The following is a 272,943-nucleotide window of genomic DNA, read 5'->3' as shown; positions in this document are numbered from 1 at the left end:
CTCACTCCTCTTACTAAAAGATCTACTGCTTTGTGCCTTAGTTTCTCTACTTACAAACTTAGTACTGTGGTTCATGCCACTTACAAAATTGTGTATTTTTGCTGTTCCAAGCTAAGTACTTGACCAAGGGGAGTTTTCTAAAGTATAATGTTGTGCAAATGAGAATTTAAGTTAATTAAATTCAGTGACATTAAACTAACCATAAAACTCCCAATGTGTACAAAATGACTCATTTCCAGCAAGCCCTACTTAATAACACTAAATTGTAAGGGGTTATGATTTAGTTAGCTTCTGTGCCAAACAACCTTAAGACTACAGTTTAAAGGAAATCTTTAGAAAGAAAACTGCATTGCAAAAGTGATTAGTTTTGATTATTCTTCCCAGAAAATAACTCTTAAAGTATTGGATCTTGCTCCTGTATTACAGGAAAATGGAATGAAAGAAGAAGAACAGGTATTGATATTAAGATAGGGAACCAGTCACGAGATAGATGCCTTGCTGCATGAGATGTAACTTGATCTTACCTGTTATGGATACATCAAGGTTTCAAACATGGAAACACATTTTTCATAGCAAGCTCACTTGTAGAAATTAATATTAAGGAAATTATTAATAAGGGGCTGGCAAGATGGCTCAGGGGTTAAGATCATTGCCTGCTCTTGCAGAGATCTTGAGTTCAATTCCCAACTACCACATGGTGGCTCACAACCATCTGTAATGCGATCCAATGCCTTCTTCTGGTGTGTCTGAAGACAGCTACAGTACATACATATATACATACATACATACGTACATACATACATACATGTGTGTAAGTAATAATACATCTCTTTTAAAAGGGAAATATTAATAAAGTATCAAAATATATAAACAATATGGTTCATTTTCTTCTGTTTTTCTTATTAAGACAAAGTGACCCAGATTCCTGATTCTCCTGCTATATGAGCCAAAGTTAATCAATAAGACCCCACCTGTCTAAGGCAAGGTAACCTCCTGAAATACTGAGAGTTGTGGTTCTTAGAAAATAACAAAGCCACATGGGAAATATGATGACCAAATGGTTTTGTCCTTAAAAACCTCTACAATACTTGTAGAATCCAAAATAAATTTAAGACCACCCAGCCCCTTCCCCTCTGAAGGGACTTTCAGGAACATAGTGGTCAAAATGATTAAGTCTACAGCTACCAAAACAAAATGAGCTGTTCTCAGAAAAATAACCATAACAAGATTAGCAGTTCCCAGAGAAATTTCCCTACCCCATCCCACACTGAATTCTGAGGAAAACCCACAAACTGCCCTGACCTTGCTAGAATTCCCTGTGACTTTAATAGCTGTGATGTTAATAGCTGACCCATATGTTCAAAATGTACTGCTACTTTGCTGATAACCCACCATAAGAGCAGACAAAGTGAGTCACTAGGCCAAAGGTAATGACCCTATGCAAACCAACCAATGTCTGAAAAGGTTACTTGCTACACCAATGAGAATAAGCCAGCTAGCCCTATTACCTAAATATGCCCCTTACAAGGTATAAAAAGTGTGTTCTTTGTTTGTTCTGGGTCTCTCCTCTTGCCTGTGTGCTGAGGAGGGTCCCCAATGCATTGGATCAATAAAAATCCTCTTGTAGTTTGCAGAATTGGTGGTCTCTGTGGTCTTTGTGAGTGAGGGTCTTTTGACAGACTCCAACATACTTATCTCTGTAAAAGTAACATTTCTTTCATCAGACTAAGTAATGAGATAAGAGCTTGTCTTAGTCAGGGTTTCTATTCCTGCACAAACATCATGACCAAGAAACAAGTTGGGGAAGAAAGGGTTTACTCAGCTTATACTTTCACGATGCTGTTCATCACCAAAGCAAGTCAGGACTGGAACTCAAGCAAGTTAGGCAGCAGGAGCTGATGCAAAGGCCATGGAGGGATGTTACTTATTGGCCTGCTTTCCCTGACTTTCTCAGCTTGCTTTCTTATAGAACCCAAGACTACCAGCACAGAGATGGTACCACCCACAAGGGGCCTTCCCCCCTTGATCACTAATTGAGAAAATGCCCCACAGCTGGATCTTATGGAGGCACTTTCCTAACTGAAGCTCCTTTCTCTATGATAACTCCAGCCTGTGTCAAGTTGACATACAAAACCAGGCCAGTACAAAGCTATACCCAAGTTTTACAAAAACATGGCTGCAGATGAGCCCAGAGTATTTCTATCTCTGTATCAACTATCTCTAGGCCTAGTTATAGAAGCTTCTAGCTTCTGTATAATCTAGTCTTTGGTAAGCCTGGTCCTTGAAGGTTTCAGCTTTCAGTATCTGCTAACCTAGGCCTAGAATGTTAATAAACTCACCCATCTAGCTCTTTCTGAACTCTCAGTGACTGGTCAAACTCAGCTCTTCTGGCCCAAATTTCTCTCCAAGCTGGCTGAACTGATAAAACTTCTCTGGTAAAAACCTCTTCCTTTTTCCCTGCACTGCTCTTAAGTAGTCTCTCCTGTCCTCATGACAGTTGGACATCTCCTATCTCTGATCTCTGACTCCTTCTGTCAAATCTTTCTCTGATTTGGCACTTTGTCTACCCCTCAACCAGACATCACTTCCCAACATAGCTGCTTCCTTCTACAAAACAACTTTACCTTCAATATTTTGGATTAAAGTTGTATATTAAGGGCATGACTATTCCAGACAGAGGGATTAAAAGTGTGTCTGAATTCCAGCTAGATCACACAGACCTAGAAGGTCTTTGGATGTGATCCCTTGCTGGAGTAGACATGTTGCTAGATTAAAATTCCTCTACATGTCTCAGTACCTCTCAGAGAGCCTGACCATAGTCCATCCTGGTCTGTACCTAATTAAAAGTTGCTTCAAATTTGGCTCAAAATTGTGAGACATTTTTCTCTTGCTAATCTCAAAAATTAACATTTGGAAACCTACAGTGAGATTAAAACAAAAAACAAAAACAAAAACAAAACCTCACAATGCCCTCACCCCCACACCCAGCTAGATTCTGGAGCTAGCTAGGCTCTTTACTCCAGGACTGGTAGGCTGCTCCATGGGAATGCACTTTGGAATATTAATCCAACGCTCTGAGACATGGCTTCAGATCTGTCCCTACAGTGAACAGTCATGTGGTAGAAACTTTTTTTTTTAAAGCTTCCTGTGCCATTTTCTGCCTGGTTTCTGGATTCTAGCTACGGAGTACCCAGATCTGGGGAAGGGGTGGATCTGATAAAGTCTATAAACCCTGTTCAGGCCGAAGAAAGATAACCTATTTTGGTATTGCACAAGCACACAATTGAGAGATTTTTGAACTTTATATTTTACAGAAAATTTACATTTAAAAAGTGGATATGTTTAAGAAATAGCTTTTAAAAATATTTGTTCATAAGTCTATGGGACATTTTAAAGTTTATAAGATATCTTATTATATTGCCTTTATTAATATATGATTTTGATAAATAGATAGATAAATGTTAACAAATAGGGCCACAGATATGAGCACCAAACATTAAACTCCAGAGATTGAGGCATTCCTATTTTTGATACAAGACAATGACTTAAGCATTCTGGCAAAGGGTTTAGAGCAGTGGTTATCAACTGATGGGTGGTGACCTTTTGGAAGTCAAAAGACCCCTTCATGAGGGTAGCCCAGAGTCACCTACATGTCTACTGTTTGCATTATTATTTATTTATTTTGGGTTTTTGAAACAGGGGTTCTCTGTATAGCCCTAGCTGTCCTGGAATTCACTATGTAGACCAGGCTGGGCTATAACTCAGAAATTCACCTGCCTCTGCCTCCCAGGTGCTCAGATTAAAGGCGTGCACCACAACTGCCAGGCTGTAGACTGTTTTTATGAGTTAAAAGTCTTATCATAATTCCAAAAGATCTTCAATTCAGAAATGTATTATTTTTTAAGGCTAAACTTAATAGGGATAAAGCTAGACTATCCTAATTTTATAAAAGCTATTAACTTATTGTAAACTGTTAGAGATAATTAAGACATTCAAGTAAATAGTTACCTCATAAAAGATTAAATTCTTTAATATGTTCAGAACTGTACTTGTAGTCATGCTAAATACTGATGTAATTAATTACATGAAACGGCTTTTGTTAGCCTCCCTTATACTATTTCAAGGTATAGCCTAAAGCAAGTTAAAACAAGCAAGTGTTGTTTAGTGTAGATATACTTAATAGATAATGCTCCTCAAACAAGTCAGAGATATGGTAAATATAGCATTTAAGATATTTAAGCTTGCTATTACAGAGATACCTGCTCCCAGCAGTGACCCTGCAAGATCTCCAAGAAGACAATGGATTTCAGTGCCAGTGGTTCCACCTGCATTGTGGTAATGCTAATCACTGCACATGATTGCCCCAATGCCTTGCCTGCCACTAGGACACCTCCCCAACATGGCTCAAATTGCAGACAAGCAAGACATTGAAGAGTTGATTGCCCCACTTTGTCTAGACAAATGTTCCTCTCCCAACCCCCCCCCCCCCCCCCCCCGCACACCACACCATGTTCCTCCTCCACTGGAAAGCCTTTTATCTTCTAGGCCTGGCAACCCAGGACTGGTGCTGTCCTGATGTAAAACTAATGAGCCTTAATTGCCAGGGAACCCCTGCCCCACCTCCAGTGAACAATGCTGATCTGGTGATTGGTGGAAAAGCAAGAAGAATTTATTGTTCCAACATGCTGGGGTCATACCAGACCTGAAGGAGAGGTGGTGACTCCAGGCAGCTTGTTCAGTGAGTTTTTCTACAGTTTTCAGGGGTAGAATAGAGCAACAGCCACTAGGCACAATGTGATTGGCATAACAGTTTGACTTTTAAACTGATTGGTCCTTAGGGAATGAGGTAGCAAGGGGTTTCCATATCCCATAACAGTTGGCTGCCCTGAGGAATGTGTCTATGTGCTATGGGCTTCCCTCATCTGCAGGGGGCCAACTGTTGGTCTCCCTTGTGGTCTGAGGAATGTAATTAGCCTCTCGCTTCTGGAAGGGAGGGGTGCCTATGTGCTCTATGACCTTTCTCTTCCAGGAGGGGAGGAGTCTGGTGGAATTTCTCAAAGTTCCTGAGCTGTCCTCTTCATTGATACTGCTGCTCCCAACACCATGGAGATGACAGGAGCCAGAGATGACCATCTAGGTAATGTACTAGTTTCTGTCATTTTAATTGATACATAGGCCATTTGCATTATATATCCTGATAATAATTTATCCTTCTCAGATCTCTGATGGCATTGACAACTAGGCTAACTGTAGATTTACCACCTTGTCAACAGCAGGCTATTAGCTTCTTCCTCCAAGGCTGTAACCACCGTGTTATTTTATCTAAAGCCACTAGGTTCCTTGTTAAGAAAACGCAGATACGTTTATCTTGTTAACAGGCTTCATATTAAAGAATAAACAGGGTTGAGGTGTAACTGTTCACTAAAGAAACATGCCTTGCAATGACTGTTCTTAATAATAACTACTCATGTCTCTCAGAAATGAATAGATGGAAAGAAAAAGAGTTAAAGTCTATGCAAGTTATAAAGCATTAAAAATAATTTAAGGTATATGAATAATGGAAAATGCTTCAGATTTCTCTACCCCTTTTATGCTATTGTTACACTAACATTTCAAAGGTTTAGAATTTTAACATTGATCAATGTAATACTGATAAGTTGGTTGAGCACTGACTACTTACTATTCAGTCACAAGATTTTAAATTTCCTTTGGTTGTCTTCTAAATATAGACTTAAAGATACTTCTCATTGAACTAAAAACATATATCTGGTTCCCTGGACAGAGAAAAAAAATGTTCATGCTTTTTAACCCAAAGCTATATTTTTTACGAGGATTCAAAGGAATATACTCCAGCTATTTTTCAGTGTGGATTTAAATACAGATTAGTGCTACTGTATCTAGAACTTTTTTCTCCTTTTGTTAACTAAAAATTCCCAAAAGCTTTAGAGTCAAAGAAGTCATAAGACTTGGATCCATCTCTCATGGGTCAAACCAACTCCAGATTAGTACAGTTCAAGTTTCCTCACCTGTCTATTGCTGAGAATATGATCTCTTTCCCTGGTTTTGAAACCCCACCCCTTCCCCAACTACTAGGACTATGGGCCTGAAAGTTCCATTTTAATTTCTTTCCCTAGTCTATATTTGTCTCAGTAGATTTTCCCTTGGCTGACAAACACCATCCAGGAATCACCTGTGGACTGCAAACTTCAGTACTCTGGACTTACTGAAAGCTGAAGTAAACCAGTCCAGCCTGTGTGATTACTTCCTGTCTCTTCAGCTGGGTCAGCTAACTAGATGCTTCTGATGAGTGCAAAGTTCATTGTCCAGCCTTGGAGGAGACTTTCAGCTTTCCTGGTTCCTGACAATGACACTCTAGTTTAAGTTGGAAGTAGTTAAAAAAGAGAACAGGTCCCTTGACCCTTAACAAGCTGAAATGCTAAGTCAAAAGATAGTGCCTTGGCATAGGGGACAAAGTAGCTACCTGTAATGCTAATTGGCAAACCAGAAAAATAAAGCTAGATTCATCAAAGAGTAGATTTGTTAACTGAAATTGTTCTATAATATGATAGGGCACTTGGCCTGCTTTATGCAGAAAAAAAGAGGTGTTATATGGGTTTAAGAGAAAAATTATTACTTCTATATGAACCATTAGAGATTATAATCATATTGTACTAAAAAAATACTACAAAAGGAAGACCTAATGCAGTATCTGGCATGGCCTTGGTGGGGAAAGAATGACGTGGTTTCTGACCCTGGGACAGGGCCAGCAACATAGGCCTCCATGAGTATCAATTGCTACTGTAGGCATGAGGCTTCTTTGTGTAATGTACATATTTTTATATTCCTCCAAGGAATGTCTTCCCTGCTAACTCCATGGTAATCCGATACAACATGAGTCCTGGAGACAAAGGTGTGGCAAATGTCTTAACAAAACAGTAAACACTGAGACCTTCAGGACAGCCCTTAAGGAAAAGAACACTAAAAGTATGGGTTCAAAATATATAATTTCTCAAAAGAATGGGGATGGAATATTAATTATAGGGGGGACTTCTCGAATCTAAAGGACGAGAGGCAGCTACATTATGAGCCAACTTGTCAGAAAGATACTAAGAAAGGAGATAAGGAGATTTAGAGAGTGGTGATCATAAGAGATCACACCCAGCTGAGTTGTTGTTGTTGTTGTTTATGCTTACAAATGCAGACAAATTCCTGAGTTCAGGGTTGGCCTGGGACAAAGCTAATTCAGCTCCAGGTGTGGTAGAAATGATAATTTCAGGTTGGGATCCTGCCCAGCTAGCTCACTGTCTGAGTTTACCGGAGGCACACAGATCTCTGAATTCTTGTGCAATGTTAAAAGAAATGTGTGCCTATTATCTCCTAAGAATTAAGGGGCTGGGATCATGGGATGCCGATTCATAAACAAATCAAAAGGAAACCTGAAGTAAAAAACTAGGCAGATACGTAAAATAAAAGACTGAGTTTATGATCTCCAGAGAATTTTGTAGAATAGCAAGGGAGAACTGCTAAGGGAGAACAATCTCTAGCAGAAGCTGTCTGGAGCAGAGCATAGGCTACCAGCTTCCATCCCACGATTTGACTTCAAGTCCTTTGTTTTTCGTTCCCAGACACTACTTTCTCAGAACTCCTCTCCAAGCTGAGGCTGGTCCTTGGCAGGAATTGAAATAAATGACCACCTACCATCCATTTCCAGGCTCCTTCTAGATAGTAACTCTGATGTCAGCCATCATAAGGCCCTTCTGTTTCTGGTAATTATTACTATTGGCTCCCACATCATTTATGTCTCAACTAGATGATAATTCCCATCTGGGTACCATTCAGCTGACCATTATTAGATCCCAAAATAAATAGGTACCTATCATGGAATCAAGGATTTAACTTAGGATACAACTCAAGTAGAGAATACTAAAAGATCCTGACAGAGAGTAAAAAATTATTTAGGCCCCTAGACCTGTGTCCAAAATAGCCTTATTGTTCCAGGATTTCAGATGTTTGCGCTTTTTGCCAGGTGTTTGCGGTTTTTGCCTTTCTATAAGCCCAATGCCAGGTTTTTGTGGTTTGTGTGTCTATATAAACCCCTTACCCCTTGAGCTCGTTGTCTACTCCTCTACCCCTGCGTGGGATACGAGTTGTCCCCAGTGCACTGGTCTTTCCTGAATAAACCTCCTGCAGTTTGCATCAAGACCATTTCTCGTGAGTGATTTAGGGTGTCGCTTATCCTGAGTCAGAATGTGGGGGAGTCCACACGTTGTGGGTCTTTCAGTACGAGTCAAAGTTAATATGTAAGCTCTACCTGCCCAAGGACAAGGTAACTTACTGCAATGCTGGGAGTTGTAGTTCTTGGAAAATAACAAAACCATATGGAAAAATAGGGTGGCCATATGGTTTTGTCCTTTAAAAGTACCCACAACACATGTCTCATCATCACTTGCTAGGAATTCGAGAGTATAAACCTGACCAGATTCTAGCCTGATCAGTATTTAGTTAAAGCTTCGTTCAAATTTGGCTCAAAATTGTGGAACTTGTTTTTCTATTGTGAATCTCAGGATTAACTCTGCCCCAGTGCTACCAACAGTATTCATTGGAGTAGTTATCCATAATAGGAAAGAAATAAAACTAGAAATAGAATGTTCTCATAAAGGGGATAAAATCTGAGAAAGGTTGAAGATGATGATACAACTTCAAATAACCACTATTGAGACAGGTTGAGACATAATGCTCAGTCATGAAAGCCATTTACAGAACAATACGCTGTTCCAATTTTTACACAGTGCTACACATTAACTTGATGATGAAAAGCTTTGCACACAGAAATAAGGAAATTCTAGTATATTACAGCTAATACATTTATAGGGATTTTTTTTCATTGGATGATCTGCAGTCTCTGGATTTCTGCAAAATTCAAGGATTATTTTTTATGTAACTTAACTGTGAAATTTTCAAACATTTTGTTCATAATTCTAAATCCTTGTGAGAATTACATAAAAACCTAAACATTTTCTAAGTGGTTATAATCATTGAAAAAATAATAAATAAATGGGCAGATGTTATGGAGAACTGTTCCAATAACAGAGTGTCAAAGCTCTGCTAGTTATGCATATGCCTTTAAGAAACGTCAACTAAAACATTTGAAAATGAAATTATCCAACTGATTCCAAAAGACTTCTTATCTTTTTTTTTTTCCTATTTTATCATGTTATATTTAAACAATAGGAAGCTTATCTTTAATAAATATAATTTTATAAGTTCATTTCATAAGAATTAACATATAGTAAACCCCCTTTTAGTTTGTTTTGACTATATGTCTATTAAGATTATTACTGTGTCTGTTAAGGTTATCATGTGGTTTTTGTTCTTATACTGATTGGCCACAATATATTTTTTAATTTACATATGCTGAATCAACTTTGTATCCAGGGGATGAAATTTTGTTACTATATGTAACAAAATTGTGTGTTACTGTCTGTTTGTTATAACAGTTGTACACCTGGGTCTTCAGTTGGGACTCCCTACTGGGGAGCAGGGTTGTCTCTGGCTGTATTGTCTGCCTTTGGATCCCCTTCTCCTCACGGGGCTGCCTTGTCTAGCCCCAGTAGAATAAGATGCAGTTGAGCCTAGCCTTACTGCAACTTGATATGCCAAGGCTGGTTGATATCCATGGGGGGTCTCTTCCTTTTCTGAGACAGGGAAAGAGGGGTGGAAGAGGTGAGGGGAGGTGAAAGGGAGAGACTGAGAAGAGAAGAGGGAGGTAGAGCTGTGACTGGATGTAAAATAAATAACTAATAAAAAGAGAGAGAGAAACACATTTTCAAAATATTGTCTAATGATTCTCTGAATTTCACTGGATTCTCCTGTAACATTCTCTCCCTCTCCCTCTCCCTCTCCCTCTCCCTCTCCCTCTCCCTCTCCCTCTCCCCCTTTCTCCATCTCCCTCTCCCTCTCCCCCTTTCTCCTTCTCCCTCTCCCTTTCCCTTTTCCTCTCCCTCTCCCCCTCTCCCACTTTCACCCTCTCCCCCTTTCACCCTCTCCCCCTTTCTCCCTTTCCCCCTTTCTCTCTTTCTCTCTTCCTCTCTTCCTCTCTTCCTCTCTCTCTTTCTCTCTTTCTCTCTTTCTCTCTGTCTGTCTCTCTTTCTTCACTTGGGTAGGAGTCTGTCAGGCCTATTAGTCTTTCAAAGAACCAACTCTTTGATCAATTCTTTGTATTGTTGTTTTGATCTTCTTTCATTAATTTTGACCCTAATCTTTATTATTTCTTGGCACTTATTACAATTGTATTTGGTTTTCTCTGTCTCTGTCTCTGTCTATTTCTCTGCCTCTCTCTGTGTGTCTCTGTCTCTCTCTCTCTCCATAAGTCTTAAGCATTTAAGCTGTGAAGTTTCTTCTTAGAATTGCCTTAGCTGCACCCTAGATATTTTAGGTTGAAATACAGGTCAATAGTAGTGTCTGGGGGAGGGAGTCAGGCAATGACTAGAGTCTTAGAAGGGTAATTGACATAGTGACAATTATCTATCTCAATTTGATAGCATCCCCAAGCAGAACAAGAGACTTGACAGAGAATGATGCCAATGAATCACAATCGAGAGCTGTCCATTTTCATTCAACAGGCACCTCCTAAGGTGAAAGAAACTGTCTGATACACTGGTGCCAATGTGACTTTTATAGCAAGTGTGTAGCAGTGTGACTTTGCTCCAGGAGAAAGAGATAGAAACAAAGATACAGAGAAACTCTAGTAAGTCAAGGAGAGAGACAGAGACTAAGCAGACAGCTCAAAGGTAGCACTTACCAGAATAGAGATGGAGAAAACAGGGTTTAGAGCAGGCAGAAGAGAAGCAGCCAGAGAGGTGGACTCCAAAATTTGGAGTAGAATATGATGGGTGACAGAAGCCAGAATTAACAAATGATCCATATCTTAGGGCCCAATCAGAAGCTTAGTTAGTTCTGTTAGGAGCAGCCTGGCCTCTTGGGAACAGGGACTTATTGTTTCCCTCCTGGGTTTTTGGCACCAGATGTAAGCAAGAGCACAATAAATAAATAGATGCTCCCTGGTTAGGGGAGGGTGGTTGGAGAGAGAGAGAACAACTAGAGGCATCTAGAACAGTCCAGAGCAGAGAAAAAAAAAAAAAACAACAAACAAAAGAAGCAGCCTGGACAATATTAGGACTATCTGTGAGAGAAGCCAGTATAGCAGAGGTGGTGGGGATGGGGTAAAACCTGATGTAAAAGAATAAATCTGGGAGAGGGTAGCCTGTGAACTGCAACAGCCTGGGAGCTAGCATAGTGGAGAAGAAATGGGGAAGGAGAGATGGGCCAGAAGAATAGTCTGGGCTTTGAACACAATGTTGAGTAGGGTCTGAAGGATTGTGGAAGCCAACAAAGGCTTTGATATGCATCCATAGGTATACCTGAGGGAAATATATCCCAGGGAAGTGGCTCTTTTGGTAAGCAAGGGACCTGCCTTTTCAGGTTCCTGAGAAATGCTAACCATAGGATTTTAACTATATTGGAGAAATCCTTCTAAAGTCCAGCTTGAACTGAGCCTAGATTGCCACTTGTGGACATGGGCACTGTCCTTTGAATTTAGGGAGCTGGGGTTTCCTTTGGAACTGAGAGGTGTGTTATCAGTTTTGCTTAACCATATGAAAATTTTAGATTCCTAAATTGTCCTTCTTGATTTATTCAGTGATGAACTGTTCATTCAAAAACATATTGCTCATTATTCAAGCATTTGTGTAGTGTTCCCATTGTTGGCAATTTTTGTTTTTATTTCACTATGCTAAGTGATATGTACTACATTAAGTCCTATGTGTTAAGACATCGATGTACTTTGATTCTTTTATATTTGTTAAAGCACATTTAGTGGTCAACAGTGTGATCTTTTAGAAGAGGTTCTGTGGACTGCTGCTAAAAAAGTTTTATATTCCCTTTCTGTTTGGTGCAATATTCTATAGCTAGCTAATAATTGATCCTCTTTCCTATAGCTTATGCCTGAGGTATCTTAGTTGATTTTTAACTATAGTATGTTTCTAACAATAAGAGAGCTAGCACATATTCTTGAGATTATTAAATTGTGCTCAATGATAAAGAGAAGACATAAAGAAAAAATACTAGTGAATGATGAGTAGATACTCTATCTTATGACATCATCACGGCAGAACCCTTGGGAGGGCTTTGGTAAACATTACAGAGTTATAAATTGTTACAGGAGACAATCTGCATGAATCTAAATTCTTGCCAATTTTTTCTTCTTTTAAGAAGAGAGCACCAGATAATATAATTAAAGCCTGTCGAACATAGTAAGGGGAAGTCAGTTAACCCCTAACAATTCTGTTGAGACCAGTCCTTTTAAAGGCTCCTTCCCCTTTCCTGTTTTCAATTCATGACCAGTTTAGGGTGGTGGTAGTATGAGTCATGAAAAAAGCAAATAGCTCAGATATTTAAGCAGAGGACAGAAATAAGGAGTTAGCAGGTTTACCCCATCACACCCTTCCCAAAACGATTAAGAAAAGATGATTTCTGTTCAAACCATCCTCCACCAATCCTATCCCACTTTTTTTCCTTGGTTTTTAAATATCAGAACATTAAATATATATCTGTTTCTGATACTTTCAGTCATCTTTCCCTCATGCACATTTATCAAACAGAGAGAATTCCTCTGAGTAGGGTAGGTTATGGTTAGAAAGAGTCACCTTGGGCAACATTTTATGAATAAAAGAATAAACGAACAATGTAATAAATATTATTCAAATTCTCTTTTAAGTAGCAAACTGCCTTCTATGGGGTCTCTATTTCATCCAAAGCAGGATTCTGTGTATTTAAAAGCAATGTTCTTAGTTTAGATAACTTGCCAGGTTTAAAACAGTGGCCACTTCATCGTAAGCTGGAGAGAAGTAAATTTAATATATATGATGAGTAAACAGAGAGATGCAAGAAGTGATTGACACAAGGAGTTATATGAAGTTTATGGAAGATATTATTGTAGAATTAGACCTTGCTCAAGACCCCAAAAGGTCAAACCCTAGGTCATCATCAGTCATTGAAAGTTTCAGGTCTCCAAACTGAAGCTGAGATGTTTATCTGTCCTTATGTTCTTTATCTTTATAAGAGTTAAATTAGCAGAGAAACCAAAGCCAAATCCACAAGTAGGCCAATCACAATAAGGAAGTCTACTCTGCTTTCACTCTCTGAGGGAAAATAAACCGAAGCCACCAGATACCAACCAATTTGAAATTTGTATTGTTCTGTGTCCTTGTCCCTGTGCCAACCACTTCACGAAGTATTCTGCCATGAAAACTGGGATGTGTTTTCCACATCTGGAGATGAGACCCTGCCCAGTTAGTGAATCTTTTCATTAGGTGAAATTGATGGGGTGTTGAGATACCCAATTCATCTCCACTCAAATCGACCTGCATTCTCTCTTCTGTAGCTCTCATGCCTGGCAGCCCAAAATCATCAAAGGTATAGATTGATTCAAATTAGCAGCCTCCTTTCTCTTTAGACCTGTTCCATTTTGACACCTTGCACAGAAGATTTTTTATACCATAAGCACCAAACTTTTAACCACTGGCATTTTGATAATTAAAACAATTCAAAGCAATTAAAGCAATCTAAACAATTATTATTATCCATTCAGACAGTGCTTTTTCACTATCCCCTGCCTTGTCCTGACACAAGATCAAGGCCTAACTTTTGACTATCTCTCTGAGATAAGGCTTTCCTCTCTAACGCCTGCACTGACCTTTATGAGATCAGAGGCCTCAATTTATTTATTCATCTATGCACACTTAAAAATCTCCTTTTTGTGGAGACTGATATCTATCTATCTATCTATCTATCTATCTATCTATCTATCTATCTATCTATGTGTGTGTGTGTGTATATATATATATATATATATATATATCACCTTTATCTTCATAAGAGTTAAATTAATACCCTTTCTTTTTTCAATTTCAATTAAATTCCCTTCTGCTTACAATATAAGCATATTTCCAGGCTATTAATTTGTCACACCAGGCTAAGCAATTCAATAATTCCCATGAAGCCCATGTTCAAGGAACCTAGTTGCCCTGCAATGCATAGACTTTCTGAACTTCTTTTAAACCATTTCCATTATGTCTCTTCTCTACCTTTAAAAATAATAAAATCAAATTTCATTAATTCTCCCTTCTATGGATATTAGCATCTCTGTGGTTACATATATTATGTCACCTTCCTCTTTATATAACTTGAATTAACATCCTTTCCTATGTATTTAACTTTAATTAAATCCACTTCTATATTTCTATATGAGCCTACTCTCAGACTTATCCTTCTATCCTTAAAACAATTAAAATTTCCTTTATTCCTGTCTTATTCAGGCCACATCCCTTCAGCTTGCCTTATCCCAGCAGGAGCTCTCAGCATCCATGGCCTAAGCTCTTCGCAGCAGCCAGCAGCCCAGAACAGGAAAGTTTCCAGCTGAGTTCTTAGCCACATATCCCTGGGTCAGCCTAGGTGCGTACTAGCCTTAGACACAAACCAAGTGTGCCAATTCAGCATGCCCTTTGTCCTAGTCCCAAACCCACGTGGTCTGGGCAAAAACTGTGCAGCTCTGCTAAGAAACAAATTCTCCTCGCCTCTTAATCTGACATCACAACACATGTTTTCCATTTGGGAATCTCCACTGAATTTCTAACAGTGAGTTCAAGCCTAACACATTGGATGCTACTTCTTTCCTAGCATGGTGGCTCTGCTCTACCTTTCTTTTTCTTTTCTTTTTTTTCTTTCTTTTGAACTTCTCTTTATTTATTTATTATTATTTTTTTTTAATATTTTTTATTACATATTTTCCTCAATTACATTTCCAATGCTATCCCAAAAGTCCCCCATACCGCCCCCCACTTCCCTACCCACCCATTCCCATTCTTTTGGCCCTGGCATTCCCCTATATTGGGGCATATAAAGTTTGCAAGTCCAACGGGCCTCTCTTTCCAGTGATGGCCGACTAGGCCATCTTTCGATACATATGCAGCTAGAGACAAGAGCTCCGGGGTACTGGTTAGTTCATATTGTTGTTCCAACTATAGGGTTGCAGATCCCTTTAGCTCCTTGGGTACTTTCTCTAGCTTCTCCATTGGGAGCCCTGTGATACATCCAATAGCTGACTGTGAGCATCCACTCCTGTGTTTGCTAGGCCCCTGCATAGTCTCACAAGAGACAGCTATATTTGGGTCCTTTCAGCAAAATTTTGCTAGTGTATGCAATGGTATCAGTGTTTGGAAGCTGATTTAGGTCTGGCATGGTGATTCCACCAGTGGTTCTTTTATCCTTGAGAAGAGTTTTTGCTATCCTAGGTTTTTTGTTATTCCAGATGAATTTGCAGATTGCACTTTCTAATTCGTTGAAGAATTGAGTTGGAATTTTGATGGGGATTGCATTGAATCTGTAGATTGCTTTTGGCAAGATAGCCATTTTTACAATGTTGATCCTGCCAATCCATGAGCATGGGAGATCTTTCCATCTTCTGAGATCTTCTATAATTTCTTTCTTCAGAGACTTGAAGTTTTTATTATACAGATCTTTCACTTCCTTAGTTAGAGTCACGCCAAGATATTTTATATTATTTGTGACTATTGAGAAGGGTGTTGTTTCCCTAATTTCTTTCTCAGCCTGTTTATTCTTTGTGTAGAGAAAGGCCATTGATTTGTTTGAGTTAATTTTATATCCAGCTACTTCACCAAAGCTGTTTATCAGGTTTAGGAGTTCTCTGGTGGAATTTTTAGGGTCACTTATATATACTATCATATCATCTGCAAAAAGTGATATTTTGACTTCATCTTTTCCAATTTGTATCCCTTTAATCTCCTTTTGTTGTTGAATTGCTCTGGCTAGGACTTCAAGTACAATGTTGAATAGGTATGGAGAGAGTGGACAGCCTCTAGTCCCTGATTTTAGAGGGATTGCTTCAAGCTTCTCACCATTTACTTTGATGTTGGCTACTGGTTTGCTGTAGATTGCTTTTATCATGTTTAGGTATGGGCCTTGAATTCCTGATCTTTCCAAGACTTTTATCATGAATGGGTGTTGGATCTTGTCAAATGCTTTTTCCGCATCTAACGAGATGACCATGTGGTTTTGTCTTTGAGTTTGTTTATTATACTGGATTACATTGATGGATTTCCGTATATTGAACCATCCCTGCATCCCTGGGATGAAACCTACTTGGTCAGGATGGATGATTGCTTTGATGTGTTCTTGGATTCGGTTAGCAAGAACTTTATTGAGGATTTTTGCATCAATATTCATAAGGGATATTGGTCTGAAGTTTTCTATCTTTGTTGGGTCTTTTTGTGGTTTAGGTATCAGAGTAATTGTGGCTTCATAGAATGAGTTGGGTAGAGCACCTTCTGTTTCTATTTTGTGGAATAGTTTGTGAAGAACTGGGATTACATCTTCTTTGAAGGTCTGATAGAACTCTGCACTAAACCCATCTGGTCCTAGGCTTTTTTTGGTTGGGAGACTATTAATGACTGCTTCTATTTCTTTGGGGGATATAGGGCTGTTTAGATCATTAACCTGATCTTGATTCAACTTTGGTACCTGGTATCTGTCTAGGAACTTCTCCATTTCATCCAGGTTCTCCAGTTTTGTTGAGTACAGCCTTTGGTAGAAGGATCTGATGGTGTTTTGGATGTCTTCAGGATCTGTTGTTATGTCTCCTTTTTCATTTCTGATTTTGTTAATTAGGATTCTTTCCCCGTGCCCTCTAGTGAGTCTGGCTAAGGGTTTATCTATCTTGTTGATTTTCTAAAAGAACCAGCTCCTTGATTGGTTGATTCTTTGAATAGTTCTTCTTGTTTCCACTTGGTTGATTTTGCCCCTGAGTTTGATTATTTCCTGCCTTCTACTCCTCTTGGGTGAATTTGCTTCCTTTTGTTCTAGTGCTTTTAGGTGTGTTGTCAAGCTGCTAATGTGTGCTCTCTCTAGTTTCTTTTTGGAGGCCCTCAGAGCTATGAGTTTTCCTCTTAGAAATGCTTTCATTGCGTCCCATAAGTTTGGGTATGTTGTGGCTTCATTTTCATTGAACTCTAAAAAGTCCTTAATTTCTTTCTTTATTCCTTCCTTGACCAAGGTATCATTGAGAAAAGTGTTGTTCAGTTTCCACGTGAAGGTTGGCTTTCTATTATTTATTTTGTTATTGAAGATCAGCCTTAGTCCATGGTGATCTGATAGGATGCATGGGACAATTTCAATATTTTTGTATCTGTTGAGGCCTGTTTTGTGACCAATTATGTGGTCAATTTTGGAGAAGGTACCATGAGGTGCTGAGAAGAAGGTATATCCTTTTGTTTTAGGATAGAATGTTCTGTAGATATCTTCCAGATCCATTTGATTCATAACTTCTGTTAGTTTCACTGTGTCCCTGTTTAGTTTCTGTTTCCATGATCTGTCCATTGGTGAAAGTGGTGTGTTGAAGTCTCCACTATTATTGTATGAGGTACAATGTGTGCTTTGAGCTTTACTAAAGTATCCTTAATGAATGTGGCTGCCCTTGTATTTGGGGCATAGATATTCAGAATTGATAGTTCCTCTTTAGGATTTTACCTTTGATGAGTATGAAGTGTCCCTCCCTGTCTTTTTTGATGACTTTGGGTTGGAAGTCAATCTTATCAGATATTAGAATGGCTACTCCAGCTTGTTTCTTCATACCATTTGCTTGGAAAATTGTTTTCCAGCCTTTCATTCTGAGGTAGTGTCTATCTTTTTCTCTGAAATGAGTTTCCTGTAAGCAGCAAATGTTGGGTCTTGTTTGTGTAGCCAGTTTGTTAGTCTATGTCTTTTTATCGGGGAGTTGAGTCCATTGATATTAAGAGATATTAAGGAAAAGTACTTGTTGTTTCCTGTTATTTTTGTTGTTAAAGTTGGCATTCTGTTCTTGTGGCTGTCTTCTTTTAGGTTTGTTGAGGGATTACCTTCTTGTTGTTTCTAGGGCGTGGTTCCAGCCCTTGTATTTTTCTGTCATTATCCTTTGAAGGGCTGGAGTAATGGAGAGATAATGTGTGAATTTGGTTTTGTCGTGGAATACTTTGGTTTCTCCATCTATGTTAATTGAGAGTTTGGCTGGGTATAGTAGCCTGGGCTGAAATTTGTGTTCTTTTAGTGTCTGTATAATATCTGTCCAGGATCTTCTGGCTTTCATAGTCTCTGGTGAAAAATCTGGTGTAATTCTGATAGGCTTGCCTTTATATGTTACTTGGCCTTTTTCTCTTACTGCTTTTAGTATTCTATCTTTACTTAGTGCATTTGTTGTTCTGATTATTATGTGTCGGGAGGTATTTCTTTTCTGGTCCAGTCTATTTGGAGTTCTGTAGGCTTCTTGTATGTTCATGGGCATCTCTTTCTTTAGATTTGGGAAGTTTTCTTCTATAATTTTGTTGAAGATGTTTGCTGGTCCTTTGAGTTGAAAATCTTCATTCTCATCCACTCCTATTATCCGTAGGTTTGGTCTTCTCATTGTGTCCTGTATTTCTTGGATGTTTTGAGTTAGGATCTTTTTGCGTTTTACATTTTCCTTGATTGTTGTGCCGATGTTCTCTATGGAATCTTCTGCACCTGAGATTCTCTCTTCCATCTCTTGTATTCTGTTGCTAATTCTCGTATCTATGGTTCCAGATTTCTTTCCTAGGGTTTCTATCTCCAGTGTTGCCTCATTTTGGGTTTTCTTTATTTTGTCTACTTCCCTTTTTAGGTCTAGTATGGTTTTGTTCATTTCCATCATCTGTTTGGATGTGTTTTCCTGTTTTTCTTTAAGGACTTCTACCTGTTTGATTGTGTTATCCTGTTTTTCTTTAAGGACTTGTAACTCTTTAGCCATGTTCTCCTGTAATTCTTTAAGTGAGTTATTAAAGTCCTTCTTGATGTCCTCTACCATCATCATGAGATATGCTTTTAGATCCGTGTCTAGCTTTTCGGGTGTGTTGGGGTGCCCTGGACTGGGTGAAGTGGAAGTGCTGGGTTCTGATGATGGTGAGTGGTCTTGGTTTCTGTTAGTAAGATTATTATGTTTACCTTTCGCCATCTGGCAATCTCTGGGGTTAGTTGTTATCGTTGTTACTGTTTAAAGATTGGAGCAGACTCTGTGTTCCACTCACCCGAAGTCTCGAAATCCTGTGGCGGGTGTGGTGGGTAGCTGGCGGGTGTCAGCCGACCCTGAGCTCTAGCTACCCAGGTGCTGGTCAGGCCGGAAGAGGCTTGTGGCCCTACTCAGGCCGGATTTCTGCCTCCCCAACCAAAGCAGTCTCAGGTCCCGCGTGATTGGACTGGAGCAGAAGCTGTGTTCCACTCACCAGAAGTCTCAAAATCCTGTGGTGGGTGTCGTGGGTAGCTGGTGGGTGTCAGCCTACTCTGCGCTCTAGCTACCCTGGTGCTGGTCAGGCCGGAAGAGGCTTGTGGCCCTACTCAGGCCGGATTTCTGCCTCCCCAACCAAAGCAGTCTCAGGTCCCGCGTGATTGGACTGGAGCAGAAGCTGTGTTCCACTCACCAGAAGTCTCAAAATCCTGTGGTGGGTGTCGTGGGTAGCTGGTGGGTGTCAGCCTACTCTGCGCTCTAGCTACCCTGGTGCTGGTCAGGCCGGAAGAGTGCTCTACCTTTCTTCCTCTCTCTTGCAGTCCCTTGCCCAGGAATCCTGAAAGTCCTGCCTCCATCTCCCTGCCCATTGGCCACTGGAAACTTTATTTACCAATCAAAACGAACTTGAGGCAGGAACCCTCAGTGTCTTAGACTCGGATTCTTGTGCAATTTTCGGGACCCAATTAACATAATACAAGTGTTAGATCAAATCCACAACAGTGTGGTGGGGTGATTTTTAAATGTTTGGTAACATCCTACCTGTAAATAATGTACTGTGATCACAATCACCCCACCACCACCACCACCACCACCATTCCCATTTCTTCCACGAACCTTTTTCTCCCAGCTAGCCATATCCTACCCTCATGTCCCTTTGGTCTTGTCTTCTATTTATTCTTGTCTTTTTCTTTCTTTATTTTATGTTTTTATTTATTTTTTGTCCATTTTGCAGGATTATAGCCTCATACGTATGGTCACTGCTTCTGTGTGTTCATAATTGTAACAATAATGTAATGTCCAGGTGACAGCGCTCCACAACAGTGCTCCTCATCCTTTGGTTTCTGAAGTCCCTAGGAGGGACTTTTGCAATTTTACCTAATTGAAAGTATCTTTTATTCTCCTGTAGTAATTGTGGTCTCTCAGGCTTACTGCCCCAGTCTGCTAACCTAGGCCTAGTCCTACAAACTTTGGGCCTCCATACAGTCTAATCTAGGCCTAGAATGTTTTTAGCCTCTGAGACTAGCTGCTGAATACACTCACCCTTTCTAGTTCTTTCTGATCTACGGCTGGGTGGTCAACTCAACTGTTCTGGCTCAAACTCTTTTGCAAGCTGACTGATTCAATCTGGCTCCTTTCTTTCTCGGCCTCTCCTGAGTTGCTCTGCTTGGTTTCAAAATAACTCTGGCAAGCTGTTCTAGTCTTCTGGCTCCTTTTCATTCTCTGGCTCAATCTATCTTCACCCATGTCTAACTGGTTTTTTCTTTAACCTGTCTCTGTAAAACTCTCCCTGTAAAACTGCCTCCTCTCTCTTTTTCCTGTCTGCACTGCTCTTAAGTAGCTTCCCTTTCCTCTCTCTGCTCATGAGAGTTGGGCATATCCTATTCTGTCAAATCTCTCTGATTCATCACTTTTTCTTCCACTCAATTAGACATCACTTTTAAGCATGGGTGCCTTCTTCTACAAACTAACTTTACCTTCATTGTTTGGGATTAAAGGTGCCTAGTTAGGGCATGTCTGTATTCCAGCCAGAGGGATTAAAAGTGTGTGCTAAGGACTGAGCCACACAATCTCTGGTTTTCACAGTGTGATCAAATATCATGTAACGTGTAGTAGTCTCATTTGGGGCCAGACACTCAGCAGTTATTCTGAATGCTTTGGCCAATTATGGTTCCCTCTTTGAATGTCACCTACTGCCATAAGAGGTTTCTCTGACCACGTCTGGGAGCTGCACTACTCTATGATGATAAACACAAATATTTAGAAAGCAGATTAACTATGTGTTCCTTTGGCATAAAAATAAATTCCCCTTTAGGGTCCATGACATCCTTAGCTGTAGACTTTGAACCAGAGTAACAGTGTTAGGCATGTGTTCAGCATGTAGAGTTGACCTCAAATCTGACCTGAAAACTGTTGTTTACCTCAGAACACTCATACCACTACTGCAGCAGTGGGTATTTTACTAGGGTCTGGATTACCTAGGGTCTATAGCTGGGTTAGATGTTTGATAACCTTTTGAATCCCAAATATCCTGGGTAGAACCTTCTAGAACTATGAATGTTAGTCTGCAGGAAGAAAACTTTCAGCTCAATAGCACCTTGGATTCTCTGTGTGCAGTCTTCAGGAGGAGACACTTGCTGCCTACTTATGCTGAGCACCAAGGGCAATGACAATAGCTGTATTATTTTGAGAGCTTCTACAGGCTCCCTGGCAACAACCCATGAGGAAGTATCTCTTACTTGGCACAGGCACTTTGATTTTGCTTTGAAACCTATGACTTCTGGCATTTACCACCCATTAAGTGTATTTCCAATAACTCTCTTTTAAAAGAAAACCACCATTGTTTAAGTTAGTTATGAAATGGTAGATTTCTAATTTTTTTTTATACATCCTCAGGGTTAGTTGATTCTCCACACACACTCCCATTTTTCTCCTTTCCTACTCCCATCAGCTTAAAACCTTTTCTTACCCAGAATCCATTTCTACTGTCTTACTACACTGTCTTCCACTAACCATTTCACTCAGACTTCTGATTAAGAAAAGGGATACAGGTATTATCTTGCTGTAATTAAATGATCAAAAATTATCACATACTAAGGGTCTTAAAACAAACAAACAAAACATAGTTTCATTCTGTAGTTCAGATTGGCCTGGAAATCACTGTGTAGCACAGACTAGCCTTGAACTTACAGTGATACTTCTGTCTCAGTCTTCTGACCTCTGTCATTACAAGTGTGAGCTAGAATGTCTGGCTAAATTTTCATTGTTAAATAGAACTTAAACATTATACAACTATTTCTAAAGATACCATTCTAATGTGAAGGGGGAAAAAGTCTACTTTTTTTTTTTTTTTTTTTTTACCATGGGAGAATATCTTTTATCACCTCTTTTTTTTTTTCCATTTTTTAATTAGGTATTTAGCTCATGTACACTTTCAATGCTATACCAAAAGTCCCCCATACACCCCCACTCCCCTACCCACCCACTCCCCCTTTTTGGCCCTGGAGTTCCCCTGTACTAGGGCATATAAAGTTTGCAAGTCCAATGGGCCTCTCTTTCAAGTGATGGCCTATTAGGCCATCTTTTGATACATATGCAGCTAGAGACAAGAGCTCCGGGGTACTGGTTAGTTCATATTGTTGTTGCACCTATAGGGTTGCAGTTCCCTTTAGTTCCTTGGGTGCTTTCTCTAGCTCCTCCATTGGGGGCCCTGTGATTTATTCAATAGCTGACTGTGAGCATCCACTTCTGTGTTTGCTAGGCCCTGGCATAGTCTCAAAAGAGACAGCTATATCTGGGTCCTTTCAGCAAAATCTTGCTAGTGTATGCAATGGTGCCAGTGTTTGGAAGCTGATCATGGGATGGATCTCTGGATATGGCAATCACTAGATGCTCCATCCTTTCGTCACACTTCCAAATTTTGTCTCTGTAACTCCTTCCATGGGTGTTTTGTTCCCTATTCTAAGAAGGGGCAAAGTGTCCACACTTTGGTCTTCGTTCTCTTTTATCACCTCTTATTCGTCACCTTCTTTTCTGTAATTCTAGTGACTTTTTTTGTTTGTTTGTCTTGTTGTGTTCTAGAACACTCAATCCTTTTACTACACAGAAATTATCTTTGAATGCTGCTCCTTCTCAACAAGTCCAGTTAAAGCTATAATACCTTGGGGATGAAAAAATGGGCCCTTTCCTTAATCATTCTATAGTCATTACTCTAGTGTTGATATCATTTCTAAAGGAATCTACTTCTGAGTCCTGTTCTTGGACATTAAGCAGTCTGTTTCACTTTTCCACTTGGTTCTCTGATATCTCAAGTGCATGATCAAAGTGCATTTTTCAATAATTTTCTGCACTAAATTTCTAAGCTTACTAGAGTGAAGGATCATCTATCTAGAGATTTAAAGAAGAGAGGGCATCTATTAGTAAATTTTTCCTGTCTTACCCCCTGGATAGATCTCCGATTTCTTTCCTCCTTTATCAAATTTCAAACCATGTCTAAACCAGTTACACCAGTCTCACCTGGACTACAGTGTTCTTCAAATGTGGTTCCTTCTTTGCCCTTCTCTTATTTAATCCATTTAACCATATACCCTAAGAGTGACCTTCAATATAGACAGGTCCTCAGCAATCTTTTGCTGATAAAATTTCTGCAGCTTCTTAGGCCAATAAAAAACTACCTCCTGAAAACCCAGGTTCTGTACCCCCTCCCCTTGGCACAGAGCTTCATCATACTCTGCACTGTGCTTCAATCTCACTGTTCCTTCTCTTGCTTTGTGATAGTTAAAACCCCTCTGTGATGATTTGTATATTCTTGGGCCAGGGAGTGACACCATTTGGAGGTGTGGCCTTGTTGGAATAGGTGTGACCTGGTTGGAGTAGGTGTGTCACTGTGGGTGTGGGCTTAAGATTCTCACCCTAATTTCCTGAAAGTCAGTCTTCCACTAGCAGCCTTTGGATGAAGACATAGAACTCTCAGCTTTGCCTGTGCTATGCCTGCCTGGATACTGCCATGTTACCTTGATGATAATGGACTGAACCTCTGAACCTGTAAGCCAGCCCCAATTGTTTTTTATAAGACTTGCCTTGGTCATGGTGTCTGTTCACAGCAGTAAAACCCTGACTAAGATACTGTCTCTCTCCTCTGTGTTTCTGTTCCTGCTGTTCCCACCTGGAAGACTCCTTTCCCAGTCTTCCCTCAACTGATTCTTCCTTTACTTCTTGAAAAGGGTTTAAATGACAAACACTCAGGGGCTGGAGAGATGGCTCAGCGGTTAAGAGTGCCCGACTGCTCTTCTGGAGGTCCTGAGTTCAAATCCCAGTACTCATAATGGTGGCTCACAACCATCTCTAATGAGATCTGACACCTTATTCTGGTATGTCTGAAGACAGCTATAGTGTACTTATATATAATAATAAATGAATGTTTCTTTTCTAAATTACAAACACTCCCTTCCCCCACCAGCTAAGGTTTTTCCACTACATATTAACATTCATATTGTACAATGTGAGACACAGTCTGTAGCTATATACTTGCTTTCTCACTGTCTTCTCTTTCATGAGACCATGCAGCTCATATATGATGACTTACGCTTGTTAAGGTTCATAGGCCAGGCATTACACTCATTGAAATTCCTATATCAGGACTATATTCACACATGAGGTCTTGGGTTTCACTGCAATATTCCCATTATTTAGAACAGTCCCTACCCTAGAGTAAAACTTCTAATATCCGATATATGATTAGTTGCAATCATGCCTTCATAGGGCTTCAAGTTCTGAATTTTCTCAGGCTAGCTTTGAACCAGCCTGAAAAATTAGTTACTTCATTTATTTTTTTATAGCATATGTTGTTGGGAGCAACCCTGTTTGAATGTTAACTGCCTTGTCAGCCATAAGTGCTTATTTACAAAGTCTTGGCCTTAGTGGAAAAGTACTAGGTTAGTTGAGATTTCTGTGGGGAAAAGTTGAGGCCTCTATGGGAGAGTACTACCCCCAGTTAAGAACAAATAGCTATAGATCTTGTGAACAGGTACCTAGCAACCCATTCTGTTCTGTTTCTCCTGCTGAACTTTTTACCTGGCCAGTATCCTGCTTTTGGGAACAGGTGTGTTCTTCCAGAAACAAAGCGATTTTGCGTCATCCCCTTCCCCATACCCTGCTTCTGTGGTCATAAACCTGCTGGGGAATGATAAAAATTGGACAGCTTGATCAATCAGACTTGCTGTCAGTCCTTGTGTTTCTTGCCTCTCCTTCTCTCCACAGGTGGTTCCTCAGACCCTGTTCGACTGTCCCGAGGGCCGGAACAGTATGTATATAATACTGCATTAAACTAGTGGTACAAAATACTAATTATGTGCCCATTTTCTGAAAAATGTCACCTGTTTTTTGCTACTATAATTAACGTTCCCATAACACAACTTTCTCATTGAAGGGAGCGCACAGAGGTAGGGATGATGGGATAGTAGCTGTGCTGTCCCATGGGAGCACCTTGCTTTCTTGGAAAATATAGCAGCATAGTAATTGCACAATAACTAATCTTAGATAAATTAGTCAGACCTTTTCATTATTTATTGTATTTCTTTACTTTTGAGCTAAAGTTTCCCTCTGTTTCCAAAGCTAGATTCAAGTGATCCCCTTGCCTCTGCCTCCAATACAAAGACACAAAGACACAGGACACAGACCCTGGCTGGGCCATACATCTTAAATGCCTAGGAAAGAAAATGTATCTACTCTTGTGAAGCCAAGTTTCCATCCTGAAGTTCGTCTCTGGGCTCATAGACTCTTTTTATGATTTGCAATAGTATTGACTCTATTGAAGTCTAATTTTTCATTTCCACTTTCCACTTTATCTTATATGCCTTGAGATTATAGTGACCCCAAGATGTCAGTTAAAAGATGTTTATTGTAAGTATGGCATCTTAAATCTGATCTAGGGTCAAATTTTTTAATTGACTCATTTATCAATGAAAGTAACAAAGTGAATAGTTTTTTTTCAACTTATGAGTGACAGCCAGAAACTCGCTTTCTTTATGAAAAGATGCATTACCAGTAAATGGATTACGAATTCCAAGGAGGTTTTTTTTTTTTTTAAAAAAATAACTTTATGAAAATGCCAGACTCTGAAAAGAGGATTGCTTTTAAAGTATATTCTTGTTTAGAAAAATAAGTAACTCTCAGTGGGGAATAGACATTAACAAAGAGGCAATCATTTTAGAGCCTACAGCATGCTCAAATCAGGGTCAAGGCCTTAGCAAACAGACTTAATTCAATTTCTAGAAAGAAGTTAGCTTTGAGCAAGATCTTGTTCTGTGGGTGTGATAGGGTGATTTGAATTGTCAGTTTCAGGTAGCCTCCGGAAAGAAGAAGTGGCTCCTTGCCCTCAATTGTGTCAGGGTTCTTCTGGAACCAATATGACGTGGTGCTTCAGGGCCTATATCCAACAGGATCCAGTCTGCTGTAGGATTAAACTTTCCAGAGTTATTTTCACATCTGTGAAGTTCTTTCTCTTTTCTCTTTCTTCTTTCTTATGAATAATTCTTTCTTCCAGTCTGCCTCTACCCACTGCTAACCACTGCTTAGAACACTGGAAGGTTCCTGGAAGGTCTCAGCAATATTAGCCCTAAGCATACATGTAGAGTATTAGCCAAAGAAGAGACAGATACAGGTGTGGGAGTGAACAGGGACTCTGGCTGATGTAATCAGTACAGATTCTCACAGAGGAGACATTGCAGACAGCTCAAAGGAAGACAGGGTAGGATTTAGATATACATAGTCGGGGCCTGGAGATTAGAGTCAGACAGGACATCAAGGGCAAAGAAAATTGATTTCACCTTTAAAGTGCTTTTTGTTTTTCTCCAGTCCTCCTCTACTAGATTTTACAGGGCAGTGCTTTTTAAACTTTCATGTGTAAATGAATTACCTGGAGAGCTTGTTGAAGCACAGGTTCTGATCTAGCAGATCTGCAGTGGGCAGAAAAGTACATTCCTAACAAGCTCCCAGACTATGCTGAAATTACCAGTCCCAGAAGAGAATTGCATACTTGTGTACAATGGAGTGTGATTACATCCACCCCTTCTTTCTGCTTCTCCCTGTCTGCTTCTCCTCAGCCTACCCATCCACCACCCACCCCCAAACATCCAATTCCTCTTTTCTAAGAAGTATGTTAACACCCTCTTCAAAAAACACAAAACCAAAAAACCTATGTCCTAGGGCCTACATTTCCAAGACTTGGCAAGAGCCCTGTGAGGTGGGGTTTCAGGGTGTCTGCTTGTAGTCCCTGCCAGCCTGAGAAGCATCTGAGCTGGCAGCATGGGTTCCTTTCACTGTCATCCCCTGCCAGGCTCAAGGATCATAATGAAGAAGGAGTTGCTGCACTGAGCAGCATGAAGATCTCTTCCTCCATCTCTGACCATGGATTGCCTTGTTCTGTCATCCCTAAACCTGTAGCATCAAAATGCTGAGGGAGACAGTAGCTTTGTGTGGCTAGGTAACTCTGGGTTTCCTGGCAGAACAGGACAGTCTTTGTTAGCTGGTAGTCTACTAGCTTTTCTGCACCATGACGGAGACAGGACAGATTTATACTAAAAAAAAAAAAAAAAAAAAAAAAAAGGAATCAGTAACTAGCATGGTTTGTTTACCCAACTGAAGTTACTTTACAAGCCATGCCCATGCTAAGGTGGCTAGTTCATATAATTTTTATGTATTTTATTTTTTTTCTGCTACATATTACTTCCTAAGTCTTCCAGTCCAAATAATAGCAATAATGATAAAATTAGGTGAGAGATAGATAACTCAGTGACTGAGCATTTGCTCATCATGTGTGAAGCCCTGATGTTAGTGGAGACATGCTTTTGGAGAGAGTCACATTTAGCTATTTGTTATTAAAATGTCGAAGATGCCACTCTTTCAGGCCACCTTATTTCTTCTAAATCTTAATTAAGTCAAAGCCTAATAAGTACACTGAAACCACTCTAGCCAGAATCTATATGTTTTGCTCTTGTCTTTGTCACTATGGCAACTGGAAGAGACTCTGGGACATCTGGACAGGAAAAGGTGGAGTATGTAAAGAGCACTTTCTGTGTATGTAAACTTGTTCTTGTTACGTCACAATTGCATCTGGCTGATAAAACAGATTGCAAGCGGCCAAGCCAGTGCTTCCTAAAAACATCTTGGCCGGGAGAGTCAGAATGCATCACTGATTTCCTCCTGTCTTTTCTCAGTTACCAAGAAAATGGTTAGGAAATTGAAGTCACAATAGTCATGTAGAATTTTGTGTGTGAAAATTACTATGCTAAGTACACTGTATATATTCTCCCCCTTAACCATTAAGGCTACATGTGGATAATAATATGCATATTTTAGAGGTAAGGAAGCCCATGGAGAATAAAATTTGCCCAAGATTCTAAATTACAGACCTGAGCCAATTCTCAAACCCAAATCTGTCTGATATAAAATCTATGCCTTTTTCCATGCGAGCTGGCCCTGGAGATCTCTTATAAAGTGAAGGAAAGGACGGTTGGCTTCTGTATGGCAGCTGCTCCTAAGCCAACTTCAGGAAGAAAGCACTTTTTCTTGGCCCACAGTATGAAGGACTCACCCACTGAGGCAGGGAAGCCATGGTGACAAGAATGGGAACAGGCCAATCACATTGCACCTGTGGTCAGGAGGCAGCAAGGGATGGATGTTAGTGTCCAGTTTACTTTCACTATTTTATTTTTTGTTTTAATGGAAATAGATTCCTTTCTCTTATGATATACCCAACCACGGTTCCTCCTCCCTTCACTTCTCCCAGGTTTATTTTACCAAGTCTGGGACTACTGCCTGCATTCAGCCTGGGTCTTTCAACCTCCATTACAGTAATCTCGAAACTCCCCTGCAGACGGACATTCCCAGGATTTGACAACCAAGGTTAATCATCACGGATAGTAATATAAACTACTTGAAGTTCTTACTCAACCTTTCCATATACTTTCTGTCTTAATTAAGATTCCTGTTGCTGTGGTGAAACACTGAGACCAAAGCTACTTGGGGAAGAAAGGGTTTGTTTAGCTTATGCTTCCACAGCCCTGGTCATCATCAAAGCAAATCAGGAGAGAAGCTCAAGCAAGGCAGAGCTTGGAGCTGGGAGCTGGGAGCTGATGGGGAGGTCATAAAAGCCATGCTTACTGGCTTGCTCCTCATGGCTTGATCAGCCTGCTTTCTTAAAGAACACAGGGCCATATTATATGAGAAAAGAACCCAGGAATGGCAACACCTATAATGGGCTGAATCCTCCTCCATCAATCATTAATTGAGAAAACCTCCAGGCTTGCCTGCAGCCTAATCTAATGGAGGCTTTTTTTTTTTTTTCCAGTTAAGGCTCCCTCCTCTATGATGACTGTAGCTTGTGTAAAGACAACATAAAACTAGTCAGTACACCTTCCCAGGAAGTGCACGCTACTTTCTATGCCTGAGATTCTTTCTTTGCTATTTTTTGGATCAGCTCCACTATACTCTCAACTTTTTTTCTTTTGCTTACCATTCCTACACTAGACATAACCCAGAGTACTTTTTGATTGCAAGGTTTACTGCAGATAATTTTACATTTACATACGAATTTAAATACCAGATTGCTTATCTCTGGAATTAACTGCTTCTGGCTTTTGATGACTCACCCGAAAGGTGTCATTTGTTGATGGTTTTCTGCCCTAGGCTGTGGGTGGGGACAACTTAAGACTACAAAGGCTTGTTCCTAGCACTTGAGGAACTTTAAGTCTATTTGCAAAGACATAGCTAAAATACTTACAATTATAGAAAAACCAAGCTCAAAGTGCAAATGAGTATTTTTACAAGATAAAAAATTTGCTTTGCTTTCATTTTCCTTCTCCCAAAGGATCTGTTTCTCCCTTTAGTTAACTTTGGTCTTATCTGTACACTGGCTTATGAACTCTTTAATGCAGATTAGAACATAAAGTAATATAGTCAGAGAAGTAGGAAGAAGTTTGAAGAACAGTGGAAGACCTACTATGGTGTGAGAGAACAAACTGCAGAGCTGAAATATGCCAGGTCTTTCAGAAATTGTCCCTCATGGTGGACTGAAGTTCATAAAATTTGATGTTAGGAACCAATATTGTCCCTTGAAATGCTTGAATGCGCAGAAGAACATAAAACCACAGTTAGTACATTAGAATCAATATATTGTATCATGGAAATTAAGTCAAAAAAGATGGTAGGGAACAAATTATAAGCCAACTAGAATACTCATGGTTAGATAAAACTACAAACTAAGATTAAGTACTCTGTGAACAGAACAAACTCTGAAGTTCTATCTGAACTCTGAAGTTTTCCCAGACTCAAGCAAATAGATGTCACTAGATGTGGCAGTTCTCCCCCCCCCACACACACCCCAATTTACTGGTAAAATATACCTACAACAGCCACCAGCCTGTCACAAGCATGAGAAGTTCCTGCAACTTCCGAGACAGCCATTGTAAAGATAAAATAGTACCTAAAACTTTAGGAGAAGCCACCATTATGGGGAAAAAAATAGAAAAGAATTATAAAGTGCAAAATGACAGGCAAAATTTTCCTTTCTTAATGTGTTCTATATTCATCTTACTCACAGAATTCTCTCTTATCGTGTGTGTGTATGTGTGTGTGTGTGTGTATGTGTACGTATGTGTGTGTATGTATGTGTGTGTATGTGTGTATGTGTGTATATGTGTGTATGTGTCTATGTGTGTGTATGTATGTATGTGTAGGTGTGTGTATGTGTGTGTGTATGTGTGTATGTATGTATGTGTAGGTGTGTTCATTTAACAAAGTTATTCTATTCAGTTCTCACCTGGAGTACACTAAAGACTCATGGATTCTTAGAGAGAAGGAAAAACAGACAAACTGAGTGAGATGGGAAAAACTAAGGCCTGATGAGGAAGATGGGTGATTCCCAGGGGAACGATAGGGACGTGTCTTAGTCAGGGTTTCTATTCCCGCACAAACATCATGAGCAAGAAGCAGTTGGGGAGGAAAGGGTTTATTCGGTTTGCACTTCCATACTGCTGTTCATCACCAAGGAAGTCAGGACTGGAACTCAAGCAGGTCAGAAAGCAGGAGCTGATGCAGGGGCCATGGAGGGATGTTCCTTGCTGGCTTGCTTCCCCTGGCTTGCTCAGCCTGCTCTCTTATAGAACCAAGACTACCAGCCCAGAGATGGTCCCACCCACAAGGGGCCTTTCCCCCTTGATCACTAATTGAGAAAATGCCTTACAGTTGGATCTCATGGAGGCATTTCCTCAACTGAAGCGTCTTTTTCTGTGATAATTCCAGCTGTGTCAAGTTGACACAAAACTAGCCAGTACAGGACGCAAAGTGCAGAAGAAGCAGAACAGGACAACATTCTTCCTACCTACTGAAGGAACAGCTGAGGTCCTGCTGCTGCTCTCACTGGTGGGGGAAGAGGGGTGTTTTCCTCTTCAGTGTTGCCCTCATGTACACCTGCTATCACTATAAAGCTCAGACATTTAATAGATCTCTTGGGACTAGGTTATTGACATTTGTTTTATATGAAAAAGGAGCCTTATTCTAAGAAGCTTGAAAGCTTAAAAAATAGTCTCTTCTAGATTTAAAAACAATAACTAATTTGGAGGGTTATAAACAAGATTGAAATGTGAGATTTCAAATATTCAAGAGTTTATGTTAACAAAAGTGCTATTTGATATTTTCCACTAAAAATTTGGTTAATTGATAAATTCCTAAATTGTTGTTGCTTAATATAAATTCATATCCTGGGAATGAAAATGTGAGGAGGTACTAGCTGTGCTATATAGCTGGTCTGAGGCCCCAGAACATATATAGCAGAAGATTGCCTAGTCTATCCTCAGTGGAAGAGGACATGCCTAATCCTAGAGAAACTTGAGGTCCCAGAGAGGCAGGAGGCATGGTAAGGGGAGCATCCTCTTGGAGAAAGAGGGGAGGAGGAATGGGATGAGGAACTGAGGGAGCGGGGACCAAGAAGTTGCTGGGAGGGGAGGCAACAGCTGGATTGTAATAAATAAAATAATAATAATAATAAATAATATCAACATTAAAAAATGTAGAGGTGCATCTAGTCCCATATGCATAGATGGCACTATTATATCTTAAGGGAATCTATTAAAATACTGTCCTATGACATCAGTCCCCTGCAACAAACCATATCACTTAATCAGGTTTGTTTGTTTATTGGCTTTTGAGATATGGTCTTGTTATATAACCCTTGAACTCATGGCAATTCCCCTGTCTCTGCTTTTCTGGTGCTGGTATTGAAGATATAAGCCACATGGCTCAAATTCATTTGTTATTTAGATAGCATTTCTTTCCATTTGGCTTAGACAACCTAAGGCATCTAAATCCACAAGAGTTTTAGGTTGAGGTTTCACAGTGAGTTAGGACACTATTGTTTTTATATAATTTAATACCCACAAAGGTCGTGTCCTTGTAACCATGAGATTACTTATGCCACAAAGGAAGAAGGAAATATCACTTTTATGTTTTTTCTTCTTTCTCAAAATAATAAGTTAAAAGTACTTAACTTGGCAGCCGGATGAAATACTGTGTCTTTTTCATTTCTATCATTACAAGATTAAACTTCAAAGACAGACCATTTCTGTAACTATATGCAAGAAACAGACAATGCTAGCTTTTTACAGGGTGGGAGCAGGCTTCACTCTGCAAGAAACTCTTTTGCACTATGTTCTTGAAAAAAAAAAATCACTGTTTGTTGTTTAATCATATAAACTTTAAATGTGATTATTTTAATATCGAAACAGAGGGACAAAAAGCGAGAGGTCGTTGAATCTCTAATGTGCAGGAACCCACACATATACAATATGAAACAATAGCAAGATATTTTTCTTGTAAGCCCCTCCCTATATAAATGTTTACATCCTGTTCTTGATGACATCATTATTATTATTTTTTAAAACAACAATTCTTAGGAACTAGGGAGGTACAGTACAGGCCCGGGAGATTTTGATGATTGAAATTTTTGTTTATTTTGCAAATATTTGTAACTACCTGTTATGTGATAGGCCCTGCTCTAGGTACTTCCTCATCATTCAGACTTCTGGAAACCTTCTGTGTAAACACTCAAGCATTTTTTCCCTCCTTGAGAGTTCTGCGTGCTTAAAATACTTCCAATAGATAAAGGGTAGTCTGTTCTGAAGCAGACACTAGCAAACTGTTCATTAAAGGGCACTTTGTACAGAGGGCAGCCATCTTGTCTAGACCTTCAGTACTGAGGGGGGATAGGGAAAGATAAAAATTAAGGTGGTGAGGAAGAAGAGTGAAGGTGACAATGGAAACTAATACCAGAGGATCTTATTAACTGATTTGTTGAAATAGTCAAAAATTTATTCCAATGTTTTATTAGCAATATCCCAATATTAAAAAAGCTTCTCCAGTGGATGAAGTTTGCTACCTTGGATAACCTTTGTAATGCATGTCAAGTCTAATTTGATAGGTGAAGATCAAGGATAGTGCGTTCTTATTGCCTAAACTCTCACTATTAAAAAAAAAAAACCTACAATCACACACCACTTCTAAACCTCTCATAAATAATGAGAACTGTCTTCTAATTCAAAGCTGAGGAAAATACAGCTGTGAAGAGAAGCCATTTGCTCTCCTTAACTGATGGAGGAATGGCTGAGAGTGACGGAAAACCCGATTATTATTTTTCGGTAAAAAGATAACCCAACCACACGTCTTTCCAGAGATAAGCAGAACGTAGACGGCCTTATCAGCGAAATGCTTCGGATTTTCATAAAACAGCGATCATATCACGAGCAACCCTTTCTTCTCCACCGAACTACTTTCCTAACTACTGCTCAACATGTCTTCCCAGAAGAGGTATCTTTGGATGATACTGATTTTTTTTTCCTCTCCCGCGTCTCAGCTGGTTCCAACACATTCTACCAAATAAAAAAGCAGGCACAACAGACTAGCAATCAGGAGCTCAGGATCCCACCTTGCTCTCTTCATGTACCAAATCTTGCAGCTTTTTCTTCTGCCAGGGAGGATCAGACCAGAATGAGGTAGGACACAAAGTGGAAAGGTTGGCCAGAGAACTCGGTAATCAAATTAAGGTTTTAATGCAGTATGGAACGAAAAGAAATCAATACAAAAATTAATGATACAAATATCAAAATTTTAAGTAAAGGCAGGGCCGGTACTACGGGGGGCTTCCTTTTGTTTCAGAATGTAATATGCCTTTCAGGGACTCTTTAGCAGCTAGGCTGAGTCTAGTTTACCTTGCAGTGACCTCCTGCCCAGGTGCTTATACTTCTGAAGCGTTCTCAAAGTTTGTTCTCAAAGCGACTTTCCGCATTAGTTAACTCAGAATGCTCCAGCGTTTATCACTAGCTCGCTTCTGTCAGGAAAACCTATTTCCCCTTGCACTTTGAAGGCAGTCTGAATCATCCTGGATCCTTTCCAGCACCTTCCTAAGCCACCGTGGGCAGGCACTCAGCACCTCTCCTCTCCACAAAACTCCTTGGTTCAGATTGACTGAGCAGCCACTGGACCCAGCAATGGGTTTTTGGTCTAAACTCTAGTTTCTTTTTTTTTTTTTTTTTTTCTTTCTTCTTTTGTTTTTCCTCTGGCAAGACTCAATTACCGGAATATTCTGAACGAAAAAAAAAATCCTATATGTTAACCACTTATTTATTTATAAATAAAATCCAGCAAAACCAGGTCTGATTTCTTTCACGATAGCCTTGGGCGCTTAGAGCAGAGCAGCTGCTCTGCCTGCGGAGCTCACTCAAGCTGGCTTCCTCCTTCCCGCTTCACTCATTTACTGGGCTTGCCAGGCCCCATTAGCTCTTGGATTTTGTCACCCTAAGTAAGCTTGCGACTGAATAAAACCCCACCTGCTGGGCCCACATTCCTGTAGCGTGTTGTCTTTTGAATACTTGCTTGCAAAGGCTCCCAGAAGCAGCCCATCTTTCCAGCCCACAAACTTCTCATAACCCATGGGACTCTCACCGCTTTGCACTTGCTAACCCGCGCCCCAAGGGCTCGCCCCCACTTGTCCCTCGGACTCCGGGCCTGTGGCGGGGCCCGGAGCCCTGGGCTACCGATCTTTGCCCCGGGCCAGGTCGCTGTGGCTCGCCCACAGCAGCACTGGGCATGCTCACAGGCGGCGGCGGGGGCAGGTTGGTTTTGCTAGCTCGCACTCGGCGGCAGCGGGCCGGCGCGAGGCTGCAGCTGGAGCTCTGGCGCCCGGAGTTGGAGTTGCCAGGAGTTTCCCCGACCCCTCCCTCCTCGCGCACAGCGGCAGGAGCCCGCGCGGGAGCGGCGAGCCGCGACCAGCCAGCAGCGGAGCCGGCCCAGCCTAGTCTGCAGCCCCGATCTCCGCGCGGGGCAGCCGCGGGGGAGCCCTGTCTTCGGTTGGGACGCGTGCCGCGCACTAGGCATCGCCCGAGCACGAGCCAGGCTGCACGGTAGGTTCCTGGCGTGGGGAGGCCAGGCCACCCGGCGTACAGTTGCAGCTACCGCGGCTGCCGGCTGGGATGCGCGGCGCGGGGCAGGCGGAGAGGGTAGGCGCGCGGAGAGCCGCGCGGGCAAGTTGGAGGGCGGCAGGAGAAGGGGCTGGACACAGGGCGCAGCTGCTTTGTGCGCGCGGAAAAGGGGTCTGGGTAGCTGATTCTCCCTCCAACCCCGGACCAGGAGTGGGAGCAACATTGGCCAGAACCTAGCAGGTCAGATTCCCGTGAGAAAGTTGGTGGTGGAGCCCTTAGGTCCGCACTGCCGGCTCGGCAGAACGACCCCCCGGGGCTGCCTCCTGGAGAACTCAGTGGGTCGCAGCGCCCCTAGCCAGAGCTCTCTCCGCTGAAATTAGCGAAATCACCCCATCTATGAATGCTGGCATCTTCCAGGAAGATCATTGCTGCCAAAACTGAGGCTGGTACTTCTTACGGGGTTAGCTTCCGGGCCCCTTAGCTTTTGCCCCTTCCCCCAACCTAAGAAATGGTCAGGGGCTCAGCCAAGGCCTCCCTCGGGGCTCCGAATTCTCTTTCAGAGCGCGCCAGAATCCGGCTCACCCATATGGCGGGTCAGCGAAGCTGGAGTAGATGGATGGCTTGTTTTTTCTTTCTGACTTTCCCCAGGTTTACATTATCACAGACCCCAGGACCCCAAGGTCAGTTAGAGAGTTTAGAATGGCACACCGTTCTTTAGGAGGAGTGCATGCGAACTTGTTTGCTTTGGACTTCGTAACAACCGTCTCCTGTTTCTATCATTCTTCAACCCGGACTTTGTGGGAAGGAGCAGGGACCTAGGAATGCCTTCTTCATTTCATTAGTCTCCTAAGGTCTTCTGGGAGACTCCGAGGCCCTGAAACCGGCAGTATGCATATTGCATGGATGTGCAGGATGGTCCACGTTCCTTCTGGGTCCACTTCCCCCTCCCCCCCCCCCACCCCCTGCTTGTTGTTTTGAGTTTTAGGATTGTGCCTGCACATCAGTCAGAGCAGGGCTGTCTTAACAGGGTGCGGTGGAGGGGAAGGTGGTGGAGGAAAAGGGTTGAGGTGTGTGGAGGAGTTCAGCCCGGGCTGTGAGTAGCTGTTTGCCTTGCCGAGGAGGCTGCATTGGGAAGAAATACAGAATAATTATGCAGGCACCTCACTCTTTTTAATTCCTCCCCCCCACCTCCCGCTTCTCCTTTTCTTTCATCTCTTAGCTGAACACCTTGGTTGTTGGTTATGTGTGTTAAGTTTTTAAAGGAGAACTCACTCTGACAAAGTGGCAGTGTTTTGGGAGTTCACCATTTTTGCTGTATGTTTTTCTCTTGGGGATTGTACATCTTGGGAAAGGTTTTCAGATGTGGGGATCCCATGGTGTGGCTATACAACACAGGTTCTAGAGTCAGACAGACCTGAGGGCAAGTTTTCCCTGATGGACAAGTTATTTACCACTTTGAACTTCAGCTTTTGTTTGTGTTATTTGTTTTGTTTCTGACAAGTGGGAGATAATGGTGACCCTATCTCCGTTTCTGTTGTGAGACCTGAGTGAATGACTTAACGGGAGATGGAGAGAGCTAAGAAAACATAAAGTGGTATGTAGGCCTTAGGTTTTGTTTCTGTGCACTGTGCCCAGTTTTAAAAACTCTGCTTATTCTTGATTATAATAATCAAGTCTCCCCGGACTGTGCAGTCTTCACTACAAGGTTTAGTTGCTGAGGTCTGTGGAAGAAGCCATTGACACACACCTGCACAGCTTCTCTTGATTTTATGGGTGGGAAGTCCCTCTTTTCTGTCTGAGGGAGGCAGTGTGGTATAATGGAGGAGACCACGGGACCTGCCCTAGCACCATTCACAGTCCTGGGCCTGCAGAACTGTCTGTGTCAGCAGGGCTTCTTTTGTGATCCTAGGATGATGAAGAAATCAGCAAGTCCTGGGATGGAGCTCTGACTTGGCTTTTCATAGTGACCTTGAATTAAGGACTCAAGTCTCCTTGGTGAAATCAGTCTGTGAGATTAAAAACCAACTTAAGTGGCAAGGACAGGAGAGATTACATGCCACCCAGTTAACAAGGATTTAATGAGGCTCCCGAGCTTCCCCAGAAGTACACCCTGAGCCTAGAGCAGAGATTCCCAAATATGAGTGTTAGTTCTTGCTAACTCATGAATTGCTGGCTTTCACTCCCAGTCTCTTGATTCTCTAGGTTTAGAGCAGTTTGTATTGCTAACTAGCTTCCCATGACTCTAAGGCTGCTCCCCAGCCATGCCTACATAGAATCACTAATTTCTATAGGGGGAGAAAGAGAGAGGGCTGCTCCAAATTAGTTCTCTGTACTGGAGACAGGGTTTCTTCCAGGAGCATTTGGAAGTTGCTTTAAGCACTTTGAACTCCAAGACATGTGTCAGCTTCCTTCCATTGCCTCGTTTTAATGATTCTAGTTGCTTTTCTAATGAGTAATTTTACAAACAGATAAGATTGTTCTTTCTTACTGTGTAGTACTTCGTCTCCAGTCTGTAGAGACTTGGTGATCCTTAGACGTGTGTGCTAGATGCCAACCTGAGAAGAAGGACCCTTAACTAAGGAGTTACTTCTATTGTCCTATAGGCAAGTCTGTGGGACATTCTTGCTTATGATTGATGTGGGAGGGCTCAGCCCACTGTGGGTGGTGGCACCCTGAGTAGGTGGTCCTGGCTTCTTTAAGCAAGTTAAGCAAGCCATGGTGAGCAAGCCAGTACGCAGTGTCCCTCCATGTATCCTGCTTGAGTTCCTGCCTAGATTTCTCTCAGTGATGCATTGCGATTGGAACATGTAAACCAAAGAAATCCTTTCTTTTCTAAGTTGCTTTTGGTCATGATGTTTATCGCAGCAACACAACACATTACCAACACAACTAAAAGAAACCATACAAAGTTCAGCAAGTATTCTAGCTCCTTTTTTGAGGCTCTTGGATATTCGTGGCAAGTTTGCTCCCAGACTTGACGACTGAAATGTGTGGTTATGGGACGGCACATCTTGAAAGCACATTTAAGAAGGATTTTTAAAGAAATGTTTTCTTTGAATAAACAGGTTGCTCTGGCCTTTTGGAAGTATGAAGTGCATCCCATGCCAGTTGACCCATGGTGATGAGACTTCGCCAAAGCCATCCATGCATTCTGGAAGGTGGTGGCCTTGACAGTGACCTATAGCTTCCAGGGGCAGCTATATGCATTATCAGCAGGGTGCCAGGATGAATTAGCTTTTTAGCATTGTTTAGATTCAACCACTCTTTCCCTTGCTGCCCACACCACTGAGGGACCTGTGCAAAGAGATCTTACTATAACTTGCTATGAGCTGGATGGTGGTCTTGCGTTTTAACTACTTTGCATGAGAGAAGCACTAGGAGTCTGCCTGAGACATGGGGGTTTATAATGTTTATATAATGAGCACCCAAATCTGGATATATGAGGTCAGTCGGCACTTTCACTACTTCTTATGTTGCTATGCCAAATGGCATCCCGGCTCACCCATGAACTTTATCTTAGCCTTCCATTTGTGCTTTGTTTAAGCATTAAAATGATTAACAGTGGGGGAAACTTATCAGTACATCAGAAGCCTATTCAAAAACTCAAGTATACCACTTAATGTTTTAGTAGATAAAACTGAAGGCCCAAGCCTGCCTTCCTGACTGCAATCAACGCTCGGGGAAGGAACAGTTGTCATTCATAAGATTCAGTAGCTCCTTTAGATGGTTCCTCCCACTTAGTACAAGCAGGAACTCGGCTGCCTGAAAACTCCTCCCCATAACCTCATGTGTACACTGTGGGTGTTTCCCTTACTTTCTGCTGCTGTGCCGTGGCCCCTGCCCCTTTCATGTGTGAGGTTTTCTTGTCACTGTTGTTGACTTTTCTCAGCAGCAACTCCCTGGTGTCTTTGCTCCTTTACTGAGTCTATTGTAAGACAATCATTATCATATTTCATGTCTCTGTGGTTGTCACTGTTGGTATTGAGTTACAGAGAGTCAAAGTCCAGAAGTGCCATTTCTCAGCCTTCCTGAGAGTGCTCTTTAAACAAAAACTCCGGATTACACCGCAGTAGTAGCTCAATTTAAAAAATACATTTGTTTGTTTTTCATTTCAACATTTTCCAGTTTGAGAAAAACAGGCAGCTTAAAAGTATTATGAGCCTGTGCATACTTTTTTCCTTTCCTTTTTTCTTTTCTTCTTTTCTTTTCCTATTTATTTATTTATTTATTTATTTATTTATTTATTTATTTATTTATTTATTTATTGTTGCCTGCTGCTAGTGGATGACATTAAAAAACAAAGCAAATGTACCTTGTTACCCCATACAAACTGGTTTCTTCTCATTGCTCTCTAGCTGATAGAATTGAGTAGCAGTTGGATTGGCTCAGAATTTCTGAATGTGTTGGGAAAATGCTGTTGGGGTGGATGCTAATAGGTATGCTCTTCTAAAGGACAAATCAATTTGGGGAGCAGCACCCATTACTTTCCTCTCACACAGAGACTCTAAACATGTGCACCACCATATCAAAGGAATCGAGATGTACTCCACTGAATACTGTCGACAAATACTCATTCATAATTATCCAAGTCAGAATTTCTCAGAACACAACATTGTTGAGGTTGTTTGTGTATCTTTGGGGATGAATTACTAAATTAGGATATGCCAACCATTCTAATACTATTTTGGATGAAATGGTTTATTAGGGGCATCTTCTGGGTATTGATTGAATAATGAACTCTGTAAGGGATGATTGGTTGGTTTGCAGAGGAAGAATTTTAAGCTGTGGCTAGAAAAGTCTCCCTGGAGGGACTGAGATTCGTTCCTGTGAATAGTGGAGCCCTACTCTCCTGCAGACGCAGAACATTTCATGTCGATGGTATGATACTGAAGGACTGTGGGCACTAGCAGTTGTTTCTTCGTAGATGATTTTCAAGGCTCACAAGACAAAAGGGGTGCCTTGAACAGAGGAAGCCAAAGAGATTCTATGGTGGTGGTTCAAAAACGAGTGGCACGCTTTCTCAAGTCTTAAGATTACAAGTAGGTTCTGACAATGGCAGGAAAGATATTTGTGGGTAGGAGGAGGTACAGAACTCAGAGGGACTTCCAAGAGGAGGACTGTTTCAGTGAGGGATAGCTGAGCATAGACCAAAGTCATCCTTGCACAGGGAAGCGCCCGTAAGAGCTCCATCGAAGAATGCTGGATAATGAGAAGGACTTTCCAGGAAGAGGGTTCCTCACTAGAGTTTCAAAAATAGCAAGGAAGAAGAACTCTTGCAATAAGATGACAATAAAGAGGCTAATAACCCAATTTAAAAGTGGAAAGAGGATTTGCATAGTTATTTCTTTGAAAAAGAATGTGAAAATTTGCTCAGTGCCATTAGTCAGCAAGGAAATGTAAATTCAAACCATACGGAGATGTTTCCCATTCATCAGGGGGGCTGTGATGGAAGAGACATGTGTGGAGAAATTGGTCCTGTTTATGGAGTATTGGTAGAAGTTTAATAGCAGGCAGTCTGGAAAACAGCTAGATGGTCCCTCACATATTAAATACTGGCCGCATAGAGAAGAGTCCCTCTCCCAAGGGATTCCCAGAGGAAGTGCAAGCATGTTGGAATAAACACTTGAGAGTGAATATTCATAGCAGCGTTAGTCATAGAGCTGAAAGATGGAAAGGAACCCTCCTCCATCAACTCATGGATATATGAAACATAGTGGGTCCACATGATGCCAAACAGTTTTAGCCAGAAAGGGGCGTTGCATGCTACAGTATGGATGAGCCTTGAGCCTCCTGTGTGAAGAAAAGCAGGGCACAAAAGTCACATGTTGCATGATTCCTTTATGAAACACCCAGAAAAGCCAGGCTGTTGGAAATGAGACCGTGAGCCAGCAACTGACTTGGGGTTTCCTTTGGGGTTGATGTAATATTTTGGAATTAAATGGTGGTTACATAACTCTTGAAAACTATTGCATTGCATACTTTAAATGGGTAATTTAAAAAAAAATAGTATATGAGCTACAGTGCAATAAAAATTAAAAGTGTATGGTGGGCTGAGAGTTTTCAAAGTCGCCTAAACAGTCACTAATAGTCTCAGGTCAGCTTCTGCTACTAAAACCACATCTGGTTTATTCATTTCTCCTTGTCTGTGGTCTCTAAGGTTCTCTGTCATTTTTTATTACACCCCCTTTCACTCCCTCCCGAATTGAAAGGATTTTGCCCCTTCACCCCTGGATGGTCAGGGCCTTGTGGTCTTCAGATGCCAATGTTTTTATTAGATTCCCTTTCTGAAATAAATTCTGTAATTGTGCTTCCTGATCCCGAGCCAGCAGAAGGTCTGATGACCTGGCAGCTTGTGCTGAGCTTCTCCCATTGGATTTGACTGTGGTAGACATTTAGTGTCATTTACTGCTTCCTGGAATTCTCTCAAAATTGCCCTCTTTGTGCTAAACCTAACTGTATTCAGACCTCCATGTGCTGATTGTTACTGTGTGAGCATCAGTGTGTCTGGGCCGAGTCCTGACTTTAAATATGTATAACCCTACTGGGGCTGAGGCAGTTGCCCTGTGGGTAGAAGGAACATTTTTCTCCCTTTCCTGGTGTGTCATAGCAGTGCTCAGCCACATACTGGATGTGCCAGGGGATCTTGCTTGAATGCTGTCTCCCTCTCAGCCAGCTGCTATGGCACTTGAGATTCTGCAGTTCTCACTAACCTGGGCTTGATGCAGATGCTGTTATCCCACGTGTCACACTTAAAGTGAAGCTGATACACTCACTTCAGAGAAGGCAGCATCGGGATGGGGCGGAGCTGGATGCGAAATGTGGCTCCACCACGTGTTTGCTGTGGGACCTTGGCAAGTTAATTACCACATGGGCCAGTTTTCTTTCCACATCAGGTTAAGACTGAGCTCACAAAACCCTGCTTAGCATAATGTCTCAGAATAGCAATGCTGTTTGCCTTTCCCTCTCCCCAAGCGCCCAGAATTCCATGGTGAAAGCAAAGTCCAAACAAAACAAACTATGTATACGAAAGAGCAAGGGTTCTAACTTGTGTGCGCGGGTTGCTATGGAGAGAATGATATATGAGATCAAATCAGAGTCCTCTGGGAAGAATTTTCTGTTAATATTACCATTGTTTTGGTGAGGTTTCTATGTTACACTCAAGTGAGTCTGGGTCACTTTAAGTCACAGGGATGAGTCTCCTCTACTTTTTGTGTGTAGTCTTTTGCTGACCAGAAGACCTTCATCCCAGAGCTGTCAGTTGGTGCCACAGTTCCTTGGAAAGCTAGAGTCTTCCCATCCTTGTCTAGCTTCTTACTGCGTTTCTTACTGACATTCATCTCTGATGCAAGTAAGACAAACTAAAGGGAAGAAAATGCACAGAGCTGTGCAAACCTGGGAGCAATCTCTGGGGGTTAAGAGTGCAAATATTTGCTTCCTGGTGGCCTTGAGAAAAATCTGGCCATTTTGCTGCCTTCTCTGAGTCTGTCAGCGGTGGGTAGGCTAATAGGGATGGATTAGGCTAATAGGGAGCAACTGAAGAGGAAGCGGGAACTAAAGCCCAGCAGTGACCATGGTTGTCCTACCAGGAGTCTGTGCTGGGTGCTGTCCCCGCTTCCTGTATGGTTAATTGACCAGAAGTAATCCCTCCTGGCTGCTCACATGGGGTAACCCAACAATTACCAGGTGAGCTGATGACTGTTGATTTTTGTTCTGTTTCTGTCACCTTTATTATGGGCAACAGAAGAGAATAGGAAATTATGTTTATGGTTGGATTCACAGAGCCTTCTTGTTTTCTTTTGGGAAATAAGACATATAATATATATATACATATATATATTATATGCTTACATAAATATAAGACATATAAGACAAAGAAATCTAGTCACTCATCGATAATTCTAACCAGTTTCCAGTTGTCACATCCTGAGAGTCACTGCTTTAGTGAGGGTGATAAATGGATCTCATGGCACACTCTCACACACTCTCGCTTGACTCTTGAAAGTGGGAAGTGTCTGATTTCTGGGTCAGGTGATGTGTGTGCTCAAGTCCCCTCCCATAACTATTGATATCTGTGGCTGGTCTGGCAGGGTACAACTCTTCGAGGCTTTATTTTTAGACTGCTTAGGAGAGGTGCCTCACATAATCTAAGGTGAATGCTCACAGTACCTAGTGATTGTGAAGTCAATATTATTCTTGAAGAATTTAGTCTACCCTATCATTAAATAGCAGTGAGGAAGCTGTCCTGCTGCTGAGGGGTGTTTCTGAAGTCAGTCCCTTTAAAATTAAATCTGTAGACATCTATAACAGTAATTAAAAAAAAAAAAAACAACCTCTACTTTGATGCTAGGATGTTGTGCTTACATAAGGAGCTCAGTGCTAATAATGAGGCTATTTCCTCCCATTTTTTTTTTCTGGGAAGTGACAATATCGATTTCTGATATTGCCAGTCACACAATGGTCTATCTTGTACTTTTTTTTTTTTTTTTAAAGAAAGAACCAAGAATTCTGATCCCTTTTCAGGAACAGTCCTTGCTCTCACACTCTACTGAGCTGAACTCCTTCAGAAGCCGGACCATGAATCTTCATGTGTACTTTGTATCCCTGTAGATTTTGTGCACACCTGCTAGATAGAAAAGAATCAATAGTTGTGTTGAGCCAGACAGCTTCTTCCTCTGGGATTCCTATTCACTGTCTAGTCTATTAATGTTTCTGTCAGTGTTGCTTTTATTATGTAACACTTGCCTACAGATTATATACTACATGGTTTTGAGTACTTTACAATTGATTCCCCTTATAATACACAGCAAGCAACTAGAAGTTTGTAGAAACACATCGTACTTGAATATCCTATGCCTTTTGTCTTGTATTTATTTTCATAAACAAGTAAAATCATAGGTATCTACTGTATATACCGTGTTTTGATATGAGTGTGCTGTGTGGAATGACTGAGTCTAGCTCATGATGCATTCATTGCTTCACATTTACTTGTGTGAGAACAACCGAAAACTCTCAAGCAGTTTTTAAGTATACAACACACTAGTATGGATGGCTGTCATCTTGTTGTGCAGTGAATCTCTTCCATTTTTGTCTCCTAGCTGAAAATTGGTATCCTTTGCCCAACATTTTCCATATCTCTTCACCCTATCCCTTTTGACCATGATTATGCCTGCACTTCTAGGAGTTTGAAAACTCTGACTTAACTCTTGGGTTTGTTTGTGGGATTTATCTATGCTGTATGTGTTACAGTACTTTACTCCTTTTCATTGGTAGGTATATTCCTTTGCATAACTATACAGTAACTGTGTATGATACACATTTGAAGGGTTTTCAGCACTGGTAAGAACAATGCTGCTATGATATCCATCTTGGTGATCATGGTTTGCATTTCTGATTGTGCACATGCACACTGCTGAGTCCTAAGACATTGTGCGAGCTAGTTTTCTGCTAATTTGATATAAACTGGAGTTATCTGAAGAGAGGGAACCTCAATTGAGAAAATGCCTTCATATGCTCTAGATGTAGGGCATTTTCTTAATTAGTGATTGATGGGGGTGGGCCTAGCCCACTGTGGGTGGTGCCATTCCTGGGCAGGTGGTCCTGGGTTCTATACGAAAGCAGGCTGAGCAAGCCATGGGGAACAAGACAGTAAGACAGTAATCCTTTATGGCCTCTGCATCAGCCTCTGCCTCCAGATTCCTGCCCTATTTTGAGTTCCTACTCTGACTTCCTTCAGTGATGGTGTAGAAGCATAAGTCACCCCTCCCCAACTTGCTTTTGGTCATGGGGTTTGATCACAGCGATAGAAACACTAACCAAGCCAGGTTGGGACCAGGAGAGTTGGGTATTTTTGTGACAGACTGACTGCTTGGGGGAAGATTATGGAAGGACTATGGCATTTTGAGCTATAAAAACCATTGAGTGTTGAGAGTTCAGTGAGCTGTTCTGGAGAACTTGGAAGATAATGTTGAGTAGTTCAGATAATGAAGGCCAAGCTTGTAAAGTTTCAGGGGGAAAGAAGCAAAGGCTCTACTTGGCTTTTTGTGGTGTCTGTTCAGCTGGAACTGAACAATTGGCTGTGACTAACAAGAGACCAGAACCACTAACGTAAAACCTTTGCTTTGCTGGGACAGTAGATGCTGGTCAGCTGGGGCTGAAAGATAGGCTGTGATTAAGAGGAGTCTAGCATCATTAAGATGAAATTTTCTGGGGAGTGTTTTCTCAGAGTCAGCACATATAGGTTGTGTTCCAGAAGTGGCCAGCATTGTTTCTTGTGCTGGCAGCTGAACTTGGTAGAGAGTGTCACCCATGTGGTATTAGTTTTGAAGGTGTGAAGGGGTCATGAAAAACAGCTGAGGCCTGCTCTGTGGCAGGGCCGGAGTCCCTGAAGAATGCCAAGGAGCTATTGGTGAAAGTGAAGTCCAGTTACGGCAGAGACGATAGCAGTTTGGGGATGTCAGGACTGTGGGATGCACACCAAGAACAGCAGCAGTGATGGAGTGCAGCCAGCTGGAGCCTAGAAGACAAGCTGTGTACTCTGTGGAGGGTGGAGCCGCAGAAGTGACACAAGGCATTTGGAGGAGCCCAGGAGATTCTGAGTGAATCCCAGATAATTGTAAATTGAGTTATTTACACTTTTCAGCATTTGGTTTTACTTTGTTCCTATTGTGATTGGGCCCTGCTTCATCCCTCTTGAAGTAAGACATTATTTAATTTATTTTTAATTTCATAGGAGCCCAGAGTTGAGAGACTTTGGATTTTAAAATCTTTGGACATTTAAGTGAGACTGACTATTTTAAAAAGACTGAATTTTTTTTTTTTTTTTCAAGACAGGGTTTCTCTGTATAGCTCTGGCTGTCCTGGGACTCACTTTGTAGACCAGGCTGGACTTGAACTCAGAAATCCGCCTGCCTGCCTCTGCCTCCCGAATGCTGGGATTAAAGGCATGTGCCACCACGTCTGGCAAGACTGAATTTTTAAGGGTTTGAATTTAAGACTGTGGAACTTTTAAAACTTGGAATGCTTTTATTGTTGACATTAATATGTGATTCTGAGAAAGAACAAGAAAGAAAAGGTTACAGCTTTCCATGGTTGTGTGTCAAGTTGACAAGGGGTCAATTGGGATGGTTAGTTTCATGTCAACTTGACCCAAACTGGAGCTATCTAAAAGTAAGGAACTTCATTTGAGAAAATGCCTGGATAAGATCTGGCTGTAGGCCATTTTTTTGATTAGTGATTGCAGCAGAGAGCCCAGCCTATTGTGGATGGTGCTATTCCTAGGTGGTGGTCCTGGGTGCTACAGGAAAGCAGTCTGAGTAAGCCATGAGGAGCAAGCCACTAGGCAGCATCCCTCCATGTTTTGTTTAGTTTTGTTTTGGTTGAGTTTCTATCCTGATTGAGTTTCTATCCTGACTCCTTCAATGATGGACTTCAATGTGGAAGTGGAAGACCAATAAACCCTTTCTTTCCCACTTGCTTTTGGCCGTGGTATTTGAACACAGCAATGCTAAGAAAGACATGAAGAGTTTTCTGTTGTAATGATACTTTATTATTGAGTTTAAGCTCCATAATCTTACCAACATATAGTTTGATAAGTTATTTTGACTTAGTCATTCTGATGTCTGTTTAGGGCTTTATCATTATGGTATTTTTTAAAAAAGATTTATTTATTTATTATATATAAATACACTGTAGCTGTCTTCAGACACTCCAGAAGAGGGAGTCAGATTTCAATACGGATGGTTGTAAGCCACCATGTGGTTGCTGGGATTTGAACTCAGGACCTTCAGAAGAGCAGTCAGTGCTCTTAACTCTGAGTCATCTTTCCAGCCCCATCATTATGGTATTAAATTACATTTTTTCATGTTACTCTTTGATCCTTAATAAATTTATACGTGTGTATTAGCAATTGAATATCTCCCGTGGAATACCTGATGGAGCTTCTTGAAGCTCTGAGCTTACTTTTCAGTCTGGACTCCTCAAGTCCCCAACAAATTAATGAGAACAACCTCAACATGAGAATTCAATTGTCTATACCCCAGGAGAGTAACACAGAGTTTTTAATGCATGAACTTTTTTGGAACACTTAAAAGGTTTTTTTCCTTTGTTATTGTTACTGTTCTTTTGTTTGGGAGATAGAGTTTAGCTGTGTATTTCAAGACATGTATTAACTACCAACCCTTCTGCTTCAGCTTCCCAAGTCTGGGGATTACTGATGTCTTCCACCATGCTTGGCCCATTGAGGAACACTTAAAATCCAGGGAATAATACTGGTCCTCCTATGACAAATGATAATGAAATTACCAAAACCTTCTATAGCAATGGTGAAATCTGTCCTTGCCCCGTCCTATAGGGCTACAGGATTAAGGTGGGGCTGTGTGGTGAGAAGCATCCTTCTAGCACTCTGGCTTCAGGACAAACTGATTGTTGCCAGACAGGATTCCTCAGGCTCCGTTGTTTGTATACATCCTTCAAGGCCTTTCCATGTACTGTCAGACCTGATTGGCTGGTCTGGAAGCGTCTTATCTATATCTGTTCAAAATTGGCAAATGATACTCAGAAAATACTTCGATCATGTTGGTGAACAATGTCACTGTTGAAAACTAAGCTCCTTGTAGAAAATAGTATTTTTCTACATGGATATTTATATAAAAGCTAACCACAGAGTCAGGTTTTAATTCTTTGATGTTTATTCAATACTGATCTTGGAAGCAAATCACCCATTTCTCTATCCCCAGGACAGGGTGGGTTAATGTTTTTGCTGTGGAGTAAAGACGTGCAGAAATTAGGACTGTAAAGAATGCTTTGGGTCACTTGCGTTCTTATTGACAGTCAGCTGCCTTTAGAGAAGGCATGTGACTATTGCAGAGGGTGGCTTTCACCATTCCTGTGCTCCAGAGAGCAAGGTCTAGCTGGAACACTGCAGGTAGTGAGGGAAGTGTCCTGCTTCCAGCTGCTTCGTGGGAGCTCAGGAACCTGCAGAGTTCTTTGGAGGCTCCTCAGCAGCAAGGCAGAAGCCTGGATGTTCTTTTCCTTGCCACAGCTTTAATCTCAGTAGCCCTTGTTTCTCAGAGGTGACTTGTGGATTACCAGGTACTCACACTTTCTGTAACGATTACGACTTTATTGCATTCATTTCCCGTGAATAGAGCAAGGGACATGAAAAACAAAAGGTGAAGACGTTTTCATGAAAACTTTTTTTTTTTTTTTTTTGGTTTTTCGAGACAGGGTTTCTCTGTGTAGCCCTGGCTGTCCTGGAACTCACTTTGTAGACCAGGCTGGCCTCGAACTCAGAAATCCACCTGCCTCTGCCTCCCGAGTGCTGGGATTAAAGGCGTGCGCCACCACCCAGAAGGACTCTGGCTGTCCTGGAACTGCCTCTGCAGACCAGGCTACCCTCAAATTCAGAGGTTCTCCTGTCGCACAAGTGATGGGTTAAAGGATCTTCCACTATCACCTGGCTAAGAGATTTGTTTTCATCACAAATCCCATGGCGGATTCTGGAGGTGCAGCGGGGTAGGTGTGACTAACACATAGCTGTCTTGTTCCCTGTGGCTGTGAACACCTGGCATTGGCATCTTAAGCACTTCCTTCACGATTACATTATCTTATACGTGTGTAGATATGTACACAGCAGAACTGGAATGGCTGGCAGATGGCTTAAATGCTTACTTACCTCCTGCCAAAAGAAAAATGCGCAAGTAGCATTTTGTATTTTGAATGTTGCAGTGCACCAAGGAAACACAGCATATATATTGTGGTAGGTATAGTAAGGCTCTCCTACATCCTTATTCTCTGAGAGAGGGATGTAGATCCGGTCCTACTGATGGTCTTGGATGAGTACAGTACACTCTGTTTCTCTATAGATTGACTGTGTTAACCTCACCATGCAGTTCTCTGACAATGGTTGAAGCCCGTGGTTTAAGAATGAGAACCTCACTTCAGTCAGTCCAATATTGCAGATAAGTGCTAAGGACATTTTATGAATTCCTTGAATTCTCTTATTTATATACTTTACAAAATTGGAAGACAAGACAAAAGCGTTTGTCCTTTGGTTCTTGGTTCTCGAAGCTATGAGGGTGACTGCTGAATCGCGTGACGTCTGTAATGAGCAGTCGTAGTGAGCAACCGCAGAGTGACCTGTGTTACTCCTGCCCCACGCAGCTCGTCCTCAGGCATGGTTATATGTTTACATGTCCAGACCGAAAGCTTGGGAATGAGACAGTAACCTGTACATTTCGGCCTTCAGCACTCCTGTCATACCTTCGGTATGTACAGGGGGTTGGGTGGGTATAGTATATGGAAGGGACAAAGAGAATACATTTTTAGCTTTTTAGCGTAGACAAGGGAGTTGTTTTTGCCTCATGCTTCCTGAAAAAGATGTACAGCGAAGTATAGAATTGTGTGTTTTGGGGAATGAGCATGAGACATGGCATTCTTTTTCAGAGAGGAAACTAAATGGTTGACCAGCGGTGACATCATAGTTACTTGGGATCTTTTCTGAAGCGGCAAGTTTCTTACATGTAAAATAGGACGATAGCCTTATGAGACAGGTTATGATTAATGTGAGGATTAACTGAGCTTTCCAAGGTAATAAGCTTCCCGCCTTGCATTCGATGATGTCTCTCTGGAGTAAATCATAGATAGCTATTAATGCTATTGGCCTCTAGTGGGTGATAGAATCAGATGACTCCTGCTATAAAGACCCAAGACAATGTTTTCCTCATCTCAGAAATAAAAATCCTTACGTTCTCTGGTAACCACAGAGTGGGTGCCCAGGTGTAAGGATTTATCCCAAAGTCATGCATCCTCTTCCCCCTTCTTCTTAATACAGCAGTGTGGTTACTGGGAAGGAAAGTACCTGCTGCTTTTCTGGGCAAGCTCCACTCTTGCCAGCACCTGGCTCTACAAGAAATTTGTCACATGCGCTATTACACAGGAGTCCTTCTGGTAGTTCCAGAGAACATTGGCTGACATAAGCTCTACTTGTATGTTTCTGGTCTTGTTTTGATATGGAGGCAAGTCTAGTTGGTCTGGGACATTTTACTTTTTGGCTTAAGGATGCTCTTGTTTGTATGCATATATTTCTTTGCTCATTTAATTGGAGATATATTTAATTGGAGAAGCAGTGATAGGAGTCAGTTCCTAACAGTATTTGCATATATGCATGTGCGTGTGTATTCAGCCAGTCACTCGTTCATTTCTGGGCTGTGTGTCATGGTTTTCCTCTCCTGGTCCTTTAGTGAGGAATCCTAGCATTCCCTTAATTTATCTAATGTTCTATGAAGTTAATGAAATTGCCAGTGGTAATGAGAGTCTGTATGTAGCTCTGAATCTTGTCTTTACAGAGTACTTTTGACTCATCTTTTAACTAAGACTTATAACCTGTCTATTGCTATTTGAGTGTATGCTGTTTTTATTTGTATCTAAATACAGGCCTATTCTGTCACAACAAATTTGAGCAAAGGGGAGAAGGGATGTGAAAAACTATGTACATGAAAAAATAATAGAGACTCACCATTCTGTTCCTGATTTCCAAATCCAAAAGTTGCTAAAGGTTTTTATAACCCACGGCCTGGTCAAGTCTGATTGACTGACAGAGAGCTCTGCATTTATCTCATTTAGTGGGATCATGTGCAAGCTATAGTGTGTGATTCTACGGTGCTGACCATGACCCTTCTGAGAACATAAGGGTTGCAGACAACATTACTTTTCTAAAATGCCAAAAGTTATGAATTCCAAAGCACAACTAGACTTGTGGGATTGGAGAAGGGATGTTTACCAACCATATTTTAACTAGAACCATTAAGTCTTTTCTTTATTTGACAGTCTTCCTCCCATTACTTGGTACTATGCAAATATAGATCACCGTATATTGTCATTCAGGGAATATATATTGAACTGCCATACTTTGGACCCTGAACTAAATATGGCAATGACTAAGACTAAGCCTTTGTTTTTCATTGATTGCAGAAGTTCAGAGTCAGAGGATAATGTGGAAGATGCTTTAAAAGCAGCCTGTGGAGTCCTGAGTTTGAAAGGGCAATCACAGCCTGAAACCCTATCAAGAATTCAGAAGCTAATTGAGGAAGAGAGTATGATTGGGGAGCAACTGTATATTTGTTGTGGTTGAAAAGCAAACCTGGAGATAGGATACAGAGGAGCCAGATTCTGCAGGCTCACCCTCTAGCAATAAGGTGTCTTTAAGCCTGTGAATGGAATGGTTAGATTCACATTTTAAGAGAGTTCTCTGACTTCACCAAAAGAGACTGTCAGAGGAAGCCATTGCAGCATTCAGGGAAGTATCTCTAGAGACACCTTAAATTGTGTTCAGCTTTGGGATTTTAAAATAATCTTTCTCCCTGTAATTTCCTTTGTAGTAGCCACGAGGGGTGGGTAGGCAATAAATGAGGATGGAGCTTCTGAGACCTCACTTGCCTTAGGTCACATCGGCAAACTCAGTGTAATGGGTCTTATATTGAACAATCTTTGGTTGATGTCAAAACATTTAATTAAGATGCTAAGAATGCTTGAAGGCATTCGACCACCTGTCTGTCTTTTATGCTCTTACCTTTGATGAGATACTAACACGCCCAACCCCACTTAACTTTCACAGACCTTTGATAAATGCCAGATGTACAGGAGGCATCACCAGAACCTTGCTAGCCCGTTTCTTATTCAGCATCATCGCAGGCCTAGGAAAAGGGGAAATTTCCCCCCCAAAAGTTCTCTTATCATCATTGGTATGTTTCTCACACATTCCTGTTGTACAACTTCTGTGTTCAGAACACTGCTCAAGGAATGGTGGACAGTCTAAATGGAAACACATTTATTTAAAAGAAATTTTGTCATGAATCAAGGCTGTCTTATTCAGCTCTGATGCAATATGTTTCATGGCTTTTGCAAGAGTTATCCCCCCCCAATTAATGAGTGTTGGGTGATAAAATCAAAGGCCCCTTGCTTAGGGTGATGAGGTGGATTGAGCCTACACATTTGCCTTGCATTATTTTGTGCAGTAACTAGGTGTAAATTGATCCCTTTCCAAATGGGTATTTTTAAACAAAACAAAACAAAACATAACAAAACAAAAACGCATTAAAGGATCCTGTGTATTTATTACAGAAGAAACTTTAGTTTGATTAGAGGCCCAACAGTGACTCTTTATAAGTAACAATTGCTCTGGGGATTGCATTAAAAATAATCAGATGTGAGTTTTTGTGTTAACCTGTCCCTACTGAGTTAGCAGTGAGGATAGTAATGTAGTGGCTGTCTGACACACCTGCCAGAACGCTCATGGCTAAACACTTATGGCGGCAGTATTCCTAGTCTGCCTAGGAGAAAAAGGTAAAAGTTTTCATTTTCATTTCTTTTACTTTTTAAAAACTTGATTTATATCTTTTTATTTTATGTACACTGATATTTTGCCTGCAGGTACATCTGAGGGTTTCGGGTCCCCTGGAACTGGAGTTACAGACAGTTCTGAGCTGCCATGTGGGTGCTGAAAATTGAACCCGTACTTGAGTCATAATGGTCCTAACCCAAGGGGTACAGAAATCTGTGAAATAGTGATATATTTATAGTAGACATAATTTCCACTTGATATTATACTTAGTAAGGTACAATCTTTCCAAGTTGAAACATTAGTTATTAATTATAAAAGGATCTTTCCATGGTCCTGACTTATAATTTACATGGTCTTATTGAGGTGCTTTGGGGAGACTTGTGGTACCAGTATTCGGTTTAGCACCGAATGATGACTTCCTATGTAAAACCACTTTTTCCAGAGGTAATTCAATGCTCCAGTAACAAGTTGTCTCTTTGTATTTCTTTTTCATCTCGTAGGAAGAGCTGGAAGGAAGGCCACTTTTAGGTAGGTGATGAGGTGGGATGGTCAGAAGGTCATGAATTTTATTTTGGATAATGTTGAGAGGAGTTTGAGGCATCCAAGTAAAGATGTTGAGTAGGCGTTGAGTTTGTGAGTCAGATATAAAATAAAAATGTGGCATTTTGGTGCAGAGATGGTAGATGAAGGCTCAGTGTTGGGTGAGATCACCTAGGAAACAGGGAACATTATAGAGGAGGTTGACAAGCCTCCTTCATCCAGCAAACCTGTTTAATTTTGAGCATGGAATGTTTTAAAAATATTTGAATGAGTTTCTGCAGTGAATGTTTATAGTTTTTTTGGCTGCCCAGAATATATTTTCTCTGTTGTTTGCAGCAAATGCTCTTTTGAGACAGTCTTTGTCATTTGGTTTCAGGATTTGGGCTTTAGACAAAGTTCTGGCTTTGGTTCTAAATAAAGTAGGTGACCCAGGGTGGATGACAGGGACAGTGATAGGATCTGTAATAAAATGGAGCCAGCGCTCCTGTTTAGTGTTACTTGAGATAAGTCCAAATTTCCAGCTCCTGTTAATATGTGAAAAATCACAAGCTTGAAATGCTGGCAATTGCATTAATTAAAATTCTGTCTAATGCAAGTAAACAAACTCAAATTTGGTTCAAACTGGGTTACACCCAAAGGAGAATTTACTGGCTTGTTTAACTAAAAGGCTGAGCACTTCGGCACATCATTGCGTTTATTCGGAGTAATCAGCCCTAGCTTCCTATCTGGAGTCCACTTCTTTGTTGTCTCCTTGCTTAAGTAAGCTCTGTCTACCCGATAGTATCAAAGTATTTACTTGCTGATCTGTGATCTGCCAGAGTCAGGCAAAATATAAGTCTCTCTATAGAGCGTCCACAGCTTCAACATTCTCTCTATTTGGGCTAACTTAGATTACACACTTACTTTTCAAATGGCCTTTGTACCAGAGTGGTATCTAGAGACATGAGGTTGAGTCAGATTGCTTTAGTGCAGGATTTGGTATGTGTATTAGGGTTCTCTTATAAATGAATAAAACTGATAGAATTAATATATGTATATTTTGTACCTGTGTGTGTGTGATTATTTGTGGCCTATTAAAAGGGAATTTATTAGAGTGGTTTACAGGAGGTGGTCTGACTTGGCTTTCCCTCAGTGGAAAGGCCAAGATGCAGGTAGTTGTTTAGTGTACAAGCCTGGATGTCTCAGTAGTCTCATTCTGGTGCTGGAGTCCCAGAGGATTCCTAGAGAGCTGCTAGTCTTTAGTCTATGTTGAAGTCCCAGAAAGGTAGTTTCCAATGCCGGGGAAACAATGCCTCATAGCAGGAGAGATGAACTTGCCGTGAAGAGTGAGATCACCCGGACAGAAAGTGAAAGCTTCCTTCTTCCACGTCCTAGGCCACACCAGAAAGCGGGGCCCAGCTTTGGGGTGGGCCTTCTTACCTCAAATGATCAAATCCAGAAAGTCTTTCAGATGTGTGTGCAGCTGCTTGGGGTATAGTCAAGTTAACATCCGAGAGTAGCCACTATGGTACTTTAAAATGCTGACTGGAGGGGTACGGCTGACAACTTAAATAAAAAGAAGAACAAGAAGATGGTTGATAGTAATATGAACTGGACTCTCAAACCCACATGGAGTTGTTGTTGGTCTTCAATGAGAAAACGGAGCAGAATGCAACCGAAGGGCAGGCACTGTCGATGTGTCTAGTGGCTCAGCTATATCTAATGGGAACAACGAAAGTCATAAAGCCAGCAAATCTGCTTGACAAAGGTCCAGAAAGGCTGAGCCCAGTGATAGAATCACTGTCATGCCATCTTCCTCTTTTTGTTATGATCTCCATGTGTTGTATGCTTGGGGGGGGGGCTTTTAATATTTGTACAACTTGGGATATTGGATTGATGGACATTTTCTTATGAACCATTTACACCTTCTTCCAGGATTACTGCTTCCCCAGGAAAGTCCTGATCATACTACCCCTCCTGCTTTTATCTGGCCTACTTAAAGGTCTTCTTTATGCCTTGGAGTTTGTGACTTAAATAAAGACTCTATAGAGACTTCCTTATGAGGCTCTGGCTCCAAGATATTCCTGGAACATATGCCCCTGTACTCAGGAACAAGATAATCAGAACAAAAGTTTACTCTGGTAAACTTATGGTAAACAAAATTCAGAGGGCTAGAGGGAGTTGGCAGCAGATCAGATTAAAAGTCTCCTCTTACTATAGACTCTGAGCATTCAGAGCTAATAATGTACTGCATGGGATATGACTGCCTAGGTTGGCTTGGAGATTTCTTTCTCTCTAATGCTCTTGAAACCACAAGATTCTTAAATATTGGGTTATGGGGTTGATGAAGGAAAGAGATTATAAAAGATAACTCTGTTCTGTCATTATCAATGAGGACTAAACTTATGACCAAGAGGAAGTTAGAATACATGTCCAGGGACAACGGTGATATGATCTATGTTTTGGAACAACATGAATCTTTCCCTGCCTACTGAGTTCTGAATAAATAAAAAAGCATTCTCACTGTTAGTCAGGCTGCAAGATCCCCCTGAACTCTGCTGACTACTTAATCTCCACTGTGGGTCTTCCGACAGTACTGGATGTACCTTAGCCTACTAACAATGGGAAGCTTGGAATGATGGGTTTCTTTCTAGGTGGCTGTCCTAGGAGCAGATCAGTTTATCTGTCAAAGAGAGAGATTTGACAGCAGTGGGATTTTCTAACACTGCTGCTGTTCCTCATGCATGTTGAGTGATTGTCATACTGTGTGTGTCTTTCTCTAGTGCCCAGACACAGAGCTATTGCAGACATCATCTGATGCTAGAGTTGGACAGAAAGTGAGCGAAGTAAGTTTAGGACATTTGGTGCCAGTGTTATGGGGAATGTGCTGTCAGAGAGATGGCCTTTAGAGAATAAGCGGGTAAGAGTGGACATGAAATTAAACTTCCAGTGAGACAGAAATTGTCAATCACAGTGAGAGAGGGCTTTGCATAAGGAAACAAGCTGAGGGTGTTACGGTTGAGACTGAGGCTATTTAGGTTGTAGTGGTCTGGGACTTGGAAGACAGGGTTGTTGGCTGGGAGGCAGAAAGAGAAGAGAGAGCAATGTCAGTGGACTTAGATGTTGAAAGTGTCAATTCTGATGTCAAGATTAGGAAAGAAAAAGATTCTGGCTAGGATTCAAATGAGGCAATTGGATGGTTGTTCACTAAGAACTTCTGTTCCATTTCCTCTAAACATCCTGAGTCTTGTTGTTAATGAAGAGTCACTTGGAGGAGCACATATAAGTGATTTTGTGTCTACCTGTTTGTCTATTTTTGATGGCTATAGTAGGAGCAATGTTTTCGAATGTGTCTTTAATCATTTTATGTTTTGCCACGAAACGCTGTATTGTTATCTAGAGCTTAGTAAACTGGGTCAGTTTGTTCCTTGATTTTGCCTTATGTGGTCACGCTGCTGCAGAAGGTGACAGAGCATCAGAATCTTCAGCAACAGGCCGATTTTAGCTGAATCTCCCAGTGGCTCTCACTTGATAACACTTTGAAGGAAAAGTAAGTAGGAAGACATGCTGGAGACATCTGTTGTCATGTGTAAAGTGTATCAGGCTTGCCAGTAACTGATGCCAAGCAAGCCCACCACTCTGTAATTTAACTGAGCTCAAAATACTCCTCTGATTGACAAAGCACCCCTGCCAGCACTGCTTATACTTGAAAGGAGTTTGAAAAGAAAAGAGGAAATTAAAAAAAAAAAAAAGGAACTTGGATGTTGAGCTTGATAATATGATTCTAAGTCTGATTGTCTGAAATCATCTACCGGGTATGATGTTACTCCTCAAAAAGTGGTTAGGGTGCCAAAGCCTATCATGGGAAAAATTGATAGAAGAATTTGCACATGCAGTCTTTTAGATACTGTTCAACATTCATTACTGTGTCTGGAAGGATTAATGAATAACAAAGCACAGACAGAAGTGTCCAATTGTTCAGGTTGGGGTTGCTAAAGAAGATGCAGGGGTGGTGGTGCTGGTGCTGGTGCTGGTGGTGGTGCTGGTGGTGGTGCTGGTGCTGGTGGTGGTGCTGGTGGTGTACTACTTAGCACTCAAGGTGTCTGTTAGGGAATATAGTGTCTTGATGCCTTAGTAAAGCTATGCTGCCAGCAGGCAGTTCAGTTTGACCTGCTCTTGCTAAATCTCTTTTTACTCTTCCTCAAGAGTCTTACATGTCCACACTTGGTTTGCTTTTGTTCATCTCTGTCCTCATATATCTTTTTGTTCCCTCCATCTCTCATTATCTCATCTCTTAAAAAAAGACTCAACCAAGAAAAGCGCAGACCCACAAACACAAGACAAATGGAATCCCAAAGAAGTCTAGATGGTGTTGGATCTTTCCTTTCTCAGATTTTCTTGCATTTGTAGTTTATGGGATTCACTGTTGTATTTTTAGTTAGAGCCATAGCTTGTTAGGCTTGTGAGAAACTATACTTTTCTCTTTTCCATACATTAAGACATGAGTCACTTCTCTAAACAACTCAGGACTTAATATACTTTTAAAAAAGATTTTTAAAATTATATTTAATTTTGTTCATTTGTATGTGTTTCAGTATGGGTATGTGCACATGAGTTTAGGTGCTTGCATAGGCTGGAAAAGTTGGATCTCCCTAGAGTCATAGGCTGTTGTGAGCTGCCTGATATAGGTGCTGAGTACCAAACTTGGGTTCCCTGCATGAGTGTGTTCCTACCTTCTGTGTCACCACCTAGAAAGCAATCCTACATTTTAAAGATCTCTTTGAAAGTCTTACTTAAGATTAAGATTGAGGAGATTGGCATAGTGTCAAACACCTTTAATTTTAGCACTTGTAAGGCAGAGGTAGGGAGACCTGTGAGTTCAAGGCCAGTCTGGACTTACATAGTGAGTTCCAGGACAACCAGAGCTACACAGTGAGACTCTGTCTTAATTTATGGTAGCAATTCTTATGAGGACTGTTTGGCTGACCAGAAATGGAAAGTTAATATTTATTTTATTTATAACATTATGTTTAATGGTAGAAAAAAATCTGTTATGTCTCATGAAAAGACACTGGGGCCTGGAGAGATTTATGATTATTCTCCAAACCAAGCCAATCCATTTACATTGGCAGATTATAAGCAGGACTCAACTTTCTGTAATCTTGCAAGAGGATTTTCCTACCACATCACAGCATAGAAGTAGAAGTCTTTGCTACTGTAGGGCTGTGGAAAGATAGAAGAAAAGAGCCCGAAGGTTACTGTGTTAGGAGAGATGGAGCTCTGGTTGGTGATGCCAATGAAGAGCCTCAAATCTGTGTTCAGGTAACCTAGTATTTCGTCACATTACTCTCTGGTGGTTGCCTTCTATACCTGGCACTTCTTAGGAAACTTTGTGTCAGTATCTTGGAGAGTTTGAAGAACTCCCAAGGCTTGGAGAGGATCTACTCTGTCACTCTCTGCAAGTTGCTCATAGACGAATTCAAATAAAGTGATGGGAACATTGGGTAGATTGGTTAAAGCAAAACAGAGCACATTCCTGTCATAGTCCTAGTGTGTCTACTAGTATTCTTAGCTTATTGATTAGTTGGAAAAGCTAGTGGTAGACTATACATTCCACTTGGTTTACCCTAAGGGCCACAAAGCTATTAGTTCAGTTACAGAGGAAGGCAATAAACTCTTTATAGGGATAAAGGTAGCCCAAGATAACTTAGTTATAGACTTGTAACATCCCAAATTGTGTACAACTCTGAAGCTCTCACCAGTTATCCAGGCTTGCAGAAGATTCAGTGGAAGTGACAATTCTTCCTGTGAATATTCCTTCACACAGAGATTGGCCAAAATATATTTTCTGGATATGCTGAGTTGGAGGCAGTATATAATTATATTGTTGTTATAGAAAAGTCCACTGCAGTTCTTTACCCAGAGAGATCTAGAGTGATGTATGACCACAAACATTTGGACAGAGAAAAAAAAATCAGGGTGGATGTAGAAGCAGTAAGAAAAGGTGTTGAATTTGAACAAATGGGTAGCTAGCTTGGAATCAGTCCTTGATGGGTTTGATTCATGTTCGAGCACTCAGTCCCCTGCTACCAGTCTGCCCTGTACAACTGCCTGCTAAGATCCATGGCCTGGGAAACACAGCCAGTCCACGGAGTAGTTACTGTTCTATAGCTGCTGCTCTTCTCAGAGTCAGAAGTTCCTTCCTTGGACGTGCTGTTCTTTGGCGTCCCAGGAGATCTCTAACAGGGAAGGACATCAGAGGAAGAACTTCTAGCCAGTGAGCATGTGTTGCTGCTTCACACAGAAGCTCTAATCTTTGAATAGAGTGCTTACATGATGACCCAGCCTTCCATCCCTGCGACCATCCACTTCTTCCGACACCCCCACCATTTCTGGTCCCAACCCCCTCCCCTCTAACTCACTAAGCCTAATCTTATTAAACACTAATTTTTAAAATGCCTTTTCTCCCTAAAGAATAAGAGAGGGGATTTAATTTAGTAAAAAAAGATAGCCTCCAAAGGATTTTGGAGGTTAGGTCCCTAATTATTAGGATTTCCTAGGAGATCAGAAAAGGTATGTTGCTCTAGATTCAGAAAGTTGGGAAACAATAGCCAGCCATTCATGGGGAGGAGAAAGCAAACTAAAATCTAACATTGTCTTTATTTTTTTCTAGAGAAGAAATAATTTTACAGTGAAGGAAATGAAGTATTGACATTTAAACAGCATTCACTGATAAAGCTAAGCAATTAGAACGTTGTAACATTTTATCCCTTAAATGAAAAAGAGAAAAAGGAAACAAGAGGGGCTTCATAGCATAGAAGAGCAAAATATGAAGTGGACTTTACTGATGATGCTGGACTAGGCAGCTTCAAATCCTGTTACCACAACAACCGCATTATACCTCTGTATCTTTTGTGGTGTAGGCGAGGAACACATGAAGGCCTTTAGTTTCCCAAGGTCACAAACATTTAATAAATGGCCAATCAGCAATTCCAGCCTTGACAGTCTAGCCCAAAGCTCACACTGTAACAAAGTCAAACTGCCACATAGTGAGTCATTTTGACTTTGCTCTTCATTGTGGGCAGCCTCTGCTGTGTATCTCAGTCACAGGAAGAATGGCAGTTTCAGGTTTTCTTCTTTTTCTTGTTTGTTCATTTAGTTGCAGAATTTAAAAAATAAAGAACTTGAAAAAAGGAAGAAAGAAAAGAAGGAAAAGCACTGTGTGGTTTAAATCAATTTTAATTAGAACTAATATGGGAAACATAACAGTTGCCCATGCTAAATTTCTAACATTCTTTTTCATGCTTATTATTAATGAAGAGTATAGTATGTTCCTAAGTAGGATAATCAGGGCATGTATATTACTTAAAGCTATTAAGTAGGTCTTTATCATCGCTTACCTAGAAGGAACGTTTCCTCTAAAAAATGGCAAGCCCATTTCTACAAGTGTGGCGCATCTTCCGTAGGCATATATAGTGTTTTCAGGTGTTCAATCTTGGCAAGAAACTAAAGTTCTCTTTCCTTCTGGAGCTGATGGAAGAAGCAGCCTGGGGGAGGTGAGCAGAGAAAGCCTGTTCATAGATGCAGGTGTGCAGGTCTCTGAAGCTTCCCCTTCATTATCCACCCCCTCAGCTTCCTGTCTGACACACTGGGGGGCCCAGAAGAACCCAGAAAATCAACTGAGTCTTTAAATCTAGTTTATTTGTTAAACAGATCTTAGTTTTGTACAGTATGAGATAATGGCTATCATCTACTTCCACCAAACAAAACAAAGCTTTTTTTTTTATCTTTTTATAATTCAGTTTTCAAGTATATCAGGATAATTTTTTTTTTTTGTCCTTTTCTGTTTGTTCTTTTTTGAACAAAATAGCCTGTAGCTTGGGCTGTTTCCATACTTACAGTACCCCTGCCTGAGCAGTGTGTGACCACACTTGCCTTATATTTTTTTTCTCCCTTAGGGAATTTGAAGTTAGATGTTTTTGAACTGCTTTCCCCCCCCCCTCCTTATAAACTAGGATCACCATTATCCCAAAGTTTATGATAAATTATGGTTGAGAGGCTTTAAACACTGCTCGCTTGGCTACACGTGAACCTTTTGCAGGGTCCACTGAATCAAATGAGACCTTCCTTTTCTTAAATAGCATGCCACTTAAAGGAGGAGAACAAACCCTGGAGGAGGGGCACACGCTGAAGCTTCCTGGGATGATAGAAAACAGTTCCCAATAATCGGTTTTCCTAATCACAGCAGGAAATCAAAACCGGTAGCAGAAGCTCATTTGTGCTCCTGTCTGAAGATTTCAGCCCTCCAAGGGAAAGCCTGCATCGGCCATGGGATATGGGGTAATGGATTTTCCACTTCTGCACCCAGGATCCAACTGACTGCTCAACTGTGGAGCTTATATCTACTTTATTTTTAAGTTTTACAGTTAATTGATCAAAACCCTGTAAGAAAAACAACCAGAGATTCTAAATGCCTGCCCCCCCACCCCAAGTCCCCCAGAGCGATTTAAACTTTGGCCTCTCATTTCCCCAGCATCCCATGTCTCTAAGATGTGAATACTAAAAGCTCCTAGATTTTGCAGTTCCTGGAGCCACGGGAATCTTTGTCTTACTCTGTTCCACCAAGTTCAGTAGCCTGTTGTTTCACTACCCTTCGAATTAACAGTAGCTTATCTTGGCTAGTGGACATTAAGTTCTGTTTTCCAGCGTCATGGTCAGCACAGAAACCGCATTTCCAGAACAGCTGGCGGGGCTCTGTGAGGCCATACATGTCCAGGAGAGGTGTGGGCTCTGTGAGGCCATACATGTCCAGGAGAGGTGTGGGCTCTGTGAGGCCATACATGTCCAGGAGAGGTGTGGGCTCTGTGAGGCCATACATGTCCAGGAGAGGTGTGGTCTCGAGTAGCATCCTTAGTACTTTTCCACCTCAATGAAACAGGAAGTGGATACATGCACACAGATACTCATATTCATACTAAACTTGTTGAACATGCCATATCCATTTGAGAACATACGGTATGTAATGATTGGTGTCTTTATAGAGTCATAACGTTAGCTGGGGAATGCCAGGAATTTGGGGCACTGGTATCGCCAAGTAAAGTGACTCACCTTTGTACAGTTTGGTATCCTGCTGAGAAAGTTCTTCTTCCAGAGAGCCTGAAAGTTCTGAAAGGAAAGGAAGTGTGTGTGTGTGAGTGTGTGTGTGTATGTGTGTGTGTGTGTTTTGTCCCCATGAAGTGAAGTCCCTACATATTAGGCTATACAAAAAGTAGTTAAATCCTTTATTTAAAAAGAAAAAAAAAGCGGTAGGCAGTGGTTGGTACATGCCTTTAATCCATAATCCCCCCCCCCACCCACCCACCCAGGGTATACACAGTCTCTGTGAGGTTTAGGCTATGTAGTGAGTGCCAGGACACTCACACAGACAAGGCTATATAGAGAGAGACCCTTTCTCCATAAACCCCTTCCATTTCCCCAAAAGATTATAAATATACGTGAAGCATTTTTTTTCTTTAGTATTAAGTATGTAGTAGTCCTAAGCAATTTGAATTAAAGTTTAAATTTCACTTTCCTCCTGAGAGGAGAGAATATAATCGGGACTAATTTTAATGATAAGTTTCCTGGAGTTTTATGGAAACATTGAAGGCCAGTGTTTGTTTATTTTGGGGACAGTTGTTTTGTTTTGTTTCTGTTTTTGTCATCGTTGTTGTTCTTGCCTGTTAGAGACAGTTTTGGAGTAGCTCAGAAGTCTGTTTTGAAGTGGGAGAGCCCATCATAAAGGGAGCCATAATTAACAGCTTTCGTTCTGTTCCCGCCTTGGTAGAGATTCCTTAAGGTGTGGAAGCCGCTATGGTAGTGATTCCCACTAGCCTGAGGCATTTCTGGAATAGGAAAGGGCTTTTTCTCAGCCAAGTGTCTTTAGGCATCTCGATGTTATCCAACAACCGGTATCCACTCTTCTGTGGAACTTGTACTAGGTGAGAAAATGCAAATGAAAGGCAGAAAGTGTTGTAAAAATGACTTGCAGTGACAGGTTGTAAGAGTCTCCAAACACACTGAAGTTTGGTTTGTACATTTGATCTTATTTGGAGACAGGGTTGAGCTTTGTCATCCATGCTGGCTTCAAATGCACAGGGACACTCCTGCCCTGCCTTCACAGCACTGGAAGGAAGGACTGTGGGACAGCTTACCCAGAGGCTGGTGAGCATCACTCTTTCTACAAACAGAGTATGAGAAGGGGAGGGAGTCTGTGTTCCTTCCTCAGAGTCTAGCAGAATGTCCCACACAGCTGCCCATGTGTGTCTTGGTGATATTATAACTTGGTTCTAAACAGACATTTTTGTGAGGTCTCATTTGGAATGAGGAGAGTCTGTTTGGGATCCACACCAGGATCCAGTGGAGGCAAACCTGAGCCTCTTAGGAGAGGGTCAGTATTGTGATAGATTGTCTCTCCCTGTAGCACGGGCTGTGGGGTATTTACTATGTATTCCAAGTTATCCTTAGATTCCACAAAATTCTCCTGCCTCAGTCTCCTCAGAACTGGAATTACAGATGGGTACCTCCACACCTGGATTTAGAATTTGTTCTTTTCTTTTCTTTTTTTTTTTTAATTTTAAATACTTTATTTAATATTCCTACTGGCAAATAATGTGTTTTGAAAAAAAACCTGTCCTTTTAGATTCTGAGAGTTCAGGAGTGGGATGTTCAGGCCATTCCTGTAAGATAGAATTCAACAACATAAACAAATGAGACTTAGAGAGAAAGTCACTCTGAAATTGAATGAAACAGGAAGCAGTGTGTTTATATTTTAGGATAGAAACATTGAGGTAGTAAGGATTCTCCATTTTAGCCAGCTGGGATGTCGCACGCCTGTGATCCCAGCACTTGGGAGGCAGAGGCAGGAGAATCTCTTTGAGTTCCAGGTCAGCCTGGTCTACAGAGTGAGTTCTAGGACAGCCAGGGCTACACAGAGAAGCCCTGTATAGAAAAAAAAAACTATTTTCTACTTCAAAAATTCATTTGCTGACTTGCCTCACTTCATGTCTTGTATATACTTGTTAAGCTGTGAGCTACTTCTGAAATCAGTCACCACAAATTAAGTCAGTCACCACAAACCACCTAGAAATGATGCTAGCTATCACCTGTGCTGGTTTTTAAATTTTCCCATTGAGTCCATTAACCCCTGATAGACGCTGTATATTAGTCTTGGTGTTTTCTATACTATCTGTGGGTTTAGGACATAAGATGCATAGGCTGGCTTTACGTTGGGAGCTTTAGCAGGGAAAGTTAACAAAGAAGACTTGAGACAAAACTTTTGATCAGAGCGTATTGATGAAAGCCTTAAAAACAGAAAAGTAAGAAAGAAGATGTTAGAATAGCATTTTTATTTGGCAGTTAAAAACCATCCTATGACTTACCAGGTAATATTTACTGTCCTAAGGACTAATGGAAGTTTAAAGTGTTCTGCATATGTGAAAACCTTTGACATGTACAAAGTGTTTTCTGTAATGTATTTTAAAGCTGTAGTCTTTAATTACTATTTTGGGAGAATTACTTAAACCATATTTGAGAGAGAACAGAAGAGTAAGTAAATAGGATCATTGTTGGCAAAAGATACTCTTCTTCATATGCCAGAAATCTAACAAAGAGACAGTTCTACAAACAACAGCTTGGTGAATAATAACATTCCATGATTCTGAAACACTCCAGAGTAATTTATCTTATCAAGTTCACAGTCAGTTTTGGACAGCTGAACTTTTTACTGAGACTACATTTTTTTTTTCTTCTTTAAATAAATTCTGATTATTTACTATGTGTAGGGTTAGGCCTAATGTCTGAAATACCTGTTTATATGGACTCAGATTTGTTCCTAATGTAAAGTAATTTTCCATCTTTCTATGGCTTCACATGGTGGGTGCTGGAATGGGCTCAGGGAAGTCTACAGAGGCCCTAGGGAGGACTCCTGGGGTAGATTCCTGGAGATGACACCTTGGGAGGGCTTGCTGAAGTGAGCCACATCTCCTGTGCTTGTTGGTTCTTGTTTGGTGAAAAGCTACCAAAAAAAATTGTGTCCTATTCTGAGACTCTGTCCATTCTTGATTTTTGTGAGGGTATTAAGACAATCAACTGGGTTTCTGCAAACCCTGTTTGAGGTAAAAAATGCAACTTTATTCTTCTGAGATGTTCAAGGGAGTGAAAGATGCTGGGATGTTGTGATGCACCGTGCACTGTTTTCAGTATTGTATGCTTGAGGTGGGAGGGGATGGACCTTCAGTCTTGCACTGATTGTGGTTTCTAATTAGACCGACAGGCATGAGGTAACAAAGCCCTTCCATCACACGCTGTGGCTGTTTATGCTCTTAGAGTGACTGCCCCTGTTGTCAATAGCACAGCTAGAATTTACTCCACACCTACAATTATAAAAGTTGTCTACACAGTGACTCATGTAGCTAAATGTCTATCTTCAAGACTGACAGCTTTCTCATGGATACATGTAAAGGATTTACTAAGAATTAAATATTCAGCACATGGTTAATAAATGATAATAGATACCAAAGGCATTATGAGGAAGAGCAAAGTAAGTCTCATGTCAAAGGATCATGGAGGCTAGTATATTTCATAGAACAGACCATTCAGCAGTGGTAGTTTAACATCTGAGAGATAGTAAGAGTCTATATGACCTGTGTTGATTCCTCATTTTGCAAAGAATGACTTTACGTTGGGTATGTTTGGAGATTCATGTGGGTAGGTAATGAATCTAGGAGTGCTTAGCCAGTTGCCTGGGTGTCTACATTCTAATTGTGTTTTTTTTCCCATTGTTCAATATGTAAAATACCTCTGCAGAGAAATATTCTTTTTTTTGTGAATTATAACTCTGAGGAAAACTACTTTCTACTGCTGAAGTGCCAAGCCTAAAATATGAGAGATTTAACTAAGATGAAAAGTGCTGAGCCTAAGATCTTGGGCAGAAACAGAATCACGTAAAGCCTCCAGGCAAAACTTAGCACTTTGTTGTCCTTTAGAAGAGAGCTGTTACAGCTTACTGACACTTGAGCTGGGATGTGAGTATGTTGTATACGTGGGCCTGATAATGACCTCAAGGATGCTCATGCTGCAAGCAGAGTTTCTTTTTTTTTTTTTTTTAAAGATTTATTTATTGATTATATGTAAGTACACTGTAGCTGTCTTCAGACACACCAGAAGAGGGAGTCAGATCTTGTTACGGATGGTTGTGAGCCACCATGTGGTTGCTGGGATTTGAACTAAGGACCTTTGGAAGAGCAGTCGGGTGCTCTTACCCACTGAGCCATCTCACCAGCCCGCAAGCAGAGTTTCTTGCATAGCTCTTTGGTCTGGCTCCTAATTCCAGATTTTTCAATTTCCTTCAGAAGCTGGGTTTCAACTGTATTGGTATCAAAGTCTCAGGCATTTATTATACAGTTGTGATCCAAGTTTTCTCTACAGAAGCATAATTATGCACACATGAACACATGCACACATGCATGGCAAGGAGAAGCTTCTAAGTAGAAGGAAAAGCTGTGAAGTATGGGCTATAGGGAGTAGGGGAGGAGGGAAGGGGGAAAGCCTGTGTTCGGCCAGAGCTCCTGTGCTCTGGGCAGGCAGATGCGGGAGGGCTGCCAGACATTTTTCCACTCAGTCCCGGTGGCCATCTAATCCACTGACCCCACTCGACAGGGGGTAGACAAGGGGCAGCCCCCCCCCCCAATACCAGAGGCCGTGGGGCCACACCCTCGGCCCCGGAGTTACAGGAGAGAGGGCAGAGGGAGAGAGGTTCCCACGCAGGCGAGAGTCTTTAGTCTGGGCCTTGACTGGAGCACAGGAAGTCCTTCCATCAGGAGATTAGAAATAGCTCATTAGAAGAAAGCCTATCCCATTGTCCAAGCACAACGGGCTTTGATGAACAGAGACAGTCTATGGTTTTAGAGCTTTATTGTAGAATGGCAAGGCAAAGAGAGAAGGTAAAAGAGAGAGAGACTGGCCCTGGCCAAGAGGAGAGAAAGGGGAAAAGGAGAAAGAGAAAGAAGGAGAGAGAGTAAGAGAGAACAAGGAGAGCATGAGGAGAGAGTGAGGTCGGGCTAAGCAACCCCTCTTATGGTGGGCTGTTATCTTGTTGTTGCTAGGTAACTGGGAGGAGTCTAGCCTGAAGGTCAGAAGCTTGGCACATTGTATAAGTGACTACTAGCCATAGCTTCTCCTGTGGAGGATGTAGGGGCAGTAACTTCGACAGGAGCCAGGGTTCTAGGAGACATGAGGGAATGCCTACTGTCCCATGTAGGTAATTATCACCACCAGGTTCTACCGGGGTTCAGACCTCAGCTTGACTGTATAGCCCATTGCCCCACAGTGAAGTACAGTGACAGAGGCTGTGAGCTTCTCACTAAAATCCAGGTTTTCCTGAAGCCTTTGCAGTCATGTGTAGCAATATGGCTGAGCAAATTATTACGGTGCAGGTTATAAGCCTGAAGCTGTGGCTCCATGAGAGGAAGAGGCAGATCTCCTTCATCCTACTCATGAATTTTTTTATTAATCATTTTATTCCTTTACATTTCAAATGATGTCCCCCCTTCTCTGTTTCCCATTCCATCCCCTGTCCCCTTTGCCTCTATGAGGGTGCTCCTCCACCTACTCCTTCCTCACCACTCTAGCATCCCCCTATGCTGGGACATCAAACCTCCACAGGAGCAAGGGCCTCCCCTGCCATTATTGCCAGATGAGGCTATTCTCTGCTACATACGCAGCTGGCATCATGGATCCTCCCATGTATACTCTTTGGTTGGGGGTTTAGTATCTGGGAGCTCTGAGTGGTTCTGATAGTTGATATTGTTCTTCCTATGGGTTTGCAATCCCCTTCAGCCCCTCCAGTCTTTTCCCTAGCACTTCCGTTGGGGTCCCGGGCTCAGTCTGATGGGTGTCTGTGAGTATCTGCATCCATAGGAGCCTGGTATGGCTGTGCCCTGAAAGGTTCTGCCAGCATCCCACCCATGTTTTAAGAGTGATAGTAGACCTTTCTGGGTTTATTTTGGCAGTGATTTCTTTTCCCCAATACCATGATGATGGGATGTCAGTGAGAGAAGCAAAAATGGCATTTCAGTAATGGAGCCTCATGCCAGATTACTAAAGGTAGTGGTTTCAGTGTGAACGAGACAGTGCCTTGCAAGACAGAGATGATTGTAGGCTCAGGCTGTGCAAGCGTGTGAATGAAACTCAACATTGACCACCTCTCTGCTTCTTCCTGTGCTTACCGCCTTACCCACAGGCCCACAGTAGATCCCAAGGAACAGAATCTGATGATTGATTATCCCTCCTTTCACTCAGTTGTTCTACTGTTAGCCTTGCACTGGGTGCTACCAGGGGGCCTAGAAATGACAGCAACGTGGGTTCTCCTCTTAAAGAGCTAACTACACTATGAGCAAGTGAGACCCTTAGCTTGGGGTAATGAATACTCAATTCAAATTACTTAATACGTGATTTATTAGGGGCTAAGTGATACCTTAACTTCAGGTGGTTACTTCTTGAGTCCTAATCTAATTAGGCTTGTTCCCTACTGACTTTAAATGTCCAACCACAAAGTTCAATAAACAGCTCCACTCAGCATTGCCTTTCCCTTCCCCTGTGGCAATGTTGCAGGTGTGACAGTCTCTGGAGCCAGGTGATTCAGAGCCCATTTCTCCTTGGAGTCCATTGAGCTGGGCCTAAGAAGAATCAGTTGTGACTTTGCTGAGTCTATGAAGAGTGAGAAGAGAGGGAGGAGGGCACTAGCATATCTGGTCTAAGGAAGTCCTAGCCAGTTGTGGTGGCAGTGGACAGTCGTCTCCTTTCATTTGACACATCACGAGATTGCCAGTGATAATTCAGAGATCAGCCGCTTTCTTCTCGTTTAGCTTACTATCTGTTGGCAGTTACGCCCCCACTGATGTATTACTGCTAAGTTGCTTTCCTTTCCCCTGAGGTCCTGAGACGGCACATTCCTTCTTTATCTCTCTCCCAGTGCTGTGCTTTCTGTGTGGCTCAGCAAGCATTTGCTACATCATCTGATTACTAACATTTTTTATACTGGTGGAGCTTCTTACACCACTTTCATGCTTGGTGAATGGTTCTTTCTCTGTTGAAAATGATGTCCTTAGACCTGTATGATGTTTTTGTCTTGTCATTTGCTTTTATGACACTGACCTGGCCTTGGTCCCTAACAGGACTCACACAAAAATGATGTTGAAGAAAGGAAATTGATGGCACTGTGGTAAATATCTTCTCTTTTTATAGATTTATTTTCTTTGGGTCTGAGTGTATGTCTATATACCACATGTGATTCTGGTACCCTCTGAGGTCAGAAAAATGCATCAGGTCTCCTAGTACTGCAATTCTAGGTGGTTGTGAGCTGCCATTTTTGGGTGCTAGGAACTGAACCTGGGTCTCCTGCAAGAGCACTAATTGCTCTTAACCATTGAACCCTGTCTCCATTTCCTGGTAGATGTGTCTTAATCTTGTCTAATCCATGAGACTAGCTGGATGCATGTCTTGGATGACTCTTGACTGCAGTGCTTTGCTTTTCTTGGTAGAGAATGATCTCATGTTACAGGTACTATGTTATCCATTATCCAATTTAATAAAACAAACAACTGGTGTTTTCCTGCCTGGCAGTAAGGTTTGTTTGTATCTTAGATCCAATGTCTTGAGTGTGCTTGTGGTTCCTTGAGGTGGTTCTGTGCAAAAGAACTCATGCACATCCATAATTAGGCCTTTTTCCCTAATAAAATTACAACTGAAATCCTTCCCTTGGGGGCTTGTTAGGCTTCCTCTGAAGGGCACATTTTAATTGTGATAATCGAAACGAGTGCTAACTTACTAGGACTTAAGACAGTGTCTTCCAGGAAGAGCTGCCCCTTTCCTTTATAATTAACAGTCAGTCTCCCCAGCACTCCTGTTCCTCTGGGCAACAGTGGAGCTATCATCCACACACTTAGCAGTTGAGCTTCCTTTCCACTCCAGATGAGAGATGACATGAAAGAAACTAGCCAGACCTTTTCGTGTGATCCTGTTCTTGTTTCTTTTTTTTTCTTTTTTCTTTTTTTTTTTTTTTTTAAGTTTAAGGATCTGTCCCCAGATGACAATGAAGCAGAAGATTATGTTCACTTCTCTGATTTCTCGAACTTGACATTTAGGAATCTGCAAGCTGAGTATCTCCGTGCTGACTTGTTTAACTCGGATTAGCTTTGTGAAGACAGGGTATGATCTTTTCTTTAGCAGGACTTCCAAAGCCAGGGCTCAGTGGCATGGCATCCTCTAACATAAGTTAACTTCAGAATAGCTAAACATTTTCTGTTGGTAGCAGGGAGATTGTTGTCTTGTCTTATCAGAATCTGTATGGTCACCTGTGGAGGAATTAAACACTCTATCTCACTGTATTAGTGACGTGTCAGCAGGCTGGATCACCTACTTACAGGAAACAGTTTGAAAGAATAACTTCTTGCAGTATCAGTATGCTGGGTTAAAAGAAAAGTGAACTTGAAATATACATAGATTATTAGTGCTATCTTTTAACCATAACAGATGGTATGAATTCATCTTTCATAATCGTTTAAATTATACCACACATCTGTATACCACTTGAGAAGCTAGCCTACTATCCCACCTGAACCCACCTGATCTTGTCTTCTCATGGAAGCTAAGCAAGGTCAGGCATTGTTAATACTTGGTTGGGAGAAGCTGGTCTACTGATTGCATAAGTATATTTTACACCACACACCTAGTAGAAAATACATATTTGGACAGAATAATCATGTTTAAGTTGAAGAATAATACTTCATGGTAGAGGATAATGTCATGTTTTTGTCTTCATTGAAATTATTGTGAGGAAAAAATAATAAGCATAGATAAATTCAGGAGTATGTTTAATTATAAAAAATAGTGCTAAACCGGGCATGGTGGCACACGCCTTTAATCCTGGCACTTGGGAGGCAGAGGCAGGCGATTTCTGAGTTCGAGTTTCTCTCTACAAAGTGAGTTCCAAGACAGCCAGGGCTATGCAGAGAAACCCTGTCTTGAAAAACAAAACAAAACAAAAACAACAAACAAACAAACAAACAAGCAAAAAACAAAAAAAATAGTGCTACCCTCTGTCTTAATTATGAAGAAAATAACTTGTCACACTAGTAGTATAGTTAGTTACCTTACTTCCTATTAACATGTATCACATTCAAGGAAAAAAAAATGTAAGCTATGCCAAAAGTTAAGAAAAACACGTACAGGAAGGACAAATAATAACATAAAACCAGACTGTGTCCTGATGTAGATGTTGGGATTACCAATAAAGAATTTAAAAGGTGGTGATCTATTAAAGGCTCTAATGCACACTGTAGACAACAAGCAGGGACAAATGGGTAATGTATGCAAGGAGATGAAATTAGAAGAAGTTGGAAGGAAAGTGCTAGAAATAAAAAAACATGCTAACAGAAATAAGGAATCCTTGAGAATGGAGGTGAAAGTCCTGTCCCTCTAAACATGCCCTGGTCATTCTGTTCACAACCCTGTCCTGAAACCATCCAAGGCCTTGGGAAGAGTCACGTATTAGTTAGTATAAACTTGGGCATGGTTGCAAGGATTTACACCCATTAAGTTCACAGTTTATGCTTTAGACAACCGGGGAGGAATGTGAAGGCACAGGCTCTTCTTCTGCCACAGCATTTGAATATGTATCTCTGGGCCTTTGCCTTCAATGACTAGTATGTTCTCCAGAAGCTAATGTGCAGGGCAGACTACAAAGAAACGTAAGATCTCCACCCCCTGACACACAAGGCGAGCAACAATCCTTCATTACAGGGCATTTTGGCTCTGTATCAATTATAAAAATAACCCACCTTCTTCCAACTAATAATTAACTAAAAGGGGGTTTATGTTCACTACTGTGAGAGCAAGGAACATTTATAGCCAAGGCTAAAAGGCTGCATATTCTCCACAGACAATTCTGTCTTTGTCCATTTGACAAATGTCTTAAGTTGAGCTTTTTAACCTGTTAAATATTACAGGCAACATTGCTGTTTTGAAGACAATTCTTTGAAGCATTTCTATATGGCAAGAGTAATTCCATCTCCAAATAACTTTCTGTTTTACACAGAAAAAAAAAAAAAATGGAGCAACTGCTCAAGGTCAGGGACAGGACCTGAGCAACGTTTATGTCTTCGGTGTCTGCCAAGCCTGCAGTAGCTGTCTGGTAAATTCAGGCTGATTTGTAGGAATGTGTGAGTCTTAACAAATAGGCTAAAGTAGCTTAGCTCAGCCTTGTTCATTTTCAGAATTCTGTGTTAGATATCAGTCTGTGCCTACTCACCAGTCCTCCTATAATGACAGAGAGCTCACTTAACACACACTTTGGTTTTTCTTTAGATTAAGTAGAATTAGGGTTTCTATAGCAACCAATGAGCAATTTCTCTTTTATTTCTAAAGTTTGTATGATTTTTTTAACCCAGTAACTAAACAAAAAGACTTCGCTCTCATTTTTTATCTCTAACTTATACATAAGAATAGATGACTTGAACATTATTGAACAGTGTTTTTTGTATCACCTTATAAGTTAAGAAATGAAAATTTTAATATTAGTTCATCTTTTACTTATTAGGTTAATAAAAAATAGAAAGATTAAAATATATTGAACTGGAAAAGAACAATTGGATACACCAGGGGTGGATGTTAATTAAAATTTGCATTATGTCAGGGAGTAGTGGCACATGCCTATAATCCCAGTAGTCAGGAGGCAAAGTCAGGTGGATCTCTTTCAATTCTAGGCCAGCCTGGTCTACAGAGCTAGTTCCAGGATAGCTAAGACTATGCAGAGAAACCCTACCTCAAAACAAAAAAGCAAAAAACCCCAAACAAACAAAATAATCAAAAACCAAAAAACCAGCGCCCCCAATTGTAGAGACACTCAAAAAATATGTATCATTTTTTCCATAAGTATTCATATAGATGCATAGTAGTTGTCTTGTATTTTTATCATCAAAAAGCTAATATATATATATATATAAATAGAAAATTGATTAAAATGACATATTTGTATAAAGAAATAACTTAAAAATGTGATAAATTCTTTCTTCTCCATTTTCAAATAAAAATTTATATCTATTGTATATACATCTGCATAAACATGTTATATATACACATTTAATGGTAAAGCTAGTTGTAGTTCTTCCTATATACCACGGAAACTGTCTATTTCTCGGTATGTGAATTATATATTTATAGAGAGCAGTTTAGAAGATTGTACAGTGTGCTTGCTAGCAATTATCTATGAAGGGTGATTCTTATTTTGGCCTCTTGTTTCTCATTATCCATTTTATATTGCTTTTACAGTGTAAAGGGTTCTACATATTTAGAAATATATGTGCTTTGTTTCTAAGGTACTCAGGTTGGGTGATACGAAGATGCATAACGTGTCCCGCATTGGCTCAGCAGGTAGAGGTGATGGATGCTTAAGCCTGGTGACCTGAGTTGGATCTGTATCCTCGGAACTCTACATGGACACCGTTGTACACATCCTCCCAAAACATCAGGCATGTACACACACACACACACACACACACACACACACACACACACACACACACATATTTGATAACAAAGAAACATTTGGACTTGATGCAGAAGTAAAGCAGTTTATCTTTTAGTCTGTGAACTCAAGAAAATGAAGATGAGCAGAGCTAACAGTGGGCACAAGGCAGAACCCAGGAGCTTTAAGAATTTGGTTGGTTGAGGGGGAGGGGATTTGAAACAGAAGAGAATAATAAACCAGCTATAGAATGAATCTCAATATGTGCTATTTATATTTTGTAGGTAAACTTTTATATAATAATATAATATATTTTATATAATAAATATAATAATGTTTTATATAATAATGTACATAAATACTTTTCCCCTCTGGGCCTTAGTGCCCTAACCTGTGAAAGGCTGGACTGCAGAAGTCACTTCCTGATTCTTTGTTTTTTTCCCCTTTCTCTGTAGTATCTGTCTCTCAAAGGGAAGTTTACTTAAAATTGGGAGGAGGCAAAAATGGATAAAGATGGCATTGTTGCACTCAGTGCCTTGTAGCTGACAGAGATGTCCCCATCTGTGTTCTGCTGTGGCCCTTTGGCATCTCCAGGGATCCAGGAGTGTACCAATATGCAGCCTGTTCACCAAGGGTTTCCTACTTCATGTTGCTACTATGTATGTGTGTGTGTGTTAGGGGGTGATATATATATATATATATATACACATATAATCTTTCTAACTTTCTTATTTTTGCTTGTTCATTGGGATTTTTTTTCTTATTATTTTTTGTGTTCTTTGTTTGCTTATTTGAGATGGAATATGAAGTTGAATATTTATGGAAGTGGGAAGAGCTAGGCAGAACCAGGTGAGAAAAAGGAATATGATAAAAATATATTGTATGAAAAAATTAAAAATACTTTGTTATTTTATGTATTTATTCAGTGTCTGTCCTCATGTATGTCTTTACATCATATATGTCTCATGTTTGGAGGCCAGAAGAGGGCTTAGATCCACCGAAACTGGATTTACAGGTAGTGGTAAGCTCTCATGTGGGCTCTGGGAATTGAACCCTATTCTCTGAAAGAGCAGCCATCCTCTTTACTGCGGAGCCATCCTGCCAGCCCATTTTCATTGGAAAAACATACTTACTGTGGTTTGGGTTTGTGAGAATTGCATCTTTGAATTGGTTGGTTTTCTCTAACAAAAAGTACCAAAGTCGTCTCACATTAATACCTCTTTCGACTAGATTTATCTTGCCTTTGGGGATGATGAAAGCAAGGTGAGCTGAGCATCTGACAGACAGTGAAAGCTCTGAGCTGGCTGTCAGTATGTTCTATTTACCCCTTACATATAATATTCATATTAACCTGTGTTCTCACAGTGACTTGGAGGAGCTTAGTCAGGCAGCTTGTAGGCCTCTCCTCTCTAAATACAGAGAGTGAGACACACACTTGCAAATTTTATCTTGTGTACCCTTCAGTGTTCAGGTCTTGTAGATTCATTCAGTTAATGTAAGCAACAGTTCTGTCTTTTCTATTCCCCTCTGCCCACTTAATGCCCCCTCTGTATATCTGCCACACTGCCTTCAATCTGTACGTGAGCTGTGCCTGTAACTTTGCGTGTGTATAATTAATCTCCTCCCAGTCTTTCTCTGCACTGTAATCCCCAGCACATCTTCAGCTCCTACCCCTGATGTGTGGTGGATGACACTAATGTGATGTGTGTTTAGCCTGTGGGTGGGATTAGTTATGTTTTCTTGCAGTGTGATTTCAGCATATGACTGGCCTGACTTATCTTTTTCAAGTGATGCCATATTGTAGACAGAGTGACTCTTCCTGGTTCAAGGACTCATTTGTCTGCTATTCAGTTTAGACCTGAGAGTTGTACCCATGTGCTTCATCAAACAGGTCAGCAGGTTCTGCTGAACCACAGAGTGAGAACTGAGGTCTCCTGAAGCATCACATTTCTCTACCTATGGCATAACTTATTTCCTATATACAGTCCCCTAAATCTTCTCTAATGTACTCTGTCCCCATAGTAACCCCACACGCTTACAGCTCTTTATAAGAAGCAGCCATTGGTGGTGCAGGCCAATAATTGCAACTATTAACATTTGGGTGGCTGAGACGGGGGACCATAAAGTGAACCAAGGCTTGCCTGAGCTAAACAATAAGTTCAAGGCCAGCTTGGGCAACTTAGTGAGACCCTGTCTCAACTGCCACTGCCCTTCCTGCTGCCACTGTCTCCACCACCTCCTCTTTTTCTAGACACTAGAGATTGAACATAGCCCACAGAATAATGACACATGTGTCTGTCATACCTGCCTCATGTGCTGTGGTGAAGGCTCTTAATGCTTATTTAACAAACATGAGGAAACCTCACCTCTCAATCCAGCCATGTGAAAGGTGCGCTATACATTGATTACTGGCTTAGCTTATGCTGTGTGTAGAAAGGCAGCCAGTGCCTGGCAATGAGCAGCCTTTTGCTGGGATTCTGAGGTCAAATGCTTGGAAGCAGTTGGCTCTCCTGGAGGCCGAGCTTCCAGTCCCCTGCTCATTGCCTGCCTCTTCCATGAGGTGAGTTTGCTGCTATGTTAAGAGCCCCTTCTGAGTTACTCTTTTAGTAACTGTATTATGGTTGTCTGGAACCACCTGGAACTTTGGGAACACTTTGGCATCTTTTCCTTTCTTCTTGTGCTTTTTCATTAGTTTCTTCTTTTGTGTCTTTTCCTTGCTAAAATCTGGTTATGGAGTTGTTTGTGTTTGTAGTGTGTTCCAGATGAATTTCTTAGTAATTTTAAAGAATGACATAGAGTAAGATGGAATCTCAGTAGTTGTGGTGTATCAAACTAGATCCCCTCCCCACCCATCTCATTAAGGAATTAGAGCATCTCCATTTTGTTTTGGACAGAATAGGTATCTATCGGACTTCGATTTTATGATTGAGCTTATTTATTTCAGAGCTGTTTTATCTTGGCTAATTTCCAGGTGGTTTCTAAGTTAATTGCTCAGAAAAAGGATGAAACATTTCACTTTCCGCACTGCATTGTCACTATTTTACAGTTAGTCACTTGCTTTCTCTAGTTCACCAAGTACAGCAAGAGGTTTTTATGTTTACATACCATTGAGGATGTTAGGATAGAAGGTCAGAATTGGAATACTAGAAAGTAGCATCACCATTTCTCAAACAACTGAGCATCAACACAATGTGAAGCCAGAAAGCATCCAGGCCAGGAGCAAATACCATATGACTTCACATTAATTAACTCATCGATCCTTTGCAGAGATGTGGCAGGGAGGGGATTTATCAACCTTAATTGGTTCTAAGTTATTTATCTTAATTTGGTGAATAAAAATACCTGATTTACAACCCTGGGCTCCTGCTCCTCATAGCTTCTCAGCTCTGCCGGAGCCGGTTAGTTAGCCTCACCCTGTGGAACCCTTCCCAAACCATGGAGATGTTTCTATTTTATTGAAAGACACATAGAAAATAATCAGACTTTGTATCAGTGTGTAATTGAAAGTAGTTTACATGGGGAATTAAGCGCACGGTGGTTGTCTTAACTGATCCTTTGGCATCGTTTAATTCATCTTCCTACAGATATTTTGCAGATAACCACAGAAGTCCAGGACATTTGCTTCCCAGGACTTTCAAAGAATGGATAGGCACAAATAAAAAATATCAAGAGTTAAGAGAATGCCGCTTGCCTGTAACTGAGCCATGGGCTTTAAGCCAGTGGTCCCTGTGATGGCAGTGGTTGTGTAGAACCTCCCCATAGGCTCAGTGCTCCATCACCACAGTATCCTGATGTGTGGTGCTACTGGGCCTTTCCATGTGCTACTGAGGAAATGGGGCTCTGCTTATAGGCTTCTTAGCTTCATTAATAAAATTAAAAAAAAATTGAGAAGGAACTTGAACAGAAGCTCAAGGATAATTTTATTAGACTTTAAAAGAAACACCTCAGGGCAGGCAAGCTATGAGAGAAGGGTGATAGAGAAGAGGGGGAGCGGGGTGAAGCCATGACATTTTAGATTGTCAACATGACAGAAATGGGGCGGTTTAGAGGGGTGAAGCCCTAAGTGGTAGGGAAAGTCTTCGTGGAGAAGGGATAGAAAGAAGAAAAAAAGGAAAAGTTGCCCTTTTTGGAATAATCCAGAAAAGCACCCATTATGTATGCCATAGCATAACTGAGTTATGTAAGCTATGGGTCCAAGGGCAGGAATTCTGGGAATAGATTATCTCATTAAAGTGATACTTACTCAGCATGCCTTAAGGTGAACCCATCTTCCGGGGGAGTGAGCACTTAGCCAAGGCACTGAGAACCCCAGCTGGAATGTTAAGTATCCACCCAGGCCAGGGGTATCAGTCTCCAGCCAGAAGGAGACAGTTTTCCCTTAATGGGCCTTTGCTGCCATGGTGACACATGCAGTGGCTGTCCTATTTCTCTCTGAGATTGCTAGCACAGACTTGGCACATAGTAGATCCACAATGACAGACTTGACTGGAAGCAAGAAAGCATAACCAAGTCACATTTGCCATGAAGTTCCGTGGAGTGCCAGCACTTATTTGAGACTTCAACTAGGATATCAGAGGAAGACAACCACCAGGCAGGTATTTCTTTTTTTCTTTTTAAAACAATTTTATTTTATTTTTTTTTTTTTACTTATTCACTTTATATCACACTCACTGCCCCTCTCCTCAATCCCTCACACAATCTCCCCACCCCCTTTCTCCTCTGAGTAGGCCCCCTCCCCCATAGTTATCCCCCAACCCTGGCACTTCAAGTCTCTGCAAGGCTAGGCATCTCCTACTGAGGCCAGACAAAGCAGCCCAGCTATTGGGACATATCCCATGGACAGGCAAGAGCTTTGGGGATAGCTGTTCCCAGTTGTTTGCTACCCACATGAAGGCCAAACTACAAATCTGAGTGGGGAGGCCTAGGTCAAGCCCATGTATGTTTTTTAGTTGTTGCTTCAACTTGACTCTATTGGTCTTCCTGTGGAGTTCCTAGCCCCTTCAGAGTCCGCCATCCTTCCTTAAATTCTTCAGTAAGAGTTCCCAATTTCTATTCACCATTTGGCTGTGGGTGTCTCAATCTGTCTGTGTCAGCTGCTGGTTACACCCCTCAGAGGACAACTCAGGCAGTTATTTCTAATGCCCATGAAGTAGAGACACATTCTAGAGTATGCATCTTTGTCTACTCATTCGGTGATCTACTCAGGAAAAAATCTTTTTGAGCAGGCTTGCTGTTGTGCTGTGTGTGCCAATTTCAAAAGTTTTTCTTGTGTTATAAATAGAACTGAAATGTCCTCCACAAGTTTATTCCAGTTGGCCACACATGTGTCTGCTAATACCCACATTCCTTTCCCCCCCATGACATATTTCATGGTGTTCATGTTTGTTTCTCATGTTTGTCTTCTGCACGTTACTAGTACAACAGACATGTTGGAAGAGGGCAGAGGGCAAGCCACAGTATTGAAGATGTTTATGTTATAAAATTAGTTGATCTTTTTGATACCTATTCTTTGCTGGTGAAATGAGCCAATTCAAGCCAAGTTAAAGTACATAAAGGTAGTTTTATTGATGGATTCACTGGTCCCAAGGAACTAGGCCAGAAAAGTCACCATAGGGAAGGAAACAGAGGAGGTTGGGGAGAGAAAAAACATGAGCACGAACATAGGGAGAGAGAAACAAGCAGAGAGGGGGATAGAGAACAGAGACCAAAATGTTTGGATTATACAAGGAAGAGTGTCTTGAGTAGGGGAAGCCCAGCCCCTGGGCTGGAAAGTGTAGCATAGAGGGCAGGTATACCATCCATGCCTTGTAACATGTAGGGACTGAGGCATGCTGGGGGAACCTGGAGGTCAGGTTTGCTTTGGTATGTAAAATAATGCACTTCAGCCCTTTGATCCAGGTCTAAATCTCAGTTTGTTTTGATGTTCTTGGTCCCTCCCATCCACCTGGAGGTAATGGTTTCTTATCTCAGCTTCTCTCTGTCATTAATCAGTATTTTAGATTCTGTTTGTTTGTTTAGATTCAGTCCTAATCTACTTTTCTGAAACTGTATGTTTTAGCTGTTCTGCCTACTGTTTACTTTGGTGTGTATACCAGGTTCCACATCCTCAGTGAATAATGAGTTGGCCAGTTATTGGAGGACTAGCAGGATTCAAACATGGACGGCAGACAAGGATGTTCACATCACTGGGAACCAGGAGACTGGAAGTAGTGGTGACTTATCCATTTAAGATTGTAGGGATGGTGAAAGATCCAAGTCTTGGGCTGCCAAATTCTCTTAAAGTGCAAGAGAAATTGAAAAATGTGTTTTACTTAAAAAACATTTATTTGACCATGTGCACAAACCAAGACACTTTATTCATTCGGCCCTGTGCCTCTTCAGTGAACTTATTCATAAGTAGAGATGAGTTATTTATTGGTTTGCTTGGTACTGGAAAATAAACCTAGCGACCCATACTGTTAATATAATGGTTTTTAAACATATTTTTCCACCCGACCCCCTCAAATGATCTTTAGTACCAAACAGACATTTAAGAATGACTGACATCATATTTGTCTGACACTTCACTTTTTCCCATGATGCTTCTTTTCTCTTGTGCTTTCTGTGGAGTCTGTTCCAATACGTACCTGCATTCCCCCTGAGGATGGGATCTGCCTCTCAGAGCAGATTATTGCACCAACTGTGCAAATAGATCACAGGTAGAGGCACTGACAGGAAATGACCTACTAGGTCTCTCCCACAGAGCCAACAGCTTCCCAAGACTGACTTTCAACAGAAGTGGAGCTGCCTGCACAATCCTTGAAAATGTACCAGATTAACGTCTTTAATTACATTTCAAGGATCTACTTAATAGAGGAAGTGTCTCCTGACCACAGGTCTCTGAAGGATTAAGCTGTACCTGCCTCCTTTCCCAGGAAACAACACATTCTCTTTGTTAATTTAATCTTGTTGCTTGTCTCTTTTTTCCTGATCTTTCTCCTTGAATATGTCTAGTTTGCCTATGATCTCTAAACTTTACAAGGAATCCAGACTATAGTAATTCCTCAGAAAATGTTGAGTAAAGATAGATATATAGATAGTTATCTTGTACCCCAGATGAATTTGCTACCTCAGCTTAAAAAGGAGTACTATATTCTAGGAACAAAAATATTCATTAAGACTTCTAGATACCTTGCTAGAAGATCTAGGCTCCCCATTATTTGATTTTACAACCTGATGGTTAGTGGCAAAGGGCAATAACTGTTTTTTATTCCTTTGCCCAGCCAGCTTCTTTTCAGCTACTGTGTTAATTTATGGGCTTGTTAGTTATTCCTATGAAAGTCAAGTTCTGAGAAGATGCTCTGTCTGCAGAGATTGATTGATTAAAATCTCAGTAGTGTGGAGAGGCTAGCTACCTTATTTTGGACTAGCTTTAGTTCCAGCCATTCCTTGCACACCTCTTTGTCAGAAATAACATTCTATGACTAATAGATAAAAACCATTGGAATCTATTGACTTAGCAGACACACTGGCTTTCACCAACCCAAAGCTACTGAATGTTGTCAGATAGCATAATGAGCCTATAGAAAAGCTTTTCCCATCTTGCTGTAACTGTCTCTCTGAAGTACCCAACAAAAAGTATTTTAAACTTGCCTTGCTTTAGGACTTGGTTTTGTCAAGCTATAAAATGTAAATTGCTTCCACATTGGAACATGAATTTAGAGGTATCTTACATCTGTGTTCCTGGGCTCTGGTCATTCAGAATACTCCAAAATAAGCTATTTCTTATGACCTTTAGGATGAGAGCCATGTGTTTAGTCTTGACATTCTTCATAGCCATGAGAATGCAAGCTCTCTGGAGGAGAAAAGACTTTGTTGCTTATTCACTTCAGAATCTCGAGTTTCTAGGAAGGGCTACCATATTGAATTTTGATCTGTGTGTGCATTTTCTCTTCCTCCTCTTCCTCTTCTTCCTCTTCCTCTTCTAAATACCCCAACCATTCTGTGTCTTCCCAGGTCACAAAGTTATTCACAGTGCAGTAGACTTCAGCTTCATCTTGTCTTTATTTTCTCTTTAGTTTGGCAATTTATATGCCTAGTCAAGGGGTGGTAGCCGTAGAGGGAGGGCAGGATTGCTGAGGCAGGACCTGTTGTTTCCATTTTTCTATCTGGGAGAGATGAGGACATGTCTTCTCTTTCATCATAGATTTGGAAGATGAAGCAGGATGCCATTTGGCAACAGCTTTCATCAGATACATTGTGTGGGACATGTGTTGCCAAATGCTATAAGATATTCTGATATGCTTAGCTTTGTCAGTCAAGGGCAAGGCACCTCAAGTGGTAGCTGATTTCCATGCAGTGCTTCAGGGAGACTTGTGAAGTGGGTACAGTGTCCTCTTTCAAAGATGCAGACACAGGTTTAGATCAGTGACCTTGACTAGCTTAGATCAATGATGACAAATGTAGACTTCTGTTCACTCTCCATCAATTCTCAAGTTGGGGTAGGAGAAAAATAACCATTATGCCTTGACCCCAGCTTCTTGATCACATAGACTCGAATGTCCCTCTAATTTGTCAATGTGAGCCATTATTACATTTCTACTAGTGTTGAGTTCATTTTAGATAGTATTCCATTGACAGATTTCCCCGCCCCCCTCATCTCTATCAAATTGTTATGGCTAGTTAGGTCAGAAGTTAGCTATTTTCTGGACCATGTTGATTGAAAGGGATTGACATTGAATGACAGAATGGCTGATTGTATAGAGCAGAGTCTGCATTTGCATGTGAGCCTTGAGTCTGACCTGGATTTATAGGTTATTCTGTAACAATCTGAGACATAAACTATGGATTCCTACCCATCTATGTATGACAACTACATAGAAATTTCACAGTCTTTTGACACTGGATCCTAACCTCAGTATTCCAGCTCATTGCTTCTGGGGAGTCTTTAGTGAACCTGTAAAAGACTCTGCAGTTACCCAGCAGGACCTCGTGCAGCTGTCTGCAGAAATCAGGATAATCCTGCCTTTTCTGAAAGCATTTTAATAGAGCACTGATTACAGATTGCAGGCACCTGGTACTGTTTTTGTATTGTGGCTGAAGGGTACCGTTTCAAAGACAAGCATTGGGCTTCACGGATTCCTATTTCCTGTCTTATTGCTTGCCAGGAATAGGTACCAAGGAGCCCATATAACAGCTGATCTTGTTCTGAGTGTGGAGACTACCAATGCCAAAGTGGTAATTTGCAGAATGATAATGTCCATGTGAATTGCCCTGGATGTATTCACCCGATGGTGGCTCAGAGCTCCAAGGTTGTAGAAGGGCTTCTGCAAACTGGAGGCAGCACAGAGATCTATGGGTTGGGACTAGGCCAAAGTTATTCTGTGTTTCTTGGACTCCCCAGCCTGTTCCACTTGGACCTGTTCCACTTTTGGTCTCAACAGCCAATGGGGAAAAAAAAAACCACACAAACTGTGAAAATTCAAGAGAAGTGTTGGCCTGATATCAAGGTTTAGAAATATATGGGTTTGGGGTGATGGAGGCTAGGACTTAATTTTGTGCCAGTGCTCAAGGAAAGGACTGAGTCTGAGAAGCATCCCTACTGTGAGGAATTGTGCTTTCTTTTTGTCTTTACTCTGACAGTATATGCCTGCTCTCTTCATCTATAATCTTGGGACTAGTGTAATATTTTATATCCTCGTATCATGATTCTCTAAGTTTGGTTGGAAAGAACATTGCAGTGAAGCAGAGACCAGTGTCGAGTCTAACGTTTGACTTGCTTTCTCTTTGGATGTATGACTTTGGACCTCAGCTTCTGAATTAGAACTGAAGGAGAAAGACAGTCATCAGGATGATTCTGTTGGTAGAATGTGAAGCATACAAATGCTCAAAGTGTGGCTGAGAATCTACATCTTAATTGTTGCTGGGCAGGAACCAAAAAAATCAACCAAGTGGTTGTGTATGGTGAAAGTCTTTCTGAGAGCCGTCTCAGTAAAGCAGAATGTATGGAATACCCCCGTGGAGTCACTTTTGAAGCTTGGGGCATTGCTACTGGCAAGCTACAGTTGCTTGAAGCAACAAAGAAGAAAACAGACGTTATAGAATATGTGAGGGATGAATGACAACCAACAGGGTCAAAGTTGTGCCTTTGAAATGGTAGAGTTGGGCAGTACCACAAAGGGGTGGAAAGCAGAGTGCCCCTTGAGAGCCAGCAGAGACCTTTGAAAGAAGTGTCTTTCAACTGCCTCAAGGCAACCATCCGAGCTCTTCTCAGGCACTGACTCCTGATTGGAGTCAAAAGGAGGGTGGCAGATAGCTTTGCTACGAGGCTCCCTAGGCATTGGCTTCTGTTGCCATTCTCGTTGGTAGCAAGAACCTGGGAGAGCAGGACCTAAAAATGAGAGGGGCCAACTTTATTCAGAGCTTCAGACAATTTATGCTTGGAGGGTTAAGAAGAGTCACCTGAGTAAAGTATATAATCATCAGGACAAGCCGCACACGGCAAAAATATTTTTCCATAGAGACAAATGAATATAACAACAGCTGAAGTAAACACACTCCTATCCACTACACCTGGGAGGAGCACCAAAACAAAATCTAAGGAATAGGCTGTGGTTTGAAGAAACAGGTCACAAGACCCTTGCCTTGTTTGCTTGGAATTTTTTCGCAAGTATTCAGAATTCCCACCCATCTCCATTCGTGGACTGTTCTTCCAGTCCTCTTTCTGCAGATGGACATCTATTGCCTTCTTGCCCGATGTACCAAATCCGCAGTTTAACTTGTGGAAAGAAAATAGGTTATGTTAATGACACCATGTGATGGTCTTTGCCAATAAAGCTGGAAAGTCATGTGCTGTACACATACAGGACAAATTTATAGCATCCCGGGATGACCGTAGCACAATTTGTTATTTTTCTTGTTGCTGGGCAAGGGAAACAATAGGATCTTTTCCATCAGAGAGCAAATCGATCAGAGGGAAATGAAGAAATACTGAAGTTTGATTTTGTTTACTTAGAATACATTTTTTTCCTCCCCCTTCCCTTTCCTTTCTTCAATATAAGATGGTACCAAGGAGCAGATATTCTTCTGGAGTTGTATTTCCTAGGTTCAGATCCCTGTTTGCTATTGAGAAGCTCTGGGACCTACAGTCGTTTACTTAACCACCTGCTTTTCTCATCTGTAGCAGTTTCTTTTTCCCATGTGTAAATATATCTATAAGGCTTCTTGAATACAAAATTCACATTTGTGCCTCTCTTGTTAGACTTTGAGGCAGTGTCATGGGGAGGTGCTTGTGGGAGCTGGAATATTTCTATTGGCATTCTCATTGAACTACATGGGCAAAACCATGAAACTGACCTCTGGAGTTAATTCCAATTGAGTCTGGAATTAAAATACTTGGTCAGAGGATGAGATCAAAAGTGTTAAGGGACCTAACCTTAAGTTTCACTTATGAAATGGTACAGGTATTGAAAGCTTTAGAACCTGGCCTCTCAAACGACTATGTTAGGTGTGCATAAAATGGGCCCATGAAGTATCATTTTTTATGTGCGACCCTCTGCCACAGAAGATTTCAGGGCAGAAAGTACCATTGATGTCATAGCATACTGCAGGTCTTGACCAAACATAATTTGGGGGCATTGTCCAAATCAGATATTCACATAGGGAGTATTGATTTAAAACTGATAGTGGAATTAAAGACTATTTAGAAGACCTTTTATAGTAATTTAAAAGTAGTTCAGAACATACCAGTTTCATCTATATTTTAAGTATTTAGAGATCTCATATACTTAAAAACTGAAAGTTCACTCTACAGGTTTAGCTTTTTAGTGTTATAACTCAGCTGTTTTAAAATTGAATTTGCTTAGTTGAGAAAACTTAAAATTTATCTAAGATTCAAGTCAGTATGGCTTTCTATAGATCCTTTTCTCTTTAAGAGAGAGTATGTGTGTGTTTAATGTATACTTCTAGCACTTTTTCCTCTTCTTATTTTTTTTTAACTTGAGTAAAGAGCAGTAATTCAGCTAGAATGCTGAACATAGCAAATAATTAAGATGTTTGTGCATAGAATCCACCTTGTGTGGTTTTGTCTGTACTTGAACACGATAGGAGTTGGCTTGGGCCACTTCCAGGACTTCCTCCTGTAGGTGATGGTTTCAAACCAAAGGTATTGTTGTTATTGTTATTGTTGTTGTTATTGTTGTTGTTGTTGTTATTATTATATTTTGGATTTACATATTGGTTTGCCATTTTGTTTGTTAATGTTGAGATGTGGTGAATTACAAATACAAGGACAATGTAAGTTAACTCATAAACCAGGTCTGTGGCAGCGCAGAATTTGTTTTTGAATATCAAACCTATACAAAGGATAGCCTTAGCAAACAAACAGGGAAAGAGGAGATAAAAGGAGTGTACTTCTCTAACTGAAGTAGAATGGGCCACAGGCACAAAGAATTCCGTGTACGTAATGTCTCCTACACAGGAGAGTCTATGAGTCCTTTTTCATTTTCTTCCCATTTCATGTGTATGTGGTATGCAGGTGTACTATGTAGCATGCGTAGTATGTGTGGATGCATGTGAACATGGGTGGGTTTGCATATAGGGATTTATCTTGCACATTATTTAATGAGTCAGGAACTCTCAGCTCATTGATATGGCTAGCCTCATAACCCAGCTTGCTCTGGGAATCCCCCATCTCAGCCTTCTGAGGCTGGAATTCTAAGGCGGCTGACACCCTTACTTTTGACAGTTCCAAGGATCTGAATTCCTGTCCTATATGCATGGCCCTGATTTTAAAATTTATGTAATATTCCATTGGGTAGATGGGCTCTAGCTCTTCTGTATTTTAGCAATGAAAATTTATGATTGTTATGGTATTCATGTGTTGCTTTTGAAATGACCCTCGGGTAAGCATGTATCTTATCTGTATTACATTATATACATTTCTCTAATAGTCAAGCTTCTGGTTCAAAGGGTTTTTCCACTTAAATACTATGTTCAGGAGAGGACATTTTAACACTTTCCCATAATCTGTAGCCTACAAGGAATTGGATAAAATTGGAATAATTTACCGTTATAAAAAGACATATCTAATGATTCTTATTTGCAGCCTTGAGAGGATACATTCCGCTGCTATCCTGACCTACATTTGGGATTGACCGTAGAAAGTGCTTTGTAAATTCATGAAGGACTATAGACACTTAGGGATTCCTTACTAGTGATGTGCAGAACACCAGCCATGGACTTCTGCTCATGAAACAGTTTTACTAATTTGCTTAACAAGTGAGCCATTAAATACAGAGACCTTCAGATACACTAAAAACAGTGATTCCAATCCCCCTTTGTGTAGCAGAATAAGCTGAAGATAGGCACAGGTGAACAAGTCTCAGACCTTGACCCTTGGGCCCCTTGATCCCTGTGATCAAGGCCCAGAGATGACAGATATAAAGTCTGGATGGAACCTCCCCTCCGTTTCCTATCAAATACTTTCCTGACAGGCAAGAGAAAGCTTTTTTAAAAATCTTTTTATTTATTATTTTTTTTTATTCTTATATCTTTATTTGTTTTTCTCCATATAGAAGTGCGTGGCTCCTTTAAGAGTGCTGCTCAAATACTTTATATATCTGATTAACTCAGTCTTACATTTGTAAACCTCATGAGGCCTCAAGTGTGGATTCTTGATATTCAGTGCCAGTGCCACGCCCCTACCCCCTATCCCCCACCACAAGTGGAGATTCTTCTAGGCTTGTTGATACCATTGAGCTTGTTGTGGCTGTACTTTAAAACCTGGAATGTTATCACATTCATCTGTCTTAACTGGTTTCTTTCAGTTTCTACCAATGAGAAATACTAGTTGAAAGTATTCGTTGAGTTACATGGAAGAATTTGCTAACAGATGTAATGTGTTCATGTAACCTGTTCTTTACCCACGTGCATATGTTCCCTCTCCCAAAATGATCTGTTTTCTAACAATTGCTAACTTTCTGGTCAGGGTTTTAGTTTTGGATAAGGTAATGGCTTTTAAACCTGGTGGCCAGACAATTGCATGGCAACCCGAGAATAAGTTAGAGAGTTGTTTAAACTACTGTCTAGAAGATTCTGAATTAGTGAATTCAGATGTGCAACTGGATTTAAGAAGGCAACGCAGTACCCCATTTACGCTCTGAAGTTCTCCATTGAACATTAACATTCCCAGTACAACACTGAAAACATACACCTTCAAGTACATTAGAAAGCGCCGGAAAGAAAAAAATAAAAGAGTAAAGGGAAAAAAATGACATTTGACCCTAGAATGAAAACGATCCTCTCTTCTAGTCGTGATTTTCAAGGGAGAACAGCCCCTGATGCCTCAATCTTGTGCTTGTATCTTAATAGATGAGACTGTGTATTTGTGTGTATCTATACATGAAAATAAGTGAGACTTTGCTAAGTAAAGTTGAATATTATTCTTCCAAATATCTTCTGCTCTGCCTGGGTACATTCATTCAATTTTTACAGTTCAAAGACTATCTCATTATTCATATCATGATAGGAGTTAATAAGAATCTGCCATGTTTAAGATTAGTGAAGCCTATCGAGGCATTAGAATGCATGATCTGAACATATTAACCTATTTAACAATCAGAACTGATTGTGCTCACTGAACCACCTCACTGGCCTGTCGTTGAAACTTGTGATGTGGTCTGTAATCAACCCTTGCAGGACTGAGACTTTGTCTTAATTACCAAACACAAGGTAGCACATAGTGGGTACTTCTCTATCAGCCGGTCAGTTTCAGGGCAGTCTGACGAAGCCTTTGAGCTACTGAGATGGCATATACCGTGCTGCCAGGCTGTATGCAGGACCTCAGTACTCTAAACAACCTGTGAGAGAAGGACAGCGGCATTCCCTGCACCTTCAGTTCTGGCTGGGACATATGATGTTCATATGTGTACAGGTATGCATGCATGCACGCATGTGTGTGAAAGTGTGGAGGCCAGAGATCAACCTTGGATGCTTTTTCTCAGTCATTGTAATCCTGTTTTATTTTTCAGCTCCATTGATTGGCCTGGCACTCACTGAGTAGAACAGTATAATAGGCTGGCAGGCCAGGGAACTTGAGTCACCCCCCTGCCTCATCCTCAGAGTACCGGGTTGACAAATGCATGCCACCACAGCTAGCCTCCTCTTCTGGCAATGGAACTGGGGTTCTTGTGCTTTTGTGAGCTTTCTCCCTGAGCCTAATTGTGAATTTTTCAGTTGCCTGAATGAATATTGGTTAGCGATGAATCACAGGTTATGTGTGACTACAGTGGTGGACTGTAGTAGATTTGCCTAATACTCTTGAGCTGGACTCATTTATAGATTGATCTCGAACACACACACACACACACACACACACACACACACACACAAACCAGAAACAGAACTTAGATCATCTTGGAAATATATCTTTGGGAAACCAAATACATAGTCAGAGCTGTGACTGCGTTAGTATGTGTATTGTGGTGGAAACTGCTTCATTTCTTTCATTCTTGGTCACCTGTTACCTGTTAATCACGGTGCCATCAAGTCAGAACTGCTGGGTGGCACTTCCAAAAACTTGGCACTAGTCAGACATGGATTTAAAATTCCATGTCCCCCTGGAGCTGAAAGAAAGTGGGGAAGACTGGGCAAGTGTCCAGATGGTGAAAAGTCTGTGCAGTGGAACACTGGACAATAGTGCACCACAGGAGACCAATAACCAAGAGCTCCTTAGCTGATGAATGGAGGTGAGCAGTGTTAAAATTAATGGTCTTCCTTTTCTTAAATGGCTATTATGGAAAAGATGACACTCATTTCCACCATGAATGCAGTTAGGAAAGTGTATTTACAATGACGTTTAAGATTTGGTAGAGGCACAGAGAACTCAATTTAAGGGTTGTTAGACAGTGGAAAGACTTCTCCACTGCAAGTGTGAATTGTTCCTGGCAAAGGAGGAAGAGGATGGATACTGTTGTCAGGTACGGAAAGGCACAGCTGTGGTAGACACTAGCAACCCCCCTAGAGCCCCTTGCTTGCTGTTCATGTCACCCTGTGTTGGACATTTCAGGTAGTAGAAACACACTCCCTTTTTCCTTGCATCTCTGTAGACAGTGCAACATGAAGAGCTGGCTATGAACGATTCTGGAACTCAGAGGTTAACCTGCAAACTGAACAGCACCACACCTGTAATGCAAACTGAACTGTAAACACTGGCTGCTCATTCCCGTAAGATCTACGATATCGTCAGTTCCAACTTTTCCTTTTCTTTTTCTTCAGAAAATTCCCTGCGTGCCCTCCTGGGTGGCTCTACAATGAGTGCCAAGTCTGCCATCAGCAAGGAAATTTTTGCACCTCTTGATGAAAGAATGCTGGGAGCTGTCCAAGTCAAGAGAAGGACAAAGAAAAAGATTCCTTTCTTGGCAACTGGGGGTCAAGGCGAATACTTAACTTATATCTGCCTGTCAGGTAATGACATTTGTTTTAAGATGGTTAATTCTAAGGCATCCGGAGGGTCTCGTTCATTTGGTAGTGTCTCCCCTTCCACTCTTTTCCCATCTTTGTTCTCCACCCTGCCTTCTCTGTTGATGAGATGCTGAAGTTCAGTCTTCTGGCCCCTGAAGAGTTTCTGCAGAGCCTGGCAGGCCTCTCCTTATTTGTTCTTTCCTTCAGAGGGAGTGTCTGTCCTTCGGGAGTTTTGTTCTAGAACTCTTCTTGGTATTTGGATAATGGTCATTACTAGCAGACTGGGCTTCACTTTTTAAAAAATGTTATTTTTCTTTTTTATTTTTTGCTAGACTGTTGCCAACAGTTAGGAATAGTTTTTCTTGAGACTAGTATTGGTGTTTTCTGGATTAGGACAAAGAAGATTCCGTCCACAAATCATTGCTTTGCCTGACATCCACCTCCTTGTGACGAATAACCATCTGTTTTTCAATGCTTGAAATTTTGTTGGATTATTATTTTTTTTTCTGTTTGTGGTTAGAGAGATCTGTGGGATTTACTGTGGATACAAACCAAGTGTTTTTGTTTTTTTGTTTTTTGTTTTTTGTTTTTGAGATAAAATCCAGATAAATTTTCCATGAGCTTCTGGGTGCTACTAAGCACTAAAGGCATTTGTAATATTTTTTCATGTGATATTTCTCATAATAGGAATGGATAAACTAAGCGTACCACAGTTCATCTGTTACAGAATCTTTTTGAGTTGTGGTTTGGGAATAAAACTTTAATTTTAAAACCCGTTTTTAGCTTTTCAGCAAAATTAAGGATTAGTCAGAATTCATTTCAAGCTATCAGTGACTTCATCGGAGAGATTTGAATTTACGGGACTCTCTTAGGTTGGAATGAAATGAGAGCATAGCACTTCGGTAGGCATGCCTTAGTAATTGTTAGAAGTGAATTTTTATTGACTTAGAGGGTGAGGGAGTCAACCTGGGAAACTATTCTTTGCTTCCTAAATCTGGATTAGGTTGACCAACTTTAAGTATGCTTAGAAGACGCTTGTGTCTCTTTAGCTAAGCACTAACTGACCAAAGAAGGACTAAATTAAAACCAGTGACTACATTTCTCTCTCTCTCTCTCTCTCTCTCTCTCTCTCTCTCTCTCTCTCGATACTTGCTCTTTTTATTTTATGTTTGTGGGAGTTTTTCCTACATGTATGTCTATATGACATGTATGTGTAATGGTGGTGCTAAGGAGGGTGAAGCAGACCTGTTGGAACTTGTGTTATTGACATCTCTGAGCCACGAAGTGTGTACTGGAGGTGAATACAGGCCTTGTGAAAGATTAGACAGCACCCTCAATCACAGACCCAAGTTCTCCAGCTCAAAGAAGCCTTTCTTGGTACTAGCCCAGGATTTTGTTGATAAGATCCATGTCTTAATTTTCATGTTTTAAAATTTGGACCCCAGAGGTTTTTGTTTTGTTTTGTTTTGTTGCCAACAATGTACAAAATATGTGCCAATAATCTTGTTTTGTGTTTTCCTGAGCACAGACATATGACATGCTAACCTTTTTTAAAGCTTGACTCTCTTCACTGCTCTGAGATTTCCTATAGAAACATATCTAAATGAAAAGTGCGTGGTTCAGAAAGCAGTTGAATTTTGCCTGGTCTCTACCTGTAAGCGAAGGACAACAATTTTCTTTGGCCTTTCAATGGATATTATTATCTGCCTGTTTCTGATCATAAAGTATCTGAGAGTGGTAATGGGAATTCTAACAGGCTCCTCAAATGGAGGCATAACCTTCTTCCTTAGAGTTAAAGATAATGACCTGGGACTTTCGGCTGCTGCGTTCCTGTTAATTATCAAGACCTTTGGGTTGGAAATGACAAGAGTTTCTTTGTTTGGTTTTGTTTTTTTGTTTTTGTGTTGTTTTGGCATTCTAATGGAGGAAAATCTGTTATTCTGGAAGTTTTCATCCTCATCATTTTTTTTTTTCATTGTGAGAGGGTATGTGAAGTAGATTTGATAGATTAATAGACAATAGAATGAAAACCAGGGCAGAAAGAACCAGGTAGCGCTCTCTCTCTCTCTCTCTCTCTCTCTCTCTCTCTCTCTCACACACACACACACACAATTAGTTGCATTCTGCTCTTTTACTTAGAGACAAAGTAATGACTTCCTCTATTATTTTGTTTATGTACAGTTTGGAGGCTTATCAGTCCTGGTAAACTAATGTTTTAACTAGCAAGTTAATCAATATTTTTTATCTTTGGCCAAATGTCCTAGGTGCTGAGTGTATACTTATAAGAAAACAAATATACAAGTTAGATGGGTTACTGTGGACATTAATTGCTTTAAAAGAACATCCACATAATTATAAACTATGAATAAAGCAAAAGAAAAATACAAATATGCAGGTCTGGAAGAATTAGTCCTGTTTGGAAGAAAGGGCTTCCATGTCTTGAAGTGGGTTGTGGGAAGACCATTCAGGGAGAGGAAGGGTAGTCTTATTAGCTATGCAAAGGGCCTCAGGGTTTTCCATTTCCTCTAGACTATTAGGGACCACTTCTTTGTAGCTGACTACAGTGGGAGGATTTGAAGGGCAAGCAAGGATGACAGGCCTTTTTCTGCTCTTAGTGTAAATCGCCTGTGCTTTCTGGGAGCTTCTTAGATGAAAACCACTATTCATTTATAGCAGGCAACTTTTGTATTCATTAAGGCAAGGTCTGCAATATTTTTTAACCATCCTTTAAACACTATGAAGCATTAAGATGAAGGGAAAAAAGAAGCTTGCAAAATATGCATGTAGGCATTGGTATATTTATATAGTATCTTAACTAGTCTAGTATTAATGTGATTTTTTTCCTCAATGTCATACATAATTTATGATGTGAGGCCCAGAGGTCTGTGACTATAAAACCTACTACTTTCAGAGAAGTTATATATTGTAAGGAAATATTTTCAATATATACCAAAGTAGAGGAAATAAGAGGATCTATCTTGGGTTTTTTTAGCTATTATTTTGGAAGAAAAAAGGTAGTCATTCCAACTTATTCACAAGGAAATTGAACTTGACAGTTTCTCACTGGACACTCAAGTCAACTCCTTTTTTTTTTGGGGGGGGTGATAAATGTGTGAGTATAATCTGGGTGTGGTGGCACAGACTTTTGATTCTAGCACTTCAGAGGCAGAGGCAGATGGATCTCTGGATTCAAGGCAAGCCTGATCTACTGAGTGATTTCCGGGTCAGCCAGGATACATAGAGAAAACTTTGCCTTATAAAATGAAAGAATGCAAGCAAATGAGCAAAAACTGTTCATATGAAAGTCTTACAAAATGAGCCAGTCACAGAACCGTATATATAACCATGTACTTAGTAAATATCTCACACTTAGTAAATTCCTCCCATATGACAGGTTGTAAATTCCTAACAACAGAAACCAAAGATAATTAAAATCTCAACCTATGTTGAGTGAATGAACAAAGTATTTTATACCTATGCGGTAGAATTTATCCAGTAGTGAAAAGAAATGAACTACCAGTACATGTGGCCACATGGACAGACAAGTGTGGAAAACATCATTAGGATGTTCAAAGCTAGAACTGGTATGTTCTTCTAAGTTCCTCATAGTACCTCCCATATTTCTAGGTGAAGTTATATGTTAAGTACTTATTAGAGGCTGCTATTTGGATTTATGACTGGCTTGTTATTTGACAGATTCGGGTATAGACTTGGAACTATTAATACATTCAAAGGATAAAGATTCAGGTTATCTCCCCATGATAATTTGAGTCTGTAAATTAAACTGATCCATGCTAAATTAAAATTGCTTTGTTCTTACAGTCCACTTTTCTGCTGAAATACTGTAATTTTCATCCTTACAACCTGTTTACCTGATTCTATTTTAATTTAGTATGTATAATATTTGATATTAGCTCTCATATTCATAAATGGATCCACTCTCTCCCTGGCTGCTGCTATGCCCCCACAGAAGGAGCACATGAAAACCAATTTTTGTGATTAGCACATTCTTTTACATATCTTGTTAGCACAGAAAAACCTTAGTTCTTCTCAAATTATTACAGATTTGTAGAACGAACAAAATTGTGTTAAAAAAAAGTTCTGAATACACTCTGATGAAGTAATTTATGCAGATGTGTTCCACAGAAGGCTGTAGATTAGGAGGACGGGAGCTGGTGCTTCTGCCCTGTATCTTAGCAGCTGTTAACCTTAGTGTTCAAGGGAGTAAGTAACCCTGGAACCTTTTGAGGAACACTAACGCTGGCCTCTTCCAGGACGCACTAACTTCACCAGGAAGCTTGGGGAAAACTATCTGCATTATGCAGGTATTAAATGCATTTTACCATTTGAGGGACTTAGACTATGGACTGTGCACTGGAATATGTGACATAATGCCTTATTTGGGGTATTGAATTTTATTTAAAAGAGTACTTTTTAGTTCCCTTCTACAGTTCTACAGTTTTATGTGCTTCCATTAAGAAGTAAAATCTAGGCTGGTGCTAACGTACCCCCATGCCTCTGACTTCGCTCGGGTGGTATCCGAAAGGGTGGAGTCTCCTCTGTTTACAGGTGATAGAGAAGTGTTCCTTTTTCATATGTCGCTTCTTCCTATTCATGTCGAAGGCGTTCATTAATAGACATTTATACAGGTGTAGGACTTGTCAGGGTACACCTCTATTATGAAGATTTGGTACTTAAATTCAGCCATAAGGTGAAGTAACTTTGGAAAGCAATGAAATCCAAAACAAAGTTACCCTTGTTATCTTATTTCTGTTATTTTTCTTGTAGTCTTTTTAGTCTTATAGAACTGCCATGTTCTCTGTAATGTTTATTGATAATCTTTCTCTTTGTAATAATGAAACCATTGGTTAAAATAGTCATAACCATTGGCTCCATTTCTTTCCCTATGGTCATCCATCCTACCCTTACAATACTGCTGTGATGTAGTTCTTTGCATTTTTTTTGGTGAGGAACTGAAGACAGACATGAATTAGCTTGCTTAAGAATGTTGTCATGAGTAGCAGTACCTGGTTTTGAACCTGGGTAGCTTGACCCTAGTTTGTGTTCCCTTAATGACTGTGCTCTGCTTTCTACTGGCATAAGAGTTGCGTGAGAATCCCAAAACCAACATCCTTCTTCACTATCTCAAGCAGCTGATGAGCATTCCTTGGCTTTGCCTTGTTTCCTACAGGTTATGCTTTCGGCTTTTGGCTGGATGGTAAGATTTGTAAGCCAAGCTGTAAATCTCATACACATCTAAAGGTGCTACTAGTAGATATATTTGAGTCTTAGAAACCGACTCCCCAGAGCAATTCAGTGTCTCCTCATAGTGACCTGGCTATGCACAAACTTGGTTTGTTTGTTCATTTGTAGAATAGAAGAGTTCTTAGGGGTTCTTACGACTCTAGGTAATTTCTTGTGAAAATTAATAGGAATATCATTATCTTTTTCTGAAGTCCCTTTGAACAGATGAGCCCAACAGTAGACAACCAGGAAGTTACTATGTACCACCTCAGTTAATCAACATGCTAGCTTCTGTTATTTCTGCTCTCCAGATGACCCAGCCAGAGCTAAGAGGATAAGTGCCCTGCATGAAGTGGAACAGCGAGATAACACAGGGCTGAGACCACACGCAAGAAAGACTCTCTGCTCCAAAGTATACACACTTTCAAATATTTTTCTCCAGCACAGAGCTAGGTCTGAAGAACAGAGCTCTCCCATTCCCTTAACACAACATGAAGACATTCCTTGAGCAGAATGCTCTGGTCTCTGGGGACCTAGAGGAAGTCCTGGCAGGCACTTTAGCTTTTCTAGTGGTTTAGCACGCAGGCGGAGTTTGCTTTTCCCATTCTCTCCTGTGTGTGTTCCAGGACCCAAACCAGATGGAAACAAGGGAAAGCTCTTGACAGAGGCTGATGCCAAAACATTTCATTTAAAAAGGAAACGCCATCTGTGCACTCTCCCACCACCCAACCCCCTGTTTCCAGGAGCAGTTTCACAGCTGACTCACTCACTTGTGTTGGATAGGATAGTTTTCAGTAATTGCAAAGGTAGAACAAGTGGCTAGGGAGCTCCCGAGACAGAGTTCCCTCTGGATTGTGGCTAAGCAAGGCAAGGGGCTGTAGGTATCCCAACAGTAGCTAAGCAAGGAGGGACTGTTGTCAAACACATGCGTGGTTCTTTAGTTTGGGGCTTTTCTCAGCTTGTGCTTTTAGAGGATAGTGCGCTTTGTCGTGATGCTGAGACATCACCTGGGATTGATCAGTACATTGTGGGCAGAGGTGTAAATCCTACGAGTCTCTCTTATCTTTGCATTTCTATCCCTATATTGTGGAGCACCAACTTAGACATCCAGTTAGTGTCTGCTAAGGCATTGATTGATACCCTACTTTGCCGAAGCTTTGAGGCTCAGTGTTCTGATTGCCAAAGTGGGAGTGTTTGTTACCAGTACTCGAGGATAGTTTAAAAGGTAACTGGGCTCTGGATGTATCTATGTAGTGCCTGAAACAGATGCCATTCAACCTGAGCAGTGTCAGGTTTATGTTAGGCAATGCTAATTCATCGGCGGGGTTTTAAAATGTATGGCTGTGACAGACATGGATACTTGTATCATGTGAAGCACTGTCACACAGCAGATCAGATTTGGTTTCCCTCCTGCTCCCCTGGGGCTCTCTGCCCCGGCTTCACTGACACTCCTTCCTGTGGTCCACCCAACAACAATCTCAGTCATTCTGATCCTCGCATCCTAAGTCAGCTTCTCTTAAATCTCTTTACTCCAAAATTATTTCCAACCTCCCTCCTCAAGGTCCACTCTTAGCTGGCATCGTATGCATTGCTGTTCTGTTTCAGGGATTTGCGATGAAAACTTAAGGATATGACCTCATGGGTGTTTATGGATTGCCCTGTATGTTGGGAGTAAGAACACGCTTAATCAAAGAACCCGCTCAGTCGGTCAGGTTCCCGTCTCTGAAACGTGAGAGGCTATTTTTTTCTACACCTATCTTCAGTACTTCAAAAGAAGAAACAAAATGGAACAAAACATTCTCTGGGGTCAGTCAAGTGCACTGCTAACCAAACAACAGAAGTGGGAGAGGCTGACACAGATGCCTCGGGCCCAACTTTTAAAGGCAGCTCAGGTTTTTATTTGTTTCTGCAATTCTTTCCTGTTACTGTGGTGTGTGTGTGTGTATATGGGGAGAGAGAGAGAGAGAGAGAGAGAGAGAGAGAGACTATGATTGATTGATATTTTACCCTAATTAGTTATGATAAACCATATGCAGAATTTTCCAGAAGAAACAGCAACTGACCAGAAGCACAGGGAGTGCACTTGGCAGGTTCTCCAGGACTGTAAAGCTCAGCCTGCCAATTGCCTACTGTTCTCTGAGCACAAGTGTGCTCGCAACCACATCCACACTGCCACTTGGCACCTCGCTGCTGGGGTTCCTCCGTTCTGTTCTGATCACCAGATGTGAGCCTCTAAAAGGGTGGGCTTTAGCAGCAGGGACTTCACGCATGCCTGCTGAGGTTCTCTGGTTTCCATACTGCAAAGCCTGAGCTCAGGGCTAACTCTGGGGTTTAAGACGGATCAGAATGGCTGAGGCTTCCTTTGACTCTGCAGAAGTTGCTGTTACTCACAATGAGATGCTGCTGGTGTCTTTCTCTCAGTTCCCTTTAAATTCATTAAATTGCTGAGCAGAAGATTTTATTCCACCCAATGGTCCAGTTACCAAGGAGAAAATAGGGAAGTGTCTTTTGTCTTCAGACTTTGAGAGTCATCTAAAATGAGCGATTTATAAATGCTTCCATTGTGACCCATAGTAGAAAGCTGCTGCCTCCGAATCTTGAAGTGCCTCCGAATCTTGAAGTACCTGAGTGTTTTCCCTGCAGGCTGAGCCTGTGTATGAAGAATAAATGATCATTTAATGGGTGCTTACTGCATCAGATCTTTTCTCACAGGGATAATTTTCAGTCTATGTTTCCTTCAGGAGGGCTATTGAGATCAAAATGGGGACTGCATTTTGTGTTTTAGTTGTAACCTCTATGATGATGTAATTTCTGTCACTTCCACCCACCTTCTGAACACAAGTTATTTTTTATCTACCATATGTGGACCCCATGTGGTTGAGGCTGTGGAGCTCATGTTAGACTGCATGCAAACCATGCATCTATCTGCTTAACAAACCACATTGCTCTGTGAAGCCCATGAGTGCTTGGAAGTGGATTTGCCATGCCAAGCGTATACCTGTCTGTTATTCCTTAAGATCCACGTTTCTATTTTCATAACGGAAACACTGGAAGCTGAAAGTGACCCTCCTAAGCAGCATCCTCTCAGTTCTGACATCTGACCAGAATCCTTTCTATATTCAATGGATTTATGAAGGTTAAAGCATTTCTCTGCACACTTGTGGCTACATATACTCATACACATACAATATATGAAACATACATACCCATATGCACATATGTGTATTTGAAACAAGTCATTACCATTAGACAAAAAAAAGGGGAGGAGGGAAAGAAAAATCCAAATGTGAAATATGTACAAATCCTGACATTGGCTTTTTTAACTTTCACACTTTTAATTATTTCTTCACTATGATATCCTATATATAATTTTGTCCTCTTATTTAACATGATAAGAAGAATTTTATTTTGCATATTTTAAAGAAGATAGCTTTAATGGTTTCTTGTCTGCCACAGATCCATTTGTTTCTGGGCTGGCTGGAATTTTTTTTTTCAATTTTTTTAATCATGAGAAATAAATAATGATTTTGACATTAGATATTTTGGACTTTGAGTTGCATTATTTAGCTCATGCTGACCTCAAATTTAAAATCCATTTGCTTTATTCTCCAAGTGCAATCATGAACCACCAGGCCTGGTTTGCATGCATTGCTTATAAATGAATAAACTGGGCACTGTGTGGATGACTAATAGGAAGTGCCTACAGTACTAGAGGGTAGTAGGGTATGACTAGAACTTTAGTCCTCTGTTCCCTATGAATGTTTGCCCTGGATGAAAAGTAATTGATTTCCAAACCTAGTTCTGGGGTCTGAAGAGATGCTCAGAAGTAAGAGCACTAGCTAGCTGCTCTTGTAGAGGTTCTCAATACCCACTTGGTGGCTCACAAATTCAGTTCTAGGACTATCTGGTGCTCTCTTCTGGCCACCGCAGGCATTGCTTGCACACAGTATGCATATATGTGTGGACAAAACACTCATACATGTAACTGTTTTAAAATTAAGTCATCCAGAATCCCTTTAAAGTATAATATTCTATTTATTTTTGTGTATTTAACAGTCAGTGAACAATACATAGGCTATTTAATATTGTCTCCCTTCAAGTCCTCTTTGATATAATAAGATCCTTGAAACTTTAAGGATTATGCTGTAATTTGATTTCAACACACATAGGAGGGTATGTATACGTATACTGCCATATGTGACTGAGACTGTTTGCAGAAAAAGGGAAGAAGGTATTTAAAATACTTAAGAGTGCAGCCTGACCAAGCTGCAAAAGAGGAGCTTTGATGTCTGGCTAGCTTGCCTGCAAAATCATTAGTCATTTTCTATTGGCTTTGTTAGATGAGGTATTAGAGAAATAATAAATGTCATCCAAAATGCTTACGCTTTTCATTTTAGGTCAGTGCATTTAATTAATAATTTACTTTGACATTTTATCAGATACAACACCTGAACCTACAAAGCAACAGAGTTAATAGGTAATAACTTCTTAGGGTTTTCCCCTGCACAGTACTAGATTTTCATGTCTACAAAGAAACCATAGTCATTCCCAAAGTTAATTCCAAGAACAAGAACAGACTCACAGAGATTGAGTGGCTGACCTAGCATCATAGAACTACTGCTGTTAGGCGAAAGAAAGAAAGAAAAAAAGAAAGAAAGAAAGAAAGAAAGAAAGAAAGAAAGAAAGAAAGAAAGAAAGGACGAACCTAATATTTTACCTCTTTTTTTTTTTTTTTTCCCCGAGACAGGATTTCTTTATATAGCCCTAGCTGTCCTGGAACTCACTTTGCACACCAGGCTGGCCTCGAACTCAGAAATCCACCTGCCTCTGCCTCCCGAGTGCTGGGATTAATATTTTACCTTTTGCTGACCTGATTTTTCCCTCTGGCTATAGCAGATGAGGAAGGAATGAGTTTCAGGTGAGGTTAACTTGGGTGTCTGAAGTGAACATCAGGCTGTATCTCCACAGTTCCTGTTCACACCGTGACAAAGAGTGAACTGCAACACACAGTGAGCTGTGGGTTCAGGAGGCACCTGTCCCTTTTGAGGTTTAATGATTGTACGGATATGAGTTTGTCCATAAAAGGCAGCTGTGCAGTTCTGTCCTTTTTCTCTGCCAGGTTCTTCTAGACATGGAGACCCGGAAAGTGCATAGGGGAAGTACTTTGAAAGGAAAAGCCTGGTGTTCTTTTACTTTTGTCTTTAATTTAATATCTCATCAACTCCCAATGTGTGCTGTACACACGCTTCTAGTTGTACACTAGAATGACTTCTAGGTCATTCACTGCAGTGTGGGGCGACCCACCAAGAGCCACATTCTATAAATCGGACTCTCCCTCTCTGAGAAACCATCAGTGATTCATAGCTCCTTAGCTATTGGTAGGAAGCCATGAAGCACCAACCTCATGCTAAAATGTTGACTAGTTTGATCTTGGGCAGATAACCATGGCTGCTGTGTACCTTCCAGTACCATAAATGCTAGCCAATAGGGAAGATGTTTCTAGCTGGGTACCAGCTCTACTTCTCCATGTTCAAGTACATAAGTAAGTGTTGTCTTCAATAATAGAGCCCTACTGTCTGGTTATAGAGATTAACCACTAGCCTTCACAGTATCCTGTGGTATTTACAGGGTTAGGAATATATAATTCATATATATATATGATATATGTGTGATATATTACACATGTATGTAATATATTAGGAAGCCTCTATGATAGTAGGTATTTATATGGCTTTTCAAAGGGCCTTTCATGTTAGTTGTTCCTCCCCATATTCCTTCCTTTACACTGTATTCCAATCCTCCATACTTAATCATTGTGTTCTAGTTTGCCATTTATCACTTTATAACACTATATCTCCCTTTCCTTGGTAGATTCCCCCAATTCTACCCTGGTACTAGCTTACCTTCTGTGGTTATTCAATCAATATAAAGATATTCAAAACGTAAAAGCGAACATGCATATATATCTAAAGCATCCACAAATAGAAAATATGCATTTGTTTTTCCTAGGCCTGGGTTGCCGCACTCAGGTTTCATTTCTCTTAACAGCTGGTTAATATTGTATTTTGTAAATGTACTAAAAAAACTGAACATCAAGAAAACAAATGACCCTATTTAAAAATTGACTACAGAACTCAGCAGAGAGTTCTCAAAAGATGTAACAAAAATGGTTGGGCTAAGAAGCACTTAAGAAAGTGTTCAATATCCTTAGCCATAAAGGAAATACAAATAAAAACTATTTTGAAATTTCTTCTACCAGAGTCAGAATGGCCAAGATTAATAAAACAAATGACAGTGCATAGCAGTTAGGATGCAGGGAAAGGGTGGGGGCAGGGCGGTGGGGAGAATTGTAAACTAGGGCTAGGAGAAGTGTAAGCTTGTACAACAATATGGAAATCAGTGTGGCTCTTCCTCAGGGAGCTGGCAATAGATCTACCCCAGGATACACTCAAAGGCCTCTCTATCCTACCACACTGGTACCTGCGCATCCAGTTTCTTCTCTATTCATAACAGCCAGAAATTGGAGACAGCCTAGACAGCCACTAACTGATGAATATGTCTGAAGTTTTTGAATGATTTATAGATAAATAAAATAAAAAAGTGAAAGTTCCAGACTCCTGATGAGAGTTCTAAGAGGTGGTAATCTTGCTTACTGTACTAATAATTCCTGGCCAGTGGACTCTAATGCATTTGTAAAGTCTCTGACCTAAGAAATAACGCCTTGATGTGGTGAGCATCCAAACACAAGGGGTGCCTGTCCCAATGGTTAGCACCTAGTGGCTTCACTAGCACCAAAAGCACAGCAAATGGCTCCAACCTACCTCAAGTTGTCTGTTCTACGGAAACCTGGCGGATACAGTTATTTGTTTCCATTCTAATGTTTGTTTTGAATTCCGCTGCATGTGACCATCTGCAGCTTTGCTTTTGGTACATTATCATCAGGACGAGCTGAGATTTATTTAGTTCTGAAGCTTCTTGGCCACTTGTACAGTTCTTAAAAAAAGGAAACCTATATTTCCTTTCTGGACTTGCTTCTTATCGATTCATGCAAGGGAGCCACCTTCTTTGCTGATACAGCAATGTCCTTGGTTGCTGGATGGGCAGTTAGTTCTTGGGACTAGTGCCTTTCCTTTTTTTGTACACGATTCTATGTTTCTGTTGGTTGTTATATTGTGTATGCATAGATCGTTTGTTTTAGGGTTGCCATGACAACCTTCTTTCGGAAAGACATTTATGAACTTAAATTCCAACACAGTGGCCCCACACCCACAGGCTACATTCCAGTGCCTCTTGCTCATGCCTGAAACCGTGTGTAGTGATAAGTCCTATGGGTGTATGCTGCTCTGTCTAGCATCCCTATGATTCAAGTTATCTTAGAAATTAATACAGAAAGAAATAAGCAAAATAATAATAAACAATTATTAACAGTGTACTGTAAGAAGGTACTGAAAGCCTGAGCTTATTTCTGGGATTTTCTATTTAATACATTTCACTGCTGTTGACCACTGGCAACTGAAACCAGGGGAAGCTAAAGCAGATGAAGGGAGACTGCTGTGTTCTTTCTGAGATCCAATGTGCCACATCTCCCAAGAGAAAAGTAAGTCATAAACCTCTCTTTCACTGGAGTTTGGAGCTGCTACAAATACCATTTTTTTCCCTCTCTCCTCCAACAACATAAGAGTTAGCCCTGAGGTTGAACTCTACTTCCTTTTCTTTTAAGTACTGGGCATCAAACCAGAGCCTTGCGTGTGTTAGGAAGACACCCAGCCACTGAGCTGTGTCCTCAACTCTGCACTTAATTCTTTGCGTTTTAGACACCCAGGGCGGGGTAACCCTGCTCTGCCTGTTTCCCCAGCTAACGATTGCTACACGGGTGCCCTTGGCTGGCCAGTGCCTCTGCATCCTATCATGCCATCTGCTGCTTTTTATTCTGAAATCTATCTTTCTCTCTCCTCACTGGCATTCTCAAAAAATCCAGCTACTCAGAGGGCCTAATCTAAAATATTAGTCAAGAAATAGTACAGTTCGTAACACCTTTGCAAACTGCAGTGCCATTGCAAATGGACACATTGCCCTGGGGTTTGTACCTACAGAAGGTGACTTTGCAAAGCAGTGGTGCTAAGGGCTCCAGCTTTTTGCATTTATTGAGCAATTATTATCCATGCTGTGCTTTCCTAGCATTTACATTTGGGCTTGGTACAAACAATATGACAAATACCTGAGATTTACCTGGATTTTAGTATTTCATGGACTTTGTATTTCTTTTAACATTTGTGTGTGTGTGTGTGTGTGTGTGCGTGTTAACAAGAATAGTACTGAAAAAACAAACCTTGATGCCAAGGAGCTTTGAGCTATACATTTTCATAGATTGGCTCATTAGGACCAGGAGCACAGCAAATGACTCCTTTGGTTTCAGAAGCAATGCTTGTGTGGTTTTTAAAAAATCCCTATTTAACCAGCCTTTCAAATAAATATTTTTTGCTTACCACTGTGATGATTGGAGTCTTATTGCCAAGACGTAATGTTTCAAAATTGCTTCCTTCCCAAATCTCATAGCTCTGTGGACACGGAGGTCAGGAGCAGAAAAGAACCATTTTCTCTATTTAATGTGTTCTTTGAGTCTTTGCTGGAAATAGCAGGACATGAGCATGGGGAGAGTATTTCAGAAAGGACTTGAGATTTCCTCATGGCCACTTTTAACTTTTGACCAGATGAAGGAAGAGATCAGTGGTAGTCAGAAATCTTGAGAGGCTATGGCACTTGGTTTACACAAATCATCCAGTGTTCTACAGTATAGTTAACTAGTTAGCATCGCAACCTATTCTGTATTAAAAGTAAAATTTGACCTGAAATCATTATATAGATTTAATTTACTACTTAGATAAGTATACAGAATCCAAGTGTTACTTCTGATTCTTGTGTTGTGACTGACATTTTGTGGAGGATCATTTTCCTAAGTTTCGTGTGAGTCACAATGACAGAGTTGTCTGCATATGTTAGCAAATTAGGAATGATAAGCCACTGCTGAAGTGAATCTCTTCCACCATTCCTATAGTACCAGACTGGAGAAACGTGTGGCCCAGTATGGTTCAAGTGAGAGTTCTGTGTGCATAGTCTGTTATTCTTCCATTTATGTGTCAGTAGTAAGTTCAGGAAGTACAACGGAATTTTGTAAAGGCAAAAGTGTTGGGGGAGAGAGAAACATGAACTTTCTAGCTATAAAATATACAAAGTCACTTGCCCACTTAAAGCTGTAATTTTCACATACATACAGGTTGATTGTGAAACTGGTGTGTGGTCCTAGACACCTAGAATCTTAATACGCAGAGGTTACAGCCTAGTTCAAGGTCAGTCGGAGCTACATAGTGAGACCTGTCTAAAAACACCAAATCAAATACTTATTTTAAAAAATTGAGTGCTATCAGGAGACATGCAGTGGCAAGCTGGTGGAGGTTTAACCTAAACAAGGCTGGATGTGTATGGAGGCTAAGTATGCTGGAAGGTTCGGGTGCTGTCCAGTGTCAGTCATACCCAAGTCTGTTTCCATCTTGTCCATGTCTTTCTACCTCTGATCACAGAATGTGCTCGACCTGTGTGTACTTCTTTACTTTCTTGATAGTAAAGATTACTTGTGCCTTATGAGTTTGGTATGGAAGTTGTAGAGATCGCCAGCTTCTGACCTGGTACATCATAGACCTTGGTCAGAGCTAGTTGACAATCCTGAATACACTGTATTTGGTGAAGAGTTTAGAATCCTGCTGACTGTGGCTCTAGTCTCAGGAATTGGAAGGGCCATAAGAGTATGTATGCTTAATGCTTAAAATGCAATATGTGTAAGTGCAGAATGCAGTGGGACACACCACTCGTCTGTGGTCTGTGTCTGTCTTACCTGCTGACATCCGCAGTGCCTTGACCATAATTACCATCAGGAGAGTGAGAACTGAGTTTTTGGTTTTGAAGGCAATGTCACTGTGTTGCAAAGCAATACAACCACACAAATACCTGCCTTGTTTTGTGTGAGGTTTTGTTTTCCTAGACTTTGAGGACAGATAAATACCTACTGTGGTGGTTTGAATAAAAATCGTCCCCATTGGGAGTGCCACTATTAGGAGGTGTGGCTTTGTTGAAGTAGGTGTGTTCTTGTTGGAGGAAGTGTGTCACTGGGGGTGGACTGTGAGGTTTCAGAAGTACAAGCCAGGCATGATGGCTCACTTAACCTTCCTGCTGCCTAAGGATCCAGATGTAGAACTCTACACAATTTCTCCAGCGTCATGTCTTCCTTCTCACTTCCACAATGGTAATGGACTAAACCTCTGAACTGTAAGCTAGCCCCAATTAAATATTTTTTTCATAAGAGTTGCTGTGGTCATGTTGTTTATTTACAGCACTGAAACTGTAACTAAGACACCTACCTTACTATTTTGTTTGAGTTTTTTTTTTTTTAACTTTATTTTTAAGCTATGTGCTGTCAATTCTTAGTTTCTTCTTCAAATGTCTTTGTGCTATGGAGAGTCTAAAGCCCTAGTAAGCTGCTATGAGCTGCTGCATAACCAGTCCCTAAGGATCTTGAATTTCTTGCAACTTGATAACATTCATTCAGGATATAAAAGAAACTTCCAAAAAACAATTTCTCATTTAACATTTTATTTTTTCCATTTTCATTTTTATGCAAATGCAATTTGTTTGGATTTTTTTTTTCACCTTCAAATACGGACTTGCTTTGCACTGTCTCAGTCCCTGGCTATATCTTGCATGTCCCCACATGCAGATAGATGCAAAACCCTTAGCAGCAGTTGCGTGAGCCTCTAGGTCACAAGGCTGAACTCCCCATTGAAGTCCTGTTCTTTTTCTGTGCAACATCAGTCAAAGCTGCAGTGAGTTTGGCCCCTTAGTTCCAACCCTTGTAACCAGATCATTAAGAGGCAATGTTTTCTTCAAGTTACTTTACCCTCTTGTCTGTCAGCTGAACCCCTAAATTTCTTTCATGCTTTTTTATATGCGAGGGAATCATTAGCCAACAGTTTGCATGCTATAGTAAAACTTGGGCTTTTGAATCAAACACCCATAGGCAGATTTTTAGACACTACCTGCGTGAATGTGCACAGATACCACTGAGTCAGGCTACTTCCTCTTGTGTGCTGTTTCCTGAGCTCTGAGGCTGATTGTTTGGAGTGATTGTAAGATGAAAGGTAACATATATACTGCATCTTACTTTTCTTCTGGTATCTAGTGGTTGCTATTGAATGGAAGCTGCTGCTATGAGAGTTTACTGCTCAGTTGGTTCACTATGGTGGCACTGGTCTCAGGGAACCTGCTATAGAAAGTAGAGTCCTATCCACAGGTCACCTCCCCAATGTTCTGTGCTCCAAAGAGCACCCCTACTTCCTCTGTATTGCTGCTCTGGACCACTGCTCATTACTGGCCTATGCCCAGGTATAAGGATCGTACTAAGAGCATAGGCAAGTAGGACAGTTTGAATGTCCCTAAACATTGCTGGTGATAAAAGCTCTTGCCACCAATTTCTCTCACAGACATTCTGTTTTAACTGTCAACCTGACACTGGAAATACACCTGGAAAAAGCATCTTAATGAGGAACACCTAGGTCAGGTTGGCCAGAGGGCATGTCTGTGAGGGACTGTTTTGATTGTTAAATGATGTAGGAAGATGGGAGAAGAAAGCTAGCTGAGAGCAAACCCATAAAGATACATGTGCTCTTGACCATGGGTGTAAGGCTTTTAGTTCCTGCTTTAACTTGCTGCGGTAATGAATTGTAAACTGAATCACGAGTCAGATAAACCCTTTCTCCTTCCATGTTTCCTTTGGTCACAGTATTCTATTACGGTAACAGAAATGAAGTTAGGACTCATGCCTAGAGGGCTGTGTGTAGTGGACAGGGTATTTATACACTATGATATCTGTTCTTATCAACAAGGACAACAGCCAGATGCTTAGGAAGCAGAATAAACAAGCAAGCAAGCAAGCAAACACAAAAGTGATGAGTTTTTCCTTTATGCATCATGGTGAAGACCCAGAGGCTTCAGCAGGATAAAAGCAGAGGGTTGCATGAGTGGCTTGTGGATATTTTGGCATAAGACTCCCTGGTCAACAGAGATAGATAGCAGCTAACATGTTCAAGTGTGCATCTCATGAGCCCTTTTCCTACATGTGATGAGGTAACCCTGTCAGCCATTCTCCTTAAGAAAGTTATTCTCTCATCCTGTCATACTTAACATGATTCCTATGGACCAAGGGTTGAGCAGTAAGGAACTTTCAGATGAGAACAGTCAAAAGTAGCTATAGTAATTGAACATCTGTTAAATGCCAGTCAATGGACTGCAACAGCTTATGTGTACAATTTCGTTTAATGCTTATTCTAGTCTTCCCAGGCAGGTTCTCAGGACCTGCCCAAGTGCTGGATTTGCAGTCATGTGCTTCCATGCCCAGCTTCCTTCCTTCCTTTTCTAGACTTGTTGCCTATATTGGTTTTTACCTCCTGGGATGACACAGTCTTTCTACCTTAGTGTCCAAGCAGCTGGTACAACAGCATGTGCCACTGCTCGGCAGGGCCTTCCTTTTGTTAATAGTATGTAGGTCTGCTTAGTAAAAACTTCCTTTCCTTTTAGGTCATCTGCCCATCTCTGTTATGCAGAGCAGTTCCATGGCAGCTCCCCATTTCTGGCTATTAAACTGATTTTACTGCAAGGAACACTGGAAGTAAAGCAGCCCCAGGATTCTCACTTTATTTAGAAAAGAGTTAAGGTTGGAAATGACTTTAGTTCCCTTTTTGTTACCTTAGTTAAAGGACTCCTCTTTTCCTCCCCCCCCTTCTCTGTGTGTGTGTGTGTGTGTGTGTGTCTGTGTGTGTGTCAGGAGGGTGCATATGAGCAAAGGCCCACTATAAGGTGTCCTATATCATTTTCTGTCTCATTCCTTTGATCTAACTGTACCTGGAACTCACTGTTTTTTTTGGCTAGGTAAATCTCAGCACCTCCTTAATCTGTCAATGCTGCCATTTCAAGCACATATGGGCTCTTTTTGTGTGGCTACTGGAGATGAGAACATGAGTCCCCATTCATGCAGCAGATCCCCAAGTAGCTTCTTGCACTTATTCCTGAGATGATAGACGGGCTTATCTTCCTGGAAAAAGTGCTGGTCACTTTCATCCCTAAGCTACCAGCTCCTTAGCTGCCTCCTCCTTGCAGGAGTACAGTTCCTGCAATTATATTCAGTGATCATGGGAGTATGGTAGTTCCACACTGAAGGAACGATTGTAGCCCTCAGAGTGGCTACAATCTACAGCCACTACTTGCTAAATAATGGCAAGTCCAATTTGAGTTTTGCACGTCTGTGTCTCTTGTATCTATCCCTATCAAAGGACCTTTCTTTCTCTTATAGGGCAGTACAGGAAACATGGTATGGAAAAATAATGAAAAATTGTTTATCTTAATCAGATCTTACCAGAGGTTACAAAGGAGGGAGCTACTGACACAAGAGTAGCACCTAAGACTGCCTGTATCCACATGCTACTTTCAAGGCCTGTAGAGAGTTGTTTTCAGTCTTGTGGCTTGTTCAGCAAATGATTATTACAAAATACACATGCATCCACACATGCACAAGTGCGCGTACAAACACAGACACAGACACATACACATACGATTTTGGGGTCAGGGGCATGGAAGAATACATAGTTTAAGATAGAAAAACTATGTTTAGCTTAGATTGTAAACACGGGTTACATGGGAAGTTCAAGGCATAGTAAGGTTGGTTATATTGTTTCCTTAAAGGCAAATTAAGCTTAAATGGGCTGAGTATACACACACTAGGGAAACAGATTTGGTCCATAGTTTTAAATGGTTTCATGGCATGTTATTAACTCGTTTGGAAGTACAGGAAAATGTTCAATTTGTGCAGGTCAGAATTACTTTCTGAAGAAGTTATTACCACAGAAGGATATACTGTCTTCTTATTTCCTCTTCACCATCTCCTCCATCTAACCCCAAATTAGCAAGCAACATTCTATATGCTCTGTATGCCTCTTACCTTGGTCAGGTCTATGTCCATTTTTAAGATATTGGCCCTTATGATAGTATCAGTCATTTAAAGCCTCATTACTACCATTTAGCCTGAGTGACCATTTACCATGCTGGCTTTGTTATTATGGCTCTCTAGTATAACTTGAAATCAGGTATGCTGATACCTCCTACAGGATTATTTTTGCTCAGGATTGCTTTGTGTGTCTTGAGTTTTTTGTGTTTCTATGTGAATTTTAAAGATGATTTCCACCTCCATTTCTGTGAAGAATGTCATGTGAAATTTCATGGGTATTATATTAAAACTATAGATTTCTATTTAGCTATATAGATTTCTATAAAGCTATTTTCACAATATTCTTCTAATCTATGAGAATGGAAGGTCTTTCCATCCTGTAATGTCTTCTTTGATTTCTTTCTAAAATGTTTTAAAGTCTTCACTGTAAAGCTATGTTGCTTCCATAGTTAGGTTGACTCTAAGACTTTTGTTTTGAGGCAACTGTAAATGGGAGTTTAGTTGATTTCTTCAGCTTGTTTTTTTATTGATAAATACGAAAGCTACTATTTTGGTATGTTAATTTACTGAAAGTGCTTATCCTAAGAGTTTTCTGTTATGGTCTTTTTGTTTAAGATTGTTTTATTCTTTGTATGTGTGTATATGTGTGTGTGTCAATCAACATGCAAGTGTCTGCAGAGTCTAGAATAGGTTGTTGGATCCTCTGATGCTGGAGTTATAAAGGAGTTATGTGGCTCCTAACATGGGCACTAAGAAGTGAATGCCAGTCCAGTAATGACCAACAAATGCTCTCAATAGCTGAACCATCTCTCCAGAACTTTGTAAAGTCTTTATGATCTCTTGTGTATGTAATAATACCATCTGCAAATGAAAGTATCTATTTCTTTATTTCCTTCTCTTATAGTATTGTTCTAGCTAATATTTCAAGCACTGTATAGAATAAGATTTTAGAAATTTATACCCCTGCCTTGTTCCTTACTTTCCTGGAAATATTTTGGATTTTTCCCCCACTTAATACAAAGTTAACGTTATGTTTGTTATATATAGGTTTTACTGTATTATGGCAAGTTCCAGTTGTCCTTAATCACTTTTGAAGCTTATCATTGAAGATGGGTTTTGTAAAACCTTTCTGCATCTATTGAGATATGTCTTGGTCAGTGTTCTATTGATGTGAAGAGACAGCATAAAGAAAGCACTTAATTGGGACTTGCATACAGTTTCAGAAATTTAGTCTATTATATTATGATGGGAAGCATGGTGGCACATAGGCAGACATGATACTGGAGAAGTAGCTGAGATTCCCACATCTATAAATTAGAAATGTAGGCATCAGGAAGAGAGAGGCTTGGAATAGGCTTTTTGAAATCTCAAAGCCCACCCCCAGTGATGTGCTTACCCCAACATGGCTGCATCTCCTAATCTTTTCAAATACTGCCACTTCCTGGTGACCAACTATTCAATTCTATGAGCTTATGGGAACCATTCTCATTCAGAACAATCATATTCCACTCCCACTTCTTGGCCCTGGTGTTCCCCTGTACTGAGGCATATAAAGTTTGCAAGACAAAGGAGCCTCTCTTCCCAGTGATGGCCGACTAGGCCATCTTCTGATACATATGCAGCTAGAGACATGCGCTCTGGGGGTACTGGTTAGTTCATATTGTTGTTCCATCTATAGGGCTGCAGACCCCTTCAGCTCCTTGGGTACTTTCTCTAGCTCCTTCATTGGGGGCGCTGAGGCACATAGTTTTAACTAGTTCATTGTTATCACAAATTATCATAAAGATTGTTCCCCCTTTAAGACATATTAATGCCTTTCTTTAGACATGGAATCATTTATGAAAAATATCGAAGATATTTGAACACTCAAGCTAGCCAACAGCTCTTTAGCAGAAATTTAAGGAAATACATATGTATTAAGCATTTGCATGTGCTTACAAACAGGCAGAGAAATAAAATGTGTTTTGGGTCATCCTTTTATTTTATAAGCTTCCTGGTTTGGTGTCTTCCTCTGGACCCAGTTGCTTTTGAGTCACATCTTTGTGGACTTTGTTTATTTGAAAAATCTATTTGCAGTGTTAAGCAAAACTTGTATGTAGTTATATAAGTTGCTTATTTGATTCTCTCTCTCTCTCTCTCTCTCATGTGTGTGTTTGATGAATACCAACAGTTTAAAATTTTCTCAACCTAGAACCTTTGTTCTAATGACAATGGGTTTTAATTATGGGATCGAGAGGAATATTTCATGTTGGAAAGCATTAAATGATGCTTGCAGGACATATGAAGTCTTAATTCTGTCACTTCAAAATGTGGTTTCATGTACAGCACCTATAAAAGAAAAATATGAAATTATACAGTGGTTTTAGTAGGACTTTTCCATATCATTTAATTTGAAATAAGCTTATGTGTGTTGATGGTATTTTCTAAGGATACTGTTTTTAAATCTTTTAATGAAAATTGTAAATGTACAGGAGTAGAGAGACTAGTTTAACCAAACCCTATATATTTGCTATCTAGTTAATATGCTATCCTCCTGGCTTGTTATCTTGCATCTGTTTCTTAACCACTTTCCACTGAATTACTTTTGTAAATATAATATCTTATTTATTCATATTTCAATTACTCTCTATTTAAATATATTTAAAACCATTTTAAATGTAATCAAAATAGCAATATTACAACAATAGATTCAGCATTCAACTTTGGTGACTTGACTGCCTCAGGTGAATTTATGTATAAAACATGAAAATTTAATGAAACTAGATGGTTTCCTAAGTAAAAATACAGTACCTAAAAGAAATAAATAAAATGACCTTTATAATAGCAAGAAAATTAAAATGTAGAAAAAATTTATGTCTCTTCAGTTTAGCAATTATGTAAAAAATAAGTAAAAACAAACAAAAATATAAAAATTACATTTGTATTAAATGTATACAACTTTTCTCCTTGTCATTATTTGCCAAATAATGCATATTTGCAACTATTTGCATAGCATTTGTATTGAACTAGATTATTAGTCTTCTAGAAATACTGTAGAGTATGTTGGAGGATTTATAGATTATGAGCAATCACCATACCATTTTATTTATGTGATGTGAGCATTCCTTGATCTTGGTATTTCTAGGGTTGCTGGTCCCTATACACAAGGATATCCAGGGACTGCACGGTTGTATTGACAAAAGGCACCATTATTTTGTTGTTGTTGTTTCTAATACTGCCATTTAGATTTGCATGTTTACGACTTTTGCATTAAAGAGCTTGGCTTCATCCTCTCAGTGTTGTTCATGGGATTCATTCCTTCTTGCTGCATGTAGCTGTAGTTCTCACTGTCATTGCTAAAGAGGATTTGATCATAAAGAGCACCACTATGTTTCATGCTAGTGTTGATTGACTTTTAGAGGTGTTCCAAGTTTAGGCATTGTGGGTGGGGTTGCTCTGTGATGTTTCAGACATATATGTGCTTGATGTTTAGACTGACATATTCTTTTAGGTCTATATTAGGGATAAAGTTCTCAGGTTGAGTCATACATGCCTTTTTAGTTTTGGTAGATAGAGAATTCCCATTGGTGATATCTATTACACTCTTCCCAGGCATATACTGAGCACAGTAATTTCACAGGTGTTCATTTTTTCTTTCAAAGTATTTGGTAAGCAGGAAGGTTACTGAATGAATTTGAAATTTGGCAGGTAGGTTACTATTTTTGTTAACTTAAAATGCTAAAGGAAATTGATTTTTGGTCAGATTAAAGGCTTTTTTGTATGTATATTCTATACTGTGAAATATTTTCATCAGTGGATTATCTCAGTCGGTTAGTAACTGCCTGAATTTGTTCTGTCTGTCCTTGTAAAGACATTTGAGAAGGGTTTGCCCTGATTCCTCTGGGAAACAAATGCATTATTTGCATAAATGTCTACTTAGGGTATCTGATGAGTGAATTATATTCTTGATCCATTCCTAGCTTCTCTTTCTGTGCTTGACAGTGGCCCTTGATGGTAATAGATTTTGTGTGTGTGTGTGTGTGATTCCTGGGAATATGTGGGCTGGGCCTCCTGGCATCCCACTGAAAAGATCCTGCATGTCCTCATTTAGTTCTCCATCGATGCTCTTGCACCACACTGTGCTTCTTGGTCCCTGTTTCCACAGAAAGCCATCTGTGTCCCCTTCTGTAGTTGTTGCATCATGGCTGTCAGCACTATGAGAGCACCAGATGTAGCTTATAATTCAACCAGAGAGGCTGAAATCTGTGAGTTATCTTGCTTTCTTAATACACGTGGAGCTCTGTATTAAAATCACATTCCTCCATTGCTTTCTTTCCAGAAAACTTGTCCCACTTCGTTCATCAATATTCGATCACTCGAGGGAGATTTGTACTAAGACATGAGCCACTTTAGTTCACTGGTTTCTAAGAACTTGACCCACAGGAGTCCACCATGGACTCTGCCTTTGTATACTTGAGCTTCTGAGCAGTTTCGTAGGGATTCATATTACATGTCTTTTCCTCTTAAGTTTTCAAGCTCTGGTGATTCGTTCTAGCTGCTCAACATGATAGCCTATGCCATTTTGGTCTTCTAGCTCCTTTCAAAGGGCAGTCCCTCAGTATTTAACAGCCTCATACTTTGTCATGCTCCTCTGGCTATCATGTATCCAACACTCTGTAAAACTGTTCTTGCCAGCAAACTGACAGCACTCCTGTGTGCTCATAGAAGAAGCTACCCATGGATTACAGACTGTCTGCCTTCCATCATCCCCCTTAGCATTATGTGGGCCACTTCTCCTCTTCTACCTTGTTGCTTACTTTTGTTTTTGTTTCTGTTGTAAATCTCTAGCACCATTAACTCTTAAATATGGAGACCCCTGGGTCTCTGTTCTAAGTGATCCTCTTTCACACTCTCTCTGATTTTCTACTTTGTCAGTAGGAAAAGTTAATAAATGCTAGGGGATACTAGTACGTTTATATTTAAATTATAGGAAAGTGATAATAGTACAATGAAAATTAGCATAAACTGTCCAGAATACAGAAAAATATAGCAGAAACTATACAATTTTATGTTATTTTCTAATTTTTGTCATAATTTCTTTTAAGGTAAGGTCAATTTTTTGGCGATAGAATGATTGAACTTACCCTTCTTTGATTTCAAATTTCATCATAATTTTAATTCACTATTAATTGTTACATGGTCTGTCTAAAAACCCATATATTCAGTCTGTCAGATGATATAAATATTTTAATATAATTTGACCCATCTTACCATTGTTGTACTCTCTTGACTGAAAGTATTTTGATCATCTTTAAGTCTAGTGTGCATGTGACTGAAAGCCATTTAGTGACTAATTCTAGAGAAAACTTGTTAGATTATGTTTCTAAGTGAGTGACTTTGGTGAAGGACTCATGGGTTAGCAATCCCTTAGGACAGTGCCTAGCATAGGCAATGTTCAATGTCAATGGTTGCTATTATTTTTGCTCTTGTAATGTAAGAAATTTCTTTTGAAAAACGATTTCATTAATTTATGTATATTCATGATATGAAATGTGTCTGTGTATGGGTTTGTGCTCATGGATATAGTGTCTACAGAGGGCAGAACAGAAAATCAATCCCATACAGCTGGATTTACAAGTCATAGTGAGCTGCCCTATGTGGGTTCAGGGAACTGAACTCTCATCCTCTGAAAGTGCAGCAAGAAAGTACTCTTAACCACTGGGCCAAACCACCATTTATAGGAAATAAGTGCAGATGCTCTTGAAATCAAAATCGCCTGGTTTATTCCTATATAAGAGAGAGTTGGAGGTCTATTTTTAATACTTAATAAATTATGAGTCCTTAAAGGCATATCTTTTAAGATACCATGTCAGTCACTGGTGAGCGGTACAGAGACATAACTACACAGGGTCACCTTCAGCAGCCTTAGCAGTTTGCCCTCACCTCAGTATAGGCTAAAAAGGGATTTGTGGCTTTGATGTGGAAATGGATTTCAAGCCTGACCAGTTTGGAGCAGACTTGGTGCGTTTTATTAAATACAATTTAATGTAGACTTTATCTCTAGGGTTGGATGAAATGGACAGTCGGAAAGAAATACCCAAGTGTACTTTCTGCAAGACTGTCACAATTAAGTAACCTAGCATTAGCCACACACATCATTTTTGTAGCTCTCAAGTTGTTTTAAAAAGATTGATAAGAAACCTTCCTTCCTCCATTTTCATTTCTCTTTGATAAGACAGATAGTTATAGGGATGCTGTGGATGGAATTAAGATCTCATTAGAGAAACTGGAATCTAGAAGAGTTGCACAAGGGACTTCGTATATGTCCTTTCTAGCTAAATGGGGTCACTGTTGTGATTCTTTTAAACTAAGGGTTTACATCTGGGAAGGGAAAAGTCCTTAAGTGATTATTAATTGTGCTGGAAATCATGCTTTCCTGCTGGCAGAGAATCTTCAACCAGGTTCCTGGGTGAGGGACTCCCTTGTTTCTCATGTTTCTATATCTTCTCTGCCTTTCTGTTCTGCCTCAGTCACGTACAAAGTTGATTGAGATATGTGAAGATCGTGAGATTTAAGACTGGAAAGTGGAGCAAAATAAGAAAGAAAGATATTTATAAAAGTAAGATGCACAGACAGGAAGAACTAGGGTAAGAACATGGTAGCCATGTGTCTCTTCTGTGTGAGTGTTCATGGTCTAGAGTAGCAATGGAAAAGGTGGCATGGGGGACCTTGGCTTAAAACTCTTAACTACTTAACTAGGTAGACTTGGAGTACTGAAAAGCCCCTCAAGTTTAAGCTTTTAATCTTTGAACTCAGTGTGACGAAGGCAGAGTGCAGTGTGCTCTGTTCGAAACTTTGACATTTTCAATGGAATGGAATGCAACACAGGGGCGTCCAAGAAAGCCTTCCTACGATTTGTCATGTGCACCCAACAAAGTGCTGCCTGTGTGCACAGTCAGCTGATGGGTGAGGACTGAGCGACCCTGATGCGGTTAAAAATAACTTTAATTAGAACTTTGTCCCTGCAGCTTTGAAATCCAGAAAAACTGATGTCTGTGGTTCTGCTTCTGCCAGTAATCTGAGCCTGCCCTGCCCCAGCTGGGACTTCTAGTTTGCTCCTTTGGTAGAGGGGTAGCATGCCACCTCACCTCAGAGTTCAGCAGAGTTCCTCATCTTTGTGTATGGTAAGCAGGCTGCTGTTGCTCCTAGGCAACAAGCTGCATCTGACTGCTAAAGAAATGGTGGAGAAATGTTAAGGGCAGAAAACAAAGAGCAAATTCACCAAGACCTGACCGAAAACTAAACCAGAACAAACGCCAAAACCGTGATTTCTCTTTCAAATCTGTTTGGAGGGAAAGCAAGTCATTTACATGTTCAAGATTCTTAATACCAAAAAGCCAAAGATGAATTCCAGTTACAGCATTAGGATGCAGCTAATTAGCTGCCACCAAATTAGCCTTTTTAAATAAGAGAATGTGTATTCAGTTGAGTTCTCTGATGCTTTAGAGTCAAAACTAGAGCTTGTACTGTTGGAGGTTTTTAATGAATTGTTGGAAGGCTATTCTAATGATCGAAACCATGTTTTAGTTCTTTCTGTGAGTTACAACCCCAAAATAGGGCCATACCTTTTATGGAACTTTTTTTTTTTTTTTTGTGCTGTAAAAAGGCCAGTTTTCATTATAGGTAGCAATTACATTTTAAATGCCCTCTTGTTCAGAACAAAATCTGTCAGCTTTCATCCAGTTTACCTTTGAAATGAAAAATTCAGAATTAAATTACTAACTGACATAAAGACTGTAAGACTGCTGAAAAATATGCAAATTTTAAAGTTTCAACACCCAGGGAACATTTAGAGTGACTCACTGACCAGTTAGGACTCTGTCCTGCTAACCTTATCCACAAATGGCAGCTTATATAACTCACAAGCTTATGGTTCCGCCTCGAACTCCAGTGGTTGTCTTGGTTCCTCTGCTCTGCACCTCTGTCTTTGTCACCTGATTCTATAGGCCTGCCTTCACTGGACCCTCTCAGATGACAGGGTGTCTTCAGTGGCCACAACTCAGTGGTCACAGGGTTTATCCTACAAAGGAGTGAGATGAGGATGAAGCAAATTATCTGCCTGTTTTTCACGTGATCACCCAAATGAAGGTGCTGTTGAAGAGGCAAGGATAAGATGTTGCTCAGCAACACTCTCAGCCTCTGGTTCCTGAAGGTCTCACCTCAGAAGCTCCAGGCATTTCTGGTCTTTGGTACCTTTTTTCTAGTAACTCTGGGGAGGTTCTGTTTGCTCCAATGGTTTGGAACTGTCCCATCTATTCCTGCAGCCACAAGCTATCTGTGGGTGGTTCTTGATCATTTGCAATTAAAAATAACCCCAGTTAAATGGTGGAAGTCAAACCTATCAGACTGAAGATTTAGTGTAAAATTAAGAATGTAGAATAATGTAATATCCTTTCTGTTTGCTGCATGCTACATTAAATACATTGTGTCAATGTTACCTGTTTCTTTACAGCTGTTATTGTATATCTGTTAGAAAAATAAGAGTTAAGTCCAATATGGTGATACACACCTTTAATTCCAGCCCTCACGTTGCTATGGCAGTGGTATTGCTCTATGGTTCAAGGCCACCCTTGGTTACACAGGAGAACCAGACCAGTCACAACTATATACATGGTTCATGGAGAGAAGGAAGAGGAAGAGGAAAGAGAGAGAGAGGGGGGTTTTGTTTTTCTTTTCTGTTGTAAAACAATGATCTAGAATTTGTGTGTCAATATGTGGAGATGCTTAGTACTCATGAATTGCACATAAGACTTCAGTAAACATTTGTTGACAACTTAGACTAAGGGAGAATGACCATTGTCATCAGTTGAACAGCAATAATTCTTGATCTTTACCTCTCCAATTTGGCCATTTCATGCTATAATGACAAAAAAAGAGTAACACTTTGAAATGTGCCTGGAGCCATCCTTTGTAGTCCCTTGTTATTGAATCTGTGGCCGAAGCGTTTCATTTAGCTCTGTTGTTTATAAAGGAACCTACCACTTTTTCGACTGCCAAACTGAGCAAAAATGATCAGAATCAAGATCGTCCAATCCAGAATAGAAGGCAGGAAGATCCCCAGATATGCAAAGCTGCATTTTTCCATATGGTTTGTTAGGCATTACGTGTGTCTTGTCCACCAGTGCACCACAGGGATGAGAGTGTTCAGTAAGGGCAGACAACCTCTTGGTACCTGGCTTCATCAAACCTTTAACTGTACCTCCTGAGATGAGGCCAATGAACGCTGCAAGGTTGGTTTCCATTTACAGAATCTTAAGGTAGAGCTAGAATTTATTTTTTCGATTTCCACTCTCTTGCTCTCAGGGAGCCTTTTCTTTCTGTGTATATGGCTCCTTTTTGAGTGTTTGCAATTGGTCACATACACATTCTTTTTGCCCCTCTCTGGACACCAGCCCTCTCCCTTTGAAATTCTGCCAAGAAGCCTATTTGAACATGGTAAATGTGTGTTCAGGATTCCAAGCCAGCAAAGTGGATTTTTAAATAACAGTGTCCAGGAGGACAGAAGAGGACTGGACGTTGAGTAGTAAGTTGGAGCCTTGTGAATGCTTTGAGACATGAGTCAACAGGGAGACACTTTCTATTCTACTGCCAAAATGGCCAGGCCTGGTATACCTCCAGCATAGTAAGCAAATAGTCTTTAAAAACTGAAACACTAACATAAGTTAACTTTTTGTGTTTTCCTTATTAAAATGTCAAAGAACAGTTTTCCCTAAACAGTCTGGAAAGAAATCTGGTGTAACTGGTGCTTGCCTTAGAAGACTGCAGAGGTAGCTTCTGCTATGCAGCAAAGAAGGCCCTCCAGGAGGAGAGTTACCTTCTTGCTGGAACTTGAAGGTGATGCAAAGGACAAAACTATTTGGGAGAAGTGGAATCTCATAAAAACTAACTACTTGCAAGACTAAGATTTTGAGATAAAAGATGGTTTGCTTATGTGGGCAGCAGATAGCATTTGGTAAGACAGTCCCAGCAGCTTATCTATAGCACACTATGGTTAATGTTGCCCTTGTACTTAAAACAAAAGGTTTTGAGGGGATTTCTGTGGTCACAGATCTGGGTAGCCAAATTCTACATTTTCAGTTTATTAGCCAAATACCAGGATCTGGTTATCCCTCTAGAGTTTAATGCAGCAACATTGTCTTGTACAATGTGTATATTGTAGATAAATAAGCAGAATTGTTTTTGTCCCTACATAAAGGTAGTAAGAACCTTTTTGTGTATAAATTTGCATTAATTAACATCCTGTTTTATCTTTCAAAGTAGCAAAGAATAAAGTGACATTTTTTATTGGCAGTTCTAAAATGCCTCCTATATATAAAACCCAGAACACTGAGAGCCTGCATAAACCAGCTAATTTTCTTTGATTTCAGCTAAATGTTTGCATGGTTCATACACAGACAGCAAAGCTTACTGTCAGAAACAGTAGTAGTTAAAGATAACACATCCAAGAAAATATTTGCTTAACATTTTTTCTTCATGTTTCTGAGCATACACATATTTAAATGTCAATCAGCTATGATTTTTATAAAGGTGATGTCAGTTACTGAATTACATGCATTTCTTAGTCTCCTTTCTTTCCTTCCTCCCCTCCCTCCCTCCCTCCCTCCCTCCCTCCCTCCCTCCCTCCCTCCCTCCCTCCCTCCCTCCCTCCCTCCCAACCCCATTCCCCTTCCCTTTCTTTCTTTCTTTCTTTCTTTCTTTCTTTCTTTCTTTCTTTCTTTCTTTCTTTCTTTCTTTCTTTCTTTCTTTCTTTCTTTCTTTCTTTCTTTCTTTCTTTTCTGTTTTTATTTTTTTAATTTATTTTTTTAATTAGCTGTTTTCTTCATTTACATTTCAAATCCTATCCCAAAAGTCCCCCACACGCTCCCCCACCCACTCCCCCACTGGCCCACTCCCACTTCTTGGCCCTGGCGTTCCCCTGTACTGAGACATATAAAGTTTGCACGATCAATGGGCCTCTCTTTCCACTGATGGCCGACTAGGCCATCTTCTGATACATATGCAGCTAGAGACACGAGCTCTGGGGGTACTGGTTAGTTCATATTATTGTTCCTCCTATAGGGTTGCAGACCCCTTTAGCTCCTTGACTACTTTCTTTAGCTCCTCCATTGGGGGCCCTGTGTTCCATCCAATAGCTGACTGTGATCGTCCACTTCTGTGTTTCTGTGTTTGTCAGGTCCTGGCATAGCCTCACAAGAGACAGCTATATCTGGGTCCTTTCAGCAAAATCTTGCTGGTGTATGCAATGGTGTCAGCATTTGGAGGCTGATTATGGGATGGATCCCCGGGTATGGCAGTCTCTAGATGGTCCATCCTTTCGTCTCAGCTCCAAACTTTGTCTCTGTAACTCCTTCCATTGGTGTTTTGTTCCCAATTCTAAGAAGGGGCAAAGTGTTCACACTTTGGTCTTTGTTCTTCTTGAGTTTCATGTGTTTTGCAAATTGTATCTTGTATTTTGGGTATTCTAAGTTTCTGGGCTAATATCCACTTATCAGGGAGTACATATCATGTGAGTTCTTCTGTGATTGGGTTACTTCACTCAGGATGATGCCCTCCAGGTCCATCCATTTGCATAGGAATTTCATAAATTCATTCTTTTTAATAGCTGAGTAGTACTCCATTGTGTAAATGTACCACATTTTCTGTATCCATTCCTCTGTTGAGGGGCATCTGGGTTCTTTCCAGCTTCTGGCTATTATAAATAAGGCTGCTATGAACATAGTGGAACATATGTACTTCTTACCAGTTGGAAAATCTTCTGGATATATGCCCAGGAGAGGTATTGCTGGATCCTCTGGTAGTACTGAACACTCCTCCATTGTTGGTGGGTTTGCAAGCTTGTACAACCATTCTGCAAATCAGTCTGGCGGTTCCCCTTCTGTCTTTCTGTCTTTCTTTCTTTTTCTCAGTTTTTACTACCTCTGAAATTGAGGTGTAACATAAGACCGGTGATGTCTTTAAATAATTATCAATCAGGTGCTATTCTCATCATGGTTACCATTGATAGCTTTGGTCAGCCTGACTGCTGCCATCACCTGAGTAAATTAACTCTCTCCAATAGAGGGCCTTTGGTATATCAACTGTGTACCTCAGGTAGGCCTCATGCCCAGCAGTAGCTGGCCAGCACTAAAGAGACTCCCTGGTTTTAGTGGCCTTTTCTCCTAGGGTTTTTTTTTTTTTTTTTTTAAGAGAGAGGAAGACATGAAGATGGGTGGAGGAGAAAGAAGAACATCTGAGAGGAGTTGGGGGCGGGAAAGAATAAGATTAACTACACTGTGTGAAATTCTCAAAAAGTAAATTAAAAAATGAAAAAGAAGTTGAATATTTAAGACCCTTTAAATGTCTTCAAAAAAGACAATGCTTCATAGGGAATATTATTTTTTTTTTGATTTTTAATATTTTTATTACATATTTTCCTCAATTACATTTCCAATGCTATCCCAAAAGTCCCCCATAGCGCCCCCCACTTCCCTACCCACCCATTCCCATTCTTTTGGCCCTGGCATTCCCCTATATTGGGGCATATAAAGTTTGCAAGTCCAATGGGCCTCTCTTTCCATTGATGGCCGACTAGGCCATCTTTCCATACATATGCAGCTAGAGACAAGAGCTCCGGGGTTCTGGTTAGTACATCATGTTGTTCCAACAATAGGGTTGCAGATCCCTTTAGCTCCTTGGGTACTTTCTCTAGCTTCTCCATTGGGAGCCCTGTGATACATCCAATAGTTGACTGTGAACATCCACTCCTGTGTTTGCTAGGCCCCAGCATCGTCTCACAAGAGACAGCTATATTTGGGTCCTTTCAGCAAAATCTTGCTAGTGTATGCAATGGTGTCAGCGTTTAGAAGCTGATAATGGGATGGATCCCTGGATACGGCAGTCTCTATATGGTCCATCCTTTCATCACAGCTACGAACTTTGTCTCTGTAACTCCTTCCCTGGGTGTTTTGTTCCCAATTCTAAGAAGGTGCACAGTGTCCACACTTTGGTCTTCATTCTTCTTAAGTTTCATGCGTTTAGCAAATTGTATCTTATATCTTGGGTATCCTAAGTTTTGGGCTAATATCCACTTATCAGTGAATACATATTGTGTGAGTTCTTTTGTGATTGTGTTACTTCACTCAAGATGATGCCCTCCAGGTCCATCCATTTGGCTAGGAATTTCATAAATTCATTCTTTTTAATAGCTGAGTAGTACTCCATTGTGTAAATGTACCATAATTTCTGTATCCATTCCTCTGTTGAGGGACATCTGGGTTCTTTCCATCTTCTGGCTATTATAAATAGGGCTGCTATGAACATAGTGGAACATGTGTCCTTTTTACCGGTTGGGACATCTTCTGGATATATGCCCAGGAGAGGTATTGCTGGATCCTCCGGTAGTACTATGTCCAATTTTCTGAGGAACCGCCAGACTGATTTCCAGAGTGGTTGTACAAGCTTGCAATCCCACCAACAATGGAGGAGTGTTCCTCTTTCTCCACATCCTCGCCAGCATCTGCTGTCACCTGAATTTTTGATCTTAGCCATTCTGACTGGTGTGAGGTGGAATCTCAGGGTTGTTTTGATTTTCATTTCCCTGATGATTAAGGATGTTGAACATTTTTTCAGGTGTTTCTCTGCCATTTGGTATTCCTCAGGTGAGAATTCTTTGTTCAGTTCTGAGCCCCATTTTTTAATGGGGTTATTTGACTTTCTGGAGTCCACCTTCTTGAGTTCTTTATATATATTGGATATTAGTCCCTTATCTGATTTAGGATAGGTGAAGATCCTTTCCCAATCTGTTGGTGGTTTTTTTGTCTTATTGATGGTGTCTTTAGCCTTGCAGAAGCTTTGTAGTTTCATGAGGTCCCACTTGTCAATTCTCGATCTTACAGCACAAGCCATTACTGTTCTATTCAGGAATTTTTCCCCTGTGCCCATATCTTCAAGGCTTTTCCCCACTTTCTCCTCTATAAGTTTCAGTGTCTCTGGTTTTATGTGAAGTTCCTTGATCCACTTAGACTTGACCTTAGTACAAGGAGATAGGAATGGATCGATTCGCATTCTTCTACATGTTAACAACCAGTTGTGCCAGCACCATTTGTTGAAAATGCTGTCTTTCTTCCACTGGATGTTTTTAGCTCCCTTGTCGAAGATCAAGTGACCATAGGTGTGTGGGTTCATTTCTGGGTCTTCAATTCTATTCCATTGGTCATAGGGAATATTAAATGCCATGTGAACAAAGTGGTGTTTTATTATGTAAGTTTAAATCAAGAAGAGCCCTCAGTAAGTATAAAGAGTGGTAATCCGAATCTTGTTGCATTCTAATTGGTAGTCTACTGATTTAGTGTGGTATCAGATACCATATCTAAGAATCAGTGCTTATTACATATGTTACATATTATATATTAAAATTACATATATTGCATATTACATATATTCAGTTTATAAATCAGGACGTTTGAAAACTGAATGGATTTTTTCACAATATTCTTCCTGTGGATATATCTTCCACTTCTTCATTTCCTATGAACTACAATGTGGAATTGGCACTGTGACTTTCTTCCTAAAGCATGCCACCCTGGCTTTGTGCAACTAGCACATTCCCTTAGTGCCCACGTGACAGTTACCATATTCTTTTTCTGTGATCTATATTTGGTTTCTGAGGAGGAATGAACAGCAGTATTGATGCTATGGAAAGATTAGCCTACTCAAGAGATGCAGTTCTACTATAGGAACATGAGCTAATTACATATATTAAAAGTAAGTCATGTTTTGAGTTCTTTTAAGAGGGATATCTTATTATTCACTAAGGTTTCTAAAAGAAATTCCTTGTTGTTCTTAATATTCATCATGTTTGCTCTGATGTTTAACCCTTTTTTCATGTTAAAATTTGCAAATACCAATAATATAAACTCTCATCACAACATCATTATATGTATATATGTAGATGATGTACTGTGATCCTATTCATTCCCTGATTGTGTTACCTCATCATAACTGTCAACCTGATTATATTGACAGATGCTTGAGAGATTAATGAATCACACCATTCTAGAGATAGTTCAATCATGAGGTCTTAGATCTCATCAGTGCTATAACCTATTTAGAGGTTGTAGAACTGTAGAGAGTGGCGTCTTTGAATGTCCCTTGAAGAACATGTATTGGTACTGCCTCTTCCTATTTTCTCACCATGAGGTAAGGAGGCTTTCTCTGCCATGATATTCTGTCTTAATATAGAACCAGCCAACTTTGGACCAAAGCTGAAGTAAATCCTTTCTTAACTGTTTACTTATGGTATTTATAAACAGCAACACAAAGTCTGACATCCTTGTCTGAAAAGTTTTATTCTGGAGAATGATGTTATGAATGTTATAAACAATAATATTTGCCAGTATTACACTCCTATTATTGCTGGCTTTATTAGTAGTGTTATTTTAACTTTGTCAGTGATTAGAGTAGGTATGTTTTATTTTTACAACTGTTTCCAATACCTTAGGACCAAAGGTCCTGTATATCAGTGAATTTGATGTCAATTCTAAATCCCTTTATCATAGCCTCTTGGTTTCAGAGTTTTCTCTTTTTGTTCCATCTAAATAGGCCACATCTTATCTTGGAGTCTTTGGTGATTTTGTTAAGAAGTCTTAAGCTTGCTTCTAGAGTCCTGTGTTCCTTTTGTGTTCTGTCTGTTCTGTTGATACACGAACTTTCTTCCCACCATAGCTGTGTGGCTCCCCACTGCCTTCATCTACACTGCATACTGCAATGAGAGGCTAAGATGCACTGTCATTCCTGTTTTGCTCATTTTAATATCAGAAAAGTATTTCATCGCATTGTAGATTCAACAGTTTACCCTCCATCTTTATCCTATGATGTCTCTATGTCCATTTTTCTTAGTGATTCCTCCTACTATATATCTTAATATTCTGTGCTGTTTTGGGGATCCTGTTTAGATTCCATTAATGTCTTTTTCCAGTCTCAGCTTTGATATTTCTACAATTACGTTCACTGTCATTTTGCTGTTACTACATCATCCAGATGTTCAGAACCTATTAGTTTTTGGTAATGTAAATTACTCTGTTACCTTGGAAAATGTACTTAAACCCATGAATATATATTTTGGTGTAGAAGTAAGGTTAATCTTTTATTTGGATTTTTATAACTATTACATTAAATACTATATTATTCTTGGCTTTTTAGAATTACTACATTAAGTATTACAACCATTTTGGTGAAATATGAAATACAATTGAAATTTTCTAAATAAATTTATCTTTAAAATTTTCATAAGGTCATTTATTCTGTAAAATGCCACGAAATTGAGTATTCTGTAGAATGGACACAATGCAATGAAACTAGATGAGCTGTGTTCTTACATTTAAAAACTAAACCAAATTGCAGGCTTAAGTCTAGATAGGCTAGGAAAGTAGATAGCCTAACTCTACTAAGAAGTTTTGTGGAAGCTCAAAGAAATGAGTAGCAAAGCCGGAAGTAACATTTAACACTTTCATTTTTGGTAGGGTTATACAGTAGCTTGTGGAGGATTCAAAATATATGTAACAAGAAGGTCCTAATTTTTAGCCATTGCTCTTTTATGAAACAAAGTTTCTATTCCTACACACATCTTGACCCTGTGGTCTTGTTGGATTCTGTTTCAGTTTTACTAACCTACACTGTGTATCATAGAATAATATCCCTTTTATTTAGTGTTGTCAGTCCTTTGTCATGAGATTCCCCCTAAGCAAGGTCCAGACAATGAAATGATTTATTTGGTGTACTTAAAAGAAGTATATAACATTTTCCACTGTACTAGTCCTAATTTCATTTTAATATACTATGTACAGGCAATAATTTGCCTACAAAATGTCACAATGAGCATAATATCATAGCCAGAGAAATATAAAGTGGAGACTTTGGATAAAAGGTATTGTCTGTTATTTTCCCTAATGAATATGACTTCTCTTCACAAACTAAAACTTCAGTGGAATAATTTAATTGTTTATAGTACTGTATACATTTTTATCAAAGTGCTGGCACAGTGACATCTCCATATTGTCCCCATGTGGTTTTTTTGTGATTCTGCTTTACCAGATTGTAAGATCAACAATCAGAGGATATGTCACAGCTTCAAGTGGATTTCACTTCCAGAAGTAGGCTCATTTCTCTCCAACAGAAGCACTGAAAGTACCGAGGGAATCTAATAAAACTAGCTTTTCTGTGCTTGTGGCTTGGGGAATATTTTTTATTTAAGGTGACTAGAAAAATCTCTACCTTGCAACTTGGAAACATTTCTTGTTTATCCTTACATATAATGAAATACTACTTTGTAAGTCATAGGTATATTATTATTGATTCTCTTAAGCCACTTTGTTGGCCCTTCTCTTAGAAGATAGCTCAGTAGTGTATGTTTGTATACAAATACTGTAGTTTTTATTATGTTCATTCCTTCTAATTCCCCAACCCACCCCAGGCCTTCTCTCTCTCCCTCCTAACTAACATGAGGGTTTCTTCATCTTTTTCTTATAACCTATTGAGGCAAAGGGGGGATAATTATATGCACAGAGGTATAGACCCATCCTCTGGAGCATGTACAGCCTACAAGAGGCCACATCTGTAAGTAAAACTCACTCTTCCTTCCCCAGAAGCCATCAACTGCCACAATTTCTCAGCTAGGAGTGACTCCTTAGGAATTCCTACCGTACCCATGCTAACATGCTCACTGCCTTGACTTCATGTGGCTCTTTTGGGCAACTAAAGCCTCTGTGAGTTCAAGAAGGTGCCAGCATTGTTGTGTCTAGAAGGAGTCCTCCCCACATCCTGGCTCGTAACAGTATTTCTGTCTCTCATTTGTCACGTTCCCAAAGCCTTTGAGGGGAAGAATATGGTATAGATGTCCCAATTGGGCCTGACCTCTGCCCAGTCACTTATTTGGCCAGTTGTAGATCTCTGTATTAACTACTATTGATTACAAAAAGAAGAGAGGGAGCTGTACCAATATATTAAAGGTGAGTGTGTACATGCCTATTGATACTATGTCCATTTGCAAAATAATAATAGCTTTTCCCTCGTGGCCTTCAGGTTCTTGTCCAGTTTTTATAGGACCAGGCATGAGTTTTGTCCTATGGAGTATATCTTAAATCTAATTAGAAAGCTGTGGGCTCCCTCCATAACCTTCACATCATTGTTATACCAAATGGACATATATTTCTAGGCCAGTTAGAATAATTCATAGGGTTGACAGTTGACTAAGATGATTGATGCTTTTTCTCTCATAGAAGTCTCCATAGCACCTTTTGGTTCTCTGAACAAACTTGCCATCATGGAGGAAAATTCCATTTTAGTACCAGGTTGATTTGCTCTTGTCCTCTGGTAAATGTGTATGGTATGTTCAATAGTAGGTCTTACTACCAGGTTCTCCTGAGCAATCAAGACTACTAGTAATAGCCTATATTATTTTGAAGTCTCAGAGGGCCCTGCTCCTGTCCAACAACTTGAAGGAAGGCATCTCATACCTTGAGACTGAATTAGTACCAGACAACCTGTGGATTTTATGAGAGGCATTAACCCCTCTATAAGTAATGCTTTTTTAAGAAATATGTTTTGGAGGCTTATGTAGCAGTAGTTCTTTAAAGGCCTACGGTCAGAGGAGAAATGGAGAAGAAATTAGAGGGAAGCAATTGTTCCAGTTCACAGAACAATGTCGAGGGTGGAATAAAGGTCACCTGCTCATTCTCTGCAGAGCGTTGTGTCTGTACTTAGGGTTTCAAATGCTGTAAAATTTTGCTGATGATGTAAATTTCTAATTTGAAGAAATTCATCTTGTGCTGTATATTTTTTGGTACTGAAAAAAATCTAAATGGGAATTTAGACAAATGTTTGTTAGTTTCTTTGGAAGTTCTACAATAAAACTTTCTGAAACTGCCAATGTAGGCACAGTCCTTTTTAGAACTTCAAACTACTACTTTGGATCTTTGCAGTCTCTAGTGAAAGACAAATTTATTTTCTGTAAGATGGGGAACAGTTCGAACGACGCATGGCCCTAAGCATATGCTTGTAGACTTTCACAAGTTTGGCCTTCTGCTGGAGTGCAGCTCGCCTTGAAGCCACTGAAGAGACAAAGCAGCCTTTGTGCTTGGTCTGTGAAAGAGGGAACAGAAGTGTCTGTCATGTGGGGTTAAGTGTCTGCAGACATGGAAGCTTGAAAGCTTTCTGAGGATGCTTTAATTTCTGAACAACTTTGTCTGTAAGACCCATGGCTTTCCAAAGAGAGTAACACTTCACAAAAAGCTGCAGGTTTTATTCAGGTACCTTGCCTGTACTGGGGAATAGTTAGGAGCAGAATTCTCAAGAGTGGCCTTTTTATCTTGCTGTTCCTGGCATGCTGTGCATTGTCGTGAGGTGTTTTGCCCTCAGTTGTTGCATTGAGCTTCTCTCTGATGTCTGTCATCAGTCTTTGCCTTGTGGAATGACCTACTGTCATTTTTCTTCTTCTGACACATGTTGAGTTTTAATGGAATTTCCAACCGAACAATGGCTTGGATTAATATTCAGAGTTGGTTTTTTTTTTCCATTTTTTCTTTCACCTCAGTGAGTTTTAGAATTAAAAGTTCTTTTCTTATTAATACCAATGAGTTAGATTGCTAGAAATATTGAAATTCTGGGAAGCCATGATTGTCTTGAGATCTCTTTGGAATGAATAAATTGGAATAAACAATGATTAGCTGTGACAGCTGCAAGTGCTGTGGAGTCTGTGAGCTAACTGACTGCGTGCTTCTGCTTTAATCACTAAGATGCTAAATTATTTCAGCTATGCGTTCCTTGCTTCTATATTTAGGCTTGTCAGGATCTGAAGTGATTACTAAAGAGCTGGAAAGTGGTGTCAAAAACTGGGTAGGTTATCCAATTCTAATTTGTTTTCTCAGTGTGAAGTTGTTAATAGACTAATAAGCTGGTGGAAGCAGAAATAATGTGTTTATGATCTAGAGACACTATTAAAATTGCAAATGAACAGCTTAGCATATGGCTGTGATGAGAGTAAAAACAAAACTGAGAAGAAAAAACAACAACACAAAAGGAAATATTGACAAGGTGTAAGGGTAAGGGAAGGTGAGCCTCACTTTTTCCATCTTCTGGAACATTCTCTCTGTTTCCTAGATCTTTCCATAATACTGTAGAAATCTAGATTCTTTTGTTCCCCTATATTCTTCTACATTTTCTATACTTCTTTTTGTAATTTATCCTTTTGAATGAGGTGCACTTGTATAGATTAGGTGTGGTTCAGGAAAAGGACAAGGGTAGTCTGGTAGACACATCTCTTATTAGATTATTATTCTAATTTCTGGTGGACTATTCTACAGGCAGGTAAGGTATCTGAAGGCACCTCTCTGTTTCAGTTCTCTGCTTTCTCTTCACAACTCCCTCCACTCGGTTGTCTGTGTGTGCAGAGGTGTAATAGTACCGAATAGTAATTTAAAATCTATCTGTGAGGTAAACTAAGATAAATGAGATCTTGATCCCTAGCTGATTATATGTCTCACAGAAGTAGAAGGGAAAAACTTGTTAATGAAAGTTGCACACATAAAGGTTTAGAAATTCTTCACTTTAAATGTTAACATATCTTGCTGAGGGATGAGAGGACCCAATAAAGAAAAATAAACTCTAAGCATATCTGGTTGACATTTCTGCTAATTTCACCCAAAGGGACGCTGCTGCAATCCATTTCTTGGATGAAAGCCATAGACACTAGAGTCTATTGCAGCAAAATAAAATCAGTGAGGACAGCATTGGAAGTGACTGAAAATAAACCAATGGTTTCTCGAAGATGTCTTTAGAGAATAGGTTATTTCAAAATATGACAGTTACCAAAACTTTTTCAGTAAACCAAGATTTGGATGATGTGACTCTGAGGGTTCTTAAAGGATTTGGAGCATAAATATGCTCTGCCGTTGGCAAATATAGATAAAATTAAGATATACGGTTGCTAGTTCCACTTGGTTGTATTTTTAGAAATACATCAACACAGCTCTGGAGCCAAGGAGAAGAGAACTACAACCATTGAGAACTCAAGTTAACATTTAAGGTTATCTGCGGATATGAAAGGGTCTCCTACAGGGGTCAGGCAGAGTGTAGGGCCAGTGTAGAAGTGGAGAGATTCCTTGGAGTAGCCACATTTACTCATAACATAATAGCGCTGCATTAATGAGCATTCTTCTTTGTAAATACATATCTTTTTATTTTTGACAATTTCATGTATATGTAGAATGTATTATTATTATATTGACCCCTTTGCTCTCTCTCATTCCCTCTCCCTCTTCTGCTGATGTCTGTCTCCATCTCACCTCCTCTGTCCTCCTGATTTTTATTTTCATGTCTTTTATTTTTCAGTGACCCCCGCCGCCCCAAGTGTAACTGGAGTTGTTTGTATGAGGGTATGTAGGCTGTCATTGATTGGAGCATAGGCAACTAACCAGTAAATGTAGCACGCATCAACTTTCCAAAGCTTCTCAGGCAAGGACGGAGCTGCAAGAGTCCCTCTGTGATCTGTGATGGGATGCTGAAGATCTGAGTCCTGTGCAGGTAGCCATAGCTGCTCTTTATTAGTGATTGTAAGGTGCCACATCATCTCCAGAAACATTCTTCCCCAACCTTCAGGTCATGTAGTCTTTACTCCATGTCTTCTGTGAGGCTCTGCGATCCTTAGTAGGAGTGATACAGATATCCCGCTTAAGACTGAGAGTCAATTCTTATTCTTAGCACTTTGACTAATCATAAGTTTCTATATTAACTTTTATATGCTGCATAAAGGTGATTCTGTGACATGGTTGAAAGCAGAATGAGTTTAAGTGTATAAACAGAGACATTTAGAAACAGTTTGACTATATGTCCATTTAGCAAGACATCAGTAGTAGATTTAGTGTCAATGATCTCACTGGCTATAGACTTTTGATCTAGTTTGTAGTACCAAGCATGTAACTGTTGGTTTTATTGTTGCAATAGGGGTATGACTGTGCTGGGCGAAACCAACAGTTTTATGATTGGGATCTGAGGCCCTTTGCACAGGATAAAATACACTTAGACTAATTCTGCTAGAACTGAGCTGGAAGCTTCCCTTCTACCAGTTAGTATCCATAGTGCCACAACATGCTGGGTAGGTAGTGAGAGTGGGAGTATCAATAGTCTTAGCTCTTTGGGAAGATTGGTGTTGTAATATGTAGGTCCACCACAGCTAGCTTCCAGCTCAGCTCCAGCTTGATCTCTCTGTGCCCTATAGTTCTTCAACATTAAGGCTTTCCCATCTAATTCTGGTATTCAGTTAAGCAATGGCAATAGGCTATGTTCCATAAACATTCTTAAAGAATGAATGCCAGATACCTTCTACATAAGAACATCTGTATATAATACAACATGAAAATAACACTAGAAACACATATACTATGCAATCTTCACATCTCAATATTTTTAATTTAATTTTATTTTTAATTTATTTTTTACACTCCATATTCCATTCCCTGCCCCCATTCACCCTCTGTCTACTCCACATCCCACACCTTCACCCCACCCCACCCCATCTCCATGTAGATGCCCCCACCCCCACCCCACCTGACCTCTAAACTCCCTGAGCCTCCAGTCTCTTGAGGGTTGTTAGGTGCATCATTTCTGAATAAACACAGACCTGCAAGTCCTCTACTTATGTATGGGTGTTGGAGGCCTCATATTAGCTGGTATATGCTGCCTGTTTGGTGGGTCAGCGTTTGAGAGATCTTGGGGGTTCAGATTGAGACTTCTGGTCCTCCTACAGGATCGCCCTTCTCCTCCGTTTCTTTCAGCTTTCCCTAATTCAACAACAGGGGTCAGGTGCTTCTGTCCATTGGTTGGGTGCAAGTATCTGCATCTGACTCTTTCAGCTGCTTGTTGGGTCTTTCAGAGGGCAGTCATAATAGGGCCCTTTTTGAGAGCACTCAGAAGAATGGGTACAGAAAATAATACTACTCTACTCAACTCTCTCTCTCTCTCTCTCTCTCTCTCTCTCTCTCTCTCTCTCTCTCTCTCTCATACACACACACATACACACGCGCACACACACGCACTCACGCATGTGCACACACACACACACACACACACAAACACACATGCACAAATATGATTAGTGTTACCATTCTTTTATAGATGATCAGCCCAGCCAATAAAGGGCCAGTCACCTGCCCACATGCACAGAGACTGGTAGCTGTACTGGTCCATACTTGCATATGGACATGATCAGAACTGTTTCTTGCCACTACTGGGGAATGGTTTGCTTTTACATTGAGAATATCTTAAAATCATAATTCATATTTACTTATTATAAATTTTCTCTCATGCCGTAGTTACATATTTTCTTATTATTTCTTATTATATTATTACAAAACAGTAATAATCAAATAGGTTTCAGCTTGTCATCCTATATGCTTTTCTCCATAATGCAAGGAATAAAGTATGTTATTTGATATGCTTATCATAAAGTACTGCCTGCCCTAAAACAAAGTGTCTAATACTAACTCCATGTCATATCTATGTGGTAAATACAGGTATCTGAATTTACTCTAGAAATCCAGAGAAACTGTTTTACAAAGTGTTTATACCTTCTCTGACAGTCCCCTACTTCTTGTCATTGACACACCCTAGTAATATAGTCCCCTTAGAAAGAACTCATCTTTTTATAGTATTTCAAGAAAACTTTCTAGACTGGTTGTACATCAAATAAATGCTTATTTGTTCATGCAAAGAAGAAAAATTACAAGAAAAAAACAAATATAATTCTATCACCAAAAGTTAAGTAAAACTAGGCAGTCAGCAGGTAAAAAGATGTGTCAACATCTACACTGCATTATGTTTCCATTTTAATGATCCTGTCTACTCTCTGCTTTTATGTTCCAGCCATCAGAAACACTGGCCCCTCTCCAAGTTTCTTCCTTGGTGAGATATTTCAGGGACTTTTGGCAGAAGAAACATATAATGTTTCTATTTTTATTAAAGCTGAAAGATAAACTCCAAGCAAGTTAGAAGTTGTGTTATAGTTGATTTTTTCTCTCCTACTCCCACTTCAATGTCAGGAAGGGACGGAGCATTAGGACATTTGCAGATTGTAAAATATTTTTAAGGCCTGTTACACGAGCTTGCTTAGGGTTTTTCAAAGACAATGAGTTAAGTGATTGATTATCCAATATCTGTACTGTTGTTAATCCTAAACAGCTGAATTGCTGGTTTATGAGAACCAGTTCTGGTAACTTATGGAGCTGAAGGTCATTTGACAGGGAAAATTGTATACCCATTCTTGAACTTCTTCAGGAAGGGTAACTTGCTAGAAGGAACAAGACACAGGTTTCCCTTTACCCCCAGACTGCCATCTGCAGCAGGATTTCACAGTATGTTTTCTGACCAGTGGTACTTTGGTTGTTTTACACAAATAATGGTTTATGCTTTCCATGGAACTAGGGTCTTTCTGTTTCACTAGTATATGGGAGGAACGTTTCTGGCCCACAGTATATAGAATCTGAATTGAACCATTTGGTAATGTGTGCTGTGTAAACCTGAAAACAGAGCCCAGGCTCTGCTCATGTTGATTTTCCTTGGAGTACACAATAGGACTTCCTAGGCTACTGAACCACTGCTTTTGAATAGGAAAATAGAAATGCCTTACAAAGACTTCAGCCTTTAGTGTGGCTCTGGCATGAACTCACCCATATGGTGAAGTTCCGTGTTTCCATACTGGTCCTTCTGCAGATTGCAGTGTTCTATTGCTGTGAAGAGATATGATGACCAGGGCATCTCTTCCAAGAGGAAGCATTTAATTGGGGTTTGCTTACAGTTTCAGAGGTTCAGTCCATTATGATCATGTCAGCCAGCATGGTGGCTTGTAGACAGGCCCTGGAAGAGTAGCTATGAGATACGTCTTAAACCATAGGCAAAGAAAGAGTAGACTGGGCCTGAAACCTCAAAGCCTGACTCACTTGACACACTTCCTCCAAAAATGCTGTACCTCCACATCCTTCTAATTTTCTCAAAAAGTTCCACTCCCTGGTGACTAAGCATTCAACTATATGGGGGTCTATGGGAACTGTTTTTATTTACATCACCTCAGTAGCTCTACATTAAAATACTTGAAGATGTGACTTTGTTGCTTACAAAATTGAATGTGTTATCCCTAGAACAGTAGTATCTTACTTATGTTATTATTTCTTAGCTCCAGAAAACCAGAGAAGACAAAAGAGTTCAGCAGGTATTGTGTTCCCACGATCATCCCCCAACTCCCCTCGCAGACTTGCTCTACCCTAGAAAAGGTGCCCAAGGGAAACTGGCCTGTCACTTGTCATATTTTTTCATTTTGAATTCAGCCATGACCTTATGTGTATGTCCCTCACTTGTATGTCCTCCAGCCCTACAGACTATGGGCAAATCATCTGGATCTTATCCCCTAGAGCCAGCACAACAGTAGACAGAGAAGAGACTGTAATAGATGATAAACGTACACTTGTCTCATTGAATTCTTTGTAGACTTAAGCACAGATGCTTGTAAGAGTGTAGAAATACCAAAGAGACACAGAACAGTTTTGTTTTGCTTCTGCTTTGAGATAGATGCAACTGACCTCAAACTTACTGTGTAGCCCAGGGTGCCTTTGAGTTCTTGATCCTCCTGCCTCAGCCTCCTACACACTGCCTTTACAGACATGTATGCCACCACTGCTGTCATCACTCATCATGCTTAAGAATTACAAACAGGTCATGACCATTGCTCTCCTTAGGTTTATTTTTCTCTTACTCTTACCTTAAATGTAATAGATTCTGTTTTGATGAGTACTTAGATACTTTTAGTGATCTTTTCTTTTTAAATAAATTTATGTGAGTAGTGATTCCATTGCTAGAGTAGAAAAGAGTCACTTAGTTTGTATTGCGTGAGCCTGCTAACCACTCAGCTTTCTCCTGTCTTCAATTCAGTCTAACTTCTGTCTATCCTAAAATAGGAAGAGATTTTCCACGCCATTTGTCCCAAAATACAAACTAATGGAGCACGTAGGGACACTTGGGGACAAATAGATGGTGTGTGTACACATGGATGTATGATACTTGCCAGGTGACACTGCAAGTGGTCAGCGATGGAGGGAATATTCAGCCACTTCTATATATTAAATATCTAAAGGTAAAAATGTAGTGCCCCAAAGCTTAGGGCAGAAAACATGTGCGAGTCTGGTCTTATTTTCAGTCAGGTTAAAGAAAGATTTCTTAAACAGCTGCATAAAAGACAAATGTAAGGAAAAGGTTAATAATTTGACTAGAGTAACATGAAAGTCCTCTGTTCACAAGAAATACGGCAGGTGGAGAAACTTAAACTTGCCACTTACAAAGAAACAGAATATCTGGATTTTTATAGAACGTCAGAAACAAAGCAGCAGAAAATGGGTAAAAGCTGCTAACAGGACACTCAAAAAGGAGGAAAGGACAGTGACCCATAAGCAAATCAGAGGCCCATTTTCACCAGTAATCAAGAAAGTTGAAGTGAGAAGACATCTCTGTTAGTTTGGAAGAAGGTGTGGAAGCTTGGCAGCTAAGCATTGGTAAAGCAGTGGAGCGAAAGAAGCTCTTAACCCCCCTGAATGGGAAGGCAACTGTTGTTGTGGATGGCCTTTGTAACTGTCGGCACTGTAAATAGAATAGTGTCCTTGGATTTCAGAAGGAAGAAGGAGTGATCTGATTCTTTCTATTTGGCTGTTTGATATGTGCTTGGAGAGCCAACAGCTTCTGAAGGTACATGATGCTCTTCTAGGGCTCAGCTACTAGTTGTACTCTGGAGAACCCGACTGTGATATTGAAATCATTCACTTAGTTACATGAAAATAGAAAATAAATAAAAATATGATGGCCATTTAGTAAAATGTAGGAAGATATCTTTCCTATGCTGCCATCTCTAGAAAGTTTATCAGCATAAAATATTTTGTATTGTAAAATATGGTTGTATATCTATGAATATATAGCTGTGATTACCCATTTTGGAGTAATTTTGTGTGGGCATTATCAATATCTCATTCAGATGTTTGGCCAGCTTTGCTGAGGACAGGGTCACACATTCTAAGTATGAGAGCACTAATGACTTTCTATGGGTTTTTCTTATATTTGTCAGTAAATACTTGGATATTTGCTGTTTTTCTTTATTTCATCTTGTGGGTCAGACATGTTTTGCTGTAAAATGTAAAATATAGGCAAAAGGCAAAAATACTTCTTTAATAACAGAATAATACCAATAAAGATTAAAACTTTGAATCCAAAGAAATTGGAGTTTAAGGCATTCTTTTACAGAAATCTTTTCATGACCTAGAACCATGCTTCTCCATCATGTCTCATGTATATATGTGTGTGTGTGTGTATAATTTACATAATGTCTTAGGTATATAACCTTACAAGGTTCCCCTAATCTGTTGATAGAGCGACAGAGCTTAAGAAGGAATAAACACAGAGTATTTCCCAGGCAGATATAAAATACAGGGCATGTCAAGGTCAACAAATGGAAGGATTCATTTATACAGCATCTGAGTTTCTGCTGGGAAGTGCACTGTTTCCAAGTGCTTATATGAATTGGAAAATTGCTGCGATACATTCTTAGAAGAGTTTTGAAATAAGCAAAGCACAACTGCCATGATTTAGCAAGAGGAAATGAGATTATGTTCACAGCAATGCTAGCCTGGCCAGGGCAAGAAGAGATATGCCTTTGTGCACTTTAAAGATAGCTACCCCGAAGGTTTGATTGGTCCCCTGGAAAACAGTGGTTATTACTATCTCCATGGAGATCTCATGTATGGCATTGCATCAATTAAAAGTATCATGAAGACTTTCTTGAATCCTTAACCCATCCTGCTAGAAGAAGAAATAATTTCCATTTTACAGATGAGAAAAATGAGGTTTAAAAACATTATTTATTATTCTTATGAAGTAATTACTAAAAGTCAGTTTTATTTATGAATGTAGGCCTTGGAATGTCAACCACACTTCAGGAAATGGCCCCACACTCATAAGTATGTGCACAGCCTAAATTGGGCTTCTGGGTAATTAAAAAAAAAAAAGCAAAGGAAACACATTTGGGAGGGAGTAGGGGTAGATCTGGGAGGAGTAAAAAACAGAAATATGGAGGTGAATATGATCAAAATACATTAGATGCATGTATGAACTTCTCCAAGAATTAGAATATATTTTTTAAAGTTGAGGCTATTTGAAATCCGGTTTCCCTGGCGCCCCCAGCACATTTATTAAATACAGAGTCCTTGTCTTAGATATGTCTGTCTTTTACACTGTCAACAATGCACTCCTTGGATCAGACTTAATGGTTTCTGGTTTACATCATGTTGGGTGGTCATAGCATTTAGTAAGACACAGTAACTGAACCTACTTTCCTATTTCCTAAAAGCAAGTGATATAGACAACAATCTTCAAGGAAAGATAGTCTCCACTTGTCAACAGGAGTTTCTTGTGCTGTGGGGAAGAGACTTCAGGACAACTGGTATGAAAGACAAGTGACTGTGCAGTGGTTTATGTACATAAATGGCGTGACACAGGTAGGAATGACATTGGAGATGAAGTGAGGTCACAATGTCAGAAACCAAACTTGCCTTTGTGAGCCACCTTGGGACCTAGAACCTGCTGGGTAATGGAAAATTTCCAATTCATGTCAACTGTAGTGTGTTTTAATAAGGAGAACAGCCAGAAGTGTGCATTTACTCAAGAGCCATGAGCTTTGCTCTCATCAAACTGGGAAAGAACCATTTAAACCATCATTGAGGAAAAAAAATAGCATAATGGAGATGAAACTATTGAGTAATATCTCTCAAACAGTGGGCAGTTTTCATGAGCAAATATTTTTAACTTGTCAGAGAAGAGCCACTGGAGTGTGAATATTAGTGTCATGGCAAATGTCGGCACTGAAACATCTTTGAGAGGGCAGCATCACATGCTAGAGGGGTACCTTCTCCCAATATGTCCTGAGCACCTCTTATCCAGCTTTCCTGATGACACAAGCAAGTCCACTACTGAGCTTCTGGATCCGTTTTGAAACAAAGAAAGAGGTAGCAGGCTACATATAGTCTTGGAGAGTATAGACATGGTGGAAGTTTAGTTTGTGGTAAATTTTGACAGCTAGATGTTTTATGTTCTACCCATTTACAGTGAAAAGACAAAATTTACCTGTGAGAGTCAGAATGACTCGATATGAAAAACTCTAAAAAGCCACACTGTCCCCCCTAGGTTTCCCTCTTCACACACTGATAGAGTGTGAGTGAAGCTTCTGTAGTTTCAGTCTCTTAGCCTGTCCACCTAGATCCTTTCAACTGTGTGACTCCTTCTCTGCAAGCATATTGCTAAAACTTAATATTAGCAGCTGATGTTTTATGAGAAATCAACTTTACAGTCACTATCCTAAGTAAGGACCTTTCATGGTTAGGATTTGTCAAGTCAACACAACCTAGAATTATCAGGGAAGAGTCAAGTGATAATATCCCTCCATCAGATTGCTAGAGGCAAATCCATATGACATTTTCTTAACTAATGATTGATGTAGGTGGGCCCATCTCAATGTGGGCAGTGTCTTGTTCTGACATGTGGTCCTGGGTTCTATGAGAAAGCAGGCTGAGAAAACTATGAGGAGCAATTCAGTAAGCAGTAGTCCTTCATTGTTTGTGTTTCAGTTCCTGCCTTGCCCTACTTTCATAATGGACTGTACATTATACAGTGAAGTTAACTCTTTCCTTCCCAAGTTGATTTTGGTCATGGTGATTTATCATAGCAACAGAAACCATAGAAACCATACGAAGACAGCACCTGTGCACGTAGATTAGATTCATGAGTGCCTGTCCTCATTCATTGCTGCCTCTCTTAGCAAATATTCATTTACCAAATTAAGAAAAATTTCCTTTTCATCAAACCTCAAAAATAGTGTACAAAGCAGAGGTGTCTGGGCTATTTAGACTCTGGGTCCTGGCCGTCCAAAGAGTACCCAGCATGGGCTCCCTCTCCTGGGGTAGGTCTCAATTTGGATTAGTCATTGATAGACCAATCCCACAAGATTTGCACCACCTTTATCCCTGCACACATTGCAGGCAAGACTAATCGTAGGTGTTAAATTTTGTGGCTGGGTTGGTATCACAATCCCTTTACTGGAAGCCTTACCTAGTTACAGGAGCTGGCCAGTTCAGGCTCCATATCCCCCATTACAAGGAGTCTATGCAATGGTCACCCTCTGTCTTAGTTAGGGTTTTACTGCTGTGAACAGACATCATGACCAAGGCCACTCTTATAAGGGCAACATTTAATTGGGGATGGCTTACAGGTTCAGAGGTTCAGTCCATTATCACCAAGGTGCAAACATGGCAGCATCCAGGCAGGCATGGTACAGAAGGACCTAAGAGTTCTACATCTTCATCTGAAGGCTGCTAGCAGGATACCAAGCAGCTAAGACTAGGGTATTAAAGCCTCCAAGTGCAATGACACATCTACTCCAACAAGGTCACACTTCCTAATTGTGCCACATCTTAGACCAAGCATGTACACATCATCACACCCTTGTAGATTCAAGGGTGTTTCCATTGCACTAGATCTTTCTCTTTAAGTATCCCCAATTCAAGCCATCTCTCCCAGCACTCTCTTTCCATCTCTCCTTCTCCATTTGACCCTTCCTCTTCTCATCCCCACCTGCTCCCTCTCCACCAACAAAATCTATTCTCTTTCTCCTTTCCCAGGGAGATCAGTTGTCCTCCCTTGAGCCCTCTTTGTTCCTTAGCCTCTCTGGGTCTGTGGATTGTAGTTTGGTTATCATTTATATAATGGCTAATGTCCACTTATAAGTTAATACACACCATGTTTGTCTTTCTGGGTCTGGGTTACCTCACTCAGGATGATTTTTTTTCCTAATTCCATCTATTTGCCTGCAAAGTTCATTATGTTATTTTTAAACAGCTGAGTAATACTCCATTATGTCAATATACCACATTTTCTTTATCCATTCTTTGGAAAACCCAGATATTAAGTGAACAGAATTCAATGTGAGCCACAAAACCACCAAAGGACTTAAAGGCATCAAAAATAAATCCACCACATTTTTTTTTTTTGTCAAGAAAAAAATGTCTAAAGTATCTGATGAACCATAAAGGTAATTTAAACATTTATTTATGTACAGTTCTGGTTTTTTATATCTATCAGTTGTCAAAACATTTAAAATATCTTTAAAGAGGCTTAGCCAATAAAACCTTTGACCTTTCCACTAGTGTATTTTTTTCCTTCTTTAATCCTGGGGATCAAACCCAGAGCTTTACAGATGTCATACGAATACTCTGGATTCCTGCCAATGTGTTTTGTCAAGAGAAATTTTCCCTTTCGAAGGAAATTTCCTTCTCTCCATTTGAGTTGTTTAACTACTATCATGTTACCCACACCAGAATGAGGTCTGAGAATGAGATTATTTTAAGCATCCTGGGCAGAAAATTACCCTGAAAGTCTTTGATATCTTAGTAGGCTGCACTGCACATTGAGCCAGTTGCGTAAGTAAAAGGTAGACAGCCTAGGCAGTGGAAGCATGTCTCTTCCTGCATGCCAACTTAGGTACCACCTAAAGAGGATGTCAGATCAAGGTGCGACTGCATCCTTGAGCATCTTTAAAACTACAGTGTTTTAATCATAACACTCTCAGACTTATAACACCTCTCTGCTTTGCCAGTGGAGGAGCATCTACCACCAACCTTGAAGTCAGAAATGTACTTATTATCTTGTTGTTCCCTTGTGAAAAAGTGCTAAGAACAATAACAATAGCAATAACAACAACAACAGCAGCACCAGCAAAAACAAACAAGGAAACAAAGCAAAACCAGGTCCATTATATAGAATGAATTTTATATAGAATTGAAACATAATTTTTAGACCCACTCTTTGCCAAGTAGTAGTCAGCAATAAGATAATATTGATGTTGATCTTTCCACTTCTGCTTTAGAATAAGTATCAGCCATGATTGGAGCACCATAACAGGACAAAGGATTATACGGAATGATCTTATCTGCTATGCTAAAGCGCTAAAGCATTTTCATGAAATAGTTAAACCTTTAGTCTTGACCCATTGGTCCAGAGTGTTTTGTTAAATTAAGCATATTTTCTTTCTTCTATTTTAAGTTTACCACCCTAGCCCCCCCCCCAAATGTTTTCTAATTTGACATCTATGTTTGCAGTTAGTATTGATAGATATGTTATAATAGCTTCTTATTTGTGTTTAAGACATAATTGCTTCTTTTGTATATGTTTTCATGTGTGTTCATAAGGAATACACCATAATCCAAAGTCCCTTGACAATGACTTTAAATTTGTATTTAATATATTTAATGAAAATACAAACTATATTTAAATATAATTACTGTGGAGCATCCATGTGTCCTAATCCACTATTTCACTTTTTATGGATATATTGACATATTTTTTGTGCCATAATATTTTATAGTTCAATGTTAATATGTTCACAGACGTGTACAGATTTCTCAGTATCTTTTTAATTAAACACCCTCTCATTTACATAAAAATGCATACACATTATTAGATGATAGAACTCAGCCCTGGACAGATGCTAATATACTTTCTATATCTGGTTAGATTATTCGCCTATTGACCTACTCAACATTGTATATAATTGCGAGTCATAAAGCTTTTGATTGGCTTCTTTCACTTAGTATAATGCTCTTTAAGGTCATGCTGTGCTATTAAACAGGACTTCATTCTTGTTAATTGAAGAATACTATTATATTACATCGATTACATGAATAAAGTAAACTTTATTTATTCATCAGTCCACAGACTTTTCAGTTTGCTATAAGCAGAGAAATATTTCTTCAAAGTTTTGATATCCTCACCTCAGACCTGTGAAAATGGCACTTTATATATATATTTTTATATATATTATATATTTTATATATATATATATTTTTAAAAGGTCTTTGCATATGTCTTTCAGATACCAGAGTTGGAGATTGGGAATTTAATCCTGGGTCATCTTGTAGACCTCATCTACTCACAGAAAACTTTCAGTGTGTAGAACTTTTCAAGTCTGTACTCAAAAGAAGAAATACCTATGAAAGAAAATTAAAACCATGAGTCATTGCTGAATTTAAAGGTAGAGAAAGAGAGCCAAGAAATGTGGGTAGCTCATAGAAGCTAGCAGAAGTAGGGTGTGAAGTCAAGTTAATTATCACATAAAATTACACTATTTTTAGCCCTTATATTTATGGTTATTAAAGCAATGCAAAATTAATTAGGGCTTTCCCACCAGTGTCTGGCCTTTATGTATAAAACTTCATAGTTTTATGGAAGTCTTTGCATCAATGCACATTCTCATTTTTCTTGGTAATTTACTAAGAGTACCTTGCTGGTTGTATGATAAGCTGCATGGATACATCCTTACCATCACTTGTATCTGTCCTTTTGGTCTTAGACATCTTGGTGTTTTATTAAGAATTTTGCGTCATTCTCAGTGGCAGCAAGGTCTGAATCAGACTGCTTCAAGGCTGGGGGAGGCTACATTTGTGTACACCAGGCACAGACATGATGCACACGCATGCATGATAGCACAACACTCATACATTAAAATAAAATAAAATAAATCTAAAACTATTTTATAATATTCTATAGATTATCTTTGTTTCTAATTTTTATGAAATTCTGACCACCCTTTATTTTTTCTCTTGTAATTTCAGTTTCATATCTAAGAAACTAGTTACTAATCAAGACTCATGAAAGTTCATGTCTATATCTTTCTCTATGATTCTTAAAGTTTTTTCTCTTACATTTAGGCCTAAAACACAGGAACTTTTGGTGTATTGTGGGTTAGATCCCTTATATATTATATGTTTTATATGTATAAGAGTGTTAATTCAGCACTGGGATGCAGTTAATTTCTAATTGAAAATGTGGAGTTCCAAGACATGATCCTTGAGTATCTGTAGTGGCTTTGATGCCTTAGAAAGACTGTGTCATGCTTCACGTTTATGATCTGCCATCCAGGGCATAGCTTCCTCTCACATTCCTCTGCACTTAAGAATAGATGAGGATGCTTCTGTCCCCATGCGAGTTGTTAGTACCTTGTCAAATAAGGTACAAAGAATAGGAATTAAATACATATTTACCTTTCTCATTTTGTCATCATGTCTTCTAGTTTTTGTTTTGTAGAAGACTTATCTACAAAATCTCTCTATATATTGATGTGATTGAGAATAATTGCTGGTCCTGGTTGCACATACCTTTAATCCCAGTCCTGTAGAGGCAGATGCAAGTAGATCTCTGTGAGTTCAAGAGCAGCCTGATCTATATAGCATGTTTCATACTATACAAGGCTACATAATGAGACAATGTGTCAAACAAACAAAAATAACAATTGAACAAGGAGTTTAGTATTAATTTTGTCTCTGTAGTATGGAATTGTTTGATTCCTTAACTTTCTAGAAATGGTAGAGTTTATCAGGTACATTATTGAATTTTATTTCTGCTCTTAATTTCTTTATCCTGTGCTTCCCACAGAACAGGAACTCTTCTCTTCTCTTCTCTTCTCTTCTCTTCTCTTCTCTTCTCTTCTCTTCTCTTCTCTTCTCTTCTCTTCTCTTCTCTTCTCTTCTCTTCTCTTCTCTTCTCTTCTCTTCTCTTTTCTCTTTCTTCTCTTTCCCCCCCCCCCTTTGGTTTTTCGAGACAGGGTTTCTCTGTATAGCTCTGGCTGTCCTGAAACTCACTCTGTAGACCAGGCTGGCCTTGAACTCAGAAATCTGCCTGCCTTTGCCTCCCAAGTGCAGGGATTAAATGTTTGTGTCACCACCGCTGGGCTTTCTCATCTCTTCTTAAACATGACTCTATGTGATCTCAAATTTCCTATAACATGATGACCTGGCAGTATTGTGTAGAAAAGGTCATGTTTTCCAGATAGTTAAGCACCTATTCTTTAGGTCTTCATTGTGAAAAAGTCTGGTGTCCTAAATCAGCAAACCACCACTTTTCAAACTTAAATGTCTGCATGTTGGTCGGTGAGGAATTTTATTACGGTGCAGATTCTAATTCATTATGTGGATAGAGCCTGGGAGTCTACGCTTATAACAAGATCCCTTGGGATACTAATGCATTTGACCCTACTGCCTCACACTTAAGAGTTCCTGTTCTAGGATTATATATCTAGGAGCTATTAATCTTTGGAATTGTATTAAACCAGGACCAGTTATCTTAGCTTTTCTTTAAACAAACAAAGAAAGGACTTTCAAAAATATAACAAAATGCTTTCTCTTTCACCGCAATAGAACAAGCAAAAGTATTTCTTATGCATTCTATCACAATCAGGCTGGGTTAGATTTGCTAAAGACATCTAAATGTTTCTTTAGAAAAACCTGCAGACATCTTACAGTCAGCTAAACTTTTGGAATGGCTGTGTTTTATACCTAGATGGCTAGAGTGCTTTCTCTGATCTTCTGATGGTTTCTGTGTTGTGCCTCCCTCAGAGTGATATTGCATCCTCTGTACGTAGATAAGCACAGTGTCTACATTCTACTGGCTGGTTACAGAATGAAATGCAGGAAGAGTGGGCCTTGCTTTACCTGTCCGTGTTACTTTTCTCTAAACTTTCATAACAGACTATCAACTTTGTGTGCTACATCTCTTGGTACCAAATTTGTCCTAAGTTATACACTGAAAACTATTCAGTCTCAGAATGCATACCTAACTATAGAGTTCTTCTGATGAAAGAAAGTTCAGGTAGTCACTTCAGAATCACAATGGATGATGACATTTGAACACCATCTTTAAAGGATGATGCATTCCTGTCTGTTGAATCCTGCCCATAAACCAGTTCTGAAATGTTATTGAAGTTCAAAGTACAATCCACATTTCTTTTGGTTCTTATGATCACTTCAGTTTTATTTTTTTGTTTAACTAGTTGGTTGGTTTATGTATCTCCTGTTGTGTAAACTTCAGCCTAGGAAAGGAGATTGATTGATCAATAGTGCATTTATTAATTATACCTTCACTGGATAAAAACTTTTCCTTGAAATTCAGTTGGAACCTCCATCATAGATTTTGTGCACAGTGACAGGGCTGGCATTAGAACAAGAAAAGCATACTACACCTTGATGTAAACATACTGGGACCTCATATTGTATTCTAATTTCTGTGTCTTAAAATGCAAACCTTTATAGCTAAACTTTCTCCACTAGGAGAAGTATGAAATAGTCCTTTAGTGGAATGTGTTTTTAAATCCAGATGACTACTGTATAGTTCTTGGTAAGAACGAACCAGTGCCTTACAGTGGCTCTCTGGAGATGAAATAGAATGGATAGCAATAGTGTTTGTGACAGCCATACTACTGTGGATTACCAGTGAGAGATGCAAACTGCATAGCTTGTACATAAACTTCTTGGAACTCAGCAGACCAGCTGTTCCGACCACTCTTGAAACTTTACTTCTGTTATCAGAAGGAGTTATATTGGTGTGTAGATCTTAACCACCATTGGAGAAGTTGGGAGCAAGCTCCCTCACGTGTGTTCTTAACTCAGTTTATTAAGTTTTCTTCCATCTCTACATTGAGGTTGTTTCAGGGATGTTGGGAGCTCTGGCTGACCTCCACAGCCTGTGATGCTGTGCGGTGCAATTGGGTGCTTTTGTTTTGCACGGGGAAGCATGCCTATCCTCACCGATAACCCCGCCTCCTTCTAAAAATGAATGTTGACCTAAATTTCATGATGAAGAACTTTTGATAGTAATGTTGAAAGCTGAGGGAGACGAGTGCGTTTCCCCACAACAATGCTGCTGTCTTCTACTTAGATCTTTGAGGCAAGCAAAACAAACAAAAAAAAGTTTATAGAAGATGCAGAAATCAGCTAAGACCTTCGACCTTTGGAAATATGACTGAAATACCAAAATGCTATCAAGCAGATTCCTAACTCTTAAACCATCATGCCAAATTGCTATAATTATGGGCACATCATCTTTTTTAAATTTAAACTTAATGGCAAATGTTAACAGCAAGAAGCATCTGTAAAACTAGAAAAGAGAAAGTCATCGTCAGACAGCTGTTAGGCCCTTATATCTTGGCGTATAGGCTCAGTTGCTGGAAGTCTTTTAAATAAGACAAGAAAGGGATGGAGTCTTTTCTCTAGGAAGGAAGAAGAAAATGTACCCGGACTTGCTCTCAAGATTTGCTATTATCATAGGGTTATATAGTTATTTTTTTCTTTTACTTATTAAGGACAAGGGGTCATTTCATTAGCTATATTCTAAAGTTCAGTTAAACAACAAAAACAAAAAGATCTGGGAGATGACTCCAGCATCCACATAAAAATTTCAGGCATTGTTGCTTAGCATTCTAAACCCTTGCACGTTGGCAAGAAAAGGGAAGTGGATCCCAGGAGCACCTCGGCAGCCAATCAAGTCACTTCACTCTGTAAGGCCTGGGTTCACCAAGAGACCTTATTTTAAACTTAAATTGATGAGCTCTAGAGCAAGACACCAGCAGTCTTCCTCTGGCCTCTAGGTGCACATGCATGCACATATAATACATAACACCCAAAACGTAAACCAAATGCTACACTTTTAAGGTGCGAATACATATCTGGCACCATGCATATTAATAGTGGAGTGATACTTACCTGCCATACTAACAAATCAAAACAAACAAACAGAAAACCAAGAAAACTAAAACACATCTGACCACGACTTTAAGGCACTCTTAGGATGACATGATTAGTTGGAAATGGCATAGCCTCAGCCAACAATGAAGATACCTGTAAGATATCTTGTAATCTTAACTTGATTTCTTGTGTCACAGTGACTTGTTTCTAATGCCAGCTTTAGTATCTGTGACCAAATGTCATAAACGATGATATGTAATTTGTTTTAAGGCTCAATGGGCCTTAGGTGCTGAAGAATAATATAAGACATTTAAGTTAGGTACAGTAAACTACATCTATGTCAGTGTTTCTTAAATACATTCCAGCCTCCTCTAATCGTCCCTTTCAAAGAAACAAATCTGTTTCCATATCCAAGTGACCTCTTTATCCCATTTCTACCTCTTTGGTCAAGACATTTTGAAACCATTCAGATGTTAGCCAAGGTAGTGACAAGGTTTTCCCAGAAACGATAAAGATTTTACTCACTCTGTTTCTAACTGATGCCATTATGACACTGTATCTAACATGGAAATTAGATTGAAGCCGTTTACTTTTCAAAATTATATTAAAATTTCCAGTGAAATATAATTAATTGCCTTATAGATACTTTTAATTGTTGTTATTGAGTTTTACCTTTTCCTTCCCAGCATATCCAAACCAAGCTCTGAATGGGTACAGATACTTTCTTCTCAGTCTTAGGCACTCTGGAGTTTGGCCCATTCATTGGATGTTTCTAGCTCTCCTTTCCAGGACTGGGACATTATCCAGCCCCCCGCCCCCCACCAAATAGGAGGGAAGGGTTGAGTGATTGCCTTTTTTGTTTTTGTTTGTTTTGGGGAGTGCCCTCAGTGAAAGCGCTCCTCTTCAGTATCTTTTACTAGAGAATGACATCTATAACACGTAATGACTCTATAACTCCCATCTTCTGGCTGCAAAAGTTACAGTTTAGAGCATTAGAACTAGGCATACAACAAAAGACTGCTGATAAGAAATTAGATAAATTAAAAAACAGAACACAATTCTGAATTCATCTGGTGCTATTCCTGAAAATGCCTGTGGCACTAGGCTTGTTTTGAAGTTTTCTATCTGTCCAGACCAGTGCCTAAGTAAAACTAGAGTAAAATGAATTGCTGGAAATATGAAATGCATGAAGACAAGTCCAGGTTCTTAAAGTACTGGTAGATGAAAGAACTGTCCTATATTTTTGTTGACATGCTATGAAGGTCTCTCAGTATGTCTGCTCTTTGTGTTTCTGTTGCAGCACACTACTGGACAGCATGCTGTGAAGACCAGTCTTTGAACAACATTCATCTCTTGTACTCACTATTATTCAGTTGTAGGTGAGGCGGGTCCAAGTCTTTTTACTTTTTAAATAAATTGTCATTTAAACCCCGAGTCTGTTTCAGGTATAGCTAAATCCTTTCTACTATCAGTCCATCTCTTTACTTCTTTCTTCCCCAGATGTGGCCTCTCTGCTCTGAGATTCCTTTGTTGTGAGAAATTTTACCTGTACCTTCCGACATTTTCCCAGCCCTCAAAGCTCTGTTTGGTAGTTCAGCATCTGATGTTAGGAATTGGAACAAGAGTAGAATGTTTGAGGATTTTGATAAGATTTAAGTTGTTATCTGTGCTGTACTCTAGTAACTAATTATCATATATATATGTGTTTTCTAATCCTCGGATCTTCTAGCTTATATAAAGTTATGAGTTACAACATTTATTAAAGGCACATATTTTAATGTGAGAAATGCTGTGTATAACTTTTCTTCTGGAAGACAGACCAAGGCAGGATTAGAAGATTATGATCAAATAATATCACAAGTATTTATACAAGGAGCTTATCCAGTGCTTTTATTCATTTCTTAGTTGGCGGTCAAAGGGTGTGCTCTGTGCCAGTGAGCCCTGTGGCTTTAGAGATACTAAGGAAAGTAAAGACCCTTACATTTTTGAAGGTTATATTGTATGTGTGAGCAAGCAAATGGACAAATACATCAAACACTAAAGATACATATAACTTCATAGCTGAGAAAGCGAAGGATTGAAGATGTGGTCCTTGTTATGTCTTGGACAGTCAGCAAAGCCATCTAATATGGGAGCATGTGAGTGATGGCCTGAAGGGAATGGGGACAAAGGACATATTTCAAGGGACAAATGTGTTAGGGGTCAATGGATTCATAGGACTTGCAGTGCATGGTGCTTTACACTGTTTCTTATTCCAGTTCTGTGGTCTAGCTAGTGGAGATGTCATTATAACTGTTTTTATACATGAGGAAGTTAAGGCAAAATAGTTTGACTCTCCCTGTATTATACTTGATAGGTGGTAATGGAGCCAGAAGTAACCTGCCTTCTGGACTGTAGAACATTCTAGTTTAGAGGTGCTACAATTTTTATCATTTAATATGCTAGGTTTTACAATATGCCCATCTGGGATTGCCTTTATAACCAATTCTTTGGTTGGATAGTGTAGTCTTTGAACATCAGTTTCTATAACTATAAAGTGTGGGCACATGTGATGCCCTCCCAGAAGATACTGTTTCTGTGGCAAGGTGTCTGATTGTCATGTAAAAATTATAAATTGACACTATTCAAGGCAGTCTTAGTTAGGGTTTTACTGCTGTGAGCAGACATCATGACAAAGGCCACTCTTATAAGGACAACATTTCATTGGGGCTGGCCTATAGATTCAGAGGTTCAGTCCATTATCACCAAGGTGGGAGCATACCAGCATCCTGGCAGGCATGGTGTAGGCAGACCTGAGAGTTCTACATCTTCGTCTGAAGGCTGCTAACAGAATCCTGACTTCCAGGCAGTGAGGGTAAGGGTTTTAAACCCACATCCACAGTGACATACTCCAACAAAGCCACACCTCCTAAGAGTGCCACTCCCTGGGCCAAGAATGTAGAAGCCATCACAAAGACTGAGAGGTTTAGTCCATTGTCATCCTGGCAGCAAGCATGGTGGCCCATAGGCAGACATGATGCTGGAGAGGCAACCCAGAGTTATACACTGGTAGGCAAGCAGAAGAAAGAGAGAATCACACTCAGTCTGGCTTGAGCTTCTGAAACTTCCAAGCCATTCCCCAGTGACACACTTTCTCCAAAAAGACCATGCCTACTCTAACCAAGCACACATCCTAATAGCACCAATTCCTATGACCCTATCGGGACTTTTTTTTTTACCCGTTTCTTTTTTCTTTGTTAACTTTTTATTTTTTTGTGATTTTTCTAGTCATGTACCGAGGCCCACTTATCTCCCTATCCATTCATATCCTGTCTCTACCCTTACAACTTCCCCTCCAAAGTAAACAAAAAATAAAATCAAACAAAAGCCAAAATAAAACATCTCAGCATGAAATCTGTAGTGTGCCTTGATGTGTTCCACCCTTTTGCTCACAGAGCTTTACTTGCAAATGTTCATTGCAGTGCATCATTCTTTGGTCTGGTTTGAGGCCTCTGGCTTCTACTGCATTATCAATACTGGATCCTTATTGGGACTCCTCCTGGACATCCTGTTGTTGCCGTGTGTGATGGAGAGCGCAGGTTTGGATCAACAGGACTGGTCCCTTCATGTGCTCCAGCAGTTCATAGATGGGATGGATGTTGGCTTGGGCTGCCTCAGAGGCCTGGATCTGGTCCTGGGTAGAAGTTGAATTGGTCAGATCTCTATGCCTTTGACACCAAAGTCAGTTTGCCAAGGAAGGCTACCTTTCCTCCTCAAGCCCTCTGGCCAGAGGAAGGGCTGGGTCAACTCTCCAGGAGTGCTGCAGTTGGTGAGGGGAGGAGCTATCTCTCTGGAGGGCATTTTTATTCAAGGGACTATGTGATGTGACTACCTCTCAGGGATTGGAATCACAAGCTGGAGACTAAGCTTTCAACACATGGACCTTTTATAGGGGATACCAGCACCATAAGTGTTTCCACTCTGCAAAAGATCAGATCAAAAAAAAAAAAGTATTAAAAAAGAAAGCAACCAAAATATTAACATTATAGTATGTTTTTAAAATTTTTTTCTTGTACCTCTGTGGAATTATTTAGGCAATTTAGGTGATAAGATATGGATATTACCAACTGTATATAACTTTTATTATAGTCTAATTTTAATGGGAGTGATTTGTGATATTGTAAACTTTTCAGCAAATGTTTATGCTTGAAAAAATATTTGTAAGCTTAGTTTTTAAATGTTTCTAAATCTTTATCTATAGTATTTTTGAGTAGTTCCTACTTTTTTTTTGGCTTTACTCTCAGAAGACAGTGAGGTAGACATTTCATGTCCTCGATCAGATATTCCACAATCTGATAATCAGTTTGTACACCACAAAGTAAAAGCTTGCCAACTTGCCAGCTTAGACACCGGGCTTACCGAGATTGCCCACAGTAAGGCAGCCTCTTGATTTCAAAACCATACCATTCTGCACTGTGTCTTCTTTTACTTTAAATGAAACTAGATCACGAGTGCTCCATTTTCCAGTTAAGATTTCATATCAAAAATAATCTCTTAAAATATCTAAATCAAATGACTTTTAAATAAGATGACTACTAAATCATATCAACAAAATATATATTGAGATACTCTGGGCACAGGAAGCTAAATTTTTTTTATACAAAAGATCATTATCAATGTCAGTTGAGACAATAACTATTTTGGACTTGTTCTTTGAATTGCATTACATAAATCTGTTAAATGGTCTCATATAAAAAGCTCAGTAAAAAGTAAATGACATGCCAAAAAAATAACAGATTTGAAGTTTTTGTACTTTAGAGTATTATTATGTCTTTAGTTATACATATTTTAGCTTAAGGTGTTAATATTTAAGGTGGAAAGTAATCCGATATCCCTTTACTGATATAAGGTATAGATTGAGAAAAGATCATCCCGAGGCCCTTCAACTTAAAAAAGGAATACAATTGTCATTCATATGACTTTAAAAATAGTCTGAGCCTTTAGATAAATAGAAATATATCTTTAATGAAGATGAACTCATTGTCAAGAAAAATCCCATTACTGTAAATGCTAAAAATTAGAGATAGTTGATTGCTTTATATCTCTGCACACAGGTCTTTTACTCTGCTCAAAGTTTCATCTTCTTTCTATAACAGTTTATTCTTATAGTGGATAACTTCCTCTCTAGCCAGTTCAGCTCAGATCCTACTTTGGTGTCCACAAGATGCTTGTGGAAAGTCTCAGGTGAGGAAAGGAGATCCAGGAACTTCAAGTATTGTGGATCCTTTCTTGATTTCACACTATGTACCACCTCGAATGTGTGTTTAGGAACTGGCTCACTAAAGAATTGTACATATTCCCTTATCAAAGTCAAAGAAGACAGCTACAGTGAAGTGGCAGTGGTGACTGCCACTTCAAAAGGATGAAGTGGAGTATAAAATTGGCCAGAGACCCACTATGTTCCTCTTTTCCCTATGTCATGGAACTCATCCCCCTGCTGTTTGCAGATCAGAACAGAAGCCTTCTATAGAGGCCTAAGGATTCCAAACCAGACAGGTGGGAGCAAAGAGCAAAAGACTAGAGTCTTAGGGTGGGAACATAGAGAAAGACCTGTATTTACCAAGCATGTTTCATATCTGCTTTATCCTAGACAATACAGTCACCACCCATCAAATGCCCCCTCATGTAATACTGGTTTAAATAGATAGCACTGGGCATTTTGTTTCTGGTGAACAAGCTAAAGCTAATACTACTCATACCCTCACTGACCTAGGGTGCTGTGTGTAAGGAAGTTCTGAAATTTGGACTGTCATCCCCTGGCATAAACACAAAGGGGACATTGGAACAAAACAGAATGATGCAAAAGAAAACAATATTTTGGAATAATACAAAGGAGGAAAATTTGTGTCAATCCCATTTGAGATAAAACACTGGCCTATACATTACTGTAGTAAAAATATTCCTATAATTACAGCAGATTCAGATATGTTCCTGCTTATTATTTAGAAAAGATACCAATACAAATAAGGAATTAAGATGAATATATGTGTAACGAGTTTTCTATCATCTCATTGTGACTAGTTGCAAAGCCAATAGTATCCTTTTAGGCTGGGATATTCTCCATCTTTGCAGATGTGAATAGTGTAAATAACAGACACCCATACACAAGAGTAATGATTTCTAATCTTCTAGTGTCATTTCTATAAGCCAGCAAAGTAACAGTAACTCATAAGATTGCATCAAATATTTCACTGATAATTAGAAGAAAGGAGCCTGAAAGGTTCAAATCTAAGAAGATAAAAATGGTAACTACTTAAAGATCTGTACATAGGCCGGGCTGTGGTGGCGCACACCGTTAATCCCAGCACTCAGGAGGCAGAGGCAGGTGGATTTCTGAGTTCGAGGCCAGCCTGGTCTACAAAGTGAGTTCCAGGAGAGCCAGGGATACACAGAGAAACCCTGTCTCGAAAAACCAAAAAAAAAAAAAAAAATCTGTACATAGGTATATGTGTATATTAAAAATATCACAGTACAAACGGGAGAGCTGGCTTAAAGTTGGGAGCATCTGCTGCATTTGCAGAGGACCTGAGTATTATTCTTAGTTCCTAAATGGTGGCACACAGCTCCAGGTGATCTGACATCCTCTTCTGGCCTGTGGGCACCAGGCATGATGAAGATGGTACACAGACATACATTCAGGCAAATTATCATGCAAATAAAAACAAAAATCATACTGTACCCTGCATGGATTGTACACATTAGTGATTAATTCCAAATGATAAGTAATGTATCAGTGTCGCATTCTGGAAAGAAAGAATAGTACTTCCTCTTTATCCAAGAGTGAGTCTCAATTTGAATCTCCACTTCATGCTTCCTCTGTCTTCGATCTACCTCTGTCATTTGCTTGAGTCTGTGTCTCTGCCTGCCCAAAGGTGTGTCCTATGACTGTCCCTAACAAAGGGCTTTGTTCTCTTTTTATTGTACAGCACAGAGAGCATCACTTGAAGAAGGAATGAGAGATACATTACAGGGGTCTTTGGCAGAGTTTTACAAGGGATTAAGTCAATGGCTCCAAATGATCATAGCTGACCCAGACAGCAAATATCATTGTTTATAAGTCAGTATCCATTTTTTTTAAGAAGGTTGCTTTCAATTTCTGTATTTGCTGATTTCAGAAAATGACACATGTTATCTGGGTCAAGAACACAGAAGAGTACCTAATATAAGACTACAGCTATGCTTAGGTTGTAAAAGTTGACCACACAGGGATTCCACAGCAAGTAAGGTTGACTGTTAACATTGTTTTCTTAAAGGCAGTTTCAACAGTAGAGTGCACAGTAGGAGAGCAGTCTTAAGTAACTTCAAGGTGTATTATTAACTCCAGCTGTGAGTTCCACCGAAAGTTCACGGTGTCTCAAAATGTAAGAGATATTTTCAGAATATTGCATTGCCTCAGCACCCCGATATTTACAATTATATGCTGAACAAACCTTAGTTTTTAAAAGAAGGAAAAGCCTGCCCAATGACCAGGGCTTTAGTGGGAGCCTTTTTCCCCCATGCTGACTGTAGTCAAGTAGAGTTGCTTTAGGCGCTCTTTATTGATCTTTTAGGGCTTTAAAAGTACTATAAAAACGACAGAAATTACTTTTCTTACAATTCTGGAGAGTAGAGATCCAAGTGCAAGGTAGTCATGGAGAATATTTGGCAAGTGTCTCCTCTTGGCTACTAGCCTATAGTCATTTTGATGTGTCCTTGTGCAGCCTCTCCTCTGGACTCCTATGCTGGTGTCTCTTCCTCTTCTTCTTAAGACTTCAGTGATAATGGATTAAGGCTCTATCTTTATGACCTCATTTAACATTTATTACTTGCTTGAACATCCTGGTTCTAAATACAATTGTTTTCCAATTGGAAAACAGAGATGCGACACTATTCAGTCCATAACAGATATATAAATCTGCTTAGGCAAATACTTGGTCTAACCATTTAGGTGTGAAGTTCCAGCTGGATGCAGTCATCCAGTTATTCACTTTAAACCTCTAAGTTTTGTTTTGTTTTGTTTCAATCTGAGACAACTTTGACTCAGTGTTTTGATTGAAGATGTGAGACTTGGTAGAGATAGTCCCTTCTAGTTCATTATGCTCCCAGATTGCACAATAGCAAGTGGGAAGGTCACCCTCATGGATAATGTTCTCAATGCCAAGTCACTGACACCCTTTGCCTGTTCCCAAAAGTCAGACCTTGAGCTGTGTGACAGAATGTTATTCTTTTCACTGTAGAGTGATTATAGCAAAAGCTATCTATGTTTTTCCAGCCAAGGTATTGTAATGCAACAGAGAACAGAGATATAGTCAGTTCTGGAAGGAAGAGCAAGAGAAAGTAAGAGGTGGTGTATACACATGCAGACCTGGCTTAAATACATGCTTTAGCCCTGGCAAATGGTCTGTGGCCTACCATCAACATCTGGAACATCAGTAATTTTGTGTGGTTTATAGTTTTTAAAAGAACTATGAAGCTGTGCTTTTCATTCAGGACTTTGTTCTTGCATACACATCCTTTGTACTCACCAGTTTTAAGTCTCTATACCAAAATATAGTTTTTCTATTTGGGAAATTATTTTTTGATAGTAAAGAGGTCTTACATTATGTAGTCTGAGTATCTTTTTGTAAAATGTTCAGGGTTCTTAAAGTTTAATTGTAAACCATCCCACAAAATTTATAAAGAAGATCTTTTCCTATGATAATCTGAAGCAAGAGGTATAGAAAAATCAGAGTGTATATTCTGACCTTAACTAGGTTTCATTATAGATGAGAGAAAGTTCAAAGTTTAGTATGTATAATGGAAATATTAGTGACAAGGCCATCAGAGAGACAGTTGTCATGTACTCTCGCATTTTTCATAAGGTCTGAGGGATAGAAAGAGAGGTGGCTCAGTTAGGAGTGTTTACTGCTCTTCCAGAGAACCCAGGTCAGTCCCTGGCAGCTCACAAATACCAGCTCACAATGGCCTGTAACTCAGGTTAGGGTTAGGGAAATCCAATGCCCGCTTCTTACTTCCTAGGGTACTGTACACACATACTTATAAGGGGGCAGGCAAACATATATATATATATGTAAAAAATAATAAAATATAATATATTATATATGTGTATATATACAAATCACATATAGGATAAAATTTTATATAATATATATGATATATATGTGATAAAAGTAAAAATATTTTTATAAAAGATCTGAAATACTTAAGCATGACTATGTTACCTCAGATATCAGGGAGAGTCACTGAATCTATGCTGAAGCATACTACAAGACCACAGAGAATAGCAAAACCCAACTGCAGTTATAAAGAATGACAGCTATAACCAATCAGGAAATTTTACTGGCTATGAATTGCTTGTTGTGAGCTGCATTTTAATGTGATTATTAGTCTGAGTTCAAAGGAAATATGAAATTGTCATCAAAGATAAATGTATTTCAAAATACTTTGCATAATTCATCGTGGTCTTTGGTGAAAGTGTATTCGTAGATTCAGGAATTTAATTCAAGACCCGCCACTATGCTGATATTTACACAATAAGCCATGGGAATTCCTGCAAACAAAAGTTCACTCACTGAAGCATCAGCACTCACTAGAAACTCTTCTGTGCCCTTGTCACTACCCTCTCACTTGAGGTGATATTATGAATTCCTATTTCTTGATTAGCTTCCTTCTGTTCTCTCGTATTGAGAAGTGAGCACAACTGAACTCAACTGAAATTCCTGCAATAACCAGTGAGAGAGATGGGAAAATAGTCTTTGTAACTTAGGACATACTTAGTACATACAGTTTCCGTATTGGTGTCTGCTCCCTGGACATCAGTTGTGTCTCTAGAGACACGTGAGGGTTTAGTGAAGTAGCTCTTGTTCTTGGGGTGTCTCATCAGCCATCTGTTGTAGAGAGAATAGTTTTCTCATCTTCACTATAGGTACACTAGGAAGTAGGGCTTCAAATCACAAGTTTTATACACACACACATACACACACACACATACACACTCTGTATTTTTGCTTAATGTTTCCTTTCCACATCTCTGCAGAACATTACTGCATTTTAACTTAATTCAAGTCTAGATTTTTTAGCATAAATATACTCACAGTCACTCTTTTAGATTTGTATATTTAAATGTTTTTTTTCTAATTTTACATATAAAAAACAATTTGGTAAGGAACATTCTTTCAGCTTAATCATTACACTCATCCCTTCGGTGGCAAACCCCAGATGTCTTAGTCAAAGTTCTATTGTTGTGAGGAGATCTCATGACATTTAACTGAGGCTTGCTTACAGTTTCAGAGGCTTACTTCATCATCAGCATGGCATGTAGCATAGCAACAAGCAAGCAGACATTTTGCTGGAGAAACAGCTGAGAATGCTACAGTTTGATCTTCAGGTAGAGGGAAGGGAGCGAGCTACTGGGTCTGGCTTGGGCTTCCGAAACCCCAAAGCCTACCCCTAGTAACATGCTTCCTCCAACAAGGCTATACCTTCTAATCTCTCTTAAGTAGGGTGACTCCCAAGCACTAAGATGTATGAGAGCCAATTTGTGTGTGTGTGTGTGTGTTGGGGGGGGGGGCATTCCTATTCGGATCATCACACCAGGTAGTCTAAATATTCCTTATGGAGATTTCAATTCTTTTTAAATGCATAGGTATCAAATTATTAAATGTGAAAATTTAATTGTATGAGGAAACTGGATGTTTTTTATTGTCAATCTGTTTTTTTCTTGATTGACTTATAAGAAATCTGTAAAAGGAAGCAACCTTAAATATATAGTTTGTTGATGCTTTGCATGTGTGGACCCATATTTAAACACCACCCAGTTTAAGACATTCAATATTTCCATCATCCCAAGGTCTTTCCTTGTTCCACTTTCCAGCCAGTAGTGTCAATCATTAAAGATCAGCCCCTTCCTGGTTTTTTATCAACTGAGATAACCTGCCTTTCCTGATCATCATATAAAGGAACCACACAGTACATATTAGCCCTTTTAATTATTGATGTCTTCCATTCTATATGCTTTTTGAGATTCATCCATGTCGTAGCGATAATATCGGTGGGTCTTTTTGTGGGATGGTGGTGTGTTATTGCTGGCAAATGCCTGTCATAATTTGTCATCCACGTTTGTGGTAGGTTGTTTCCAGTTTGGAGCAACTAGGAAGTTTCTCCACACATTCCGCTGTAGCTAGAAAAGCCACACACACTCATTTAGCTTGGTTCATAGATCAAAGTAAAATTTCTGAGTCTTAAGAATGTTGCCCTTGATTTTATCACAAACAACAGGCTAAATTCCAAGTGCTTGTGCCATCTGACACTGCACTTGCTATGTGCAAGCAGAGCACTTGTTCAGACTTCAGACTTCTCTAGGCATAGCTTGATACAGCCAATGCTTGCTTTTGTTTGTTTTGGTTTGGTTGTTTGGCTTGAGTATTTTGTTTGTTTTTGATCCCCTGGTAGACATGTTTTTTCTAATTACTTCCCCCACCCCCTCTCCTTTCACAATTTCAAAAAAGCATGTATTTCTAAACTGGACCTAAATGTGAGAAGTTTGATTTTGCATATGAAAAGAATGTTTATAGAATTCCTGCATATAACCCTCCTTTTAAATAAGTTAAACAATAGCAACATAGCTAGTGTGCACAATTGAAGTAAGGCATTTATATTTCTTCTTTTTATCTAAAACGAGACTGGTAACTTGACTCTGTTTGAGAGTAGGCTTTTAAATTTAAGCAATAATTTTCACTATTAGTCTATCCTGGTGTAATACATTTTATGTAATTCTCAGGAGAATCCTTCCTTCTCCATTTTGCATACATCCCTAGTTTTATTTTATTCATAACTGCTTTAGATTTGGATGGTCAACATTTATTTCTGATGTTTAACCAGAAACGGACTACTGGGGGTCTGGGTTTTTTTTTTGTTTTTTTTTTTTTTTTTTTTAAGGGAGGACAGACATCGTACTTTCCCTATCAGGTACGTAATGCTTCAGTGTCAGGCAAAGAGGTAATTTGTCTTCATGATTTTTATGGCAAGCTCATTGGGCCCTATCATTGTCACAGCCTGCTATGAACCTCATTTTCTTGTCTTTCAATCACAGGAAAATAGCCCAGAAACCTCTAAATAGCATACTGAAAAAAAAAAAATAGGCATGACCGAATCACAGAAGCTCAGGGAAATAGTTTTCTGGAAATTTCTCTTGTTATTTATCCCAGTTGCTATTTGGTATAGAGTGCAATCAACATTTCTCTCTCAACAGAGATCTGCCTTTTTGAATCTATGTGAGATGCCCTGAGAAAGCCTGGAGTTTACTTTGGACTCCATGTTGAATTAGAAAGTAAGCATCCACAGAACCCACATGCTTGTTGTGGTGAGTGGGGGCTTTTGGTTTCTGCATTGTTCCCCTGTAGTTCCGTGCTCTGTTGGCGTGTTATGTAGGAGGGAGTCGGGGATGATAACTGAACGGGGCAGGCAGATGATTTGGCTTTACCCCAGTGGAAGCAAGCTCTTTGACGATACTCAAAGGAAAGAGCTTGAGATTTGATAGTCCTTGGGTTTCAGAGGCTAAGACTCAGAAGTGTGGATTTCCCTTACATAAACCCTAAGAAGATGGAAAAAGTTGAATACTCTGAAAAACACGAGAAGACATGTTCAGATTGTTTGCATGTATTCCAGTCTTGCTTCGAGTTTGGAAACTGTGGTCTACTGTTGCCACTGTTTATCTATTGGATTTTTTCTTTTCTTTCTTTTTTTTTTAGGTTTGTGTTTTTGTTTTTTGAGACAGGGTTTCTCTATATAGCCCTGGCTGTCCTGGAACTCACTTTGTAGACCAGGCTGACCTCAAACTCAGAAATCTGCCTGCCTCTGCCTCCCAAGTTCTGGGATTAAAGGTGTGCGCCACCACCGCCCAGCTTCATCTGCTTTTTTTTGTTTTTTGTTTTTTCGATTCATTTTTTATTATAATTAATTAATTCTCATTTACATTTCCAATGCTATCCCAAAAGTCCCCCATACCCTCCCCCCACCACTCCCCTACCCATTCACTCCCACTTTTTGGCCCTGGCATTCCCCTGTACTGGGGCATATAAAGTTTGCAAGTCCAATGGGCCTCTCTTTCCAGTGATGGCCGACTAGGCCTTCTTTTAATACATATGCAGCTAGAGTCAAGAGCTCCGGGCTACTAGTTAGTTCATAATGATGTTCCACCTATAGGGTTGCAGATCCCTTTAGCTCCTTGAGTACTTTCTCTAGCTCCTCCATTGGGGGCCCTGTGATCCATCCAATAGCTGACTGTGAGCATGCACTTACGTGTTTGCTAGGTCCTGGCGTAGTCTCACTAGAGACAGCTATATCAGGGTCCTATCAGCACAATCTTGCTAGTGTATGCAATGGTGTCAGCGTTTGGAGGCTGATTGTGGGATGGATCTCTGGATATGACTGTCTCTAGATTTCAACTGCTTTTGAATAGATTATTTTTGATTTTATTTGTCTTTGGCAGATTGTTCAGAGAAGTAGCTGCTTATGTTCTTTATTTTAAGTACCATAAGTAATGATTAAATAAATATCATTTCTTTAAGATTGCCTTCCAAAGATAGAATTACAAGGCTAAGAAATGTGTATATTTTCTTACCTTCAGGTTATTTTGTTAGAAAACATGTTATGTTTGTAACCTTCCAGGTAGAAACGAAGATTCTTTAAAGAGATTCATGCTAGCCTGGTCAACATGAGAGCCTGGCTTAAAACACAGAAGCAGATACCTGTCCAGAGAGGTTTTGAGCCCTTTCCTAGGGAATACCTTGATTGTGAAGACATAACTGAACAATTGGAAAACATGAAATGCAATACCAGATACCATGTGGGAGAGTGTCTAAAATCCTGCATGAGGGAACAATAAGATCTTGGATGCTAACATAAGCAATAGCCCTGCCTGGAAACGCACTTGGTACTGCTCCAGTACCCTGGCTAGTTGTAGAATCAAAGGAATAAATATATATGCCAAGTGTAAATAAAAATAAAAATGGGCCCAAAAGCTAGTAGCATCCATCTACTATTTCTGGGGAATAAATAAATACTTATAGTACTCTGAATTTCTCTTTATAGACTGTTTCTATGTATTTCAGAGGAATGCATCGAAACATTTTTCCTTTTAAATTGCTGACCTTTTGCAACCTGGTTTTTAGTGAAGCTTGTTGGGAACCCCAAAGAATCCTAATTCCTAAGCTTCTCTTTATGACGTATTCCCCTCCACTTAGAAAGCTTTTAAGATTCCTCTATTCAGAGTGCCCTATAGCTTTAAGGTAATATGTTTTTAGATCCTCTTTTCATCTACTGTACTGTGGTCTAAAATGCCTTTTATCACTCTTCTGTTTCTATCATATTTTCATTAATCAATTTCAATCCATGAACCCTCTCTACCCAACAGTCTCTCCCGTTTCTTCCCTCCCCATCCTTCTGCCTTTCCCCTTCCCTTATCTCTTCCTTCCTCTCCCCCTTCTTTCCTCCCTCCCTCCCTCCTCCTCCAGGATCCTTCTATATAATTTATGTAGGGTTTTTCTATGAGTATATTAGTTTTTCTGACATTTCATTATTTGGGAGTGGATGATCTTTTGATGACATACATGCACAGTGTGGTCTTTTAGTTTACCATTGGGTACCACTGAGTCTGGAAGCTGTTTATCAGCTTATGTTCTGGGCATTATTTAGATTCATCTCTATGGGGACTTGACCATTAGGAAGAATGCCAGTGGAAGCCATTCCCTGGAAGAGCATTATGAGGCCTCACACTATAGAGCCACTCACTGGCTCTGTGAGAGGTAACAAGCTGCATGCCCTCTGCTTTGGCCATAGGGTCTGTGACAGGTACGTTGCAGGTGCAGTCTAGCTTTATGGCCAGCTCAGGCACACTTGGCTTCCAGAGTCAGTAGAGATAGCAGTGATTTCTGCTTCAGGAGAGTCAGCCTCTTGATAGAACTGATAGGGAATAGTGCAGTGGTATGTCTTGGGGTGTTCTACCATGCCTGTTTTGCCCTGGTGGAGATTGTCACTTAATAGTAAAATATTTTTTTACTAAAACTATGGATTATTTTCACTGCAAAGGACCTGATTTGTGCAACCTGCTGGGTTCATTACTCTAATTTCTTCTTTCTTTCTCTGTGTTCTAACTCTATCTGAGGGAGAATAATCATTCATTTATAACTCGATAGTTTAGTAAACTGTGTTTTCAAAATTTTTAAGTATGGATACATATGAATTTTGTGTCAACTATATATATGAGGATACCTTGCTTTACACATCTTATTGATTTATGGAGGGTCTATCTTCCTTTTTTTCTTTCTGACAGTATTAATGATAATTTTAAACTGTTTAGTTCTGCCTTCTGGTCCCTGTTTTCAGTAGATGCAGTTAACATGCTTGGTTCTGTGACTTTATCCAGGAAATATGATTCAGTGACCCTTGGCTATGTGAGGTCTTAAAATCTGAAGAGGTATCTTAAGCATGCTCTTCTGTGGCATGGCCTACCAGCTCTACTGTGAGGTGGTCCACCTATGCTTTCTAATGGGGACATAGATATTGATATCTTTATGACTCTCTTCTGCTCCAGGTTAGATTCACCAGAGGAGTGCTTTCTAATGTTCTACCTTTAACAGGTAGGTTATTGGCCAGAGGCTTAGGAAGAACAAGAAGGAACAGTAAGTAGGAAGAACAGGAAGTCAAAGCACAAGTGTGTGAATAGTGTTCCACTTGCATTGAACTGCTTCCAATTCAAGAGAGTCCTGGAAAGGACAGGGAAACCCGGGCATCTAAATATATCTTAAACAGATATCCGGTGATTTCTTCTGTCTTTGCTCATCTCTCCCCCTTTCCATAAATACCTCCTGCCTAAAACACTTAGCTTTGGGAAGTCCACTGATGTTATATTAGGTTGCTTTTTATTTTGTTTTGGATTTTCTATGTTGTCAGCTTTCTCAGTTTCAGCTGGGGTCACTAATCACTTGTCCATATGCTTTTTAGGTGGAAAAGTTTTGTTAGGATTGTGTTTTTCGTTGTTAGGGTTTCTAGTACCACAATGAAATGCCGTGATCTAAAAGCAAGTTGGGGAGGAAAGGGTTTATTTGCTGAAACATTATAGTCACTAATTGAAGGAAGTCAGGACAGAGGCTTATACAGGACAGTGACCTGGAGACATGAGCTGATGCAAAAACCATGGAGGGTGCTGCTTACTGACTGCCTCACCATGGGTGCTCAGCCTGCTTTCTTACAGAGCCTGGGACCACCAGCCCAGGACTAGTACCATCCACAATGGGCTTGTCCCACCCCACAATGATTAATTAAGAAAATGCCCCACAAGCTTGCCCTCCAGCTAGCTCTTATGGAGGTATGTTTTAAATTGATGTTTCCTCCTTTTAAATGACTGTAGCTTGTGTCACGTGACAGAAATCTGGCCAGGACAGTATTCCTTTTATGTATGCCTTGAAAACTGTCTTCCTGTTGTCATTGTCATCATGCTTAAGAGAAATTTTAAAAAAGTGTGTGTGTGTGTGTGTGTGTGTGTGTGTGTGTGTGTGTGTGTGTGTGTGTGAACATTTCAGTCTTGACACAGATTGGTTAATTTTCTGTGAATTATGAGGCTTAGAAAGTTACTATACTGGGTTTGATTTTTAACATCTTTACCTGGTTAGATATCCAACTTGACCATATAGTGTATGATATCTTTAAACTATATGTTATTAAACTTAGCTACACGTGTGCATCTATGCTTAGAATAGGGAATAGCTAAAAAAAAAAAAAAAAAAAAGACATTTGGAGTGTCCTAAAAAACACTCTCATGTATTCTGGTTTGCTAGTAGGGTTGCTGTAAGCTGTTCTAGCACAAAGACTCATCCCTTAAACTGTCTGGAAAGCACTTGAAGGGAAGTCTCTACAGCCAGCATCTCTGTGCAGGGGAAGCCTGGGCTCCCGTTTTCCTCCACCATGTTCTGCGTGTTAAGAGTCTGTATTTGCCATCCAAGCAGCATGCATCGTGGTGGTTCCTGTTGTGGAATTATGGCAAATCAGAAATGATTTGCTTGAGTTCTGCGAAACCTTTCACATCAGCACATTCTCAGTATTCTTCATCCCCCAAGTGCCTCCAGCAAAGATTTAATAAGCCCTGTTTGCAAAACAGAAAGAAAAAAAGCTAATGGCTCAGTGGAAAGCCCCATTAATGTTTCAGACCACTGACTGCTGAATCCAAATATAGATTTTTAGGAAAGAGCAATGAACAAAGTAAATTTTCTCTAAAATAAATTTAGAAAAAAAAAAGTTTTCTTCCTTTCGCTGTACACAGAGTTGGGTAGTTAGTGACCACAAGGAAATAATTAATGGTATCAGTATTAGCCAAAATATGAGTGGCCTTCCTTTGAAATTATTTAATTTCCAGTAACTTCAAATTAGCAGATTTAGGATTTTGTGATACTGAGGGGGAAAGCAGGGATCCTTTCAACAAAAGATCCATTTAATAAGGGTTGCATTAAGTACCAAATTGTGTGTGTGGCATGAGAATGCTGAGATGTTAACTGTAGAGAGCTCATAGTTGTGTAGAAACAAAATACTCTTCCTGCCAAAATCTGTGCTCATTCCATGCTCTGAGCCATGATGTCACTTAGGGAGGGGCAGATGGCCTGAAGTCTCTGGTTCCGTGTTAGTTCCATGTCTAGAAACAGAGATGAAGAGGTTTCATGTTTCCAGCAAAGTGTTTGCTGCCTCTGTGAGAGTGTCTAGGAGGAGACAGCATGGCTTTGTACAGCTGGTCCATCTGAGACATGTCGCCTCACCTGTGGATTCAGCAATCTCAGATGGAAATCTGCAAAACGCGTATATTGAATCTGTACTTAATGTGTATGGGCTTTCTTCTGACTTCGTAAAGAAAACAGTGTGAGAACTGCTTATACAGCATACGTGTTGTATAAAGAGTTAAGGCAATGTAGAGATTATCTGAGATCCATGTGAGGATATGCTTAAGCTGTGTACACATACATTGTCACTTCATGCAAAATACTTATCTGTTGATTTTAGATTTAGGTGTTCCTGTAAACTGTCTCCCTCAGATGCTAGAGAAAGATAATTAAATGCTTAAGAACATGGGCTTCTCTTCAGAGGACCTCGGTTTAGTTCCCAGTACCCATACAGTATCTAAGAACTCCCTCCCTCCAGTTCACGGGTTTTCAATGCCCTCACATGGCCTCTGAGGGTCCTGCATGCAGAGGAAGGACAGACATACATTGCAGGCAGAATACACACACAATAACGTAAAAATAAATAAATAAGCCTTAAAAACAAACAAAAAGTGGAGGTTGACTGTTAGCAGAATTTGGCAATAATCTACATTTTTTGTCTTACTAGTGCACGCTGTGGGGGTGGAGCAGGGTCTGTGCAGATGGATATGGAGGCCAGAGCACAACCTCAGATCTCATTCCTGAGGCACCATCAACTTTATCCTTTGAGATTTTTGTTTGTTTGTTTTGTTTGTTTGTTTGTTTGTTTGTTGTTTTTGATGGCCTGTAGTCTAGGTTGGCTGCCTCCCAGTGCTTTGATCCTGACTACCTATTACTATACCTGGCTTCTGTTTTATACATGAACAGTGAACTTTGATACCCATGTTAGTTTGACAAGCAACTTACCCCTCCTATTAAGTACTTTAAAAGTTGAATTATGCATATTTTTAAATCCTAAGTAGCTAAAAGTCATGTGAGAAAAGATTAAATTGTAATGGAAATGTAAAGGAAATGGTAATATTCTTGAAAATTCTGTATAAGTTCAGGCTCTCTGAAATGTGGGATAAGAGCTAAGTCTTTAAAGCTAGTGTGAAATGTCAGCTTATGAAGGTGAATAAAATCATTGGCATTCTGAAATAGGATGCTTTAGCCAACAAATTCCAGAATAAAATATAATATCTAATATGAATTATTGATGGGCTCTAGATATCCAAAGCTTTCCAAAGATGATTTTTATTAAAATAAGCTGCATTTATTGAACATTTATTGTATAGTAGGCCCTCTACTAACAATCACAGTATACATTATTGCTGATCGTTGAAATAATGAGCTAGTACATATATACATATGTATATGTATATATGTATGTATGTATGTATGTGTGTGTGTATATATATATATGAATGGTGAGCTCTACATGTCTCAACTGGAATCATATAGACAAAACTTGGAAAACTGGTCACATCTGCATCTGCCCACTCCAAATCAACGTTTTAAATTCACTGTATTGCAGAGCTAGCATTCACTGAGGATAATTTCAGATTGTAGTATAATAGATACATCACAATTTCTTCCTCTCTTCTCCTTTCCTTCTCCCTCCCCTTCTCCCCTTCTCCTGTTTCATCTTTGAAGATAGAGTCTTCTCTCTCTGTAGCTCAGGCTGGCCTTGAACTTGCTTTCATCCCCTTTCAATCTCTCAAATGTTGGGATTTCAGACTTGTGCAGCTAGCTTCCTTTATGCCATTTATTAATTATGAAGCATGCAGGGAAGTAAATAACTCATCAAATCATCATCGTCATTATTATTTTTATTATTACTCATCAGACAGTTGTGCTCTGAGGGAAAAGCTACCCTAACTAAAGCATCTGAGAAGACATGTAACATGTAAGCTATAGAGAAAGCTAAAACATATTTATAATGATAAACAGCAAATTTATAAGGGGTAAGTTAAAATATCTTACCATTCCCAGTGAATCCAAACCACTTAATTTCTCACATTTTTGCACATAGTGGTAGCGGGCAGAAAAAGAAGTTTCTCTACTTTTGTGATGTCACTTTCCACATACAGGCAGAACCCACTTCAAGGCACAGTCATAGCTTTCGGATTCAGAAATTTGAGTGTATCTTCAAGAAGCAACACTGGGAAAGTAGTGGGTTGTACACAGTAATAGCATCAGATACTGCAGATCTGCATGTCTCAGTGAAACATACATGGCTTTGGTCAGCTGCTATGTGAGGTCGTTTGAGGCTTCAGCAATCAACAAGTCCTAAAAGAAAGCCACAGCGTTATCTCTGGCTCTTGGCTTATTTGGAGAAAGTTCTCACTTTTTATTGTTGTTGTTGACCTTGGTGTAACAACTATTTGAGATTTATTGTCCATAGGTAAATAGTCAAAATAGAAATCCTTTGACGTGCACTTTAAAATGCCATTGGGATTGAAAATGGCAATCTCTTTATTCAGAAATGGAGATACCTACCAGCACTTTTTCCTAATTTTTGCTATGAATGAAACATGGGAACCAAACAGTGTTTGTAGCTGTTCTTCAGGTGATTTTACCAAAGCTTTATTAATATTATGACTGTAGATATGAGTGTGATAAGGCATAAAGGAATTATTCCAGAGGGTCCTCCCCCCAGCTTTTACAGATTATGTAGGTCCAAAACTTGCCCCACTCTACAGAAAGTAAGTGGCTGATGGATATGAATCCATCAACTCTTCCTGGCTTATTTCAGCTCTCTTGTTCTTCTGAAAAAAGGCGTGCCCATTTTACAAAGATAACTGGACAGTTACACCCTGAAGCATGATTCTGAGGTTTCTTTTGAAAAGCAAGGGAAAGCAGCCTTTGGGGACAGAAGCTTTGGGGAGTGTTTGCTCTCAACACAGCATCACGTCCTTTTGTTTGCCAATTACTTAACAGCGTGCTGTATGTAGGAAAAGTTCTGACTCAAAACATTTTTATAAAGTGTTCTCTTTGGAGAAGGGTCATCTGATATTTCCATTAGCTGTGGAAGAATTCAGGGGTTAGACAGTACAGAAACACAAATAGCTGGTCACTAAGCCAGCTCAGACACCACGCTCAGCAGCACGAGACGCTTCCTAGCTACCAATTCCGTGCCAATGAGTGGAGCAGATTGTTTTTCTGCAATAAGCTGAATCTTTGGTCAGTTTTTCACTTCTAATAGTAGCCTTTAAAACCATTCTACCCGAGCATCATAGGAGACAGGGGTTACTGATCGAGACAGCTCACTTAGGGAAGACCTCTCCGTAGCTGCAACCACTCACAGACACTGTTCTATCAGTGGTGTAGTTTTATGCTTTTTCTCATGACAATTTCTTAGCAGTATATTTTCTATTGTTAAAGTATCAGTGTCCTTGATGGGATCCTACTAGAGCAAAGACATGCTAACTAAGGAAACTGAAACACAATGTGCACTTTATAGCAAGGCATCAGTACAGATACATTTTTTATACGTCTCAACATATTCTATGTTAGAGGAGAGGTTTTTGTTTTGTTTTGTTTGTTTTAAAATGTGTGTTCATAGAAACTTCAAAAAGTTTAGAGAAGTAATATGCAGAGGAAAACATTTGGAGTATATTCATACACAGGAAAGTACATGCCTTTTATAGTATAAGGAGATACATATACAGCACCTTCAGCCCCTGACCATCTTTCCATGCCACTGTATTTTATAGCATTGTATTTGGTTCATAATATTCAGATATATGAAAATATTGCAGAGCATTTAACCAATTCCTTCTTTTTGGCAGTAATTACTCGCATTGAATTATCCTACAAAGTTCCATGATGCAGTTTAGTTTTTAAGCTTCATTAATATTCATCTGTTATGAATATTAAAAAGGAAAGAACATTTACTGATTCTGTGAACAAATGAATGTATGATGTTCTGGAAATCTAGAGCTACTCAGGCTCTGTTTATTCTCTGTTTGAAGTTTTGTGAAGCATTCGTAGGGGCAGTGTCAGGAAGCAGAGGAAGTTACTGAGTCAAACCCTTGAGGCACGAGAGAAAGAGCAGAGTGCATGCCGCCCAGTGCAGGCTTGGCACAGAGCAGAGCTCTGCAGACAGGCAGGCCATGCTTGTCCTTTTGCTGGGTGTGAGAAGGTTACAGAACAGTTTTGCCCTCAAGGCTCAGGCATCTTGACTAATTAACACAGAGCTAGGTTTCTAAGTATGGGAACCCTACTTATGACCCACTACTTAGAAGGGGGCTAGGTGTTGTGGTCCACTTTATATCGGAGCCTGTCTTGACAGGTTAAAAAAAAAATCCCTCCAAGAAAGACAAGACATTGCCGCAGTGCAGGATGGAGGAAACAATTTACAAGTATCTGCTTGCCATCTCCAGCAAGCTGGGATGGATCTTCTTATGAAGATACTCACATGTCTTTCCTATACATTACCATACAGTTGGCCCTGAATCCTCCTCTCTTTCCCCTCATGTTCAGAGTTGCACAGAATTGTGTCTGGTCCCATCATTTTAGTTATGCTGCCCTACACAGACCAGCTGTGCAAGTGACACACCATGCCGGTCATGGTACCCCATACCTGTAATCCCCATACTCTACTCAGGGACCTAATGTAAAATCATGAGTTGGAGGCCAGCCTGAGCTACTAATCAAGTTCAGCATCTGCCCAGCCAATATAGCAAGTCCTTATCTGAAAAGCAATCAAACAGCAGTCACAACAGCAAACCTCACTTCCATGTTCTTACTGAGAACTGTGCTCAGTGACATCCTAGTCTGTGCTCCTGCTTCCATGGCGTTTTAGTAAATTCTTCTATCGCCAGCCATTCCCACTCATTAGTGGCTGTACAGGGACATCACTGGCCAGTCCTGTTTGCTTCAGACCTTCTGATTTTGTGGATAGCATCTGTATTGTTTCACATTTGTCATCCTTAACATTTGTTTTATTTCAAATGTTCTCTTCCTGTAAAGCTAACATCTCACTGACTTGTGTTGTTTTCTAAAGTTCACTCTCTGGACAGTGTTTTCTTTTCTCCTGTAGTGAAAAGACTATTCTGTTGTAAACTACATCTGCTGGCTAGAACTCTGGCCACCCACCACAGCCTGGGGAAGATGGAAATATTCAGAAAGCCAATATACCAAGAAAGGTATTCAGAATGGTGCTTTTTGAGTCTCACCCTTGAACTAGCAGCCTTCAAATACTGAACATAGCACAGTCTGCTCTTATTGCTCCCAGCACTGCATTCTGCTAGATTTACAGACAAAACCCAGAAGGCTTTACAACATCACCTGCAAAGTACAGTCTGTAGAAGAAAACGTGGATGGCAGTAAAAAGACAGCAGGGACAATGTCTGAAATGATGTGGTCACATTTGGACATGACCCTTGAGGTATAGATTTTGAAGCAGTGACAAAGAATACTCTCAGGAAAGAAATGCAGAAAGCCCTATTGATATTTTTATATAAAATGACAGTGGCATGATGCGGTGGGAGGGGGTGCCTTGGTGGGCCTATACTGAGAGACATATCCCTCTCCACCTCCCAGGTATCAGTCATAGGACAGGGCTGGTAGAAAATAAATCTTATTTGGGACATAGGAAGAGGGTCTGGGGAAGGAAGTAGAGGCAGAGAAAGAAAGGAGACAGAGAAGGATAGAAGGAGAGAGAAATAAGGGAAGAGGCCGGTCAGGAACACATTGGGAGGCAATAAGAAAATGAAGAGATGGAGTGGACAGATGGGGAGAAAGGGGGAGGAGAGGAAAAAAGAAGGGTGTGGTGCAGGACAGCCAACAGTCCTTGTATATATACTTAGCCAGGTTCCCACCTGGCTGTTACTAGGTAACTATTGGGCAGAGCCTAGAGGACATGCAAGCACCTATGAAATGGGACTCTTCTAACCTTTCAGAAGTTGGAGTTGTCTTACACTGTCACCAACTCAACCAGTTTCTCTGCCCTCTAGTTATCCCTTCTCCCCCTTCTTTTCTTCCTAGAACTGTGACAAGAGAAAATAAATGTACCATAAACATTGGCTCATCATACAAGTCCACTGTTTTTCATCTGATGATTTTCAATAAGCATCTCTCCTGTAGATATGAACTGAGCTAATTCCAGATTATTGCTACTATATTCCCTTTTATTTTATTTTAATTTTATTACTTTTTATTTTACATTCGTATGCCAAGTCTCTAGCACCACATGGTGGGGAGCAGTGGCTCACACCCGTAGATCCATTATTAACACTTCCAACACATTTCTCATATGCACAAAGAACTTTTTCCTCTCTGGAACCTTTGATATGCTAATCCTCAGTCATGCCTGTGGCAATGGGTGTAGAATGGGATGAATCCTATGTATGTGAACTCAATACCTGTGGACCTTCAAGAGATGGCAGTTTATTTTACGTTTTCTGGGAAAGTCTAGGATTCTTTGTTCCTGGCCTATCTTGGCACTAAAAAGAGGAAGAAGAGGAGGAAGTGGGAGGAGGAGGAAGAGGAAGGGGATGGAAATGGAGACGAACAAGTTAAGTTAGATTGTGAGAAGCAGTGATTACCAGTCCCTCACACAGTCTCTTAGCTTTTTGCTCACAGCTGTTTCCAGTCTCTACTCTGAATACATAGCTCTCAAATCTGCTGGTACAGGTGGCTCACCATTCAATAGATGAAGACAGAGAAAATGCACCAAGCAAACTGAAAGAAGGAGAAATACATCACCCAAGGTTTGCTCCCATATCAGTAGCTGGTGTAGAACAGGTGGCAGCCCACACTTAACCTAGCGCTCTGTGGGGGCCCCACAGAAGATACCCTGCTCTTGCACACATCCCACTCGCCAGCAAGAACGACACTGCAACAGGATCCTTCTGCACACGTTTATTGGGAGAGCTTGATTGCAGAGGCAAAGAGACCCCTAGCCCAGAACTGGTGCTGCTTATATAGGCATAGGAGAGGCGTGTCTCACACCCGGATTGGTTGTGCATTCTACCTCATTTGCATGTTCCTCATCTGATTGGTTATTCTCTCTCAGTACCTCACAAAACCTCATTAACATACCTCATTTGCATGTCTCACATCTGATTGGTTATTCTCTCAGTACCTCATTATCATACCTCATTTGCATGTCTCACATCTGATTGGTTAACTCTCTTAGTACTTTGCAGAGCCTTATTATCATGCCCGGGCCAGGCAGTGTTTTGGCTAAAAAACTTTACTGCATAAGTACGCATTGGTTGTTTGCCCAAACTTATGCGTAGTGGCCAGCAGTAGCCAGCACCACCCTGCAACGGCACATGTGGCTTCCCACACCCTGCTGCTCCTGCTATGGGATCATTCTGTCCACCTTCCACCTGAGTGTTTATTGTTCACAGAGTTCAGCTCTGCCAGCCAGGATCCTGCTCATAATCTGTTCAAGCTCCTGAAGCTCGAGAAAGAAGAACTCTGGAGAAGCAAGAAACATTCCAAAGGCAGGAAGAAAATTAACTGGGTCACACTGTTAGTGTTGTTCCTCTCCTAATGGTCCTTACCCTTTCTGAAAATAATGGGTTGAGGTCATAATAGAATGTTCACCAAGCAAACCAAGTCAGTTGTCTTGGATGCAAGCAAGAAGGTAACAGTGGACCAAATGAGATGATAGGGTCTGAATGAGAAACATCAATCCAGAGCAGAAAGCCTGGGGCATAACATGCACAAAAGTTGATTCTATTGTGGGATTAATAATATCTTGATACTAAGTATTTATTCCAGTATCAAGCAGATTAGAGGAGAAGCATTAGGGTACAGAATTCCTTGTGCTTCCTTATTCTCTTGTCCTTTCTATAAAGAAGAGCCACATAGTATTTCTTTATATATACAATAAACACATATATAGAGAGCTATGGGAATAAATGATCATTGTTTTCTAAATATTATTAGTTATTAATTATTTAATAGGGGTGAGGAACTGAACGAATGGAAATTTATTTCTCCTTAAAATGAATGAAGGTGCTTCCCCATTTCAGCACCGTCACTTATGTGCTTAAAAATTGTTATTGAAATTTGAATATATTATCTGGCATTTTAGTTGCAAAAACATCATCTTTCATTGAGATATTTTCATTTACATTTACAGTATTATCTTCTCTGCTTGCCCTCTTCCTCTCCTCTTGGTCCCCTTCTTTTCCTATGAATCCCCCTTCTTTCCTGTCTCCCTGCACTACTATGTTGTACATGTGAGAGGAAACATGCCTTTCTGAGTCTTTTTCCACTTTACATAATGACCTAAGTTCACTCCTTTTCCTGCAGATGACATAGTTTCATTCTTTTAGCCGAAGAAAACTCCATGATGTTTTTCATCGTCCCTTCACAGATTTTGGGTAAACAGAGGGTTCTGTAACTTGGCTGTTGTCTACAGTGTCAGAATAAAAGTGTATGCATTTTCACCTTTGCTGACTTTGAAATGACTCTTATCATATCATAGTCATAATATTAGTCATTTGGGGGGTGGGCAATTTATATTTCTGCCATCTGGAATGACCTACATGCCATCCTTGGAGACATTTGTTGTTGTTTCATTTCTTGATTATTGGCTCCTTGTTTGCCTTGGTTTTTTTTTTTTTTTCATCTTTATTCTTCCTCTCCTCTCCTCTCCTCTCCTCTCCTCTCCTCTCCTCTCCTCTCCTCTCCTCTCCTCTCCTCTCCTCTCCTCTCCTCTCCTCTCCTCTCCTCTCCTCTCCTCTCCTCTCCTCTCCTCTCCTCTCCTCTCCTCTCCTCTCCTCTCCTCTCCTCTCCTCTCCTCTCCTCTCCTCTCCCCTCCCCTCCCCTCCCCTCTCCCCTCCCCTCCCCTCTCCCCTCCCCTCCCCTCCCCTCCCCTCCCCTCCCCTCCCCTCCCCTCCCCTCCCCTCCCCTCCCCTCCCTCCCTCCGTTCCTTCTTTCTTTAGTTTTTATTCTTTCTTTTTTGGTTTGTACATTTTATTGTTTCGTAAAATTCCTAGTCTCATTAAATCGGAGGCACATGGCTGTTCATGCCAAGCACTGTTCATCAAGGATGTTAAGTATCTGTGTTTTCATAATAATTATCCTTTCTTGCCCACCATTTTACTGCAGTGAGAATGAGCATAGGTAGAAGTTTCTTTAGTCCCTTCCTAGTTGTATCATTTACATTAATTGTCCACACATCTCTAAGGGAAAAAGCAATTTTTGAACTGAAATAGGTAAGTGACCAATGATCAAAATGAAGTGTTTCTTATGGCTGAACATCCTGGCAGGTTTGTTGAGAAGTCAGTTTCAGAAGAGGTCACTATGTACTTGAGTTTGGGTTTTCTGTCCACCTGAGATCAGTTATTAGGGAAGATTGAAGCCTACATGTAGAATTTGTATTCTTTTTTCATATTTTTTTTATATTTTCTTTATTTACATTTCAAATTTTATCCCCTTTCCTGGTCCGCCCTTGCCCCCAAAAAACCCCCTATCCCCTCCACCCTCCCCCTGTTCACCAACCCACCCACTCCTGCTTTCTGACCCTGGCATTCCCCTACACTGGAGTATAGAGCCCTCACAGGACCAAGGGCCTCTCCTTGACTGACTAGGCCAATCTTTGCTAGATATGAAGCTGGAGCCATGAATCCCAAAATGTGCACTCTTTGGTTGGTGGTTTAATCCCTGGGAGCTTTGGGGGTACTGGTTAGTTCATATTGTTGTTCCTCCTATGGGAATGCAAATCCCTTCAGCTCCTTGGGTACTTTCTCTAGCTCCTTCATTGAGGACCCCGTGCTCAGTCCAGTGGATTGCTGTGAGCATCCACTTCTGTATTAGAATTTATATTCAATATACATGAAAGGAAAGACTGGTGTGTGCTAGAGGCAGTATCTCAAGTCTGTGAGAAAAATGTTCAAGTGTTAGTAAACAATATAGAAGCATTTGCCATCTGGACATTTTTAATTAAATCCATGCTTTGTATCATTTTTTTAAATTTATTAAAATACAATTATATCACTTCCCCCTTCCCTTTCCTCCTTCCAGCCCCACGAAAATTTCTCTCCAATTCCTTCCATGCTCAAACTGGTAGCTGCTTCTTCCTTGATTATTATTACATATGTATGAATGTATTTTTCTATGTAAGTACATATGTTCGTGTATGTGTACACACACACAAAAAAAAATCCCTGCAAAGTCCATTTTTGTTCTTTGCATATATGTTCCGCAGACTCTCTGTATTAGATGACAAATTAGGAGGCTCATCCCTGGGAGAGGGATCCCTGCATTCATCATTTACCTATAATTTCGAATTCTCAATAGATACAGTAGATAAACATAAAAATTAATTGCATCACAAAAATACTTACAAAGGGGTTAGGATAAGGACAGACTTCCTGGCTGGCTGATAATCTTGAAACCATAAGATACAACCCTAACCCTAACCCTAACCCTAACCCTAACCCTAACCCTAACCCTAACCCTAACCCTAACCTTAACCCTAACCCTACCCCTGGGAGCCATCCTTAGATGAATAGATGAAAAAAATTATACGGAAGTATTGCTTAGCCGTAAAGAAAGACATTTATTTCATTTTTTAAAAAGGAAGATGTATGCCTCAGATCCTGTGGTAGGTGAAATAAGCCAGGCTCAGACAACTACAGCCTTTTCTCTCATGTGGAGACTAAGGCAGATAAAAGATGATGAGAAGTTGAAGGTGAAGATTTGGGTGAGTGCATAAGTGGACAAAGGGGGTTGGAGGAAGCAAGAGGAGAAATAAGTGAGGGGAGTAAGGGTGAATATGAGCGAAACATGTTATGTGCAAGCATGAAAGGCTACTGTGAAAGCAACTATAATGTACAGTTAATATGTGGCAATAAGAGGAACTTGAGAATTTCTACCTCTGTGAATCTAAAAAAAGGGTTCCAAGATTCAGTATTGTTTAAAGCAAGTAAAACCTTTATCCCTGGGTGTAAAGGGGAAATGAGAATGCTTGTTCATGTGTGTCACTTCCACATGAAGAAACTGTAGTACAAGAAGGGAAACGGCTAAGTAAGACCGACTGTTGTATGCCGGCTCGAGGCCTACATGAACCGGGTACACTTGGGAGGCAGGCTGGGGCTGAAAGAGACTTAGACTGCGAGAGAAGATAATGGAGACCAAGACATGTTTCTGTTCAAGGCCTGAGAGTTTGTGCTTATAAGGGGGAAGGCGCCCCCACTCCCCCACCCCCACCCCCCCAGTCCACTCTTGGTGCCTGGAGCTATTCTGTCAGCACTTTGTCAGTCACCAGGCTGGTTTCGTACTCAGGAATCTCTCAGGAAGACAGGTTCAGCCTCTCCAGGTAGCAGAATAGCAGGGCAGTTGTCACTTCAAAAAAGAGCCAGCCAAGTTGGAAAAGCTGCACCGCAGGTGGCCCCACCTCAGTGGCCACAAGGTTTGTACCAGCCTGCTTCAGGCTGGGGGAGGCTACAATGGACACAGACACAGGAGTCCAGGAGTCATATGTCTTAGCATATTATTTTTGAATCATGTAAATGTGTCGTCCATCTAAAATAAGATTAACAAAAGCATAATGAGTCCCTGGGTATCGGCTGCATTTGTAAGTGGTTTTGAGGGATTTGGGAACTGGCCATCATGAGGAGCCATCCCTTTCAATTAGCAGACCTCAAGCTGTCTGCCAGATGCCAGAGTGCACAGGTGCTCACAGGTGCTCATTGCTGCTTCTCTGTGGTATTAAATAAGGTCGTGCTTGCCATTCCCCTGTGGAAAAAAATGAATATTGTTTATTTAACAATTGAGCATTGAATGGAGCGCTTTTCTGAAGTGCCAAAGGGGGGAAAATGTAAAATGTTGTGATGACCACTGACAAGGAAGGCAATTTAAGAACACTCAGTATCCGTACACCTCTTCTGACACCATGGGTGTTAAACTTGTGCCAGAATCCATCGGCTTTCCATCTGCATCCCAGTCATCACCTCTCTAATTTTCCCTGTTCTTAAACATTACCTGTTGAAGCTGTTAAATCTGGCAAGTACTTTCACATACCCAATTAAATGCCCAATTACCAATCTGAGGCTTTTGACTCCTGTTTTAAAATGAAATGAACCTGCCCCGCAGCTGTGTTGTTGATGGGAGCAGATCTTGGGGGTGAGCGCTGCTAACTGTTCTTGCTTAGAAGTGCTCTTCTCACAGTTTAAACAGAGGTCTGATGCTGCCAGCCCCATGAGCTGAGCACATCAGTGTCAGCTGGAATCCACTATGTTCTCTCAAGGGAAGGAAGAGGATGGGGGCAAACAGGAATTGTCAGAGTCTGGCTAGGGTTGCTGGAATAATTTCCTTTTTGAGAAAATAATAGTGCTTTTGTGTTAAGGCCAGGAAATGAGACCGGGAAGTCTAGAGTTCTACTTTAGAATATAAATATATATTTAACAAGATTGCTTCCTAAGCATTTAGTTTGGACATAGAGAGTACACTGGCTTCTTGGTCAGGATGAGCATCGGCTTCAGATTCTTCCCATCTCAGGGCAATCTGAAAGGAGAAGCTCCTCTCGGACTGACTGCATCAGTATATGCTGGACCAGTCCTTCCCCATTGGTGAAGTTCATCTGTTTCCTTGTGAAATCAGAAAAGTGTTTGGGGAAAGAGGCTCTGCTTCGTGCTTTGCTTCCCTTGAACTTTCTCTTGGGGACAACAGACTGGAAGGATACTTCTTCCATCAAGAAGATGAACTCAGCTTACCTCTCCACATCACCATTGAATTCAGAGTTTGTTCTTCACACCCCTGATACCCGATTCTATGACAATGTGGTATTAAGAATTATGTACTGTGGCATTTCTAATGGTCTGCCTAGATTCTAGCAGTCAAGGACTTGGCCTTTTCTTCCGAGGTGCGTCTTCTGAGGAGTCCAGCTGTGCTGTGTCACCTTGTCTACTTCCCGTATTGTGTCCCCATCTGCATCACTGTCACCTTCCTTTCACTATGTACACAATAAACATTTCCCCAATGAATGTTAATTGTGCCTTTAGATTTTCTAGAAGAAAAAAAATTCATGCTACTTTGTGATCCATATTTTGGCCATTTTACTTCCTCTTAAGTGACAGAAAATTTACATGCATATCTCATATGCAGCTCTGATTCACTCCAAGAGAATTCAGGAAATTTATGAGCATAGAGTTTTGCCATTCCCAGCAGAAAACTTTCTCATAGTATGAAACTCCTTTTCTGCCAAGAGACCTCCTGAACTCTACTCTCAGTCATGTCTCCTTAGCCATGTAGAGGAAGCTGCAAGTCTGGACCTCCCTTTATGCATCTTATGTAAGTCTTTACAGAATGGTTGTATATAAGGAGTTAAAGACAGCCTGAATGTTGGACATTGAAAATATCTATTTCACATGTTCTTCTTCGATTAGCACATGTATATATCTTTCTGTGATACTTCAGAAGTCCTTTGCAGTGTTTGTGTCTTAGTTAGGGTTTTACTGGTATGAACAGATGCCTTGACCAAGGCAACTCTTATAAGGACAACATTTAATTGGGACTGGCTTATAGTTCATTCCATTATCAGCAAGGCAGGATCATGTGTGTCCAGGCAGGCATGGTGCAGACAGAGCTAGAGTTCTACATCTTAAAGCTTCTAAAAGATTGGCTTCCAGGCAACTAGGAAGAGGGTCTTAAAGCCCATTCCCACTATGGCACACCTACTCAACAAGGCTGTACCTTGTAATAGTGCCACTCCCTGAGCTAAACAGATATTAACCATCAAAGTTTGTTTCTCACCTTATTAGGAAGGCATTTGGACATGAGAAAACGGGCGCCACAGTGTCAGTATGTATTTCTTCTGGGATCACAAAAAGACTCGAGTCAGGCATGTTGGCACACACCTTTAATTCCAGCACTCAATAGGTAGAGTGGATCTCTGTGAGTTCAAGGACAGCCTGGTCTATAAAGTAAGTTCCATGACAGCCAGTGCTATAGAGAGAAACTGTGTCTCAAAAAACAGAAACAAAAAAAGGTTAAGACTAGAGGGAGTTCATCGTGTCTTTCTGACCAAAGTTCAATGTTAAAGTTAATAAATAGACTCAAACAGGAAATGCTCCATGTTCATAGACAGAGAGGCAGCAATTACCCAAATTCTCCAGATTCCCAGTCCTCTCTGCTCTCTGATGTCACCTCTGATGTCACCTTCAGGTTATTGTGGCTGTTCTTGGTTATACCCAGTGTTGGTGCACAAGGTTCTTCTCTACATGGACAGACATCCCAGGGGAGGGGACATATATATTTTAGATCAAATCTTATGGCATTCATGTTGTTTTGTCCCCTGATGAACAAGAGGAAAACCAGGATGATTGGACAGCAGAAACATTGACCTCCACTGAAAAGTCAGGTTAGTAAGAAGCTTGTCTGGCAGAAAGTCAGCAGAAAATGGCAGTTTTCTCTTGGAGGCAACAGGCTTATTTGTAATTCTTTGAACAGTGTAGACCTGGAACACCAGGAAAACATACTTTTTTGAGCCCCCAGCAGGAAGCCGTTTTTATTTTTTTTCATTCCTACATAAAACCTTTACTTATTCTCTCAGCAAATAACCTTTTTCTCATAGGAAAAAAAAAAGCCACTAATTAGCTTTGTCTTTCTAATAGAGATGACCTTCTCCCTGTCATAATGCATGAACTATATAGTGGCCTGCTTAGCTTTGACTGTAATAAGCAAGATAGCATGGATGGGAGTTGACCTGCAATGTAACAGAGGTCTGTTTCTGTGGGTAGAATTGGGACAGAAGTCTTCGTGACAATCTTTTCTTGTTTAGAAGCAATGCTTTTAGGTGACTTACCAAGAATGAATTTGATGTGACATTACTTGCTCATATACCGCTTCCCCATTGGCACTTCTCTTTAGAACAAACCTGTACAATCATCTCTGGTAGTGTTGACTTCAAATGGACACCACTGGTACGATGAGCCCATCTTGACACAAATCTGGACTTCCGATCATAGTGGCTGTCCCTTTCAGCTTCTCTTGATCGTAACTTTAGGAAGCCTACAAGTCTTCTTCCCATGCCCTATGCCCTCATTCACCATTCAGAGCACCACACAAAACCTTCCCATGCACTTTCCATAAGGCAAAAGTGAGCAATTTACCAAGAACAAAGAAACCAATAGGGTATTGCCTTCAAAACTCATATTGCTTCAGATTTGAATGCTCCCAATTGGAGTGTTCAGTATGGGCTAATTTTAGATTGTAGTCGGGAATTCCATTACCTCATCCCTAGGATAGAAAATTGTCAGTCGAAGATGTCTGCACCTTTACATCAGCAAGATTAGGCTCCTTGCCTATTGAAGGCAGGTGAGACAGTGTATGGATTGTCAGATGTGTCCTAGGAAGGACTGTAGTGGAGTTTGGGCAGATAGAGTCAGTGTCTGTTATGTTTGGACACTGTTGCAGTGTTCTTCCTCCACATCCTCATTGTTCTTAGTCAAGGAAGAAGCATCCAGAGAGTGGACTTCCAGCTGCAAAATAAATCACCTTACAAAGAGCCCTCAGGACATGGGGGAAGTTAATGGAAGAGAAAAACAAACAAAGCAACACCACATGCAGAAGGGCACTGACCTTTCCTGACCTTTCCTCTGCCTGGCTGTCATGGTAGCCCCAGCCCAGAGACAGAGTCACTGTGATCCTGTCCCTTTTGTTACTGATCCCCAAAGATTTCCATCTTTACTTTCTCTCTCCTGAGAATGGGATTTACTATTCACTTCTACATATATGCAAGTGAGTGTCTACAGTATTTATCCCACCTCCTGAGAGACTTCCTTTCCTTTCCTGCTTCAAGCCCACTTTTGAATTTGGCTCCCTTTAATGATTGCCTTAGCTTGTTAAACCTCTACCTGAACAGAAATATAACTACCAGTTTTTGCTTTTGTGTGTGTGTATGTGTGTGTGTGTATGTGTGTGTGTTTGTGTGTGTGTATGTGTGTGTGTGTGTGTGTGTGTGTGAGAGAGAGAGAGAGAAAGAGAGAGAAAATGTGTGTTAGATAAGTGCTGTACCACTAAGCTCCATCCCTAGCTCTTGCTTGTTCTTTTCTAACCTGCAGACCCTGGAGAGTAAAGGACCATTTCCATTTTTGCTTGGATGATTAGTATTCAGATTGCACTACAGCATTATCAGGGAATGTTCTCATTTGAGGGAGCTTCATGTATTCTAAATTTAAATTTTTCAGTAATTACAAGTTTTGATGAAGCCTCCCTTTCCCTACCTAGGGGTTAAAATGCTTCTAAATCAGCTGTATCACACAAATAAAGTATATATAACAAAAATATTTACCCACTAAATTAGAATTTAAAAAAGGAAAAGAAAAGAGAAAAATTCTGACAGTATAAGACCAACCATTTGCTTGAAAAAGAATCTCTTTTGTGCTTCTGCACAAACTAAGCAAAGTACTAAAGCAAGTCTTAAGAAAAATACCTGGAGAAATGGCGTGACCATGAGCAGGATTAGCCAGGAGGGTCTTGTAGCAGAGCAGGAATGTGGAGTTGGTGTGTGAGTACCTCATGTTTTCAGAAGGTATCCAGGAAGATATCCCAGGCTGAAATTTAGTGTGAGCAATAACAGCACACAGGTTGGAAGAGCTTTGCTTGTGTATGGCTTGAATCCAGACATGGGAATGTGGACTAAAAAGATAGGATGGGTAAGTGGGAGCTATGATGTTTGGTTTTAATGTCAGTGTACTACTAAGTAGAGAGTGAAGCCTCACCTGAAGAAATGACTGGATTGTTCCCATGGATGTGGGAAGAACCACCCTAGTTGTGTGTGTTGTCTTCTGATAGCAATCCAATTAAACAGGGTGTTGCAGGAGATCATCTCCTCTTTTGCTCTTTAGCCTTCTCTCTTGCTGCTGAGTTGATTAACTGTGCTAGTCAAGGTGATGGTGGTGATGGTGATGATGGTGAAGATGGTGATGAAACCTTTGCAGATATTAAAACCAGACTTTCACTGTGGACTAGAAATCAATGGTTGCCCATTAATGTTTGGGCTGTTGAGGGACTCCCCCAATTGCTGAGGCACCCAGCCTCAAGTACTGAGTAGCTATTATGTTCTCAGCTCTCAGGTGTGATACTGGTATTGTTGCTATTTTAAAGCTGACCTAATAAATTAGTTAATATAATATCCATATCTGTATCTATCTACCAATCCCATTGGTTCCGTTTCTCCAGAGAACCCTCATTAATATAGGAATGAGCTGGGCATCTTGTACTCACTTATGATGATCCACTTTGCTTAAAGAATTTACCTTTATTCTCTAAAGATCCTTTCTCAATAGTTCAGATTTGATTGATGGGCACTTCTGACTAAGCAAGCATGGTCTACCTATGACAAAAGGGTTGTTGACAGCAGTGATATGGATGCACACCAAGGCTGTTTGTAGACAGGATCTAGAAAGGGCTGGCTTGGTGCCAAGAGGTCATCCTTTCAATGTTTGAGACCGACAGTGTCATCTCAATCTGGTATTCTCAATTACATTACTGGCCTCCTAAATGAAGGGTCCACACAGGAAACATTAATTTTATCCTTGTAATAATATGAGTGGTTCTTATAATCGCCATGTTAGTCATTTTGTCTAAGTCTGCTCAGAGTCAACAGTTTTGGTAGTGCTTGGGTTCTTTGATGGTGGTGGTGGTACGGGTTGTATGTGTAAGTGTGTGTGTGTGTGCACATGTCATACAGGGTAACATGTTATAAATGCCTTTGAATACTAAAGTGTGTGTTCCCAGGATCATACAGAATCATCAACTTCAGGTTCACAGTGGTTGAGAAAATATGTAATATTTAATATAAAATCCTCATGATACCTTTCTTTCATTGTATTAACTTGCTAAAATAGTTTTATATTACCAGGTACACAAAAAGTCTTTCATCTTTTTTTTTCTAGGTGAGTTCTTTACTCATGAGTGAGTATCTTCTGAAACCTCTGTGGACTTCATGTTTATGCTAGAGAATGTCTAGGAGGCATCTGCCAAGCAGATGGTCTAAAATTGAACAAGTGAGTCTTTGAGGAAATCATGGCAGCTTAGTTTCTCTGTGACCTTGTTGACTGTTGCTAGTTTCTGGAGGGTTTTCCCTCTTTACAGATCTTTCTGAGGGCCACCAAAGGCTGCTTTGTTAGGCTTTCTGATGGCCAGTGATATACTGAACTCTATTATGATGCACATCTGAAATCAAAGCTAAGTCCTAGACCTTTGGCCACAGTGCTTTCTCACTATTTGGAATGGAGGAAAATCTGTCTGAAGATAGAAGAAAAATTGGTTCAAATTTACACTTATATAAGAAATCTTATTAAGGAGGTTTGAAGACTTATGGTGCTGATAGGTTTTAATTTTAATGGAACAGGTAAAGGCACTAGTGTTGGGGAAAACTTTAGGGAGACACAGTAGCTTGGTTGCCTCCTCTGGCCCAGAGAACTGTTTTCTAATAAAGTTACTGCTTCTGACAAATGAGGGGTGTGTCTTTTTTTTTTCTTTTAAGATAAAGTTAGTGTTTTATTTTATGTAAAATAGTCAAACTGGCATTGGCTTATCATGGTATAGTCACATATAAGCATCTTTCTGTAGATATTAATTAACATAGAGGTACTCATGGTGAGTCTCCAAAGAAATGGAGGCAATGAACAAAATATACTTAACAGGTTACATCTCCTAATTGCCAAGGCAGAAGTTCTCCTCCAACCAAAGCTCTAGTTTTATTCTGGTCAAATGCAGTCTTACTATTTAAATGCTAGACTTGAACTTACTGTATATCTGTGCTAGCCTCAAACTTGTGATCCTTCTACCTCTTCCTCCAGAGTGGCCACCATATTTGAAGGAATCAGTACTTTTTACACCTTTAGATCACATCACAAATGTACTAGACCTGTAGCTAGTGCCGTCATGCCCATTTCTGTAGCAGGAAAAGTCATTCAGATCTCCTTGGTCAGATTCCAGTTAAACCTCACCCCTGAAATGCACACACCATGTACAGCAAGACCCAAGTTTCTAAGAAAAGACAAGCTGGGGTTGGTAAGGGTGTATGAGTATGTGAAGGAGGAGGGGGTAATTCATTTTCTCTAAAGCCCTTGGTTTAATATCCAGCATAACACTAAAGAAGACAATTACACAGCTAAGACAAATACAGCAATACAGGGTTACAAATAGAGCTCAGTTGAGTGGGTGCCCAGCATGTTCAAGGTCTACGGTCCTATCTGGCACCAAAATGCTGCTGCTGCTGCTGCTGCTGCTGCTGCTGCTGCTACTGCTACAATAACAGCTACTACTACTACTACTACTACTACTACTACTACTACTACACAACATGAAAATCTTTGAGAGAAGGGGGGAATCCAGCCACTGCCCTAACTTTAGGTTGAGTTATAACATCCTCACACCTCACCTGGCAAATTCACAGGAGGAATTCCAAAGCTTATGGGGTGCTAAAATGTGCATACTTGGCCTCCAAATTTGCCTCCAAATCACTGGCAGAGAAGTTCTGCTGGAACTGCATGTAAGCCTGTAGACTCTACCCCACAGTTATGGAAAGGAACAGTCCATGCCCAACTGCTTCAGATTTGAATACACCAGGCATGAGTGTTTGTTCCAGATCTGCTTGCTCCAAGTTAGTTGCTCCAGGGTAGATCGGTCCAAGTCTGATTGTATCTGGGTGAGCTGTTTCAAGTATGGCTGTCCTACACTGGAAGATTTCCAGGTGTGTTCAACTGGTAGCCCTGGGGATAGCTGGAAGGGAGGCTAGTATACCCTACAGATGCTAAGCCCTTCTCAGTCACATTGTTGCTAATCTTCAGCCATTGGTTTTTCTGCCATTGCTTGTATTTCATTCTCTGGTTTTGGAATCAGGTTTTAACCTGCTTCTAGCTGTGCTTTAGAGTGGCAGAGACAGTTCTTGCATCTGCCAGAGGCTGAGATACCTCTGCCCCTGAAACCTGTCCTTAAGTACACACAGCTTTGGCCTGAGAGAACACAGTCCACATATTCTGCTTCTTGGTGTGGACTTTGTTCTCTCCCATCTTCTCAGTGCTCTCTTCACACTCAGAACTAGGAAGCTTTAGTTCAGAACAGGTAGAAGAATCGGGGCTGTCCTGAGGATGTAGGTCCAAAAACAAAGGAAAAGGAGAGGCAGTCTCTATGAGGAGCATCTGAACAGCAGACACTTGTGAACAAAAAATAATTTTCCTGAGGACCATGAATTCAGGCATTGGTGAGGACCCACAGAATTCAGTGCTTCCTCAGAACAAGGTACACTGTGGAAAAATCCACAGTCATGTTAGTCATGTTAGTTAGAAGGTAGGAGAAAAATCAGTGACTTTTGTTTTGGTTTGGTTTTTTGTTTGTTTGTTTTTGTTTTTTAATTTTTGAAAACAAAAATGTTAAGACATTAAAACTCAGCATCTAAGGGGGAAATGTCATAGAAATAAAAAAAAAATTAAGATGTCCAGATGGAAAATTACCAAGAAGCCAAAATAAAGTGAGCTTCAGTCTTCCCAATAAAAGAGCAAGAGACCAACTCTGATGGTAGTGTCTTAATCCATGATCTGCAGCAATGCTATCTGAGTGAGTATGACTTCAATTAAATATAATCATCAAAGTTTTTGAGTTAGTGGCTATTTGCAAAATTTGATCCAACTTTAAACCATTTACTTGTTTGCTTTATGTGGTTGTAGTTTTATGGCCTGCTTCCAGGACATTGTATAGAGATTAAACGACAGTTTATAGGACTTGGTTGTCTGTTTCTATCATGTGGTCCTAGTGATCAAACTTGGGCTAGCTTTCTGGCAATCACCTTTACTCCTGAGTCATATTACCAGTCCAGTTCTGATCCTTTATTACCACAGGTCCTCAAATTCCAATCAGCAATCAGCGGTGGGCTTTCTCTGAAAAATAGCAGCAGCATGCAGACAGGCTCCACTGGGTAGGAGATGTTTGATCCTTTGCTTCTGTAGGTAGTAAATGTTCAGCCGGTTGCTGATTGTGACAGTTCTTTTGATCTTTAGACCCACTGATAACATCATCAGGCACATTCCTAGAAGACAACTTGACGGAGCAAGTTCCACAGCTCCTATTTATCTTCACCATAGACATTCCCCAAACAGTCACAAATACTTACATAGACAGGGTTTGTAAAAGGCCTCTCTCTGTCCTTCTCTTGGTACCTTGGAGTCATCCCTACATTTTGAGCAGCTTATCCTCTTAATCTGTACCATTCCTTCAGTGTTTAGGCACTACTGGTTCCATCTGCCAGATACACTACTTGTTCAAGTGGGCTTTCCTGCCCTGTGAAAATCATAAAGAATGCAAGAAGACATGAAATGCTGGCGTGGCTTATAGAGAAAAAAAAAAAAAAGCTTCCAAAGCCAATTAATTTTCTCTAATTTCTTTGAGACTGTCGCCAAAAATGAGATTGTAAACAATCACTGTAGATAACAAGATAACCATAGATGTATGGCATCATAATTAAAACAAAACAAAATAAAACAAAACTGGTGTACCCCAAAAGGAGTTGAGATCAGGCTGGTGCTGAGCATATACTTAGGCTACATTTGATACTTTGTTTATGTATTTTATATGGCTTATATTTTCCTCCATGTCTGAAAATGGGAGATAGGGACCTCAGCAAGGGTCAGTAGAGGACCAAAAGAGCAGTAGGTGACGTGTTATGGGTGAGAAGTATGATCCCCATATTGTAGACTATATAAGGAAGGTTTTAGCAGCAGTATTAAAAACAATACTGGGACAATTTAAATGACAACTCTCTGGGCTGGAAATGCAAATGGTGATAATTATATTCTATAAAGAGTTTCTTGTCAACAAAAATTTTAACTGCTGGCATAAGTTATAAATTATTTTGATGAGAATAAGAGGAGTTGATGGAACATTTATATAATGTGTCTTAAAAAAAGAAATGTAGCCAAGGGAAAGGCATGAATAGAGAATAAAGCTCTTGAGATATCTTCCTTGATAGACAGAAGTGCAAAGCATACACATAAAATATGTAAAGTGAGCTCTATGTAGATTGGTGTGATGAACTGAATAAAACTTTGCTTTGTACATTGGAAAGTGGAAAACATCACTTCTGAAAAAGAGCTACAGTTTTAGCATCTTATGGATCTAAGGACTTTTATATCATATTGGTCTCTAAGTTTTTAGCTTTAAATCTAGTATAGGTTATTTGATAATAGAGAGGTGCTAATTTCTGCTACAAAGTTCGTTGAAATAAAGTGAAATGTGTACCAAGCCAATATCATGCAAAACATTGGAGAATTCTGTAATAAACATCATGCTTTAATAAATTTGTTCTCAGTCAGACATAAACCACACATATCCATTATTTTATTTCTACTATTCAATTTTTAATTTGATACCCTGACCTTCCTGTAGAAGATTTGAAGTGACAGTCACTCACTAGAAGCTCATTTGCTAGTGAAGGCCCTGAAAGGTTAAAAAGCCTTTTGTATATATCTTAGAGCCCAGGAGAATCAAGGTCGGTGATTCCCATAAGTATTTACAAAAGCAATAAAATTTACAAAACCTGCTTCCCTTTCTGTCAGAGTAATGACTCCTTATAATGAGTGGTCTCTGCTTCAGCTTGCCTTTATCAAGGGTGGTAGTTTGGTTGAGAATTACTACTATTGGTTCATACATTTGAAAACTTGGTGCAAAGTTGTCAGAACTGTTTGGGAAGGATTTGGAGGTGTGGTCTTCTTAGGGAAGATGAGTCACTGGGGATAGGCTTTGAGGTTTCAAAAGCCCACACCATTCCCAATTAACCGACTGTGTGTGTGTGTGTGTGTGTGTGTCTATATGGCATGCTTGCTGCTCAGTTCTCAGCTACTGCTCCAGTGCCACGCCTGCCTGCCTGGCACCATACTCATGGTTGTGATAGTCATAGACTCACGTTAAACATGTAAGCTCTCATAAACTCTTTACTCTATAAGTTGCCTTGTTCATAGTGTTTCATTCCAGCAACAGAGCAGTAATGAAGATATCAGGAGTGTCACTCTTCCAGGTTGTATAGTGAAAGGAGGGGCCAAGCCAATGAAGGACTGCATGCACCATGGCCATCTGAGTTAGGACATGTGGATGTATTGATAATTGTACCTCACTTCCTTAAGACAGTTTATCCATCCTCCATGTGTGTTCTGATTTATGTGGGAATTTGATATAAAACTGAGCACACTGACAGTCATTCAATATCTAAATCTTCATCAAGATTGTATTTAGGAAAGACCCTAGGGATTTTTCTTGGGAAGAAATCATTTAATACATATGGCATTATTTCAGAAATGATTCCTGGGCTGTTACAAAATAATAATGATATGCATAATAATGTGTCCCACCTTGGAATTCATAGCAGAAGTCACAGACATGCAGAGATGTAGCTCTTTACCATGTGGAATGATCTGATTGTCAGTAGTGACTGTTTATTCTCTTTGCCATATCTACCTTCAATGAGCCCAAGGTTTAAAAATAACAAAAACAAAAAAACAAATGAACAAAAAAGAGAAGTGTGGCCATGAGATATGGAGGGTGGGGCATTTCTAACCACAGTGATCCGTACATATAACCCTGTGGCTATTTTTAATGGTGTGGGGATGATGTAACATTCTGCATATTAGAGCTATGACACTGAGTCTACACTCCCAATTACTTTGAAAGAGAGTAGTCTCAGCATGTTTATACTATGGTAGTGAGACAACACATGTACATAATAATACAAAGCAGGATTCATAAACAGTAGCCTTCTATCCACTAGGCCTCTGGCTATGGAAATGGTAGCTGTTTGGTAACTAACCTTGAGGATTGGTTTGTTTGTTTATTTGTTTATTTGTTCTAATTTTGTATTATCATAATTTGGATCTTGAGGTTTTTCTATCTGGGGGGTCAACAGTTATACAGAGTTGAACAGACTATTCACTGTTATCTCTGTTTCTACTTCTGTTATCTGGTCTAAATGGCTTTTGCTATTTCTTTCCAGGACTACAGGGGCACATGTTCTAAGGATTTCCTTGCCGAGACTTATGCACCACAACAGCTAATATAAAAGAAAAGTCAATCTAATTCCATGCTTGATTCATGTTTACCTAGCCACTAGGCTCAATGACTTTCCTCTTCTCTCTCTCTCTCTCTCTCTCTCTCTCTCTCTCTCTCTCTCTCTCTCTCTCTCTCTCTCTCTCTCTCTCTCTCTCTCCACCTCCCTCCCTCCCTCCCTCCCTCCCTCCCTCCCTCCCTCCCTCCACAAAAAGTTTCACCACCCTAGACCAAGAAGCCTGTCTTCTTTGAGGTGGTTTAGTCCTCAGTCCAAAAGCTTGAAAATATGGGAAATGATACTGTAAATTCAAGTCCAGAGTCAGGAAAAGAGGAAATGCGACATTCTACCTCAAGCAGTAAGACAAGAAAAATAGAAGGAAATTCGCTCTTCTCAAGCCTTTTCCTTGCAGTCCTCAATCTCAAAGGATTAGAAGATGCCCACCTACATTGAGGATGGTCTTCTTTACTGAGTCTATTGATTCATATGCTAATTTTACATATAAAGCAACCTCACAGACATACCCAGAAATAATATTTAATATAGTTTAGGCCCTAAACAGTTGACATGTAAAATTAACCATTATAATGTATGTTGGTGTAGGGAGCCACACAGTGAAACAGAAATGATGAAATCTGAGGGGGAGAACATTAGGTTTAATAGTGAGGTGGCACTTTTAACGTACATGGAGCTCCTCATTTAAAAGTGTTAGAAAGCCAGGAAGCAAATTGTAGACTACCATATCCTGTAGAAGAAGGTAGAGGGTTAAATGATTGGCCTTGAAAATGCAAAAGATACATATATTCACACATAATGTAATTACATATCATAATATAGTTAATATGATATAATTTTATGATCAATATAATGTTATATAATTAATATAATAATACAATAGCACATAATATATATTAAATACAAGATATTGAACTCAATTGTACAGCCTGTTTAATCAGTCCAGGAAATTCACCCTCATTCTTTTTTTTTTTTTTTTTTTTTTTTTTTTTTTTTTTTATTACATAATTTCCTCAATTACATTTCCAATACTATCCCAAAAGTCCCCCATAGCGCCCCCCACTTCCCTACCCACCCATTCCCATTCTTTTGGCCCTGGCATTCCCCTATATTGGGGCATATAAAGTTTGCAAGTCCAATGGGCCTCTCTTTCCATTGATGGCCGGCTAGGCCATCTTTCGATACATATGCAGCTAGAGACAAGAGCTCCAGGGTTCCGGTTAGTACATCATGTTGTTCCAACAATAGGGTTGCAGATCCCTTTAGCTCCTTGGGTACTTTCTCTAGCTTCTCCATTGGGAGCCCTGTGATACATCCAATAGCTGACTGTGAACATCCACTCCTGTGTTTGCTAGGCCCCGGCATCGTCTCACAAGAGACAGCTATATTTGGGTCCTTTCAGCAAAATCTTGCTAGTGTATGCAATGGTGTCAGCGTTTAGAAGCTGATTATGGGACGGATCCCTGGATACAGCAGTCTCTAAATGGTCCATCCTTTCATCACAGCTACGAACTTTGTCTCTGTAGCTCCTTCCCTGGGTGTTTTGTTCCCAATTCTAAGAAGGTGCACAGTGTCCACACTTTGGTCTTCATTCTTCTTGAGTTTCATGCGTTTAGCAAATTGTATCTTATATCTTGGGTATCCTAAGTTTTGGGCTAATATCCACTTATCAATGAATACATATTGTGTGAGTTCTTTTGTGATTGTGTTACTTCACTCAAGATGATGCCCTCCAGGTCCATCCATTTGGCTAGGAATTTCATAAATTCATTCTTTTTAATAGCTGAGTAGTACTCCATTGTGTAAATGTACCATAATTTCTGTATCCATTCCTCTGTTGAGGGACATCTGGGTTCTTTCCAGCTTCTGGCTATTATAAATAGGGCTGCTATGAACATAGTGGAGCATGTGTCCTTTTTACCGGTTGGGACATCTTCTGGATATATGCCCAGGAGAGGTATTGCTGGATCCTCCGGTAGTACTATGTCCAATTTTCTGAGGAACCGCCAGACTGATTTCCAGAGTGGTTGTACAAGCTTGCAATCCCACCAACAATGGAGGAGTGTTCCTCTTTCTCCACATCCTCGCCAGCATCTGCTGTCACCTGAATTTTTGATCTTAGCCATTCTGACTGGTGTGAGGTGGAATCTCAGGGTTGTTTTGATTTGCATTTCCCTGATGATTAAGGATGTTGAACATTTTTTCAGGTGCTTCTCTGCCATTCGGTATTCCTCAGGTGAGAATTCTTTGTTCAGTTCTGAGCCCCATTTTTTAATGGGGTTATTTGACTTTCTGGAGTCCACCTTCTTGAGTTCTTTATATATATTGGATATTAGTCCCTTATCTGATTTAGGATAGGTGAAGATCCTTTCCCAATCTGTTGGTGGTTTTTTTGTCTTATTGATGGTGTCTTTAGCCTTGCAGAAGCTTTGTAGTTTCATGAGGTCCCACTTGTCAATTCTCGATCTTACAGCACAAGCCATTACTGTTCTATTCAGGAATTTTTCCCCTGTGCCCATATCTTCAAGGCTTTTCCCCACTTTCTCCTCTATAAGTTTCAGTGTCTCTGGTTTTATGTGAAGTTCCTTGATCCACTTAGACTTGACCTTAGTACAAGGAGATAGGAATGGATCGATTCGCATTCTTCTACATGTTAACAACCAGTTGTGCCAGCACCATTTGTTGAAAATGCTGTCTTTCTTCCACTGGATGTTTTTAGCTCCCTTGTCGAAGATCAAGTGACCATAGGTGTGTGGGTTCATTTCTGGGTCTTCAATTCTATTCCATTGGTCTATTTGTCTGTCACTATACCAGTACCATGCAGTTTTTATCACAATTGCTCTGTAGTAGAGCTTTAGGTCCGGCATGGTGATTCCACCAGAGGTTCTTTTATCCTTGAGAAGAGTTTTTGCTATCCTAGGTTTTTTGTTATTCCAGATGAATTTGCAGATTGCTCTTTCTAATTCGTTGAAGAATTGATTTGGAATTTTGATGGGGATTGCATTGAATCTGTAGATTGCTTTTGGCAAGATAGCCATTTTTACAATGTTGATCCTGCCAATCCATGAGCATGGGAGATCTTTCCATCTTCTGAGATCTTCTATAATTTCTTTCTTCAGAGACTTGAAGTTTTTATTATACAGATCTTTCACTTCCTTAGTTAGAGTCACGCCAAGATATTTTATATTATTTGTGACTATTGAGAAGGGTGTTGTTTCCCTAATTTCTTTCTCAGCCTGTTTATTCTTTGTGTAGAGAAAGGCCATTGATTTGTTTGAGTTAATTTTATATCCAGCTACTTCACCGAAGCTGTTTATCAGGCTTAGGAGTTCTCTGGTGGAATTTTTAGGGTCACTTATATATACTATCATATCATCTGCAAAAAGTGATATTTTGACTTCCTCTTTTCCAATTTGTATCCCTTTGATCTCCTTTTGTTGTCGAATTGCTCTGGCTAGGACTTCAAGTACAATGTTGAATAGGTATGGAGAAAGTGGACAGCCTTGTCTAGTCCCTGATTTTAGAGGGATTGCTTCAAGCTTCTCACCATTTTCTTTGATGTTGGCTACTGGTTTGCTGTAGATTGCTTTTATCATGTTTAGGTATGGGCCTTGAATTCCTGATCTTTCCAAGACTTTTATCATGAATGGGTGTTGGATCTTGTCAAATGCTTTTTCCGCATCTAACGAGATGACCATGTGGTTTTTATCTTTGAGTTTGTTTATATACTGGATTACGTTGATGGATTTCCGTATATTGAACCATCCCTGCATCCCTGGGATGAAACCTACTTGGTCAGGATGGATGATTGTTTTGATGTGTTCTTGGATTCGGTTAGCAAGAACTTTATTGAGGATTTTTGCATCAATATTCATAAGGGATATTGGTCTGAAGTTTTCTATCTTTGTTGGGTCTTTTTGTGGTTTAGGTATCAGAGTAATTGTGGCTTCATAGAATGAGTTGGGTAGAGTACCTTCTGTTTCTATTTTGTGGAATAGTTTGTGAAGAACTGGGATTAGATCTTCTTTGAAGGTCTGATAGAACTCTGCACTAAACCCATCTGGTCCTGGGCTTTTTTTAGTTGGGAGACTATTAATGCCTGCTTCTATTTCTTTGGGGGATATAGGGCTGTTTAGATCATTAACCTGATCTTGATTCAACTTTGGTACCTGATATCTGTCTAGGAACTTGTCCATTTCATCCAGGTTCTCCAGTTTTGTTGAGTATAGCCTTTGGTAGAAGGATCTGATGGTGTTTTGGATGTCTTCAGGATCTGTTGTTATGTCTCCTTTTTCATTTCTGATTTTGTTAATTAGGATGCTTTCCCTGCGCCCTCTAGTGAGTCTGGCTAAGGGTTTATCTATCTTGTTGATTTTCTCAAAGAACCAGCTCCTTGATTGGTTGATTCTTTGAATAGTTTTTCTTGTTTCCACTTGGTTGATTTCACCCCTGAGTTTGATTATTTCCTGCCGTCTACTCCTCTTGGGTGAATTTGCTTCCTTTTGTTCTAGTGCTTTTAGGTGTGTTGTCAAGCTGCTAATGTGTGCTCTCTCTAGTTTCCTTTTGGAGGCACTCAGAGCTATGAGTTTTCCTCTTAAAAATGCTTTCATTGCGTCCCATAAGTTTGGGTATGTTGTGGCTTCATTTTCATTGAACTCTAAAAAGTCCTTAATTTCTTTCTTTATTCCTTCCTTGACCAAGGTATCATTGAGAAGAGTGTTGTTCAGTTTCCACGTGAAGGTTGGCTTTCTATTATTTATTTTGTTATTGAAGATCAGCCTTAGTCCATGGTGATCTGATAGGATGCATGGGACAATTTCAATATTTTTATATCTGTTGAGGCCTGTTTTGTGACCAATTATGTGGTCAATTTTGGAGAAGGTACCATGAGGTGCTGAGAAGAAGGTATATCCTTTTGTTTTAGGATAGAATGTTCTGTAGATATCTGCCAGATCCATTTGATTCATAATTTCTCTTAGTTTCACTGTGTCCCTGTTTAGTTTCTGTTTCCATGATCTGTCCATTGGTGAAAGTGGTGTGTTGAAGTCTCCCACTATTATTGTATGAGGTGCAATGTGTGCTTTGAGATTTACTAAAGTTTCTTTAATGAATGTGGCTGCCTTTGTATTTGGAGCATAGATATTCAGGATTGATAGTTCCTCTTGGAGGATTTTACCTTTGATGAGTATGAAGTGTCCCTCCCTGTCTTTTTTAATGACTTTGGGTTGGAAGTCAATCTTATCAGATATTAGAATGGCTACTCCAGCTTGTTTCTTCATGCCATTTGCTTGGAGAATTGTTTTCCAGCCTTTCATTCTGAGGTAGTGTCTATCCTTTTCTCTGAGATGAGTTTCCTGTAAGCAGCAAAATGTTGGGTCTTGTTTGTGTAGCCAGTTTGTTAGTCTATGTCTTTTTATGGGGGAGTTGAGTCCATTGATATTAAGAGATATTAAGGAAAAGAAATTGGTGTTTCCTGTTATTTTTGATGTTAAAGTTGGCATTTTGTTCTTGTGGCTGTCTTCTTTTAGGTTTGTTGAGGGATTACCTTCTTGTTGATTCTAGGGCGTGGTTCCTGTCCTTGTATTGGTTTTTTTCTGTTATTATCCTTTGAAGGGCTGGATTCGTGGAGAGATAATGTGTGAATTTGGTTTTGTCGTGGAATACTTTGGTTTCTCCATCTATGTTAATTGAGAGTTTGGCTGGGTATAGTAGCCTGGGCTGGAATTTGTGTTCTTTTAGTGTCTGTATAACATCTGTCCAGGATCTTCTGGCTTTCATAGTCTCTGGTGAAAAATCTGGTGTAATTCTGATAGGCTTGCCTTTATATGTTACTTGGCCTTTTTCTCTTACTGCTTTTAGTATTCTATCTTTATTTAGAGCATTTGTTGCTCTGATTATTATGTGTCGGGAGGTATTTCTTTTCTGATCCAGTCTATTTGGAGTTCTGTAGGCTTCTTGTATGTTCATGGGCATCTCTTTCTTTAGATTTGGGAAGTTTTCTTCTATAATTTTGTTGAAGATGTTTGCTGGTCCTTTGAGTTGAAAATCTTCATTCTCATCCACTCCTATTATCCGTAGGTTTGGTCTTCTCATTATGTCCTGTATTTCTTGGATGTTTTGAGTTAGGATCTTTTTGCATTTTCCATTTTCCTTGATTGTTGTGCCGATGTTCTCTATGGAATCTTCTGCACCTGAGATTCTCTCTTCCATCTCTTGTATTCTGTTGCTGATGCTTGCATCTATGGTTCCAGATTTCTTTCCTAGGGTTTCTATCTCCAGTGTTGCCTCATTTTGGGTTTTCTTTATTGTGTCTACTTCCCTTTTTAGGTCTAGTATGGTTTTGTTCATTTCCATCATCTGTTTGGATGTGTTTTCCTGTTTTTCTGTAAGGACTTCTACCTGTTTGATTATGTTATCATGTTTTTCTTTAAGGATTTGTAACTCTTTAGCAGTGTTCTCCTGCAATTCTTTAAGGGATTTTTGTGCTTTCTCTTTATTGTCTTCTTCCTTTTTAGCAGTGTTCTCCTGCATTTCTTTAAGTGTGTTATTAACGTCCTTCTTGAAGTCCTCTATCATCATCAGGAGATATGCTTTTAAATCCGTGTCTAGCTTTTCCGGTGTGTTGGGGTGCCCTGGACTGGGTGAAGTGGGGGTGCTGGGTTCTGATGATGGTGACTGGTCTTGGTTTCTGTTAGTAAGATTATTACGTTTACCTTTCGCCATCTGGTAATCTCTGGGGTTAGTTGTTATCGTTGTCACTATTTAAAGAATGGAGCAGAAGCTGTGTTCCACTCACCAGCAGTCCCAAAATCCTGCGGCGGGGGTCGTGGGTAGCTGGCGGGTGTCAGGCAACCCTGCGCTCCCGCTACCCTGGCGCTGATCCGGCCGGGTGAGGCCTGTGGCCCTACTCAGGCTGGTTTCTGCTTCCCTAACTAATGCAGTCTCAGGTCCCGCGCAATTGGATTGGAGCAGAAGCTGTGCTCCCCTCACCAGAAGTCTTAAGATCCTGTGGCGGGTGTTGTGGGCAGTTGGCGAGTGTCAGCAGACCCTGCGCCCCAGCTGCTCAGGTGCTTTTCTGACAGGAAGAGGCTTGTGGCCCTGTGTGGGCCGGATTTCTCTCTCCCCAACCAGAGCAGTCTCAGGTCCAGCGTGATTGGACTGGAGCAGAAGCTGTGTTCCACTCACCAGCAGTCCCAAAATCCTGCGGCGGGGGTCGTGGGTAGCTGGCGGGTGTCAGGCAACCCTGCGCTCCCGCTACCCTGGCGCTGATCCGGCCGGGTGAGGCCTGTGGCCCTACTCAGGCCAGTTTCTGCTTCCCTAACTAATGCAGTCTCAGGTCCCGCGCAATTGGATTGGAGCAGAAGCTGTGTTCCACTCACCAGCAGTCCCAAAATCCTGCGGCGGGGGTCGTGGGTAGCTGGCGGGTGTCAGGCAACCCTGCGCTCCCGCTACCCCGGCGCTGATCCAGCCGGATGAGGCCTGTGGTCCTACTCAGGCCGGTTTCTGCTTCCCTAACTAATGCAGTCTCAGGTCCCGCGCAATTGGATTGGAGCAGAAGCTGTGCTCCCCTCACCAGAAGTCTTAAGATCCTGTGGCGGGTGTTGTGGGCAGTTGGCGAGTGTCAGCAGACCCTGCGCCCCAGCTGCTCAGGTGCTTTTCTGACCGGAAGAGGCTTGTGGCCCTGTGTGGGCCGGATTTCTCTCTCCCCAACCAGAGCAGTCTCAGGTCCCGCGTGATTGGACTGGAGCAGAAGCTGTGTTCCACTCACCAGCAGTCCCAAAATCCTGCGGCGGGGGTCGTGGGTAGCTGGCGGGTGTCAGGCAACCCTGCGCTCCCGCTACCCTGGCTCTGATCCGGCCGGGTGAGGCCTGTGGCCCTACTCAGGCTGGTTTCTGCTTCCCTAACTAATGCAGTCTCAGGTCCCGCGCAATTGGATTGGAGCAGAAGCTGTGTTCCACTCACCAGAAGTCTTAAGATCCTGTGGCGGGTGTTGTGGGCAGTTGGCGAGTGTCAGCAGACCCTGCGCCCCAGCTGCTCAGGTGCTTTTCTGACCGGAAGAGGCTTGTGGCCCTGTGTGGGCCGGATTTCTCTCTCCCCAACCAGAGCAGTCTCAGGTCCCGCGTGATTGGACTGGAGCAGAAGCTGTGTTCCACTCACCAGCAGTCCCAAAATCCTGCGGCGGGGGTCGTGGGTAGCTGGCGGGTGTCAGGCAACCCTGCGCTCCCGCTACCCTGGCGCTGATCCAGCCGGGTGAGGCCTGTGGCCCTACTCAGGCTGGTTTCTGCTTCCCTAACTAATGCAGTCTCAGGTCCCGCGCAATTCTCACCCTCATTCTTTTGAATGTTCTTTATAACTTCTATTTAGTAGAGTAGAAAGGAAGTGTACATCTGATCATGTATACCCTGAGCCCCTGGCATTGAGATGTTGCCTTGAGATACACAGTCCTGACTCATAATTGTGGTCTCCAGGCTAAAATTCCAGTATTCTAGAACATCTTAATAGGCAGTGTATAGTTTCTTTCACCACACCTACTCTTACATTTTTTTTTACATACAGTATAGTTTAATAATATACTCCCCCCTTCTCAGCTCCTCCTTCCTTGATCCTTCCTACCTCTCTATCCACCCAACATGATGTTCTTTCTCTGTCTGTCTCTCCTCCATCTTAAAGGAAGGAACAACACAACAACAAAATTAAGTTTGTTCTCTTGCATATCAGAAGAAGTCTGAGGAGGGAGAAATAGAAGCTACAACTAAGAGAAAACATAACTTTAGTTTAAAATGAATAATTGAAGTAGAGACAAGCATTGTAGGGGCTCTAATCCAAGGCCTCCTCATGCAGTCTGGCCAAGCTCTCCATTGAAGCCCTGGCTTCCACATCTTTCATGATGTGTCTCCAAATGCATTGCTTGTTTTTGTTTTTAAATTGTCTTGTTTTCTCTCTATTGAGTTTTGAGAGTTGATACAGTTTAAATCTAAAATGTCACTCCCATGCCTATGTTCCAAATTCTGAGTCTCTCTCTCTCTCTCTTTCTCTCTCTCTCTCTCTCTCTCTCTCTCTCTCTCTCTCTCTCTCTCTCTCTCCCTCTCTCTCTCTCTCTCCCTCTCTCTCTCCCTCCCTCCCTCCCTCCCTCCCTTTCTTCCTTCCATATTTTCTTTCTTTTTTAAAATTATTATTATTCTTTAATCTTTTTACAGTCCAATAGTCATCTCCCTCCCAGTTCACCCTCTGACTATTCCTCATCCTATTCCTGCTCTCCCATCTCCAAGAGGATGTCCTCACCCCCACCCTGCCAGACTTCCCCATTCCAAGGGCAGCCATATGAGGCTCCTGTCTGTAAGCCCACCATAGCATCAGTAATATTGTCAGGCCTTGGATCCTTCCCTTGACCTGAATCCCAATTTGGGCCAGTCACTGAACCTCCTTTCCATCACTCTCTTCTCCATTTTTGTCCCTGAAGTTCTTTTAGATAGGAACAATTCTGAGTCAGTGTTTTTGACTCTGGGATGGCAACCCCATCCCTCCACTTAATTTCTACTAGAGATGAGTTCTACATGTTCCCTCTCCCCACTGTTGGACCTTTCCCAATATCCATCTGAGTCCCTTTCTATTTGGGGAGGTTCTGGAAACTGGATTTAGGACAGAGCTAGGTCTCTGGAGATGTGTCCTTGGAAATCCCTAGCTGATTGCTGTCTCACTCTACCTCCTGCTTGCTGTGATATGAACATTACACAGATTACTGGCCCTGAGCCATTATGCCCATGTACATGAACAACATAGAACACTCAGAAACCACAAGCCAAAATAAATCTTTACCTTTCCATGTTCTCTGTATGTTCCTTCAGATAAAGTATGAAAAATATCATCTTCTATTTGAGAGACTCTTTTAAAAAGCAAGCTTGATAATTTTTTGTTGTATTTTTTGTAAAATCCTACATTTGTTCTTTCATGAACTTTACACTGTAGCTGCCATTTTGTGCAGGCCAGTATCCCAACTATTTTGTCCTGTGTATGCCCTTATAAATTTATGTTCATTGATGTTGACAGTGCTTGAGACTTCCATCATTCAGACTTATTTTGTGGTTTTGTTACATCCAGTTGTTTTAGTTTTGATTGTCTAGAATGTTTCACTGCTGTGGATGCTCAGAGCCATCCATTAGACAGAGCACAGGGTCCCCAATGAAGGAGCTAGAAAAAGTACCCAAGGAGTTTGAAGGGTTTGGAGCCCCATAGGAGGAACAACAATATAAACTAACCAGTATCCCCCAGAGCTCCCTGGGACTAAACCACCAATCAAAGAAAACATATGGTGGGACTCATGGCTCCAGCTGCATATGTAGCAGAGGATGGGCTAGTCGGTCATCAATGGGAGGAGAGGTCCTTGGTCCTGTGAAGGTTCTAAGCCCCAGTATAGGGAACTGCCAAGACCAGGAAATGGGAGTGGGTGGGTTGGTGAGCAGGGGGAGTTGGGAGGGGATGGGATTTTCTGAGGGGAAACTAGGAAACGAGATAACATTTGAAATGTCAAAAAAGAAAATGTCTAATAAAAATAAAAAATAAAGAAAAAGAAAGAATGTTTCTCTGCTCACCATGTTGCTTTATGTTTATGTCAAAACCCACTTGTTTTGTATGTGCAGAGATCTTTGCCCTGGGGTCTCTGTTTTCTTCCCTGGGTTATATGTAATGCACTGACTGGGTTTAGTTTTATATAAAGTTTTGTAATTGTATCACATTGATTCTCCAGCTCTCACACAATGTCTGTTCTTCAAGCCTTGCATTTCTGGATGAATTTCATACTCAATTCCTACCAAAATGCCTAGTGACATTTTTAATGAGTTCTCAATAAATCTTCAAGTCAATTGGGGACAATTGACCTATTAATCATACTGAGTTTTCTAGCCTGTTGCCACTGTGACTCTTTATATTAATTTGGAGATTGTTGCATCTTAACATTGCTGATTCATTCAGCTACTTGAACATGAGGTATTTTTATATTTGTTTAATTATTTAAAGTTTTTAGTATTCAGTGTACAAGTCTTTTATTTATTTGACTAAATATATCACTAAAATTTTTATTCTTTTTTAACACTTGAAAATTGAAAAATTTGGTTGACTTATTAATGTTTTAGTATATTAATTTTTTCTTAGAGAAACTAAGCCAATGGTTTTACATCCAGATAATCTGACTGCTGTGCTCTAACTGACAGTTCTGTTAGATTATGATGATGCAAAATTATATTCATAATTCCATTCTGCTTTTCACATTTAAGTAGTCAAAGATTTACGTTTGATATTTGAAACTTTTTTATTAAAATATAATTTGTGTTAGATAAATTTGCTCAACCATTATTTAATTTTATTAATGTGGTGAAATTTTTGTTTGCATCAGAACATTTTGCTTGATTTTACATTCCACTGTAAAACAGTAAAGAATAAAAGTATCAGGTTATGAATGACATCATTCAGTTTTTTGGACTACCAGTGAAGCATGCCTTCATTTAAAATATATAATTAGAAGTGTATCCAGTAAATGGTGGTGAAGAAGAGAGCAGCTATCTGTGTCTTTGCTTGACTGGTAGTTATAATTATATTTGACAGCTTGTGTTTGCTAAGTAACACAAAATCCTAGTGATATAAAATGTTTACTAATATCCCATTAGGAAATTATATTAATTCTAAATCTTCAAGTTTTAGCCACCTTCTCTTCTTCCTTTCCCCTCCTTCCTTTCCTAACTTCCTCACTCTGATAGTATTGTCACATAAGAAGATCCATTCTCCTGTGACATCTTTTCATGGTTCCTTTATACTTGATATGTTTTGTGAAATACTATCCTCAGTGGAGATGCATGGTTGAAGTAGTAAAATGGGGAAACTAAGTCCCAGGCCTGCATCATACAGTAGTGAACATCTGTTTTTTGTTTTTGTTTTTTTTCCTTTTTTGTGAAACTGATAGGGAATAAGATACTTCCACCTCTGTCTGCTGTGAAATGTATTTTTTTCAGCTTTATTCAGCTAAACATACTTTTCTCAGCTCATCAAGGTATTATGGATACTGAATTTTTATCAAATACTGTATTTTCCTGAGGACAGTGACTGTCTGATCTCTATTTTCTAATATGTAATGTTGATGCTGAAGGAAAGCATAACACTAAAGCACACTGTCTCATCTCCAGCTTCTTACAGGGAAATTTGATCCTTGAGTTGGGTAGCTGCTGCTTTCATGCTCCTGTGCCTTGCTCCACTGGAAGTCTCTTCTAAGAATAGATCGAAAACAATGTTTACATCATCTTTTTCAGAGCTGAGGAAGCAAGAATGAAACAGGCTCTTTGCCTGTTGTTAATTAAGCCTCTCTGTTTCCTTGTTGTATATTATAGTCCTTAATGTCAACTGAGTTGAATCTCCTTCAGACTCCATCGAAGTTGTTTGTCTGAGCATTTACTTCCCTGGCTTGGCTGTTTGATTCATAGTTCGTTGCATGAAGCAGGGATCTCATATACTTCTCAGATAAAATGCAAAGTTGCAACAGCTAATACTTAATTTTGTATTTTTTATGTTCCATCTCACCTTCACCCCAAGCACATGTAAATTGATTTGTTCTCTGAGTCTATAATGAATTGTGAAGGAAGTTATATGTCACACACAGTGGGAATAGGCCAAATCCCAAGGGTAAGATCATGGCGTTTGGGATGTGAGAACAAAAGAATTACTTTCTAAAGAAGCTTCTAGAATAAGGTTGTAATAAAAATTAATATACATGATGTTAATGCTCAAACTCCTCTCCTTCTATTCTATGTCTATTCCATTCTATTTCTCATGATATTTCTATAATTTCTTGATGATTACTCTTTCATCTTTCTCAAAGTCCTGGGATATTCCTCTTTTCCAGTAAGATGTTCAAATTTCTTAACACCAGCTTGATTTTTAAACCCTAGGAGTTCAATCTGAAAGAAGATTTTTGTTTGTTCCTGGTTTATGGTAGGCATAAAGCTGTTCTTCCTTATCTAGGGGAGCCATTCAACTAATCACTGATTTCTTGTTCATGCATACACCAATTTGTACTGTGTATCACTTTTTGTTTTTGGAGACATCAGATCTTAGTCATTGGTCTGATGCTGTAAAGAGATACCATGGCTAAGGTAACTCTTAGAAAATAAAGCATTTAATTGGGGCTTATCTACAGACTCTGAGGTTTATTCTATTTTCTTTCTTCCTTTTTTTCTTTTTTGATTTTTTATTAGGTATTTATTGCATTTACATTTCCAATGCTATCCCAAAAGTACCCCACATGCTCCCCCACCCACTCCCCCAAACACCCACTCCCACTTCTTGGCCCTGACGTTCCCCTGTACTGAGGCATATAAAGTTTGCAAGACCAAGGGGCCTCTCTGTCCAATGATGGCCAGCTAGGCCATCTTCTGAGACATATGCAGCTAGAGACACGAGCTCCAGGGAGACTGGTTAATTCATATTGTTGTTACACCTATAGGGTTGCAGATCTCTTTAGCTCCTTGGTTACTTTCTCTAGCTCCAACATTGGGGGCCCTGTGATCCATCCAATAGCTGACTGTGAGCATTCACTTCTGTGTTTGTTAGGCCCCGGCATAGTCTCACAAGAGACAGTTATATCTGGGTCCTTTCAGCAAACTCTTGCTAATGTATGCAATGGTGTCAGCCTTTGGAAGCTGATTATGGGATGGATCCCCAGATATGGCAGTCTCTAGATGGTTCATCCTTTCATCTCAGCTCCAAACATTGTAACTCCTTCCATGGGCGTTTTGTTCCCAATTCTAAGAATGGGCAAAGTATCCACACTTTGGTCTTCGTTCTTCTTGTGGTTCATGTGTTTAGCAAATTGTATCTTATATCTTGGGCATTATAAGTTTCTGGGCTAATATCCACTTATCAGTGAATACATATTGTATGAGTTCTTTTGTGATTGGGTTACCTTACTCAGGATGATGCCCTCCAGGTCCATCCATTTGCCTAGGAATTTCATAAATTCGTTTTTTTTTTTTTAATAGCTGAGTAGTACTCCATTGTGTAAATGTACCACATTTTCTGTATCCATTCCTCTGTTGAGGGGCATCTGGGTTCTTTCCAGCTTCTGGCTATTATAAATAAGGCTACTATGAACATAGTGGAACATGTGTCCTTCTTACTGGTTGGAACATCTTCTGGATATATGCCCAGGAGAGGTATTGTGGGATCCTCTGGTAGTACTATGTCCAATTTTTGAGGACCACCAGACTGATTTCCAGAGTGGTTGTACAAGCTTGCAATCCCACCAACAATGGAGGAGTGTTCGTCTTTCTCCACATCCTCACCAGCATCTGCTGTCACCTGAATTTTTGATCTTAGACATTCTGACTGGTGTGAGGTGGAATCTCAGGGTTGTTTTGATTTGCATTTCCCTGATGATTAAGGATGTTGAACATTTTTTCAGGTGCTTCTCAGCCATTTGGTATTCCTCAGGTGAGAATTCTTTGTTTAGCTCTGAGCCCCATTTTTTAATGGGGTTATTTGATTTTCTGGAGTCCACCTTCTTGAGTTCTTTTTATATGTTGGATATTAGTCCCCTATCTGATTTATGATAGGTACAGATCCTTTCCCAATCTGTTGGTGGCCTTTTTGTCTTATTGATGGTGTCTTTTGCCTTACAGAAGCTTTGCAATTTTATGAGGTCACATTTGTCGATTCTCCATCTTACAGCACAAGCCATTGCTGTTCTAGTCAGGAATTTTTCCCCTGTACCCATATCTTCAAGGCTTTTCCCTACTTTCTCCTCTATAAGTTTCAGTGTCTCTGGTTTTATGTGGAGTTCCTTAATCCACTTCGATTTGACCTTAGTACAAGGAGATAGGAATGGATCAATTTGCATTCTTCTACATGATAACCACCATGATAACTACAGGATAATTGTGCCAGCACCATTGGTTGAAAATGCTGTCTTTTTTCCACTGGACGGTTTTTGCTCCCTTGTCAAAGATCAAGTGACCATAGGTGTGTGGGTTCATTTCTGGGTCTTCAATTCTATTCCATTGGTCAACTTGTCTGTTGCTATACCAGTACCATGCAGTTTTTATCACAATTGCTCTACAGTACAGCTTTAGGTCAGGTATGGTGATTCCACTGGTGGTTTTTTAATCCTTGAGCAGAGTTTTTACTATCCTAGGTTTTTTGTTATTCCAGATGAATTTGCAGATTGCCCTTTCTAATTTGTGAATGTAAGAACATGCTAAATAAGTGACTAGATTTTCAAAGTATTGCCTAGATATCTGGTAGTCCTGTGACATTGGAGCTGTACATTCTAACAGGAATACTTCTTCCCCTTCAGTAATTTTAAAACATTAAAACAAGGTGGTGCCTCCAAAGTTCTGGAAAGTAGGTGCTTGCTCTCTCAATGCTCTGGACTGCCTTAGAGAAGGTTTGATGCAAGATGTCTTATTATAATTGTTTATAAGAGAAAACAGTTTTTATATAAGTTGTTCCCGTTTTCATATTCTTTTGGAGAAACTTTCTGTATTTCTCACCACTGCCAACAGTAAGTCTACCACTACCACCATGTCATCCACCTTGTTCCCAAGCCCATTTTTCTCTTCTAGCTTGAAGATAAGAATGTGACGCAAGCACTGCACCAGGACGTAGTATTACCAAATAAGGGATCTTTTGTGTAGAAAGCTTGTTTCTCTATGATTATCCCCGATGGAGTTAATCGTTTCCAAAACCATGTATCCTGAGATTCTACCTTCTTCCCTTGGAGCTAAAGGACAGGGATGGCTTAGAGGTGTTCTCCCCCATCCCCACAGTTCCTTATTAAAACCCATAAATGTAAGGATACTGTTGGGCTCACTAGGTTCTTTATAGAGATCCTGAGTTTCTAAGATGGGGAGAAGACTGAACTCCAAAGACAAATCTAGCAATTTGAGAAAATGGTCTGATTTTAGAGCCCAGGGTCCCAACCTTCTGGACTCCAAACATACATAGGTCCTAAAGTAAACACACCTTGAATGTAGAGGGAAAACCTGTATGCAAAGCCATGTGCCCAATTTCCCACTAGTGTAACAACTGAGGGTTCCCTACTCTGAAAATATTTGTGGTAATGATCCAGAAGTTTCTGGTTTTCAGCTTTAAAAACATTCTATTGCAACCTCACCTGAAAAAAAGTTCCGGTGAAGCCACAGACCTGAAATGTATTTCTCATGCATATTATAAAGTCTAGCAACCATAAATTAACAGCGCCAGAAGGAAACCAGATCCAAATATCCATTTCTTTATTCTGCTCTTTTGCAATGTTGGTACTCAGAAACCATCCTGAAGTTTGCTTTGATTTCCTGAATCCATGTTGCAGATTTATTTTTGTTGTTGCTGCTATATATTTTTTTTCTCTGTCAGATGCTTCTGATGCAGCTAAAGAGGAACAGTGGTAAGATTCTATGTAAACACTTTTTAAAAAAACCACATGAATTATATATTTCTTATCAAACATCTTAAAATCAAAATGTCTGGCCATTAGCTGAGTAAGAACATGGGTCATACCATTAACACTGAGTTGCTCAAGATTATGATAAGACTAATTATGATAATATTTATGTTACCTAAAGTATGTATGTAGGTATGGTGAATTTTCTTATCACTTGCCTAGCCCTGGGTTCATGCTCTAATGTGGACATGGATTGAGTTTTTGGTTGTTAATTTGCAGAAACAGTAACATAAATTTATAAAAAAAAAATTAAGCTCTTGTGTAATAGAATTTTCATGCACACGTTAATAAAAAATATAGTATGAGATAAAAGATGCCCAAAAATAGCATAAAGTCAACTTGTTTATATGGCAATTGCTTGTTACATGTTTAGAGTTCAAGGCCATCTTAGTCTATAGAGCTAGTTCTGGGATACCCAAAGCTACACAAAGAAACCCTATCTCAAAAAACAAAACAAAACAAACAAGCAAAAAAGATAAGTTGTATGTATGACAGGCAGGCAAAATGCAGGTGTTTTGTCTTGTTTTGTTTTGGTAATTATGCAGAAATGATCCTGTGAATCATGAGACTAGGGAAAGTTATGCAGATGTTTGAGAAAAGTTGTCATTCTCAGCCAATATTTCTTGAAATTGAAGGTTTGTACCACCACCATTGGTAGCCTTTTATCTTGCATAATATTCAAGACATGTCCATTTATGTCTGTCCTTTCCTCCTTAGTCTGTTTGCTTCCCTCCAAGTGAACTTTCCTCTAAGACCAGGTTTGATATGATTGACCGGGGCTTTTTAATGGATTGATAGTAGCAGCAACAGTATTGACTCCTCCTTTTCCTCTTCCTCTTTCTCCCTCTTCCTCTTCTTCCTCCTTCTCAAGACATGGTTTTACTATGTAGGTCATGATGGCCAAGAACTCATTATATAGCCTAAACTGGCCTTGAACTTAGTGATTCTCCTGCCTCCATCTTCCAAATGCTAGACATAGAAGTGTGTGTTTCCTAGTCCAGCTTGCCCGTTGGTTTCTTTTATTAGATATTTTCTTTATTTACATTTCAAATGCTATCCCCAAAGTTCCCTGTATCCTCCCACCTCACTGCTCCCCTACCCACCCACTCCCACTTCTTGGCCCTGGCATTGCCCTGTACTGGGGCATATAAAGTTTGCAAGACCAAGGGGCTCTCTTCCCAATGATGGCCGACTAGGCCATCTTCTGCTACATATGCAGCTAGAGATACGAGCTCTGGGGGTACTGGTTAGTTCATATTGTTCTTCCACCTATAGGGTTGCAGACCCCTTCAGCTCCTTGGGTACTTTCTCTAGCTTCTCCATTAGGGTCCTGTGTTCCATCCAATAGATGACTGTGAGTATCCACTTCTGTATTTACTAGGCACTGGCATAGCCTCAACATGAGACCGCTATATCAGGGTCCTTTCAGCAAAATCTTGCAGGCATATGCAATAGTGTCTGGTTTTGGAGGCTGATTATGGGATGGATCCCAGGGTGGGGTAGAATACCCAAGATACAATTTGCAAAACACAAGAAAATCAAGAAGAGGGAAGACCAATGTGTGGATACTTCATTCCTCCTTAGAATAGGTAACAAAATACCTATGGAAGGAGTTGCCCGTTGGTTTTTAATTAAGTAGGATGCTTTCTAGTTGGGCTTACTAAGAGCTGGGGATCTCCATCCCATAATTCCAGTCTGGTTTTATTTTTATAGAATGTTTCATGGAGAGATCATCTACTAAAACACATTTTGGAGTTTTTAGTTCATGAAATAAAGATAAAATACAACGTGTGTGTGTGTGTGTGTAACAATGGTAATGATAATCTGGCCACAACACTTGATATCATTGCTTCTTAGCTGTAGTTAAGCTTCTCTTGAGGATCTAGTATCAACTCTATATTAAGAATAAAGAAAAACATGAAGCCATTCTTTTTCATCAGAGCTAATAGCAAAATTATCTGGGATTGATCTTCTACAGGCTTTGGTCTTTCTTTGATGGAAGCATAGGAACCAGTCTCTATCAAGAATGGAAGAAAGAGATCAGGAAGCATTAGTCCTGGATAACCCAAAACATAAGGAATGAGCCTCAGTATGTGCAGTATATAAACCCAAGAGGAACCATTTATTGATGTTATATTCTATCTAGGAATGAATTCTCATTTTGATGGTCTTTAACACCTGCTTTAATTTCTAATCATCAAGTCACCAAAGTCTGGGCCTCAGATGCCAGGCCCTCTCTAGTTTGAAATTAATAGTACATGTATTTATTCCTTTCTACTTAATGAAAACAAAGCTGTACATCTATTTATGTATTTGAATGTATTTTGTCTATTATTAACTTTTTAAAGTAAAATGTATGGTTATTTAAATGGGAAAATAATTCAGGAAACAATAAAAACCATAGCAGGGATTATTGGAAAGAAAGGCTTCAATTAATTCAATATTCAATGTTTGCTTCTCTGAGATGTTTGTGAAGGACAAAGTCAGACAGTTCACACATGCTGAGTCCCTAAACATATGTGATATGGATAAATTTCCACATGAATCTAAGCTACTACCTACCAGTTTGTGACTGGTAGGACATTTGACATTTCAGGAAAAAAAAAAGTGCACTTGAAAAAAGCAGAGGCTCAAAGTTTATCACATAAGTTGTAGATTTTCCAATTTTTAAGTGTAACTTTGGCAATGTATCCTTTTCTGTGTCTCAGTTTACTTATCTATGAAAAAATTGAGGCATGGTTTCTGCCTTAGTCACAGAAATATCCAACTGCACTAAAGACATGTCCAACATTGCATACTATTTTTAAAAATGTGTAGGAGCCTTTCTCACAAACTGGTAGGTAGTAGCTTAGATTCATGTGGAAATTTATCCATATCACATATGTTTAGGGACTCAGCATGTGTGAACTGTCTGACTTGGTTCTTCACAAACATCTCAGAGAAGCAAACACTGAATATTGAATCCAGACTTTAAAAAAAATATGCAAACATCATTCAATGCAGAAATGTGCTGGGACAAGTCTTTCTGTGAACTTAAGTTATAGTCTGAAATATGAGCAGTGAGCAAGAGACAACTCTGAGGAAACAAAGGAAGTGGTGTTTCTACCAAGGGGACCTCACTGGCAGGAAGTCGGGAGGACAGACATTGCCAGGAGCAAATGACAGCCAAAGCTTAGTGTACAGAAAGGGAAGTGAAATATTATGTCCTTAGTACCCAAGAGCTGTACCCAAGGTCATCTAATGCTTTATAGGTCACGGTCAAGGGCTTGCATTGTATTAAATGCTTTGAAATACCACTTCATTTTAAAAGTATAATTCAGTCCTCTATATTCAGAGGCCAGTTGGAGAAAATCATGAAAATCCACATTAGGGATAATAGTATTCTGCCAGAGATGCTGCCCCTTTGCAACAACCCTTTGGCTTTCTCCAGTGAGTGCCTTATTTCTTAAAGCTTCTCACCTATTACCTCAGACAGCTTACACATTTGGAATCACCCCTCCCCCCGCCATGTGCTTAGTGCTCCACTGCAGAATAAAAATCCCTCTTGCTGCTTCCTTGATTCTTGAGAGGTTCTTGATTCAAATATCATCTTATTTTTTTTTCTTTTACTAAAATATTTTAATATTACATAGCAATCAGAAGAGCAGCATGTCTTCAAGAAAATGAAATAACTGGTAAAGACTGTGTAATCTGAGTTCACATTCTAGTTCCCAATAAAAGAATCAAAATTATCACATGATAACTAAGTAAATAAGACTTCATGTAAAAGGTTTTGAATGTGTTTGTTAGTAGCGTGCAGTAGTCTTATTATATTAGCAAATATTGTATGTGTCCAGTTTAACGCCATTTAATTTTTCAAATATATTCACTATCCATTATTTTCAAATTCGTGATTTTTTCAGCTTTCGATTTTAGAATATTGTTCATTTTATAAGGTACAGCAAGCATATACCAATTGTTTAATTTTCTACAAAAAGCGTAGCTTTCTAATATCTCAATCTTATCCATGTGTCATTAAGGGTAGTTGAGGAATCTTATTAAGTCCTGGAGTTACTCACAAAATATATGTGCCTTATGTATCGAAAGATGGCCTAGTCGGCCATCACTGGAAAGAGAGGCCCATTGGACTTGCAAACTTTATATGCCCCAATACAGGGGAATGCCAGGGCCAAAAGAATGGGAACGGGTGGGTAGGGAAGGAGTTGGGGTATAGGGGACTTTTGGGATAGCATTGGAAATGTAATTGAGGAAAATATGTAATAAAAAATATTTAAAAAAAAGCCAGACTCAGAAAAAATTATATATATGTGCTTCTTAAATATTTGTTAAATTTATAGATATAATGTCTAGTAGTTCTTGGCAGTCAATCAGCTTGGGAATTAATCAGGTAGATTTAAAATGTGTATGTCGGGGCCATGTTCTCAAGGGCTCCCATTCACACAGTTCATTGTATTTGCAGTATAAAGGGCTAGGTGTTCCTGATGCTCAGTTAGTGCTAACAACTGAGAAAGATGACTGACACTGCAGTATCTTCTGGGACTGTCATACCCACCTGCTAGTACAAATGCTTCTATCAATCTGTCTTTCATAGTTATTGACTGCACAATGTAACTTACAGTCGTTACTTGGTCTTTAAAATTATTAAAAAAATAATTAATTGAGGAATATACTTTACATTGGTAGTGAAGAACACAGAACTCTGACATTGTTTTAATATATTATTTATTCTTTCAGAATATCATACATGTATGCAATGTATTTTGATCACACATACATACACACACAAAAACACACACTTCTCCATTCCAGCTCCCTCTTGCCTTTATCACTGACTACAGTTAGTGCTTCTAATATGGACATGGGTTTAAGGTCAACTGCTGATGCATGAGCAACTTATCAGGGGCCACATCTTTGATGAAAGCTGACTCTTCCTCCCCAACCCTCTCTACCAACCCAGAGCCAATCAAATGCTTCTGTTAGGGGTAGAGCTCAGCCCCATCGTCTATGCTGAACATCGATTGGCTCGGTCTGAGTGCTGTGACATTTCTTATCCAGGAAATTAGTTTGCATTTGATGGGTTGCTTTTCACTAACTTCCTGGTAGACTTCTGTCTTCACTGGACACATGCAATTTGAGGGCTTTAATTTTAAAAATCAGCTCGAGACTCCCAAAACAAGGAAGAAATTAGTTTCCATTTTCTTCAAGCTTTGTATTCGGATAGTCTGGAGTGGTACAGCGTTGAAGTATTTTGATTTTTGTGAGAGGAAAATCTCATTTAATTCTATAATAATGTGTATATAATAACATGATTTTAAGGCACCTGATTCAGACTCAAAACTAGGATGTTGGAGATAATAACAATAAACAAAAATCAAAGCAAACTGGGCTTGGTGCCCAGGAAAGCTAGCCAGATGCCAAGAACTGGGCAAGCAATAAACTAATAGTGGAAATGAGGCAAGAGAGGATGAGACTGTAACTATATACTTTATAGTATGATTTCTGCTGGGGAATTTTGTGGGGACTTGGGTCACTGTGGGTGGGGTTCCTGACCAGTTCATTTCATTGACAAACATTCCGTGGAACTTACCTTCCTGGCATGTACATCTTAAACATGCAGGAATATAGAGTGCTCCTCCATTGTGTGAGAGCTTTTATAATCCTATAAACTGCTTGGAAACAAACAGACCAGGAGTAAAAATAGGTGTTCATAACAACTGTAACTGAAGTTAGAAGGAAAATCTTCAGTTTCCCAGGATGCTGAAATGCCGTATGATTTACATAAACAAGGGAGGAAATCCTCTGAGGGTTCAGGGATGTGTATCTAATACACATGCCTAACACACATGTTTCCTGTTATTGAAAAGCAGTCTTTAATATTTTAAGGATATTTTAGGGCCTGGATATATACCAGGTATGTTTTCTCTTTAACAAGAAAGTGTAAGCAAAGAGGACAGCTATCAGAGAGAAGCCTATTCAAGTCCTTTATTCATATCTCCCCCTCTCCCTCACACCCTCCCCCTCACACCCTCCCCCTCCCCCTCCCCCTCTCCCTCTCCCTCTCCCTCTCCCTCTCCCCCCCCCCCTCTCTCTCTCTGTGTAGAAAACTGTCATTCTCAATGATTACAAGAATCTAGAGCACTGGTTCTCAATTTGCCTTGTGCTGCAACCCTTTAACAGTTCCTCATGTGATGACCTAGAATCTTAAAATTATTTTCATTGCTACCTCATTATGGTAACTTTGCTACTTTATGAATCATAATGTAATTATTTGTGTTTTCTGGTGGTTTTTTTTTTTAGATATTTTCTTTATTTACATTTCAAATGCTATCCTGAAAGTCCCCTATACCCTCCACCCTGCCCTGCTCCCCAACCTACCCACTCCCGCTTCCTGGCCCTGGTATTCCCCTGTACTGGGGCATATGATCTTTGCAAGACCAAGGGCCTCTCCTCCCACTGATGACCGACTAGGCCATCCTCTGCTACATATGCAGCTAGAAACACAGTTCTGGGGGGGGGGTACTGGTTAGTTCATATTGTTTATCCTCCTATAGGGTGCAGACCCCTTTAGCTCCTTGGTTACTTTCTCTAGCTCCTTCATTAGCAGCCCTGTGTTCCATCCAATAGGTGACTGTGAGCATCCACTTCTGTATTTGCCAGGCACTGGCATAGCTTCTCAAGAGATAGCTTTATCAGGGTCCTGTCAACTAAATCTTGCTGGCATATGGAATAGTTTCTGGGTTTGGTGGTTGTATATGGGATGAATCCCCGGGTGGTTTACGGAACCCCTGATTAAGGATCCTTCAACTCCCAACGGGGTCGTGACTCACAGGTTGAGAACCATGAGGCTAGAGAATGTCATGAGAATTTGTGATCAGAGACTATAGCATTTCTTGTAACTGGGGTACTGAGGGAATGATGGCTTTCTAACCACGAAAGTAAATGCAATTGAGATGAAGTGTTCAGGATCTTTTATCCAACTATATCTGAAGCAATAGATAATAAGCTAAAGCATTGGCTAAATTCAGGTTAGGAAAAAAGGACGATTGTTCTAAGGCCATAAAGTCATGCTGCGACTTGGCGACTTTCACCACAGCTAATGGCAGTGACCCCTTTGACTTCTTTCTTAGGCTTTTCTACTTCAATAATAAGCTTTAGGATACCTGAACCATAGAGGCTTCTTTGAAAAATGTGTGTGTGTGTCTGTGTGTATGTGTGTGTGTGTGTGTGTGTGTGTGTGTGTGTGTGTGTTACTGTCTGTCTGCCTTTCTGTCTCTCCATTACTAGAGCTAGAGTTGCCGGTATTTGTGAGCCTCCCAACATGGGTACTAGGGAAACAAGTGCTCTTAACTTTTGAGCCATCTCTGCAGCCCCTTCGAGGCTTCTTCTCACCAACTACTAGAGCAATATCTTTCTCTCCCTTATGTCTGGAAACTCTTTTTTGCCACCTGCTAAGTGTCTGCATAGTTATTAGAAACAAGGGGGAAATATTCCCCAGATACACACTCTCCCTAAAGGCAGTGACTGGGATCAAATGCATCGCAGCCAGTGGTGTTTAGTGTTTTTCCTAGGTATTTATGGTTTTGCTATTTACTCTCACTGACTTCTACACCTATGGCTCAGTAGCTCATTGGAAAGATTTCTCAACATATGTAATTACCTCTTCCACCATCCTTGAACCTTAAAGATCTCAAAATAAGAAAAGGTGGAAATGTCTGGGATGCCTGTTTACCAGTATCTGTGTTTGACATCTCCTGAGAGATGATGCTGTCCACCTGCCTGCAGCATAGACGATTAATAATTGCTCAAGGTGGAATGATTGTCCTGGTCCCCAGGTTTAGTGAATAAAAGAATTCGTGTTGGAACTGTGCCCAGGACGCCAGGCAGATAGTCTTAATCAGATGCAAACTAGATACAAACTGGGTCATGCTATAAAGTCAAGTCTATTACTGAGGCTTCAGTATTTTCAATGAACTATAAAACTGGAAATAAGACTGGTAGCTACCCCAAGGAATCAGTAACCTTCCCCTCACTTAAAATTCAGCCTTCCTAATGAGCCCTACCTGGTGTCTGATTGCCCTGTACACTTTTTTCCTGAGAGCTGTAATTGTGCACTTGTAGCCTCTATTAAATTACTTGGTGTTATTCAGTTCAGATATCTTCAGTTCAATTGTGTGAAGACAAATGAAACAACAATTATATTAGAAGCTGCATTGAGAGGGGAGGTTATCACTTCTTTTTCTCTTTCATTCACCTCTCCACAAAGACAGCACTCATCTTCTTTCCTTGCACATGCATATTTGGTGTCCTTTAAAAATAACACTGAAGGAGGAAATCAGACAATGTACCTCCCCATTAATCTGACTGTATTTTTTTTTCTTTTTGACAGTGACAAACAAAAAACCCACACAGGCATCTATCACGAAGGTCAAACAGTTTGAAGGCTCCACATCATTCGTCCGAAGATCCCAATGGATGCTTGAGCAGCTTCGCCAAGTTAATGGTATTGATCCTAATCGGGTGAGTATATTTTTCCAATGCTGAGCAAAGGAATTCTCTTCACATGATGACTGTGCTTTAGCACAGTGGTGGTGATGGTAGTTAGAGTCATTCTTACAAGGCTATTTCAGTTGTGTGACCAAAACTTCCCCATCTCTGTTACTCTCCTATGGGAAATTATAAATCTTTCATGTTTGATAGAGAAATCCAAAGGAATGCATATGGAAAGATGCTATCTCCAGCAGTATGTATCAATACAGGGCAGAGTTCAAAGAATCATGCCCCCGAGTGTCTATATGAAAACCCCGGACTTGTCAAAATTTCATTTGCCTCCTAATCCCCCCCCCAAAAAATCTAACAGCACTTTAAAATAATGAATTATGATTCCTACAGAAATATGTTATGATGTAAGCGTTTACTCAAAGGACCCATTTCCTTTTGTGCTTACACATCATAATATCCCCAAATATTAATGAAGTGCTAAAGTAACAAGGGGCAGTCCTTTCCAACCCATGTATAAAATATTAACAAATCACATATTTGAGAGCTTAGGAGAATTTTCTTCTTTCTAGTAATTGGGTAGATGATATATGGTCAGAATTCTGACACAAGTCTTAACTCCTGCAGGGACATCTCTAAATACAGTACAGTTTGGATTTATTAGCTTGACATAGACATGCAAACTCTCAATGAATTTAGTTCTCGGTAGAGAACAAATGTATGGTCCATATCTTGGGGGATCTTTGTCTTAGTTTCTATGCATCTTTTGATGAAACAGAGCTCACAGCAGAAGATTGTGTAGGTCAAGATCAGTAGTTATTCCACTGTCTTTTCCAGGATTCTGCAGAGTTTGATTTGTTGTTTGAAAATGCCTTTGACCAGTGGGTTGCTAGCACGGCCTCAGAAAAGTGCACCTTCTTCCAGATCCTCCACCACACCTGCCAGAGGTACCTCACAGACAGGAAGCCAGAGTTTATTAACTGCCAATCCAAAATTATGGGAGGTAAGTGGGCACTTACGCTATTTTAGCTATCCTATTTCCCAACACTCATTTTCATATAAGAAGCTGGGTGTTGAGCAACATAATTAAAACCAAACAAAATGCCTCCACATTTAGAGGCAAAGGCATCCTTTCATCTAAAACTGATCTTTTTAGAAAACATTTCTACTTAACTAAAATGGTTTGTATTATGAAAACAAGCCTATCTTTCTTATTTCTATGAAAAGCTTTTCAGTTTGATCTCTTTGTTGCCTTTGCTATAATTCTATTGCAGAGCTCTCTTCTGTATTCCTCCTATTTTTCTTCTCAAGATATTTTTCAAATTCCTCCTCATACTGACCTCACTGTCTTGTCTTGTCTTATTTATTTTTTTTTTTTTTTGTAATAGAACACTTGACTGAAACGACTTAAGGAAGAAAGGATTTATGGTGGCTGATAGTTCAGAGGAATGCAGCCCATTCCTGGGGGGAAATGCATTGACAGTGTGGCTAGAATAGCTGCATCTGTGAAGCAGAGATAACCTGTCACCTTGTCCATCCACCTAAATATAAGCCCCATGTCCAAAAAGATCTGCACCCTCCCAAAGCAGCGCCACCAACTGGAGACCAGGTGTTCCATCACATGACCCTGTTGAGGGCATTTCCCATTCAGACTGTAACACTGCCTATCAAAAGCCATTCCTGTTTATTCAGGATCAGCACACAAAGGGGAATTGGTATTCTAGGCCAGGCTTAAGGTGGCAAGCATTGGCCACCTTAAACAAAGAGAACCATTTAAGGGTGACCACATCTGTCTTTCCAGTGTCAAGGCTTTTAAGAAACCCAAGCGACTAAAAATGCAAGCCTTGCAGTCACTCCAAATTGGGGAAGATATTTTATAACCTTGGTATTTGCACTGACCTATTTTCTAATTTAGAAAAATAGTTTTTAACTGTGCCAACTTTGCCATCATCAAATACTAAGAGATGGTCTCATTACAGATGTTGCATCCTCTCCTTGGCCTCTCCTGTCTTCCATATGACTATGGGGTGCATTGCTCTGTGAGAACAATCCATACGTTCATGCCTGCTTTGCTATTTGTCTATGAGATGTTCCATTGAGAATACACTGCTGACTTCATTATCGTCCCTGTGGTTATTTACACCTTAGCAACCTCAGAACATCTTTTTTATGCCTCAAGGTAGTCTTATACTATAGCTCAGCTCCCCTGTTTAGTTCTCAAACATAAGGGATGATGGTTGGTGTGTATTTTCTTTAAGGAAGCCACTTCATACTGCATGAAACTGAAGACAAGTGTAGAAAGGAAGCGTCAAACACTGACCTATTTGGAAAATATAATGAAATATATAGTCCCCTGCTATGCCTTTGCCTCTGGTAAATCATAAATTAATCCTGATTTAAAAGCCCATCCTTAAGCAATTTGGTAAATTGGCAAAGTAAATTGTGTTAGGACCACTCGTGGCTGTTTTTAGTGAGTACAAATTTATCTACGAAAGGAAGCTTTTACTTGCTGTTCATCAGATGTGATTCTCTCTTCTGGCCTAATGTCAGATTCACTCCTGTTATGAAACATTCACTTAGGTTGGTGTTTATGCTGGAACCCTTGGGACTCTTGGAGAGGACTCTATCTAAGTAATGTGCTTCTCTACACTGCGGACAGGGAAGCCAGAAGGAGACCCAATGTCATAGGAGCCCCTCCAACTCTCACACGGTCTTCATTCACCTTAAATATATTTCTCAGAAGTCATACCCAGCTGGGTCTACTGGCCACTGGCCCTATCTTCTATTCCCTTCTATTCCCTTGTGAATCCTAAAGATGCAGCGCTGAGATGGAAACCCTTATTTCAAATGCTAACCACGTTGTATGGATATTGGATGAAACTAGATTGCTTTTCTGTCATCAGAAAAAGAATAAGACCAGACACCTGAACTAATACTGCCTTCTGTGACTCTAAGTGTTTGTTTTATTTCTTTAGATTTTAGTTTTTTCCAGGTATAACACCTGATAATAGACTAGAGGATTTCGATTCTATGGTTCTGAGAATCTATAATTCCTCGGGCATAGTTTATTGTCTAATTATTTCTTGACTAAGGAACTAAATAATTTATTGGGTTAAATATCAGCTGTTCCTCCATGCCTTAGAAGAACAGAAATGTTCGTATGGAGCATGTTGTAATTTGCTGGCAGCATGTATGTCCCTGATGAATGCAATCTGTCTTATTCAAGCAGTTGTGAATCTTGGATAACAGTTGTGCCAACACAGTTTAATGAATCAGTACTCTTTTTCGTCTTCCTTCCTTCACATTACATAATTCTGAAACTTAAAAAATGGTGTTTCTTGGATCACCCCTTTATTTTGTGAACCCCTTTCATCTTCAGTAGATTACATTCTCTGTAATTTCAAAAAAATCTTTTCTTATCACCTCATATGCAGGTCACAAGTTGTAGGTAGGTGCCAATGTTCACTTTATTTTGAAATATGACAGCTTGTGGTGTTTTAGAAAACAGATTGCTGTTGGTATTCTGCCCTTGGAGAGGACTCTATCTACATACGTTATCTTATTGGCATGAATGCATCCTTTGGAAATACAATTTATTTTCTCTACTGAGTAGGAAACAGTATCAGAGTTGATAACTAGCCAGCCAAGGGTCTCGTCACTGGGCAGGGGTGAAGGTAAGAGTCCAGCAACAGCTTTCACAGATCTAAAGGCACCTTCCTTAGAGAGCTAGTGCTCCCTGGTGTTGGGCAGACACTGTTGGAAAATTTTAGTCAGAAACTCCTGTGTTATAAAGGGGGCCTGAATAGGAGGGGTGAACTAGAGATTATGGAGAGTTTTAAATGCCTTTCTTGCTACTTCATGGATATATAAGATAATTTTCTACTTTTTGTCCTAAGAGCCACAGATTCATCAGGGACCTTCAAAGTCAACTTGCTTTATATTGCTCGAATTTGGGGAGGGTCAGAATTCCAGTCGATTATATAGATGAAAGCATAGAGAAGATGGTGCAGTTGTAGTCATCCACACACTGCCTCCCAGAGATGCTGCATCAGCTCCAGGGCCATTCTCAGGAAGACTAAAACTCAGTGGATTTCAATGACTTTATCAAGATCGAAAAGAATATGTCTGTCCCCTGAAAAACACTCTTTTTTTTTTTAATACCAGTTCAACATAAGGTTATCACTTAAATATCAAAAACCTCATGACTGCTATTGTACCCCTATATTTATCAACTGTGCAGGGCATGTGTGATTGTGTGTTTCTTTTTTCTTGTGGGGAAGGTCAGTTACATAGAAATGAAATTGTTTGTTTGACATATTCAAAATTCTCTCCTCCAAAATGATATAGGCCTTCTCATGCTAGTTCACGGTGTGCTAAAGATGTGAGTAAAGTCTAGGCTAGTTGAAGGCCCTCACAAAATGGAAAGAGAGCATCATCTCAGAGATATGCAAAGGAGAACATTCTGGCATCCGCTCATGTGTTTTGTGGCTGGCGTCTTCTTATCGCTAGATAGTTGAAGAGCCAGGAGCTAGGATAGCATTTACAATCTTATTCCTAGTCTTTTTACAGGACCCTTTCATACATTAAGAATCATTTCAAAATTAAACCATTCATTTACTTTTCTGGTTCTTAAAAATACCTAGCAAACCACAGAGATTTATGACACCAGTGAATGCAAGTTAGAGCTGCTGAAACGTAACATGGCATCATGGTAGGAATCCCTGAGGCTAACATATCAAGTCCACATGACTTGGATATACTTTTGGATATACATCCTAGCTTTTGTTTTTCTCTTTATCTATTTTAAACATAAATGATGGTATGACATTATGCCCATGATATCATATGTATGCTTGAATCTTAGGCTCCTGAGGTGAAACTTTGCACTAAGTCGTTATAAAGAAATAGTTCCAAATACAGCATTCATTTACATAATGAGTATTTTATTTCATATTAATTCAAGGTCCCAAGTCTGGCTTTGCTATTTTGCTTATTTCATTACTGCAAGCTAAATGGGAACAGGTTCTAATGGCTCCCATCTTGTGTTTATCACCTTTTATGGTGATTGATGCTGACCTGGTGTTTTAAGCTTCAGTTCTATATTTCCAAGTATTTGCACAACATAGTGATATATCTTTGGAGGGAGTACTCAAATATAAACACAAAATTCATAAATGCTTCATATACACTGCATACACACAGCCAGAAGGTAAATATCTTTAATAGTTTTAATAACTTCGTACATAAAACAAAGTTTATCACAGTTAAAGAGTCTGGGAAAATCTGTTCCTTTAAAGACTCTGAGCAAGTATAAGTTTGCACCTGTTTTTCGTCACATCACAAAATAAGACTAGAATATTTTACATGTAACAAAATTGTCTGTGCTCAGAAAGTTTTAGATTTGGAGGTCATTTTTGATTGCAGATATTCAGATAAAGGATGTGGTATGAACTACAGACAACTCTCTGAGGATTGACAATTTCTGTGTTGGAACCAGAGTCAGGGCATTCTGATACTAGTTTGTTTCTCACTAAGTGATATAAATTATTTATGGAATAAAATGATTTATTCTCAAGGCGAACATTCATTGAAGTATATCTTGGAAGTTTTTTTTAATGCCAAATCCAAAAGCCATAACTCATTCAATTACGCCCTAATCTTTTGCTTCTTGGGGTGTCATCCTCCACTGGCTCTTCCTCCTATTGTGTGAGGTCCAGGCATGCACCTCTCATGGATTCCATTAGGGATTCCTCAGCAATGGCCCTGGATCGGATGCTGAGCTGTCCGTGGAATTACAACCACAAAGTGGGCACTTCCACCACTTTAATTAACCTTTCTGATAAGGCAGGACATGTAAGAAGGGCATACCAGCAAGGTAATGGCCAGGCTGCATTTTAAAGGATGGCTAGTAGTTGACAAACAGTAGCAGAATGAAAGAAGTTTTCCCTTATTCCAACCATTAATCCAGACAGTTTGATTTCTATGTTAACTATATTCAGAATTTAGAATGTGGCAGATTTTTTTTCTCCATGAAACAGCCTGTTTTGAAGGGCTATATACATTTGATCAGCAGCAAAAGGTATTTCAGACACATCGCCCTTCTGCACTCTCTTCTTCAGATGGTGTTATAAAGCCCAGACTTCTGAACACTATTAGGATTCCAGGAACACAGATGCCTCTGATGTCTCCTTCATCCCAGGCTGGCCTTTGTCTGCCCCTACTGATTGGTATGCTAGAAAGGAAGGCCAAATGACTCTACACTGTTCCCCTGGGGTGGACGGAATGGAAAGATCAGATCACAGTGTGACTTTTTATTATACTTTCTTTCTTTCTCAAACAAAACAAGGTCATCCTTTAGTGAAGTGTGGGAATGGAACATGTCACCTTGTAAATGCCACAGGCATAGATAGCATAAAGTAAGACAACAAATTCTTTTCAGAGGATGGAAGAGTTAGAGGTGGCTCATTGGTACGAATGTTTGCATGAGCATAAGGACCAGACTCAAATGCCCAGCACCCAAATAAAAAGTCAAGTCAAGTGCAGCTACACATTTCTACCTCCATCACTGATAGAAAGAGTAGAAATGAAGAATTGCTGAAGCATACTAATTGTCAGCTCAGGCTTCAAAGAATAATAGAAAAAATATATGAAAATTATATATATGTAAATACACACACATACATACACTCCCATATTCTATAATTTGCAACTTATATATGTCATAGATAATTTAGGTAGATATATAGACGATATGATCCACAATGACTTTTTCAGACAATCTACTGTTATCTTACCCACTCCTTCCTGCTAATATTTTAATCTTCTTGATCCACTGTAATTACTCACCTCAGTTTTCCCATTTCTCCTCAAATCACCTCTACCCTGTGATCCCTCTCCACTGTTCCTTTCTCCCACTATCATGGTTCCTTATCATTTTCCAGGTTTCTGCAGTTACTCCAGAACACAGTCATGTTCTCATGGGTGGGAAATGGGTGATTGGTATAATCCCAAATTCGATCCTATTAATTTATTAATAAGGTTCTTTGAACAAATTTGCTATAATCATTTGATTTCTTCCTTTACTAAATACTTTCTTTTAATATCTAAGGGCTTTATGGGGCAGAAGCATCAAGATATTATACATGCTCTGACCTAGATTGAATATTCTACATTCATTTAGATGCATATTTCTCAAGAAGAAATTCACGTGGAGTATTGTCCCTAATTGGAACTCAGTACACTTGGACATGTACATTCCCTACTCTCTCTCTCTACATCCCTCCTTCTACCTATCCTCACCCGATCCCACCCCATACTTCACAGATAGAACCTGTAAAGCTACCATGTGGTTTCTTGTTATCTAGACATAGACTCAGAGCAGGAGAGGACCAACATCACAAGCACTTCACTGTTAGGATAGAGCCACAAAATGTCTCTTCCGGTCCTTCAAGTCGAGAGCGCTCTATGTCAGAGCTCCTCTGGTGACTATTTTTGTTGTCCTTGCAGAAATATAAAGCTTTAGTTATCTTTCCCCTTGGTACAGATGAAGATCATGACTAGTGAGAAGCGTATTCCAAGTCCCGCCATTGTTAAGGAACAGAGCTAGCGTTTGAGTTGAGGCTCCCAAGTCCCCTTCAGGAATACAGGTCTTCTTTTCTTTATATTGATTTGGCTCAGTAAAGGAAGTGAGATGAATGTAACAAGTTCTTCCTGAAAGTTAAGTTTAAAATTATGTTTGTACATTTACAAATAGCATTTAATTCTACACAGAGAGACTTATCCTTCCCAGAACTCCATTTTTGTCACGATTAGCCAACACATCTTCTCCCAGACACTTTTTGATTTCACTTACCTCACAGAGCTTGGGAATACAACATGTTCAATGCTCTGTGTTCAATCCCTGATCCTGAAGAAAGAGAATACCATAGAGAACTTTCTAGAGAGACAGATATGAAGAATAAAAACTTTTAGTGCATTTCTAAAAATAATGATAATGAAGTATACAAGTAGAGATTCCTTTCTGAGGTAGATCTGTTGTTGTTGTTGTTATTGTTGTCCCACCATGGTAACTACTGCAAAAAAGTATGGAGCTGGAGAGAAGGCTCAATGGTTAAGATCACTGAGCTGCTCCTCCGAAGGACCTAGATTCAGTTCCAGCACCCACATAGAAGTTCACCACCATCTGTAACTCTGGTGTCAGGGGAGTCAACACCTTTTCGCCTCCATGAACACCAGGCACATAACTGATACACATACACATACACATACACATACACATACACATACACATACACAAAAACAAAACACCCCTACATATAAAATTTAAAATACATTTTCATAAAGAAACACAAGTCTGCATTTCCATTTCTCTTTGATCTGTCAACCTAACTCTCTGATGTGGACAGAGTACAGCATGTGACTCTTTAGTATATTTATTTTTTAAATCTAAAATAATAGAAGTAATCATTATAGTCAGTACGGATTTCTGATTCGCCCATGGAGCCTCCCCTTCCCACAAAGTGAATAGTAGTCAGTCATTTTCATTTTAAGTGATAAAACTGAAGTACCTAAGAATGACTTCCTTAGATTTTATCCATTTCTGTGTAAAATAGAAAACTGGGTCACAGATGTAAAGATTTTTCTCTTCCTTGTTGGTTGTCTATAAGCCACACTACAATGCTTACTATGAAATAGGTGGTGTGTAAGGCCAGTCACTATGTTCCAGGATATCATAATTTAAGTGCTTTTGAATCAATATCTTGATCCAGACCAAGGCTACATAAGGGTCTCCTGATGTATCATTTATTACCTCGACAAGGATTATAAGGACCTTTTTAAAAATTCCTTTTAAATAATCCCCAATAGATGAGAGTCATTCTTTACTTTAAGAAATAATTGGAGGTCTTGATATAATGAAGACGGAATTCAGTTTGTACCGGATTCAATTATCCCTGCATTTGAGAGTAACATTCATTAGCACTGTGACTTCCTCTAAGTGATTTACATTATATTCATCCTCTCTATTTTACTGTATTATAGGGCAGTAATGTATGGATGACATAGAAGCTAACTTTAAAATATTCAATCAGATGGGTCTCATTATTGAGATTACTATAATATATATGATTTATTCACATTATCTATATGTATATTTATACAGATAATACAATTATATATTATATATACTCAAAATTTGTTCTGTACATGTCTAAAATGTCTAAATGTCTAAAATGTATAAATATATAACTGATATACATTGATAACAGTCTAGAAATTCAAACATGCATATTCATATTAGAGCATGTTTTTCAGAAGAGTTATCAAAAACAGTTTCCCCCTTGTTTGCCATACAAATAGCTATGTAGTAATTTCTTTGTTCCAGGTAGGAATGAGCTGAGCTGCACTGTAGATATTTCAAATGGCTGGAATGCTGAATTGCTATTCATGGCATTATAGAATGCTGAAAGTATAGCATTCTGTGTTTGACATTTATGGAGTGCATATGTTACTGCTGATTTACCAAAACCATGATGTTCAAAATATATTGAATGACACTATGCCCCAGAGTTCATGGCATATAATTTAAATTTTCTAGTAAGAAAAAAAAAAGTCCCAAAGCATGTTTTCTCAACTTTACAGAGAATGAATATATTATTTAGTACAAAAATAAATATTTCCATGAGTCTGCTTCTTGATCCTTTGCCAAAAATGAAAAAAAAAAAAACAAAAAACAAAAAACCATGAATCAGGTGAGGCTGCTGGATACTATGAGAAGTGAATCAGCCTCTCATCCACAGACACAGACATCCTGCATTATGCACATGCTGTCATTCTTAGAAACAAGGAACATTTTTAAAGAATGTTGAAAGCTACCCAGCCTTCTCGGTATCAACTTGAGTTTTCTACATCCTGTGAACAAAGTGTGTCCTCTTTTCAGCAATAGGAACTTACCTTCAAGTTTTGGTGAGTGACCAAGAGCAATGGCCTGTATTCTTTTGGGGGTCTTAGAGATATTCTTCACCTACAAACCTAGAGGAGGGGTCCCACACCTGGCACTGGGCTTAGAAAGAACATTATTCCATCTGTAGGGCAATTCCATCTGAACTCTTTTACACACACAGATGTGCACGCGCGTGTGCGCACACACACACACACACAGAGAGAGAGAGAGAGAGAGAGAGAGAGAGAGAGAGAAGCACACATCACTCCCTACTCACCCCTCCTCCCTTCCCTTCTGTCCCTCTGTCTACCTAATCCTTCCTCTGTATTAGTCCCCTTTTTCCTTTGTATTACCCATTTCCCCACTCCATTCACACCACACCAAAAATATGCACATGCAATACACACACACATACTAGTGATCCTTTTCTAATTTCCTGGATTCTATTGGTGCTTCAATTAAACATACAAGTTGAAAGATTCAACATTTGACTTTGGGGTTTGAATTACCTCACACAGGAAGTTGTGGAGAGTTCTCAGGTCAGGAAGATCAACTGTTTTCCCTCAGCTGTGAGTCTTATAAGCTACAATATTAAACTGCATAGTAAGATACATGGATGTTATGAGAGTAAGCAAATGTTTTGTAATTGAATTTAAGGCCCATTCCACGGGCAGAAATGCAAACCTCAGGGGTGAGCCTATATTCTGATCAACGGATGTAGTATCAACTCGCCCTCTAAACTTGTTTCTCTGTACCAGTAGTTTCATTCTCAGCCCTTATCAAGGAAGTTATCCTTCTTGTGCAGTGGTTAGTGGTTGACACAGAAACTCACAACTAATTAAAGAATGGAGAATAAGTTTAGTAAAGTGATCATCCACAAATGGAGTATTGCTGCCTCCCCTTGAGAGTCAGGGACAGTTGTACAAAAGGGAAAAGAAAGACTACAAAGGCTGCTCAGGGAGGCCTGGAGCAGAGCGGTGTCTTCTGGATATAACAGGATGGCTACATCCTTGAATGCATGACAGCTTACCTACACAAGGCTTGAAGCCTGGAGCACGAGAGGCTCTCATAATCCCCAGCTTCTAACAGAGGAGTCACTGAAACCTGATAGCTTCTGGGGGAGGAGGAGTATTTTTTTTAATGGTGTGGCACTTGGTAGATTGTTTCCACTTGTGGACTGCCTCACACCTTTGAGTATATGGGCAACATATATTGAACTCACTGAGTTACTTTGTAAAGGGAAGCATGGAAGTTGCAGAGAGTAAGGAGGTAGGGAGTATATTAATACGTGGTAGGGGTAGGGGTGGGAAGTTAATCTGATTAAAAAAAAATTGTATGTAATCCCAAAGAATGAATTAGAGTAGTATGTATTTTTAAAATAGAGTGTTATATACTTTTTATTAAGGGGAAGGTTTTAATCTTTCCTGACTTCCAAGTGCCAATACTACTGTTTCATGCAATGATCACCTGGACTTAAAATAATGCTTGTAGGCTCTCCTTCTGCCTGATATTGGGACACAGCAAAGTGGCCAATAGATAGAATAGATAGAAGTCTTGTACTTTCTCATACCACTGCCCCTGGTAGTCACATTTTTTTTTAAATCTAATTAGAAAGAAATTAGTTACCCTCATAATATTCATGTCACTATTGCTCTCAGAAGAATATCGTGCCAACCATCACTGTAGCTCCATAGGGCCACAGCTGAGTGACATTGCTGGTTACCCAACAGCCTGCATAGCACCTTCCGGTGTGGTGAAAGCCAGCCAACAGTAGGAAGCTTCCTGATCAGTCCCAACCTGAGTTCTCCAAGTCCCGTGACCAAACTGTGTGGTTAGCTCTTCAGCAAGAGAGTCTTAGCATCAAATCATGCTGGGCAACCAAAGGCAATGACAATAGACTGTACTGCTTTGGGTGTCACCAGGGCACTTATGACTAACAAATCAAATCTGAGTATCCAAGAGCTGGCACTAGGCTTTCATGTGGCAACCTATGACTCCTGGAGGGGCATAATTTGTGCAGGGCAACACCAATTAAACTCTGTTACAAGAGAAAAATATTATGTATATGTATAATCACCTTATAAAATAGTGAATTTCTGTGTGGCTTTTTCAAGCATCTTTAGTGTTAATTACCCTCCTTTTTCCAGAAAGGTGGGCAAACAATTTTTAATAGCAAGTGAAAAAGCCAACATAAAAATAACTGAGACCTGGAACCACATAAAACAAAATGAAAGGAAAACAAACAAAAACCAGAAATCTGACAATGAATTTAAAGTAAGTCCATTTAAGGTGAATGACAATAATGATAAAATAATTTGAATTATTGTATGTTCATATTAATTCCAATTTAATTGAATTCAAATTCAAATTGTGTGTTCACTGGCCACATTTTATTGATATAAAAGAGAGGAAAAACTTCATTAGCCATTTTGCTGATGTAAAAGAGAGGGGAAATTTGTTCTCTACAGAGCTATATATAGGATTAAATAACAGAACATATGTGGAAAATGACATGTGCTTTCCATGCCATACTCAACAGTAAATAGATATTTTCAGATCCACAAAGACATAAGGCACCGACCAGCCTTCCTCTTCCTCATCCTCTTCCTCTTCCTCTTCCTCTCCAGAGAGAAGTGATTGAGGGTACAGATTCAGGAGCAAGAATGGTTGTGTTCTAATGGCACCTCTTTCCATATGAGCTGTAGTCTCAGATAAAATATTTATTTAGTCCTTGGGTTTCCCATTTTCAACATAAGCCAACCTCAAACAATTGTTCTGAGGATTAAGTGAGTTTTTACAGACCACTTTGAACAGTGTTTCATATGAGGTAATGGTAGTAGTGCTGTTATGTTTCAGAAATGGAAAGTTGTAACAGACATGGTTGCCATATTTCTAAGGCACTGGGGACTTCTTTTATATATTAAAGATTGGAATATTTTTCTTTACAGGACATAGGATAGAGTAATTCATTACTCAATTGTCTTTCTAATTTTTTGGTTTGAAAATATGGAACACTATATATTTAAAATTATGTTTTACTGGTGCCTAAATATTTTGTAAGATATATCAAAATAATGTGCTGTATACACCTTTGTGTTCTAACACCAGCCAGCCATGTTGACTTACTACTTAGGACACTAGGGCAGAGAAGTCTGTAAATTTCAGGCCTCTGATCAAACCCAGCCCATTCTAGTAAATTAAGTTTTATTGGAACATGCCACACCCCTTACCTCCATACCACCCAAGGTTCCATAATATAACAGCAGATGTAATGGAAACACTATCACTTGAGAAACTCAAAGGATTTACTAGTTGGCCATTTGTAGAACTGATTGTTCTGAAAATTACCTGAAAGATTTTCAGTAAGTGTTTAGTCAGAAACAATATTGGATACATTTCAAAAGATAACCATGTATTTTGAAAACATAAAGGGCAATAGAATTTTAAAGAATTCACAATGGTGGTGGTGGTGGTGGTGGTGGTGGTGGTGGTGGTGGTGGTGGTGGTGATGTGTGTGTGTGTGTGTGTGTGTGTGTGTGTGTGTTTAGCTAAAATGTATTAACTACAAAAAGCGGGTATAGAATTCTGTTTCTTTCTCGGTGTGGGAAATGTCACATTTAGGACTGTTTGCTGCTGATCATGTTGTTAAGGAATGTTGTCAAGGCCAGTATGTCTAAAATTAGAGCATAGAGCCAGGAGGGCAGAGAGGGACAGACAATGCAACTTTCACTCAGAGTCGGCTCCCTGTGGATTTCCCCAGCCAGGTTCCCAATTGAGAAGGGAGATCTTTGTAATGTTTTCAGTGTTTATTCTCAAGGCCTGTTGACCTTTGAATGATCTGAGATTTTTTTTTCTTATGTATTCTGTTTTAATGGTTTGTATTTTGTTTGGTTTTAAGCATGTTTAACTTTTAAAAAAGAAGAACTACTATATAAGTGTTGAGAATTTTTAAGTATATAAAAGAATAAATATCAGGAAATAAAAATCGGAAGGCAACGGAGTTATCATGCACATAGGTGCTGATGCTCACACTTCCCGTCCCTCGGGGCATTTGTAAAAGGTGCATTTCCAATGTGCTTACTTCACAGGATTATGTTCTTGATCAAAAATATCCGCCATTTTAAGAAATGTTTGTATCCTTTAACTTCACAACCACACCACACCACACATTTTGATGCCCATTTTGCCAGGAACGTTCTGACTTCAGCAATGCAGATACTTGACTAGAATGTGAAAACATGAAAAAGATTTTTTTTTGTTTGGCAAGCTGAGAGAAAACATTAGGGATTTTTTTTTGTTGTTGTTGTTGTTGTTGTTGTTTTTATCTTGGTTTGGTTTGCTTTTTGGGCTGATTTCTATTTCTATCCATTTGCAATTCTACAGGGCATTTCAAACACACTGTCAAGACATGACTGTATGGAAGACACGTAGACAAGTCCAAAGGAAAGACTGGTCTTTGTTCTGTCCTATTAGAATTGAGCTGTGTCCCAGACCTTCTAGACTCAGAGCAGGGTTGTGTCCACTGTACACTTACTGTATTTTGAGACATGATACACTGTAGTTAAATGACATTAAGAGCCCAGATGTCACATGTAGCTATGCTTATATTACTAAATGTAAACAAAGAAAACCAGATACCATTAGCTTTTCTTGTCAGTTTCTTTGTTTGTTTTATCACTTGTTTTGTGTTTTTTGGTTTTTTTCCAAGACAGGTTTTTCTGTGTAACAGCTCTGAGTGTCCACTCTCTGTAGACTAGACTGGCCTTGAACTCAGCTGGGGTCAAAGCCATGTGCCACCATACCTGGCTCACCACTGGCTTCTTAATGGGGTATGAATTTAGATATTGTGGTAGCAGTAGGTGCCAGGCAGACCTATAAATCTGCACCCTGAGGCTACTTTCTAATATTTTCTTTTCATTTTTTTAACCAATGGGTATTTTTTCCTTTCTTTTTATTATATATTTTCTTTATTTACATTTAAAATGTTATCCCCTTTCCTGGTTTCCCCTCAGAAACTCCTTCCCCCTCCCCCTACTCACCAACCCACCCATTCCCGCTTTCTGGCCCTGGCACTCTCCTATCCTGGGGCATAGAGCCTTCACAGGACCAAGGATCTCTCCGCCCATTGATGACCAACTATGCCATCCTCTGCTACATATGCAGCTAAAGCCATGAGTCCCACCATGTGTTTTGTTTGGTTGGTGGTTTTGTCCCAGGGAGCTCTGGGGGTACTGATTAGTTCATATTGCTGCTCCTCCTATGGGGCTGCAAACCCCTCCAGCTCCTGGGGTACTTTCTCTAGCTCCTTCATTGGGGACCCTGTGCTCCATCCAATGGATAGCTGTGAGCATCCACTTCTGTATTTGTCAGGCTCTGACAGACCTCACAGGAGACAGCTATATCAGGCTCCTGTCATCAAGCTCTTGTTGGCATCTACAATAGTATCTGGGTTTGGTGGCTGTATATGGGATGGATCCTGAGCTGGGGCAGTCTATGGATGGTCATTCCTTCAGTCTCTGCTCAACACTTTGTCTTTGTAACTCCTTCCATGGATATTTTGTTCCCCTTTCTAATAAGGATCAAAGTGTCCACACTTTGGTCTTCCTTCTTCTTGAGTATCATGTGTTTTGCAAATTGTATCTTGGGTATTCTGAGCTCTGGGCTAAAATCCACTTATCAGTGAGTGCATATCATGTGTGTTCTTTTGTGACTGGGTTACCTCATTCAAGATGATATCCTCCAGATACATAAGAATTTCATAAATTCATTGTTTTTAATAGCTGAGTTACTCCATTGTGTAAATGTACCACATTTTCTGTATCCATTCCTCTGTTGAGGGATATCTGGGTTCTTTCCAGCTTCTGGCTATCATAAATAAGGCTGCTATGAACATAGTGGAGCATGTGTCCTTATTACATATTGGAGCATCTTCTGGTTGTATGCCCAGGAGTGGCATTGCTGGGACCCTTAGGTAGTACTATGTCCAATTTTCTGAGGAAGTGCCAAACTGATTTCTAGAGTGGTTGTACCAGCTTGCAATCACACCAGAAATGGAGGAGTGTTCCTCTTTCTCCACATCCTCTCTAGCATCTGCTGTTATCTGAGTTTTTTTATCTTAGCCATTCTGACTGGTGTGAGGTGGAATCTCAGGGTTGTTTTGATTTGCATTTCTCTGATGACTAAGGATGTTGAACATTTTTTTAGGTGCTTCTCAGCCATTCGGTATTCCTTAGTTGAGAATTCTTTATTTAGCTCTCTACCCCATTTTTAAAAGGGTTATTTGATTCTCTGGAGTCTAACTTCTGGAGTTCTTTATATAAAAACATGAAGTTCCTGTGCTTTGTGGAGTTTGTGTCTCTGCCCCCCTTTCATCTTTCCTGCTGTTTTCCCCCTTGTTTTGGAGCATTTGTGTCAAGTTACATGGATTCAAAATAAGCAAAGCATTTAATTACCTAAAAGGAGAATGGGGAAAATTGCAGTGCCGTATATACCCTGTAACCTCTAATAATTATGTCTGGATCAGCTAACATACAAATTAAAATATGCATGTTCTTGATATCTTCCTTATCCACAAAAGGAAATGATTACTACATTTTGTCAAACTAATGTCAATATGATGAGATGTTAGAACATTCTGCCAGCAGCTGCACATTAGCCATATAAGGTAAGGCTTTAATTATAGCTCCATCCTGCAGCAAAATGCCTAATTGGACTCGTGTAAAATTTTACTTGAAGCAAGAATTTTTTTCCCAGAAGATTTAAAGAATTAAGAAAAGATTGTCTTTTCCCATTCACTGTTTTGTTTAGTTTTTTTTTTTTTGCCTTGCTGATCTTTGACCTTTAAATCTACACCCTGCTGTCTCTCCCTACTACAAGAACTAACAAAAAGAAATGTCTGTCTGTCTGTCAGTTGAGACCTTTCTGCCTGCCGTTTGGTTTTCATTTCTGCACTGTGAATTCTCAACTGTTAGTTGTCTTTGGTGTTTATTTAGACCAATTGTTTCAGTGTATCTTATTCCTGCAAAGTCCTTGTCGGTACTCAGCTGAGTATGAAATATGTATGAATGTCCATATCACAATCATCCCATCATTCAAATATAAATACATGTGATTTCCCACACACACATGAGAGAAGTCCTTACTAACAGGTGTCACTGACAACTTTCTGAAAGTGACGACACAGCATGACGCTGCAGCTGCTGTGGTGTCCAGTCTCCATAGTAGTGAATGGGATCTCACTGCATCATCACACTTGAATGCTATAGTATTTGTTACTTGGTCATTTTGTTCTTTAAGTGTACCCAAAGGAAGACTTTTTAATAAGAAAAGAAGCAAATAATTTTGTTTTCATTCAGACTGCAGAGGAGAGAAAATGCATTATGGGTGTGGTCACCAGGAGCTAATATTCTGTCAGTAGAAGTTGTAGTCACAAGTCAAATGCAGAAATAGGATGCTTATATTAGCGTATTAATCTGAAGTTTAGGTCTCTTTATTTTAATCCATTTTAAAATTAGGGTTTTTAGCACTTGTTTTCTAAAAGCACCTATCTTTCCTTAAAGACATGAGGAAAAATAACTTTCTATAAAGAAAAACCTGATTTTTAATTACATAACCCATGTTCCTTTATTATTACAAAACAACATGTTAAAGAGTTTCAGGTAGATAATTGCATCCACTGCATGCTTACAAACTCCACTTACCCATTTTCCCCCTCCCGCCCACATGTGTAGTAAAACAATATTTTCAACTCCATGTGTTTAAGTGAATCAAGCATTTTTCAAGAGCTTTCTAAATCTGGGCAGTCTCCTCAGAGTATAATGAAACTTTGAGCATCACCCCTCCCAGGGTTCCGAACTCATTTACTACAGCAGAATCACATCACAATCCTCATGAGTTCACAAGTGGAACTCTTCTATTCTCCGACAAGACCTGTGACTTTAGGTCTTTCCACGAACAGCTTCTAAGTTGTGAACCAAGGATCCTGTTTGCTTTGTCTTTGCCCTTCCAGAGTAAGTTCCACAGTGAAGAAGAGAACTGGAGGCCCACCGGAGAGCTTCCATTACTCCTGCATGAACGTAGCACTCATTGCTTCTACTTACAATTCATTGGCCATATTACTACTTTTATCACAAGGGGCTCCTTAAAATACATGCTTAAACATATATGAGAGAGAATGGGAGAGGAATTGAGAAACAGACACAATTCTGTAGATCCCTGGCATTAGATCTGTCAAACATTCATCTGTATTATGATGCAAAACTCTTAGGAAACACTGCTTGAAATTCTGCATTTCAAATCCGGATGATAAACTTGGTCTGGTAGTTCTGTGAGGTCTGAGTCACATGCCTTACAGTTACGAGGACCACTCATCCCTCAGTATGTACAGGTTCTTCCCACAAGGATTATAAATGCCTAGTCATGCCATTTGCAAAATCCAACCCATAGCATGTAAAGTCTCTTTAAATGGACAAATGTCTTCATTGTCATTCGTTTTTTCATCTTAACATTATGACGACTGGGGAAGGAGTGTACTTAAAGATTGTTTAACCCTTTTCCTTTTCAAGTCAAGTATTTCAAAAGGAGGGTATGAACAACAGTCTTCATTTTATCTAATGGAATAAACACAAGAAAAAAGCAAAATTTGTTTTGGTTTTCACTCATTTTGTATTTCATCTTTTTTTTTCTTCTGTCAGATCTTAACAACTTTGTACACAATAATGTTTCCAGTGAATTTTTTTCTATTTACATCAAATATCTTGGACTTGATGTAATTTATATACGATTAGATCTTCAACAGAATAAAGAAACCCCTAACAATTTTGGGGGGAAAGTTAAACCAAATTAATTTTTCCCCATGTCCATAAGTTGCACTTTCTGTAGTAGCTATGTTATAATCTATGATAAATGACAAATGAGAATTGGATTTGGGCATATGTCCTAACCTTATCCTATTTTTATAAATCCATATTTCTTTTATTCATGGTCAATTTCCCATCCATTCAGCCAGTATCAATGAACACCTACGAAAGATACATGTTATGCCTGGAGATGCCAGAAACTCAAAGGAACTCTAGAAAGAGGCTCTACATTTGAAAAACAGAATGTAGAGCTCAGTAGACAACAGTTTGGGTACATTTTCTGAACATTCTATTAGAGAAATGCAAATTGTTTTCTAGGAGCATGGGTAGAATTCCTTATTTAGTTTCAAAAGGTCAGACCTAGATTCCCAGAAGATCTGTGGTTTTGGTTGCTAAGCTGATCTAAGAGAAAACAGGTGACAAGGGAAAAGCCACTCTTGGCACTTAGATTCTGCCTCACAATTCTGCCTTTAAGAAAATGTAGAAAATTCCATAGTATAAAAAGGAATGATACTGAAGCCAACCATAGTTAATCGAATCAACATTTTATCACTGGCTACTGGTATACTTCTATGTGAGTTTCAGTATTTCACTAGGCTAAGAGATCATGACTACCTATCTTAAACAGCAGCCATTAGGATATAATGAGTATAAAGCATTTAACATTATTTTGGCACATGTTGTCCCATAGCAAATTATATTTTCTAATAATGGCATAGATGGAAATGAGTTACATTTGTGACTCTGGTGATACACAACCAGATCTACAGTTGGTGGGCCATTCCTTTCAATTTGGAACTTGTTAATATGAATTGAAGAAATATTAGTGCTTAAAAATAGAACAGTGTATATTAATTCTTTTATGTTAATTGATCATAATTGGATTCCGTTAATGATAATTGTAGTGGATTTTAATGACAACTTGTCAGTTTTCAGAACATTCTTAGGAAATAAAAATGTATCACAGGAATTCATTAGTAATCAAACAAAATACCATAGAATAACTGATTAATGAAACATACTAGGATTGCATAATTTCAAAATTGCTAAGTACCAGAGAAATGGTAAAAATGCCCACTACCACTGTCCGCCAGACAGAATTGGAATGATGCCATTAGCATGGCCTTATTGTATAAGCTTTGTCTTTGACTTGAAGTTCTCAACTTTATATTCATCAAATTAGAATATGAGAACTGATTCTCAGGTTCATGTGAGGGTCAGAGTATTCTGAAAGACTAAAACTGTGAGCCAGACCAATCCTTCCGTAACTTGCCTCTATCAGGTATTTTGTCCCAGCAATAGGAAAAGCAACTAATGGGCTGAATGAATTCTGCTTGCTACCTTATAGGGATAGGAATCAACTATATAGCAATAATGCCTTATCCCACTTGCAAAGTAACATAGTAACTACAATAGAGTGTTTCTTGCTATATTCAACATAATGCAACGAAAACTTATCATGAATGTTACCTTTATTCTGTGGCTGTTCATCTACTTCATTGCTATTTCAAGTTAAGTGGTTCCTTATGCATTGCTAATTCTAACCACATTACTGTTGGTTTCTTCACAAAAACGTAGTTATCATAAAGCCATTAATCAGCTATGAAAGATGCTAATTATAGCCTTGTAGTAGCTCCTTTTTTTATCCTTTTGGGTTTTATGATTATTAATCAAAAGATTTACTGAAATTATAAACTCTTGAATGAGTTTATGCTTAGCAGAATGAACTCAGCAAATAACAATTTGGCATTTTCCAAAATGGACATCTATATCTATTGGTTTAAGAAAATGAGGTGTTAGAGTTTTATCTTCAATGTTTCTTCTATTTAGATTCTAGAGCTCATATAAGCAGAAATCTTTTTTTTAAAGATTTATTTATTTATTATATGTAGACACTGTAGCTGTCTTCAGATACTCCAAAAGAGGGCATCAGATTTCATTACGGATGGTTGTGAGCCACCATGTGGTTGCTGGGATTTGAACTCTGGATCTTCAGAAGAGCAGTCGGCGCTCTTAACCACTGAGCCATCTCATTAGCCCCTATAAGCAGACATCTTGGGGAAAAAGAAAACACCATGAGTGAGGTAAAACCTTGACTGTACTGAACTCAGGACAAACATTGACTTGGGATGCAGTACTGCCATTATCTCTGGTTGACATTAAGAAAATGCTTCTGCTTACCCTTGCTGGAAGAACTCATCTTTCCATTGCTGTCCAGTCTACACTGGGCTGTCGTTTATTTCACCTGAGGAAGCCATATTAAATTCCCAAAGAACCTCAGCATTTTATAACAATAAACCTGATATACATCTGGAGTTATTTTGAAGTAACTTTCTCTAGAAACTTGTTTGGGTTGCACATATTCTACATGATTTCTTAAATGTTATGTTTTTGTTTCTTGTAAACGATATTCACTCTAGATTCCTCACTCTCAGAACCTCAATAATTTTCCTTTTATTGTCTTTAGTTCCAGACTGTGAAGGTTCCTGCAACAGCTATGGCAAGCAGAGAAACAGTCCAGGGGAGGCAAGAAAAAAAAATCTGGTTCAGCACAATATAGCTAACTGAGGCTGGTTCAGACTTTTAGAGTCTGACACTGGGCAGTTTGGTTTATACACATTAAAGTTCAGTACAGTTTTGGAAAATATTTTCTGGTGACAATTATCACAAAAAAGGCTTAAAGCATGGCTACATCAAAACTCTTTTGCAAAGCACATAGACTGCTTCCACAAGAATAGGTTCTATAGCTTAAGGACCTAGGGAAGAAATCTGGTGTGATCTAGGGCATCAAAGGGGTCACCAAGCTGCACAGTACATGTGACATATCTCCTGGGAATTCTACTGACTGAGAAGCAATGCTCACAGTAACAGGGTAGGGGATAAGAATTGGAGATTAAACATAACAGCCTGAGGGATTCAAGTATGGCCTGACCCTGCAAATATCACAGCTCATACAGCTATTTACAGCATCCACGCCTGGCTATCTGGGTGGAAAAACAGGTACCCACATTGCTTTTGTTGAAGAGACAAGTCTGAATGCTTAGCATTCCTGGTTTCTCTAGTGCTTATCTGTAAGCACAAGGACCTTGTGACCTCTCCATCAGATGACAACGACATCATTCTTATGCCATGATAATAATCAAGCCTTGATGTGTTTCTTCTACTTAGTGAACACTCTTTTTATGTCTCTGCATTAAAGTCTTCCTCTTTTCAAAGATTTATTTATCACCTAAACCACAAGCTTTATGTGATGAATAGCCCCTAAGTTATAGTTAGGACTGTTTGGCAGAAAGTATGCAAATGAGGATAAACAATAAAGAAAAATTTTTAAAATTCACAGCCTAATAAAGTGAGCAGATACTTAAACTGATAATTACAATATAATGTGATTGATTGAGTACAGTAATAAAGGCATGGAAACGGTGTCAAGGATGAATAGAAGTGGAAACACAATTTTCTATTTAAATGTTGGTGACACTGAGGCTGAGAAGATAGCTCAGTCTATAAGTACTTCCCACACAAGCATGAGGACATAAGTTCAATCCCTAGTACCCATAAAAAACAGACTGAGTGTGTGCCTATCATCCCAGCTCTAGGGAAACAGAAAGAGGCGGATCCCAAGGGCTTGCTACCACACCAGGCCAGCCAAAGCTGTCTCAAAGAGGGACAGCAATTGGAGAAGACACCCAGTGTTGACCTTCAGCTTCCATACACATGTACATACAGACATGTATACACAAAATTGATGAGGTCTATGTTATCTACTTTTATTTCTGCCACTTGGGCTTTAGGTATTATGTCTAAGAAACTATCACCTAAATTGTGGTCATAAAGACTTACACCTGTGTTTCCTTCTAAGTGTTGTACAGTCTAGCTATTACTTTTAGCTTTAATCTATGTTAAGTACTACATATGAGCAACATAGGGACCAAATTCAATCTTTTATGTGTGGATATTCAGTTTTCACATTACCATTTTATGGGCGGAATATTTTTCTTCTCTGATTGTCTTGGCATTCTCGCAGCTGCCGCTTTGATACGTTTTCCTGACTTACTTCCCATTGACTTGGGTTTCCCCCTGCCTTTCAGTCTATTTTACTCATCTGCTTAGCAGGCATCTTTAGCTTTACCCTTCACTCTAAAGTTTACAGTTCTTGAAGGGAATATTTTGGGAATCCTTCCCTATTGTCTAGTGCTGAACGCTGAGCCAGCTTATCCCAGTCTCTTCTGAAAAGTTACGAATGTGGTCTGCATCCTAGACTTCTCTACAAAGCTTCTTAGTGTCATTTCCTGCTTTGTAGGCTTCACATGGAAATCTCAGAAGCAATAAGAAGTGAAATACTAGATTCTTTCCTGCCACCATGAAGGATATTTGCTTTTCTTGTTTCTATCTTATAAACACTATTCCCATTTCTCAAGCCAGATCCTGTTTTCCTTCTTATCCATATTTCACATCCTGTCCATTAATACAAACCTTAAATCTTCCCATTTATCTTCTTGCCACTGATACCATCCCAGCATTAGGCCACCGTTAACCCTCACTTGAAATAATTCTGATACCTTCTGGACTTTTGTTTTCTGCTTCCTTCCTTGCTCCCTTTTCAAACTGTAGGCAGCATAATGGCTTCAAAAACCTTAGTCCATGTTACCCCTGTTTTTAAATACAATACCTTCCAGTTACACATAAAATCTATTCATAAGTTCCGTACAGTCTGGCTCCTGTTTATCCTCCACCTCTTGTTCATAAGTCATAGTCCCATCAGCAGCTCCATCAGCCTTCTTCAGCTCCTAGAATATCCAAGTTTATCCTCTTTCAGATCTTTGCATGTGGATTTTGCCCACTTTGTCTCTTCCACAGCAAAGATTAACATATTACCTCCTCAGAAAGTCATTTGCACCTGATCATAAGTCAGCCTCCTTCACCTTTGTTCACTACTACAGCAAATTACTGGTGAATTTTTAAATTATTTGTTAACTGTCTGGCAGTTTTTCAATTTTTCAACTGTTGATTTGCCTGGAAATTTTAAATTGTGTTTTAATAATTTAATTTAAATTATAAATGTATTTTGAAACATATGTATCACCCTCTACACATATTTTTGACCTATGCACATTTTACTCCATGATTTTAGACTGGTATAGATAAGGGATGCTGTGTATGAGAACACAACTGTTCTGTCTATGACCCTGTTTTCAACCAGGGCTATACCTGTTGTTAATAATAGGTGACCCCAAAAATATTTCAGCAAATACACAACAAGCCGGGAGAAAAATTTATAAATCTGAATTCTTCAGCTGGCAGAAGAAAAATTCAGGGTGCCATGGGGCTGAATAACCAGAGTATACAAAGTCTTAAAGCAAGAAAAGAGATGGTATGTGTAAGAATGCTGCCAGCATTCCTTCAAGACTATTATAACTTTCTGTATCAAAGGGGAAGCTTTTAGTTCTGATTTGTTTCATGCTCAAGTCATTAAATATTTCCACCAAATATAACTTGGAAAATAAAGTTATTCTAAGCTTTGAAGCATTGTTTATAAAACTTACTTAACTGAATAATTTAGACTGCAATCATAATTTAAATGTTTAGCATACTTAAGGTAACTTAAATAGATAAAATATGCAATATTAACAGTTAGAGTGCTTGGCATATTATACTTAGTCCTGTTATTTAAATTAAGGACATCAAAAGTTTCTATGTTATTAACTTCACAGATCTCCCAACTTTTATCAAAATGCTTTTTTTTCATATTTTTTATGAGCCTAGAGGAATATAGTTGTCAAACAATTGTTTCAGGAAAGGAACTAGTTCTGCTTCTCTCTCTTAATGTGATAAACCTCTGAATCCTTGTTATGTTTCCCTGACAATTCTATATAAATGTGGTTCCATTGGTAGCAGAATTGAGCTCAACCTATTCACAGGCACCCAGTATTCTCAATCTGGTAGATTTCCTCCCAGAACACTGAATTGTTTTCTTTGCATGGCCAGCATTGCATAATCTTTCACCAGACCACCAATCTGGTGTGTTAACTAACAGGCACAAACAAATGCCTTTACTGTAATTTGTAAGTCATTAATATATTTCTTCCCCCCATAAAATGAGAGCTATTCTACACAACCAAATTTCTAAAGAAGAAATAGTCATATCTGTGAACCACAACAATGAGCAGCACGGTATAATAACTCTAAGGTTGCGATAGTGACCTTGTCAGTAACCAACAGCTCTTCCATGCCTGGCACTGGAAACCTAGCCAACTAGCTAGTGCTAGTGAAATCATGAGTCTTGGAGAAGAGCCTACAACTACCACTTTATTAAACCACTGTAATCCCTAGCTACATCTGGATAACTGTAGTCATCACCTACCATCAAGAAAACTTCTCTTTGCATTACAGAAAGCCACCACCAATTAGATTGCAGAGTTGTGGGGCCCAGTCTTAATGAAGACATCCTCAGAACAACTCCTGCACCTAATATTTAGGGAGCTTGCTGAAGAGGGGGAGTGTAAGAGCCAGAGAATTAGGGAGTTTGCTATAAGACTGTGTCTCCTAGGAATCTCATATGGGTGAAAAAAATCCATAAAGTCTCACCAACATAACTGCCCAAACCTAAGCTAAGCAAAGACATCAACAATGGACATGCTGAACTGGAGGGAGAACCACGAAGCATCAGAACTGCAGGTATCTATGGAATGCTCAGAGAGAGGGGGAAGTTGTATTCCCAAAGCAAGAGCATACACATACGTTATCCAGTACCAAATGATCAACCCTAAAAATACAGATACAAGTAGCCCCTTATAGACTGAGCAGGCTATATTTAGGGATGTAAATGTATTACATATACATATATTCATGTAACATGGAATAAATGAAAAACAGGAGGTGATGAATTTGAAGGAGAGAATAGAGGGATATGCTACAGGGTTTGAGAAGAAGAATGAAAAGAATGAAATGAAATAATCATAACCTCAAAAAAACAATACAGGAAGAAGTAGTCATGACTTTGAAATATGCCACTGTAACTCTTTCAGTTACATTTTATCATTAATTGGTTGTTAGCCCTTTGCTGTAACAGTTTCTACTCTTCCTGAAACACTGGCTTTCTCTGTTTGCTGTATTTTCTATTGCTATCCACATACATTCAGATATATGCACATTGTCTTACTTTGCTTTCTGTTGCTGTGGTGAACACCATGACCGAAAGCAACTGATGGAGGAAAGGCTTTCTTTCACCATATAGCTTGGAGTCCTTCCTTAAGGGAAGCCAGGGCAGGAACCTGCAGGCAGGAACTGAAGTAGAAAGCCAGAGAAGAATACTGCTTACTGACTTACTCACTCTGGTTTCTTAAACAACCCAACTCTGCCTGCCTGGGGTGGTACCACTCACTGTTGCTTGGCCCCTCCAATATCAACCATTAACCTGCAAATGCCCCCACAAACTTGCCTACAGACAATCTGTAGGAGGCATTTTCTGATTTTAGGTTCCTCTCCCCATATAAGTTTAGCTTGTATAAAAGTTAACAACCAACCAGAACACATACTCTTATACACAAATTTTAAAATAATGAAAAAACTAAATATTAAATTATTCCTTACTAATTAAAGTCAACCAAATAAATGGGGCATCCAATTTTATTTTGTATTTAAACATCATTGGTATATATTTCATATGAACCTTCTTCTCACTAGCATTTAAAAGTTATGGAAATGTTTATATAAATCTACTATAATTATCTCATTGCTATAAACTTTATTACTATTAGAGTTCTAAATATCACAGCTTGCCTTGTTGAATCCACTTTAAACCAGCCTTTTAATTCAGTGTCACCCCTGCCATTTGAAAGCATCCTTACTGTCTGGCAGCAAGATGCTCCAGGTGTATCTGTGTTTCTGGTCCCAACTCATAGAATCTACTTCTTTCAAAGAACTTCTCTTTCTCCTAGCATAAAACTGATAGATAGCAAAATCTGAGTACAACTGCACCTAAGGATAGACTGATACTGCTAAAATCATAAGTGTGGGCTACCACTAAGGTGAGAAACAAAGATGGGCACAGTATTCCTGGTTGAGCCTTTTATTCACGTTGCTTTTTCTTCAAAGACTCATTTTTTATATGTGTTTATGTACTGTAACATGCTATAAAATCATAACTTTGGAAGAAACAGCAAGGCAATAGATGAAGGCGAGAGAGCTGTGAAAGGCTTCCAGTAAGAAGACTGGGACTAGATCAGGAGAGGAGGGGCCTGACCAGTTGATTCTGCCACGTCATGAGTAAGCCAGCACTGCCTTGAAGCATGAAAGTTTTATGACCCACATAATTGTCTGTAAGGAAAACAAAGTTCTGGAGACCTAAAGAGCAGTGGGAGAAAAATCATGCAGGATGCTGTGGTGGTTCGATGGGGCCAAGAGTATTTCAAATTTCATAGTTACTAGAAATAGGTGGCAAGCTGAGGTGCCCTACTGAGGTAGGATGTACCATACTTAGGTAGGATGATAGAGATATAATCAAAGATGTTGGTGTGGCAGATAAGGTGGGCACCATTGTGAATTTGGGTCAATAGTCTGGTTAGAAGAAGAAAGAAAGACCAAATTAATGTCCAGGTATAATCTTCAAGGCACACAGGGCAGGTTATATGTGGAACAAGTTTTCTGTGGCAAGTGAATAGCACAATATGTAGTAAGCATTGTGCTAAGTGTATATTGCTTTTAGTTCTCAAAATAGACCCTGAAAAACAGGTACTTTTATCCCCTTTATACTGAATAGAAATTATAGCTTCAGAGTAACTTATCTGAGACCAGAGGGCCAGAATCAAACTCAGACTTTTCTGGCTTTATTTCTCTCATCAGAAAAATAACAAAGGCAGTATTCAAAGTGAATGACAGAAAACAAACAAGTGTGTTCTAGAAGCTACATAAAAGAATGACCTTCAAAAGAACTGGTCAATGACTTTGTGGTTTTTTGACCAGTTCACCAGTGAGTCTGAGAGAAGAATGTCTGTGTGTTGAGGGCAGGAGGTTCTATACATATGTGAGCCCATGCATGCATTTATGTTCACTGTAGCAACCAAAGGAGGATGTTGGTGTCTTGCTCTATCTCTCTCTGCCTCATTCCTTTCAGACAGGTTCTCTCAGTGAACCTAGAGTCAACCAAATTTTGGCTATGTGGTCTGGCCTCCAAGCCCCAGCGATCTCCCTGTTTCCCCCAATCCCCAGTTCTGGTGTTAAAGGTGTATACAGCCACACTTGGGCTTGTATGTGTATGCTATGGTCTAAACCAACTCCTCATATTCGATACCAAGTGCTCTTACCCACTGACCGTCTTCACACTCGTAAGAGAAGAGTTATAACACAGTGGGTGAGGAACATCACACTGGGTGTTCAAAACAAGGAAGGTATGAGAGAGAGCCACAGAAGACTGTTCACGGTGATGGGGATATGGAAGGTAGGGTAGGCCGAGGTAGAAAGCCTAACAGAAGGATTTTAGTGCCAGTTTGGTTGTTTTGTTTTGTTTGTTTGTTTATGACTGATGTTGATTGTCTTCGGTGTGTGCCCTTTACACATTGCACTTATACATTGCCTGCAACAGTTCCCACAATCCAATCTCGGAGAGTAGGTACCATACTGACCTCATGATAAGCAATGAAACTGAAGCACAGAGGTGAAGGTAATTTATTCAGTGTTATACAGCTAGGAAGTAGCAGACCCCACATGTTGAACTGAGTTTTCTCTATAGCACATAGCATTACCTAAAGGGATTCTGTATTATATACTTGAAATTGTAATTCTTAAAATAAAAGCTACTAACTTCCTACTTATTAAGACCATAGACTTGCAAATCATTACTGATATGTACCATCCATAACTAGACACAAAAGACAAATCCATTTCTCAAGGTTAGATTGTAAGGGGTATGTTGTTTGAAGTGCCATCTTTTTGAGCCTGATATTCTCTGAACAGTACCAACAGGTTTATTCTTGTATTTGTTTTTCTCATAGGCTATAACTCATAAGAGCAAACCCCCAGTAACCAAAGCTAAATTAATAATAAAAAAAGGTATTGATGATTTTTTTTCATATCCTAACTTTAAGTGTTGAAAGGGACATGGATAATATCCTGAATGTTTGGCCTTCATCATGGAGCCTATTGGAATTGAGAGGAAAATTATGAACTCATACTTATTTATGATAAGGAGAGAGAACAGGGCTTTTTCCTCGGGTCTTTAAGGTTCCACTAAGCTACCTTGACATAGCCAACAGAAGGTATGCATTTGGCAGAAAGGGCCAGTTTTCTTCCTTACTAAGTCCAACAAAAAATTGCAAGTTCTCTTTAAAGTAGGATTTGGAATTTATGGGTTTACAAAATATTCCTGGATGCTGGGTCCATTTGTCTTGGTCATCCAGCTCCAGGCAACAAGCAGGCTTCATGGTCCCTGAAATTACCCACCAAACTGAAACAAAAGATAATTCTAGAACTGCCATTCAGCATGCTATATCTGTTTTACAGCCTCTATAAAGCAAGCCCTTTGAATATAATTACACGACTTGTCTACCTATTACTAAATTGATGGAGACAGCCTAGATTTACTTTCTTCCCTTTAATTTAGAAGTGAAATATAGTTCTTTGCAGAGCTCTCCAACACAAATTCTACCTCAGTGCCCTGTCCAAGAGGACTCCACAAATAATTCAGTTTGGGAAGTTGCATAATCATACTTTCCCTTCATCCTTACCTCATTTAAATGCAGGGTCCATATTAGTTTATGAAAGGTTTTCCAAAATTCTGCAAGAAAGATCCTGACTAGATCATATTTTATAAAGTTATTTTGACATACCATTATGCTTTCTTTGTGCCATGTTTTTTTAACCCAAAGAACCATTTGGGGACAGGCCGACTGAAGTATCTAAGAGGTCTGGAGTCAGTGACAAGGCAGTTGAAGTAGCTGTTCCACCAGCCTTACCATGTACTTCTGTAACTGTAAATTCTGGTGAGAATACCTTCATTGGAACCGTAGCACCTCACTATAATACCTCTTGCCTTATAGATGTACAGAAATGAGAGCTTTTCTGTGATTGGCTGAATTCATATTGCATCTGGCCCTAACAAAAGTTAATATGTTTCTTTTAGAAAGGCTTGATATAATCATTGTTTTCAAAAAAGACTTTATATAAGTGGCCATCAACACAAAAATACAAGTCAAATTTGCCCTTTAGAAGAACTTTTATCTTTAAAGGGGCGATAGGGACTTCCAACACTGGCATGCACTGGTGTGGTATTATTGGTTAGCCTGTATAATATATAAAGAGCTTGTTATTGTTTTTAGTCTAGTATTAATCTTATATAATTAATGGAGTCTGTGAACTAGGAACCAAATTATTTAGCTTAGGAAGTATCTACATATTATTACTAATTTCATATAAATAACAATTAGTGTCATTGGCATTTAAATTGTATTCAGTTTGAGATGTTTAGTGCAGTCACAGTACTAAGTGGTATCTGCTTTGAAGCACCATGAGTACCATGAGACTGAAGTAGCAGTGGTAGGCACAGGTGGAGTGTTCATCACAGGAAAGGAGCAGTGTGTAAGTAGTGTGAGCACATTTAGTAGGCAGCAAGAAGCCAGGTCTTCGTGAAACTTTATTTTACTAAAGGTAGACTGGAAGTAGAAAAGAAGGAAAGAAGAACGTTCAAGACTAATCCCACATACTAATGTTCACTAAAAGTAATGTGTATGTTACTGAGCTAAGCCAAGCTTAATTGTACATTATACCTTCCTTACCTGTGGCAATTGTCTTGTTAAGTGAGTTAATAACATAGGTAAAATTTTAATAGAAGCCATTTAATCTACTTGGGGAACAAATTATTATTGAACATTTTTAGCATATAATATGAGAGTATTGATGGTGTTGGTATAGTAACAGATTTATTATAATAAATCTTTCTGCCAAAGATTTATAGTCTACTTTGGTAAGTGGGGCTTTATTGCATAGTTATTCCTAAGTTGTTAGATAGATTTTCTAATACAAATAGTCCAAGCAAAGTCAAACTACGTTTACAAGCCTATTTGGAGCTAGAGAAATGGCTTGGTTGTTAAGAGTGCTTCTAGCTCTTTCAGAGAACCCTAGGGCAGCTCTCAGAACCCATATTAGGTAGCTCACACCTACTTATAACTCCAGTTCCAGAAGGATCTGATTCCCTCAAATGGCCTCCACTTGAAACTACAGTCACCCAAGACAGACAGACAGACACATACACACACACACACACACACACACACACACACACACACACTTTAAAACCTTTAAAATATTCGTTTAAAAAATCTTTTAAAAATGTTTGTTTACTAGGCTATATGTGCATTTATTTAGCTGCCATTTATTTCTAGATGATTTCCTTCTTTATTTCCTAAACAATATGAATGATGCATATTTAAGTTATATACACATTATATATAAGAAATAGCTGCTGAAGTCTTTTAAATTACCTTGTTAGTGGATAGAATTTAACATTTTTAACTGCCAACACATGGGCAGAAGTCTACAATTATCAAATTAATTACCATTGACATCAAAGCTATTGGTATAGTTTATGTATTAAAAAAGCTGTTCTTAATTTTCTTCCTTTATTACTTTCTAAATACTTTCCACTTTCCCCCTCATTCCCTTCCTTGTTTTCTCTTGATTGTGTTCAAATAGCAACCGTATGCAACGAAGAGGCTTTCTATCAAGTTTCTCTCCCAACAGTTTTCTAAACTGCAGAACATAAAATAAGCTAACAGGAGCTTGTATTAAGGCTCCATCAAGCAGAACTGATGTGAAGTCAACATCAGTGGAGCCAGACTGGTCTGTGCTCCCCAGTCTGCGATTCAAAAGGCAGTTGACTTCATTTGCTGCGGTTGACAGCTTCTTCTCTGACTATTTGAATAAATCTGGTTATTAATATGCTTCCTATCTATTTAGAAAGAATTATGATTCTATCTGTCGCAGGAGATTGCATGATTTCCTGACTTAACAGCACAATATTAATTGTGAGTAACTTCTGAGTAAGGTCCCCTGTTTACACAACCTTATTTCACTTAATGACTATGTGCCAATCTCCCCCCTAAGTAAGACAACGGGCTTCCAATAGACAACCAAGAAGCATCTTCTATTAGCTACAAGACATTTAGCCCATGTTGAGACGGGAAAGACAGATAAGTGCAACTGATTGCTCACTTCCCAGAACTTCTCTGGAAAGCCTGTGTGGCCTTCCTAAGAGAGGCTGTGGAGTGATGCACCTTCACCAAGCACAGCTATTACTTTAGTTACTTTATTTTCATCACAGTGTCCTCTGTAGTAGACAAATGGATGGATAGCATGCCCCACATTTAAGTGTAAAGAAACTGAACACCAGATACGTAACATAGGCATGAATACCAAGTATGTCACTACATCAATACCTGGCAAATGGTATGCCTGCTGTGAGGAGTTCTGAGTGTTTACTAAAAGTTTCAAACAACTATTTTCAGCATCCACTAAAAGCCTCAGTTTCTGCCCTGTGAGCTAGCAACACCCTTTTTAATAACTATAAGAATTGTATTAATGAGAAAAAAAAAGGAATATGACTGTGACTCTGTGTGTGGAGCATGAGAGTGGTGAACAGTGCAGTGTAGCAAGCTTCAGAAAATGCTTACCTGTGTTATGGTGACAGTAACAGAAAAGTTGGGACTCAACCCCTAGATTTCAGCCTTGGGTCAGATGGGGAGATATTAGGGTCATTTATTGAAACAGGAACCCTGTGGTTGAAAAATCATAGGGTTACATTTAGACAGACTGAATTTTGAGGTACCTTTGGGGCATTCAGTTGGAGTCCAGTTAAGAACAAACATGGATCTGAGCTTAAGCTTATGAGAGATAAAGACTTGTGTCCCTGAAACTTATGTGCTGGATAATATTGCCACAGGGAAAGGCCACCGCCCTACAATTACAGCACAATTAAGGGTTCCCAAAAGAAGAAAATCAAGTGAACAGATATAAGTCAAAACAGAGAAATGATTATAGGATTAGGGAATAGTTAAAAAAAAAAAAGTGAAAGGGGATACTCAGGAAGTCCGGGATTCTGCTGAAAGTTATGGCACTGAATATTGAAAGGGTAAATAGAAGAGGAGTACTACATTATACTTGAAGGCATATTGTGCTTATCATTGTGTGAAGGAATGGGATTGAGCTGGAGCCTGATAAAACCCTGGGGATTAAGGAGTTTCCCTGGCCTTAAAATATGGATAGAATTCCAACTAGGAGAGGCCATTTTAGCTGGAAACAAAAAAAAAATGTTTTTGGGGTTTTTTTTTGGGTTTTTTTTTTTGTTTGTTTGTTTGTTTTCAGATTCATTCTAATGCCTGCAAATAGCTGAAGGTGGATGTCCTATTAGCAGTGGTCATTGTTTTGTTTTGTTTTGTTTTGTTTTGTTTTGTTTTGTTTTGTTTTGTTTTTTGAGACAGGGTTTCTCTGTGTAGCCCTGGCTGTCCTAGAACTCACTCTGTAGACCAGGCTGGCCTCGAACTCAGAAATCCACCTCTGAGATTGGGTGCCTCTGCCTCCCAAGTGCTGGGATTAAGGTGCACACCACCACTGCCCGGCTCATCCATGTCTTCTTTAAGCACAGCAGGTGCTTCCATTTTATCCCATATCATGTGTTTCTCCTTCTATAACAACTATAAGAGACTGGTTGTGACATCAACTAACATCATGTCCAAGTTTCGTTTCAAAAACACCATGGCATAGAAGCAGTGTGGCTTACCCCTAGGAGATTCAGTCCACATTCATAGGTGTATATAACTTAGAAAGTCATAGAGGTTAATTATACAAGATGGTAGTTATATACTCTTAATTTTATTGCAGTTACTTTTAAAGTCTCTTTAATTAACAATACAACTATTCTTAACCAAGATGTGTTCGTTACTTTTCTCAATGCCATGACAAAACCCCTGACCAGAACAAAATTATGAAAGCATTTTTCTGGCTCCAACTTTGAAGTGCAGTCTGTGCTAAGAGGAAAGAGAAGGTTATGATGGCAGCTCTAGCTATGCAATGCAGTGGGAGACAGATGGTCATATTGCATCTACAGTCAAGAAGACATGGATATTGATGCTCTACTCACTTTTGCCTTTTTACTCAGCCCAGGACCCCAGCCCAGACCTGGTGTCACCTATGATCAGATCTTTACCCAGCCTGTGTATATCTTTTAGAGTCACTAAATTCTGTTAACAAATTAATGATTAAGATTAGCCATCTCAGATCCATACCTTGTCCACATTTAGTAGCATTCCTTTTTTTTTAATTAGATATTTTCTTTATTTACATTTCAAATGTTATCCCCTGTCCTTGCTTTCCCCTCTGAAAACTCCCTATCCTATCCCCCTTCCCTATGCTCACCAACTCACTCAGTCCTGTTTCCTGATCCTGGCATTCCCCTTCACTAGGGCATTGAGCCTTCACAGGACCAAGGGCCTCTTCTCCCATTGATGACCTACAAGACCACTCCACTGTTCCTGTGCCCCCACCCTCATTCACTCCTTGCTGCACTGCTCCAGACATTTATTAGAGAGAAAGTGGCTCTCTCACCTCTGAGCCTGGGAGTGAAAGCACTCCTGGGAGAACAGCTCTCTCTTGGGAGGACCTGTGTACAGAGGACTGTGGAACAGCCTTAGCTCCGGGGTGCAGAGGCCAACCAGCCTTTGTCCACTTTTAAAGTACAGATCCCCACGGACTAAAGGACATCTCACAATGCAAAATACATTCATCTGATCTTGAAAAGTCTCCAAAGTCTTATTATAATGTTAATACTTTTTTAAAAATCCATAGTGAATCTGTATCTCAAAGTGATCACTTATCTGTAAACCTCATATCACATACTTCCTATAAGCAATTGCACAGGGTAAACATTCCTGTTTTGTAAAGGAGGAACAAGGACATAGCAAGGAAATATCAGACCAAAGCAAGCTCAAAACATGGCAGGAAAAACACCAAATTCTGTGGCTGCTGCTTGGCTGGCTTCTGGAGCTCATAGCATCTCATGGGCTCCAACAACCTTTGGTAGCAACATCTAAGTCTGCTGCTGTAACCCCCATGGTCTTTCTTGATCTCCTTCCACTCCATACCTGAGAGTTTCTGAGACTGACATCCCACATTCCTGGCATCTCCTGGGGCCTCCAGTGTAATATGTACTTCAGCCTCACAGCTTCAGGTAAAAGACTCATGCCCTCACAGGGAATTCAAGCCTGCCTCACATTGCCTTCTGCGGCTTTCTGCAGCCTTAATCAAGCCACCATGACTCTGTAAGTTTTACATTTTATACGCTTGTAAAACCTGTACCTCATTGGCAAAATTGTTAAAAATCTATTCCTAGCTCAAGGTTGTAGCCTGGTCCGTTATACCACAGCTGTCGTAGTCCTTATACCTCTGTGCACTTTGGCAGCTGAACCCAGAAAGCACTTCCCTGGGTGTGGGGTAGGGGTGGGGTGGGGGTGGTGTCAATGTCTAGCAGTTTCTTCAAGGGCATTCTCAATCCAGTTGATCCCCTTTCAAATGAATTTTTATTTCCACATGCTCCATCAGAATAACTACATTAAACTTGGTTATGGCTTTCTAGGACCTCTCATGTTTTCCCCACAATCCAGTGGGGATGGCCCCACTTCTTCTGCATTAAAATTTCCATGTGTGTGTGTGTGTGTGTGTGTGTGTGTGTGTGTGTGTGTGCACGTGCGTGAAGACCTTCTGTGGAGGCCAGAAGCTAAACTTGGGTTTCCTCCTTTTTATCGCTGTCTACTTTGTTTTCTTTTTAAATTTATTGTTATTCATGTGTATATGTCCGTCTGTTTGTGTACAGATATCCATGTATCCCAGAAGCTTCCCCTAGATCTGGAGTGGCAAACCTTTGTGAGCTGCCTGATGTGGAACGCTGGGAACTAAATGTGGGTCGTCTGCAAGAGCATGAATGCTCTTAACAACTGAGCCATCTCTCCAGCTCCTCTACTCTATTGATCTCACCAGGATCTGAAATTCCTGACGTGGCTATACTGGCTGCTCAGAGAATCCCAGTGACCCACTTGTCTCTACCCCCCCAGAAGTGTGGCATGCAACCCCACACCTGATGCTTTCCTAAGAGTTCTGGGTATGGAACCCAGTTCTGCATGCCTGTGCAGCAGCTACCATGCCAACGGAACCATCTTCACAGCCCTGTGCTACTTTCCTTTATTTCTGTGATCAAATATCCATCAAGAAGCAACTCTCAGGGAAAAGGATATTGTCTTTCCTCACAGTTTGATAGTAAAGGCCATCATAGCAGGAAAGGCAGGGAAGTCTGTGCAGTGAGAGGGGACAGCTGGCCAGATGACCTCCCCAGTCAAAGCATAGAGAATGGTGGTGTTCCACTCATAGTCTTCTTTATTCAGTCCGAGCCTTACCCCCGTGGGATAGTACCTTCTACTTTCAGGGTGGGTCTCTTTCCTAGTCAAGCCTCTTTGGAAATGCTCTCATAGGCATTCCCAGAGGTATGTCTCCTAGGCAATAGTAAACTTGTCACGTTGACAATCAGCATAAACTCTCACACTGAAGCTTGCAGATTTCTGCCTCATCTTCTCTCACAGCTCCTGTTAAACTGTGGTGTGTTTATGACAACATAGATCAGAGAGAGGTCAGCCTCTCGTCTGTCTTCCCAGTCTATCCTGCTGCTCTCTCCCTTCTTTGTATTACTTGGCTTGTCATGTAGCATAAGCTGGAAGTCTTAGGTTGCCAAGAACACTTCGAGGGCAGAAGCAGTCTGGAATTACCCTGGAAAATATCCATCTCAAACCTATACCTATATGCTAGTCTGCCCATCATCGTGTCCCAGTGAGTGCTGCATCATGTCTGTGAGGAAGGAGGGTGTCATCAGCAGACCAAAGTTCAGTGGTAACCTTGTAATTTTCTGGTGTGATGACCACGTACAAGCTTTTCTGCTTCCTCGGATTTTTGGACGGAACATGAAGCAATATTTTTGGATGTTTTTCTGCTTGCTAAGTCCTGTGGTATTAGCTTTGATAATGAAATGCTATTGTACTTACTGGTACAATAGGAAAACAATGTAAGACTAAGGTTTCTTCTGTAAAATTTGTTCTGAAGTCCCAGAATTTCCTTTATGCCCAAGCATATTTCCCTGGGGTACAATCACCTCAAGTCTGTACTCACTGTGTGTATGTATATGGATGTCGCTGTGTCTCTATATATGGATGCATAGCTATGTGCTGCTAGCTACGATTAGTTAACCCTAATCACTTTTTTTTTTTTTTTTAGAATGTAAATGGAAGGTGCTGCCTCTAGACCGGGCACCCTTCACCTGAGATTCTTTTCCACACACTCCAGAATGTTACCACAAAGGATAAATTATCCAGCCTTTGTAGAGGAGACTAGTGGAAATTACATTTCTATGAAAAGCTATCTGTGGTTAGAAGTATCCATCCCAGGTACAAAGTAAAATGATGTAATCAAGTTATTGAAAGACATAAAGCTAGTATATAAAATGCCATTCAATGTTAACAAAATATAGCTATAAATTTTCCTGAGGTTGTCGTTGGGCATTGTGCTTGTCCTTGGTGGCTAATGTGCCTGCAAGCTCTTTCCCAAGTCATGCTGCCACTTTGGCAAGTGGAGGATCAAGGATGCATGACCTTAGGAGATGTGATTGGATTCTACTTTCTTTGGTATCATTCTGGAGTGTGGAAATGCTACTTTTCCTCGGAAGCAAGTTATTCTGATGGTATCCTACCTGCTAGCTGCTAGCAGTGCTGTGGCTTCGCTTTTAATATTCTAGAACTCACACATGGAAGCCCAGGCACCCAACCCAAACCATAGGAGCAGAGGTTGGAAGCCATCATATCGCCTTTGAACTTCAAAAGCTCATTATTGAATCATTGCTCTCAGCCATGCAGTGGGGAGTGTGGCCTAATTGCTAGACAAAGGAGTAAAGTAAAAAGTTAGTGGTGCAGAACATTCTATCTAGAAAATCCCTACGACCACAAGTTTCTGGGGATTATTGATCCGAACTAAAGATGAAAACAAACTGGAAAACTAAGCATAAGCCAGTAGAGGATTTGCCTAGCATTTACAAGGCCCTGGGTTCAGTTCCCCAGCCCAAGGAGTTAGGGGGAATCACAGGCTTTATAGAGCATGGAATTCATGCCTGGAATTCCCACTTGCAGGGTAGAGGCCAAAAGATGGAATCCCAGGCTCACCTAGACTTGAGTGAGACACTTGTCATCAAAAATAAATTAGTGTGGTGGCTACAGGTAAGGTATGTGCCACCAGTTAACTAAGTGGTTAGTGGCTCATGTGATGGAAGGATGAGACCAACTTCCAGATGTTGTCCTCTGACTCTCTCTCTCTCTCTCTCCCTCTCTCCCTCCCTCTCTCTCTCTCTCTCTCTCTCTCTCTCTCTCTCTCTCTCCCTCTCCCTCTCCCTCTCCCTCTCCCTCTCCCTCTCCCTCTCCATCTCTCTCTCTCTCTCTCTCTCTCTCTCACACACACACACACACACACACACGGCATGAGAGAAAAGATAAATAAATGTAATAAAATAATAAAAATGTACATAAGATGCAAATAGATCTTAATGGACTTTCCTAATTTTGTGAACTTGTTCCCATTTACCTATGCAAGTAAGTCTTAATTCCAGTGGGCTCCATCTTTTGGAGCCTCCTCAAGTAGAATAAATGGTGATGGAGTGGAGAGAAGCTGTCAGGATTTGCTCTGGTCCTGTGGAAGATCTTTGGGTGTTCTTCCTATAAATGAATGAGTCACCCAAAAGAATGGAAACTTATTTTCAGCTACCATCCACCTTGGGCCTTTCTATCGTGTGGGTATCTATCTATCTGTCTTTGTGGGAATCCAATCTAGCTCCTGACACTCTTGCAATCTTTCCAGGAAACAGCATCCTCCATTCAGCAGCTGATAGTGTGACCAGTGCAGTACAGAAGGCAAGCCAGGCCTTGAATGAGCGTGGGGAACGGTTAGGCCGAGCAGAGGAGAAGACAGAAGACATGAAGAACAGTGCCCAGCAGTTTGCAGAAACCGCACACAAGGTGAGCAAGCAGAGAGCAGGGTCTCCATGCTGGATTATCAGAGGTCATAATATCAAGGCACTTCCCAGGGTGGTTAAGAAAATCAAGGAGCATTTTATTGGTTGTTGTTCCTTTTGGTGCATCATTTTCTAATTACTAGAGCCTTGCAGCTTTTCTCCCTGTACCTGGATTTGGTGCTTACCATCTTCTTTCTAATGGCCTCATCTCTTTTTCTGACCTTCTGACTTTTAGGTATTTAAGATAGCAAAAGAAATCTTTAATTATGTCCTAAATATCAGGGTTCAGGCTCAGGTCACAGAAAGGGGGAGAAATAAGATCAGTGCTCACAATATTTCCCTGTCGTTGGCCACCGTTGTATTGGACTTGAAGCTTCTCAGGCGTCCTTTTCCACTCTCTCTTTTTCTCATTCTAAGTATCTGTCACTGTATGTCACATGTTGTTATCTCTTCACTGGACATATAAAACAAGCCCTGGCCTCAAGGCTAGTTTCCCCTCTGAACCTGGCTGGGTATCGATTCAAAACCTTCACTCTGGATCTCTAATTTTGAGCAGATGTGGCAGCAAGATTATCACCTGTCCCAGAACTCAGAGGATGGTACTTCTCGTGTGACTGGATACTTAGCATGCAGGTTTACTTTTGCTGTTAACTGCCTTTCAGAAGGGAAAAGGACTATTTACTGTCAGTACCTATCTAAGGCAATCATAAACCAAAGGAAAGAGGAGGTCCACTGGTCAGCTGGTAAAGATGATTTATTACTGTGCTTATACTTCGAATCAAAGAGTAGTTAGTTTCTAGCTGGTGACTTGAATTTAAGTTTCTTAGAACCATTTATACTGGTGACAGATGGGCCTGATACACTCATGATCTGGACCTGCAGATAAGTTTTAGTTGATTTTTAAGGGAGAATAATTCAATTAGCCTGCAGAGAATACTCCACTTCTGCTGAGGAAACAGGAATGGGCAACCAAGAAGCAGTAAGAAAAATACGTTCTAGTGGACAGAAGATGTTTCTCTAGGGCTCATAAGAAAGCACTCCAGGAGATTGGCTCCTGACAGATAGCTGCAGTGACTCTATCACAACAGGGTCTTAGTGTACTGCTGCTTCTGAGACCCAGGTAGAGTTCCTTGAAGGAGAACTAACCAAGTCTGTTCAAGAAAGCCAGCAGACAAGTTGGCATCAGGACGTCACAATTACAAGCTGTGATGGAGTAAACCCAGATGCATGCTCCCCAAGGCTTTGGTACAAGGAAATGATGAGAGATTTCATGCCCCGATGCACTAATACACAAAGCAACTTAAAAGTATTTAAATAGGAGAAGGACAGTGGTAATCTGAGTAGAAACCCTTGGTATTGAGTGGGGAAAGAGAAAGCCAAAGGAAGTAACATTACGGCTGTCCTAAAGTTTGCAAAGTTCGAGTGGTCCAGGCAATTGTCTCGTTTGCCTTCCCACTGTGGTGCACTGATAAAGCTCTGCTAAAATAGTTTCGGCTAATGATTAAACCACAAACCAGGTTACCAAGGAAGCTGTGAAATTATTCTTCCTAATGTGGGGTAGACAATACCTGGATGTCATCCACATAGGCGTCCCTCTCACCAGGGGCTGTACAAACATCCAAGTTCTGGGCCATTGCCACTATTTCCCTGACACTGTGGCCAAGTTTGCTGAACGGTTGGGAAATAACATGGTATAGTAGTTAACTTCTTATGTTTGAGCCCAGCTCTGTCATTTCCCATCTGGGTGAGCTAGGACAAATGCTAAATTTCTCAAAATCCCATGTTTTCTTATCAGTTAAACAAAGGCAATTGATTAATAACCACAGCTATCTCCTCCAGTTCAGAGGGGAACATGCATATAAATCTAAACTGCTTATGATTTATTTCAATAAACATAGCTTTTGCTGAACCTGTCCTATTTGGTGACATAATGGGCTCAGTAATGAAACTGAGGAATTATTACAGATGACTGAGAATCTTCAAAAACAGCAATTTAAAAAAGAATGCAGATAAATATTGTGTGATCCAAATTCAAAAGGAAAGGGAGTGGGAAGTTTATAGTATGTGAACAGAGAACCGCCTTAGAACAGCCTATAAGACCAGAAATTGATGAAGCCATCAACTGCAAAGGGGTCTCGAGCTTTGGTAAGTGCAGGGCAGGGTGGTCTTAGTAGAGATCAATTAGGCAAGAGAAGTTGGCATTATAATTGGTTTCCCCTCCAGAAGGTGTTCCCAGGGGAGAAAAGTCCCTGGGTGAGTGTGTACAAGGGAGTGTAAGACAGTGTCAGGGCTAGGCTTGCAGTTTTCTAAAACTGGGCTATGTGCTCATGAACCACTAACCTAAGAAATATTTGTAGTGAGCAAGCCGACCCCTTTAGATAAGGTGTGGCTGCTTTTCTAGGGGTTAGAACTGTTGATATGACCATAGATTTACCATGAAGATGTGATTTCACTGGCCAAGTCCCAGCCAGGCCTGCTAGGGAGAAGATTCAGAGGTGGAACCAGGCCTTCTACCCATTCCCCACAGTCCTAGGCATGTGTGGTCTGTTGATTCATGAAGAGTGGGCTGTGTTTACAAGAGGAAGACACAGTGCACATGGCAAAGAACAATCTTCCCAGGTGACAGTTCCTCTGAGGACAACCAGGTCCAATGGAAATTGTGGTCTGTCTTTCTAGATTATTGTAAAAAAAATACCTTTTGTCTTATTTTTCCCAGGACCCCTGCAGTGACCCAGGTACAAGCATGAACAGGTCTCTTGTACAGCCACATCCTCTAGCTGTATGGGTGCCAGTCCCCTCTAGAACAGAGATGGGGGAAAATGCTTCTCTCCTGGCCCAACACACTCCTCACCCCAGTTCTGGTTATCCTGTCATGAGGAAGTATTGTTCCTTCCTGAGCTTTGGGTTTGGCACAGTTCCAGCCATTAGGAAAGAGCAACAGCACAAGCACAAGCAGCCTCACTCACTTTCCTCTGCCCCCAAAAGCTCAAGGTTGCAGTGTGCTCCAGGCTTTGACAGCCCGCCATGGGTGGTGAGTCAGCAGGCAAGAACAGTACCCACACTAGCATCCTCAAATGACATTTCTCACAGCAAAGAGAGTTGATCTGGACTCTTCTGCACCAGGGTAGAAGAGATGACAATAAACTTACCCTCTCTGAGAGGAAAAGGCGCGCTCTCTCTCTCTCTCTCTCTCTCTCTCTCTCTCTCTCTCTCTCTCTCTCTCTCCCTCCCTCCCTCCCTCCCTCCTGTTAGTTCTGTTGCAATTATTCAGTTTGAGCCTTTAGGCTAAAAGGGAAGGGACTCTTCTCTTAAAGCACATCCTAGTATCAGTAATGATTTTTTTTCATTATCATTATGTAGAATAGACTACAAAGCATTAGTAGGGGATTTCTGTCAACTATTCAGTAAATAAACCAGGGGGATATTTAAGGGAGGAACTCCAGCACTTGTATTACTCTTCGACAGTTTTACAGGAATGGGGAACAATAGGGAAGCATTGATGTTGAAGCACCCAAGGCTCTAGTAGCAAAATTGTATAATCTGGTTCCCTAATTTTGTTTAGTGCTCTTTATCCTAAAGTCCTTCATTCCCAGATACTTTTATAAACCAGAGTATTACCACTTTTTGCTAGGTGTTATTAGTCTGTTCAGGGTACTTAAAAGCTACAAACAAAATTTTAAAACCTGGTAGTTGATTAAACAATGAATTAATTTCTTACGGAGAAGTACAAGGTCAAGATGCTAGATTCCATGCCCCATGAAGGTCTTTTTCCTGATTCACTTATGGTGACCTTTGAGAGTATCCTATCATAATGAAAAGGGGAAGATTCTCTCCTTCATTCTGAGGTCTCTGCACCTCCAGATCCAGTCACCTCCCATGCTCACCTCCTAATGCCATCTCATGGCAGTTTGGTTTTGGCACCTGACTTTGAGGAAGACACAAATATTTGTACTACAATAAGATCTATGTAGCTAATCGTCCTATTCAATTGTATTTCTGCAAAGTACAGGTGGCCATGGCTCAGGGGCTAGCTTGAGCAGCAGTGCAATCAATCATTCCTGAAGATTAGTGGCTATGTGTGACCTGGCGCAAGCCTATATAGTGGAAAGTTAATAGCTCAATGAATACCAAGACAGTAGCTGTGATCAAATATTTATGGTTGGAATTCATTACACACAACACTTAACAGCTCTGTGTTTATTTGATGGATCTCTTTGCTAAATAATATATGAAAACTGGAGGCAGAACAAAAACGGGGGCCCAGAATGTGGCTGAAGACTGGGCTAGGTCTGAGGCAGGGTCCTACCTCTCTTCTCTCACTTCACTATGCCCATAACTAAGTACTTTTTAATGTCAGGAGTTATTAGGCATCAGCACAGTTCTTGACCCAAACCCCAAAAAAGCTTTACCACTCAGTATAGTAAAATGGATGTACTCAGAACAAACTCTGCATCTGACCGTTGACTAACCAGCAGCATCAGCCAGCAGGAGGATCTTTACTGGCTCTACCACACAAAAAGTTATCAAGACTTTAAGCTAAGGTTTTTCTTAGAGACAATACCTAGGATAATAGCCAGCCATCCTCTGTCACATAAAGAAATGTTGATGCTGTTTTCCTAGTGGGAGCTCAGGGTTCTAACCTCTCTCTTGTGGCCACCAATAAGATGACGTTGTGACTGCCCTAGGCTTTGCTGGAATGATAGGTTATTAATATGTTCCAAGATGACACAAAGCACTAGTAGTTGGAAGTTGAGGTCTGTTGTTTGTCCCTATAAGGGAATAAAATTTAATTGCCAAGAACTTTGGATCTGATTAAACGTCTAGGATGGATATGTTGTAGATTATTTGAGAGTGTCTCTCTACACGCTCTTGAGTTTTCACACTTCATGAGATGTCATCACGTATTAAGATCCCAGGAGTGTTGCTCCTTGATATATCAAGAGACTCGGGAATCCCAGCTCTCCCTGGGGTGAGTCGCTTGTTCTCTCTGTGCTTTTTGTTTTCATCGATCCTTCTGAGGAATGAAAGAAAACACACAGCATCCTCCACCATCAGGCCCATGTACCAACAAAGTCAATGTACAGGAAGAGGCAAAGGGCAGTGCCCTGTGACCTATTTGTGTAAGTATTACACATCTACCAGGAGCCACAGTGGATAGGAGTGGTGGTTGGTACCATGCATAAGATCTCTAATCCTGAATTCAGGAAGGAAAAATAGAGAGAGCTGCCTATTAATACGGTCTCATTTTTTTTTCATCCCTCTCCCTCTCTCTCCTTAGCTTGCCATGAAGCACAAATGTTGAGAAACTGCCTATCCTGGTGAAGCTCTAAAGAAAGTGGAGGAGTTTGTTCAGCAGTTATTACAAGATGTCCAGATGGGGCTGCTTCTTTGGTTTTGCTGTTTTGTTTGTTTGTTTCTTTCTTTCTTTTTTTCCCAATATAAGGACATTGAAGGGTTTGATTCTTCATGGTCAGATGTTAATATGAATGAATGGCAGTGTGCTGTGGGCATACATTTCCCTATCTTGCTAAAGAATGCTGCAATAGCGTCAGGTTAATTTTTACTTTTTCCATTGTCTGTATGTGTGTGTCTGTGTGTGTGTCTGTGTGTATCTGTGTGTGTGCATATGTTCCCTTTGAAGGAAAATTGTTTTTGTAGTTCAAATATGAAATTCAGACCAAATAATAAGCCAGGTATAAATTGGCAAAATGTGTTTTTTTTGTTTCTCTCTGAAACTAAGCAACAAAATAGTTCAATATGGTGGCATCAGGTGATGGACCTGGGTACAAATAAAAGCCACACAATGCTTGCGCCTACTCTCCTAGTCCTCTTCATTTGAAGAGAAAAATTAAAAGTTATTATCTTGAGACTCAAGTCTGTACTGTGGTAAACACATGGGCATATCAGGGGAATTGGATTTTGTCTTTTCATGTTAAACTTTTTGCATGAACCATCAAGAGCGTTCACAAAATACAAATCAGAATCTCAAATAGAAATCTACTCTCTGGCTGACACATAAACATTTCTGCTCCTTCCTTCCAGTCTGGTTAGTTGGAATTATCATATGAAGGACAAAAATTTGAATGTAAAGACCTACTGTAAAATATATTTTAAAACCTCCATGGATTTATGGATATTTCTCTTGTTGTCATTGTCCCAAGCTATCATAGCTAACATGGGGATGGGAAGGACTTATATTTCTAAAAACAAATAGTATATCTAGGGTCAGTGAGGTGGCTCAGTGAATGAAATGAAGGTGCTTATGGCATTAAACCTGGCCACTAGACCCCACAGATTTGACCTCTGACCTCCACCCACATGTCCCAGCACACATATGTACACCATATAAAAACACATACACAAAACAACATAATAATGCATAAAGTCAAATAAAAAGAAATAATTTGTCTAGATAAAAGTATATAAATTATAACGTGTCAAGATGCTACTTTGTTTTTTGCTCTTTTGACAAAGCTATGCCTAATTTTAGAGGCTCTCTCACAAGATCCTTGGAAATGAACCTTTAGTTTCTTGGTATCTGGGTTTTGGAGATTTCGGTATTGTTGTGTTTTTTAGTTTCTTTCGTGTCGTTTAACATGTACTTCTTGATAGATTGCATACTCGTCAGTTTCAACTTGCCTGGTCTGATACAGGCAGCACAATGACAAGCCTCTACACTGCTGTCAGATTGAACAGAGTCTCTTCCAGGCCTTTGGCTTATGTGTTGCTCAAGGTAATACTGCACTTAGACTGTGGAAATTTTGTTTTCTCGAGGGTTAAAAGCTAAACATTCAAAATAAAATAAAAAAAACATGTTTGTTCTTCATAAAGCAATGAGGCAAGCTACACATGCCAGATACTGCAATGCATGGAGTTTTCAGATGCCTGGGTCGTCAGGACCCTCTCCTTCTTTGCTCTCCACTGAGTCACCTGTTTACTTGTGATGTAGTCTCTAATGCAGCAACATAAGATGACTTTAGATTACTAATGCTGATTTAAATAGCTTAAGTTTTCCTAATAACACATCCCCTGAGAAACAGCACATTTTTCCGTGGAATACCATAGGTATAATGTCAGGAAGAGGATGGGATTTGCTGCAAACAAGTGTAATAATCCTTTTGGGCAGATAATCCAGGTGAAGAACATACTATACAATGTGCATAGAGGACTATGAATGTTTACTATATCTTACACTTTTCTTTAGGTGTCTTACAATTTTAAAAAAGCCAGGAACCTGTCATCTGCTGACTATTGGAACTATCTGATTCCTAAAAAATAAGAATAAAAGGCCCCCAAATAATACCCCAAAATGGTTTCATTGGCAGACTTTAGCTCAGAAAACACAAATATTTGTCTTCCAAAACTGGATTCTAGTTTCAGAGGACTGATATAAATAGTTGAGAGAAATAGTCTAACTTTCCCCACACAAGTCAACAATAAAATTGCTTGTTGGATATCTGACAACTTTGGGCCAACTGTTCCTGAACAGGCAGAAGCACACTGTGAAAGCTGAGTCTTCCTCCTCAGCATATAGATGGAAGTGCCCTGCACCTGCCCTCTTCCTATTCCCTCTCTTGATCAGTTTTGGCCTAAATCTTGTTGGAAATAGTCCGAACTAAAAGGAACCCTCTTCTCACCCCCAAAGCTCTGTTAGCTTCCTCTGTGGATCAGTCAGCATCTAGGCCATCACCATAACCTTGGTCTATGATCCTTCCTGCTTGTCTTCCATCAAACGTACAGGCTATAAGAGCAATTGCTGCCCCTTCTCAGCTGTCCAGTCTCTTGCAGAGAAATCCCTGATAACACGTGTGGAACCCCTGATGACACATGTGAAATCCTTAATAACACATGTGAAATCCATTGAAATCTTTTGGTAGAGGTACTGAAATGTAAAATGCTAATGCAGTGTAACCAGCATGAATTTGTTAAGAGGACCCCTGTCATATGGGACCAAGTCATTTGGTTGAGCTTGCTAGAAGACTTAAGGTGTTGATTTTGTTTCTGCACTTAACTATGAATTCTGGAAATGCTGTCTTTCTCCGAAGGACTTTGCAAATTATATTGACAATGCATTAAAAAAAGGAACTTGCCAGCATTTCCACTTCTTCCTGGAATGTAGCTGTAGTGGTCTTCACTAGAATGATTAGATCTCTATGTTCAGGCTCTATGCAGTTATTCAGGTTGATGTTTCATTTCAAAGAATGTATTTGTAAAGTGTAACAGGACCAGTAGCTAACTTTTTTTAAGGTCTGGTAGAAGTAATATTATGTGTTAGACTTAAAATTATAGTGAACTCTGTTTTATACTATTGTGACTAGCAGAGATTATGCACTTATGTAGAAACAGTTACAGAGTGTCCTAAATCAGAGATACTAGTTAAGCTAGGTTCCATTCCTAATTTCAGAATTGTGATGCTGCTAATGTGTGGTGTTCTTGGTTTTTCAGAAATTCTCTATGATATTGAGTACCATTTTTGTTTCATTCAGAAACAAGTTAACAGCTGTTCTTTTGGTTCACTATTAGAGCAACTCAGATTTTGTCATTAAATATTTGAACTCTCTGGTGAATGTTTGTTTCTCTCCTTTATTTGTGAAACCCACAAAACACTAACAAGCAGATGAACACCATGACACTTCTTACATTAGTGTGCCTGCGGAAGACTTCAGGATGGAGGACAGAAGATGAAGAAATTGTGGGAAAACTTGAAGTTTAAAGGAGACAAAGGCACTAAGCACAGTGTGGAGCATGCCCATATTAAGCAATGTCATGCCCTGTTTAATTGCAAGATAGACTGGATCAGACTGTGTTCACTCATCTGCATATTTCTGTGGCAAAGCAAATGTCACCCCATCGGCTTTCAAGGGAAGTGACCCGAGTAATGTTAGCAGCAGAATGGCTATCTCTGGAGGTACACACCAGGAAGCAGGCAGACTCAGAGGCCAGCAGGTCTCCCCTACTCCATGAAAAAAAACAATAGTGAGAGTTTGGTTCGATGAGAACCTAGAGGTAAGGTAATTGTGCACTTCAAAGATACATGCTCTTGTGAACAAAATTACAACTCATCTGGTTGACCCACAAAGATTTTTATCCTGTTTAACTGTTATCAGTTATACATTTACCATCTCCAATCTTGAAAGAATTAATATGACCAGTTGATAATTAGGTCACTTCATCTGGAAAGGGTTCCTCCAAACACAGTAATGCTAGAAATGCCTCCAATGGGCCCTTTCCCAGCAAGAAACAAAGACGAAGACTTATATGGCATGGATAGAAATCTCATGCCTAACTGGACAGCACTTCTCTCTCTCTCCTGTGCATAATCTGAACTTATACATGTATACATAGCACTTGGAAGTAGAAGAGGAACTTATGTGTGGGAGGTAGAGGTTATCAGGAGGAGACCACAAGGAAGCAATAGAAAGACAGATAGATACTGCATGCTTTCTTTCACATAGCATCTGGACTTCTCACATGTATATTTGGTGAGCAACGGGGAAAGAAGGCAATGGACTGAACAGGGGTAGAGTACAATGAAAATATCATGGAGCCCCTAGCTTTATATAACTTCAGCTTTAAAACTGCCATGTACCCACAGGCAAGGCTCAGTTCGATGCTCAGAATGTGAGTTGACTCCTCAGCAAGGTGGTACAAAGGAAGGGTGTCCTTTGGTTCAGTGCAATCACTGTGCCTCCAGCTCATAATTCTGAAGGATCCCTTGTGTGATCATGCAGACACATTGCTTTTAGGTTCCAATTATGGAACAATACACCACCAGGGTACAAAACTGCCTATCTTACGGCCAAAGAAAAAAATAACAGTAAAATACTGGAGTCCCACAAGCAGTCTTAAATTAAGAGTGTACCTCTAGTAACCTGAAGCTCCCCTACGAGGCCCACCTCTTAGAAGTTTAGCCTTCAAACGACAGACCAGTCCTTCACCAGGCTGAACTTTGGAGCATTAAAAATCGAAACCCTAGCAGCATGTAATTATTTGATGAAGTCAAGCCTTCCTGATGCAAACGTTATCTTCAAACATTCACTAAAGTCTCCTCTGTCCAAAGCCTTCTTACTGATCCTTCTTAATCTCTTCTCCAGCTCAGCCTTTCTAAGGGACACATGTCAGAATAGTGTGGACTTAACTAAGGAGTTACAGCCAGACCTTCACCCTGTCTGTTATAGCCAGTTCTAATGTTTACATTTACTTTCAAATTTGCTGTTTTGCTATCCCTGGTTATCTTGCTTTTGTTAATTTAATTAATTAATTATTTATTTCTGCAGGCCCCAGATGATGGGGCACCTGGTTTTCCCAGATGCTTACTAGATTTAAACTAGCAAATAAAAGCTGCCAAGAATGTTCAGTATAAAGTGTATTTACACAGTATTACTGGGAGGGGCAGTTTTTTGCCTTGATTCTCACTTTCACATTTGAGCCTCATCTGGAGCCTCTGAATTTTCCAAATCCTATTTTTACTGCACACTCCCTCCTTATTCCTTGGAAGACATGAACAAATGTCTGCTCACTCCAGATAGGGACCTGGAGACAGATCAAAATAAGGATACTATCAAAATTCCAACTTGGTAAACCATGAGTTTTTTGTTCTAACTTATAGGCATATAGGTAAGGGATTACTTACAGGAGCAGAAATGACTCTGAGACAGCTGCATCACCAAAGCCCAAAGCCCACTCCAGCATAGGCAACAGCTCACAAAAGGTGGGAATCTGGAATATACTGCACAGCCTGTAATCAGCTGGTAAGATTGGAAAGAATCTTTTCCAGGTGAGCTTGTTCCAGAAAGCTTAACTGTTCTTTTCCTTTTCTAGGTAGGTCTAATTTTCTGAGAGTATTTCTCATCAATCCTTACTGCTTATATACCTTTGGGAAAGGAGAGATGTAGAAGTTTTAGTTAGTTTCAGGGACTTCCTGAAACATTTTGAGTTGTTTCCTACCTGTTAGCTTCCCTGCAGGATGGAATGATTCACACACCTTCAGAACATCATGTGACTGTCTCCCTCAGGATGGAAGTTTGTAAGTTTACCTCAGAGGAGGTTGTTGTAGAACATGCCTTTTCATCAACTTTTCTTCCAATGTTTCTTCTGTTTGCTGAGTCATGACTAAGCTCCATAAGTCTTCAGGGTGACTATATGATAGGCTTGGCCTATCCCATGGCTTGGCCCATCCCATAGCCCATCACATTGGATGCCATGGAAAATAGTATAGAAACTGAACCCATGCATGTCAGACCTACGGGATTATGATTTAGCTGGCCATATATATCACCATTGCTCTTCCTCTGTTAGGCATTTTAAATAATACTGGTTCTTTCAGGTGGAAGAAAGGCTTATTTTACAGCACATTTATTTCCCTTTCAATCTGCCCTGGGTGGTAAGTTTAAAGGTCATACATCTAGAGTTTGATGGGGTGGGGTAGGTATGCTTCAGTCCGTTGAGTCTCAGGTATCACTTGCCAACATTAGATATAGATGAAGCTTTCATCCAATGACAGTTGTTATCACAGATGTTCAGCCAACTTGCTTATTTGTTTGGTGACACAGAAACAAGAAAACCCAAGTCCATGAATTTCACCAGCTTTGCCGGGAGGACTAAGGCTGGAGATCACAAATTTTAAAGACCATGCCTGTGTAAATACTGACCATGTGCACCAAATGACCCGTTTCATTATGACTAATCCTTCCTGGCCGAAGCATAAAGTTCTCAAGAACAATTGTCTTTTTCTGGTTTTAGGAAGGCAAGGAGTACACTTTTATTGAAGAATAAGCACGTCTTTTATTCACAGCACAATGGCTCCCCACTGGGTATTTTGTTTCAGGCCTGGAGTTAACACCCAATATTTGTGGACATGTTTACATCAGTCTGGAATGTTTCAGTGTAAACGGAGCCATGCCATTTAGGGAGAAAATGTTCAAGGATATAGCAGGGGTTATAGCTCAGCAGTAGGGCTTTGTCTACAGCGAGGTCCTAGGTTCCATCCTCACTACTATGATAAAAGGAAGAAATGAAGTCTGGGTGGAACTAGAATGTGACACACACACACCCCATAAAATTAAACCATTGCCTTTAAGATGTGGTTAGTTAGGACTTAGGGGAGGGCACCCCCTTGTGGTTATTCACACGAGTGCGCACTTAAGAATACTAAAAGAGGGATTCATGTTCCAAGTATTTCTTCTTTGAAACCCAGCATCAGCTTTGTTAGATATATAGTTTTGGAGGTGACTATGAATGTAACAATTGAATGATGTAATGAATGCATATCCCTGTGCCTGCCACATCTGCACTCAGTGTATGTCAGCTTGGAGTCTGTCTGTCCTGTGAAGGAGACCAACACCGTGACTTTGGAGGACTTTACTGTCTGCTGAACCTAGTGCTGGCTGGTGGATGGGCACACTCTCCTTCACTCCCTATTAGCTCAGGGCATTTGGAGCAGATGTTATCCAGTCTTCTCTGGCCATTTTTATAATCTTTCTACCTCTCAGAAACAGAATCTCTAGCAAATGAGAGCTAGCTGACCTCAGTGCCCAGTAGGAACTACTTTCTGAAAGAAGTATCCAAGAAAGTTAAATTAATGAGGTAAATTCAACTCTATATCTAGGTCACCAACCATGGAGATGAAATGAGCAATTGGTCTGGGAGATGTTCTGATGTATCCTTGGACTAGAAAATTCATGCAACTCTTTCAAGAGTAGGTTCAGGATCTTTCAGCAAAATCATCTATCTGCACTGTTCCAAGGAGGCTGAGAAGAGCCTTCTTAGACTACTTCCCTGATGCTATTTAAAAGAACCACCAGCTCTACAGACTGAAAATGCTCTAAAGTGAAAAGAGCCTTTAGAGAAAATAGAAGGCAGGTAGATCTCACTAATGTATACATTGGTGATGTCATATCTTTCTAGAAGCATCTGATGTATTCAGCTGAAAAACTATTTCGGAAAATCTATAATGATAGCATACTATTTCTACACAATTATGGTGTTTTATTTATAAAATGGAATCCTAACATCATTAGGCCATTTATAAAACACAGGCAAGCAAGGTCAGAGCAATTAGAACAGTAGGTCCTGCCCCAACCAAACTCCAAAACTTCATCCCTGTAAATAGTATGTAATGTTACTTCTTCCCAAACTATAAGCAATACACACTTTTCTCTTGACAAAGTAGGTTGATGTGAATCCTTAGCAGAGAATCCCCTGGCTTTGACAATAGTGCTGTCAGACAAATTACACATTTTCTTTATCTACTTCTTCATGTCCTAAAGTAGAATAATGTCCACTGTGTCTTCCTCAAGCCTGATGGATGAAGTGACATGTGGTAGAGTTACTGAGAGTGCATGGTGCTATGGAGATGTGTATTTCCAAACTGTAGTTTTCACTGTTCCCATGCATTGTCCAAAGGGTCTATGTATCACCACCTCTCTCCCTGTGGGCTCATCCTAGTAGCGGTGGGTGATACTAATTTTTTTTCCTTCATCAAAAGTAAATTAAAGACCCAAGAAGACTACTTGCCATTGTGGAATGTAAAACAGGCAACAACAGACATAGTTCCAAGTTGTTCATGGAAAGAGACAGCTGGGCTAAATACCATTCCTAAGGGCAAATGTTATAAGCATCAAGGTCAAGGTACTGTAATCTACAGCCCACCTTGGAAGCACTGCGGTCTAAGACTACTAGTAAGGCTGGTGAGTCCTGATAGCCTCTCAGAGAAGCTGATGTCTTATCCACCAAGAAAACATTAAAAATGGCAAAGTTTAAAAACCTTTCAGGGAAGTTAGACATTCATGTTCAAGAACTGAACTGAGACCCCCTTTGCCTCCTCAGTGAGCAAGTCTGGTGTCCTGACAGTGTCCTAACATTAACTAACAGAGGAAGCCACAGAAAAGAGCGAAATCTGGGAATTTATTAAGTAAAAGGGAAAGGTATTGTAGTTAGTAAGTTCCCTGAGAGTCAGGTTCTGACAGGAGATAACCCAGTGGCATCCGATCAATAGCAGACTCAGGTCCCTTCATCTGAGCCCATGAGTGCAGCACTGTTATCCACAGGGAAAGTGGTTAGGCTAAAACAGGTCAGTTTCTCCTTGAGGGTCCCAATATGGCCTCACTTTCCCCTTGAAAGCAATAGAAAAAAGAACTGCTCGTGAAATATGTACACCCCCCACCCCTTACGCTTAAGGCTGAGCCAGAAGAAGTCCTGAACGCCTGTTTTCATTTCTGAGGCTCCCCATGATCCTCTATGGTGGAGAACTACCCTCCCCTTTCACGGTCCATTATATGCCTATCACCCCCAGATAGTGCAGGAGAGAGTCTGAGGACATTGCAAAAGAGCCTGGCTTATATTCTACCCATGGGCTCCATCATGTCCACTCTGATCCTGTGGAATAAAGCAGGGGAAGAAATGAAAGAGAAGAGAGGGAAGAAAAAAGAAGAGGGGAGAGGAAGGAGAGGAAGAAGGGGAGAGGAGGGAAGGAAAGAGAAGGGAAGGGGCTCAAACACAGTTCCCAGATCTATTTAGACCTGGAGAGTCATATCTCCTAAAGCCAACCAGGAATGTGCACAGTTGCCACGTCATTATTCCCTGAATGTAACTGCCTGGTCTCTTCAAACAGATCAAGCTCTTCTGGACTTGAAAACCTTCACAAATGCTGTGTCTGCTGCCAAGAATACTTCTTTCCCCAGTGTGTCTCATACTGACCATTTCCAAAGTCTACTAGACTGAACTGTCCCTCAGAAAGACCTGCCCTACCACCAAACCTAGACACTTTTGCATATGTCAGCAAGATTTTGCTGACAGGATCCTGATGTAGCTGTCTCTTGTGAGGCTAGTCCAGTGCCTGTAAAATACAGAAGTGGATGCTCACAGTCATCTATTGGATGACACATAGGGCCTCCAATGGAGAAGCTAGAGAAAGTACCCAAGGAACTGAAGGGGTCTGCAACCCTATAGGAGGAACAATAATATGAATTAACCAGTACCCCCAGAGCTCGTGTCTCTAGCTGCATATGTAGCAGAAGATGGCCTAGTCAGCCATCATTGGGAAGAGAGGCCTCTAGGTCTTGCAAACTTTATATGCCCCAGTATAGGGGAATGCCAGGGCCAAGAAGTGGGAGTGGGTTGGTAAGGGAGCAGGGCAGGGGGAGAGTATAGGGGACTTTCGGGATAGCATTTGAAATGTAAATGAAGAAAATATCTAATAAAAATAATAATAATAATAAATAAAAATAATTTAAGGGAACACAAAAAAAGGAAGAAAGAAAGGGAAGGGAAGGGAAGGGAAGGGAAGGGAAGGGAAGGGAAGGGAAAGGGAAAGGGAAAGGGAAAGGGAAAGGGAAAGGGAAAGGGGAAGGGGAAGGGGAAGGGGAAGGGGGAAGGGGGAAGGGGGAAGGGGGAAGGGGGAAGGGGGAAGGGGGAAGGGGGAAGGGGGAAGGGGGAAGGGAAGGAAAAGAAAAGAAAGGAAAAGAGAAGAAAAGAAAAGAGAAAAAGGAAGAAAAAGGAACCGGGCATGGTAGGTAGGAACTGAGGAGGTAGAGGCAGGCAGATTTCTGAGTTTGAGGCCAGCCTGGTCTACAGAGTGAGTTCCAGGATGGCCAGGGCTAGACAGAGAAACCCTGTCTCAAAAACCAAAACCAACCAACCAAACAAACAAACAGGAAAAGGAAAAAAAAAAGAAAGACCTGCCGTGAGCAGCCCCATGCAGCACCCCTTTTTTTCTTCATGTTTCTGTACATGGGGCTCATTTATTTGTTGTCCTGCACACTCTCGGAATCCAGGAGCCATGCAATCTGGAGCCTAAGATTTAGTAGAAATTTAGTATAGTTTATTAAAAGAATGTGCCTGCCCTAACAAAGCCTCTAAATAGAAGGATATGCATAGGAACTTACTGAGAAATAATAAAGCCAGTGACTTTCAGGCTATCCAGGGCTATATAGACCCTGTCTCAAAAATGCCAAGTAGATAGATAGATAGATAGATAGATAGATAGATAGATAGATAGATAGATAGATAGATAAGATAGATAAGATAGATAGATAGATAGATAGATAGATAGATAGATAGATAGATAGATAGATAGATAGATGATAGATAGACTCCACTAAATTTTAAAAAGATTAATATTATCAACTGGCAGTTAAACTGAGGCCACATCTTAGAAGCCTATATGGCAGCATTAGGATTTAGGCTGCTGGTACCACCCATCGTCACTCACCTCTGTCCTGGAATTATACCATGAGTTTTCTGCCTCCGAATATGTGGTAGTTTGAATAAACATAGACCCATACTTTTAAATATTTGAATGCTTAGCCACCAGGGAGTAGAACTATTTTAAAGGACTAGAAAAATTAAGAAATGTGGCCTTGTTAGAGGAAGTATGTCACTGGGGATGGGCTTTAAAAGCCTCTGGTATCTCAGCCTGCAAATCAGGAGGTTGCTCTCAGCTATTGCTACAGAACCATATTCCTTGCCATGGTTAAAATGGATTAAACCTCTGAAAGTGTATGCAAGTCCCCAATTAAATGCTTCTTTTATAAGAGTTACCTAATATCAACGATAACCACATAAAAAGGGTGATGTGTGTTTATGGATATATGAATAGAATGTGATAGCAAAGGGTTTATAATTTTATCTCAACTTAAGTAAAAATGAACTTTGAGTTCCTGTCTTTTTATACATAACTTCCTTTTACTACCTTTTAAATACTGATTTTTTAAAATCTTTTCTCTTGAACTAACCTCTCCTGAGTAATAAGTAACATGTTCATGGCTATGCATATGTGTCACTATATATGTACACACATTAGAGGAACCATTGCTATCTCATTCAGTGTTTAGAGAGTAGTACAAGTAGCACTTATTACAAAGTGAAACTCAGTTCAGAGATTATACTGACAACTAAATGAAATGCTCTATGTTATATACTTAGCAATGTGACAGCATACTGTAAGCATTCACTGCATGTTATCTTTATCACAGTGGTACTTACATGTTTGGCTATAAAAATGCTGAAGTCTTCATTCTCACAATGAAATGAATGTGAAAATACTGTTAAAACTACGGCCACCTAGGAGCATAAATCTCTAACTTGTCACTTCAAAGAGTGTGGGGGTATAAGGTACCAAGAACAGAAGGCCATTATATAAGAGCCTGAAAAATGATGACACAGACAACATCAGCATGGTGTTGAGGGCAGTGGAGTTGATTGTTTTATGCTAAAATAGAGAATCTTAGAACCATATGTTGCTTCTTGTCAAGAGGAGTGGAAATGGGATGGAAGTGGGGCAGAGAGATGGAGAAGTCGGAGTCTTTTATAAAAACATAGGCTTAGGGAGAGAAAACTAGTGATGTATCCTGGCATGCTTAATATCCCTATGATCTACTGAAGGTTTCTACCTACAGTTCCACTACCCCAAAGTATGAAGTTCAAAAGATAGAAATGGCCTAAGGAGAATATTCTAAAGCCAAATAGGTCAATGTCCAAGTTATTCTAAAAGAATGTCTCTTTTCTTTGATTTGGGGGCTTCCATTGCTGTGAAGAGACACCGTGACCTAGGCAACTCTTATAAAGAAAATATTTAATTGGGTCTGGCTTACAGAGGTTCAATCCATTATCATGGTAGGAAGCATAGCAGCATTCAGGCAGACATGGTGTTGGAAGAGCTCTCTCAGCTCTTCTACATCTTGATCTGTGTTTAGCCAGGAGACTCTCCTTTTCAGGCAGCTAGGAAGAATTTCTCTTCTTTACTGGGCAGAGTTTGAGCATAGGACCTCAAAGCCTACTCCTATAGTGACATTCTTCCTCCAACAAGGCCACACTTATTCCAAGAAGGCCACACCTCCTAGTAGTATCACTCCCTGTGAACCAAGCATTCAGACACATGAATCTCTATGGGAAAAGCCTATTTAAACCAAGGGCCCATTGGGAAACCTACACATCATATGTTTTTATTTCTTCTAATTACCTTAAAAAGGCAAGGAAACCACCATCAGTCAGTAGCAGGAAAATATTTGCTTTCTATAGATGGGCCAAAAACAGGCTTACAAAAAGCATTGCTAATGGGTGTGGCCTTTAGATAAGTCCTATGACAAACTAAGAGTCTGATTTGTAAGGATCTTTGCGGAAGGCTGAGTGACACCTGCTTCACAGGTGCTCCTCCTAACTCATGCTCCTCCTAACTCATGAGCCCATTAAACATACAGATCTTTATAAGAGGGAGACAGAACTTTTAGAATCAGGAAAGGCAGAGAATCGGGAGAGGTGCCTTGGTAATGGAGAGGGGGGAGGAGGAAAAGAGAGAAAAGAATAGAAAAAGATAGAGAACTAAAGAGAGAGGAAAAAAAAAGAATGAGGACTAATCCCTTGCTGAAGATAAAGGGAATGACTACTAGACAATAAATGCAGGTGGCCCCTAGGAGTTCAGAATAACATAGCATGAACATAGAACTCTTGTAGAGCATTTGGAAGAAATGCAGCCTTGCCTGAGCTTTGAATTTGAGAAATAATAACAACAATACATTTGTGACGAGCCTTGCAAGAGGGCTCACTGGATAAAGCACTTGCTGTACAAGTGGGAGAACCATAGATCGCACCCTCAGCACCCATTAAACTCAGATTGGCATAACAATCCCCTGAAATCCCAGTCCTCAAAGCAGATCAGTAGGGCAAGCTGGCTAGATAGCTTAGCTGGAATTGGCAAGCTCCAGGTTCAATGAGAATCCCTGCCTCAATAAATGAAGTAGAAAGCAATGGATGAAGCCATCAGGACAACACATGTACACATACATATGCACACACACACACACACACACACAATCATCATCATCTACATACATATGAAAACATATACACACATGCACTCAGACTATAAACACATGCATGTACACTACCCCAAAATAAATTTGTGTTGGTTTAATCCACTAAATTAGTAAACTGTTACATTGAAAATAGAAAACTAACAAAGTGATGTATATAAGTGTTCAGGAGGAAGTTCCCACAAGGGAGCGTTGTGGAGAATTGTATCTCTCCAAAACCAGGGAAATATCTTTGTCTAAATGGACATGATGCTCCTTATATTTAGCCTTTACGTGTGATGATGGGCTTGAGGGGGGGTGCACAAAGTTTGTCCAAGATGGTGCAAGATCATGTCTCTTGCCTCCATATGGGATCAATGGGGCTTTCTTTCATCTTTATAATTGTCTATTTCAGGATGCACATACAGATATTCCGGTGGAGCATTAGACATGAGGCCACTGAATTCACCCTATACCACGAGAAAAGCTTTGAGCCTGAGTCTCAATGTAGTACCAAGAGTTATCCCCACATTTTTATGACAATGAAATCTCAGGAGAGGCCACACTTAGTTGAATGATTGTAAGAAACCAGACATTTCAATAATAGACACCGTAGTCAGAATCCCTTCCTGCACAGTTGAAGTGAGGAAACTGGAATTACATTAGCTAGTAAAATATGGTGATTTTAATATATATGACAGTTCTTATAGAGGTGGCAGCTTGAAGGAAGGTGTTTTATATTGTTTTGATTTAATTTGATTCATTTTCTTTTTCAGCTGTGCTTCCAGGGGGGCTGAGGATAGAAGCAAAAAGTTCAGGAAGGGAAGCGGGCAGGAAGCAGCACACAATCATATAAGCAAGCATGAAAGGGACAGGTCTTAATCTCTAGACATCTCACATTCACCAGGTTTGAAGAGCGAATATCACCCTTGACTTTAAGTCTCAAACTGAGATCTTTTCAAAGACACACCCTGTTGCAGAAGGTACAATTGAACAGTGGGATGCTACTGAATTCTGGGTCTGTCCTAGTGGGGTTCTCAAGAGTGTTGAAGGTGAGAGCTGTATGTGGTGCTTCAGATCCACCACATCAAACCAGATGTGGACTGAATATGTCACTCAGGTTGGTCCTAAAGAGCTGAAAATGAAACTGCTGACAAAATGAACACATCAAATTATAGGAAGCTATTTAATATGTTCAAGCTCACACTTACCTTTGAGGGATTTTAATGAGAGTCTTTCTTCCAGCTGTTTTTTTTTCCCCTCTCCCTTATCTAATGAGCAATTTATTAACCAGGACTAACACAGCATTTAACACAAGGTGTATTTTGCAAGCATCTCTTTTCTTTTAAATTTCTCTGTGCATCTCCAATTCCCTGAAACATGACAAGCGAACTCCTGAGCTTCCCTCTGCATGAA

The 272,943-nt window shown here is 40.0% G+C and overlaps 1 protein-coding gene and 1 pseudogene across 4 annotated transcripts; one reads left to right on the top strand and one right to left on the bottom strand.

Annotated features, from left to right (window-relative positions):
- Positions 1-34,785: 34,785 nt before the first annotated feature.
- Positions 34,786-261,296, top strand: Stxbp6 (syntaxin binding protein 6). 4 transcript variants are annotated; one of them, XM_029484359.2, is made up of 6 exons: positions 34,786-35,295; positions 89,985-90,173; positions 213,752-213,882; positions 214,699-214,864; positions 252,586-252,743; positions 258,018-261,296. In XM_029484359.2, exons 2-6 carry the CDS (start codon positions 90,020-90,022, stop codon positions 258,039-258,041), a joined length of 633 nt encoding a protein of 210 aa, XP_029340219.1. In that variant the 5' UTR covers positions 34,786-35,295; positions 89,985-90,019; the 3' UTR covers positions 258,042-261,296. The 4 variants fall into 4 exon arrangements, with proteins under 4 accessions (XP_029340219.1, XP_085686467.1, XP_029340216.1 ...); XM_029484356.2 differs by lacking the exon at positions 34,786-35,295 and adding an exon at positions 35,417-35,553; XM_085830341.1 differs by lacking the exon at positions 89,985-90,173 and having other exon boundaries at positions 35,031-35,295.
- LOC147001223 (homeobox protein NANOG pseudogene) lies at positions 184,233-185,236 on the bottom strand (annotated as a pseudogene).
- Positions 261,297-272,943: the final 11,647 nt, after the last annotated feature.

This window comes from Mus caroli, unplaced genomic scaffold, assembly GCF_978045245.1.
Source record: "Mus caroli unplaced genomic scaffold, Mus_caroli_1 scaffold_14, whole genome shotgun sequence".
NCBI lineage: Eukaryota > Metazoa > Chordata > Mammalia > Rodentia > Muridae > Mus > Mus caroli.
This window is presented reverse-complemented; position numbering and strand designations above follow the sequence as displayed.

Coding starts and splice junctions, on each gene's coding strand:
- Stxbp6 (XM_029484359.2), top strand. CDS start 90,020: ATGAGTGCCAAGTCTGCCATCAGCAAGGAAATTTTTGCACCTCTTGAT. Junction 214,865..252,585: donor CCAATCCAAAATTATGGGAG/GTAAGTGGGCAC, acceptor CAATCTTTCCAG/GAAACAGCATCCTCCATTCA. Junction 252,744..258,017: donor TTGCAGAAACCGCACACAAG/GTGAGCAAGCAG, acceptor CTCTCTCCTTAG/CTTGCCATGAAGCACAAATG.